The 229,214-nt window shown below is 41.5% G+C and overlaps 3 protein-coding genes and 1 pseudogene across 11 annotated transcripts; 2 read left to right on the top strand and 2 right to left on the bottom strand.

The window, feature by feature from the left end:
* The first annotated feature begins 14,415 nt into the window (after positions 1–14,415).
* ZC3H12D (zinc finger CCCH-type containing 12D) lies at positions 14,416–51,745 on the top strand. 7 transcript variants are annotated; one of them, XM_030929413.1, is made up of 8 exons: positions 14,416–14,615; positions 15,756–15,921; positions 20,048–20,081; positions 26,248–26,622; positions 39,392–39,531; positions 45,073–45,307; positions 49,232–49,338; positions 50,465–51,745. In XM_030929413.1, the coding sequence occupies exons 4-8, from the start codon at positions 26,318–26,320 to the stop codon at positions 51,256–51,258; spliced, it is 1,581 nt and encodes a 526-aa protein (XP_030785273.1). In that variant the 5' UTR covers positions 14,416–14,615; positions 15,756–15,921; positions 20,048–20,081; positions 26,248–26,317; the 3' UTR covers positions 51,259–51,745. The 7 variants fall into 7 exon arrangements, with proteins under 7 accessions (XP_030785273.1, XP_030785269.1, XP_030785275.1 ...); XM_030929409.1 differs by lacking the exon at positions 15,756–15,921; XM_030929412.1 differs by lacking the exons at positions 14,416–14,615; positions 15,756–15,921 and adding an exon at positions 16,175–16,402.
* Positions 51,746–65,623: 13,878 nt separating this feature from the next.
* Positions 65,624–65,776, top strand: LOC115897230 (annotated as a pseudogene).
* Positions 65,777–92,330: 26,554 nt separating this feature from the next.
* On the bottom strand, positions 92,331–183,677 carry TAB2 (TGF-beta activated kinase 1 (MAP3K7) binding protein 2). 3 transcript variants are annotated; one of them, XM_030929407.1, is made up of 8 exons: positions 183,368–183,677; positions 160,383–160,531; positions 133,168–133,358; positions 124,230–125,730; positions 106,104–106,264; positions 105,799–105,892; positions 104,682–104,762; positions 92,331–94,383 (listed from the first exon to the last, which is right to left on the bottom strand). In XM_030929407.1, the coding sequence occupies exons 3-8, from the start codon at positions 133,267–133,269 to the stop codon at positions 94,241–94,243; spliced, it is 2,082 nt and encodes a 693-aa protein (XP_030785267.1). In that variant the 5' UTR covers positions 133,270–133,358; positions 160,383–160,531; positions 183,368–183,677; the 3' UTR covers positions 92,331–94,240. The 3 variants fall into 3 exon arrangements, with proteins under 3 accessions (XP_030785267.1, XP_030785268.1, XP_010379331.1); XM_030929408.1 differs by lacking the exon at positions 160,383–160,531 and having other exon boundaries at positions 92,335–94,383; XM_010381029.2 differs by lacking the exons at positions 160,383–160,531; positions 183,368–183,677 and adding an exon at positions 151,490–151,514 and having other exon boundaries at positions 92,335–94,383.
* SUMO4 (small ubiquitin like modifier 4) lies at positions 100,852–104,647 on the bottom strand. Its single transcript, XM_030929416.1, has one exon. The coding sequence runs from the start codon at positions 103,482–103,484 to the stop codon at positions 103,197–103,199; it is 288 nt and encodes a 95-aa protein (XP_030785276.1). The 5' UTR covers positions 103,485–104,647; the 3' UTR covers positions 100,852–103,196.
* Positions 183,678–229,214: the final 45,537 nt, after the last annotated feature.

The raw sequence follows: 229,214 nt of genomic DNA, 5'->3' as shown, positions 1-229,214 counted from the left end.
AGTCATTTGAAATACTTTAAGACCAACCAATGTCTTCCACTGGCTTCACTCAGATGCTAATCTCTGGAAACACTTGCACAGACACACTCAAAACTTTAATAAGTTTCTAGGTATTCCTGAATCCAATCAACTTGACACCTAAAATTAGGTCCCAAAGACCACCTCTTAACTTGGCACCCATACATACCTCCTTAAACCATACTTAATTTCCAAATAAAGACAATGAGAAAGTTGTAGTTGTAACATGATGCCAGTATCGTCTGACTGTGATTTTTGGGATTTTAGACATAATGGATTTTAGATTAGGCATTTTGATCTTTTGGGATTTCACCATTCAGGATTAAGGTGTTCAAGATCGTGTCTTACAGGATTATAAACCAAACCCCTTTTTGGGATTGGGTTTGTTTTGCCCCAGTCAGCCTCATTCTTCAGAGATTCTTCCAGGTTGTTGCTGTATCAATAGTTCACTTTTATTTTATTTTGTTTTATTTATTTATTTGGGACAGCGTCTTGTTTTCTTGCCCAGGCTGGAGTGCAGTGGCGCGATCTCAGCTCACTACAACCTCTGCCTCTTGGGTTCAAGCAATTCTCCTGCCTCAGCCTCCCAAGTAGCTGGGATTACAAGGGTGCACCACTATGCCTGGCTAATTTTTATATTTTTAGGGGAGATGGGGTTTCGTCATGTTGGCCAGGCTGGTCTCGAACTCCTGACCTCAGGTGATCCACTCGCCTCAGCCTCCCAAAGTGCTAGGATTACAGGTGTGAGCCACTGTGCCTGGCCAATAGTTCACTTTTATTGTTGAGCAGTATTTTATGGTATAACTATGAATATACTGTAGTTTGTTTAACCATTCACCCATTGAAGGAAATCTGGGTTGTTTACAGTTTGGGACCATAATGAATAAAGCTGCTGTTAGTTTCTTTGTGAACACAGTCTTCATTTCTTCTGGATAACTGCCCAGTAGTGCAGTTGTTAGGTCATATGATAATTGCATATTTAAAGAAACTGCTGAACTGTTTTCCAGGGTGAGTCAGACTGCTTTACATTCCCACCAAGAACATATGGGTGATCCACTTTATTCACATTCTCAGCAACATTTAGTTGTGTCTCTGTGTTTTATTTTAGGCATTCTGGTAGGTATATAGTGATAGGTATATAATTTATTCTGGTTTTAATTTTTATTTAATTGGTAATGTTGTTGAGTATCTTTTCAAGTACTCATTTTGCCATCTGCATATCCTGTTAGGTGAAATGTTACTTTATATCTAATTGGATTTTTAGTTGTTTTATTTTTGAATTTTGAGAGTTCTTGATGTATTCTACATACTAGTTCTTTGTCAGATATGCTGCTTGCAGCTGCTTCCTCCCAATGTATAGCTTGTCTTTCTTTTTCTTTTTTAAGACAGTCTCGTTCTGTCACTCAGGCTGGAGTACAGTGGTGTGATCACAGTTCACTGCAACCTCAACCTCCAGGGCTCAAGCAATCCTCCCACCTCAGCCTCTTAGTAGCTGGGAATACAAGTGCCTGCCACCACACCCAGCTAAGTTTTTTTTTTTTTTTTTTAATTATTAGTGGAGACGAGGTCCCTATGTTGCCCAGGCTGGTCTCAAACTCCTGGTCTCGAGCAATTCTCCTTCGTTGGCCTTCCAAAATGCTGGTATTACAGGTACGAGCCACCATGCCTAGCCTCCAACATATGGCCTATCTTTTAATCTTTTTAACAGAGTTTTGTAGAGTAGAAGATTTTAATTTTTCTGCAGTTTATCAGTTTTTCCTTTTATGGATCGTGCTTTTGGTGTCAAAAGTAAGAACTCCGCTGAGCGCTAGCTTCCGAAAGTTTTTCTCATACTTTTAATTTTTTTTCTAAAAATTCTCTAGTTTTACATTTAAGTCTGTGATCCACTTTGAGAATTTTTTTCTTTTTTTTTTTTGCTTATGAACATTCACTTGTACTGGCACTATTTGTTGAAAAAGGTCTCTGGCTGCTTTTAAGGTTTTCCTTTGTCTTCAGTATTCTAGAATTCCACTATAATGTGTCTAGATAGGGATTTCCTTTATCTTTCTTGTTATATCCTGTGTCTGATGGCTTCATGTTTTTTATTATTCTGGAAACTTCTCTGCCATTTTCTCTTCAAATAGTCTCTCTCCACATTATATCTATTATTTACTTTTGTAATCTTAGTCAGTTTTATGTAAGGCTTTCTCATTTTGTTCTTTGTATCTTATGTTTTCCAGATAGTGCATTCTGAATAATTGTTTCAGGTCTATATTCCAGGTCACCCATTCTTTTTCATATAAGCCCAGTCTCCTATTTAACCCGTCCACTGAATTTTTAATTTCAGTAATTTTTTTTAGGAGTTCTGTTTGATTCTTTCTTGAATTTGCCTTGTTATTTTTGACTTTCTGTTGTTCTTTGCTCATGTATTTCCACTCTGTTTTATTTACATAATTATATTGTGTTTTTGATAATTCCAGTATCTTAATTTCTTTTTTTTTTTTTTGAGACGGAGTCTTGCTTTGTTGTCCAGGCTGGAGTGCAGTGGCTGGATCTCAGCTCACTGCAAGCTCCGCCTCCTGGGTTTTACGCCATTCTCCTGCCTCAGCCTCCCGAGTCGCTGGGACTACAGGCGCCCACCACCACGCCTGGCTAGTTTTTTGTATTTTTTTTTAGTAGAGACGGGGTTTTACCGTGTTAGCCAGGATGGTCTTGATCTCCTGACCTTGTGATCCGCAGGCTTGAGCCACCGCGCCCGGCCCAGTATCTTAATTTCTTAAGAATTAAAAAAGTTTTTCTGCTAACCCTTGTGCATAGTGGCTTATTTCCTTGTGTGTTTCAGATTTTTTTTTTCCCCTTAAATTGGGAGGATGTACTTTGGGACTCATAAGGTATCTAAAATGAAGATGCTTTTCTCCAGAGAGGATGCATATTTACCTTTCAAAATCCAGGTGATGCAATCACTCGAGGCTACTTTCATTTCTGGCTTGGACTTTCCATGTGCAAGCATAATGTATTTTTGAACCCTAGACCTTGATGAAAGTTAACAAAATATCAAGGAAAACGTATCTAGCATTAAGATCTCCCATCTATACCCCCATCAGTGCAGAACTCGGTAAAATGCAGGTGTTGTTTTTTTTTTGTTTGTTTTTCGAGATGGAGTCTTGCCCTGTCACCCAGGCTTGAGTGCAGTGGTGAGATCTTGGCTCATTGCAACCTCCACCTCCACCTCCCAGGTTCAAGCGATTCTCCTGCCTCAGCCTCCCCAGTAGCTGGGACTACAGGTGCCTTCCACCATGCCCAGCTAATTTTTGTATTTTTAGTAGAGACGGGGTTTTACCATATTGGCCAGGCTGGTCTTGAACTCCTGACCTTGTGATCCACCCACCTCGGCCTCCCAAAGTTCTGGAATTACAGGCATGAGCCACCGTGTCCAGCCTTAGGTGGTTTTTTTCCCCTAGCCCAGTCTTTCTCTGATGAATTTTCTCTGGGTGAGCTCTTCTATTATAGTCTCCTGGCTTCATGTGAAGATCTTAGGCTCAGCTTCCCAGTTCTCTTTTAGGTCCAAAGCCTCGTCTGTATAAATATCCCTCATCACTGTGACCTGAAGTCCTTAGTCCCCAGCTATGCAGGCAGGGGCATCCTCGCTAGTGGCCTGCTTACCATTTTGTTAATATATTTGTGAATCATGAGGAATTTCCCTGTCTTGTAGTCTCATCAATGCATGTAAAAGTATGATTGCTGGCCAGGCGTGGTGGCTCACGCCTGTAATCGCAGCACTTTGGGAGGCCAAGGTGGACAGGTCACCTGAGATCAGGAGTTCAAGACCAGCCTGGCCACTATGGAAAAACCCTGTCTCTACTAAAAATACAAAAAATTAGCTGGGCGTGGTGGTGCATGCCTGCAATCCCAGCTACTTGGGAGGCTGAGTCAGAAGAATTTCTTGAACCCGGGAGGCGGAGGTTGCAGTGAGCCGAGATCACGCCACTGCACTTCAGCCTGGGCAACAAAAGTGAAACTCCATCTCAAAATAAATAAATAAATAAAGTATAATTGCTGTAATTTATCTAGCATGTGGATGTTGTATGGAGGAAGTGGGAGGGGGTGGTTACAATTCAGAATATCTAGTTCACCATACAGCTAAGAGCAACTGTCTCCCTGCTATTGTACATAATTCTTAGCCATTAATAGAAAACATTTTAAATACATAAGAAACTATCACTCTGAATATAGAAAAATACGTACTGTTCATACAGAAGATTCTAAAATGTAGTCTGAAAGAATGAATGCCCAAGGGAGAAATGCTGGTTGCAGGTGATGGGGCCATGACAGGAAATAACATCCCCACACCTGAAGCTTGAATTCAGTAGATCCAGTGGGAAAAATCAAAGTGGTAAAAATGTTTGAACCTATCATTTCAAGACAAAACTTTCCTTAATTGCAAATGCTGCAATTAGGTATGAGAAACTGGTTTTAACAAAGATGTGTGTACAGAAACGTAGTGTTTATCATGCATCCTTGATCAGATACAGCGCAGTCTTGGCTTCATGATACTACTACTAATCTATGGTAAAGTGGCCATGTTTCCTATTTCTTCTCTTTTGCTTCTCTAGGTTTTAGGTGAACTCTTAAAACCAGTCTCCATTTATATATTCTACTGGCTTTTGCTAACCTGTCCCTGCCAACCCCTCCCACAAAGAAAGATTGAGTGAGCTCTTGGTAGTCAGATTTTTTTTAAGTTAAAAAGCTATTTGGGGCCGGGTATGGTGGCTCACCTGTGATCCCAGCACTTTGAGAGGCCGAGGCAGGCGGATCACCTGAGGTCAGGAGTTCGAGACCAACCTGGCCAACATGGTGAACCTCTGTCTCTACTAAAAATACAAAAATTAGCAGCGAATGGTGGCAGGCACCTGTAATCCCAGCTACACGGGAGGCTGAGGCAGGAGAATTGCTTGAACCCGGGAGGCGGAGGTTGCAGTGAGCAGAGATCGTGCCAGCACTCCGGCCTGGATGCCAAGTGGAAATGCATCTCAAAAATAAAAAATGAAAAATAAAAAATAAATAACACCAAAACTATTTGGAGCCTAAAATTTCTTAGTTATTACGACCTCACTGTAAGGTTTCAGCTTAATCTTTCTTACTGGTTGAATTTTCAAAGATTTTGATTAGAACTATTAAAGGCTAAATAAAAGAAATTTTAAATACACTCAGCAATCATACTTTTACAAGTGTCTTTTAATAAATTGGTTGCTTTTTAGTTACTGAAAAATATATTTCATCTTTGTTTTCCACTCATCATAAAAACATTTAATCTTAAGTGACATTTCTTACCCATCTGGACTGAGTCACAAAGAATGCATAATAGATAGTAAAATCGAAATCACAGGAACCTTACCTTTCAGTGGCTGTTGCTATGAAACCATGTTTTGATGGGAAATTTGAGAGAACCCTGGGCTTCCTGTTATTAAATGACAGAATGTGGAGATCCCCTTCATTTTCAAAACTCTTTTTTTTTTTTTTTTTTTTTTTTTTTTTTTTCATGACGGAGTCTCGCTCTTGCCACCCAGGCTGGAGTGCAATGGTGTGATCTCGGTTCACCACAACCTCCGCCTCCCAGGTTCAAGTGATTCTCTTGCCTCAGTCTCCCAAGTAGCTTGGATTACAGGCACCTGCCATCATGCCCTGCTAATTTTTGTTATTTTCAGTAGAGACAGGATTTCACCATGTTGGCCAGGCTGGTCTTGAACTCCTGACCTCAAGTGATCCACCAGCCTCAACCTCCCAAAGTGCTGGGATTATAGGCATGAGCCACCACGCCCAGCCCAAAACTCTTTTTAAAACAAGTCATTTTAATTACTCTTCTGCTAATGGGAAAATCTATGGTCTTACCCTATTTTACCCACACTTGACTACTAATTAGGCTTAATTTTGCTAGGGGCACTGTCAAGAGTTGATAATTTTATGTTTTTGCCTCCTCTGCTATTCCTTGTTCATTGAATGGGCAGATGGGCAGGGTTTTTGAGTGACGTTTTTATGGGCAATTAAAAAGTTGTATTGGCCGGACACGGTGGCTCACACCTATAATCTCAGCACTCTGGGAGGCTGAGGCACTGATCCACCTCAAGTGGATCACTTGAGGTCAGGAGTTTGAGATGAGCCTGGCCAACATGGTGAAACCTCGTCTTTACTACAAAAATTAGCCAGGTGTGGTGGTGCATGCCTATAATCCCAGCTAATTGGGAGGCTGAGGCAGGAGAATCACTTGAACACAGGAGGCGGAGGCAGCAGGGAGCTGAGATCACATCATTGCACTCCAGCCTGGGCAACAGCACAAGATTCAGTCTCAAAAATTTTTTAAAAAGTTGTATTGCTGTTATTTACTTACATGAGTAGAGTGCTAGGAAGCTGGACATACATAAAGGTTGCAAATACAGTATCATTCTAGCAAGAGAGTTTGTATAAAAAGAGAAGTTAGGCAATGCTTCTTTGCTGCTGTGAATCTAGAACAAGACCAGTGACCTCTGGCTCCCGAAAAAGAGAAAAGTTGTGTTTGCTTGGTTTGGTGGAGAGAGCTGGGGAAACCTGAGTCAGGAACGAAGGCATATGAAGGTGGTAACAAGCCAGGTGCAGAGGGAGAGCAGGGTGGTGTCTGACTATCGCCAAGGCTGGGAAGGCAATGAGTGTCAGGAAGGATGAGGAAATCGGGAAGGGGAGAGTCCCAAATGCAAAACTGAGAAGCTTGGATTTGCTTTGCCAGGCCCCCGGAAGAAAGTGGCACTGGGATAGTTGAGAAAAGTTACTCTGGGCGTTGTATGTAGGACCTTTACCATGGGTTGGCACCACATTCCTCACGTGGCATTGAACATGATTTCATTCAATACTGATTCCACACATCACCCCAAATGCAGACATACATCAAGCACGCTTCCCAGAGGAGATGATGCACATGCTGAGGACTTCTCTTCTGCTTTTGATATCCAAGTTGGTGCATTGTTAGAACATAGAATGGGCGCAAAAACAACAACGTTAAAGTCATACAGTCTTTGTTACATAATCACTCATTTGGCATCACAGAAATAATACCAGTATCTTCAGCATGACCAGGGATGGACGTGGTTTTAGTAAACCTGATAGGGTGTAAGCAGGATCAGAATGGAGCCCACAAGGTCGACTGTGGCCTGTGCTGCATTCATGGGCTGACCTGGAAGCATCTTGGGCACAGGCTCTTTGTTGGATTCATGGCATGTCTGGCATGCAGGAGAGAGTGCCTCACATACAGCAGGAAAGTAGCCTTAAAAACACTGCAATCTCAGCAGGCGGCAGTGCGCACTTTTACCTTCATGGTAAGTGATGTTTCATTGCTGCATTGATCATTTTCTACTGCCCACTCTCTAAGAACACACCAAAAACACACACTCATGGTCTTTTCCCCTGGCATATGCTTATAGGAAATAACACGACAGGCATGACCATGATACGTGTTTAATTTCTAGGTCTGTCCTAGATCTCCCTCTCACTGCACAACCCCAGCACGGGCAGGCACAGGCAACACTGCATCACGTGCAGACAGCTGCCCCATGGGCTGCCAACCCGTCCTTCAGGCCCAAGGATTCACTCCATAGCTCTTTCACTGTCTTCCCATTAGACAGCGAGAGTGTGCTTAGCTGTGAGTATATCATTATCACAACTAAGAACTCTGAGGGAAAGTGTTTGTGGGCTCAAGGGGTGTATTAGTTTCCTAGGACCGTCACAACAAACTAACACAAGCAGGGTGACTTAAGACAAGGCCGGGCATGGTGGCTCACACCTGTAATCCCAGCACTTTGGGAGACCAAGGTGGGAGGATTGCTTGAGGCCAGGAGTTCAAGACCAGCCTGAGTAACATAAAAAGACACCATGTCTACAAAAATTAAGAAATTAACCAGGTGTGGTGGTGCATGTGTGTAGTCCTAGCTACTCAGGAGGCTGAGGCAGGAGGATTGCTTGAGTTCAGGAGTTTGAGGTTACAGTGAGCTGGTTGTGCCACTGTACTTCAGCCTGGGTGGCAGAGTGAGATTCTGTTTCAAACAAAACAAAGCAAAACAAAATCTATCATCTCACAGTTCTGCAGTCTGGAAGTCTGAATCAAGCTGTCATCAGAGCCATGCTCACTCTGAAGGCTCTAGGGAAGAATCCTTCCTTGCCTCTTCCTAGCTTCTCTTCGCGTTCACTGGCTTATAGCTGTATCATCCTCATCTCTGCCTCTGTCTTCACATTGCCTTCCTCCCTGTGACTCCCTCCAAATTTCTCAGTCCTTTCTTTTAAAAAGACACCCCAGCTGGGCACAGTGGCTCACGCCTGTAATCCCAGCACTTTGGGAGGCCAAGGCAGGTGGATCACCTGAGGTCAGGAGATTGAGACCAGCCTGGCCAACATGGAGAAACCCCGTCTCTACTGAAAATACAAAAAATTAGCTGGGTGTGGCGGCAGGTGCCTGTAATCCCAGCTACTCAGGAGGCTGAGGCAGGAGAATCGCTTGAACTCGGGAGGCAGAAGTTGCAGTGAGCTGAGATCACGCCATCACACTGCAGCCTGGGGGACAAAAGCAAGACTTAGTCTTAAAAAAAAAAAAAAAAAAAAAAGACACCTGTCATTGGGTCATTGGATTTAGGGCTCACTCTCATCCAGCATGAATACTTCTTAACTTGATTATATCTGCAAAGGTTCTATGGGACTTGAACATATCTTTTTGGGGGCACAATTTAACCATTTAACCCACTACAGGGTGTAAGGTGCTTGCAGAGCTCAAGAAAAACTACCCAGCACTTTGGCTAGAGGTTAGCAAAGATGTTGAGCAGATACTGAGTTGAGCCTTAGAGGCCAACTTTCTAAACATAGAATGTTGCAGGCATTCAAATGTGACCACTTATAAGCCCACATCATTAGCCCAGGAGTAGGTGTTTCATTTTAACATGCGATCATCACTCATTCTTTGCCTTCAACCCAAGTTTCCTCTACCTGTTTCCCATAGTGCTCATGTCTTTTCATTCAGTCTCTCTTCCTAGCAATGGGTAGCGTGTTAGTACAGGCCATCTTATAGTTCCCTAGGGGCTTTTTGTAAGAGAACTATAGCTTCCAGAAAAATGGGTCTCTATACACCAGGTACTCTTCTAAGTACTTTACAGACCCTAATTCCTGTAATTCTTACAGTATCCTTATGAGGTAGGTAAGATTATTTATTCCCATTTTACATATTAGGAAACCGAAGTACAGAGGTTAGATAATTTGCTCAAAGTTACACAGTTAATAAGTAGCAGAGCACTCTGGCTTCAAGTTCATGACACCAAACTGCCTGCCATTATAAGCTTGGATTCTTTCCCTACCAAGATATGCAAAAAAAGAAAAAAAGAAACAATAAAAAAGAGCTTAGATTATTTCTCATACTGCTTATCAAAAGAAATTCCAGGTCATGATTAAAGACCTGAATGTAAAAAATAAAACTTAGGATGGGCATTGTGGCTCATGCCTGTAATCCCAGCACTTTGGGGGGATCACTTGAGCCCAGGAGTTTGAGACCAGCCTGGGCAAGACGATGCTTCTGCAAAAATTGAAAACATTAGCTGGGTGTGGTGGTGCACCCTCCTAGTACAGTCCCAGCTACTTGGCTGGGAGGATGGCTTGAGCCCAGGAGTTCAAGGCTGCAGTGAACTGTGGTTATGACAGTGCACTCCAGCCTGAGCAACAAAGACCCTATCTCAAGACAAACGAACAAAATATATACATGAACATTAATACAAATAAAAAGAAAAAAAGTCTACAGAATAGGAAAACGGACAATGGAAGGGTGAAAAAGGAAAATTGCAATGCCAAGAAACATATAAAAAGATCCTTAAGTTCACTATGAACCAAGGAAATGAAAGCTAAAATAATCATGATATACCATTTCTCACACATTAGATTAGCAGAAAGCACTGAGATTGTCTCAATCCCAGATGTTGGCAGGATATGGAGGAATGGGGACCCCCTCCCACGCTGCTGGTGAACAAGTCATTGGAGAGCAGCTGAGCAGTTTCTAGTGGGGCCCAACCCATGCATGTCCATGTCACCACTGCAAATAGCTCTATATACTCTCTTTTAGCTCACTGGAAAAACAGGTTACGCAACCAATGATATTCAGGATGTTCACTGATGCTGTAGATAGAAGGGGACAGGCAAGCTACGGGGTCCCCTCCTGGACCCATGGATGGGCTTCCAGTCTCCAGGACAAATGTTATCTCTCTGGGCATCCGTGTCTTCCTCTGTGGTGACGGTCTGTACCCACACATCTGCCATTCACCATCTCAGCATCTCCGGACTGCTTCCTGAAAGCACAGACCTCAGTCTCACCACAAGGGCCAGAATGGGCAGAAATAGCCTTGGGACAGATCCAATGACAATTTTAAACAAGGTAGAAGAAAGTATGTGAGGCTCACTGCCCCACTCTCTTCTCAGTGCTCTAATAGTGTCCAGAGATGTGTGGACATTGGCCCCACTGCCACAGCAAGAGGGAAGCCATGGCCTTCTCTCTCTCTCTCTTTTTTTTTTGAGATGGAGTCTCGCTCCGTTGCCCAGGCTGGAGTGCAGTGGCACGATCTTGGCTCGCTACAACCTCTGCCTCTTAGGTTCAAGTGATTCTCTTGCCTCAGCTTCCCGAGTAGCTGGGACTACAGGCACACATCACCATGCCCTGCTAATTGTTTTATTTTTTTTTTTTTTTTTTTTTTTTTTTTTTTTTTTGAGGCGGAGTCTCGCTCTGTCGCCCGGACTGGAGTGCAGTGGCCAGATCTCAGCTCACTGCAAGCTCCGCCTCCCGAGTTTACGCCATTCTCCTGCCTCAGCCTCCCGAGTAGCTGGGACTACAGGCGCCCGCCACTTCGCCCGGCTAGTTTTTGTATTTTTAGTAGAGACGGGGTTTCACCGTGTTAGCCAGGATGGTCTCGATCTCCTGACCTCGTGATCCGCCCGTCTCGGCCTCCCAAAGTGCTGGGATTACAGGCTTGAGCCACCGCGCCCGGCCGTTTTATTTTTAATAGAGGCAGGGTTTCACTCTGTTGGCCAGGCTGGTCTTGAACTCCTGACCTCATGATCCACCTGCCTCAGCCTCCCAAAGTGCTGGGATTACAGGCGTGAGCCACCGCACCTGGCCGCCATTGCCTTCTCTTACGTCTCTCAGAGGCAGAGCCTAGTTTTGGTTCAGTGATGTTGTAGCTGAACTTGTTGTTACCCCTGGAAGGCCTTACTTTTTGCTCAAGTGTGCAATAAATATCCTCAACAATGATTTCATTCTTCCAGCTTCTCAGAGTCATGGCAGCAAAATCATTTTAGCTGTGGAGGATTCAAGATGAGGTTTCTCTAAATCAGCTACTGTAAAAAGACTGTAGCATGGCTCTTAAATTGAATAATCATTTTTCTGCCCTAAATGATGTCTCCAAAATTTAAGGCAGAACTTTGGGGGCCTCCACCAAATGCTTGTTGTCTGCTAGTTGAGCCGATTCCAGAATCTCTTTTGAGAAGGAGTAGGTGCTGCCCACTGTGGCCCCTGTCCTGTGCAGGCATGCCTGCTCACCTGGGGCTGAGTACACATCAGGATTCCTAAATTTCATTGCCCAGGTTCATCTTTTCTTAAATGCACAGCCAGGTTGCTCTTAGCAATATCCTCAGAGAGTTTCCTCTTTGATCGGTTGCTATCTCACACCTGCCAAAAATGTGGCTCAGTCATCTAGTGTTTGAAAGAGATCATCCGAGGAAGCCATTGCACTATGTGTCTCTGAGTTCTGTTGCTTTACTTGGTTAGATGATCAGAGAGCAAGGCTCTTGGACAGTGATAGCTCATTTCCCCATAGAAACGCCTTCCTTTGAGTTGAGGTATGAGGTTATACCCTCAGCTTTTACTGGGGCTTATGGTGAAGAATGGGCATTTGAAGACCAACATGGCATCTTCTACAGGACTTGAGCTGAAGACATTAACTGATTTCTTACTCAATGTAAGGATTTAGATCTCTCCTTTTTTTTTTTAGATGGAGTTTCACTCTTGTTGCCTAGGCTGGAGTGCAATGGTTCAATCTTGTCTCACTGCAGCTTCCACCTCCCGGGTTCAAATGATTCTCTTGCCTCAGCCTCCCAAGTAGCTGGGATTACAGGCACCCACCACCACGCCTGGCTAATTGTTGTATTTTTAGGAGAGACAGGGTTTCTCCATGTTGACCATATTGGCCAGGCTGGTCTCGAACTCCTGACCTCAGGTGATTCACCTGCCTTGGCCTCTCAAAGTGCTGGGATTAGAGGCGTGAGCCACCACACCCGTCTAGTCTCTCCTAAAATTTAACATCAGGAATGTATTTATTTCTCTTGGAAACTCTGCATCCTTTTTTATGGTTTTGGGAGCTTGGAGGCAACGTGTGGTTGTGTAAAGCATGTTTTTGAACCTGATGGCCCCGTCCATCTTCACTCAACCACTTAATGAGTGAATGTGTGCAGGTTGGCTACCATTTCTCATCCTCAATGACTTCATCTGGAAATGGGAATAATTATTCCAATGCCATTGAGCTGTTGTGGGGATTAGGATACTTTGATGTAAACTACCATGTATATCATTGGTGCTAAACAAATAGGAGTTGTCGGCCATGTGTGGTGGCTCATGCCTGTAATCCCAGCACTTTGGGAAGCCAAGGTGGGCAGATTATGAGGTCAGGAGTTTGAGACCAGCTTGGCCAACATGTTCAAACCCTGTCTCTACTAAAAATACAAAAAGTAGCCGGGTATGGTGGCATGCACCTGTAATCCCAGCTATGTGGGAGGCTGAGACGAGGGAATTGCTTGAACCCAGGAGGCGGAGGTTGCAGTGAGCTGAGATCACACCACTGCACTCCAGACTGGGCGGCAGAGCGAGACTCCATCTCAAACAAACAACAACAACAAAAGAAAAATGGGAGCTGTTACTTGAAAATCCATTGTACCAGAAAACTTCAAAGCTAGAATTAGTGTTCTAATGCAGTGACTACTCTAATCTAGCTTTCTAGTATGATATTCTTTTTTTCTTGTAAGGATTTCTGATTGAACTTTTAAAAAATTTTTATTTATTTGTTTTTGAGACAGGATCTCACTCTGTCACGCAGGCTGGAGTGCAGTAGTGCAATCACAGCTCACTACGGCCTCAACCTCCCGGGCTCAAGCAATCCATCTCAGCCTCCAGAGTGACTGGGACCATAGGTGTGTGCCACCATGCCTGGCTAATTTTTATACTTTTTGTAGAGCTGGGGTTTGGCCATATTGCCCAGGCTGGTCTTGAACTCCTGGGCTCAAGCACTCCTCCCACCTTGGCCTCCCAGAGTGCTGGGATTACAGGCATGAGACACTGCACCTGGCTTTATTTATTATTTTAATTATTCCATTCTCTATGTGTTTTAATCTACACTGCTTCCCATTTTCTTTGGGAGACAGGTGGTGAATAAATAAATAGAGCTACACATTCCAGTTACCTTGTGCCATTCTTACCTCCCTAGCACCAACACCTGGGTTCCAAACCCACCTTGGCCAACTGGTCGACTGTGTGTCCTTGAGCAAGTTGCTGCCTGAGACACGGAGGTTTTTTGGGAGGTGGGCTACCGTGTGGGTTGATTGTGTTTTTTCCTCTTCTTCTGACCCCTGATGAGCATCGGCAAATTTAGGAAATCATTTCAGAGTTCTGGGTCTGTTGCCTGTACCTGGTGAGGCTGGAGGCCAGGCAGCCTGCAGAATGCTGTGGTCAGGTGGTGTCAGACTTCTGGGTCAGACTTCCCCTGCCACAGTGGGAGAGAAGCTACCACCCACGCCCTGCAGGGCAGCAGTAGGGAGCCACAGGGCCATGTTATCTCTGACACAGGCTAGTGCCTTGGTCCCTAGTCAGAAGGACTTCGTGACTTGCTTGGAATTCCCCTTCATGAAGGCAGGGACGGAGTCCTCCCTGCACCATATCCCCATATGCACTCGTATCCCCGTAGCCATCTCTGCTCTCTCTCTTGCCCTGACACTCTTCCTCCTGCAAGCTATGTTTGTATCCAGCTGTGAGTACCGACTTTCCCCAGGAGCAGCTAGAATCTGATCATCTTCTCAGCTGGAGGCAGGAGAACTTCTGTTCCAAGTTCCCACTTGGAACAGGGGTTCTCCCCCTTGGACTCTGAATGCTGTTCTTCTCATGGTGCCTCCCCTGGCTTTGCTGTGCAGCCAACCCCAGCCGCCCTCACGGAGACTTGCTGCCCTCACGGAGGGTTCGTTTTGCATGTGGTTGCTGAACTTTGATTCTGTGACTCATGCTGAGGCGCAAACTTTAAGTCACCCCCCCCATTTAATTGCTTTCTTCCTTTCCTTTTTTTTTTCTTAAAAAAAAAAAAAAAAAAACTCAAAGCATAACTACTTTTGCAGCTGAACGTGACTGTGGCGTGCAGGAAGTGGAGCATTGGCATGAAGTGGCTCCTAGTGGCTGCGTGGCGCACGCCAGCTGCCCTCCTCTGACTCCACTGGTACCTGGGGGCCTGGCCTCACTGGTGGGAGAACATTGGTGTGAAGGCTGCTGGTGACTGGGCCAGCATCCATTGTGAAGACCGGAGGGACACACCCCACTGGTGAGTGCATGTCCCCTGGCTGTCAGTCAGTGTGGCCAACACCACGCAGACTTGAGTCCAGGGGTGGAGGAGAGAGGCTGGAACCCTGGGGCAGGGGCGGGAGGAGGGCTGTTAGAGAGCAGTCCTGGGGGATTGTGACCCTGAACAAGCTGATTTCTCACACTCTAAATTATTTTAAGTGCCAAATAAAAAAATAAGATAACCCTCTTTAATTTCATTTAGGTGAAATCCTTGGTCATTTTAGTAAAATTGTGCTTAATTTCCAGATGAGTTTTTTGGGGGAAAGATTAAACAGAGGAAGCTCTTCAGTTTCAGTAAAACCTCCTTCAGATCCGCTGTGGCCTTTGAAGATATTTACATGTTAGGAAATCAGAAAGAGTAGAACTCTCAGGCACATTTGAGCCCTGTCACCATGCTCATGAGAGCATCTTCTAGACTAGTTATCATCTATGGGAAGCCTAGTTTCCAGGCTGAATGCAGTCAGGAACTTTTGGTAGTGTCTCTTACAGAGAATGCCTCTGTGGGCTTCATGAAGGCTAATGAGGAAACTGAACTAAATCTTAGTCTGACTGCAGTGAAGACAAATTCCCTGCTTCCATAAGAAACCTCAGTTGTGGCCCCCAAGATTATGAGCTTTTCTCTAAGGCCAGGCGATGCCAATCATGGGGTGCCCATCCCTGACACATGAACAGGCTGGGGTGTGGACTACGGTAGAATTGCTCCGGGATGTGGATCAGGGCTTAAATACTTGTGTGTCCACCTTAGAGAAACCATCACAGTGCAGAAGAGCAGGGGACAAGTTTGAGAAAGCAAAAGGCCAGGCCAGCACTCTTACGTTCACAGCAGCATCACTCACAGAGGCCCAGAGGCAGAGACAACCCAAGTATCCATCGAAGGGTGAATAGATAAACATGATGTGGTGTATACATACAAAGGGATGTTATTCAGCCTTAGAAACAAGAGAAATTGGCTGGGAGTGGTGGCTCACACCTGTAATTCCAGCACTTTGTGGGGCCAGGGAGGGAGCATCCCTTGAGGCCAGGGGTTTGAGACCAGCCTGGGCAACTTAGTTAGACCCCGTCTCTAAAAAAAAAAAAAAAAAAAAAACAACCCGCCAGGCATGGGGGTGTGTGCTTGTAGTTCCAGCTACTCAGGAGGCTGAGGTGGGAGGATTGCTTGAGCCCGGGAGTTTGTGTTGAAGATACAATGCTGAGCAAAATAAGCCGGTGACAAAAGGACAAATACTGTACCGTTCCACTCCTAAGAGCTGCCTAGAATCATATTTATTGAGACAGAACGTACAAAGGTGGGTGCCAGGGGCTGGGGATGGGAAATGGGAAGTTACTGTTTAATGAGCAGAGAGTTTCAGTTTTGCAGGCTGAAAAGAGATCTGGAGCTGGACGGTGGTGATGGTTGCACAGCAGTCTGAATGTGCTCCATGCTACTGATCTGTGCTCTTAAGATAGTTACAATGGTACATTTTATGTTACATATAATTTGCCACAATTTAAAGAAAAATTTTAAAAAGTACAAATTCCCTTAAAAAAAAAAAAAAAAAAAAAGAAGGCCAGGCGAGAAACACTAGTCCCATGAACCACAGTCTTTGCCTCTCTGTGACTTCCTCAAAATCTAACTGACAGCTCCACTGAGGGCCTCTAGCTCTGAGCTGAACCAGAAACTTTTTGCTTGGCCTCTGTGGAGAAGCTCAGGGCAGGAAACTTTCTCTTCACCCTGGTGGCTGAGTTCTGGAGGCCATAATGTCGTGGATTTCTGTGGAGCTGGCAGAGGTGACCCGGGAACAGACTTGGGGGGCAGGGGCGAGGTGTTGAGTGTGCTGGTCTTGGGACTGGGGTGGCTGTGGTCTGTTCCATGGTGCCTCATGGTGGCCGGTGGCCTTTGGGTGGCACCTGAGCAGCCCTGGGCAGTGCCTTCTGGCCTCGGCGAATCGCCACCTTTGGGAGTCTGCTCTCCCCTATTTACAGTAGGGGCCTGGGTATGTCACCAAAGCCGCTCTTTGCCTCAGTTTCCTCCCCTGCACTGGGAGTAATAAGGTGGTTCCCAGGACACTGAGGTTCCCACAGATGTGATAATATACAAGGAAGCCCCCATGGGAGCTGCCACTTCTCCCCCACCCTCCTTCTCTCCTCTTTGTTTTTCTTTTCCTCAGGGCCCTTCTAGTCAGAGGCTGCAGACTAGAGCCTGGGACCCCTCCCTTGGATTGACTGATTCTAGAATGGACAGATCTGATCTGTTCCAGCCGCGGGGCCCCTGCTCTTCCAGGCTGCCTGAACCCACCCCAGGGGCCCGCTCTGACCACAGGAAGCTGCTCCTGTGACCTCCCAGGGCCTTGCGGGGCCACTTGGAGGATTTTCTAAGTGTTGTCGCTAATCATTTGGACAGCGTGTGACTTCCAGTCAGGATGGAGGAAGGAAACTGAAATGAAGTCGTTCAGACTTTCAGGTCTTCAAAATAGGAAGGAAGAAATGAGTCGCGGCTGGCAGAGCTGCAGCTTAAGACCATCATGTCCTGGGGGAAGGCTGTGGCCCCGAGACCTGGGGGGCTCCTAGGAGCAGCACCTCACCCTCACCCCTACTTCTTCCGTATTTAGAAGTTTTAAAAAGGAACCAAGTTGATTCTAAAGTCTCAAGGGAGAAAAAGCTTCTGAAGTAGATGCGGTCTTTCAGTTAGTTTGTGTGAAAACAGCTCTCCTGGCCACGCTTGCCCCTCAGTCTCCTCAGAAAACGGGCTGTGGGCTGTGGCCTGAGGGCCCCTAGGGGAGCTGCCCCCCACTTTGGCCCGGGCGGCTCTCCCTGCGCCCCCCAGGCGAAAGCCCCCAGTGTTTTCGTTTTGGAAACGTTCATGTTTCTGTCACATGGAGTGCAAGGACTTTCCTCAGAGCCGTTCCTTGGTAACAGAAGAGAAGTCACCTGACCCAGCTAACGAGATGCTGCCTGTGTCCTGACCACAACTCAAAACGACAAATTATTTTCGTCACTGCCGATCATCTCCGCCATTTTACTAGCCATGCAGCCTTTACTTTCCTAGCCTCAGTTTCCTCACCAGCGGGACGGGAACACTTGTATCTACCCCATCTTCCCACCAGGGGTAACAGGAAGGCCTTGGATACAAAGGTTGAGCCACGGCCGGGAGCGTGGTTCACATCTGTAATCCCAGCACTTTGGGAGGCTGAGGCGGGTGGATCATTTGAGGTCAGGAGTTCGAGACCAGCTTGACCTACATGGTGAAACCCCATGTCTACTAAAATACAAAAATTAGTTGGGCATGATGGCATGTGCCTGTAGTTCCAGCTACTCGGGAGGCTGAGACAGGAAAATCACTTGATAATCAGGAGGCAGAGGTTGCAGTGAGCCGTGAGCCGAGGTCTCACCATTGCACTCCAGCCTAGGCAACAGAGCAAGAGTCTCTCTCAAAAAAAAAAAAAAAAAAAAAAGCTGAGCCACAGGAAATGAACTTTTCTGTTCCTGTCGCCTGTTCCTTTCTTCTGTTCCTTTCTCTCTCTTAGTTCTCACCCTCTTTTCTTTCTTCCACATATCCTCCCTCTTCCCTTCTTTCTTTTTCTTCCAAATTAAAACAAATGTCACAGTGCTTGCGTGGGGAGGGATGGAGGTGGCCGGGGCTGTCAGGGGTGGGACGGCTTCTGAGAGGTGTGGCAGCGGGGTTTGCCTGTGAGGTAGATGTTCTGAGTGAGGGAAGAGCCTGACTGGAGGCCTTCTGGGCTCAGTGAGTGGCCCTGGTGTGAGGCTGGCCTGCCAGGCTGGGTGAGTGTCCTCTTCCTTTATGGAGTCTGGGCCGCAGGTGGACCTCAGCTGAGGGGACAACCGTCCTGAGAGAGAAGGACTGGTCACCAGTCAGGGAGGAGGTGAGGCTGGGCTGGAGACAGGTGACCAAGAGCCTGGAGGGTGCATTGGGCCCGGCGGTGATGATGGTGTGGAGTGTGACATGGCCCTTCTTCCTGCTTGGAAGAGCCAGCCTCTCTCCAGCAGTTCCTTGGCCTTCCCTGCCCCTAAAAAGAAGATAAGACCTTCCTCACCTGTATTATTATTATTATTTTTTGAGACAGAATTAATTTCACTCTTGTTGCCCAGGTTGGAGTACAGTGGCACAATCTTGGCTCACCGCAATCTCCACCTCCTGGGTACAAGCAATTCTCCTGCCTCAGCCTCCCGAGTAGCTGGAATTACAGGCACGTGCCACCATGCCCGGCTAATTTTGTATTTTTAGTAGAGACAGGGTTTCTCCATGTTGGTCAGGCTGGTCTCGAACTCCCAACCTCATCCTCACCTGTATTTTGATAGCACATTTTTCTTTTCCTTTCTTATTTTGTTTTATTTTTTTGAGACAGGGTCTCACTCTGCTGCCCAGGCTGGAGTGCAGTGGCACAATCATGGCTCACTGAAACCTTAAACTCCAGGCTCAATCCTCCCACTTCAGCCTCCTGAGTAGCTGAGACTACAGGTGTGAGCCAACACGCCCAGCTAATTTTTTTTTTATTTTTTGTGGAGTCGGGTTTTGCCATGTTGCCCAGGCTGGTCTTGAACTCCTGGGTTAAGTGATTCGCTCACCTTGGCCTCCCAAAGGGCTGGGATTAGAGTGATGAGCCACTGTGCCCAGGCTCCAACTTTTATTTTAGGTTCAAGGATACGTGTGCAGGTTTGTTACATGGGTAAATTACATGTGGTGGGAGTTGGGTGTATAGATTATTTTGTTACTCAGGTAATGAGTTTAGTACCTGATAGGTGGTTTTTCAATCCTTGCCCTGCTCCAACCCTCTGACCTTAAGTAGGTTCTGGTATCTTTTTCTTTTTTTTTTTTTTGAGACAGAGATTCAAGCTTATTGCCCAGGCTGGAGCACAATGGTATGATCTCAGCTCACCACAAGCCCCACCTTCCTGGTTCAAGCAATTCTCCTGCCTCAGCCTCCCGAGCAGCTGGGGTTACAGTCATGCGCCACCACACCCGGCTCATTTTGTATTTTTAGTAGAGACAGGGTTTCTCCATGTTGGTCAGGCTGGTCTGCTTCGGATTCCCAAAGTTCTGGGATTACAGGAATAAGCCACTGGGCCCGGTCAGTTCTGGTATCTATTGTTCTCTTCTTTGTGTCCACGTGTACTCCGTGTTTCACTCCCACTTATAAGTGAGAACATGTGCTATTTGGTTTTCTGTTTCTGCATTAATTCATCTAGGATAATGGCCTCCAGCTCCATCCATATTGCTGCAAAGGACATGATTTTGTTTTTTATGTCTGCATGGTGTTCCATGATGTATATGTACCACATTTGAAAGCACATTTGTCTAATTGAATGTACGTGCTTATCTTCATGATTTACAGCTCATTGTTAACGTTTTTTGTCTGTTTTATTGAACTGATTGTGAATGAGCTGACATTGGATTGTCTTATTTTGTTTTCATAGAGCTGGGGTGCAGCACAGTGCTGGTGTTGAGTTGGTGAGTAGCAAATGTTTGTTACACAAAGGAGTGAATGAGGTAGGGTGGTGGTGGTGTGAGTGTGAAGGGGAGGGTGGTTATGGAAAATGTCCAGGAAGTAGAATTATTGGCCAATGGGATGTAGAGGTGAGGAAAAGAGAGGAGTGAAAGGGCACTTGGAGATTTCTTCTTTGGGCCTCTGGGAGATGCCATTCAATAAGATTGGGAGCCCAAGGAAAAAAATATTTGAGGAGACAAGATGACTTTAGCTTTGGACATTTAGTTTTAAAAATCTATTAGGGCATTGTGGCACACACCTGTGGTCCTGGATACTTAACAGGCTAAGGTGGGAGGATCACTTGAGCCCAGGAGTTCAAGTCCAGCTTGGGCAACATAGTAAGACCCTATCTCTAAAAATTAAAAAAAATTCATTAAACTCCTCAGATATACTAGGCATCATGCTGGTGCTGGTGATTCTGAGGCAATAGGTCAGGATACCTGAGTAATTCAGTGTCTTGAGAAACAGAAGAATGACAATTCACTGTGTTATAAGACAGGTGTGAGCAAAGTGCTGTGGTAGATGAGATGGTCAAGCTGCTCATTCTGTCTGTAGGCGCAGGGATGACAGCTCTGAATAACATCTGAGCTTGATGTCTTCCAAGACAAAAAGAGCCTTCCAGGTAGAGAGGAAAACATATGCAGAAACACAGTGCTGAGAACATCCTGTTTTTTTGTTTGTTTTCTAAGTTTAGTTTTATTTTTTAAGAGATAGGATCTTGCTCTGTCACCCAGGCTGGGGTGCAGTGGCGTGATCACAGCTCACTGCAGCCTTGACCTCCTGGGGTCAAGTAATCCTCCTATCTCAGCCTCCTGAGTGACTGGGATTTCAGGCACACACCAACATGCCCAGATAATTTTTAACATTTTTTTTTTTTTAGAGATGGGGTCTCACTATGTTGTCCAGGCTATTTTTGAACTCCTGGCCTCAGGCAATCTTCCCACCTCGGCTTCCCAAAGTGCTGGGATTACAGGCACGAGCCACTATGCTTGGTGTGAGAACATTCTGGAATGCCTCGGGAGCAGGGCAGCGTTCAGCATGGCTCTAGAGAAGGGGTCAGGTGTGCCAGGGGTGGGCAGTGAGGTGGACGATATCAGGGCTGCTTTGTGACAAGCTCATCAGCCTGCCTAGGAATTTGGTGTATTTCTTGTAGCCAATGAGGAGATTTCGGAGCAGGTGGCGAACATGATCAGACTCGTTTTAGAAATACAACGCTGGCTACAGGTCAGATGGAGGCTGTTACAGTTGTCGGGTGTGGGGTGAAGACGGCAGGACTGAGGTGTGGGTGAGGCAGAGGACAGTAGGAGATAGATTTGAGAGGGCCAGACTGAGGGAGTAAAGACACTGGATGTTCTGTACTGGGGCCCTGGGTGAAGGAGGGCATGTCTATAGGTCACCTACATGGAGTCAGCTATGTGGAAATACCTGCTGGAACAGCTCTAGATTTAAGAATAAACTTTGAGGCCGGGCGCGGTGGCTCAAGCCTGTAATCCCAGCACTTTGGGAGGCCGAGGCGGGTGGATCACGAGGTCAGGAGATCGAGACCCTCCTGGCTAACACGGTGAAACCCCGTCTCTACTAAAAATACAAAAAACTAGCCGGGCGCGGTGGCCGGCGCCTGTAGTCCCAGCTACTCGGAGGCTGAGGCGGGAGAATGGCGGGAACCCGGGAGGCGGAGCTTGCAGTGAGCCGAGATCGCGCCACTGCACTCCAGCCTGGGCGACACAGCGAGACTCCGTCTCAAAAAAAAAAAAAAAAAAAAAGAATAAACTTTGAAATTTCAGAACCCCTTTATACTCTTAAAAATTATTAAGAGTCTTTGTTTATGTGGGTTCTATCTATCGCTGAATACGTACTTTATTAGAAATGAAAACAAAGAACTTAAAAAAATTCATTTATTTCTACATAAATAATAAACCAATTACACTGACATAAATGACATATCTTCATGAAAAGTAACTTTATTTTCCAAAACAAAAAAAAGTTAGTAAGAAGCCTGGCACTGATTCACATTTCTGCAAATCTCTTTAATGTCTGGGTTAACAGAAGACAGCTGGATTCTCATACTTGCTTCTGCATTCAAGCTGTTGCAGTGTCACACAACATGTAGTCTCTAGAATATTCTGTTGTACACATAGGAGAGGATAAGAGTAAAGCACAGAAATTACATCTTAGCATTATTATAAAAATAGTGTTTTTTTGTTTGTTTGTTTTTTTGAGATGGAGTCTCACTCTGTTGTCCAGGCTGGCGTGCAGTGGCACGATCTCGGCTTACCACAACCTCCGCCTCCCAGGTTCAAGCGATTCTCCTGCCTCAGCCTCCCGAGTAGCTGAGACTACAGGTGTACAACACCATGCCCAGCTAATTTTGCATTTTTAGTAGAGAGGGGGTTTCACTATATTGGCCAGGCTGGTCTCGAACTCCTGACCTCGTGATCTGCCCGCCTTGGCCTCCCAAAGTGTTGGGATTACAGGCATGAGCCCTGTGCCCAGCCTAAAAATAGTTTTTTTTTTTTTTTTTTTTTTTTTTTTGAGACGGAGTCTCGCTCTGCCGCCGGGGCTGGAGTGCAGTGGCCGGATCTCAGCTCACTGCAAGCTCCGCCTCCTGGGTTTACGCCATTCTCCTGCCTCAGCCTCCCGAGTAGCTGGGACTACAGGCGCCTGCCACGTCGCCCGGCTAGTTTTTTATATTTTTTTTTAGTAGAGACGGGGTTTCACCGTGTTAGCCAGGATGGTCTCGATCTCCTGACCTCGTGATCCGCCCGTCTCGGCCTCCCAAAGTGCTGGGATTACAGGCTTGAGCCACCACGCCCGGCCCTAAAAATAGTTTTTACTTTGAAGATGCCCTGAAAAAATCTTGGAGTCCCCCAAGCTTCCCTAGACCACACCTTAGGAACCACTGAAGTAGTCACTTAGCAAATGTCTGTTGTGTGACAGCACTCTGAGTTCCCATAACATTTAAATAGCATGCACAGCATTTGTCTCACAGACTTATAACTGTGCCCGGCACTCAGTGGGAGGTGTGAGCAAATCATGCAGCTGTGGGGCCCATCAGAATATAGGGGCTGGTGGAGAGTCTGGGTGGCACCCCAACACTGAAGGAGAGGGGACATAGCTGGACCGATTTAGGGAAAGAATGAGGCCAAGTTATACAGCCTAAGGGAACAGATAGTTTCAAGAAAGGGCAGTCCACAATTTTTTAATTTAAAATAACAGGTCAAGGAGTGGTTCCCAGTTTCAAAAACGGCAGAGAGGTGGCATAAGGCAAAGACTGTGAAGATGTTGCTGGAGTTGGCAGTTAGAAGGGGCTGGTGCCCCTGGGGTCAGTTTCATTATTTCACGTGGTACCTGCCATCAGTGGGCTGAGGTGGAGTGGGAGGTGAGCAGGTGGCCGCTGCGGCAGAGGCCTCTCTGTCCAGGGGACTGGCTGTGAAATGCCTTTCACTTGCCAGACCCTGCCATTGTTAGATCTGCTCTGGCTCATGACCTCCTGGGACAGGCCTGCAGAGAATGCCAGGCCAAAGTGGGAACCTAGCTGAGAGATGTGATTGACGCAAAGAAGTCAAATAGGAGAAGAGGGACTGAAGGTCAGGAGCCTGTGATACTGAGATGAGGATGGTGTAGAAAGGTGGATGTGCCAGAATGTTCACTGAGCCTGATTTGTAACAGCGAAAAATGGAAAACAGACTTTCATCCTATGACACATGGTTTAAACACTGAAGAACATATTCACTCATTCATTCATTCATTCATTCATTCACCAATCAACACGTATACATTGAATTCAACCATGTGAGTCACTGTCCTAAGTGCTGGGGATACAGTGAGCAGCAGAACAGGTAAACTGGCATGGAAAGATTTCTAAACTGCATTTCTATTCTATTCTATTCTATTCCCTTCCATTCCATTCCATTCCATTCCATTCCATTCCATTCCATTCCATTCCATTCCATTCTGTTTTTATTTTTTAGACAGGGTCTCGCTCTGTCACCTGGGCTGAAATGCAGTGGTATGATCTTGGCTCACTGCAGCCTCAAACTCCTGGGCTCAAGAGATTTTACCGTCTCAGCCTCCTGAGTAGCTGGGACTACAGGCCAACGCCACCATGCTCAGCTAATTTTTTCATTTTTTTGTAGAGTCAGGGTTTTGTCATGTTGCTGTGACTGGTCTCAAATTCCTAGGCTAAAGCGATCCACCTGCCTCGGCCCCCCCAGAGTATTGGGATTACAGACATGAACCACCGCGCCCAGTCAAAAATGCATTTTTTTTTGTTTGTTTGGAGAGATGGAGTCTCACTCTGTCACCCAGGTTGGAGTGCAGTAGCACAATCTCGGCTCACTGCAGCCTTCGCCTCCCAGGTTCCAGCGATTCTCCTGCCTCAGCCTCCCAAGTAGCGGAGATTACAGGCATGTGCCACATGCCTGGCCAATTTTTGTATTTTTAGTAGAGATGGGGTTTCGCCATGTTGGCCAGGCTGGTCTCGAACTCCCGACCTTGGGACCCACCTGCCTTGGCCTTCCAAAGTCCTGGAATTACAGGCGTGAGCCACTGTGCCCAGCCCCCAAAATGCGTTTTTAATAATAAAAGTAAGTTGCTGAGCAATAAGTGTAATATGACACCATTTGTGTGAAACTAAAACAAAACAACTCTAAAACAATATTTGTGTTTATCTATTAGACATGCAAGTGAACTTATAGAGAAAGCACTAGAGGGATGCAGAAAAACAGTAGGGGAAGCGAGTGGGTTGGGGTTGCGCAGGAGAGACATCATGTATTTTATTCATCGTTGCTTGGAGTTTTCGCTTGTAGTAAATATGTTTTCATGATTATTTCTGTATTAAAAAATTTATTTTTTTGAATATATCGGTCTTTGTGGGTAGAAAAGAGGAGGGACCCAGGCTGTCTAGAGTGTTCCTATTGGTTTAGTCGTCTTCCTTTAGAAACCATCTATCAGGCTGCAACCCCCTTCCCAGGTCACCCCTCACCCCCTGGTGTAGGCCAGGACGTAGTGCCTGGCTGGGACGGATGAAATTTGGGGTAGGCCCCTTTTTTTTTTTTTTTTGAGATGGAGTTTCACTCTTGTTGCCCAGGCTGGAGTGCAATGGTGTGATATTGGCTCACTGCAACCTCTGCCTCCCAGGTTCAAGCGATTCTCCTGCCTCAGCCTCCAGAGTAGCTGGGATTACAGGCATGCGCCACCATGCCCGGCTAATTTTTGTATTTTTAGTACAGACGGGGTTTCACCATGTTGGCCAGGCTGGTCTCTATCTTCTGACCTCTTGATCTGCCTGCCTCAGCCTCCCAAAGTGCTGGAATGACAGGCTTGAGCCACTGTGCCCGGCCGGGGCAGGCCCTTCTATTACAGAGATTCAGTGTGGTCTGAGTTAATCATTAGGGAAAGCTGTGCAGGGCACCAAGCAGAATTTGGGTGGGAGCACTGCCTTTCTGGGAGTAGAATTCACCAGGGGTCACTTGGCCTTGGGTAAGCCAGGGGCCTCTGTTAGTCCGCTTGGCCCCAGAGCAAAGCACCATAGACTGGGGGCTTAAGGGAAATTCATCGTCTCATAGTTCTGGGGCCTGGAAGTTCAAGGTCAAGGTGCCTGCAGGGTTACTTTCTCCCTTCTCCATGAGTCTTCATATGGTGGTCCCTCTGTGTGTGCTGTGTTCAAATTTCTGCTTCTTATAAGGACACCAGTCATATTGGATGAGGGATCTCCTTTTAGAGGTCCTAGCTCTAAATACAGTCACACTCTGAGGCACCGGAGTGAGGAATTCACCACGGGAATTTTGGGAGGTCACTATTCAGCTCCCTACAGAGCCTGAGAAACAAGAAATCTGTGTTTGGCCTGTCCTGAGTGCTGGGTGCACGCTCAGCCCCTGCAGCCCTGGTGTGTGGTCAGGGTTCCCTGCCAGTCAGTGTGGGGTGAAGGCCTCAGAGAGCGCACTGTGAAAGCAGCGTGATTGCTTCTGCAGCTCCGCAGCCACACTGAGCAACTGAAAGTCCCCAAGGGGACTGGGCTTCACCTGATTTCCTGACAGCTAGGCCGGGAGGGAGCCAGCGCAGGCATACCTTGCCCTTGCCCCAGTCTGCCCAGGAAACACCTGATGGATGCGTTTTTTTTCTCTTTAGCTCACGCCTGCAGGGCTCTGAGAGGAGGACACCTGGGGCAGGACCTGTGCCCGTGGCTGCTGGGCACAGCATGGAGCACCCCAGCAAGATGGAGTTCTTCCAGAAGCTGGGCTACGACCGGGAAGACGTGCTCCGGGTGCTGGGCAAGCTGGGCGAGGGCGCCCTGGTCAACGACGTGCTGCAGGAGCTTATCCGCACAGGCAGCCGCCCGGGGGCCCTGGAGCACTTGGCTGCACCCAGGCTAGTGCCTCGGGGCTCCTGTGGGGCCCTGGACTCTGCCCAGCGTGGCCCGGGGACAGCCCTGGAAGAGGACTTCGGAGCCCTGGCCAGTTCTCTGCGACCCATAGTGATTGATGGCAGCAATGTGGCAATGAGGTAGCTTCCCTTCATCCTGTAGCTGGGGCTGGGGAGGCCCCTGTTCGCAGGAGCCCTGAGAACTGTCCCTGTTCTCTGTGGTTTGGTCCAAAGAGCTCTGGGGCCAATGGATCAGGCTTTGAATCCCTGTGCCATCTCTTAGTAGCTGTGTGGCATTAAGCAAGTCACTTAACCCCTCTGAGTCTCGTTTTCTCCATCTGTACAGTTGGGATAAAATCTCTGTAGAGGGTTTTTGTGCACAAAATGCCTAGGATAGTGCCTGACACAGAGCAAGTGTTCAACAAGTGTAGCTGTTATTATCATAACCCAGAGGAAGAGCCTTCTTTTGGGGAAGGTGTGGTAATGAGGGAGGCAACCTGGGTCAAGTGTTGGCAGATGTGGCTTCTTGTTGGGAGTTTGTTCCTAACTGGCTGCGAGACTCTGGGAAAGCTGCCGGACTCATTTCCTCGTCTGTGAAAAAGGCCCACAAATATCTCTTCTATCTCAAGATTATGAGCAACAGAGGGGCTGGTGTGCTTTGAAGTGTGCTGGAAGCCCTCTGCTGGGGTTGCTGGGGAGGCGGTGTTGCGGTTCCCCAGTTAAGTTTGAGAGATTTGTTTGTGGCCCCCTCAGCTGCAGATGCGGCTGTGTGAACATTTGTGTGTTGGCATCTTTGTGGGTTTCAGAAATGCCAGCCTCATGCCCGAATTGTTATCTGCCTGTCTTGGCTAAGCTCCTCTGTGATGGAATCTCTGCAGCCTCCCCCAATACCCTGCTGGGTGAAGTGGGGCATTGCTCAAACAAGTGGATTATTCTACCACTTGGCTTTGTTACAGCCGTGCAAAGGGCAGAGCCATGGGAAATGGTTTACTCACAGCTGTAAATATATGTGCTTCCCTTTTCAAAAGCTGAGTTACTCCCACCATAGGTGGGAATCCATAAAAGCAATTCTCCACAGTGCCGAATGTGTCAACAGAGCCTCCAAGAGTTTCTCCTGGGGATTTGGGCTCACTTTGGGTTTGGTGTTGCAGGACCTAGGTTTGCAATGGTTCAACCCAGATAGTCCAGCCTCAGGGGCTGTCCCTGCCCTTTTTGAGGTGTGTACTGAGGGGTTTTTTTTTTCAACTTTTGACCAGCTAAGTCTCCTTGGCATTGATGACATCAGCAGGCGATGGAACCCTCTCTTTCTCCTGGGACTTAGGGGCTGGCCCAGGGGTTCTCTGTCACATTCTCATCCATGTCATGTATAGGCACCAGATAGGTAAACCTATGAAATCCTGCTCAATTTAAGATATCTGGGAAGCTAAAAGGATTTTTAAGAATCCAGTAGGCTCTGAGGGTCCTAGAAAGTCTAGAAGGGGTTGTGAGAGGGGCCTGGCCTCTATATGATCTGAGCAAGGAACCTCTCCCTCTGGGCTTCCATAGAAAGAAGGCGTTGAATGCTTAAATCAAAGACCTTCCCAGTCCTAAGGCTGTATGAGTTCTGTGATTCCAAATCAAAAGAGCAGAGTGGCTGTAGGGTAAAAAGACTCTTTCGGGGCAACAAGAAACATGTCTGGTCTCCAGAGAATCTCTTTGGGGACCAGGCATGTTTTAGAAATTGTTATAACAGGACAGTGGTGGAGGGTTTTGTTTTTATGGGAGTCTCTGTTGCTGCTTGGAGTCAAACTTAAGCCACATCCTCTGTTTGCACATGACCGTAATGTGTCCTGGGTACACCCATTGAACCCCCACCTCTGCCCCTCACCTCCCATGATTGCAATCAGATTAATTTTCTCATGCTCAGTCTGTGTGGGTTGCACATCGAAACCCTTACTCAGACTTACTACGAAGAATGTGTCAGAGCATAAATGTTTTCACACACTGGCTACCTCCAAAACCTTTAAGTTCCAGAGCACATGTACGTATGCTCTGTGTGTGTCATATATGGACACACACACACAAAATGTGTCTACACACACACACATATCCCCTCCCTCTGCCCCTGGATCCCAGTAGTTAGGGAAAAGAGACAAATGGCACAACCGCCACCTGATCACAGGACTTAATTTGTTCCTTTTAAAGGCAAGTTCTGGGGAGAGTGGGGTGTGAGGTTCCACCCTATCCTCTGCCCCTTCTGCAGTGACATCTGTTGTGTCCTCCAATGGGATTTTCAGCAGGGCACACGTCCCCTGGGTCTGCCATATCCTTAGTCATGAAAGGTTCAAGCGGGTGCTGACCCTTCACAGGCAGTGGGTGATTGAAACCCAAAGTGGTGTCTCATTGTTATCTGTTGACCTCAAAATTCAATTAACCTCAGAAACATGGTTTCTGAAAATTCCCTTTCACTGAGGTTTTGTAGTATTGCAGACATTGCCATTTTCCGTTTTTGAAGGCAATACTGCTTCATGTACTGTCTGGCCTTGAAATGGTGGAGAGGGGCTTAAAGACCGAATGGGACACCTGTTCTTCCCTCCTTGAGCGGATGAGAAATGTGGCTCCTATTGGTGGGAATGTTCTTCAGTGTGCCGGTTCCTGGCTGTGGCTCTGTCCCCTGGAAACGTCCTTCTGGAAATTCTAGAGGAGAGTCTTTTTATTTTTTCCAGTTTCTAGAGACTGCATTCATCAGCTCATGGCCCCTTCTATCTTCAAAGCCAGCAATGGCCTGAAAAGATGATATACACAATGTGGCATGTCTATGTACATATATGTGTTTCTCTGGGGGAAAGATTTATAGCTTTCAATAGATACTTGACAAAATATGACAGCCCACTGACATAGAATGAGAAATTACAGGTAATACTATGCTTTATGGCCAGGGATTTACTTTTCCTCTGCCTTTCGGGAGGCACTAGGCCATGTGTCCCCTGTTAGCACAGAGAATATTAGAGCAGACCATCAGTCCTTGTTCTGATCCTCTCAGTTACACAGGAAGGGACTTGACAGGCTTGACAATGGTCAACACTGGCTTGAATCAGACCTTGACCCCCACCTATGCTTCCTAACCATGACACAATAGGTAGAAGTTTCTGTGGGCTTCTTTCCCCAGTGCTTCAGAATGTTTAGCCCAAGGCCATTGGTCGTGCTTGGCTGAACACAGAAGGCCTGGCTGCTGCTCTCTGGAGGCTGACAGAGTGGGCCACTGGCCCAGTGCTTTTTACAGAAATGGGCTCTTCTAAGCAGGACTACTGGCATCATTCATCATTTTGTTTAAGAGGTGGGTCAACGTAATGAGAACTACAAGTGATGATGTGGTGAGAGTGGAAGACGGGGCCCTGGTAAACAGACCTATGGCTGCCCCCAGTTTTGCTGGACCTCTTGCTGCACCCCATAAAGGAAACCAGGGAGGTCAGAGGCATGGGACCGCTAGGCCAGGGCTGCCCAACACAACTCCCCGCAGTGAGGGCAAGGCCCACCCCTGCCCTGTCCCCCCAGAGCCACTTGCCACGTGTGGTCATCGAGCACTTAGAATGTGGCCAATGCAACCAAGGAACTGGCTTCTACATTTTAGTTTTTAAATTAATTTTAATTTAAATGTGAATAGCCAGGTGTGGCAAGTGGCTACAGATTGGACTGTACAGCTCTCCCTTTTCAGCCATCCAGCTGTGTGACCTCAGGTAAGTCACCTGGCTTGAGCCCTATTTACACAATTAGGAGGTTGGACTAAACCTTAAAAGGCCTTTTCATCTCTAACATGTGAGGATTCAAGGTGGCTATTTTACATATGCTTGAAATAAATAAATACATTTATTTTATTTTATTTTATTTTTTTCTTCAGACAGAGTCTTGCTCTTTTGCCAGGCTGGAGTGCAGTGGTCCAATCTCGGCTTTCTGCAACCTCTACTTCCTGGGTTCAATCGATTCTTCTGTGTCAGTCTCCTGAGTAGCTGGGATTACAGGTGCCTGCCACCACACTCGGCTAATTTTTGTAGTTTTTTGTTTGTTTGTTTTGAGACAGAGTCTCGCTCTGTCGTCTCGCTCTGTTGCCCAGGCTGGTGTGAAGTGGCAAGATCTTGGCTCACTGCAACCTCTACCTACTGGGTTCAAGCAATTCTCCTGCCTCAGCCTCCCGAGTAGCTGGCACTACAGGCATGTGCCACCATGCTTGGCTAATTTTTTGTATTTTTAGTAGAGACTGGGTTTCACCATGTTGACCAGGCTGGTCTCGAACACCTGACCTCGTGATCTGCCTGCCTTGGCCTCCCAAAGTGCTGGGATTACAGGTGTGAGCCACTGCACCTGGTCAAATTTTTGTATTTTTTTTAGTAGAGATGGGGTTTCACTGTGGGCTTCTTTCCCCAGTGCTTCAGAATGTTTAGCCCAAGGCCATTGGTCGTGCTTGGCTGAACACAGAAGGCCTGGCTGCTGCTCTCTGGAGGCTGACAGAGTTGGTCTCGAACTCCTGACCTCAAGTGACCCACTCACCTCAGCCTCCAAAGTGCTGGGATTATAGGTGTGAGCCACCGTGCCTGGTCAATACATTTTTTCTCATAAAGGAATTTCTCTTCTTTAGAGGTTCAGAGAGTGTAAGTAACTCGCCTGAGGTCACAGAGCAAGAAGAGCCAGCTCTGGATTCAGTGCTCTCTCCAAAGCCTCGTGTTCCCCTGAGACATTACCATTCCTTCTGCTCTCCCCCTGGCCTAGGAAAGGGCCACAGGGTAGGAGACCCTGATCCATAGGCTCTTGTCCTGCAGCCAGAGCCTGGCAGAGCACAGGTGGGCTCTGCTGCAGTTAACAAGCCCTGGACTTGTCAGCTGCAGACAGGAGGTATGAGGCCTCACTCCCTCCACAGGGGCCCTCTACAGGGCAGGTGCCCAGGATGCCCTCAGAGTGCCACATGTGCCTCAAATAGTAGCTCTCATGGACTAGCAGCCCAAAGACTGATTTCTGAGTGCAGTCTCCATACCTTCAAGGTAGGGCCGTGTGTGTGTTTCTGTGAGAAAGAGAGGGACATCAGCTTGGATTATTCAGCTGAATATCTGAGTCCATAGATACCTCGCCTTAAGAATAATGTCCAGCAACTTTTTAAAAAGAAGGTATCTTTCATTGAAAGCATGTTCAAAATGGCATCATGGCGTGTGGGAAGAGCATGAATTCTCGCGAGCCAACGGTTGCAGCATTTTCTTGCCTAGGGCAGGCAGACTCACAAGTGCCCAGCCTGTTTTACATTCTGTAGGCAAATCTAGAAAAGGCGGGATTTGAAGTACAAGCTTGGGGGAAACCACCTGATAATTTCACATCCTCTTAGTGCCCCAAAGTAAGGTTTCATGTAAATGTGTCCTCATTTTGAAGTGCACAGGGCTTTTTGCTTTGGCTGTTGTTTACATTTTTATACTCTCAGGACACTCTGCAGGCTCTGGTTTGTGCTGGAGTAAGGGATCTCCAAGGAAGAGACAGATCAGGCTTGAAATCGTACCTCTCAGTTTTCATCATGACCCTCTCAGTGGGTTCCCAGCAGGCAAGAAAGATAATGGTGGGGTTTATGACAGGGCTGGGGGTCAGACCTGAATCTGTTCTGTCCGACGTTAGCCTTGGGCTCCTTCCTGTCTGCACCCATTTCTTGTAAGATGAAAGCTCCCAGAGCAGCCCCTGCTCACCCTCTCTTTCCCCTGTCTTGAGCTGGGGAGAGATCTCCTGGTGAGGTCAGGGTGTTTACAATGGAACCCCCAATAAGAAACAGAGTTGGCAAGAGCAGCTTCCCTTCACATCTCACACCCCTGAGGAATCATTCCTCCTCTCTTTCCTCCCGCCCACAGCCACAACCTTCCTCCACATGTGACTGCTTTGGGAGCCGCTAGCCTTTGCAGGAATTTCTTGGCAATAGTCAAAGATGCAGTGGTGTACAATTGGATTGTCTAGTTACTGAAACTGGCTGGCACTCTGATTGCAGTTACCCCACGCACAGTTGTCAGGCAGGCAAAATTTGCCTTAGGTGCCAACCCACTTCCTATTTGTACCTTCGGTTATTCAAAACTCCCAGCTCTGGCAGGGTGCAGTGGCTCATGCCTGTAGTCACAGCACTTTGGGAGGCCCAAGCGGGCGGATCAACTGAGGTCAGGAGTTTGAGACCAGCCTGAATAACATGGCGAAACCCTATCTCTACTAAAAATACAAAATTAGCTGGGTGTGGTGGTGCATCCCAGCTACTCGGGAGGCTGAGGCAGGAGAATCGCTTAAACCTGGGAGGTAGAGGTTGCGGTGAGCTGAGATTGCGCCATTGCACTACAGTCTGGGCAACAAGAACAAAACTCTGTCTCAAGAACAAACAAAAAACAAAAACAAAACTCCCAGCTCCTGTCTCCTTTTCCCAGGGCCTGGCTCTTGGCTTGCTGCCTGATGAGCTGGTTCACAGTACTGGTTAACAAAGGCATGGGGTGCCTTTTTTTTTAAGCACGAGCATTTAAACTGTGGGTTACTATTGTTCCAAAGGAGCTGCCATCTGGAGCCTGGGGTATAGATGGAGTTGGGGGGAATCAGTGGTCTTCGGGAGACTAGGGAGGAAGAGTTTGCAGCCTAAGGGGTCAGGTTTTGAGGGCTGCCCCTAGATCAGAGAGTTGGACACATTGTTTTGCTTCAGTTTCCTCAAGGGTAAAATGGGGACAGGGTAACTTCCTCAAGGGCTTGTTGTAATGATTAAATGAGGCAAAAAGTGCAAAGTGCCCCGGCAGACAGAACCCTCTACAGATCTTAAAAATGAGTTCCAAGGCCAGGTGCAGTGGCTCATGCCTGTAATCTCAGCACTTCGGGAGGCCAACGTTGCAGGATCACCTGGGGCCAGGAGTTCAAGACCAGCCTGGGCAACATAGCCAGACCTTATCTCTACAATAAATTTCTAAAATTAGCCAGGTATGGCAGTGCGCACCTGTAGTCCCAGCGACTTGGGAGGCTGAGGTGGGAGGATTGCTTGAGCCTGAGAGGTCGAGGCTACAGTAAGCCGTGATTGTACCACTGCACTCCAGCCTGGGTAACAGAGCGAGACTCCATTTCTAAAAAAAAAAAAAAAAAAAAAAAAAAAAGAGCTCCAAGAAGCAGGGGTGATGTCTCTTCTTTTTTTTTTTTGAGACGGAGTCTTGCTCTGTCGCCCAGGCTAGAGTGCAGTGGCCGGATCTCAGCTCACTGCAAGCTCCGCCTCCCGGGTTTACGCCATTCTCCTGCCTCAGCCTCCAAAGTAGCTGGGACTACAGGTGTCCGCCACCTCGCCCAGCTAGTTTTTTGTATTTTTTTTTTTTTAGTAGAGACGGGGTTTCACCGTGTTAGCCAGGATGGTCTCGATCTCCTGACCTCGTGATCCACCCGTCTCGGCCTCCCAAAGTGCTGGGATTACAGGCTTGAGCCACCGCGCCCGGCCGATGTCTCTTCTTAGCACGAGTGCAGAGCCTTGTAGTAGCTATTCAGGAATTGCGCTGAGTCTGTGAAGGAACACGCGGATGAGTGGATGCCTTCCGTGTGTGCATTCCTGTCTGTGTGCTGGGGAGTGGGCTCCCAGGGAGACTGACAGCTCTGCCAGGGTCCAGGTTCCCTTCCTCTCTCTCACCACTGAACACTGCCTCCTACACCCACGAAAGGTGTCAGAGATGACTTGTGAATGGTTAAACGCAAATATGTAAGGAGACCCTGAAAAGAGACCAGCAAGTAAGAAACAGTTTTTTTTTTTTTTGACATGGAGTCTCGCTCTGTCACCCAGGCTAGAGTGTAGTGGCTTGATCTCGGCTCACTGAAACCTCTGCCTCCTGGGTTCAAGCGATTTTCCTGCCGCAACTTCCTGAGTAACTGGGATTACAGGCACGCGCCACCACGCCTGGCTAATTTTTGTATTTTTAGTAGAGACGGGGTTTCACCATGTTGGTCAGGCTGGTCTTGAACTCCTGACCTTGTGATCCTCCCGCCTCAGCCTCCCAAAGTGCTGGGATTACAGGTGTGAGCCATTGCGCCTGGCCAAGAAACAACTTTTAAAATAATTGTGGTGGTGCTATTTTCCCTTGAGAATTAACTGAGGGTGGACTTGACTACACTGAAGAGATGCATATGTCTCAGGGGTGACGTGGGGGAGGGTGTCATCAATTGTTCACTTTACTGGTTCAGGGACACAGAAAATGGACCTCATTTTCTATGACAGGCACCATCTCTTCCCCTCTTTTTTAGGTGGGGAGGGGGTACATCTTACATTTGCCAGTGTATATCAGGTGGGGCCTCCGTTTCTTCTGTCTCCTAGGCGACTCAGGCTCTGTGGTCCCCCTCCTGTCTCAGATGGCCTCTGGGGCCTTTGAGACCTGGTATTGGCTGGAAAAGGGGTCTGGGACCCTCACTGGTTCTGCTGGGCTGGGCTGGCCTCTAAACAGGGAACATGGAAGTGGCCTTCTGGGAGCCATACTGGCTTAAAGTGCTGTCTGCTCACTGGCACCAGCTTGTCCATCCCCAGATAGTCCACTAGGCCTGGGGGCACGTGAGGGATGGGGTGTTGCTTCAGACTCACCTCTCCAGCCATGTTCCTCCAAGGCAGCCCTACAGAAACCAGGTTTCTCTGAGGGGCTTGCAACCTGCCTGGGCTGTGCTGAAAAACAAAGGTTCAGCCTTTGGTTCAGCCTCTTGTTCACACAGTCTCGATGTTTCTCCATCTCCCCCTCCTGTATGGCTGGGCTGGGTAGAGCTGGAGTGGGGGTGTGGGGTGAGGACCTCCTCCTCCTTCCATCTTCCCTCTTTTTCAAATTCTGCTGGGCTGGAAGGTACCAGCGATCTGCTTCCTCTTCTTTTTTTTTTTCTTTTTCAGATGGAGTCTCGTTGTCGCCCAGGCTGGAGTGCAGTGGTGCGATCTCAGCTCACTGCGACCTCTGCCTCCCAGGTTCAAGCGATTCTCCTGCCTCAGCCTCCCGAATAGCTGGGACTACATGTGCATGCCATCACACCCAGCTAATTTTTTTGTATTTTTAGTAGAGACAGGTTTCACCGTGTTAGCCAGGATGGTCTCAATCTCCTGACCTCGTGATCCTGCCTCCTTGGCCTCCTAAAGTGCTGGGATTACAGGCGTGAGCAACTGCGCTCGGCCTTCCTCTTCCTTTTGACCACAGACATCCCTGTTGATATTTTCTCCTAACTGTACAAGCCTCAGAGTTCAGCCTCAATAGTGAAAGGGATATTTATCTTTTTTTTTTGAGACAGAATCTTGCACTGTCACCCATGCTGGAGTGTAGTGATCCGATTTCGGCTCACTGCAACCTCTGCCTCCCAGGCTCATGATATTCTCCAGCCTCAGCCTCTCCGGTAGCTAGGATTACAAGCGTGTGCTGCCACATCCAGCTAATTTTTGTATGTTTAGTAAAGACGAGGTTTCACCATGTTGGCCAGGCTCGTCTTGAACTCCTGACCTCAGGTGATCCGCCCACCTTGGCCTCCCAAAGTGCTAGGATTACAGGCATGAGTGTCCTTTCTTTTATAAACTTGTGACTATCCTAATCTCCCCTGAGAAAATAGCAGGAAAGGTCACATACGAGAGAGAGCACAGCAATGCGAATTCAAAATGTCATCCTTGTCTGCATATGGGTTGACTGCCAGGCTTCTTGGGAGAGGGCATGAGTGGCGTGGTGGTCCTTGGCTCTCTAAGAACTTATCCTTGCCTCTCCCTTTACACCTGTTGCCCGGGCTCATTCCTCGTGCTCCAGCCCCACTCCTGTCTTTCTGATCCTTAGACCATATCAGTCATGCCTATGTTTGGATCTTTCCGGTCAGCTCTTCCCTTTGCTTCAGCTTCTCCTCTAGTTGTTTCTCAGCTGAGTTTCTTCTCAGCCATTCGTTTATTCAACGGCTTTTAAATTGGGTCATTACAATTATTAGGCGCAATGCTGGGCACTGAGAGTTGTGTGGTGAGCAAGAGGAGCTCATGGTTTAAAGAAGGGAGACCCCGGCCATCCCCTGGATGGGTGCGAATGTTCCCCAGTGCCAGGAAGGAGCGGGAGGGTGCATTGAGAGCTCGTGAGATGGATCTGATGGAGTCTAGGGAGTAGCAGATGCTTTCCTGAGGAAGTGAGGATGAAGCTGGGATCTGAAGGTGGAAGAGGAGGCAGAGTGATCTAATTTGAGGCCAGGCTCTGTCTTATCCATGGCTAAGTCCAATTGATTTTGCCTTCTCAATATCTCAAATCTATCCACTTATCTCCCTCCAGCGAAACCCCACTGACCCCACTGACTGAGTCTGAGGGACATCTTCAGGTTTCACCAGTTACTTGAAGCAGTGTTTGGTGGCCCCTTTCCCTCCGCTTTCCTGATGCGCACCCTCTGGTTTTCTTCCTGCTTCTTAGATCCGTCCCTCCTGAGTCCCATGTGATATTGTCCCCCATCTACCTATAACCAGTTGTGAAGTCGCAGAGTTCCTCCAGGTCCAGCCCAGGCCGCTCACTTTCTCTCCAGGCGAGTAGGAAATTCTGTCCATGCTGTGGCCTCAGCTATTGCTTACACAGAGATGGCCTACAGCTTTAATCACTCAGGCATCTCCTCTGCACCATAGCTGTTTACTTAACATTTCCTCTAAGTGGAAATGTTAACAGCTTGATATGTGTCTAAAATAAAACTCATGATCTTTCCCTCTAACCCTGTTCCCTTCCAGAATTTCTGGTGTCAGTGGATAGCCCACCATCCTGTTACACAAGCCAGAGATCTTGAGTCATCTTTGATGCCTTCTTCTCTATCACTCCCATATCCAATCAGTCACTGAGTTCTGGAGATTTGACTTTCTAAATAAATATCTCTCAAGTTCACCTACTCTTCTCCCTCATCCACCATCACCAGCTTAGTCCAAGTCACCATCAATTTTTGCTTTGTCGCCCAGGCTGGAGTGCAGTGGCACAATCTCGGTTCACTACAACATCCGACTCCCGGGTTCAAGCAATTCTCCTGCCTCAGCCCCCTGAGTAGCTGGGATTACAGGCACACGCCACCATGCCCGGCTAATTTTTTTTTTTTTTTGAGATGGAGTCTCACTCTGTCGCCCAGGCTGGAGTGCAGTGGCGCGATCTCGGCTCACTGCAAGCTCCGCCTCCCAGGTTCATGCCATTCTCCTGCCTCAGCCTCCCGAGCAGCTGGGACCACAGGCGCCCGCCACCACGCCCGGCTAGTTTTTTGTATTTTTAGTAGAGACAGGGTTTCACCATGTTAGCCAGGATGTTCTCGATCTCCTGACCTCATGATCCACCCGCTTCAGCCTCACAAAGTTCTAGGATTACAGGTGTGAGCCACCGCCCCCGGCCTCAGATTGGGCTTTTTGAATCATCACATCACATCACATCACATCACATCACATCACATCACATCACATCACATCACATCACACCACACCACACCACACCACACCACACCACACCACATCACATCACATCACATCACATCACATCACATCATCTACTTCAAATCTTAAAATCCTTCCGTGGCTTTTTAATTCCTCTTAGGAGGAAGAAAGGAATCTTCCATAATGTCTGCAAGGCCCTGCCTGATCTCACACTCTCTCTTTATTGCTTCCACTGAAGTCTTCTGTGGAATTTGAGGGGCACTGGCCTCCTTGCTTGGACTTGGGAAACCCAATAACACATTTACGACCATCTCTCAGGGTGAGAGTGATTCTGTAGATGGCTACTCCTATCTGTTTTATGTTGATCTTTCTTAGCTTCAGTTAAAGAGAGGGTCTTGTCTGTTAGTCCTCAGAATGTATTCTCCTTGGAGCTGTATTAGTCAGGATTCTCTGGAGCGAAGAACTAATAGGCTAGATGTATATACGAAGGGGAGTTTATTAAGGAGTACTGACTCACACGATCACAAGGTGAAGTCCCACAACAGGCCATCTGCAAGCTGAGGAACAAGGAAGCCAGTCCAGGTCCCAAAACCTCAAAAGTAGGGAAGCTGACAGTGCAGCCTTCAGTCTGGCCGAAGGCTGAAGAGCCCCTGGCAGACCACTGGTGTAAGTCCAAGAGTCCAAAAGCTGAAGAACTTGGAGTCTGATGTCGAGGGCAGGAAGCATCCAGCATGGGAGAAAAATGAAGGCCAGAAGACTCAGCAAGTCTGCTCATTCTACTTTCTTCTGCCTGCTTTGTTCTAGCCATGCTGGCAGCTGATTAGATGGTGCCCACCCAGATTGGGGGTGGGTCTGCCTCTCCCAGTTCATTGACTCAAATGTTAATCTCTTTTGGCAACACCCTCACAGACGCACCCGGGAACAATACTTTGCATCCTTCAATCCAATCGAGTTGACACTCAGTATTAGCTGTCACAGAGCCCAAGACCCCTCTACATACCTATCACACGCTATGTGGTTCTTGTTAATGGATATTATTTGTGAATGAAAGAATGAACTATCTTTAAAATGTAGATTTTTCCTGTGAGTGTATATGTGTGTGTTTTGTTGTTGTTGTTGTTGTTGTTATTGTTGAGACAAAGTCTCCCTCTGTTGCCCAGGCTGGAGTGCTGTGGTGGGATTGCGGCTCACTGAATCCTCCACCTTTCAGGTTCAAGTGATTCTCCTGCCCCAGCCTCCAGAGTAGCTGGGACTGCAGGTGCACACCACTACACCTGGTTAATTTTTGTATTTTTCGTAGAGATGAGGTTTCACCATTTTGGCCAAGCTGTTCTCAAACTCCTGACCTCAAACGATCTGCCTGCCTCGGCCTCCCAAAGTGTTGGGATTGCAGGTGTCAGCCACCGCTCCTGGCCTAAAATGTAGATTTTCCTGGTTCCCCCTTGATTATGAGACTGTGATCCAGAATATTCACAGGGAATCACTCTTAAGAACACTTGCAGTGTCTCTACAGATTTCTTTGTTTTCCCATTGTAGCCATGGAAATAAAGAAACCTTCTCTTGCCGGGGAATCAAGCTGGCTGTGGACTGGTTCAGGGACAGAGGACACACCTACATCAAAGTTTTTGTTCCATCCTGGAGGAAGGACCCACCAAGAGCTGACACCCCTATCAGAGGTATGCTGGAGCAGATGTATGCCCAAGAGGTACTAGACAAGTTTCCTTGGTGCACTTCTAACATCAATAGTCAAAAATCTACTTAGTTGTTTGTTTAATGATGTTTGTCTTCCTCACTGTGCTATAAGCTCCATGAAGGCACTGATTATGACTGTTCAATGCCATAGCCCCAGCACCTAGTACCTAGCACCTAGCGTTAACACCTGGTATTCAATAAGTAGTTCAAAATTAGATGTTCATTAAGCAGTTGTTGAGTAGATGAATGAACAAGTTACTCTTTTGGTGTGTTAAGTTATCAAAATAATTGTGCCTGACACCTTTTAATACCTGAAGAGACACTGGATCTGTATTCCACTCCTAATAGTTTATAGCATTTGAAAGAGACATTTATTTGGTCAGGTAATATTTATTTACTGAATGCCTCATCTAATCTCTTTATTTAAAAAGAAGAAGAAAACTGAGACCCAGGGAATTCTTCTTCTTATTTTTTGAGACCGAATCTTGCCCTGTCGCCAAACTGGAATACAGTGGCACGATCTTGGCTCACTGCAACCTCCTCCTCCTGGGTTCAAGTGATTCTCCTGCCTCAGCCTTCTGAGTAGCTGGGATTACAGGCATGTGCCACCACACCCAACTAATTTTTATATTTTTAGTAGAGATAGGGTTTCACCATGTTGGCCAGGATTTTCTCAATCTCTTGACTTCGTGATCTGCCCTCCTCAAAATCCCAAAGTGCTGGGATTACAGGCAAGAGTCACCTCACTCAGGCTCTTCATTTTTAATTCTTCAATCAGCTAGGAATATTTTAAGCTACAAATATTAGAATACTGCGGTTTTATTATTTATTTATTTAGTTTTGAGATGGAGTCTCATTATGGCTCATTGCAGACTTGCTCTCCCCTGGCTCAGGAGATCCTCCTACCTTAGCCTTTTCAGTAGCTGGGACTATAGGTGCCCATCACCACACCCAGCTGGTTCCTTCCTTCCTTCCCTCCTCCCTCCCTCCCTCCCTCCCTCCCTCCCTCCCTCCCTCCCTCCCTCCCTCCCTCCCTCCCTCCCTCCTTCTTTCTTTCTTTCTTTCTTTCTTTCTTTCTTTCTTTCTTTCTTTCTTTCTTTCTTTCTTTCTTTCTTTCTTTCTTTCTTTCTTTCTTTCTTTCTTTCTTTCTTTCTTTCTTTCTTTCTTTCTTTCTCTCCTTCTTTCTGCATGGAGTTTCACTCTTGTCACCCAGGCCAAAGGATAATGGCACGATCTTGGCTCACTGCAACCTCTGCCTCTCAGGTTCAAGCGATTCTCCTGCTTCAGCCTCCCAGGTAGCTGGGACTATAGGCACGCGCCACCACACCCAGCTACTTTTTGTATTTTTATTAGAGATGGGGTTTCACCATGTTGGCTGGTCTTGAACTCCTGACCTCAGGTGATCCACCCTCCTCTGCCTCCCAAAGTGCTGGAATTACACGTGTGAGCCACCACACCTGGCCCTGGCTAGTTTTTGTTTTTTGTAGAGACGGTGTTTTGCCATGTTGCTCAGGCTGGTCTTTAACTTCTGGGCCCAAGCAATCCCTCTGCCTCGGCCTCCTAAAGTGCTAGAATTACAAGCATGAGCCACTAGGCATGGTCAGAACACTGTGGTTTAAACAAACAGGGTCTTGTTTGTTGTTTGGCTTCTTAAACAGGTTGAGTATCCCTTATCTGAAATACTTGGGACCAGAAGAGTTTTGAATTCCTGAATATTTTCATTATGCTTACTGGCTCAGCATTCCTAATCCAAAAATCCCAAATCCCAAATGCTCCAGTGAGTGTTTCCTTTGAACATCATGTTGGTCAGATTTTTGGATTAGGGTGCTCACCTGTGAGAAGAGATCAGCTGCAAAGCTCTTTATTATTATGATCAAGTGTTACATACTGTACATAATTGTACGTGCTAGACTTTTGCACAACTGGCAGCACAGTAGAGTGTTTCCACCAGCATCACCTCAGACACATGAGTCACGTGTCACACTACAAGGTTAGGATGGCTATGATGATAGGAATTTTTCAACTCTGTTATAGTCTTATGGGACCACTGTCACACACATGGCCTGAAACATTGTTATGCAGCACATGACTGTGTATCTGTGCAATTGCCGTGGGTTTTCTCTCCTAGTATAATAACTTCTCCCTGAATGACAGTGCGGACCATTTGTGTTGACTGGCAGTTTTCACTTTAGTATACCTGGCATGGAGTAGGCAGGCAGCCTGGCGCCTCTGCCCACCACTTATTTCAATGGCAGGATGATGATGGTTTTATGGTTTTATTCTAGGAGGTCAACAGCAACAATGGGAGGCTTCCTCATTCCTGGTTGTATCTTCACTTTGTTTATCTGGATGGGGATGGGAAATGAGTGGAGGTCCATGTTCCTGGGAGCAGCTGCCAGGGAGTAGCTCAGCTCACCTGTTAGTCATCCTGACTTTGCCAACGTCCACTCCATCTCCACCACTGGGAGTGCTCCAAGACTGCAGGGAAATGGCTCCCACCTCCACTCCAGCCTTCTGCACACATTCTGGGCTGTGGTTCCCTTCATGCCCCAATCAATAAGATCCTCTCTGCTTTCTGTCTTCCTAAAATATGTCAAAATCCGGGGTTTGCTGCTGTCCCCAAACCTACTTTTAACATGATTACAGCTCTCCCCCACCTTTCATTACATTGAAACTATGAGAAGGAGGGAATATAAATACTTGTGTTCAGTTCTCTGTCATAAACTGGTTGTCCTGAATTATTCTTTATGGTCTGAATATGAAGAATGGTGAATTTCAACAGCAGTGTAATACTTAAATATAATGTAGGAAAAAGTAGAGAAATTCCTTTGGGGTAGGGAAGGAATTTTTAAATAAGCCACAACAAGTGCAAACTTATGAGGAAAGATGAATAAATTTCACTATTTATTATGTATGATGTAATAAATGTAATACATACATGTATGTCAGGTATAATTTGACTACATGTGGCTAATTTTCTTTTTTTTTTTTTACTTTTTGTAGAGACAAAGTTTCGCTATGCTGCCCAGGCTGGTCTTGAACTCCTGAGTTCAAGGGATCTTTCTGCCTCAGCTTCCCAAAGTGTTGAGATTACCCATGTGAACCACTGCACTCAGATGACTGCACTTTTAAGCTGCTAGGTGATTCTGACACTGCTGGCTTGAACCACAGTGGGAGAAACACCCAAAGAGGCCCACACAACCTATTAATGAAACAGCGAACAGGGAGAACAGTGGGAACTGAGGCAGCGCTGCAGGCGCAGTCCTATGCCCCGAGCACCCACTCCCTACTGCCCTCTCAACCTATTAATGAATAAAAGCTTTTATTCATTAATAGATACCACAAAAACAAAAAAGTGAAAAGATAAGCCTCACACTGGGGTGAGAGTGTGGGGGCGGGTTATACATCACACATTACTGATGAAGGATTACTGCCTAGGTCTAGAGAGAACTTCTCCAAATCAATGAGAAAAGACAATGAATCAACAGAAAGATGGGCTAAAGCATGAATAAGCTGTTTACAGAAAAGGAAACATATATGGCCATATAAACATACAAACATATGAAAAGATGCTCAATCTCATTAGCAACCAGAGAAATGCAAAATGAAACCACAATAGGAGGCCATTTTGTGCCCACCAGATTGGCAAAAATTCAAAAGCCTGAAAATGGCAAGTGTCGGCAAGGTTGTCTTATGTGCTGTGTTGGGTATGTAACTTGGCATCACCACTCTGGAAAACAATTTGGTATTACCTTGTAAAGTGCCTTCGATACCACTAATCCATATTCACCCTTGGAGATATACCCTGAAGAGGCTTTTGCCTCTTCTGTGCCAGGGACTTAGATGCAAGACTAACAGTGATGAACATATGACATAACCAAACCTCACAAACATAATGATGAACAAAAAAGACAAGCTGCTTAAGTATATATATAGTATGATTCCATTTGTGTCAAGTCTAATGTGTAATCACACTGAAAATGGTCCTCAGCAGGGCATGGTGACTTACCCCTGTAATCCCAGCACTTTGGGAGGTTGAGGTGGGTGGATGCTTGAGTCTAGAAGTTTGAGACCAGCTTGGGCAACATGGCGAAACCCCATCTTTACAAAAAATACAAAAATTAGCTGAGCGTGATGGTGCATGCCTGCAGTCCTAGCTACATGGGAGGCTGAGGTAAGAGGATCACCTGAGCCTGGAGGGTAGAAGCAGCAGTGAGCCATGATCATGCTACTGCACTCCAGCCTGGATGACACAATGAGATCTTGTCAAAAAAAAAAAAAAAAAAAAAGAAAGAAAGAAAGAAAGAAAATGATTTTCATAATCTGCATTTTTAAAACTAAAAACAAGGAAATTATAAACACGGAGTTCTAAAACTAGGGTTATCCTAAGGGCTTAAGGGGAATGGAGAGGATTGCAGACTGAGGGGACAGAGGGGACTTCAAAACATGAGTCACCTCCTGTTTCTCAAAGGAGATGCTGGATATGTGCTGTCTTTATTTTTGTTCTTTGTGTCATAGCTGCATTATGCACCTTTTAAAAATCAGCCAACAGTGTCATATGGGAAAGGACTTAAACTTGAGGGACCGGAGTAATTATTACGGGTCAAATGGATTTTTTTTTTTTTTCCTGCATGTCTCCAAAGGCAAAATTCAGATCAAACAGCTGGCCCTCCTGGGATGCAGATTTTAGCCTCTGATAAAAAAGGCCTTGTAATGTTTGTACCATCTGGTATATGTTTATCTCTTGAGTAGTTTTTGCAAGAACTCACACTCACTTGAGCTCAGTCCACTTACAGACACTCTGAGACCGGAAGAGGAGGCGTTGCTATCTTCATTTTATAAATATAAAACCGGAAGGACATTAAACGGGGGTGAAGTACCCAGGAACTGGAGCCCAGCCCAGACTCCAGGCTGGATTCCTAGTCCTGGACGCTTTCTATGATGTTCTTGAGTCCCTGTATCTGTCAGAGATGGGGTGCTCCATCCCGAAGGTGTCCCAGGCAGGTTCCTGTATGGTGGGAGAAGATGGACCTCTGGCTCCCAGCTAGGGGCCCATGCAGGGCTTTCCAGGTGGAGGCAAGGCTCCCCATCATGCTGAAGGCATCACCAAGGTCCGGGTTAATACAGGAGTGTCTTTCTCCAGGAGGCCCCTGTGCCTGCTACGATAGGGGCATTGTGGCATGGATCCCTCAAAAAGACAAAGGCTGTGGCTGAACCCTTCCTTCTAAAGTGACTCTCCCTTGTAGAGTACCGCTTTCTGGACTCCTGTCATGACGTGGGCAGCACGGAAGCCACACGCCCGCTTCACCTGGGGCTTCAGGCAAATTCGGTGAAATTGAGTGAAAGGAGCGAACGCTATGGCAGGAAAAACTGATATTTTTTCCCCCCGCTCCCCTCAAAACCTCTCTGGCCCTCATTTGACCGGCCCGGGAAGCGGGTGGGGAGGCGGGTGGCCTCGCGTTGGGGGTGGTCCTCAGGGGCGGTGCCCTTGGGCCCTCACCTGCATCTCCGTCGCCCGCCCCCAGAGCAGCACGTGCTGGCGGAGCTGGAGCGGCAGGCGGTGCTGGTGTATACGCCATCCCGCAAGGTGCACGGCAAGCGCCTGGTCTGCTACGACGACCGCTACATCGTGAAGGTGGCCTACGAGCAGGACGGCGTCATCGTCTCCAACGACAACTACCGGGACCTGCAGAGCGAGAACCCCGAGTGGAAGTGGTTCATCGAGCAGAGGCTGCTCATGTTCTCCTTTGTCAACGACCGGTACGGCCGGCTGGGGTCCTGACACCCGGGCGGGAGGGGGTTCGGGGGCGGGGCAGTGGCCACGCCCGCCTCCAGGTGGCGGGGCTTGGGGTCACCCGGTCACTCAGCCCCGCAGACAGAGCTCCCCCAGGTCCGCATTCTCGGCGGGCTGCTTTGCTCTGACCTTGCTGTTCCCAGGGCCACATCTGACACACTACAGAGAAGCCCAAGATGTGGGCCAAGCATGCAAGCATGCGCTTAGGGCACCACTAACTTAAAAAAACAGAATTGCATACTTCAGGTTACTGAAATAGTCATCATGGAAAAGATCTATACTTTGTTGTATTGCCTTTCACTTATTTCAGGTTTTTGTCTTATTTTATTTTATTTTATTTTTTGAGATGGACTCTTGCTCTGTCACCCAGGCTAGAGTGGCTCAATCTTGGCTCACTGCAAACTCTGCCTCCGGCGTTCAAGCGATTCTCCTGCCTTAGCCTCCTGAATAGCTGGGATTACAGGCACGCACCATCACACCTGGCTAATTTTTTGTATTTTTAGTAGAGATAGGGTTTCACCATGTTAGCCAGATAGCCTCGATCTCCTGACCTCGTGATCTGTCCACCTTGGCTTCCCAAAGTGCTGGGATTACAGGCGTGAGCCACTGCTTTTTTTTTTTTTTTTTAACAAAAGTTTTGAATTACATATGGGAGTGCGCAACAGATTTTTTTTTTTTTTTTTTTTTTGACAGGGCCTTGACTCTGTTGCCCAGGTTGGAGTGCAGTGGCATGATCACAGCTCACTGCAGCCTTGAACACCTGGGCTCAAGTGATCCTCCTGCCTCAGCCTCCTAAAGTGTTGAGATTTTAGGTGTGAGCCACTGAGACCTGCCCAGAATCTTTTCTTTTGGGCTGTAAAGATCTCCCCTTGCCTGGCCCTGACTCTGTCTCCATACCTCTGGGTTGAAATGTTCAAGAGAACCTGGCTGGTTCATGTAGCCCTGAAATAGGACCCTTGGGTCAGTTCATCCCAGACCAACTGGCTATGGCTGGAGGTGGAGAGGGACACCAGGGCCACAGGCACAAACCGCTTAGCAGGTGGTGAGGGCAGACACTGGCAAGGAGGATGAGGGTCTGGAGACCAGAGCAGTATGTGACAGAGCACAGCCAGCTGGGCTGTTGCTCCCATTTCCATTTCTGTTCCAGGCAGTGTTAGCTTAGCCCTCATTCTGGGCTCTCTGACTGACTTTTTGGAATGTGGTTTGAGACAAACTCCTCAGTTCTGTGAGGGCAGGGACTGTATCTGTCTTACGTGTGGTGTCTCCAGCATGCCTGACCCACAGGCATGCAGTAACTAGTTGTAAAGGAATGACCGAGTGAATGGCCGTGGCCCGGGGAAGGGTCGATGGGGAGAGAGGTCTGGGCTCAGGCTGTTTGCACACGACTGAGCAGCTCCTGATTCTGGACCCAGGGACACAGTGTAGTGTTTAAGAAAGGGCTGGGGCAGGTGAGGTTTCCATCTGAGGCCCTGCCACTTACTGGCTGGGAGTCAAGGGGTAACCACTCAACCTCTCTGAGCTGAATGTTCTTCAGCTTGAAAAGGGATTAATAGTGTCACCTCAGATCATTGTGAGGACTAGAGGCAATTGTGCCCCAGAAGTGGTAGCAGCTATTCCCAGGACATGGTGCCCCAAGGGGTACTGTGGTCCCCATGGCCAACTGCTCCTGCAGCTGTGGAGGTGGAGGGCCAGAGGCATGGCAGCAGCGCCCTGCAGGAGCCCCCATTCTCATTTCCAGCTGCAAAAGGCCGGTGGCTCTCACTGTCCATCTGTGGCCTGGAGGAATCTGGCTAGTCTGGGCCTATGAAATCCTCACTGAGCTCTCAGGGACATGGCCATCTCTGGCCTGATGACAGCCTGGGGCCGGGGCCAAGTCCTTTTGACGCACTGGCCTCTGTTAAGGGCCTGCCAGGAGGCAGGGCCTGCCGCCCGCTTGTGAGCAAGGGCGCCTGCCCTGGTGCCCCAGGCACGTTCACAGGGCCCTCTTGGCACAGCTTCTGCTCCTGGGAGAGCAGGAGAGGAAGTCTTTGGGAAATTTTAATAACCACAGTGGGCGGTTCCCCAGATTCTTGGTCAAGGCCCAATTCTGAGAAGCCGGCTGTGCAGCTGGGAGCTGCGCTGTGGAGGCCACACAGGGCCGGGGATCACCCAGCTCTCTGCAGAGTGGGACTTCAGCATGACTCTGGACTCTTAGGGGGACAGCAACCCATAAAAGCATCTCCTCCTTGATTTAGAATCCCAAACTCTCTACAGAACCTTTGTATGACCTGAAAGTGGCGTTGGGAACAAAAGTATTTATATAGAAAGTGGAACCTCACTTAGCAAGGGGCGTTTTCCTTCTAAGGAATTGGGTTTTCCCTGTTGAACTCTGAGCATTCATTCCCTTCCTCATTAGGGCTCCATGCTAGGGAGAAGAGAAAGGCAGGTCGGGGGCAGGGCAGTCCTGGAAACTGAGACCAGACCCTGTGTCCCCAGGGTGTGCAGAGGAGGAGGTTAAGTCTCTGAGGTGGCTGTATGTGCAGGCAGCATCTGGGGTCCACTTCCTCACTGATTCAAACTCCCTGTTCCTGTTGAACCTCTTTACCTGGAGGTTCACAGCCCAGAGCTATGTCACACAGCTCTGTTTCAAGGGATGAAACACAGGAGAAATGGGACGTACGCCTCAAGGAGCTCATACAACTCTGAAACCTTCTGAAACTGTTGTTGTTTGTTTGTTTGTTTAGAGATAGAGTCTAGCTCTCTTGCCCAGGCTGGACTCCTGGGCTCCAGGCGTCCTCCCTCTTCAGCTTTTCTAGTAGCTGGAACTACAGGCGTATGACACCACTCTTGGCTTTTCTGAAAGTGTTTGTTAACCTCATAGAGGTTTCTAGCCTTTTGTTGAGGACAGTGGGAAGCCAGAGGAGCCCTTAGAGCAATTATACTTTCATTTTCCTGGATAAAAATCACCTGGGAAGTTCTTTTTTGTTTTGGAGATGGAGTCTCACTCTGTCGTCCCGGCTGGAGTGCAGTAGTGGGATCTCGGCTCACTGCAACCTCCGCCTCCTGGGTTCAAGCAATTCTCCTGCCTCAGCCTCCTGAGTAGCTGGGAATACAGGCACCTGCTGCCACGCCCAGCTAATTTTTTTTGTATTTTTTAGTAGAGATGAGGTTTCACTGTGTTGCCCAGGCTGGTTTTGAACACCTGAGCTCAGGCAATTTGCCCGCCTTGGCCTCCCAAAGAGGAAGTTCTTAAAAGCAGATTCCTGAACAACTTCAGATTCTGATGAATCAGGTCTTGTGTGAAGCTCAGAGGCTGCAATTTTTTTTTTTTGTTTTTTTGCCAGGATCTCACTCTGTCACCCAGGCTGGAGTGCAGTGGCACAATCACGACTCACGGCAGCCTCCATCTCCCAGGCTCAGTCGTCCTCCCACCTCAGCCTCCCGGGTAGCTGGGACTGAAGACATTCACCACCACACCTGGCTAATTTTCTTTTTTTTTTTTTTTACTTTTTGTAGAGACAAGGTTTCACTATGCTGCCCAGGCTGGTCTTGAACTGCTGAGCTCAAGGGATCTTTCTGCCTCAGCTTCCCAAAGTGTTGGGATTACCCATGTGAACCACTGCACTCAGATGACTGCACTTTTAAGCTGCTAGGTGATTCTGACACTGCTGGCTTGAACCACAGCAGGAGAAACACCCAAAGAGGCCCAGAGCTGTGCTGTGTGCTCTGCATGGGGTTCAGTGTGAAGGGAAGCTTTTGCTTTAAGATGCTGTGACATCCTGCTGGGTTATGGTGGGCCCAGGCCGGAATGCTTCCTGGTGCTCTCGGGGAACTTGGGCCTGCTCCTTTTGTACAGGTGCTGGTGGCAAATCCCAGGTGGTCTTGCAGTTGCACCTGTGCTTATTTTCCAGGTTCATGCCTCCTGATGACCCCCTGGGTCGCCACGGACCTTCCCTGACCAACTTCCTGAGCAGGAAGCCGAAGCCCCCAGAGCCATCCTGGCAGCATTGTCCCTATGGTGGGTAGTGCCCAGTGCTTCGCAGGCCCTGTTCAGGGCCTTGTGTGGGGGTAGTACAGGAGCACAGTCAAAAAGCACTGGCCTGGTGCCCAGCAGCCTGGGCTCTTGCCCAAATTCTGCCCTCCAGCTATGCCACCCTGGAGAGTGAACTTTCCTGACAGGGTTATTGTAGAACTGACATCCTGGCTGGTGATTTCATGGGAGCCAGGGTCCCATGCCACGGTCGGATGCAGGGATCATGCACACAGCAAAGCTGTGTCTGAGAAGCCAGGAGACTGGACACAAACCCAGCTGCAGGTCTCAGTCCCTTCACCTGGCCCCTGGCAGCTTCTGTCCTCACCCTACCCCACCCCCCCACCTTATGGATTTTGGTCACTGCTATCCATAAAGAGTTAACAATTTTATCCTAGCACCCAGGGGGATGCCAGCCTTCTAGTCAGCTCTTTCACTGACTTGCTTCACCAAGTTATTTGATGTCTCTAAGTTCAGTAAAGACTTGGGTGACAGTCAATCATTTCTTGTTAGAATTAGGTGACCATACATACATTCAGGCTGACTCCTTCCCCCTTTCACTCTCAGAGCCCTGGGTCTGGATGGTAACACTTGATCATTTGTTCACGACTCTGTTAGAACAGCGTGCAGGGTGAAGGCAAGCGTTAAACAGCGAACAGGGAGAACGGTGGGAACTGAGGCGGCACTGCAGGTGCAGTCCTATGCCCCGAGCACCCACTCCCTACCACCCTCTCCCTAAGCCTGGCCTTATCCACAGGGTCCCTGGGGAAGTGGAGGCTGAAAGTCTTTGAATCCAGAGATTTGGTCTCAGTCCCTGGTCAAAGGGACCTGGGACTGACACTCCTCTGCATACCCTGGGATGAGTGTGCCCAGCGCCCCCTCGCCCAGGCCGCCCGCGCCTCCTGGTCACTTCTCCCCACCTCGGCCCCGAGCCCAGATCCTGAGGCGTTTCCAGAGCACTAAGTCTGCGGAGTCCGCTTGCGGCCTGGGGGCTTGCTTGGAGGACTCTCCACGGAGAGGCGGGCGGGCTGGCACTCCCCGGATGCACCAGGCAGCGCCGCCCCTCCGCGCCCCGGGCCTCACGACTCGCCCTCTCTGCCCCCGCCCCTTTCAGGCAAGAAATGCACTTACGGCATCAAGTGCAAGTTCTACCACCCGGAGAGGCCGCACCACACGCAGCTGGCGGTGGCCGATGAGCTCCGCGCCAAGACAGGGGCCCGGCCTGGCGCGGGCGCAGAGGAGCAGCTGCCACCGAGAGCCCCAGGCGGCCCCGCAGGAGCCCGGGCGGCCCCCCGGGAGCCAGTTGCGCACAGCCTCCCGCTGGCGCGGGGGTCCCCAGACCTGGTCGCCCTGCAGGGGAGCTTCTCTCGGCTGGCCTTCAGCGACGACCCGGGGCCCCTCGGGCCGCCTCCCCCGGGCCACGCCTGTGGCCTCAAGCCCCGACTGGGAGGGCCCGACTGGGTTTCCGCGAGCTGCCAGGTGCCAGGCCCGCTCAGCTTCCCTAGCCCGGAGAGCCAGTTCTCACCGGGCGACCTCCCGCCTCCGCCCGGCCTGCAGCTCCAGCCGCGGGGCGAACACCGCCCTAGGGACCTGCACGGCGACTTGCTTTCCTCTCCCAGGCTGCCCGACGCCCCTTGGCCCCTTCTACTCCGCTCCGACCGCTTCCCTGGGCGCTCCGCCTGGGCGGAGCCGGCCTGGGGCGACGGCGCCACTGGGGAACTTTCAGGGTGCGCGGCTGAGGACGAGGGGGAGGCTCGTGCCCGGGCTCGCATTGCGCTCTACAGCGTCTTCCCGCGCGAGCAGGTGGACCGCGTGATGGCCGCGTTCCCGGCGCTCTCCGACCTCGCCAGGCTCATCCTCCTGGTGCAGAGATCCCAGAGCGCGGGGGCGCCGCTGGGCAAGCCCTAAGGGACCACCACGCCCTTGCAGGGAATGGCCCAGCCTCGCCTTGCGTCTTGGACGGGTGGACCTGTGGTTGCCAGCCTGGACCTGAGTGGGCCCACCGTGGCGCCCCCTTTTCTTTAAAGATGGTCAGGGAAGCCTGCTTCCTCCTCCTCAGCAGGGTTGTGGGGGCTTGGTGGCACTTGGTGATACTCACTGAGGCCGGGGCCTGCTGCGGGGAGGTCCACCTACTTCCGTGGAGGGAATGATTTTCCATGTGCACGGAGACTGCAGGTCCAAGCTGCAGTAGAATCCACAAGTGGGTAACAAAATCAATTTAGTGGGTCACCACCACAAACAGCGCACTGGGACAGGTCAGAGCGCACCCTGTGCAATCAGGCTGAGTCTGAACTCTTGTTACCTAGCCTGTGTCCCTACCCTCTTGGCAGCCGTGTAACTAACCTCAGTGTGGGTCGTAGTCAGAAGTTTAAAAAAGACTGTGAATGGTCTTGAATTTCATTACATCAGATAATGTTTGAAATATGTAGTCAGGCGGCCAGGGGAGGTTTGCTATCTGGAATTTTTCATGTTGGCTATTGCTAACCCCACCCGCAAGAGGAGCCCAGCCTCCAGGTGTGGGCTCTGCTGTGCTCTGAATTGTGTGGCTGTGCCATGCTGGGGACGAGTGGCAGGGGTGCTTTGTCCAAGGGCCACCTCTGGGACCTTCACCCCCCTTCACACACATACCCCACACCACACAAATGTACACACACACACATGCAGTCTCACACATGTACATACTCACACACACCACACAGACACATACCGTTTGGCTCAGGGTTAAGTATCTTCAAATTTTTTTTTTTTTTTTTTTAGCCACCCATCATGGCAGTTTCCAGAATAGGCCTTCTACTGTACCAGCTGAGCCGCCTTCTTTTACTTCTTCTTCTTCTTTCTTCTGTGTGTGTGTGTGTGTGTGTGTGTGTGTGTTTTGTAATAAGACAGAGTCTCGGCCTGGAATGGTGGCTCACGCCTGTAATGCCAGCACTTTGGGAGGCTGAGGCAGGCAGATCACTTGAGGTAAGGAGTTTGAGACCAACCTGACCAACATGGTGAAACCCTGTCTCTACTAAGAATACAAGAAATTAGCCAGGCATGGTGGCACACACTTGTAGTCCCAGCTACTCAGGAGGCTGAGGCAGGAGAATCGCTTGAACCCAGGAGGTGGAGGTTGCAGTGAGTTGAGATCATGCCACTGCACTCCAGCCTGGGTGGCAGAGTGGTAATCCATCTTAAAATAAAAGAAAAAAAGTGTCTCACTCTGTCACTCTGTCTGGAGTATAGTGGTGTGATCATAGCTCACTGAAGATTCAAACTCCTGGACTCAAGCGATCCTCCTGCCTCAGCCTCCTGAGTAACTGGGACTGTAAGCATGAGAGCCACACTTCACAATTAAACTGGGACTGGGTGAGTCAGGACTTTTGCTCTGAAATCTACAGGTGGGTCAGCAGAAAGCTGACATGCGCTCAGTCAGAGTTTATTGCCACCCTCCTGGTGCCGTTTCTTCCAGCCAGCTACTGCTCTGGGTTTGAAGAGAAAGGGCCTCCCCATTTGCAATGGCTAAGAAGTGAGATGGTGCTGCCAGAGTGCCGACCCCCGAATCTTCAGGGGGCCCTGGCCTCTCCTGGCAGCATCCACCCATTCTGGTTACCGTGCCAGCCCTCCAGGCTATGGTTCATTTGTTCATTAGAGGGTTTGGTAGCTTGGCAGTTTGGGGAAAGCAGGAGGCACTTCCCAGGAGAAGACCAGCCCTCAACCCCACAAGCTTCCTGCAGCCTGCTGGTGCAGAGGGATCTCTTGCCAGTTTATTACCAGATTTCATGAGAGGTTGGCAGGCCTGGGGGGCACCTCAGGGAGAGTGCGTTCCCAGCCGTTTCATTCATGGTAAATGACACCCCTGCGGCATACAGTGATGTTAGGTTTTTCTCTGAGACTCCTTTGATCTTTTAAAACCAGATTCTTAGCATGGATTGAGCCAGACCTGTTCCTCACCCCCTTTTTCCAAAGAGGACGGTGCACCCACAGTTTTACTGTATTATATTGGGATCTCAGTCCTGAAGATGGCCCACTCGTTGTAAACAAGTTGGATTTTCCTCATGATGTGTGTGGGTTTTTTTTGGCAGGGGAGAGGAAGGGGGCAGGATTTCACTCTGTCATGTGCCACCCAGGCTGGAGTGCAGTAGTGCAATCAGGGCTCACTGCAGATTTGACTTCGCGGGCTTAAGCAGGCCTTGTGCCTCAGCCTCCTGAGTAACTGGGACTACAGTTGCACCACCACGTCCAGCTAATATTTTCTATTTTTTGTAGAGACTCAAAATGTTGGGATTACAGGCATGAGCCACTGCACTGGGCCTTTATTTTTATTTTTAACCTTTTGACAAGACACACTTTCTATTAGAGCTACTTTTTGTCTCACTGGTTCGGTTTCCTGATGTAGAATCGTTGTGTTGCTGATTTTTCAGTTAAAATGTTTAAACTGCTTCCTCTGAGAACAAGTTTGAGTTTTAGTAAGCTGTAAAGCTATTTTATTTGATTCACTGTGAATAAGACAAGTACAAAAAAGAAAAAAAAGTGAAAACACAGCACATTTCAAGTGTAATCCCCTTTGGAATTTTTCCGAAGTCTTAGTATATGTCTTTGTGACACAAAAACACAGATGGGACAGGTAAATGAAATGTTCCTAGTGCATAGCTGTTACCGTGCTTCAAAAATAAATCATTTTTACCACACCTGGATTCTTTATTGTCAAATTGTCTATTAGTTTCTCCTACTGATTTTCCCCCAGATTGGTCTGTTCTGTTAAAAATTGTGGGTGTAGACTGGGCCCGATGGCTCATGTCTGTAATCCCAGCACTTTGGCGGGCTTCATGAGGTCAGGAGTTCGAGACCAGCCTGGTCACCATGGTGAGACCCTGTCTCTACTAAAAATACAAAAATTAGCTGGGCGTGGTGGGGCATGCCTGTAATCCCAGCTACTCAGGAGGCTGAAGCAGGAGAATCACTTGAACCCAGGAGGCGGAGGTTGTAGTGAGCTGAGATTATGCCACTGCACTCCAGCCTGGGTGACAGAGCGAGACTCTGTCTCAAAAAAAAAATAATAATAAATAAAAAAAAATAAAGGTGGGTGTGAAGAAGACTGAGGTTGTGGCCAGTCTCGGCAGCTGCAGTTCCGTGTTGTTCCACCTGGGGCGATGTGAGGGGCTCAAATCCACCTTTTCCAGGAGAAGCAGTGAGGCTATGGCAAGGACCTCCCTTTGCTGGATGTGCAGCAGGCAGTTCCCAAGGACACAGGCTGCTTGCCCATTTCCTAGACTTCTAAAATCCTCATTACAGAACTATGAAGTTGACTCATAGAAGTCGCTCTTCTTGTTTAAACCTGCAGCAGAGCTCTCCTCGACTGATCAAACCAGAGGCCGTTGCCGGCCTGGGTTGGGTTTGCCCTGGGGCAGCCTTCCCAGAGGCCTCTGGAAGGGGGTTTGGGGCAGAACTGCAGAATGTCGGGGGTTGAGGGGTGGAAGCAAGACAAGCCACTCTAATTGGCATTCTTCCAGATAAAATGGATCCCCCTTTGGTTTGACATTGAGCTCAGCTGAGGAGCCATGCCCCAGCTGTGGCTGGCATGGACACAGCTCAGATGAGGCCACAGAGGCTGTGGGCTTCTGGGGAAAAAGTCCACCTATGGGGTGTGGTGGGGAGAAGACCACAGAAGTCACGGATGTGGGGAGGGAGGCATTAAGGTAAAGAAGACACAAGATAGGGGTGATCGGGAGAGGAGTTCTGGGAACTGGAGCAATTCCTTGGAATCACACATTCTACCAAGAGGGATGGCACAGAGCCGGGACTAGTGGCATAATCTGTGGGACTCTAAGCAAAATCAAACTGCAAGGTTCCCTATTCAAAATGTATAACAATTTCAAGATGTCGGCAGAGCATGAAACCAAACACGGGTTCCTTCTAAGCATAGGGCCCTGTGCGACAGCACAGGTCACATACCTAGGAATCTAGCCCTGCATGGAGTTACCTAAAAGACAAGCAAGAGAACATTCTCAGTGCCGAGAGTGTGTTCAGAACAAAACATTGACTGAAAGAAGTCAGAGGCCAAGATGCATGTGCTTCACTGCTAGAAAAGGCCATGGCGTTGGAGCAGGTGCTGGTCCCCCAGCCTCTACCTGAGGGTTTGCTCACTGCAGCCACCTGAGGACTAAGTGGGGCTCCCTTGGCTTTCCCTGGAAGGGGCTAAAGGGGAGAAGTCAAGGGGCTTGGGTAAATCACCCTCTGGATTGTCCACTTCCAAATGAGTGACAGATGTCAGTCGGGGTAGCTCTAGAATTATACTAGTTTGTATTAGCCAAGGTTCTTGGCTACAAGTGTGGTTCACAAAACCAAATGGCAGGAGGCCAGGGGTAGAAGGCAGCTGTGGAGTTGACTAGAATTAGGACCTCAAAACCCTGTCAAGACTCTTGTCTGTTTCCTTCTGCACCTGTTACCTTCTGTTTATTCTCTCCTTCCAAGGTTTTTCCTGCACATTGAGAGCCATTCTCGTGGCTGGCTTAAGCACACATCCTTCCAACTAAAGGACTCAAGGAGACTGCTTCAGAAAGATCCTGGGGAAGGATTCTGATTGGCCTGGCTTGGGTCACGTGCCCACCCCTGGACCAATCACTGTGGGATGAGGAAGTACTACAATTGGTCTAGCCTGGATCTCAGGCCCACCTCTGGCTCCTCACCTCATATCTGAACCCACGTGGTTGGTGGGGGCTGGGGAGAGGGAGATAAGCAGTGCCCTCAAAGAAGGGGGGACACAGTCTAAGCAGACAACGCACATGCCCACAGCAATGTGCAAACCTGAGTACCGCACCAAGGCTTGGCATGGCCCTGCCCTCCTCCACCCCCTACCCTGGTCCTATGGGAGAAAGCCACAGCTATGTTAGGAAAACCCTTATGTCTGCCCATCCATAGACAACGCGGTCTCCTGTGGGAGGAAGGTGGAAGGGCCGCTGCCACAGAGCCAGAGGTATCATGTTAATCTCGCCATTTCTGGGACTGTGGCCAGAGGAGCCCTGCTGTGGCACACCACCAAAAACCCCTGTCGGGGAGGAAGAGGCTCTGCAAAGTCAGAAGGTGACCTTGGTCCTTTAATTACCCAGCTGGGTAATTAATTTGTCCTGAGTTCCTGGGGACAGCTCTCTGTCCTCAAGAAGGGATAACACACACCTATTCAAATGCCCAGAAACAGGAAAGGTGCTGGTTAAGTAAACAGAAAGGCAAACAGGCCCAGTGCTCAGAAAGCACCTGAACACTGTGCTTATTAACTGACTGGCTGACATGGACTGACTGACAGTGATGGGCTGGCTGGCTGACACTGATTCATTGACACTATCTGACTGACCAAGTGACTGACAACGACTGACTGACTGACACTGACAGACTAATGGATGAACATTGATTGACTGACTAGCTGACAGACACAATGATTGGCCAACTGACACTGACTCACATTGGCTGACTGACACTGGTTGACTGAAACACTGGGTGGCTGACACTGGCTGACACTGGCTGACACACTGGCTGACTGATACTGGCTGAGGACACTGACTGACACTGGCTGACACACTGGCTTACTGACACTGGCTGACACTGACACTGGCTGACTGACACACTGGCTGACATTGACTGACACTGGCTGACACATGGGCTGACTGACACTGGCTGACTGACACACTGGCTGACATTGGTTGACAGTGGCTGACACACTGGCTGACACTGGCTGGCTGACACATTGACTAACACTGGCTGACACTGGCTGACTGACACTGGCTGAGTGGCACTAGCTGACGACACTGAAGTGTGGCCAGGACCTGTGGCTGGCTGTTGAGAGTGATTACTCAAATAGAATTAGCAAATCACAGTGGTTTTGACTTTATCTGCAGTCAGTCTTGCTCCTGAATATAACATATGTGTGATGACATCAAGCCAGCTTAAGCCTCCAAAGTTATGCTTCACAGAGGGCATTCCTGAATGAGGCAGTTACAGAAACATTTCCCCCAAAAAGAAGCCTGGGAAGCACAGGAGGGGGTTGAGGTTCCTCCCCTGACAGGGGTGATTTCCTCTTCTGGCTCCTTGCTCTTTCTCAGAGGCTGTCTCCGGCTCTCAGTTCTTTGGAGCTCCAACTTCACAGCAATCACCCACCTGCAGTCCTCTGGACTCTGTGTTTTGCTTCATCATGACCCCATTGCTCTCCCACCCTTCTCCATCTGTTACCTCCACACCCCTCAAATCTCCCCATCCTTCAGAGCCCTCCCCTTGACCCTTCCTCCAGGGCATCTGCCCAGGCCATTCCAGTGCCAGGAGCCCCCCTTATTCTCAGACTGCTTCAAAGCTGTTCTTTCAGGGCAGAACTGGTCCGCTCTGCTCCGTGGCACTCTGGCAACAGTTCTGCTTTGAATGGTTACTTGTTGTGCATCATTGAACTCTTCCCTTACATGTAGGCTGGACTTCCCCAACTGGTCCACGCACACTTGGAGGGTTGGGATTCTGTCTCAATCTTGTTCCTGCATCAGCCCTGAGGCCAGTCAGTCAGGACAAGCTCAGAAACAATGCAGGCCTGAATCTCGGTGAGTGAGACCACTGAGTTGATTATTGGTTTGTGCTAGATGCCCATGGTAGGTTGGCTGGGGCTTGCATGCAGAGACCTGGGTGGAAGCAGTTTCTGCCTCCAGCCTCACAGTGAGTTACCTCCAGGAAAGAGAATGTTCAGAAATGTGCACTGGACCCTGAAGCTTCTGTCCAGATGTCATTGCTGCTTCCGTTTCACTGGCCCAAACAAGTCACATGGCAACACCTAACTTCTAGGGACAAGAAAGCATGATCCCACTGTTTGCACGTGGTTGACATATTTGGAGAATAGCACTCATGACAATCTGCCTGTGGAAGCCTAGAGAGAAATACTTGCTGATTGAAAATCCTGAAGGAAAGAATGAGTTAAATGAAGCATGGTACATCCACGTACTGGAATACCATAGGGCATTAAAATGATATTGCAAAGGATGCTCATGAGCTAGAAATTGTTGAGCATGTATTGTGAAGCGGCGAAGTAGGTTATAAAAAAGAATGTCCCAGCCAAGCACAGTGGCTCATGCCTGTAATCCCAGCACTTTGGGAGGCTGAGGCGGGCAGATCACCTGAGGTTGGGAGTCTGAGACCAGCTTGACCAACATGGAGAAAGCCTGCCTCTACTAAAAATACAAACATTAGCTGGTGTGGTGGCATGCACCTGTAATCCCAGCTCCTCAGAAGGTTGAGGCAGGAGAATTGCTTGAACCTGGGAAGCAAAAGTTGTGGTGAGCTGAGATCGTGCCATTGCACTCTAGCCTGGGCAACAAGAGGGAAATTCCGTTTCAAAAAAGAAAAGAAAAGAAAAGAACGTCCTATATAATCTTTTTTTTTTTTTATTAAAAATGCTTATTATAGGAAAATACCAAGGGAATTCACTAAAAGATCATCAGAATAGATCTCGATAGTAGGATTATGGTTACAGGTGACCTTCTCCCCATTTTGGTTTCTATTTTTCTAAATTTCTGTATTTAATAACTTTGGTAACATGAAAAAAATTTTTGCCAAACAGTGCTGCATTTAAAAGTATAACAAACACATTCATTATTCAGAAAATTCAGTCATCTTTGTAAAAAATTATTGTACAGAATGTAGCCATTGTGAAATTCAGGGATCTTGCAGTGACATCTGACAATACTGGTGTGGATCCTTTCAGGCCGTTTTCCACACATACAGGCATGTATACATATTTCATGGAAAGAAAATTCTCGTGGACCAGGTCCCTGGCTAGCACCAGAGCTGTCAGACCTGAACCCATGCGCACAGTCCAGGTGAGCAGCGTGCCTGGTTGCCCTGCTAGAAAACCCTGTGCGGGCCCTCGCTCCTGGGACGGGGAGTGAAGGATCTTGGGAGGCTCCTCTAGGAAGTCGCCAGCTGCAGGCTGCAGTGGCTATTGGGGGAAGACCTGTCAGTCTGCAGCCCCCAAGGCCGCTAACACTGTCCTGGGTCTGGCATTAGGGACTGTGCGCTCATCAGTGCAAGGAGGCAGCCCTCACTGTGGGTGCTTGGCTCTGGGGCCTCATGGTCTGGTCTGTTGGGAGAGAGGAGGAAGATTTTCCTGTTCTCTGTTTGAGCTCTTTGAGTTGATTCGGCTCCAGGGAATTTTTTTGGCCCAGTCATTTTCAAAATAGCTCTTCATGATCTGTTTGTGGCAAAGGCAGTAGATTTATGGCTTTGCTGACCTTTGATTTGTTGTCAAAGCTCTGCCTGGGGTCGTGGGGAGGTCTTCCTTTGCTTATTTACCCAGAGTGATTTAGGAACCTCAGTGGCAAGAGGTTTCCCATTTCTTCCGCTGTAAGACCTGACCGCATGGCCCCTGCCATCAGGGTTCACAGCCTGGGAGGGGCTCAGACTCATATTTCATATAGAATGGCAGTTATCCTTTGGATGCCCTGGGGCGTGTCATTCATATTCCTTGGCCCACAATCCTCATTGAGAATCCCCTGAGAGAGTCCCCAGAGCTGCATGTCTCACTCTGCCCTGCCTCCCGCTGCCTGGCCTCTTCCCACCTCCTTTTGGGCTCCTGGCCCTCCACAGCTGAGGGACTGAGGAAGAGTGGATGAATTACTATTATTATTAATTCTGATGAGTCAGCCTCCTTCCAGAGTCTGTGAGTGCAGCTGGCGCCTGCAGCACCCGTGGGCAGCTGGGCTGGTGTGCAAGGAAGGAGGGCTCCTGGGGTAGGTTAGGGACCCTGAGCAATCCTGGGCCTTGTTCTTTGGGCCTGTGTACTTTTGTGTGTGGCTTTGTGTGTTCACTGCGGGGTAGAGTCTGGAGGAAACTCAGAGGTCCTGAGGGGACGCCTGTCCGAGGAGGCCGAGTCACTTGCTCAAGGCACAGGGGGAGCTTGTGGCCCTGGGGTCTTTCTGTCAGTTTAGGGATTTCTGAAAAAATGTCCTGGTTCATTCATTCATTTATCCAGCATGCTATTTGAGGCCCCTGATCTATGCCCTCTGTTCTAGGACCTGGGGAAAATCCTGCTTTCACAGAGCTCACCTTCTGGTTCAAAACAAAGCTTGGGTTCATTGTGCACATTCCTTCTACCCTGTTTCTGAATCACCCTGGGACCCTCACAACAGCCTTTGGGATGCGTGCCTTTAATTCTGTCTCATAGAATAGAAAACTGAGGTGCCGGAAGCAACTTGCCAAAGGTTGGTTTTGTGTTATCTTTATGGTTACTTAGGCTAAAAAGGTTTCAGTGTAAATAGTAGTATGAATGCATTTATAAGTAACTCTAGGGGCCGGTGTGGTGGCTCACACTGGTAATCCCAACACTTTGGGAGGCAGAGGCGAGCAGATCACCTGAGGTCAGGAGTTCGAGACCAGCCTGACCAACATGGAGAAACCCCGTTTCTACTAAAAATGCAAAATTAGCCGGGTGTGGTGGCGCATGCCTGTAATCCCAACTACTCGGGAGGCTGAGGCAGGAGAATCTCTTGAATCCCAGAGGCGGAGGTTGCAGTGAGCTGAGATTGTGCCATTGCACTCCAGCCTGGGCAACAAGAACAAAACTCCGCCAAAAAAAAAAAAAAAAAAAAAAAAAAGTAACTCTAATCTGCATGAAAGGTTGTTTGGTTAGCATTTGAAGGCCCCTAATTGGGGTTTCTCTCTCCAGAGGAGGGACCTGAGAGCCTAATAACTGTTACAGAAATAAATGCTAGAATCTTGTTAATTAGCAGAAAGGAAATGAGAAATAATTTTTCATTGTTGAAAAGTGGGATGTTCAAAATACGTGCTTAGTTGGCTCAGGCCTCAGACCCACACATAAACCTGTGAAGGTCTGCCAGTAGTGCTTTGGTTTCTTTCTTTTGCTGGGAGAATGAACTGAGGCTGGGCTAGATGGAGGAAAAGCAAGGGGTTGGTGGACTGGGATTCCAGGCTGCTTTTTAGCTTCTGAGCTGACTCTTCCTACTGACCTCAGCAAAACAAAACAAAATTAACCCCAAATCCCACCTCCACCCAGCTTGAATTGGGAAGAAATATAAATCTTGAACAGACCAATAACAAGCAGTGAGATTGAATGAGTAATAAAAAATCTCCCAACATTAAAAAGCCCAGGACCCAGTGGAATCACAGCCAAATCCTACTGGACATTCCAAGAAGAATTGCTATCAATCCTACAGAAACAATTCCAAAAGATTAAGGAAGAAACCCTCCCTAACTCATTCTATGAAGCCAATTATCACCCTGACAACAAAGCCAGGAAAGAACACAACAACAACAACAAAAGCCACAGACCAATATCTTTGATGAAAACAGATACAAGAATCCTCAACAAAATTCTAGCAAAGTGCATCCAGTGGTACATCAAAAAGATAATTTACCATGATCAAGTGGGTTTCATCCCAGGGATGCAGGGATAGTTCAACATACACAAGTCAATAAGTGTGATTCACCACATAAACAGAATTAAAAACAAAACCATACGATTATCTCAATAGATGCAGAAAAAGTATTCCATAAAATTCAGCATCACTTTATGATAAAAACCCTCAACAAACCAGGCATAGAAGGAACATAGCTCAAAATAATAAATGCCACATACAACAAACTCACCGCCAACATCATTCTGAATGGGGAAAAGTTGAAAACATTCCCCCGAAGAACTGGAACAAGACCTGAATGTCCACTTTCACTACTTCTATTCAACACAGTACTGAAAATCCTAGCCAGAGAAATCAGGCAAGAGAAAGAAATAAAGGGCATCCAGATTGTAAAAGAGGAAGTCAAACTATCTCTGTTTGCCATGATATGACCTTATACCTAGAAAATCCCAAAGACTCATCCAAAAGACACCTAGATTTGATAAACAAATTCAGTAGAGTCTCAGGTTACAAAATCAATGTACACAAATGAATAGCACTGCTATACACCAACAATAACCAAGTTGAGAGTCAAATCAAGAACTCAGTTCCTTTTATAATAGCTACCAAAAAGGCCGGGTGCAGTGGCTCATGCCTGTAATCCCAGCACTTTGGGAGGCCAAGGCAGGTGGATTACCTGAGGTCAGGAGTTCGAGACCAGCTTGACCAACATGGAGAAACCCCGTCTCTACTAAAAATACAAAATTAGCTGGGCGTGGTGGTGCATACCTATAACCCCAGCTACCGAGGAGGCTGAGGCAGAAGAATCACTTGAACCTTGGAGGCAGAGGTTGTAGTGAGCCAAGATTGTGCCATTGCACTCCAGCCTGGGCAATAAGGGTGAAACTCTGTCTCAAAAAAACAAAACAAAACAAACAAACAAACAAAAACCCTAGGAATATACTTAACCAAGGAGATGGAAGGTCTCTACAAGGAGAACTACGAAAGCAAGTAGATGAAAGAAATCATAGATGACATAACCAAACGGAAAAACATTCCATGCTCATGAATTAGAAGAATCAATGTGAAAATGACCATACTGCCCAAAGCAATATGTAGATTCAATACAATTCCTGTCAAAATACCAAGGTAATTTTTTACAGAATTAGAAAAACCCTCAACGTAAAATTCACATGGAACCAAAAAAGAGCACGTATAGCTAAAGCAATCCTAAGCAAAAAGAACAAATCTGGAGGCATTACACTACCCAACTTCAAATTATATATTACAAGACTATAGTAGCTAAAACAGCATGGTACTGATACAGAAATAGACACATAAGACCAATGCAACAGAATAGAGGATCCAGAAATAAAGCCAAATACTTATATCCAACTAATCTTTAAAAAGCACACAAAAACACACACTAGGGAAAGGATATTCTATTCAATAAATGCTGCTGGGAAAATCGGATTGCTACGTGTAGAAGAATGAAACTGGATCCCCTTCTCTCACTGTATACAGAAATCAACCCAACATGGATGAAAGACTTAAATCTAAGACTTGCAACCATAAAAATTCTAGAAGAAAACCTAGGAAAAACTCTTCTGAACAGGCCTAGGCAAAGAATTTAGGACTAAGACCCCAAAAGCAAATGCAACAACAATAACAACAAAAATAAATGGGACCTAATTAAACTAAAAAGCTGCCCAACAAAATAAATTATCAACAGAGGAAACAGACAACCTACAGAATGGGAGAAAATATTTGCAAGCTATGCCTCTGATAAAGCACCAATATCCAGAATCTACGAGGAACTAAAACAAATCAGCAAGAAAAAAACCCAAATAATCACATTACAAAAGTAGGCAAATGGCATGAACAGACATTTTTCAAAAAAGATATGCAAATGACCAACAAATGTATGAAAAAATGTTCAATATCACTAATCATCAGGGAAATGCAAATTAAAACCACAGTGAAATACCACTTTACCCCAGCCAGAATAGCCATTACCAAAAAGTCAAAAAATGATAGATGTTGGCACGAATGTGGTAGAAAAAGAATGCCCACACCCTGCTGGTGGGAATGTAAATTAACACAACCTCTAAGGAAAGCAGTATAGAGATTTCTCGAAGAACTAAAAGTAGATCTACCATTCAATCAAGCAATTCCACTACTGAGTATCTACCCAAAGGAAACTCAGTCATTAAATACTAATTAAAAAAAGACATCTGCATGCATATGTTTATTGCAACACAATTTACAATTGTAGACATATGGATTCAACCGAAGTGCCCATCAGCCGATGAGTGGATAAAAAAAAAATGTGGTGTCTGGCCGGAAGTGATAGCTCAGCGGTGGTTCATACCTGTAATCCCAGCACTTTGGGAGGCCGAGGCGGGTGGATCACTTGTAGAGGCCTTGTAGAGGCCAGGAGTTCAAGACCAGCCTGGGCAACATGGTGAAACCCCGTCTCTACTAAAAATGCAAAAATTAGGTGGGCATGGTAGTGCTGGGCATGATGTGATAACAGCACTGTCCTCGGCTATGGGAGCTCCGCGACCCCAGGCCCTGGCACCTCAGGGCTGTCATTAAGCTCCTCGCAGAGTGAGTCGAGGGGGCACAGTTGTCCCACCTACAGAGGGCACTTTGCTGGCACTAATCTCAATGTGGCTGTGAGTCCAGGCAGGCTTGTGGCTGTTTTCAGCCCACACTGGGGGTTGTGGCCCACGACAGTGCTGTTATCACATCAAAGGCTGTGACAGTGGCTGCCAAACACCCATCACTCTTGCCCCATGGAGAAAATATCAGGGATCCCAAGTTGCAGCTGACCCAGCCACACAGCCACTGGGCCATGAGGCCACTGAACGGTTTCGTGGGTGCAGGACGGACACAGTCTCCAAATAGAGGGAGACAAAGAGCCCGGAGCCACTTGGAATCCTGGGGATCCTTGGTGACCCATCACTCAGCTTGCCCAGGACCATCCCAGTGTTAGCACTGAAAGTCCTGCATCCTGGGGGACCCGTCAGTCCCGGGCAAACTGGATGAGGGTCTCCCTGACTCCTCACAAGCCCATGGCCCCTGAAGGCAAATGGCTGGGCAGCTCTGAGCACTGGCTCTCACCCTCCTCTGCTCCAGTGTCTGCAGAGACAGGAACATCTGGAGGAGCAGGGAGGATGGTCTTTCTGTGAGCCTCGAAATAGAAATCATAAAAAGCCAGATGGCAGAGCTTTGGGCCTGGGATGAGGCAGCTGGCTGCACCAAGGTCCTGGGAAGAGTCCACAGCACAGGCCAGCCCTGCGCCCAGCCGCCACCGGCCTTCCCCAAACGTTATTGTCACCTCTGGGGAGTTGACTGTCACTGCTGAGTCTATCATCTCCCTGCTCTGGTCATGTCATGACCTTCAGAGGCAGGTAAGTTGTCAAGGGCTAAGTCACCGCCAGCCCAGGATAAGAGACTAATGTGGGACAATCACTTAGGGCCCTTGGTTGACCCCATTCTCTCTCCACCGTCCTCCTTCATGTCCTTGTCAAAACCTGCTCTCAATAAAGACAGTGTAGGAGGCGTGATCTGGGGGGAAGAAGACCTTTCTGGGGTCCACGCGCAGGAGTGAGGAGGCAGCTCTGTCTTCTCTGTCTCCATTTCCTGGGGCTAAGGTTGGAGCGCCTTGTGGGCTTCCCACCCTGCGGCATGGGACCTTCTCCCACGTCCCAGAGAACCCTCAGCAGCCCGTCATAATGACAACAAGAAGCTGGGCGCGGTGGCTCACGCCTGTAATCCCTGCACTTTGGGAGGCCGAGGTGTGTGGATCACCTGAGGTCAGGAGTTCGAGACCAGCCTGGCCAAAATAGTGAAACCTTGTTTCTACCAAAAAAAAAAAACAAAAAACAAAAAAAACAAAAAACAATAAACAGATACTTACCTGGCAGGGGAGATACCATGACCACGAAGGTGGTTTTCCCAGGGCGAGGCTTATCCATTGCACTCCGGATGTGCTGACCCCTGCGATTTCCCCAAATGTGGGAAACTCGACTGCATAATTTGTGGTAAGCAAAAGCCAAAATTGACAAATGGGATATGATTAAACTAAAGAGCTTCTGCACAGCAAAAGAAACTACCATCAGAGTGAACAGGCAACCTACAGAATGGGAGAAAATTTTTGCAATCTACTCATCTGACAAAGGGCTAATATCCAGAATCTACAAAGAACTCAAACAAATTTACAAGAAAAAAACAAACAACCCCATCAAAAAGTGGGCAAAGGATATGAACAGACATTTCTCAAAAGAAGACATTCACACAGCCAACAGACACATGAAAAAATGCTCATCATCACTGGCCATCAGAGAAATGCAAATCAAAACCACAATGAGATACCATCTCACACCAGTTAGAATGGCAATCATTAAAAAGTCAGGAAACAACAGGTGCTGGAGAGGATGTGGAGAAATAGGAACACTTTTACACTGTTGGTGGGATTGTAAACTAGTTCAACCATTATGGAAAACAGTATGGCAATTCCTCAAGGATCTAGAACTAGATGTACCATATGACCCAGCCATCCCACTACTGGGTATATACCCAAAGGATTATAAATTATTCTACTACAAAGACACATGCACACGTATGTTTATTGCAGCACTATTCACAATAGCAAAGACTTGGAATCAACCCAAATGTCCATCTGTGACAGACTGGATTAAGAAAATGTGGCACATATACACCATGGAATACTATGCAGCCATAAAAAAGGATGAGTTTGCGTCCTTTGTAGGGACATGGATGCAGCTGGAAACCATCATTCTTAGCAAACTATCATAAGAAGAGAAAACCAAACACCGCATGTTCTCACTCATAGGTGGGAACTGAACAATGAGATCACTTGGACTCGGGAAGGGGAACATCACCCACTGGGGCCTATCATGGGGAGGGGGGAGGGGGGAGGGATTGCATTGGGGAGTTATACATGATATATATGGTGAATTGATGGGTGCTGACGAGTTGATGGGTGCAGCACACCAACATGGTACAAATATACATATGTAACAAACCTGCACGTTATGCACATGTACCCTAGAACTTAAAGTATAATAAAAAAAAACAAAAAACAAAAAAAAAAAAAAACAAACTTAGCTGGGATGGTGGCAGCTGTAGTCTCAACTACTCAGGAGGCTGAGGCAGGAGGATCACTTGAACCTAAGAGCTGGAGGCTGCAGTGAACCGAGATTGCACCACTGCCCTCCAGCCTCGGTAACAGAGTGAGACTCTTGTCTCAAAACAAACAAAAAACAAACGAAAATCACACAAGAATACATGTCTTCCTTTTATTTTACACTGTATGTTACAAAAATCATATGCATTATTTCTTCTGCCAGATATTTCATCTGTCAGTTTTATCACACCTCACTTTCCATACTTACATCCTCTTAGTGGACAAATAGCATCATTTTATTCATTAATGGATCTACTTAATTTTTTCTTAAAAGTTTACAAAAACAGATGATTGAATGTTAATGGGAAAAATATGAAGTAAACACCCAAATCTTTTCCATTAATCCCCCATCTTAATCTAGCTTCACATCATGGCACTCATTCAGAGTGGCTTATAAAACTGAGAGGACACATCTTTTTTTTTTTTTAACATTATATTTGGCAAAAATGAGTTAAGAATGACTTTTTTTTTTTTTTTTTTTTTTTTTTTTGAGACGGAGTTTCGCTCTTGTTGCCCAGGCTGGAGTGCAATGGTGCAATCTCGGCTCACTACAACCTCTGCCTCCCAGGTTCAAGTGATTCTCCTGCCTCAGCCTCCTGAGTAGCTGGGATTACAGGCATGTGCCACCACGCCTGGCTAATTTTGTATTTTTAGTAGAGACGGGGTTTCTCCACGTTGGTCAGGCTGGTCTCAAATTCCTGACCTCAGGCGATCCACCCACCTTGGCCTCCCAAAGTGCTGGGATTACAGGCGTGAGTCACATTTTATATTTTTATTTTTTGTAGGAACAAGGTCTCACTATGTTGCCCAGGCTGGTCTCAAACTCCTGGCCTGAAGCCATCCTACCTCAGCTTCCCAAAGGGCTGGGATTACAGGCGTGAGCTACCACGCCCGGCCTATTGTTTACATCTTTATGTCTATGTATACCTACGCTTTCACTCCCACTTGTAAGTGCTTTTCTGTTTCTGTGATAATTTACTTAGGATAATGTTCTGCAGCTGCATCCACGTTGCTGCAAAGGGAAGCCCCATTTTCTTTATCCAGTCCTCCACTGATGGGCACCTAGGTGGATTCCACGGCTTTGCTGTTGTGGACAGTGCTGCAATCAACATGTGAGTGCAGATGTATTTTTGGTAGAATAATGTATTTTCCTTTGGGTACATACCCACGACTGGGATTGCTGGGGTGAATGGTAGTTGTAGTTTTAGTTCTTGGAAAAATCTCCAAACTGCTTCCCACTGGGGCTGAATAATTTACATTCCCACCAACAGTGTATGAGTGTTCTCTCTTCTCTGCAACATTGCCAACATCTTTTATTTTTTGACTTTTAAAGAGTAGCCAAGAATGACTGACTTGCTAGATGGTCACACAGTGTGCACACAAACAAACATTTATAAGATCGTAAATAAGGAACATTTCAGAAGCTTTGCTGAGTAAGGATAGTCATTGCAAAAAACAAGCTTCCAAAAATGGTTAACTAAAACTAGGAGGGAAAGATATTGTAATACAGACAACTTACATTTGTGTGGCATGTTGGCATTCATCAAGCCAATTTCCATGTACTGTATTATGTACTTTTCATGTTAATGGTGAAAGTACCATTAATATGCTGTGAGGTAGGTTTTAAGTCCCATTTTATGGATAAACTGAGGCTCATGGGGTGACTTGTCTGAGTCCTTCAGCTGATGGGTATTGGGTTCCAACTGTGAAGGACAGGGACCAATCCAGGGATCTCTCCAGTATACCTGTGGGCAGTGTTGGGACAGGGCTTCTTTGCTACCTGCTGCTTTGTGGCTAAGTAAGGCTGCCTTGGCCTCAGGCAGCCTAGCTGCTGATCTCAGCTCTACCTCCTACCATCTGCTGTGAGTCCTTAGGAAAGTATCTTAGCTTCTCTGAACCTCAATTTTTTCATTAGTAAAAAGGGTGCAAAGAGTATCTGGCATATTGGATCATCAAGAACACTAAATGAGCTACTGTAAATAGAGCCCCAAGTGCAGTGCTTGACAGCTTACAGCACAAAATGCTGGCAATTATCATTACATTGTTATCCAAGTAAATCATAAAACTAATTGAAGGAAGTGACTAGGGGATGCTCTGTAGCCTCTGTGACAAAAATGTTGCTCCATGAAGATATAGATTTTCAGTAATTTATTTTAATGTTTATTATTTTATTATTTATTTTGTTTTATTTTACTTTGAGACAGAGTCTCACTCTGTCACCCAGGCTAGAGTGCAGTGGCGTCATCTTGGCTCACTGCAACCTCCATCTTCCAGGTTCAAGTGATTATCCTGTCTCAGCCTCCCGAGTATCTGGGATTACAAGCATGTGCCACCACGCCTGGTTAATTTTTGTATTTTTAGTAGAGACGAGGTTTTGCCATGTTGTCCAGGCTGGTTTTGAACTCCTGACTTCAGGTGATCCTCCCACCTCGGCCTCCCAAAGTGCTGGGATTACAAATTTGAGTCACTGTGCCTGGCCTGATTTTCAGTAATTCTGAAGCACAAAGTACTCAGGCTGTTGATGATTTCACCATCAATACAAGTAAGCAGTCAGCTTCGTTAGTGGTCTGTTGTTGTGCAGATGTAGAGAATTGATAAACAGCATGGAAGGAGAAAGGTACTCTTCATCGCATGATGTGGGAACACATGTGTGTAGTGCTAGAAATACTAGTATTTAGTATTTTAGTATATTTAGTAAAATTTAGTAATTTTAGTATATAGTATTATTGAGTCAATTTTGTTCTTAGTTTCACACTTACATTCTTGGACATTTCGACATTCAAATGCCTTGTGGGGAATTTGTAACATGTCTCTAAGGTCTTGTCCAGCACTAACATTCCATGATTTCTAAAAACCACCCCAACACATTTACATAGCATCGCTGACCAACTTGCTTTGAAACGGAAAAAGTATGTTCCCATTTCATGCGGTTTTTTCCTATCCTACTACAGAAATAGTTCTCCCCCTCAAATCTCAATTCAAATGTGGGTTTGAGGCACATTTTTTTTTATTATACTTTAAGTTCTAGGGTACATGTGCATAACGTGCAGGTTTGTTACATATGTATACTTGTGCCATGTTGGTGTGCTGCACCCATCAACTCGTCAGCACCCATCAATTCGTCATTTATATCAGGTATAACTCCCAATGCAATCCCTCCCCCCTCCCCGCTCCCCATGATAGGCCCCAGTGTGTGATGTTCCCCTTCCCGAGTCCAAGTGATCTCATTGTTCAGTTCCCACCTATGAGTGAGAACATGCGGTGTTTGGTTTTCTCTTCTTGTGATAGTTTGCTAAGAATGATGGTTTCCAGCTGCATCCATGTCCCTACAAAGGATGCAAACTCATTCTTTTTTATGGCTGCATAGTATTCCATGGTGTATATGTGCCACATTTTCTTAATCCAGTCTGTCACAGATGGACATTTGGGTTGATTCCAAGTCTTTGCTATTGTGAATAGTGGCGCAATAAACATACATGTGCATGTGTCTTTATAGCAGCATGATTTATAATCCTTTGGGTATATACCCAGTAGTGGGATGGCTGGGTCATATGGTACATCTAGTTCTAGATCCTTGAGGAATTGCCATACTGTTTTCCATAATGGTTGAACTAGTTTACAATCCCACCAACAGTGTAAAAGTGTTCCTATTTCTCCACATCCTCTCCAGCACCTGTTGTTTCCTGACTTTTTAATGATTGCCATTCTAACTGGTGTGAGATGGTATCTCATTGTGGTTTTGATTTGCATTTCTCTGATGGCCAGTGATGATGAGCATTTTTTCATGTGTCTGTTGGCTGTATGAATGTCTTCTTTTGAGAAATGTCTGTTCATATCCTTTGCCCACTTTTTGATGGGGTTGTTTTTTTCTTGTAAATTTGTTTGAGTTCTTTGTAGATTCTGGATATTAGCCCTTTGTCAGATGAGTAGATTGCAAAAATTTTCTCCCATTCTGTAGGTTGCCTGTTCACTCTGATGGTAGTTTCTTTTGCTGTGCAGAAGCTCTTTAGTTTAATCACATCCCATTTGTCAATTTTGGCTTTTGCTGCCGTTGCTTTTGGTGTTTTAGACATGAAGTCCTTGCCCATGCCTATGTCCTGAATGGTACTACCTAGGTTTCTTCTAGGGTTTTTATGGTATTAGGTCTAACATTTAAGTCTCTAATCCATCTTGAATTAATTTTCGTATAAGGAGTAAGGAAAGGATCCAGTTTCAGCTTTCTACTTATGGCTAGCCAATTTTCCCAGCACCATTTATTAAATAGGGAATCCTTTCCCCATTTCTTGTTTCTCTCAGGTTTGTCAAAGATCAGATGGCTGTAGATGTGTGGTATTATTTCTGAGGACTCTGTTCTGTTCCATTGGTCTATATTTCTGTTTTGGTACCAGTACCATGCTGTTTTGGTTACTGTAGCCTTGTAGTATAGTTTGAAGTCAGGTAGCGTGATGCCTCCAGCTTTGTTCTTTTGACTTAGGATTGTCTTGGCAATGTGGGCTCTTTTTTGGTTCCATATGAACTTTAAAGCCGTTTTTTCCAGTTCTGTGAAGAAACTCATTGGTAGCTTGATGGGGATAGCATTGAATCTATAAATAACCTTGGGCAGTATGGCCATTTTCACGATATTGATTCTTCCTATCCATGAGCATGGTATGTTCTTCCATTTGTTAGTGTCCTCTTTTATTTCACTGAGCAGTGGTTTGTAGTTCTCCTTGAAGAGGTCCTTGACATCCCTTGTAAGCTGGATTCCTAGGTATTTTATTCTCTTTGAAGCAATTGTGAAAGTCTCAGGATACAAAATCAATGTGCAAAAATCACAAGCATTCTTATACACCAGTAACAGACAAACAGAGAGTCAAATCATGAATGAGGCATGATTTTTAAAGAGCTTCAAACATTGCCGTGGTGTTGGCAAGGATGCCGGGAGGGAGCCCTCCAGAACATAGGACTCCACTCCTTTAACCTCTGCAAGGCGGGAGGAAAAGCACAATCGAAATTCTCTGGAGGGGAAGGCATTGGTCTGCTTCAGCTAACTGAGAAAGGAGCTGAGCAACTGTAATCTGCTTCGGTCCTGAATCCTTTTTTCTCTTTACACAGAGTGGCTAGAAACAGACTACCCAATACAACTAACTGGTGGTGTCCCTTCAGACCCGGGGACGCATGTCAGAACCAGAACCGACCAGTAGGTGGCGCCGTTGTAACACAACAAACATTGACCTGGCTTGGCGACTATTCTGAACCCGCTCGCGGTGGAACTGCCACTGGTTCTCTCCCGTGTCATGGGGTTCCCACAGGCCTAGCAGCTCGGAGCCCCAGGTCAGCAGCCAGTGAACAGCTGAGGATGATGATGATAAAATACAGGAAAAAACACTGGCACTTGCACCCTGGCAGTTACAGCTCTTTGTGATGGAAGATGTAACAGCTAAGGCAAATTAAATATATTTTCATTTAAAATTCATAATAAACTATTTTGAACATACATAAAATTATGTGTATGTATGACTATTGTAACAAATGCCTGATTTTTTTTTTTTGAGACAGAGTCTTACTGTGTTGCCCAGGCTGGAGTGCTGTGGCGTGATCTTGGCTCACTGCAGCCTCCGTCTGCCAGGTTCAAGTGATTCTCCTGCTCAGCCTCCCGAGTAGCTGGGGCCACAGGTGTGCACCACCACACCTGGCTGATTTTTTTGTATTTTTGGCCATGTTGCCCAGGCCTGTCTCAAACTCCTGAGCTCAAGTGGTCCTCTTGCCTCAGCCTCCCAAAGTGGCTGCCTGACTTGAATTTTAACACCTTGCCATGTTTGCATTAATGTTTTATTTCTTTTAATAATGATTTGTAATTTTCTTTACAAATGTACGAGTGTATACTTTATTAAAATTATTTCTGAGTACCACGTAGATTTCTACCACTATTGTTATTATGAATGGGTTCTTTTTTCTTCACAGTCTGTTATTGGTGTATTTTTTGTGTGTGTGAATAAACTTTGAATTCCCTGAATGCTTTATCTAAATCTATTGAGATCGTTACATTTTTCTCTTCCATCTTTGCATATGGGATAAGCCAGTTAATTTTCTCCTTTAGCACTGATCAAAAAAATTCTGTTTTAAAAAATAATATTATGGCCGGGCATGTGGCTAACAGCTGTAATCCAGCACTTTGGGAGGCCGAGGCGGGTGGATCACTTGTGGTCAGGAGTTCAAGACCAGTCTGGGCAACATGGCGAAACCCCGTCTCTACTAAAAATACAAAAATTAGTCAGGCATAGTGGCGGGCGCCTATAATCCCAGCTACTTGGGAGGCTAAGGCAGGAGAATCGCTTGAACCCGGTAGGGGATGGAGGTTACAGTGAGCCGAGATCGCACCACTTCACTCCAGCCTGGGCGAAAAAAGTGAAACTCTGTCTCTTTACATAACATGAGCATTTCCTCATCTTATTATAAACTCTGTAAGGCTGATCTGTGGAACTACATTTTCCGCAGTGGAGAGACTAAACTTATTGCACATTATCTCTTTTTTTGCTATTATAAATAAAAATACCTTTGGCATAAATTGACCCAATTAGATGCAAGCAAAGTATGTGATATTTTAAGGCCTCTGACACCTGTTCTCAAGCTGCTTTTGTGAAAGCCGTGCAATTGCATACCATCACCATCACCAGCAATGCACGTCATCACTTCTTCACCAGCAAGACTTCATTAAAAACAATCCCCCAAACTACTGTCATCAGCACCACACCAACAACGTGATAGGTGAAAAGCTTCAGGTTCATTTCTTTAACTTTTTTCCCCATTGGATAGTTAACACGTTTAATTCCTCTTTGGTGAATCATCTATTCAAGTATTTTACCTGCTTGGTGATCAGAATCTTGGTGTTTTTAATTTATTCATGGTAAGAACACTATTCAGAATAGCAATCTTTTGTCTGTTTTATTTGTTGTGAACCTTTTCCTCTGCTTTTTAAAATTCGGCTGTTTTGACGTAGCGATGCTTCCAGTTCTCCTGTTTCCAGCACTTTCTCCTGCTCTGCCTGGCTGTGAGTGCCGGCGCGGCTCTTTTTGTCTGGCCCCCTCCCATTGGCCATTTTACTCTGTGCTTGAACCATCATTGACAGGTGGCTGCCTCTCTCTGGGAACACACCTCAGGGGCCTGCTGTCTCTGATGGCTCTATTGGATGTCCCCCTGGCATTGCGCTGCTCCTATGTACCCACTGCTCTCTGTGTTCCCTAAATCCACCAATGCCACAGCCATCCACCTGGCCACCCCCACCAGTCGTGGGCGACACTCCCGATCCCCCCCCCCGTCCACTTTCTCACCAAACCTCCAGGTCGTTCTGCCCTCACCTGCCCATGGCTTCGTCCCCACCGTGAGTTCTCCTGTGAAATTCCCTCTGGATTATGTAAATTGTCTTTTTGCCCCCCATAAAAAATACAAAAATCTAGCCGGGCGAGGTGGCGGGCGCCTGTAGTCCCAGCTACTCGGGAGGCTGAGGCAGGAGAATGGCGCAAACCCGGGAGGCGGAGCTTGCAGTGAGCTGAGATCCGGCCACTGCACTCCAGCCTGGGCGACAGAGCGAGACTCCGTCTCAAAAAAAAAAAAAAAGAAAAAAAAAAGTTTTTAAACATATAGAAGTGCAGAAAATGTCATAACATATACCTATGTGTCTACTACTCAGATTTTATAAATGCTACCATTAGCCATTACGTGCTTTGAATTTTTAAAAGAATGAGACTCCTATAGATGTCACTGAAGCCCTCTTTACAGCTTTCTGGATCCTGACAAGAAGAGTGAGGATGATGGTAACTCAGAAAGAGGGTTTCTTAGCAGACTCGTGATATGGTAATGAGCAATGAGTCTGGGCTTGTTTGCATTAGGGAGGATGGGGAAGGAGGAGGAGCCCGGAGCCAACTTCCCCCTGCTGCTGTTTGAGTGCTCCCCCATCACAGGTATTGTGACCAGTGACTTCCATACATTACCATTTCATCCTTGCAGCCAATCAGAAAGTAGGATTTAAGATGAGAACACGAAGGCAGGCAGGGGTAAATGACTTGCCCAAAAATCTCTTCTTTTCAGACATCACGGCTACTTTTACAGCTTTCTCTGGATCCAGAGCATTGGTAGGAATAACCATCCAGCCAGTGCTATCCTGTGCCCTTATGAAGCCCTTTCTTCCTACTGCCCAGGCAGAATACAGTTTAGGCCATGATCAGGCTATGGAGATATTTGAAATACATGGGGGGGCACAGCGGCTGCAGGGAGAGTGGAGTTGCTGTGACTGCTGAGCTGTATTGAGCTCCTGGGAAGGATAATAGAGCAAATGAGCAGTTTGAGGCTGGGTGTGAGAGCCAGTGGTCTCTCTGTAGCTTCCGAGGAGGCTTTTGTCTCCTGTGGCGAAAGAGCTGACACAGCTGACCAGTGGATTGAGGATCTGATAGTCCCAGGACTTTGGGGATGTTTAAATACTCAGTCAAGGCAGCTGTGTTGTGCTGAGGTCATTCATCTGGCTGGGAAAACACAGCCTACAAGCATGGGATGGGAGCATATACATAGATGCCTCCCAGGACATGGGCTCTGCAGACCCCTAGAGCCCTCGGAGCTTGCAGATTTGGCCCACCCTTCCCTAGTGAGAGGTGCCCTGTGCTGGGAGACACTGCAGAGGCCTCTGCCCAGCCACAGGTGCCTCCTTAGGAGCTGCAGTCCACCTCCTCTCCTGGCTGCCAAACTGCAGACAGGCTTCAATCCCAGCACACACCTGCAGCTGCCCAGGGAGGACAGCAATTGTCCTCTAAAGGATCTGAGGGGTTGGCCAGCATGTGCCTGCAGGAGTCAGGAGAGCACCTCTGAGATTGCATTTTGAGGGGGCTTGATCAAGGAGGCCAGAATATAAGATTGGATAAGCAAGAATCCATCAGTTTGGGGGTGTATTTGGGGGACACAGGATTTAACACCCTGGCAAGGACTCCAGAGGACGGGGAAAACTCCTGCTATGTGCTGTTGGGAGCCTGGAAGTGTGACAGCCAACACAGAGAGAAGTGACAATGCCCACGTGGCTCTAACAGATAGATAGGAAGGAATAAAGAGCCTGCGGGGGCTCACACCTGTAATCCCAGCACTTAGGGAGGCTGAGGAGGGAGGATTGCTTGAGTCTGGGAATTTGAGGCTGCAGTGAGCTATGACTGTGCCACAGCACTACAGCCTTGGCGATAGAGTGAGGCAGAATTAAAATAAAAAAGAATCTTAGGGGAGTGGTCATGCTGTAAATCATCTTACTGAGGCCAGAAGACCCCTAGTTGTGTTCCACAGAGGGCCCTGGGGCACACTGAGGGCGTCAGGAATGCCCTGATGAGAGGGACACTGATGTCACTCAGGTGATCTGTGGTGGCTTCCTCTGCAGCCCAGGGTTGGTGGTGGAAGGGGTGGTTGCAGAGCTGTGCTCATTCATGGTCATGCCCCACCCCATGGTGTAAAGGAGCTGTGGCAGCCTGACATCAGGCTGCAGTGACCCTGGAGAGCAGCAAGATGGGAGTGGTGGAGGTGGTTATCACAGCATGGTGACCCTAGAAGCCACATGGACGGGTGGCCAGTGGGATGCTGCTTAACACCTACAACTAGAAAAAGACAAAAGTGGAAGAGCAGAAAGCTCAGGGCAGCTGTAGCTGCCCAAATAAAGTAATGAGCCTTTCCTCGGTCATGGACCAGTGTCTATTTTCAGATCTGGGACCAATTAACTGAGGAGGTGGCCACATTTCTAGGAAGGAGGATCTCATAACACTGTGTCACATGCATCCCATACTGAGCCCCCGAATTCTCCCCCAAAGGGAACTGTGGCCATTGACTCAGGTGGCTGGATGCTGGGAAGGGGCAATGCTCAGACATTTTGAGGACTGGTGGACACAGGGTCTGCACTGACACTGACACGCATGGCCCTGAGTAACTCTGGGACCCTGTTGTTGGAGAGGTGACTTACTGGGGTTGGGGTAATAGATGGAATCTCGGCTACGATTTGGCTCTCAGTAGTCCGCTGAGTCCACAGTCCCACCTGTGACCATTTCTGCAGTCCGTGAGTGCGCAATTGGAATTGATGTATTTGGCAGTTGGTGTCACCACTATCTGGGGTCCTTGACCCGTGGGATTCTCTATTCCCACTCCCCCCAACCCCCATCCCCTGCCGAAAACATACATCAAAAACACCATTGCACCCCAGGTGCAATTAATGGTGGAGATTAATAACCCCAGGAAAGATGCAAAGAGTAAAGAGGTGGTGGTCTCATCATATCTCCCTCCATTTCACTGACTGGCCTGGCCCCTGTGGAAACTGGATAGATCTTGGAGAGACAGCATGGACTACTGCAGGCTCATCTCCATAAAAGCTCTGATGTCAACTGTAGCTTTGGGTACGGTATTGTTAAAGCACAATGAGAAGGCCTGAGGGACAAAGAAGGCCTTTGAGTTGGCAAATGTATCCTTTCCTATTCTAATTGGAAGAGAGGATCAGAAAGTTTGCATTCACGTGGATGGACAACAATATTCATTCACAGTTTACCTCAGGGCTATGTTAATTCTCCTGCCCTCCCTCATAATCTAAGCCAGCGCGGTCTGAACTGCGTGGCCTTCCCATAGAACAGCACAGGGCCCAGTGCACTGATGACTTCACGCATGCCCATTGGGTAGGACGAGCTAAAGGTGGCGAGTGAGCAAAGCCTAGGTAAGACGCAGGCCCACTAGTAGGTGGGAGGCAAACCCCATTAAGATTCAAGGACCTGCCACTTCAGTGAGCTGTTCAGAGGCCCAGCAGTCAGGGGCATGCCGGCATATCTGCTCCCCAAAATTAAAGACAAATTGCTGCATCCTACATCAACGATCACACAGAAGAAAACAAAGTGCCTGGTAGGCCTCTTTGGGTTCTGGAGGCAACACATTCCACACCTAGGAACACTTCTGCAGCGCACATACCAGGTGACATGAAAAACTGTCAGCTTCACGTGGGCTCAGAAGCAGAAAGGGCTCCCTTGCAGGTCCAGGCTCCCGCTAAGCAGCCCTGCTGCTTGGACTGTAAGGCCCAGCCCACCTCGTGGTGCTGAAGGTGCAGGTGGTAGAAAGAGATGCTGGGTAGAGCTTACAGCAAGCTCAGTGGGAGAATCCCAGCGCAGAGCTCGGAACTTTGGAGAAGGCGGTGCTATCCATAGCCAAGAATTAGCCTGCTTTTGAAAAGTAGCTCCTGGCATGTTACGGGCCCTTGATCACAGGGTACCAAGTGGCCAGGCATCCAGAAGTGTCTACTATGAGCTGGGTTCTGCCAGATTCACAAGTTGTAAAGTTGAATGGCCCCACCATCAGTCCTTCACGGGGGCATGGTACAGGTAGGGTCAGGCCCAGCAGAATCAGATGGCACAAGGTTGCATGAGCCCGGGAGGGGGTCCTGACCTCCTGTCACTCCCTTCCTCAGCTCACACCTATGGCTACCAGGGAGGGTCCTATACAACCAGTTAAGGAGGGGGACAGAGCCCAAACTTGGTTTAAGCGTAGGTCAGCTCAGCATGTGGGTGCAAGCTGAAAATGCATGGTGACTACATACCAGTGACGTGGGGTGGCTGTGAGTGTCAGTGGAGGGAAAACTTTCTCTCTGGGTGGAACAACTGAGCAGCGCCCCTGGCCATCCACTTTGAGTAGAAAGAGAAATGGCTCAAGGCGAGACCCTGCTCACCAAGGCCAACCGAGCCGCTCCTGCCTCTGACTTCCCAGCCTGCCAGCACCAATGCCAAGCCTCTTGGTGGGACGGCTCTGCGAGGACAGCCACCCGCGACTCCATTTGGTCCAATCTGCTCATACACCACCCCCTGCGACTGCTAAGCTGGGCAAACTGTGCCTGTAGAAACTCCTTCTGCACTCGGTCTCCGCTGCTGGGCAGGGCAGTGTGGAACGGGACCTGTGAAGTCACTATGAAGGGGATGCCGTCCCCTGCTGGGCAATGAGGGTGTCCGTGCCTGTGGGTAGGGCACACAGTGCCATGTCTGTGCCCAGAATTCCTGCAGGCTGTTTCTAGCCATGGACCGGCACAGTGGGTGCTGATGCAGGTCACCTATAAAGATGCTGGCCTCTTCTGATAGACACCTGCAGCTCGAGGGCTCCCACAGTCCTTTCTCAGCCTGGCACAGCAGCCCAGGAGCCTGTCCATCTGGTCTTTCCTTCTCCCATTCCCCATGTACCCCTTCTCTCTGTGCCTCTAGCCAGGCCTCGGTGGCTGCTGCAGCTGAGCTGTTTTTCGGATGTAAAAGATCCATTGCCGGCCCATTTCTCAAGGGGTGTGGGTCTGTAACGAAATTTGAAAATGTTCAAATAAAAGACAGCCTTAAAAAATCAGTTAAGCTGGCCGGGTGCAATGGCTTATGCCTGGAATCCCGGTACTTTGGGAGGCTGAGGTGGGTGGATTACCTGAGATCAGGAGTTGGAGCCTGGTCAACATGGCAAAACCCTGTCTCTACTAAAAATCCAAAAAAAAAAAAAAAAAAAAAAAAAAAAAAAAAAAAAAAATTAGCCTGGTGTGGTGGCGTGTGCCTGTAATCCCAGCTACTCAGGAGGCTGAGGCAGGAGAATCACTTGAACCCAGGAGGCAGAGTTTGCAGTGAGCCGAGATTGTGCCACTGCACTCCAGCCTGGGTGACAAAAGCGAAACTCCACCTCAGAAAAAAAAAAAAAATCAATTTAGCTCTGTAAGAATTCAGTATTTTTTTTTTTTTTTTTAATTTTGCTACAAATCACTGAAAAAAAAATTCAGTTCTGGATTGGGGATGATGTGAAGTCTGGCCTCTGAGAACCACAGGTATAAAACGCACTGGGCACTCCTGGTTTCCCCAGCACAGGTGGAAGTTTGCACTTATATGGTGGTAATTGATGCGTATTTTTCTCATGTCTGCTTTGTAGATGGGCACATGTAAGTGTAAATGCCCTAACACAGCAAATGGAGGTGGTGGGGAAGAGCCCATTTTAGGCAGAACTTCATTCTCATGCAGCAAAGGTGATGGCTTCACTCTGGTTTTCAAACAGCCTCTTCCGAGACAGAGTTGGGAGAGGATGGCAGGAGGGCTTGGACCCCGACTGCTCCCTGCAGCCCAGAAGCCCTGCAGTGAAGCCGTTGCTTCCTCTGCTTGGCACTCATGTCCTATGATCAATATTCAGGCGCTTTGAAGTTGGCTGGACCTCATTTGTGCTGTCTTCTGGAATTAATTGAAACCTTAATACTCTGCTCTAATAGTTTCTTTTGAACTATGGAAATAGCAGCCCTGTAAGAAAATATTTCTGAAGGGAATGCTGAAAGTAGCTTAAACTTTTCTCTGTAAAGTTTTTCCCAGTGAGCAATGTTTTTAACTGAAAATGTTCCCTTGTAATTATGCCTCTGTCTGTATTTGTGCTTTTCTTTTGCTTGACTTCCATTCTGTTTATTCAGCAGTTAAGGGCCATGCCACAGTGATCAGCTGACCGAAAGAGAGCCTCGTGATGTGCTTAGAAAGCAAGAAAGTGGAGCCCAAATAAAGAAACCAGACGCACGGCTTCCCTCCCCAACACAGCAGTTAACGTGGAGAGGAATGATCTTTTTGAGATGCCCTCCACTCTCCCTTTCCTATTAAAGATGGGAGAGAGACAGAGAGAGAGAGCGTGAGCGCGAGCGAGAGAGAGCAAGAGATCAGATGATCAGATTTAGGAATCCATCCAACCTAAAACAAAGAAAAAAGAAATCATCAGATGCGGCTGAGGTACCACAACTGCAAGACGCTGCTAGTGCAGTATCTGGAGCAGAAGCCGCCAGCCTTCAGGGATTTGTGGCCCAAAGCTGTTACTTCCCATTTCTCTTTCCACCCCACCTCAACAATAGCAGCAACATCACAGGCAAAATCAGTACCAAGTGCTTAAAAGCTAATTTTTCTTTCTTTCTTTTTTTTTTAATTTTTAGCATTTAGCAACACCCCTTGACTAATGAGTTTCTTTATTATATCACAAAAAGCAGAAGCCAGGAAAAGCATTAAGGTTTTAGGTTTATAGTTTTTTTTAGTAACGTTCCCTTGCATCTATTTTTTATTTGTTTATTATTAAGACAGGGTGGAGTGCAGTGGCATGATCATGGCTCACTGCAGCCTCAAACTCCCAGGCTCAAGGGATTGTCCCACATTCAACCTCCCGAGCAGCTGGGATGACAGGTGCACCACCACACCTGGTTAATTAAATTTTTTTGTTGTTGTTTGTAGAGACGGGGTGCTGCCCACGCTGGTCTCAAACTCCTGGCCTCAAGCAATCCTCCCTCCTTGGCCTCTCAGTGTTGTGGTTATAGGCATGAGCCACCGCACCTGCCTCCCTCTCATTTCAGAATTTTATTTATTCTTCTGGATTTGAACATATGCTACTAAAGAGGGAATCGACAATGAAAATAAAGCAAGACCATTCTCAAAGCACATGGCAGCATATGGAGCAGGGTCTTCAGCGTGCACAGGGCCTGACAGCCAGTCCAGGCCCGGGGGAGCCAGGACAGCAGGTGAACACAGGGGTCTTTGTGTCTTGTTCACTGTGGTATCCCCAGAACCCAGGCCAGGCTTGGCACATGGGATGGCACTCTGAGTGAAGCAAATAAAAGTAAGATTTCTAAATCAAGGCTTAACTCTGGGAAGCAGAGGTGTCTGATAGTTGTCTGGGATTTGTTAGGCAGCATAAGATGCTACATAGTGAATGTGACCAGAGTTAGTTTTATATAAAAGAGAATCACTGGATATACAGTCAGTCAGCCCTCTGAATCTGCGGGTTCTGCATCTGTGGATCAAACATATTAGGAAGACAAACATATTAGGAAAAAAATACCATAATAGAATATAAGCTGGGTGTGGTGACTCATGTCTGTAATCCCAGCACTTTGGGGGAGGCTGAGGTGGGAGGATTGCTTGAGGCCACGGGTTCGAGACCAGCCAGGGCAGCACAGGGAGACTGCACCACTGCAAAAAATAAAAAAAGTAACTGGTGTGGTAGTGTGCACCTGTGGTCCCAGCTACTTGGGAGACTAAGATGGGAGGATCACTTGAGCTGGGGAAGTCGAAGCTACAGGGAGCCATGATCATGCTACTGCACTGCAGCCCGGGTGACAGAGCAAGACCCCATCTCAAACAAAACAAAACAAACAAACAAAAATAAAGACCAATACAGTATAACAACGATTTACAGAGCATTTCCATTGTATTAGGTATTATAGGTAGTCTACAACTGATTTAAAGCGCAGGGGAGGATGGGCATAGGTTATATGCAAATACAACGCCATTTTATATCAGGAACTTGAGCATCTGAGGGTTTGGTATCCATGGAGGTCCTCGAGTAAAACCTCTGTGGATTCCGAGGGATGACTGAATATTTTAATGGAAAAGACACTCGAAAACAGAACTAGAGGTAGGCAGCTCCCTGGAGAACAGCTCTTTAACCCAAGCTGTGAGGAGGCCAGAGGCCATGCCTGCAGGACGTCCATCCCTGACGTTGGTATCCCTTTATCGACCATCAAATAGTGGTTGCATGGGAGAGTGGGCACCACTAGGACAAGGCAGCTCTTTCCTCCCTCAAAAGAGTGATCCTCAGCAAGGACCGGAAGACCAAAGTACCAGGATGGCACGGATCTTGGTGTACATATGGCAACATTCACTTGCACAGTCAGTGGGTCACACTGAGCTCCCTGGAAGAAAATGATGACAATACAATGCTCCTAACACAGGGTGACCACAAGCAGTTATCTTTCTTAGCATTAATTCAGTAGTGTTATGGTTGGAGAAGAAAACCATGCAGATATGTGGTGATATATTATAGAGGAACTGGCATATATATTACTAGTAAAAAGTGAGTTTTAAATAAAACCGAAGTTAGCAACAGCATGGGTAATGGACTATCACACAGGAGGGTGTCCCGTAGCTTTGGCTTTAGATACGATGAGGTTCTGTTTCACATCTGATCATTACTAAGGCAGTACCTCGTGGGTAGCTTGTTTTGTGTTCTCCTTTTCCCCTCGTTGGTCTTTCTCATGGATGTAAACACAGTAAATGTTTCGCCTCCTAAAGATTTTTAAAAACATTATTTTTATTAATTTTTTTGAGACAGGGTCTCACTCTGTCACCTAGGCTGGAGTGCAGTGGTGCAATCTCAGCTCACTGCAGCCTTGACCTCCCCGTTCTTAAGCAATCCTCCTGCCTAAGCCTCCAGAATAGCTGGGACTACAGGTGTACAGGTACCCCATGCTTGGCTAATTTTTTTTTTCTTTTTCTTCTTTTTTTTGTAGAGATGAGGTCCCACTATGTGACCCAGGCTGGTGTTTGTTCCTTTTTACTGCTGAGTAGCATTCCAATATGTAGACACACCAGCATCTGTTTACCATCCACTGTTGATGAACATTTGGGTGGTTTCCAGTTTTTGGCCACTATGAATAAAGCTGCTCTCAACATTTAAGTCTTTATATGGACTGATTTCTGCATTCCTCTTGGGGAAATCATCCCCAAGCTTTTCATGGCTAATTTTTGCCCATTTCATTAAGTACACTCTTACTTGTCCTCCACAGAATGTACGTTTTCCATCTTATCTTCCCCAGCTTTTAGCCAAATAAGGTTACCTGCAGATTCCTATACCACCCCTAGAGTTTCTAAACTCCACCATGGCTCACACTGTTTCCTGTGTCTGGAATGTTTCCCCCTCTGTCAGAGTCTCACCCACCATTTGAGTCTCATCTCAAATGCCTCCTTTTCATTAACTGTCCCTGACTCAACCACGAGAAATTGTCTCTCTTCACTGAACTTTGCAGCTCTTTGTACAGCACCTGCCCACAGTTAATCTCATTATTCATAAGTGGTAGTTATGTTCTATAAAGTCTCCACAAACACTGATTTAGCAAAGAGCGAACAGTGACTTGCTCCTAGGGGAAATGCAGGGTTAGGTTCCCATGAGCCTCTGCCCATGATATTTTCACCAGCCCATGAATACATGACCTTGTTTTATGTGTTTCTGTTTAAAGACACTTTATTCATGAACATTGAACTCATAACCAACGGGGCTATAACTTGCACATGAACAGTTTTCTAACACATGTATTTTCTCGCTAAGGCCCATCCTGGCATTCTTGGGCTTACACTAGACAGCATTGCAGCAATGTTGAGGGCGTTTTAAACACCAAAATCACCAATAAAAATGCAAAAAACGTATCCCTAAATAGACCGCAGAAAGGACACTTGGTTCACAGTACAGGAGCTGACACAAGAGGCAGACCATTGTGTGGTTTGACCTGAGATGGGAATACGAGCATTGGGTGACTGAAGTTTGTCACTGTTCTACACATATCTGCAAAGGACTATGAAAGTGCCATGAAAATTTGTAGTGAATAGGCAAATTCACAAATGAATCCACAGATAATGATTGACTGTACTTGCATGCTTACTTCTCCTTTATAAGCTCTAAGATGGTGACTGTCTCTCATGTCATCAAACACACTGCCTGACTTATGACAGGAATGTGATATTGAAAAGCATTTGGAGAAAATCATAAAAAGATAAAGATAGACCTGTCATCAAATTTATAACATAAAATTTGTTGCTCACGTACTATGTGCCAGGCCTAAGCTGGGAGCACGGTACAAAGCAGTGAAGGAAATGAGAGAATGTGGCTAAGATTAGGAAGACTAGCAAAAGGAGGAAGTAGCAAAGTTGAAATGTGAAATTTTTGAAATATAAAGATGATTCTGCAGATTGAGAGCTGATAAATTACTATCGCTACCTTAGAACAAACTGGAATCAAAGGGACAAGATGACAGCTCACCTAAGGTTTTCAGTGAGTACTACTTATTTTTTACTTGTTTCCAAATTTGGGAGCCCCTTGTTTCTTGTAATGTGAAGCCAGTAGTTACCTGTTAACTGTTAGCATATTAATAATAAACAGTAGATGCTGGGCGCAGTGGCTCACACCTGTAATCCCAGCACTTTGGGAGACTGAGGCGGGCAGATCACCTAAGGTCAGGAGTTCAAGACCAGCCTGGCCAACATGGTGAAACCCTGTCTCTACTAAAATACAAAAATTAGCTGGGCATGCTGGCAGGTGCCTGTAATCCCAGCTACTCGGGAGGCTGAGACGGGAGAATCACTTGACCCCAGGAGACAGTGGTTGCAGTGAGCCAAGATTGCGCCACTGCACTCCAGCCTGGGTGGCTGAGCTAGACTTTGTCTCAAAACAAAACAAAACATAATAAGCAGTAGAAAAGAAAGAGATTGTGGTTAATAGAGTAATACAGGTGGAAGTTTAAAAATCTTTGCTGCATGTTTTTGTCATTTTATATTGAATATAATCATGTTTTGAGATACTTCATAACAAAAATCACCTATTGTCATTCATTGGAATGGAAATTGCATATATTGCTTCTCATTCATTACCTTAGCAGAAGTTGGTTGTCTGGGTTAGCAAATTGGTGTTCTAAGATGTGTATGCTGTTTTATTACAAAAATTATTTGGCAGTTCAGCAAAAGGGCATGTGATAGACTTCTGTTAAAAACTAAAAAGTAGTAGTTAAGACTTCAGGTCAGATAATAAAATGTAGGCTTGTTTCATGTCACTCACCATCAGGCAATGTTTTGGTTATCAGACCCAATGGAGTATAACCAGTGAGTCTCTGCTCTCCACTGCTAATCCTTTAGTCAGAAGCCTGTCTTGTCACCTTTCTTGGGAAAGAAGACAGGATTATTACATACTTTGCATTTAATTTTCTTCTTTCTTTCCTTTTCTCTTGACCAGTGTTCTCCAGAAAAATATTCTCCCATGTCCCTGTGCTTCAATTTTGAGGAAAAAAAAAAGGACATTCATTATGTCTAAGAAGAAGCCACTCAAACACTTAGGTCCATGAAAAAGCAAACTTTAAACTTTGAAGTAAAGTTAGATGCAACAGAGGCCTCAGGTTGAAATGCCAATTTCTGAATTTTCCAGAATATCCACAAAGATCTCTACTTCTTCATCCCCCTCCGGCACCACACGGAAGATACCAGAAACATTATTTCTTGGTTTCATTGTTACATTGATCTATCCCAATAGTATGCCTGTGCTTATTTCAGTTTTTCAAATGCAAAGCATTCCAGCTAATTAGTGGGCTGGCCTGGGAACCTACTGCTTGTAATACTAGTTCTAGGGGAAAATACACACTACATTCAAAATGGCTGTACACATTGGTTAACTTGAATAAATGTTAGAAATTACTTGGACTTCACGTTAAGTAAGAGTCGTTATCATCAAGTCTGGGTGCAGTGGGGCGCGTTTGTAGTCCTAGCTACTTGGGAGGTTGAGGTGGGAGGATAGTTTGGGCCTAGGAGTTCAAGTCCTGGCTGGGCAACATAGTGATAACCTATCTTAAATAAAAAAAGAATCATCATCAACTACTGACCTTTTGCCATGTATGAAGATATTTGCTGTAGGGACACAAAGACACAACTGCCCTGACAGTCATACCTTGGAGATATTGCAGGTTTGGTTCCAGACCACCATAATAAGGTGAGTATCACAATACAGTCACAAGAATTTTTTGGTTTCCCAGTGCACATACAATTATGTTTAGACTGTACTGCAGCCGATTAAGTGTGCAACAGCATTATGTCTAAAAACAAAATACACATTCCTTAATTAAAAATACTTTATTGCTAAGAAATGTTAACAATCATCTGAGCCTTCAGCAAGTCATAATCTTCTTGCTGGTGGAGGGTCTTGATGGTCACTGAGCGATCAGGGAGGTGGCTGCTGAAGGATGGGGTGACTGGGGCAATTTCTTAAAATAAGACAACAATGAGGCTTGCTGCAGTGACTCTTTCTTTCATGAAAGATTTCTCTGTAGAATGTGTTGCTGTTTGGTAGCATTTTACCCACAGTAAATTGGAGTCAATCCTCTCAAACCCTGTGGCTGCTTATTAACTAAGTTTATGTAATATCCTAAATCCTTTGTTGTCATTTCAATAATGTTCACAGCATCTTCACCAGGAGGAGATTCCATCTCAAGATACCACTTTCTTTGCTCACCCATAAACAGCAACTCCTTATTTGTTCAAGTTTGATCATGACAGTGCAGCAATTCAGTCCCATCTTCATGCTCCACTGTTAATTCTAGTTCTCTTGCTATTTCCACGTCTGCGGTGACTTCCTCCACTGAAGTCTTGAACCCCTCAAAGTCATCCATGAGGGTTGAAATCAACTTCTTTCAAACTCCTATTAGTGTTGATATTTTGACCTCCTCCCATGAATCACGAATGTTCTTAATGTCATCTAAAATGGGGAATTCTTTCCAGGTTTTCAGTTTACTCTGTCCAGATCCATTAGAGGAATCACTATCAATGGCAGCTATAGCCTTATGAAATGTATTTCTTAAGTGATAAGACTTCAAAGTCTAAATTATTCCTTCATCCACAGGCTGCAAAATGGATACATTAGCAGGCATGAAAACAGTAATCTCCTTGTACATCTCCATCAGAGCTCTTGGGTGACCAAGTGCATTGTCGTGATTTTGAAAGAAATCTTTTTTTTTTTTTTTTTTCCTGAGCAGTAAGTCTCAACAGTGGGCTTAAAATAATTCAGTAAACCATGTTATAAACAGATGTGCTGCCATCCAGGCTCTGTTGTTCCATTTCTGGAGCACAGAGAGTGTATATTTAGCATAACTCTTAAGAGCCCTAGGATTTTTGGAATGGTCAATGTGCATTGACTTCAACTTCAAGTCACCAGCTGCATTAGCCCCTAACAAGAGAGTCAGCCTGTCCTTTGAAGCCAGGCATTGATCTCTCTTCTCTAGCTATGAAAGTCCTGGATGGCATCTCGACACCTTCTTCCACTTTAAGGCTGTTTCATCTACATGGAAAATCTGTTGTTTCATGTAGCCACATTATCTTAGTTTGATCTTCTGGATAACTTGATGTGGCATCTATATTGGCACTTACTGCTTCACCTGGCACTTTTATGTTATGAAGATGGCTTCTTTCTGTAAATCTCACGAACCAACTTCTGTTATTGTCAAACTTTTCTTCTACAGCTTCCTCACTTCTCTCATAGAATTGAAGAGTTAGGGCCTTTCTCTGGATTAAGCCTTGGCCTAAGGGAATGTTGTGGCTGGTCTGACTTTCTATCCAGACGATTAAAACTCTCCATATCAGCAATAGGCTGCTTCACTTTCTTATCACTTGTGTTCACTGAAGTAGCACGACTAATTTCCTTTGAGAACTTTTCCTTTGCATTCACAACATGGCTGTTCGGTGCAAGAGGCCTAGCTTTCAGGCTATCTTGGCTTTCAACATGCCTTCCTCACTAAGCTTAATTAACCATTTCTAGTTTTTGATTTAATGTGAAAGATGTGTGACTTTTCCTTTCACTTAAAGTTAGAAGCCACTGTCGGGTTATTAATTGGCCTAATTTCAATACTGTTGTGTCTCAGGGAATAGGAGGCCCAAGGAGAGGGAGAAAGAGAGGGGAATGACTGGTTGGTGAACAGTCAGAACACACATATTGGCTGGGTATCGTGGCTCACGCCTGTAATCCCAGCACTTTGGGAGGCTGAGGCAGGCAGATCATGAGGTCAGGAGATCGAGACCATGTTGGCTAACACGGTGAAACTCTGTCTCTACTAAAAATACAAAAACTTAGCTGGGCATGGTGGCAAACACCTGTAGTCCCAGCTACTTGGGAGGCCAAGGCAGGAGAATCACTTGAACCAAGGAGGCGGAGGTTGCAGTGCACCGAGATTGCGCCACTGCACTCCAGCCTGGTAACAGAGTGAGACTCCATCCCAAAAACAAACAAACAAAAAAACACATATCATCAAGTATTGGTTAAGTCTCACACAGACATGGTTCAAATATCAATTAAGCCTTAATGTGGATATGCTTCGTGGTGCCCCAGAACAATTACAATTATAACATCAAAGATCACGGATCACAAATCATAACGAATATAACAGTAATGAGAGTTTAAAATATTGTGAGACTCACCAAAACGTAATACAAAAGACACAGAGGTACATGCTGCTGAAAAAAATGGCACCAATAAATTTGCTCAATGCAGGGTTACCTCAATTTGTAAAACCTTCAATTTGTAAAAAACACTTCTGTGAGGTGCAATAAAGTGACACACAATAAAACAATGTATGTCTGTATCTAAGTGGAGAGGTCAAAGTAGCAATGAGTGCCCAGTAGGCAGAAAATATAGCAAGTGCTACAAGAAAAGGTGCAGTTTGGAAAGGTCTCACGATGGTGATCCTTGATCTGATCATTGGAAGTTCAATTTAATACAAAGACGAGGCAAATGGCATGGACAAAAGTACACTGGTGGGGAGGTGCAAGGCCTATTAAGGGAAGTGATTAGACCAATTTAGTTTTAAGAGGGCTCTGTTGGAAAGTAATGATCCTGAAGAGATGGGTAAGGAACAAACAAGTCTTACAAGTAAGCCCAGTGAACAATGTGGAAATAATAAAGATTTCTGAACAGGAGCGTGGGCATAGTGTTATTTCTGTAACATACTGTGATCTAGCTGCAGTGTGCAAGGAAAGAGTAAGAACTTGGAATCAATTAGTCACAGTGTGAAAGGGACAAAGCCTACCAACAATCTATGGATGAGTTCAAAGGTGAAAATTAAAAAAAAAAAAAAAATCTGTAGCCAGGTGCAGTGGCATGCATCTGTAGTCCCAGCTACTTGGAAGGCCAAGGTGGGAGGACAGCTTGAACCCAGCAAGAGGCCAGCCCAGGTAACACAGCAAGACTTTGTCTCCAAAGAACAAAACCAAAAACCACTGGAAAGCATTTCCATGGTGAAGATATGGCAGTCTTTGTTCATGGCTATGAGGATCAATAAACACTTCTGGAATAAGATCAGTAAGCTGTATTGGTTCCACAACATGTCAGAGGAAGGCTGCCCTCAGAAGAGGAAGAAGGGAGTAAACAAGGGAATCCGTAAAGAGCGAGGCACTAGAGAGAAGTGTGCTTTGGGTTCATTTTAGGCTTAAAACAAATATGCAGACATGCAAACACTACAGTAAGTTATTTGTTTATCGTGGAGAAATAATTTGTTATACTCCATCATAAAATGTACATTCTTTAGACAGCTGAACATATAATAGAAATATAAACATACCTGATCTTCAGGTCAGCCTTCCAAAGTTTAATCTTTTCAAATCTACCAACCTTTGACATTAAGAGGGAAAAATTCAATCTCAGTGATTGAAACATCAAATTCTGATCCATTGAGATGTGCCTAGACCAATTCAGATAAATAGCAAACTTACCTGTTAATACTGTTGAGAGAAAAATACTTCAAAACCCATTCATGTAAAAACACGACCCACTTTTAGGACAACGCAGTTCCTAGTCAGAGAGAAAGGGTTGGCTCAGATGATAGTTTCACATTAATCCTTCCAACACCCCCCTGAGGTGGGTTTAGCATTAATTACCTTCGTTCGACAAGGAAAGGCAATGCAAGCAAGGAACTGTGCCAGGATTACAGAGTAAATCCATGAAGACATCTGAAATCACAGCATTTTGGGCCATGAGGATCACTTGAGGTCGGGAGTTGAGGCCAGCCTGGCCAACATGGTGAAACCCTTTCTCTACTAAAAATATTTAAAAAATTAGCCAGGCGTGATGGCGTGCGCCTATAATCTCAGCTACTGGGGAGGCTGAGTCAGGATAATTGCTTGAACCCGAGAGGTGGAGGTTGCAGTGAGCCGAGAATGCTCCACTGCACTACAGCCTGGGTGATAGCGTGAGGCTCTGTTTCGTAAAAAAAAAAAAAAAAAAAAAGAAAAGAAAAATTGGTTTTCTTCGGCCTTTTCTCTCAGTTGTCTAATTGTATTTTCAGATGGAAACAATATAAATTAAAATGCAGCTGAGCCATTTCAAGTAAAATGGATATAAAATTGAAGCACCAAAAAAGCTGAAGCCAAAAATATATTCATCTGCCATACAGGAATAGAAGTACTTTGTGATATTATATGGGAAGCTATGCTGATATCCAGCATATAGTTATTAAATCTGGAGCAGTCCCTGGTGCCACTACGTTATTTTCTAGGGCAATATGGCCAACTTACATTACTCATGGGCTGAATATTTTATCTTTCTTTTTTTGTTTTGAGACACAGCTGTGCTCTGTTGCCCAGGCTGGAGTGCAGTGGTGCACTCTCAGCTAACTGCAACCTCTACCTCCTGGGTTCAAGCGACTCTTGTGGCTTAGCCTCCAGAGGATCTGGGACTACGCCTCCAGAGGATCTGGGACTACAGGCGTGTGCTGCCATGCCTGGCTAATTTTTGTATTTTTAGTAGATGGGGTTTCCCCATGTTGGCCAGGCTGGTATCAAACTCCTGGCCTCAAGCGATCCACCCACCTTGGCCTCCCAAAGTGCTGGGATTACAGGTGTGAGCCACTTGTGCCCAGTCTGAATATTTTCTGTCATACTGTTAACCTCTTAAACCTATCCGTGCTCACTAGAATTGCTTGTCAACATTACACTGGGATAGAGAATACTGGTGACATGTCAGCTAGTTTTGCTATTTATAGCTGCTTTAATTAAATAGGTTTAAAGCTAACAATGAGTTTTGGACTACCCGTGGAGATGATTTTCTGCATGATTTCCCCAATATAAAGTTAATTAATATTAGATCAAAGGCGACACAGGTTGGTCATTTAAACAAAAATTTTAAAACTAAAATTTCAAAATTTTTTTCCCATAAATATCCGCAATGTAACACACATCTTTGTCTAAAGTATTAGTTGTCACAGGAGGCATTTGGCTGACATTTTGTTAATATAAAAATTTTCCTGAGAAGTCTAGTTTACATGAACTGCCAATTTCTCTACCCCCGAACCCCAAATGACCAACATGTCCAGTCCTCATATTCATTGACAAAGAGTACTTCCTTCCTATTAAGTTTAAAAGATCACTTAAGGAAGACCTTTCTACAACTGCATCATGGCGAGATCAGCAAATGCTAGTTTATTCTTTTCAGCCTGAGAAAAACACCTGAGTTTTTGTAATTTTTTGAAAACTGTAAATATAAAAGGTCTCTTCAAGAGAAGCACCACCATCCTCATGACCTGCATTATACATCAAGGGACAGAACTAATATCAACTAAGTGTTAACTTCAGGTTAAATGGTCCAATAAATCACATTTGTCTTTAACAATGGAGTAAGTTTTGAAAAATCCAAAGGAAATTAAAGGGAAAGCTATCACAAACTATGAAAAAAGAAGTCTAGGGAAACTGATAAAATACTCCAAGAAATGCAGCTGAATGTCATAATGTCACAAGGAGACTCTAGAGAAGAAGTTTTCTCTGATTTCCATTAATGTTTAAATGATCTGATGTATAAATTATCTCCTGTCCCAAAAACTGAAAACAAGTCACAAAATCCACATTAGAATATAAGTTTTTTAATTTTTATAAATAACTTATCTGTTACAAAGATAGTTTACCCAGCTAAATCACAAAACCATCAACTCAAGATATCCAAATTACGTTTTATTAATAAAACAAGTAAAAACTGATTTATCAATCTTCACATAGAACTGCAGATGAAGCTGAAAAACAAGGCCTATTTTTAAAATAAAATGCATCAAACCTAAGGGCTTTGGGTCTACGGTTTAATTACCTAGGATTGTCTTATTTCTTCCCATATACAAAATGCAAAGCCTGAAAGTTAAGGCTCTGACATTCATAGAGATCAACTTTAATAATCCCATTTAAAACACAGCCACTTGCAAACATTTACAGTGGGTGATAGTCTATATTATCTTCCATCCTTTGCTCTATTTCAGCACTTCCCTTATAGCCCCATTCTAAGCACTCATATAATTTCATAATTCTGTCTTTTTAAATGCATACTGTTATTTTTTTCTTGATTTTTTAGTTATATACATTCCTGATCATCTGAATATTTATTTTCCTTACAAAAATACATCATCAAAATAAAGAGATGCTTGAGGTTGCTTCAGTGTTCAAGTTTGCTTGTTTTTCTTTTTTTCCAGCTTTTCTTCAGTTGTCCTAAATATGGCTAGCCTTGTTTTATAAATACACATGATACTGTCACCAAGTCAGGATTAGAAATGGACTGCCCCAACAGTAAAGCATTTAAACTTCTCTCCAAAAAAAGGGCTGTAGGTACTGCTGCTGTTGCTGGTTTTGAGACTGTACTTTCCCAATAACAATCGCTTGTGCAAGTTCTGTGGGACACCAAGCAGATGAAGTTTAACCTTGTTGTTCTGTCAGTGGGTTAAAAATCTCTTTTGTTTTAAGCTTCCCTGTGGAAGAAAAAACACTGTGTTGTGTCACCCACTGCTCAAGTCAGTATTTAATGTGACCTACAGACATCACTTCTGTAATATCATCTGCAATTCACTGTGCAGCATCTCCCTGTCTTCATACAACATTGGAACTTATGAGGGCAAAGTACAGAATAAGTAGAGGAAAGTTATTCTGTGCATAGTTTCATCTCATTAATGCTTTTTTATTTTAAGGCATTGTTCCTCTCAGGTAAGGCGTAAAAAGGGACATGATCGTGCTTAATTACTAAAAGGAAAAAAGAAAATTAGTTAACAAAAGGCTATTACACTATACATATAGAAATATAAGAAAATAATCAAGAAGAAAAGAAATCACTTAAAGCAGACTCGAGAGATCTGTACAGTAGGAAAAGCTTTGGGGGTATTTCACTGCACATTTGTACAGACAATGCATGCTGCTTTCCTTTGCATCTTTAGCCCCTAGATGCTGGCTTCACAGAGTGGAGACGTGTTCAGGGAAGACAAAGACAAGGCCAAAGAGTACCACAGATTTCTGAAGTTCTTCCCCTATCCAATGGCACTATGCGGCAGCAAACAGTTCTTAAATAGTTAAACCTTGTTCCTTTTCTTCATGTATGTAGTGTTTCACTGAAAGCTTTACAAATAAAACAAGCTATCATTCTATTCCTTCCTCCTGTCAAAATTCAGTAGTGACATGAGGGGAAAAAAGCATTGGGAACACCTAGGCGTTAACATATTGAGAATTATCCATAATGGGATACTGGTAACACTGTACACAGTTAGGCAGTGGGCAACCAAGTCTTTCAGCAGATTACTTTTCATGTGATGAATTTCAACTGCTTATGACATTATACTGAGGTATTATTAGCTCTGTGGACTGACATTTAACATTAGCACAACACCATCTTGTCACACCTTCAATTTGACAAAATCCTATGTAGCAGTGAAACTTTTTCCCGATGACAGACAAGTTTCTTGAAATTTAGATGTGGTTTTAGAGAAGATACAGGGCCATTTGGCTCAGAAATGCCTGGGCATCTCACACTGTTCACAGCGAATTAAGGCTGGATGGTTCAAAAAAGTACAGGCAGTACAATTCCACTGAGCTCCCTCATCATCTTCTGTGTCTTGAGTCTTTGGTGTTTTGATGATGGACCTTTGATCTGTAAGAAAGAAATTATTTTATAAGTAAGAAATCACAAAGTCTAAAAAATTAGACAACTTTAAACACCATTTGTAGTGCACAGCCTGAGGCAGCTTGCTCCCTAAATGAGGCATCTAGCTGAAACTGACACACATGCTTGATCACTACCAACCTCTATCGAGTTGGCACTTCTCCCTCTGGGAAATACAACATGAACATGATGTAATCACCTCCATGTCTCTTAAAGGAGAAAACAGCATCATTATCTCTAATTTATAGTCAAAGAAAGGGTGTCTAATTGCAAAGATTCCCATAACACTACTCAAAATTGTAAAAAGGTGTCCTGCTGCAAAACAATACTGTCAGTGCACATAAGTCTCATTAAAGTTAGAGTTTCGTTTCCCACTGCAGTAGTATTTATATTTGTTTTCTACCAGAAAGGGAAGTTTTTTGTTAATTCATGTTCTCTATCTGCTAAAAATGTAAGCCTTGGATGACGCAAATAAATATAAACTAGTATCTAACGTCTTATCCACAGACTCTGGAGAAGTAAATCTATATAAAAATTTTACCATACTTTATGTTTAAAAATCACATTTGGTATGGTAGAGTAGAAAGAACACTAGAATTGACAGTTGTGAGAATGGAGTTCTGTTCCAGGCTCTGCTACTAATTCCTGAATATTTTGCTCCGTGATCTCAGATAAATCATATACATTCTAGGTCTCTTTGTTTCTTACTTATAAAATAAAGGTCACTGGAACTCTAAGAGACCAATGTTCTAGAATGTTTATATGGATAGTGGTATCTTAAACACAGAAAATAATTATATTCCTCAAAGATTGTCTCTAACAAGCGATCACATTTATAAAACTACTTTTAAAAATTTGGGTCCCACAATGAAATTAGAACAGTATTCCTACAAATTAATTTTGGGAGGTTTAAAGTAAAAGGAGTATGCATTGTTGAATTTTTCTTGTCAAGGTTATTAATTCGAAGCATCAAACCTATGTTAAAACAATGTATATTAATATGCAAATTCTACTTACCCTACTGATATCTTTTCTATTTTAAAAGAGAGACATTGTAACAAGTAGATAAAAATATAGAAGTCAAATTTTATGACAAATTTTAAATAATTAAATGATACTTGGTACTCTGTATCCCTTTAGCATCACCTTTCTTACTCATTATATAGAAATTTTCTTGCTAAGTCCTCAACTTTAGGTGTTGGCTTTCCATTGTCACAATTTTTGCCACATGCATAACCAACTTGAATAGTATTTATACAGTATTTTCCACAAACTGAATAATTTTAAAACAAACATCGAATTAAGTCTTATCGTAAGTAAAAATATCTAAAAAAATCAAGGATCTGACAATACCAGTTACTATGCCCTGAAACACATGAAAAGAAACACTTTTTTAAAAACTTTGACTTTTTACCATGTAAAATCATTTCACATTCCACATCTGGGAAACATTTTACAGAATAATTGTTTTAATCTGGGGATCCATCCTACTTATTAGAATTTTGGTCTCAGGCATTAGAAAACATTTTCACCTAGCACATTTTTAGTAAAACCTTGTTGATTCTGTTTAACCACAAAGGTTAAAATTTCAGGAAGAGTGACCATAAAGAAGTACCTTTTTACACTTCAATGTATTATTAAATGCCAGCATATTTTTCATTATTTAAGTAATATCTAAGGCAATCAATAAGGGATCTATAAATTTTTTTAAAATGAAAAATCTCCAATGGTTTTCTTATAAACTCACTTGGTACTTAGAATTATGAATTTTTTTTAAAATTAGAGGTGTTTGGAAACTAAATCACCAAAAAATTGGAAAAAAGAGGAAATTAGATCACAAATAATGGTCTAAACACATTTAATTTTAGCTGTTAAAAAAATCTCTATATTGTGAAGCAGAACTGACTTCAAGGACTAAATAAATTTCTGTTCATGAAGTTAATGTGTATTTTAGCCTTACTGCAAAAAATTACTGATTCCTTATTTCTCCCAAAACAGCCGGCATACAAACTTCTATCTTTCATGTAAAAACTTTTAAGTAATGGATGTTTTTATTGGACCTTTCGTATTTATTATGGAAAATTTCAAACATATATAAAAGTAGAGAGGATAGCAAAATGAACATGTACATGTACTCATCCTACTTCAACAACTGTCAAGACCAATTTTATTTCACTTATGTGAAATAACAGATTATTATTAATCTGAAGTAACAGATTATGTTGAAGCAAAACAGGAAACTTTTCGTAAGAAAAAATTCTTATTTTTCAAAAAGAGTAGGAAGATTGTATTAAGGAAACTCACTCAGTGTCTGAAATACACATCTTGCATATTTTTTAAAGAGTTAGTGCTTCTACCGCTGTCATCTCTATTGCTTTATTCAATTAACATCCAAATAGCATCTAGTCTCTGAACATTTGCTTACTGTGTCAAATGCCCTAATTTCACTCTGATCCTCTGTAATAACTGTTCATTGTATTCTAGCTAGATTTAAAAACATTTAAATAAAATACGAGGACAGAGCTATGCCTAATTATACATAAAAATGCAGGCGGCTGGGTGCGGTGGCTCAAGCCTGTGATCCCAGCACTTTGGGAGGCAGAGGTGGGTGGATCACCTGAGGTCAGGAGTTCGAGACCAGCTTGACCAACACGGAGAAACCCTGTCTCTACGAAAAATACAAAATTAGCTGGGCACGGTGGTGCATGCCTGTAGTCCCAGCTACTCAGGTGGCTGAGGCAGGAGAATGGCTTGAACCTGGGAGGCAGAGGTTGCAGTGAGCCGAGATCGTGCCATTGAACTCCAGCCTGGGCAACAAGAGCTGAAACTTTGTCTCAAAAAAAAATAAAAAATAAAACCAACAACAAAAAAATGAAGGAGTAGAGAGAGCACAATAAATGAGAATGTGAAAGGAGAATGTGAAAATTCTTGTAACAAACTGAAGACCAGTAATATACTAGTTCTTCCTTGTTCCCATTTCTTTTTCTTTTCCTGCAATAAAACTTTATTGACAAAAACAGATGGCAGGCTGGATTTGGTCCATGGGTCACTGTTTGCCAGCCGCTCGTCTAAAACCCAATTTAACATGGTACTCCTACCAGTATGTAAGCATGTGAACAACTGCTTGATTCGTAAAATGTTTTAATTTTGTTTTTCTCAACCTCTCCTTTTCCTCCCCTATGTAAGGCACTGAATTTCTCAATGACAGTAATCATACATTTTTTTTAGGGTGTCCTGTTCAGTTTCACAGGAAAAATGTACATTTTCCTATCCACAATTCATACTTTCCTATTCCTACAAACCATAATGTTTCTTATGAAGGAAGAAGTAACACAAATAATTTTTATCTCTGAAGACATTTGAAAATACAAACATATGTGGAACAAATTGTAAGTCTGGAGTATTTGTTGCAGCACACTAGTGAGGATGATGTAACCCTATATGAGTGCTGACCTGATTCACCACATGTCTGCTGACTTTCAGAATTTGTGAGAATGAAAACTGTTGTTTTGCTGTCTTTGTTTTGTCTCCCCCACAACTTTATTGATGTATAGTTGACAGTTAAAAACTGTAAGCTGTACAACTTGATGATTTATGTATATACTGTGAAATACTTATTACAGTCAAGTAACATATTCAGCATCTCATATAGCTTATCTCCCTCCCACCCCACTGTGGTGAGAACACTTAAGATCTCCTTTAGCAAACTTCAGTTATATAATAAACTACTGTTAACTAGTCACACTGTTGTACATTAGATCTTCAGAGTTTATTTATCTTACATAGTTGAAACTCTGTACCCCTTCGAACACAATCTTTCCATACCCTCTTCTCCCAGGCCTTGGTAACCACCGTTCTGTTCTCTGTTTCTAGGAGTTCGACATTTTTGAATTCTACATACAGGTGAGATCATGCAGCACGTGTCTCTCTCTGGCTTATGTCACTTAGCATGACATCCTCCAGGTTTACCCATGTTATCACAAATGAAAGGATTTCCTTCTTTCTTAAGGCTGAATAAATATTCTACTGTGTGTGTGTTACGTGTATACTGCTCACGTTTTCTTTATCCCTATATAGACATTTATGTTGTTTTCATATTTTGGCTACTGTGAATAATGCTGAAAGGAACATGAGTGCAGATATCTCTTTGAGATACTTACTGAATTTCCTTTGGATATATGCTCAGAAGTGGGACTGCTAGATTATAAAATTTTAAAGTTTTTGAACCTCCGTACTGTTTTCCATAATAGCTGTACCAACTTACATTCCCATGGAAGTGTACAAGGGTTCTCTTTTCTCTATGTCCTCATCAATGCTTGTAATCTTTCACCTTTCTCATAGTAACCATTCTGATAGGTTTGTAAGGTGGTATCCCATTGGCTTTTAATTTGCATTTCCCTGATGATTAGTGAGGTTGAGTACCTTTCAATATACCTGTTGGCTATCTGTATACTTTCTTTTGAGAAATGTCTATTCTGGTCCTTTGCCCATTTTAAAATCTGGTTATTGGTTTCTATTACTATTGATTTGCATGAGTTCCTGATACATTTTGAATATAAACCCTTTAGGAGTTACATAGTTTGTGAATATTTTCTCCCTTTCTGAAGGCTGTCTTTTCACTGCTGATTATTTCCTTTGCTGTGTAGATGCATTTTAGTTTAATGTAATCCCACTTGCCTATTTTTGCTTTTGTTGCCTGTGCTTTTCGTGTCATATCCAAAATATCACTGCCTAGACCAGGTCAAGAAGCTTTTCACCTATGTTTTCTTCTAGGAGTTTTATGGTTTCAGTTCTTATGTTTACATTTTTAATCCATTTTGAGTTTATTTTTGTATATGGTGTGAGGTAATGATTCAATTTCATTCATCTGCATGTGAATATCCATTTACTGACGAGACTATCCTTTTCCCATTGTGTGTTCTTGGCACCGTTGTCAAAGGTAAGTTGACCATAGATACATCAATTTATTTCTGGGCTCTCTATTCTGTTTCACTGGTCAATATGTCTGTTTTTATGTCAGTACCATATTGTTTTACTATAACTTTGTAATATTTTTAAAAATCAGGGAATGTGATGTCTCCAGCTCTGTTGTTCTTACTCAAGATTGCTTTGGCTATTCAGGGTTTTTTCTGGTTGTATATAATTTTAGGATTTTTTTCTGTTTCTGTAAAGACTGCCACTGGTATTTTGATAGGGATTACATTGAATCTGTAGACTACTTTGGGTAGTAAGGATGTTTTAAGAATATTAATTCTTCCAATCCATGAACACAGGCTATGTTTCTATTTATCTGTGTCTTTAATTTCCTTCATCAATGTTTTACAATTTTCAGTGTATTCCTAAGTACTCTTCTTCTTGCTATTGTGAATGGGATTATTTTCTTGATCTCCTTTTTTTGATAGTTCCTTGTGTACAGAAACACAATTGACTTTTGTACACTGTTTTCGTGTCTTGCAATTTTACTAAATTCATTTATTACTTTTAAAAGTTTTTGGTTGAATCTTTAGGGTTTTCAACATATATGATCATGTCACCTGCAAACAGATAATTTTACTTCCTCCTTTCTGATTTGGATACCTTTATTTTTCTTGTCTAATTGCTCTGGCTAGGTGATATGGTTTGGATGTTTGTCCTCTCCAAATCTCATATTGAAATGTAATCCCCAGTGTTAGAGGTAGGGTTTGGTGGAAGGTGTTTGGACTGTGGGGGTAGATCATTCACGAATACCTTGGTGCAGGTTTCTCAATAATGAGATACTGCTCTGAGTTCAAGCAATATCTGGCTGTTTAAACGGTGTGGCACCTCCCCCCATCTTGCTCACCATGTGACATGCCTCTGCTTGCTTGCTTCACCTTCTGCCATGAGTAAAAGTTCCCTGAGGCTTCTCCAGAAGCTGAGCAGATGTCGGTGACATGCTTCCTGTACAGAAAGCATGTGGATGTCCGTGACATGCTTCTTGCAGAACTGTGAGCCAATTAAACCTTTGTTCTTTATAAATTACCAAGCCTCAGGTATTCCTTTACAGCAACACAAAAATGGATACTACATTAGAACTCCCTGTACTACACTGAAAATAAGCGGTAAGAATGGCACCCTTGCTTGTGCTAGATCTCAGGGGGAAAGCTTTTGGTTTTCTCCATTGTTATATTACCTATGGGGTTTTTATACATGGCCTTTATTCTGTTAAGTTCCTTCCACATATATATGTTTTTTTTAGACAAGAGTTTCACTCCTGCTGCCCAGGCTGGAGTGCAATAGCGTGATTTTGGCTCACCGCAACCTCTGCCTCCCAGATTCAAGCGATTCTCCCGCCTCAGCCTCCTGAGTAGCTGGGATTACAGGCATTGGCCGCCATGCCAGGCTAATTTTGTATTTTTAGTAAAGATGGGGTTTCTCCATGTTGGTCAGGCTGGTCCCAAACTCCTGACTTCAGGTGATCCACCCGCCTCGGCCTCCAAGGTGCTGGGATTACAGGCGTGAGCCACTGTGCCCGGCCTGAGAGTTTTAATTATGAACAATTGCTGAACCTTTTCAAATGCTTTTTATACATCTATTAAGATGACTACATGGTTATTCCTTTCATTTTACTTCAATGTGTGTGCTGTATCACATTAATTCATTTGTGTATGCCGAACCATCCTTAAGCCCCAGGGATAAACCCTCCACTTGGTCATGGTGTATGGTCCTTTTAATGTGCTGAGTTTGGTTTGCCAGTATTTTACTGAGGATTTTTTGTGTCTATGTTCACCAGGAATATTGGTCTGTAGTTTTCTTTAGTTGCAGTGTCTTTGTCTGGTTTTGGTACCAGGGTGAGGCTGGTCTCAGAATGAGTTTGGAAGTGGTCCATCTTCTCATTTTTGGGAGAGCTTAAGAAGGGTTAGTATTAATTCTTGTATGAGTGTTGAGAGAATTCACTCATAAAGCCATCTGGTTCTGGACGTCTGTTTTTTTTTTTTTTTTTTTAATTTCTAAATCCATGCTGGGTGTTTGTTGGGAGATTTTTGATTACTGATTCAATCTCATTTGTTATTGGCCTATTCAGGCTTTCTCATTCTTCTTGATTCAGCTTTAATAGGTGGTATGTTTCTAGGAATGTATCTTTTTTCTAGGTTATCTAGTCTGTTGGCATAAAATTGTTCCTAATATTCCCTTATGATCCTTTTATTCCTGAGGCATCTGTTGTCTCCATTTTCAGTTCTGATTTTGTCTTCTTCTCTCAATTTATCTAGCTAAGGGTTTGTCAATCTTGTTGATTTAAAAAATCACCTCTTAGTTTTACTGACTTTTTTCTGTGTTTTTAAATCCTCTATTTTTTGCTGTAATTCTTATTATTTTCTTCATTATGCTAACATTAGGCTTAGCTTGCTGTTCTACTAGTCCCTGGGGTATAAGTGAGATCTTTTTCTTTTCAACATATGTATTGTCTCTATAAACGTATCTCTTAGTACCGCTTTTGTTGCGTCCCATAGGTTCTGGTATGCTGTGTTTTCATTTTTGTCCGAAGATACTGTTAAGATTCCCTTTTGATTTCCTTCTTGACTCAATGATTATTCAAGAGTGTGTTTAAGTTTCCACAAATTTTCTGGTTTTCTTGCTGTTACTAATTTCTAGTTTCATTCCACTGTGGTTAGAAAAAAATACCTGGAATGATTTGTATCTTCTTAGGTTTGTTTAGACTCGTTTTGTGAACTAACATATGATCTATCCTACACAATGTTCCGTGTGTGCCTGGGAAGAATGTATATTTTTTTGCTGTTGGCAGAGTTCTGTGTTTGCTATATCCACTTGGTTTAGCATTTTGCTCAAACCAGCTGTTTATTTGGTTTCTGTCTGGATATTCTATAATATTGTAAGGGGGGTACTGAAGTCTCCTACTATTGCTGTCAATTTCTGTCTTCAGATCTGTCAATATCTGTTTTACATATTAATGTAGTCTGATGTGGGGTGTGTATGTCTTTATAATTTTTGTATTTTCCTGTTAAATTGATCCTTTTACCATTATATAATAATCCTTGTCTCAACAGTTTGGCTTAAAAATCTATTGTTTCTGATATAATTATAGCCACTTTTGATTTCTTTGAGCTACCGTTTATATATGAAACATTTTTCCATCCCTTCACTTTCTGCCTGTGTGTGTCTTTAAATATAAAATGAGTCTCTTGTAGATAGTGTATTATTGGATCCTGTTTTTATTTTTCTTATTTCATTTTAAACAAAAAGTTTATTTAAACAAGAAGCTTCACTTGAAGGGAAAACTTTCTAGGATTCTTTCTTTTTTTCAGAGTAATTTATCCCTACTTAAAGACAGACTGCCTTACATGTAACAGCTACATACACAAAAGTTATAAAACTGTCCTTGGTTTTACAATGATAAATGAAAACCATTAAAATCCTCCAATTGAACAACGTATATGAGAATTTTTTTTTTTTTTTTTTGTTAAAACAGTAAGAGCAAAATAACTTACTGGAATATAAAGATAGGAGCTGAATGAACATGCCACTAATGGAGAAAGGGGGTATTTTCACAGAATCACTATTTTTTTCCCATCCTGTCTCCACTTGATGTCAATCAAAACATACCACTGGCTGTTTGGTTTGAAGAAAAAAGCAATATGCTTGTGCACATATATCAGTTATGTCATGGATAACAAAGGAATGTGGAAGGGGGAAAAAAAGAATAGAGTAAACTATACTCTAGCAGTCAGAATGTGGTGGAACCAAACTGCAGTTTTCTAATTCAGAATGTAATAATCTTGGTCTTTAAAGAACAGCGTTCTAGAGTAAAGAAGTAGGTTCCCTTTTCAGTAGACACCTCCCGTCTGCTGTTGAAACACATCAATTGTGTCTTCACCTTCCATTTCCAGCTGTGCAGGTGTGTCTGTTCCACTGATTGGTTGGCTATCAAATTGGAATCTGATCTGCTTCACTGACAATCCCTGTCGTTCACAATAGGCTTTCATTAGTTTACTAATTGGTGTATGCCTCTTAATCTTAAACAGCACCACAGAATCATCCTGTCCCGCCACCTTCAAATTAATATGGTCCTTGTTCTCAGTCTTGATTCCTTCTGTGGGCTTTTCGTCAGCCATGGCGAGCACCGGAGTCTCCTCATCTGCTGCTTCACAAAAGAGATGGCAAGTCCACAACTAATGAGCACACAAGCAGCAGCAGCAGCAGCAGGAGGTGACAGTGGTGGATGAGGGAGAGGGTGCGTGCACGTCATGGGCTCCCTCCCCTCCCACTGCGTGCACTAGCAGGAGCTCTTGGGGCCTCCCGTTGGCTGCTGCCAGATCCTGTTTTTAAAATCCATTCATACAAACTCCTTGTGAGTGGTGAGTTTAATCCATTTACAGTTAAGGTAATTACTGATAAGTGAGGACTTACTATTGCCAGTTTGTTGCTTCCTATTTGACAACTGTTTTGTTCCTCTTTTCCTCTTATTGTCTTCCTTTGTTATTTGATGACATTTAATCGTCATTTACTTTGATTACATTTGGTTATACTCTTCTATTTTAAGTTGATAACAACTTCAATTGCATACAAAAATACTATTGTATCTTTACAACCTCCACCCTCCCACACTTATGTGCTCTTGCAGTTTGCTTCTTTTAATATTATATATCCATTAACAAATTTTTACTTTTTAATTAGAGTTGAAAGTAAATTATATACTACAGTTAAGTGTTAATCTATATATATGTCTATATCTTTACCTTCAGCAGTGATATTTATGTACCTGTTTCCATTTCTATGCACATTTTAATGCCTGGATCAAAACACACAGATATACTTTGACATGTCTTAGTTTGGTGTGCATGTATTCTGAGAATATCAATGATGTAAAATGATAGAAGGTAAAAAATTATTCATCTGGAATTTAGGGTATTTTGATTACTTAAAGTTATATATAAATTAAACTGAATATTCATGGGGGGAAAAAAAACTTCCCTAAGGTATCTTCCTTATCATTTGTCTAAAGTTTTAAATGATACAAATTTTTGTACTTAGTAATTTTTTTTAACCAAGACTTGCTATTATTGGTTGGGAGTGTATAGTGCTTCCTAAGCTCGTGCATATTACTCTTAAAAAGCTAAGAAGATTACATCTTTGCATCCTCCCCAACCCCAAGCATGTAAATGAAAATAAACAAACATCTTCTTAATGAATTCATTTAAGAATGCCAGAGTTTGAAGCAATTTTAGAGAGGAAGGTTGCTGAACAGGAAAATTTTTCTAAAAGTTTGCTTTTCAAAAGTAACAGTTTTCACATTTAATGGATACACTAACCTTTGGGTTTTGGTGGCACAGGACCTACAAATCCAATATTGTCATAAAAGTTATGAATAGCACTGGGATTAAAATGTGGTCCTGAAATATATAAAAAGTAAATATATCAATGCTTATAGTTCAAAAACAACTTTACCTTTTAAAACAAGTATTTCTTTCTAAGAAAAAAATCACGCTATAAGAAATGCTTTTCATTTATTTTGCTCCTCTAATCTCCAATTATATGTAAGATTTCAAAACATATTTCAAATATATTATCTTAGGTATAACGTAGTACTCATAAACATGGGTAAGTGGTAAATTGTGAAAGAAGTCAAAGTAATGCTGGTAAGACATTAACAGAAGTAGAAGTAGACCCCTGTTCTATGTGGCAAGTTAAAATAACTTAAAATTTCACAATTTAAAATGTAATTTTAAATGATCAAATACGGACTAAACAGCTTTACCTCAAGTAAATATAAAAACCTTACACTCATGTAATAGAATGGTTAAAATTTTACACAAAAAGAGTAAGTTCAAGGATTGTAGTTTCTAGAACAGCATGAACTTTTTCTCTCCAGAGTTAAATTATGGTATTTTTCTATGAATGTTTAAAGATAAACAGCTTAATCAACATTTAAAAATAATAAAAATAAAAATAATTATCTTCCAGTTTTATAGATTCTGGAACACAGTCCCAAATGTATTAAAGACTTCTCTTTCGGTTAGATTCCTTCCCCTTCCTGTCTTTTCCATTTTATATCTTTTTATTATTTATCCAACTTCAGAATTAGGTTTAAGTGATAACATTTCCTTTTAGTTCTCTATGGAACTGAATTAAATTATAAACATTACTTACTATAAATCATTGCTTGTCATTAACAGCTCAAGTATAAAAAACTATCATTGTCTAAAGAGTGTATAAACCTTATTTTTATTATCTTCTCTATTTTATCAGTTAAGATAGTGCCATTGAGATGGAGGTGACTTTTTAAATATATTCTTAAAACTGTATCTGGTTCTAAAGCCACATGTTCTGAGGCAGTGAGATTATGATTGATAAATCTGTTTTTAGCCACAGGAAAACTGCTGGTGAATTAATATGATGAATTTCAGCTACGTATACACTGAACTTTACCTCGGGCTTGAAAAAGATCAATTTCTTTGGTTAGGCAGTCAATGTCAATCTGGAGTTGTCTATTACAACTTCTCAACTGCTGCATTTCTTCGAGCTGAAAAATAATTCTATGTAAGTAAGATTTGCACTGAATTCTTAGTCATTAGTTAATAAAGAATGGAGTTTGGCAGGGGAAAGTCAGGACAGAAAAACAAGTAAGAGTTAAGAACATCTGAAGAAAACTAGATCGAGATATTACACTTATGTTAGATGGCCTACTCTCACGTTCAAGCAGAGAGATCACAACAGTTAACATAAAGACTTACGGAAGGTATTTGGGATATAGAATTTGATCTTTTCAGGCGCCTTCGAGTTAGATTATTTTCCATTTCATTAACCTCAGATTTTAATTTATCCAGCTTTTTCTTTTGAATCTCAAGTTCTCTTTGAAGTCGTTCCATTCTGGCCTTCTGGTGTACCAACAGAGCTGCAATACATATCAGTAAACATGAGGACCTACCCACTTTAATCAATTAACCTTTAAGCAGACTTGGAAAAACAAAATAAACAAGAATTTGTCAAAAATCCCAAAGCTACATTAAAACAAAATATTGTACGTTTAGGCATTTAAAATTTCAGGTTTTTTTTTTTTTTTTTTTTTGACACGGAGTTTCACTCTTGTTGCCCAGGCTGGAGTGCAATGGCGCAATCTTGGTTCATTGCAACCTCTGCCTCACGGGTTCAAGCAATTCTCCTGCCTCAGCCTTCCAAGTATCTGGGATTATGGGCAACTGCCACCACACTGCACTAATTTTGTATTTTTAATAGAGATGAGGTTTCACCATGTTGGTCAGGCTGGTCTCGAACTCCTGACCCCAGGTGATCCGCCGGCCTTGACCTCCCAAAGTGCTGGGATTACAGGCTTGTGCCACGGTGCCTGGCCAAATTCCAAAAATTTTTACTTAAAAACTGTTTATTTAAATAAATGCTACTTTAAAAATGTTTTTTAGGATTTGGAGAAATTCACTTTATGAATGAAGACAGCATTTTTAGGCTACAACTTCTCTAAAGGTTTTAGTATTTTTAATTAACCTACTTACTGTATCTAATTCACATCTACCCTCGGAAAGGACAAGCTCTCTTACTTCAGAGTGTCATGTTTGGTCTATGAATGAAGCATTCTAATATGAACATGTTATAGATATTTTAGAAGGGAATGTAGAATAGGTTGAATCCATTTTGATGTATGCAACAAATAAAACAGGAAGATTGATTTTACTCCACATGAATGTTAACATTAAATTATCCCAATTGCCACTTATATTTTTGTATATTCAGATTATATTCTGTGAAAATATTTTCCAAGATCTTTAAAGAAACAAAATAAGCAATCAATCCCGCAGCATGAATGAACTACTTGGGAAACCATAATAAACTACAAATACTGGTATATGTTTTTGTGATCTATCCCTGGACATGAATCTCATCCTTTAGGATACTGGACTGGAAGTGAAGATACTGGAATCTACTTTTTATAAAGAAACAACATGGGATGATTCTATCTTGAGAAAAAAAAAAAAAGGCAGGTTTGGAAAAGCACTTTAAACAATCTCTAGAAATAAAAGTCATTGAAATGAAAAAGCCAGACAGATTACATACAAAGACAGATGGTGACCTGCCAGAGAGACGTAAGAATATTACCCAGAATGCACAGATAATGTGACAGAAAACATGAGAGAAGAGTTGAAAGGTCTCACATACATCTAAGAAAAAAATTCCAGGCTGGGCGTGGTGGCTCACACCTGTAATCCCAGCACTTTGGGGAGGCTGAGGAGGGTGGATCACTTGAGTCAGGAGTTCGAGACCAGACTGGCCAACATGGTGACACCTCATCTCTACTAAAAATACAAAAAGTAGCTGGGCGTGGTGGTGGATGCCTGTAATCCCAGCTAGCTGGGAGTCTGAGGCAGGAGAATTGCTTGAACCCAGGAGGCGGAAGTTGCGGTAAGCCAAGATCATGCCACTGCATTCCAGCCTGGATGACAGAGTGAGACTCTGTCTCCGCTGGGGGTGGGGGTGGGGGTGTGGGGGGGGAGGTGTGGGGAAAGACAGGGAGAAAAGAATTCCAGAAGGAGACAATAGAGAGGATAGACAAGAGGCAAGATGTGAAGAGATACAGGCTGAAAATGTTCCAAAATTGAAGGGAAAAAAGGAAGTAACAAATTTTAGAAGATAAAATAATTTGTTCACCTAATTAAATTATCCAAGAATACAAATGAATAAAGGTATTTCCAGACAAAGTCTGGGGAAATTCAACAATCACAGATAGCTGCTGAAATAACTACTAAATAAATGTTTTGATAAGAAGGAAATTAAATACAAAAGAATGGAATAAGATGAGTAAATCTGAAAAAAAAAAAGCTCTGACAATAAAACAAAGGAAAAGACTATGGCAGGGCAGGGGAGCAGCAGACATTGTCTAAAACAAAGTGAAAATAAAATACTGGAAAAGAATAACAAGACACTGAAGTGCAAAGATCAGAGGTGAAGTATTCTAAGGTCTTGAAGGTATTTAAGAAGAATACACTTAAATGTTACTAAGCCAAATATACATGCTCAGTATTTAGGGATGTGCAGTTTCTAAATTAAAAGAACCTAAGGAGAAATGAGGGAAATTTAATTAAACTCAGATAGTAGGAAAGGAGGGGATAAAGGAAAGAAACGCAAAACAAAAACCCGACTGGGATAATTCCAAATATACTAGAAATAACAATGAATGCAACCTAATGAAACATATCTGTTGAGATGAGATCAGTAGACTGAATTGTAAAAACTCAGCTATATGCGGCTTATGAAAAACACTCAAAACATAATTCACTTATCTATTCTTGTAATAAGTTGAGGGTCAAGGTTTCAGGTGTTGTTGTAGGCATTTTGGAAGTCCACTGAACAAAACAGGAAAAAATCATTGCCCTTGCGGAGCTCACATTACAATGGAGCAGAGATGGGGCCAGGGAGTAGGGCAAGAGAAAGACTCTAAACAAAGGGCAAACAGGTAGGCAAACGATGGCGCAGGGGCCAAATCTAGCCCACTGCCTGTTTTGTCATTACAGTTTTACTCGAAAATATAGCCTTGCTCATTTGTTTACTTGTTATCTATGGCTGTTTTCATTTTACAACAGCAGAATTAAATAGTTGTGACAGATTATGTGGCCTACAAAATCCTAAATGATATACTATCTGGCCGTTTACCAGATCATGTAGAGCCCTGCTGACCATATTAAGGACTCTGAATAGAATGGGGATCTATCATATAGCACAGAAGGGTTCAAAATAAAAGGACTCAAGTAAAATAAATATCTTGCACTTCAGGCACTATTCTAAGAAGCACAAAGTAATAGCAGTCAATTGCTGGAAGCATCTGAAGACTGTGGTGCACTGAAGGCAACAACAAAACCCAAACCCAGCTCCACTCCTGACTAAATTGATGCAATGACTCATAATAATAACCTGAAAGAAAAAGAGATGTCCTCATTTCTGGGTGTAAAATCCCATTTACTTTAGTCTCCTCTGTTCCTTTACATACAATGTGTGGCATTCAATAAAAAATGAGACATACAGAAAAGCAGGAGAAAAATGGAATTTATCATCAAGAGATAAAGTGATCAACAAAACTATAGTCAAAGATGATGCAGCTGGAATTACCTGACAGAAAACTTAAAGATTTAACTATGATTAGTATGTTAAAGGATCTAGTTTAAAAGGTGGACAGCATGCAAAAAAAGATTCACAATTTGAGGAGACCGGTGGAAATCATGAAAGGGTCAAATGCTAGAAATAAAAAATTTTTTATCAGAGAGAAAGAGTTCTTTGGACAGACTGAGCACACTGGACACAGAAGAATCAGTGAACTTGAAGACAGAAATTACCCAAACTGAACACGCCAAGAAATAAGTGAAAAAAAGAACAAAAAAAAAAAAACCCTTAAGAGTTGCAGAACCAATATAAACAGTCTATGTGTAACTGGCAAAAGAGGAGGAAAAAAGGCAGGAGAAATATCTGATGTGATAAAGACCAAAAATTTTCCAATATTAATGAAATACAACAAATCACAGATCTAGGAAGCCTACAGATCACCAAAAAAATGCTAAAACAAAACCCCTAGACACATCACAAAGTGCTGAAAACCAAGATTTTCATATATTTCAGAAAAAAATCTGACTTTAGGACAAAACATATGAGATAAAGATGTTCTTTATGTAATGATAAAAGGAAAAAATGCTAGTATACAACTCTGCATGGAAAATCATAAAAATAATCTAATTTATTTTCCAACAAATACATTATAGAGTATACATTCCAGGATAAGGTTGAGCATTCTCCCAGTCACAGATCCATCAGCAATCCCCAATCCCATATCCCTAATGTTTTCTATCAAAATAAGTAAGTAAATCATAGAGTTTGAGAGAGACACAGAAGGCCAATATTAGTAGGAGACAGACTTGAACAGCAGGCAGAAATCTGATTCAAAGATGATTTAGGAGACTTGAAAGAGCCACAGTTGCTACACATATGGTTGTGAGGTGTTTTGAGGTTCAAAAGTAAATTTTTCAGAATATATCTGAAATAAGTATTGCATCCTTAGATATTCAAAGGGGTTTCTGCAATGGCTGAAGATGTGGTTTACCTTTGGGAGTAAAGGCAAAGTATCTCTTATGATTAGTCTGAAGCTCTAAGTAAAATATTGCAAATCTATTTACAATTACTTACAACTTATTTAGGAGGCATTTCTTTCCACTTTAAACAAAATTATAGAGTTATAATGACTATATTATTTAGAAATGACATACCTAGTTGGTTGACTTGTCTAGGTATGGCTGTTATAAACAAGCTAAAAATGCTATGAATATACTAGGAAAGCAGTTCTCTATTTTTTTAGCAATTTTTTCTTCTAAGTGGCTGAATTTTTATGTGTCTAGTTCACTTTTCATTTGTGGTTTGAGATCTTTAGATAGGAATCTGAGAAAGATGAATTACAGAGAAAAAAGGGATCAAAGTGAATTTCTAAAAATCACTGTAAAAATTCGGCTAAAGTCGAAACTCTAGCTGTGAGTTTTGTCTGCAAATTTAACCTTGACTATACAAAATAATACCTAATATTTGTCCATTATGAAACAATGTGATTAGATTCAATATGAAACAATGCTGGTAGATAAACAGCGAAGACACTTTTGCTCTAATTAGCCTCCACTAAATGAAAAAATCTTCTGTCTCCTGAAACACCCCATAAAAATGAGGTATGAATGAAAAAGGTACAATCTACCAACAAATAAGAAAAAGAAGGCAATTAATTGACAACAGATGTCAACAAATTTCTACAAGGCTAGAAGCAGATGAAATGACAGCTGAATGAAGGAGTGGAGAAAACTGAAGTCTCATGGACAAGGAGGGTGCTGTAGACAAAATGGCAGCTCATCTGCGGCAGAAACCTAAAAATGCTCTTGACTTTGGAAAAAGGAGGTAACAACAGAAGGCAGGAGTTAGGAAAGGGCCAGAACACAGAGACTTAATTAGCTATCTGTATATGGAACAGTCAACCTCTCCCCATCCTAAAGGGAAGCATCACCTCATAGTTGAAGAAAATCTGATACGAAGGCAGGTGGATCATTTGAGGTCAGGAGTTCAAGACCAGCCTGGCCGACACGGTGAAACCCCATCTCTACTAAAAATACAAAAATTAGCCAGGTGGTAGTGGCTCGTGCCTGTAATCTCAGCTACTCAGGAGGTTGAGGCAGGAGAATTGTTCGAACCTGGGAGGCGGAGGCTGCAGTGAGCCAAGATTGTGCCACTGCACTCCAGTCTGGGCGACAAAGTGAGACCCTGTCCGCTCCCCCCACCCCACCAAAAGAAAAAAAAATCTGGTATCAACGTGAAAGATCTGCATAAACAGAGAAAAAAACTAAATCCAGATGAAGCGAAGACAACATAGTAGAGAGACGAGAACTTAAATTCTGATTAATATCATTAAGAGATTTAAGACACTACTGTACCAATAAAACAACAATCTTCTTCGAAAAGCAATCAGAGAACTAGCTCTTGGAAATTAAAAACATAACTGCCAAAATGAAAATTTCATGAGAGTTGGAAAAAAACTTAAGGAAATCTCCTACAATGTAGAATGGAAAGATAAGGAGGGGCCGGGTATGGTGGCTCATGCCTGTAATCTCAGTACTTTGGGAGGCCTAGGAGGGAGAGTCATTTGAGCCCAGGAGTTTCACCAGCCTGGGCAACAAAGGGGGATGCTGCCTCTACAAAAAAATTCAAAAACTAGCCAGGCGTGGTGGTGCGCACCTGTAGTCTCAGCTACTTGAGAGGCTGAGGTGGGAGGATCACTTGAGCCTGGGAGGTCGAGGCTACAGTGAGCTGACAGCACCACTGTACTCCAGCCTGGGCAACAGTGACACCCTGCCCCTGCCCAACACCTCCAAGAAAGACAAAGACGTGAAATATACTGAAGATGTAACGAAAAATAGAAAGCTCATTCAGGACATTATACAGCTAAACAAGAGGAGGTCTAGAAACAGACAATAGAGAAACCATAGTGGGGATCAGAAAAGAATTTCCCAGGGCTGAAGGGAGACACTAGCCTGTAAAATGGACGAGTCCACTAAATGTGGGACAGGATGATTAAAAAAAAAACAAAAAACAAACCCTATACCATTGTAAAATTTCAGACTACTAAAGACAAAGATCTTAAAAATTTCCAGAAAGAAAAAAAGTAGATCACATACAAAGATACAAGAATCATATTGACATCATATTTCCTCAGTGATAAGGAAATCACTACATTTTTCTGTGGAGAAATGATATTCAACCAATAATTCTATATCCAGCTAAAAGTATGAGGGGATTTCCAGATATTTAAGGACTTAGAGAATTTACCTCCCAAGTCTCATTAGGAAAATACTTAAAGACATGTTTTAGCAAATTGAAGGCATAAACCAAGAAAGAAGACAATATAAGATCCAAGAATGGTGACTTTAATTTATAACAGGGAAGAGAGAACTCCAGGAAAAACGAACAGATGGTATCTTGGAGGTGCCGAAAAGATATGATAAAGGCAGAGAACAACAACAAAAATTAACAATTTCAAGGAAAACGGATAAATACCTGGGCTTTGCAGTGAACAGATGATGAAGAAGGAATTACAGGTAAAGAAAACAATATTCAGTATCCTTTAAATCCTCTTTCAAAGTTAAATTTTAATGGATAAAAGTAATTTAAGCATGCAACTCTCTCTTGTGGTTGTTGTTAAAAATAAGTGAGTACTAAGTGAATTCAAGCACCAGGGCTCTTAAACCACTGCTACAAGCATTCTAAATGGTTTATACAGAAAGCTCAGTACTTACCCAACTTCTGCCAGCTCATGAACAATGGAGAAAATTTCTTCATTACTCAATTTTATTTGAAATTTAAAAAACACACTTGAAGTTCCAGATGGTGTTTTATTAATTTTAGTTATTCTTTACTGTAAATAATGTCAAATTTCTCCAGAAGTTTAAAAACAAAAACACGAGAATTTGCTTACTGAAAAAAGACATATGTCATTGGAAAATATACTAGGGACTTGTAGATACAAAGATTTTAGGCTTGTTTAAATGAAAAAAGAAAAATTTTGCTATTGAACAACCTAATAGGTACTTACTCCTGGTATCTTTTTGTTTTTTGTCTGTAATGACAATTTTACATGTCTAAGTCAGGTACATGCCTAAGCCATGCCTAAGTCATTGTACCTAGGAAAGTACAATGTCAGCTTCTAAAATAAATCAAGACTTTTCTACGCTGTAACTTTGTTGACAATAGGAATCATATCTGTTTTATGTATCACTGTATTACCATAGTCACTTATTTGGTGATTGAGTCATAAAAGATTTAAAGATGGCAATTATAACTTTAAAGCAATCTGTTTTAATCTATTTTGTCATTTTTAAAGGCAATTTGAAATCAGATCAGTGCTGCAACTGGGCCCACAATTTGGGCAACAGATGTAAAACAAAAGTATGAGGAATGATGCTTAATCTCTGTAACTATTTTTAATAACTTAATAAGAGATGAATTTTAGTCATTTTAGCGTAACTGGTGAGACCTCTTGCTAGATCATTTGCTGGCCTTTATTTTACACAATTAAGATTCTGTATGTAATCTTACAGCATTAAGATATAGATATTATCTAAAACTTTTATTTTAGACAGAAGGAAAACAGGCCTAGAGGCACCAAAAGAGCCTCAAAACAATAAAACTGGATGAATCATTACGTGACGTGGGCGTGTTTATGGTTTAGAAAGGTTTGTACTTTTTTTTTTTCTTTGACGCAGAGATTCGCTCTCTTGTTGCCCAGGCTGGAGTGCAATGGCGCGATCTCGGCTCATGGCAACCCCCGCCTCCCAGGTTCAAGTGATTCTCCTGCCTCAGCCTCCCCAGTAGCTGGGATTACGGGTATGTGCCACTACGCCCGGCTAATTTTTTTTTTTTTTGAGACGGAGTCTCGTTCTGTAGCCCAGGCTGGAGTGCAGTGGCCGGATCTCAGTTCACTGCAAGCTCCGCCTCTGGGGTTTACGCCATTCTCCTACCTCAGCCTCCCGAGTAGCTGGGACTACAGGCGCCCGCCACCTCGCCCGGCTAATTTTTTTTGTATTTTTTTAGTAGAGACGGGGTTTCACGGTGTTCGCCAGGATGGTCTCGATCTCCTGACCTCGTGATCCGCCCGTCTCGGCCTCCCAAAGAATTTTGTATTTTTAGTAAAGACGGGGTTTCTCCAGTTGGTCAGGCTGGTCTCGAATTCCCGACCTCTGGTAACCCCACCCGCCTCGGGCTCTCAAAGTGCTGGGATTACAGGCATTAGCCACCATGCCCGGCCAGGTTTATACTTTAAAAGAGGATATGGTAGCTGTTTTCAAGTTTTTGAAGGGATGCCGTGAGACCTGTTCGATATGGTTTCAAGGCAATACTAAAGAGAAAATATACCGTTAAGATTTCTGGGGCGAGGTGCAGGGGCTCACACCTGTAATTCCAGCACTTTGGTGGGAGGCTGAGGCTGGTGGATAATTATGAGGTCAAGAGATTGAGACCATCCTGGGCAACATGGTGAAACCACGTCTCTATTAAAAATAAAAAATTAGCTGGGCGTGGTGGTGCGTGCCTGTAGTCCCAGCTACTTGGGAGGCTGAGGCAGTGGAATCGCTTGAATCTGGGAGTCAGAGGTTGCCGTGAGCCGAAATTGCACCACTGAACTCCAGCCTGGGTGACACAGCAAGACTCGATCTCAAAAAAAAAAAAAAAAAAAAAAAAAAAAAAAAAAAAAAAAAAAAGATTTGTTTTTGTTTTCAAAATCTTGGAATATGGAAAGGCTTTCTAAATAAGACACAAAACCCAGAAGCCATAAGAGTAAATTCTGAGAAGTCTGAATATGTAAAAGTAAAAAATTTATAAGGCAGAAAAAATTTTATTGACTAAATAAAAGGTAGTAACAAAGTAGAAAGAACAGACTAGGCATTTTACAGAAATAGGTAAGTTCACAAGATGAGAAATACAGGCCGGGCGCGGTGGCTCAAGCCTGTAATCCCAGCACTTTGGGAGGCCGAGACGGGCGGATCATGAGGTCAGGAGATCGAGACCATCCTGGCTGATACGGTGAAACCCCGTCTCTACTAAAAAATACAAAAAACTAGCCGGGCGACGAGGCGGGCGCCTGTAGTCCCAGCTACTCGGGAGGCTGAGACAGGAGAATGGCGTGAACCCGGGAGGCGGAGCTTGCAGTGAGCTGAGAGCCGGCCACTGCACTCCAGCCTGGGCGGCAGAGCAAGACTCCGTCTCAAAAAAAAAAAAAAAAAAAAAGATGAGAAATACAAATGGCTGGAAAAAGAACACATGAAAAGATGTTCAACCTCAATCATATTTAAATATGCAAATTTAAGCTCCCAAGAAAAAGATGAAAATTTAAAAAACCCAAAGCAACAATATAGTTTTACCTATTAAACTGACAGATACTACTTTTTTCAACCACCTTTACAAAATATGATGAGTGGAGAAGGGGAGGAGGAAAGAATATTCTTATAAATGTTACCAAAAATGTTCCCCATTTATAAGTACGGGAGTATAAACTGGTAAAATCTCTTTAGAAAGCCTCAAAATTGAAACTGGCAACATTTACTGGCCGTCATCAGTGTCCTTCCCCACATTCTTCTGGCTGTCTGTCTCCCAGGTATGTGGTAGAACTGTGCCTCCCTGTTGCTGCTGAATTAGGTGTGGCTGTGTGCTTTGCTTTAGCTACAGAGCAACATGCATTGAGGCAGAGGCTTAAGGAGCCACTGCTCACCCTCTATGTTTCCTTGGTCATGGAAGCACAGAAATGGAGCTTCCCTTAACCTGGGTTGCTGGGTGAGGGTGATGCAGAACAGAGGCCACCAGCTAACCTTATGGGATAAGAAATGTGAGATAAAAATAAATCTTTGTTGTTTTTAAGACATGGTTTGTTACTGCAACATAACCAAGCCTAAATGATACATCTATCAAAATTAAAAACACATAAATCCTTGGACACAGCAGTTTCACTCCTAGTAATCTCACAGTCTGCCAAGATACTTGGACATGGGTACAACTATGTATACACAAGGATTTTTATTGTAGCACTGTTTGTAAAAACAAGATTAGCAACTACTTACGGTCTATCAAGAATGGACTGGTTAGATATTACGGTACACAACACTATGCAGCCATTTCTTAAAAAGCAGATCCTGCTGACATGGAATTTTCTCAAAGAGATAAAGACAAAAAAAAGGAGACATAATCCTAGAATACAAAATGAACTATTTGAGAAACTAGTTATCTCTAGTGAGGGGAATTTTTCATTATATACCCTTTAGTTCTGTTTTCAGTTTTTTTAAAAACCAAGTATGTAGAAAAATATTTTAACGCAACTCCTATTAGAATTCCAGTTGACTTCTATGTAGAAATTGACAAACTGATTCTAAAATTTACTTACAATTTCAAGAGACTCTAAATAACCAAGCCTACCTTGAAAAAGAACCAAGCAGGAGAACTCACATATCCCAATTTAATAATAAAATAATTATAGTAATTAAGGCCATATGGTATTGGCATAAAGAACATATAGAACAATGGAAAAGAATTGAGAGTCCAGAAATGAACCCACACATTTACGGTCAACTGGTGTTTTACAGGGGTGCCAAAATCACTCAATGAGGGGAAAGTCTTTTCAACAAATGGTGCTGGAATACTTGGATAGCCACATGCAAAAGAATGAAGTTGGATCCTTACCTCATGCCATGATACATCAGAATGGATGAAAGATCAAAGGTTAGAATATAAGAACCAAAATTATATAACTCTTAGGAGAAAAAATAGGGATAAATCTTCATGACCTCACCTCACAGTTAGAAACTGATTCTTAGGACACCAAAAGCAAGAGCAAGAAAAATACATAGAGTTTGGACTTCAGCCAAATAAAAAACTTGTGCTTAAAAGACACCATCAAGAAAGTGAAAAGACAATACACAGAATGGGAGAAAACTGCAAATCATGTAAGGGACTTATTTCTAGAATATATAGAGAACTCACACAACTTAACAATAAAGATGAATAACCTAATTTAAAAGTAGGCAAAGGATATGAATAGGCATTTCTCCAAAGAAAATATGCAAATGGCCAGTAAGCACACGAAATGATGCTTGACATCATTAGCCAATAGGGAAATGCAAATCAAAATCACAATGAGATACTTTGCAGCCACTAGGATGGCAAGTAACACAAAGTCAGATAAAAGTGTTGGTGAAAATGTGGAGAAATCAAAACCCTCATACACAGCTGGAGAGAATGTAAAATGGTGCAGTGACTTTGGAAAACCGTATGGCAAAAATTCCACTGCTGAAAAGGTGGAAAAAACCAAAACGTCTATCAACTGATGAATGAATAAATGAAACGCAGTATATTTATATAACGGCATATTTGGCCATAACAAGGAAAGAACATCTTGCTACACCACAGATGAGTCATGAAAGATCAGATTCCATTTTATATCAGGTGTCCAGAATATGTAAATTTTTAGAGACAGAAAGTAGATTAGTGGTTCCCTAGTGCTGAGGGTGGGGGGTAATGGGATAGGGAGGTGATAGCTTACAGGATATGGGGTTTCCTTTAGAGGAGATGAAAGTGTTCTACTGGCTGGGTGATGGTTGCACATATCAGTGAATAAACTAAAAACTGACATTTACTATAAGTCAATTGCACTGTATATTAACTATATCTCAATAAAGATGTTAAAATAATGCCTGAACATTTAAAAAATTTAAAGGATTTACAAAACTTAGTGTACTGTTCTCACATTTAGTGAATGTCTGTCAGACATACTGTAGAATACGTATATATTATATAAACCCACGTGTTCACAGACCCATGTGTATAGTGTGTTCCTGCTTTAAGAAGTGTGTGTATACACATATATACACACATGTATGTGTACGTGAATATAATGTGAATGAATGTAATGGGAAGGGGAATATAATGGGAAGGGGATAAGTAACTGCTAATGGAGAATATCCCTCATAGTTAAATAATGGAAAAGCTAGAAGAAGTGACAGCTCAAAGGTTGAAAGGAGACACATTTTTATTGCATTTCTGTTTTTTATAATTTCTTTTACTGACTGGTATTTTCATAATACTTTTTAAAGGTATTGATTTAATGTAAGAAATAACCAGCTAGTAGGTAGAGCTCTCCAAAACCAGAATATGCTACCTTAGGAGGCAGTTTGTGTCTCATAGGAATTTAAAGTACAGAATGGATTTACACTTGATAGGCTGGATGGGTACGTGGACTGGATAACCTCTGGAGTAGAATTCTTCATGTCCTTTAAAGTCTCTTCCAACTCTGACGTTTACCCCAAATTAAAAAGGTATTTAGTCTTAAGACTGAGAAGAACCTACAAGTAGTAGGGCTAATTTGAAAAAAATATTCTGTAAGTGGTCCAATGTCAACTAATCTTAATTACTGAGTTTATTATTTTAGAGACAAAGTCTTGCTACATTGCCCTGGCTGGTCTTGAACTCCTGCACTCAAGCAGTCTTCCTGCCTCAGACTCCCGAGTAGCTGGAACTACAGGTACATGCTACTGCACTAGGCTTTTATTTAATAATGTGATTTCAATGTCAACAAAGAACAACAAAAACGCATTTCCAATCAAAAGATACATAAAGTTAAACAAAGTACATGTTTTAGAATCTGAACTAAGTAAAATTATATTTCCTGTTGAAAAGAGTATCTTACTGAATTTGTGCCACAATAAACATTTTTTATTAAATCTCATTAAAAAGAAACGTGTTGTGATTTGGATAGATGTACTAGTGAAAAATGGTAAGGAATGAGAAATACAAAGTCCAAGAAGCTAATTTTCAACTCATAATTTTTCTTCCTTGTATTTGTATTTTAGGTTCAAAGTCAAGGCTACTGCTTAACACTATGGTAGGACTTTAAACATAACTGAGGAAAAACCGTATTAAAGTATCATTAAAAATATTTATGATTTTATAGATGTAATTTTTTTCTTTAAATAATAAAAACAGTTTACCAGCTAAGTCAATACCACAGATGGAGTTCTGTGGAAATCGTATTTGGCAGCAATCTTAGTTTTTTAAGAGTTCCTGGCTCCTGTAACAAAGTAAGAAAGTAGGCCCTTTTCTCTCCACCACGAAAATTTGTTGGAATGCGTAATGCACTTTGTCCTCCATACCTATAAAAGTTGCCAGTGTTATAACAGGCATACCACTATGAAGACACTAGAATGTCTCAGAATATGCTGAATGATAGTTTTCAATATTTTTTGGAAGCTAGAGTTGGGTGGTATAACTTAAGGGGGAAAAAATGTAGCTATATGTGACCACTGACTATCAGCAAGAAAATTTCACTTCTATACTTGTTCTTAATGGGTAACATAAGAATTTCCTTCATACCTTTAAACTGAAAATTTCTCTCCAACCTTAATTTGTTCTTTTCACTTTTGTCTCTGATTCCTGTAGTACTTTAAGGAATCAAGTTTCATTTATTTCCTTTAGGAAGGATGATGGTGCTGATAGACTTAGTGCTGAGATGAGTGGGGTCTTGATGTTTCATTAATTTACTTCTTTTGCTTCTGATCATTCTATAGTAGAGGCTGTATCAAACAATGTATCTTTCATAAACAGAAATTCTCACTTTTGATAGTTTTTATCACAGTATTTTTAGATTTCAAATGGTAGATTAAAAGAAAAAAGAAAAAAATGCATTTTGGTTACCAAATTTATGTATGTATGTATGTTCCCTTCTCAATTTGGAAAAAATATTTTCCTATGATTCTAGTGCCTGGCTCAACTTATTTTTCTACTCTAAAACGGTATTTCCAGGAGCATTAGAAAAATCAGTTTCACTGCAGGAGACAGAGATATTTCTTTCCTTTTTCTTACCATACCACACAGAGTTTAGAAAAGATACTTGCTTAAAGATCGGGATTACTGAGGCCACCCCATTTAGTAACTGCAGAGAGTGTCTGTGAACTATGTAGGGTAAAAGCAGAAAAGATGCATTTTCCAGCAAAGGCCTCCTTTGTCTTGAATTAAGTGAATGAAACACTCGATCAAGATTGTGTCACTGAGCCAGGCGTGGTGGCTCATGCCTGTAATCCCAGCACTTTGGGAGGCTGAGGCAGGTGGATCGCCTGAAGTCAGGAGTTCGAGACCAGGCTGGCCAACATGGTGAAACTGCGCCTCTACTAAAAATACAAAAACTAGCTGGGCGTGGTGTCATGTGCCTGTAATCCTAGCTACTCAGGAGGCTGGGGCAGGAGAATTGCTTGAATCCAGGAGGTGAAGGTTGCAGTGAGCCGAGATTGCACCACTGCACTCCAGCCTGAATGACAGTGAGACTCCATCTCAGAAAAAAAAGACTGTGTCACTGGGTGATAGGTCCATCTGGATCAATACCAGTTCCATAGTAAACAGAAACAAGGAGAAAAGTTGGAGAACACTACCAACCCCATAACTGTGCACACACACACAGATAATGCAAGACTATGTAATCATACAAATGTTATAAAATTCTGTATGTATGTAGGTATGTTTAAAGGAGGTGATTATCAAGGTTGTTAGAGCTGTCCGAAGGCTGTTAAGCAATTTGAGTGGCAGATTCTGGAGAAATCTGCTTTCTTGGTAGGCTTAAACTCTCAAACCGGATACTTCTCTCATCAGAAAGTTTTTTTATTTTTACTTTCAGGTACCCTCCAAAGGTGCTCTCTACCTCTATCCAGGGTGTTACTTTATTGTTTAGAGTCCTTTCTCTCTTTTCTTTTTTTTGAAACAGAGTCTCACTGTGTTGCCAGGCTGGAGTGCAGTGGTGTGATCTCGGCTCACTGCAACCTCCACCTCCGAGGTTCAAGCAATTCTCCTGCCTCAGCCTCCTGAGTAGCTAGGACTACAGGTGCATGCTACCACATCCAGCCAATTTTTGTACTTTTAGTAGAGACCATGTTGTTTCACTATGTTGGCCAGGCTGGTCTTGAACTCCTGACCTTGTGATCCACCCACCTTGGCCTCCCAAAAGCTGGGACTACAGGTGTGAGCCATTGTGCCCGGCCCCTAGTTAGAATTTTGACTTTGCCACTTGTCCTTTGACAAGTTCCTTAACCTATCTGTTCTTCAATGTTTTAATCTAAAAAATAATACTAGTGCAAGTAAAAGGGCCCTAAGGTTTGCCTTCTATGTTTAAGGAAGAGAGTAAAGCCAGGAGGGCTGGAACACAGTGAGCAGGTTGTGAGCAAAAGGAAAAGAGCTGGGGGGAGAAGCTGCTGATCATGGAAGGCTTCATAGCTATTATGCTGAGTGCAATAGATAGTGATCATGTGCAGAGAAGTGATATGATCTGATGCATGTTTTTAACAGTATCTCCCTGGATGCTGAGTTGAAAGAAGACTGCAAGGAGGCAAGGACGAGAACAGGTAGGTCACTGCAATAATCCATTTGAAAGGTGATGATTGCTCAGACCACAGTAGTGATGATAGGGGAAGTAAGAAGTCACAGGCCACGTGTGGAGATAATGCCTGTAATCCTAGCACTTTGGGAGACTGAGGCAGGCAGATCACTTGAGCCCAGGAGTTCAAGACAGCCTGGGCAACATAGGGAGACCTTGTCTGCAAAAAAGTACAAAAAGTTAGCTGGACGTGGTGGTGTGTACCTGTAGTCCAGCTACCTCGGAGGCTAAGGTGGGAGCATCACTTGAGCCCAGGAGGCTGAGGCTGAAGTGAGCCGTGAACATGCCACTGCACCCCAGTTTGGATGAAAGAGCAAAACCCTGTCTCAAAAAAAAAAAAAAAAAAAAAAAAAATAGGAGGAGGGGAATTGGAGATAGCAAGTTTATGAAACACTTTATTTTCACATTCTAATGAACATGAATATAATATCTTTTTAATATCATTAAATGTGAATGCCTACTTTACTTGAAAATTTCCCTTATCAAATTATCTTCATAAAAAATTTGCTACTTAAGAATCAGCAACTATCCAACCATAGGACACCTAATGTTTTGATGGACGGAGAGGAAGAGAAGACGATTTTGGGAGAAGAGGAGAAGTAAGTTATCAGTGGAAAAAATAATAGTATATAACATTTATAAACTGCGGAAACTAAACAAAAATGTTTGTAGTTAATCACAGATATATGGAAAATAAAAGTTTTAACATAATTTCTAGGGCAACTGAAATCACTCATGTACTCCTAAAATGCACACACACATATACATGCACACGCATACCTAGGATTCACTTTAAGTTTGGGTAGAGCCCTGGGTACTTTATTTTTGAGATAGGGGTCTCGATATGTTGCCCAGGCTGGAGTGCAGTGGTGTCCTGCAACATCAATCTTCTGGGCTCAAGCAGTCCTCCCACTTCAGCTTCTGAGAAGCTGGGACTACAGGTGGGTGCCACTGCGCCCAGTTAATTTTTTAAAGCTCCATGAATGATAATGGAATTCGAAAGGACCACAACCCAGCTTGGATTAAGAATCACTAGTGTAGCTGTTTAAAACATAAAATAAGGCAAAACAATTAGGACTCCCTAAGAGACTCAGCAGTGAAATCACTTGATCAGAAATGTAAAAAAGGATGAGGGTATCAGTGATAGTAGGGGCTGCATGCTGCCTAAGGGTGATGTTGTAGTATTTTCCAACCTACAACTGATACATGAAACAATTCACTGCAGATACATATATGACTAAGATATGCCTTTACTCTAAAAGATTCAGTTCATCTACAAACCGGCATAAATATTCAAAAAAACGAATAACCTCCACCTTCTTATCTAAATGAATTTATTTAACAGTCCTACTGAAAATTATGTAACTTAAGAGGTTAGATAAAACAAATGACAGAAATTTCCCTATTTGAATTAGTATAGACATAATGTAGTATTATGCCAATACCAAACAGTCTATTTCACAAAAGGATAATCAATTGAAATAGATTTGAAAGTAATGTCCTTACAATTCCATATAGAAAGAAATACATTCACCAACATTTAAGGGAGGATGAAAGGGACAAATATCAGGAACAAGATTCAAACTTCTTTGATGTAAATTATTCTAATACTTATGCAATAGATTTAATAAAATAAGTCTAAAATGTTGTATTAGAAAAATGAAGAATTTCCCCCGATCCCAGAGAAGGGTCTCACTCTGTTGCCCAGGCTGGGCAGAGTGGTATGGTCATAGCTCACTGTAACCTTTGAACTCCCGGGCTCAAGCAATCCTCCTACCTCAGTCTACTGAGTAACTGGGACTACAGGTGTGTGCCACCATGCTTGCATAATTTCTAAACTTTTTGTAGAGACAGAGTCTCCCTATGTTGCCCCAGCTGGTCTCAAACTCCTGGGCTCAAATGATTCTCCCACCTTGGCCTCCCAAAGCACTGGAATTATAGGTGTGAGCCACCGTGCCCGGCCATGAATTACTTATTCTTCAAATATCTGGTCAAAGAAGGCGAAATTATCATATTAGTCAAGAGAGTCAACTAGTTGCTTATTAAAATGTGTTTCTAGGAATTTTTATTTACAGAAAATTTAAAGAGAAAGTCAGCATCACCACAGGTATAAGAAAAGAAAGTGTTATAAACATCAACCAACCAACCAACCAACCAGAGTTGGGCTGATAACCCAATTACTCAAACTTCCAGTTTTATAATAATAAAATAAAATTAAAATTAAAGTGTATGTATATAATACTCTCAAATGTTACAATAACATCATTTGGGGCAATATTTAAACAATGAAATAATAATGCTAACACTCATTTCTGTTGTGAAATCAAACGTACACCAACAAGCCCAGCATGGAAAACTATCCCACCTTTAGTATTCATATTACCTTGTGTGTAGGCAGCATCGTCAGATCCCATACTCAGTTTCCGTGTTTCACTTATTCTATCCACATGTGCTAACGTAGGGTCCGTGAGGTGCTGAATATTCTCGGTTTCTACATAATGATCAGGATGATTTAGAAGATTTGTAAGTTCAAAGGTAGGGGACACTACCCCTGGTGAAACTGCAGGGGGTTTATTGGGAGAAACTGTAATTTTGAAAGTGTATTTCGTATTGGGCTGAGTGACTACCACTCGAGGAGAAGTTGCAGAGTTATTGCCTATTGCTCGACTTTTGGGTGGATGGTGATGAATAAAGGCAGGACCCATGCTCACTTGCCCAGACATGTTCCTGGAGGCAGCAGATGCTCCAGAGTTTGTGGATATGAAGAGTGTGGGCTGATTCCGCATGACCTGTTCATCTCCTGTGGTGGCATTAGCTGAAATATAGACCTTAGGTTGACTACGGGACATCAGCTCATCCGTATTTGGGGGGCTGGCAGCTATGTAAACAGTGGGCTGATTTCTGTTTAAAGTTTGGCTGTTGACTGAAGAGGAAGTGCTGGAGGTTCGAGGTCCAGAAGAACGCAGTTTTGAAGAATTATTTCTTTGTGGGGGTTCAAGTTTGATTTCAATCTGGTTTTTTCGAGGTCCTGTTGAAATATTCTGAATGTTATATTGGCTATGGGCAGAAGACTGTGAGCTACCAGATGAATGAATGGTGGGTGGTTGTGAAGTAGTAGGTGAACTGATTGGCATGTAGACATGAGAGGTCTGGTGGCCCTGCTGATTTGGCTGTTGAGATGAGGTATGTGACAGAGGATTAGATGCAGGACAAGTAGTCCAGGGACCAGGCTGTGAAGGTTGATAAACTTGCTGAGGGTTCATGGGATTAAACTGAGATACCCAGCCAGAATGCTGTTGTGTCTGTCGAGTTGTACCACCAGGAGTTGTAATGTAAGGCCTAATATAGATAGAATTTCCCTGTGGACTGTTAAGTACAGGTGGAGGTACACCATGTATGTGCAAAGATGTAGGAGTATTACGACCAGTCTGGATATTTGGGGCTAAAGTTACCATAATGGGATTAAATCTGGGAGTTTGTTGAGAAAGGCTAGATGTTCCTTTGCTGCCTAAGTGAAATCCAAGATGTGGTGCTGAATTTGAAGCACCAGAAGAACTGGACATTCCAAAAACATTAAAGCCTTGAGGAACTTGAGCTGGTGCTGTCTGTGGCTCCTGCTGAAATAGTTCACTATTGGACTGGCCACCTTGAAGTTGTCCATCACTAATGCTGTGCGTTAGAGTCCTACTTCCATTCATCCTACTTCCTTCTCTTCCATGGTGGTAAATGTTCTGTGACTGCAAGTCCAAGTTGAGAGAAGTCATGTGATTGCGTAGACCAGAAATTCCAGAATCATCTGAAAAATTCAAGTCTCCTTCACCATAAAGATATCTTGTACTCTCCTGAGAGAGAACAGCACAGCAGGCATCCAGGTTATTATTATTCTATGGAAACAAAATAAATTGATTGCTGTTAACAATCAATGCTTGTATTTGCATCTCCACAAATACATGATTAACAAGTGACTGGCTAATACAATTATAACACATATTTGGATATTTAAATTTGAGAAGTATTTTTATGCAAATTATTGAATTGAAAATCCTTACTACTAACGTAATGGAAAAGCTCTAACAAAGTGAATCAAATCATTGTTCCACTTTAGCAGCTACAACGGATAAAAGGAATAAAATGGATTCAGACAGATATAGTAAAATTATAATCTAACTTTAAAAGGCAATTTTAATGTTGAACAAAATATAATCATTCAACTTACATATATAATACTGTATAATTAAACATTTTTAAAAAGGCTAAATGGAAAAAATATCAATGTTTGATATATAGCACAATGTATCAAGTGCTATACACATTTGTTTAAACTAATAAATGTTTAAAAAGTTACGTTTGCAGCATTTAAAGTTCTGAAATTCACACCAAAGTCATCTCAATTTTTCCCATGCTTCCTCTTAACTTGTAATCTCTCTCTCTCTCTCTCCCTCTCTCTGGAGGCTCAAGGTAGCCTCCAGAAGAACTAGTTCCTATCTCTGCCTTTAGAAAACATCATAAAAATCTACTTCGGGGCGGGGCGCGGGGGATCCTCAGATTGTTTTTAAAGAATTCTCAAAAGACACTGACTAACCAGTAGTCATAAATCATCCACGAAAATGTTTGCCAAACACCTCCTATATGCATAGCACTGTGAGCCTGTGGAAGAATCAAAGACATATAAAATCAAACTTTTCCCCTAGAAAGGGAGACAAACCACAGATTTCTGAAAAGATAACATGAGTACATGCCAAATATTAAGTGATGATGAAGTTCAACAGAGAATTAATATTGCAGGCTACTGAAGAAAGGAATGGGTTAATGAGGAAGATATGGCCTGATGTTTTTCATAGAATATGCAGAACTTCAACAAAACAACAACAACAACAACAACAACAACAACAACAACAACAACAATTCTTAGTGAAGAGAATGGCACGAGTAAAGAAGAACATAAATGTGAGAGTTAAGTAAAAGCATGTTCCAAACAAGGTGGCTGGAACAGATCTGGCTGGAGCTAAAGATTCGTATTGAAAATGTTGTTGAACAAATTGTTGCAAAAGCAGATTGGATTTAAATAACGAAGGAGTTTTGAAAAATGAGTCACACTAGAGTTTGACTGTATTATAAGCAATAAGGAGAGCTACTGAAAGTGGATGAACAGAGAAGTAAAAACACAAAGGGTATTCAGGGAAGAGAAGTCTACTGATACTTAAGATGAATAAAAAGATGAAAAACCTTTGGCAAGATGACCAGTTAGAAGACATAAAGTAATGAGAGTTTGATAATGGAAATAAATTTTAAAAGAATATAAATTGTCAACACTATTTGGCCACAAGGGAGAAAGAATTCAAATAAGCCTGGAAGATTAAGAACCTGACAGAAAGGAGAGTTTTAGACTTAAGAAATATGAATAACCAAGTTAAAATGTCCACAGGCAGTTTGATATGAGATAAAATAATATTAAGAAAGAAGTGGACTAAAAAGGCATCCTGATGCCTTGTTAAGGAAATGACAGTTCACATTGTTTCAACCGGTAATTTAAAAGGATAGTGAGCAAGGTTTGACCTCCCCCTTCTAAAACCAACAACTTAAATCTCTCATGCTGTAAAAATCCTTTTATCCTACTAATAACTCTGAATTGATACATACTAATTTTTCAAATAAAGTTGAAAAACTGATCACAATCTTTATCAACGATTCCTTATTAAAATTAGATCTTATCTTTTGCCAAACCTGACTGGCGCTTTTTGCTTTAAGTTAAATTTATTGCCATTCGAAGTAAATTCTTCTTCCTTCTTAGCCAAAGCTCAAAGACTTGATCTTCTTCTCACCTCCTCTCTGTCATCATTCTCAAATTAAAATTTACATTCCCTACCAAATCCAATTCCACACCTCCTTTGTAAAAGCTTGATATTCATATTTAGTCTTCCTCTTTAATTCTCCTGAGCACTCAAAAATCCCTTTAATCCTTTGTAATCTCTGTAATTATTCAATATGTTCATATTAAAAAGCAATATTCTAGCTCAGCTATGCCATAATTTATGTGCACTCAAATTATTTTCACTCTACAGACATTACTTTCTTATCAGCAAAACATAAAAGAACTTACAAGGGTTTTATAAGGTTACAAGAGGAGAAAAGGAAATGTACTTTTTCTTAAAATTTTTATTTTAGAAAATTTTAAACATATATAAAAGTAGAGAGGAAATATGATAAACTCCCACATACTTATCACCCATAATTTTTCATTTGATATATATGCCTTAGCTACTCCCCCTACCACAACTAGATCAAGTCTCAGACATCATCTTGTTTTCATCTGTAAATACTTCAATATGTACTGTAAGAGACAGGGACTTTAAAACATAATCACAATGCCACGATCATACCTTAAAATAATCAATAATTCTTAGTATCACCTAATATTCAAATAGCATTAAATTAAAGCATAAAAATGTCTTTGTACAGTTAGTTTAAATCGGGATCTAAATAAGGCCCACGTATTTCATTTGGCTGATAACCCTTTTAGGTTTCTTTTAATAACCAGCCCATCTCCTCTTTTAAAATGTTTTCCAGTCATTTGTTTGTGAGAAAACTTGGTATTTGTGTAGCAGAATTTCCCCTATTCTGGACTGCACCCCGTGGTCAATCAATTTCCCCTGCATTTCATTGTAAACTAGTAGTTGTATCTACAGATGTGATCAAGTCCATGTTTGAATTTTTGGTGACCATCATAGACGTCCCCTATCAAATCACACAAGGAGACACAGGAATGTTTGCCTGTCTTTTTGTGATTTTAAACCTGACTGGTAGATTCAGATGTTGTCAGCTGGATCCAACTAATGATTTTTAGCTGTTATTGATGATTATTGCTTAGAAACACGATTTCATTAGGGGTGCTAAAGAGTAATACTGCAATGTCCCAATTGTAAGATTTTGGCCAGGCACAGAGGCTCACACCTGTAATCCCAGCATTTTGGGAGGCCAAGGAGGGATGATCGCTGGGCCCAGGAGTTTGACACTAGTCTGGGCAACACAGTAAGACCCTGTTTCTAAAAAAAATTTTGTTTTTAATTAGCCAGGTATGGTAGTACACCTGCAGTCACAGCTACTCAGAAGGCTGAAGTAGCAGGATCACTTGAACCCAGGAGGTTGAGGCTGCAGTGAGCCACAATCATCCTACTGCTGCATTCCAGCCTGGGTGAGAGCGAGACCCAGTCTCCAAAAAAACATAAAAAGGATTTAATCTTCATTCTTAGCAGCAATTCTTCCTTGAACACTTGCTCTCTTCAACTATTTGGTTATGTTCTGCAAAGAGGCAGGATAAAAAAATTCTTTTCACCAGTTACCAGAATAGTAGATTTGGTCCCTAGGAACCTCCAAAGGTGACTATGATTTATTTTTAGTATCATTATAAACTCGTGTATCTTTAATATTTTGATGTGTTTCAATCACTTTTGGTCATTATGTCCCCTCTTCAGGTTACTGTGAACAGCTTCAAGTTGGCTCCTGGATATATGACATGAATCCAGTAGTTTTTCAAAGTTTCTCTGCTTTCTGATATGACAAGATGTTCCAGCTCATCATATGCATCTACTCCAGACTTGGAATCAGCCATTTCTCAAAGCAGCCCTGGTTACTTTTAGTGAGAAAGGGTAGAGGACTCTCTTGGAGTGTATCAAAAGGGGTGGGATATGAGTTTTTAAAAGGTGGAAATTCACTGCTTTTTGGTATACAGCCACAAATCTGCATTCTCTTTAAAGCTGTAAAAAGGTCCGAATCATTAATTCCAGTTCCTCTTTCATTTTTCCCCAAACTCCTGCACAGACACAGAAATTACAGATAGTATCAAAGTATATATACCCTACAGCATTCATTCACTCCTTTAACCAACATTTACTGAGCAAGGAGCAAGGAATATGATCACTGATCGCAAGAATCTCACAGTCTAGTGGAGGAGATTAACGTGAACACAAACGAAATGCAGCATGGTAGGTGTTATAGAAATATGGGTAAGGACGATGGGTGAAGGTCATTTGAGAAGGTTCCACTAAGTACATGGCACTTAAATATTAAGCGTTGCATATACTGAATGAACAATACTTATTAATGCAGTACTTTGAAAAGAAATACCAATTTTAAACTTACAGATTCAATCGTCCTGTTAAGAGAATTTAAAAACAGTAAAAAATTCAGTTAAAAAATCAAAGTGAAAACTATGCAATATTTTCATATTCTTCTAAGTTTTAAGATTTAGTTATCAAATATAAAAATCAACTTTAAAGATACAAATTACACCTGCTGGTTATAAGCTATCTTAGAGAATTCACAGCAGAAGGAAAAGATATGAGTAGTTTCAAAAAGAGGGAACTGTGCAACAGATAAACTTAAGAGAACAACAGAGGATAGATACTTTTGTTCTCTTCCTGACAAGCAAGGTGTCTATAAAGAACGTGTACACAGAATTGGTAGCATGGCATGATCCCTCACTAATTTTAAAAAGTTCTGAACTAGTCTACTGTAGGAAGGGTCTGTCAGAAGAACAGAAACCCACCCAACTGAGAAAGGAAGAGCAGCCCCAAAAGAGACGCTGTCATTTAGAGGTAGCTTAATTTGCCTTTTCAGTTTAAAAATATTGCTCTAAATTTGGGAAAACTTGCACCCTAGTTGTAACCACAGAAGAAGGAGCTCTTCCTATGCCTTTCTTGTCAGATTTCTTGTTATATCAGCTAAAAAGTACATTACCTGGATTCCCTAAATTATTATCAACTTACTTTTAAAAAGTGTGGTCTGTTTCAGGCAAGCAAAATATTTCATTTTAGTTAACACGAGGTGTTGGGAAGCATGCTAAGTAGAGGAGTTTGCTTCTGTAAAGCCAGATTAACATTGCGAAGGTGATATTACTAGATGCCCAAAGGAAATGGAAAACCATTCATTTCTTATTTTTGGGTTAAGGCTGAAAACATGCTTAATTATTTTACTTTAAAATAGGTAATTCATTGACACAGGTTAAAACATAAAAAAAAGATACCTGTTGAGAAGTCTGAGTCCTAACTCTGTCCCATCTGGCCTGTTCCCTCTGGCCTACTATGGATGACCATCTTTTATTAATTTTGTTTTTAATTCTTCCAGTATTTCTTTACGCAAACAGGGACAAATACATGGGTGTGTAGATATTTATTTGCCTCATTCTGTCTATATACTCTGCTCTGCATCTTGTCATACTGGAGATTATATTGTAAGAGTGCATTAGAGCTTTTTTTTTTTGAAAATATTTTCAAGTAATTCTACAAAAGGCTCTATGTTTTACTCCCAGTTAGGGTATTTCAAAATCTCTATATCTGTACTATATGTAGGGAAATGTTCTGGACAGTTCTTTCAAAACGAAGTCTACAGAAATTTATCAAAGAACTTATAGTATCTTCCTGTTAGTTTTTTAATAACCTACTGAATAGCATAGCTTTTACCACAAAATTCTCTTTTATTTGAAAAGTTAGGGAGAAGTTACTTGGGTTCTAGGGGGCGACTATTTTTCCCCACTATCTCTGCTCACTTTCTTTTAACTTCTGACTCCATCCTTATTACATGTTTTTATTCTCTCATTTTTTTTCACATTCTATATTAACAAATGTAAACTACTGATTCATTTACGAAGTATATATTATGGGCTTTCTGCTGTTGTTATTCCTTTTAGTACTGGCTGCTAACATTTATTGAATACTCATTATGAATTAATTACCCTATTGGTTGTTTTACCTACATTGTCAAATTTAACTCTCTGTTAAGTTTTTTTATTCCCACTGTTCAGTTGAGGAAATGAAAGTCAGAAAATGAGGGTCAGAGAAGTTAATTACGTTACTACTAGTAACTGGCAAAACTTGAACTCAGTCTGGTTTATCGCCAAAAGATATGCTCTTAACCATTATACTATAAGAAAAGGCATTGCTGGTGGGAGAATTCCATGCAGCTCAGGATAAGTAGAGCATACAGTATGAAGAGGAAGGACTGGACAAAGATTAGGGTGTAGAAACAGCCAGGATTCCAGATCACAGACCTTGTATGCCCTAGTCAAGCTATATGAGCATCATTCAGAAAGGCACAGGGAACAATCAACAGGTTTTAAGTGTGTGAACAGCTCTGCACTCTGGCAGAAGAGGACAGATTGGAGAGACCAAAACTGGGTTAGGTAAAGCAGGTAGACCAATTAAAAGGTGATAACGGTGATAAGGGTGTGAACAAAATGTAGTCATTTAATATAAAGTATAGATTCAATAAAAATTTCATATAATTTCAAACTTTAAAAATCACTTCAAGAGTAAATATGCTTGACTGAGTCCCAGATGCTTTTTTTTTTTTTTTTTTTTGAGATAGGGTCTCTTTCTGTTTCCCAGGCTGGAGTGCAGTGGTGCGATCCCAGCTCACTGCAACCTCTGCCTCCTGGGTTTAAGCAATTCTTGTGCTTCAGTCTCCTGAGTAGTGGGACCACAGGTGTGGGCCGCCATGCCCAGCTAATTTTGGTATTTTTAGTAGAGACAGGGTTTTGCCATGTTGGCAGGCTGCTCTTGAACTCCTGGCCTTAAGCAATCCACCCACCTCAACCTCCCACAGTGCTGGGATTATAGGAGTGAGTCACAGCACATGGCCCCAAATACATTTCTGATACAAACATTTTCAGTTTAATAAAACAGAAAGGCACAACTATCATTCAATATTTGGAATTGTGAATTTCTAAAATTGGGTATACTAAGAACAATGTACAAATTAGAGGGTTAGTGATATTAATTGGAAAACTTACAAATTAAATTTAAAAATATAAAAACAGACTTTTTACCCCCCTTTGGAATTGGGACCTTAGGCATTGCCTAGTCAAACTCTTTTATTTTACAGATTAAAAAAACCTAAAGCACAGAGGGCATATTCTTTATCAGATATGCTTGGGGTGCCCATTTAGGATTATAACCCAAGTTTCCTGACTCCTTAATCATTTTTCTCACTTTCATACTAAGATCTGAAATTAGCTCTCCTGGCAGAACAGGTGGGAGAAAAGTTAAGACAGCTCGTATCTAGTAAATACAGAGATTATCAATGCTTTACATTCAGATCTCATTTAACTCTCACATCTACTCTGCAAGTCAAGTATTATCTATACCACAGATGGTACAGAAAGCTCTATCTTGCTAAAGGCGACATGACTATCAGACACCAAAGCTTATCTCTTTTCATCATAGTACACTAATACCAAAAAGAAGATAACCTAAAAGAGTTTTTCTTCCAATGTTTAAAAAAAAACAGGTTTGTATTAACAAATTCAGAAATCATTGAACACTGACCTGTAACATGCACCTGGATACAACAACTTCAGGTACTTCAGGGAATTTTTGTCGCAGGTCATGTAAAACCTGAAAATCAATTTGGTGGCTTCCTTGGGCCATTCGTATATTGCCTGATCAGGACTATTTGTACAGTAGGCAATTCTAGGCCTTAGTGGAAATAGTACTCATCTCTTCTGTCCAAGCATTTTCTGTGAAAGAAAGAAAAAAAAATTTTAATGAGAACTGATTATAGAAGGAATATTGTGGATTTAAAATTTCAATACAAAAGAATATGTGCTTTAGCACTTAACATTATAAACTATAAAAATATTTAGACCTAAAGTGCTTTCCACAGAGTTATACTATCTTTTTAGTATCAACTCTGATGGTAAACTTTTATGTTGTCTAACTCCTGTATATTTATATGCTCTAAAATGGCTAAGCCAAAAAGCATTCAAATAAGAAATTACTGTCAAGGTTGTCTTCCCAGATTCTTTTAAAAAGGGAGAAGGAATAGCATCACTGATATTTTTCTTAATGATTACCTCGAGGTGAGTAATCTAAATTCTTAAAGTTGGGATACTGAAAAAATATGTTACGATAAATGACTCTGTTTTGTCTAAAACTTAATGATTCAAAACCCAATCCATTCAATATTTTGCTTTATCTTTCAAATATACTTAATCCTTAAATGCACAATCAATTCATTCTCAGGAGCTTAGTAGCATTTTATTCCCTCTGCTTCTATTAAATCAGTATTTTAAAAATACTAATATTTCCCAAGGGGTTTGACTTAATTGGCTGAGGAGTGAGCAGCCTGGGCATATGGAGTTTTATAAGATCCCAAGGTGATTCTAATGTGTGGTCGAAGTTAAAAACTACCTAACTTATTTTTATTCCTATTGTTTGTAATGTAAACCATGTTTAATGTTGAAAAATCTTTTGGGGATATAAATAGAAGATAAGTACATTAACTTAAATAAAATATTAAGACATTTAAAATCATGCTATTTGAAAATATCTTTCATTAGGACAAATTTCATAAGAAGACAATCTCTTTAAAACTAATTTCTTATTTGTGGTATTTCTCTTTTAACTTCATTAACATAAGCCTAAAAATACAGGTCTATACATTCCATTAATGTAGGAATTGGGTCTCTTTTATTATTGTGTATCTAGCACTTCATAAACAGTCTTCAGCATAATAGTAGATATTTAAAATAGTTTTGAGTAGATTTAGTTATAGAACTCCTCAGTGCTCAATAAAATAAATGCTCACTTAGATATCATGCATAGTAATAAGCCTTTTAGTTTTTTATCATTACTTGATTAAATTATACTTAATTATTGTGTCTGTGTGGCTTTAGCTTAGTTTCATCTCACGTATAAAATCACTGCCACATCAAATTATTTGCATTATAGATTTTCCAAACGTATTTCTATGTAAACATACACACACAATTTTCGCATTCAAAAGTAGTTTTTCTATAATGGGTTGCAGGAGAGAAAGTACTAGAAATTAGTAAGTGACATTTTAAAATAATTTAAGTGGTGATAATCAATTTATAGAACTGCTCATTTTAAGGAAGCCTTCCTTGACTCCTATCAGCTCATTTCTCCCACTTCCCCCAATTTTGGGCTAAAACTCCTGGAAAGGGTTGTTCATATGTTAAGTGTCTTCACTTCCTCCCTCCCTCCTAATCTCTTTTAAACCTACCCCAGTCAGGCTTTCATAGTTTTTCTCCACTGAAACTACACTTATCAAAGCCACCATACACTTTCAGTTTATGAAACCCAATGGTGAGTTCTCAGTCCTCAACTTACTAGATCTGTCTGTAGCTCAGGACCCATTCAACCACTACTGCCTCATTCTTTAAACAATTTCTTCATGTGGCTTCTGAGGTTTATACTCTTCTGGCTTTCCTTCTACTTACTGGCAGATTCTTCTAAGTTTACTTTGCTGGATCCTTTTCCTTTTCTGGACATCTGAATGTTGGTGGCTGGTAGAGTCCAGATCTATGGTTTCCTTTCAACTATATCTACATTCCTCTTCAAGATAATTTCATTCAAATATATTGCTTTAAACAATATCTATATATGGGTGCTTGGCAAATTATTATCTCCAACTCCAATTTCTTCCTTGAGACTAACATATCTAACTGGCTAACAGACATCTCCTTTTGTGTATCAACTTAGTTCAAACTTGGTTATGTCCAAAATCGAACTCTTAATTCCTCCCCCATCCAAATAAATCCTTTCCCAGTCTTTTCCATGTCAGTAAATGGTACCATCATTCATCCAGTTGGTCTTTCTCTCATCCCACATCTAATCTACCATCAAGACTTCTTCGCTTATATACAAAAAGTGTTCTGAATCTAACCAATTTTTCCCAGTTCTTACTGCTCTTGTCCAAGCCACCATGATAATTCATCTAGACTACTACTGCAAAGGCCTCAATAGGTCTCCTTGCACCTTCATTCTTTTTGCCAACATACCACCTCTTCCCCTGCCCCCAGTATTTTCTTTACTGAGCAGAGTGATCTTTGTGAAAAGTAAATCAGAGTCATCATTTTCCCTGCTCAAAATAACAAGGCTATCTATCTGGCTATCTACCACTCCTCTAACTTCATCTTCTATCCTCTCCTTGTTCCCTCAATTAAAATGGAAGTCTGGTGATTTCTCAAAGAAGCCACTCTTGTTCTTTCCTTAGGGCTACTGGATTTGCTGCTCCTTTACTACTGGAACAATTTTCCCTTAGATCCACCTGCATGGCTCCCTTCTCTTATGTCATTAAGAATGTCGATCAAACATCACTTCTTCAGAGACAGTTTCCTTGACCAGCCCCTCTATCTAAAATAATGCCATAACTCTTCCTATCTCCCACCATTGCACCCTCATACTGCTTTTTCTTCACAGCCTGTATCAATACTTGTGATATATTTTATTATTTCTCCATCCCCAAAACTTTAGCCCAACGGGATCAAGAACTCTGAAGTTCATTGACCTATCTCCAGGATCTAGATCATTCCTGGTTCACAGAAGATGCAACACATTTATTGAATAAAATGAATATTTTATTATAAGGTTTCTTTATAGTTTCTTTCTACAAGGCTTCCAAAACATATTTCAAATGATCTAGATTTGAAAAAAAAAAATTATAAACAATTTGAGGGAGAGGCAAATAGTCTGAGACACATTTTTATTATTTAAAGGAGGATGAACCCTGAAAACAAATTTCAACATATTTCATTATTAAAACATATATCGAAATCTCTCACCATACTTGCCTGCTTTTCTAATGAAGACTATTACTTACACAAATGATAACATTCTTCAATTGTACAATTTTATTTTATGGGTTCTACTTCCTGTAATGGCTGAATAACGCCTACCAGACCAAATCTCTCATGAATAACAACTATAAACAGCAGAAATGCATAAAAAACTACCTGAAGGCAGAAACAAATTGGGGGAGGGAAGAAGAAGGGGTCAGCACTTGGAAGAAGGAAACAGCAAGGGTAACTTTCTATTTTTAATGGCTTTTACTCAGAGAGTAGGTCCCAATTAGTTTGGGGAGCGAAAACTCAGATAAAAAACCTGCAGTCTTACTTGCTTGATGAACCAAAAAGGACAGATGATGGCACAATCACAACAGCTGAAAGCTTAGTGAGTAGATCACAGGAAGGAGAGAACCACAGAGAGGAAGCCCTAAATTCTGTGCATAAACTCTGTATATATCTTTGATCTCCAAACTATACATACGTATGACAGATTCCATTCAAGCAGCAAGGATAAGGTTAAAATAACTGAACTGAGATTTCAGAGCTTATACTTTAAGTGTAGTCAAGTTATCTGGCTTGAAACAAGTAACAAACCAAACACCAATACTCACTGGAGGAATATAGAATCCAGAGTCTCTACATGGCATTCATAATGTCTTAATAAAACCCAAAATTGTTACACATAAACAGAAAAAAAATGCTCAAGAGAAAAGGCAACCAATGGAGACCAAGCCCAAGATGAGCCAGCTGCTAGAATTAGCACATAAGTATTTTAAAGTAGCTATTTTAACGATGCTGAAGGATTTAAGTGCAAATGCTTGGAACTCTCAGCAAAGAAATGGAAATTATACATATATAAAGCAAATAAAAATTTAAGAACTAAAAAATAAAATATCTGAAAAACTTCACTGGGTAGACTTAACCGTGGATGGGAAATGACAGTCAGTGAACTCGAAGACAAAGCAATAGAGATTATCCAATCTGAAGGATGAATAGAAAAGTGACTATGGGTGGTGGAGAGGAGAGAAACAGAACCTTAGGGATCCATGATAAGGTATCACAAGCTTTAATATACCTGTAATTGGAGATTCAGAAGGAAAGGGGAAAAAGAATGAAGTAGAAAAAAAATCTGAAGACATTAGGGCTAAAAATTTTGTTAGTAAAATATATAAATTTACAGATTTAAAATATCAGCAAATCCCAAATAGAAAAAAACAAAGACTACACACAGGCACAAGACAGTCAAACTGCTAAAAACCAAAAAGAAAATCTTGAAAACAGCCAAAGAAACAGAATGACAATAATTCAAGTGAACGACGACTTCTCACCAGAAACAATAGAGGCATCAGAAGATAGTGAAATGACGTAATATAAGTGCTGAAAGAGGAAAAAACCAAACTGTCTATCAACCCACATACTATATCCAGCAAAAGTAAACTTTAAGAGTGAAAGCAATATAACTATTTGAAAATGTAGCCTTTGTGGAGCAATAAGTCATTTGTAAGGACAGCCCAAACACATTACTGAAACAACCGGTATTTACTGAATTTCAAAATAAAAACCAAGAAATACCTTATAAACTTACTCTGTAAAATTATTTCTCATAATAAACAGACTCACATTTCCCAGGTTAAGATGCAAAATAACCCCTCTCCTGAGAAAAAGAATAAAGAAATCATACTTTATAAAATGTTTGCAGCAATAGGTATAAAGTTTTTGGCATCTAAACTTCCACTAGCTAAAATGATCTAGGAGGGTTAATTCCTTAAGGATTCTAAATAGCAGAGTACATACAGTACTACAAAACATAAGTAAACATATTGGAAAGGTTTATAAAATGTGCCATATTCTTTCCTTTCTTAAACAATTTTTGATTTCTCAGTAACTACAACAGTGAAGAGTACTAGGCACTGGTTAATGGCTCACTCAGACTACAAGTTATGCTTCATATTCAGTGCAGTTTATCATGGTGGATGTTTCCAGGACCATAAGAGTATACAAAAGCTAACTGTTTAACACGAGACCATGTCTCCAGATTAAAAAAACAAACAAAAACAAAGAATGCAACTGGTTATATAGGTCTTATGAAAATTCTGGGCATTTATGCGACAACTAGATAAAAGTATTTAAAACTGGGACTATCATCATCTATTTAATCTACCAAGCATACATTTAATGAGTGCCTAGTATGCAGGAGATACCACGCTGGAGATAGTACAAGTATTAGAGTCAACGTCCTTGCCCTGCAGATCACAGACATTGCTAGGTTAAAGGCACACAAATACAAGCTTATAAGTTAGATAACTATTTTAACTTGCCCATTATTTTATCTTCTGTCTACGTTCTTCTGCACTGGGTCTGCTGCCTGCCATCTCTCTTGTGGCTATCACAGCCACCGTTTTTGTCTCTTTCACATCATGGCAAAGCAGAGCATGGGAACATGGTACATTAGAAAAAACTGTAGAGAGCAAAGATCAAGAAAAATAGGTAGGGCCCACATCATGAAGTGCCTTATAGGCCATTAAAATTTGGGGATTTTATCTTAAGAACAATGGGAAGCCATTGAAGGATTTAAAGCTCAGAGGTAGGAAAGGTGACATGATCAAGAAATCACGTGTGTATAAAAAATGGCTATTGTACGGAAAAAGGGTAAAAGAATATATGAGAAGACCAGTTAGAAAACTACTGCTGTAGTCCAGCCAGGAAATGGTAATAGCTTGTACTGTGGATAGCAATGGAGACTAAGTAGAGAGAAGTGGAAAACCTTAAAGGATATTTAGGAAGTAAAAACATATAGAAATTTGGTGATGGATTAGAAATTGGGGTAAAAGCGAAGGAGGTGTCAAGGCTGATTTCTGATTTGATCAACTGGACAGTGGTTTCATCTCTGAATTAGGAAACAAGGGGAAAAATCAAAGAGTACAAACAAAGGGAAGATTACAGGCTTGTTTCTGAACCTGTGGAATCTCGGGTACCTTTAAAACATCCAAACAGAGATATCATACAGGGAGTTGTGGTATACGGGTCTAGCGCTCAAAGGACAGATCTGACCTGCAGAGAAAAATGTGAGAGGCATCTTTGATACTGGTGTTAATTAAAACCTGAGTGTGAATGAGATAATCCTACCATACAATTTAAACATATCACTAGTTATATTATAGATAAAACATTATATAATAATTATTAATTTTTTCACAATGGTCAACATTCTATCCTCAAAAAACTGAAGAGCAAGTTTAAAGATGGATTTTCAAATATCTTAATGAATTTTTTGTTCAGAAAACATTTTAATGTGGCATTATCCTGTAATGAAACTTTAAAAAATGTTTAAGAAAGAAAACATGTAAACCGTTTAAAAAGCCAGCAAGTGCTACAAAGCTCATCAGGGAAACTTTCCCTGCGTCATGTCTCTACACCTTTGATTCCTACTCTGTTTCTCCACATTCCTACCTATTATTGGAGGTGGGGCTTGGTGGTGAATGAATCATGGGGGCGAATTTCTCATAAATGGTTTAGTGCCATTTATGAGAAAATAAAGATTTACCTTTATTTTATATACCATACCTCTCCACTGCTATACTCCTCTGCCCAGTTGCTTATTTTACAATTTTTGTTTAATCAATATTATAATACATTTTTCCCCCTATAAATACTGTTACCCTAGATACTTAGTCAATAATGAGGGATGGACTAAATCTCCATGGTCCCTTCCTGTAGTGGTACTTAGGGAAGAAAAGTATAATTTTAATTTAAAAAACTATAGAATATTAATCATATGTGACCAAAGCTGGTACTCAACCAAGTCTGATAAAATAACAAAGCTTTTGTAATTCTAACACTAGGGAAAATGGGGAGAAATGGGAGGGAGGGGACAAGGGAGAAACATGACTATTGTACTTAAGTTATAGATTTAGATTAGACGTATTATTTTCTAGAAAACAAGCTGCCTTGATATTAAAAACAAAACAAAACACCAAAACAATGACTATAAAAACATGGCAATGTCTGTGAAAAACTGAAGCTAACTGCTCTTGACTAGTCTCCTCTTCCCCAGTACACCAAGCCAGATGGGATAGTTTTCTAAAACTTTCCCAAAAAAGGTAATTTTTGTGTAGTTTAAATTGTTGCAAGTCTAGACAAATTTCAGCTTTCAATTTACTTTAAAAGGTTATAATATAGTTTGGGTATTATCCCCCTCTAAATCTCATGCTGAACTGTGATTCCCCGATGTTGGAGGTGGGGCCTGATGGTGAATGAATCATGAAGGTGGACTTCTCATAAGTGGCTTCGCGCCATCCCCTTAGCGCTGTCCTCGCGATAGTAAGTTCTTGTGAGATATGGCTGTTCAAAAGTGTGTGGCACCTCCTGTCTCTTGCACCTGCTCTATGTGATATCCAGGTTCCCCCTTTGCCTTCTGCCACGGCTGTAAGCTTCCTGAGGTCCCACCAGAAGTGGAGCAGATGCCCAGCACCATGCTTCTTGTACAGCCTGCAGAACCATGAGCCGATTAAACCCCTTTTCTTTCTGAATTACCTAATCTTGGGTATGTCTTTACAGCAATGCAAGAATGGTCTAACACAGAAAACTGGTACTGGGAATAGGGCACTACTATAAAGACACTTGAAAATGTGAAAGCAACTTGGGAACTGGATAACAGGCAGAGGTTATAAGAGTTTGCAGGACTCAGAAGAAGACAGGAAGATGAGGGAAAATCTGAAAATTCTTAGAGACTGGTTAAATGGTTATAATCAAAATCTTGACAGTGATACGGACAGGGAAGGCCAGGGTGATAAAAACTAAGATGGAAATGAGGAACTTATTAGGAACCAGAGCAAAGTCATCCCTGTTATGTCTTAGCAAAGAGCTTGGCTGTATTGTGTTCATGCCCTAGGGATCTGTGGAAGTTTCAACTTAAGAGTGATGATTTAGGGCATCTGACAGAAGAAATTTCTGATGTGGCCTGGATGTTTCTAATAACCTATACTCAGATGTTGGAGCAAAGAAATGACTTAAAGTTGGAAGTTATATTTAAAGGTGAAGTAGACCTATAAAAGTTTGGAAAACATGCAGTCTGGCCATGTGGCAGAGAAAGAAAAGGCTTTTTAGGGAGAGGAATTCAAGCAGGCTGTGGAGTAACCACTTGCTATACATTGGCCTGACTAAAAAGGAGCCAAGTGCTAACAGCCAAGACAATGGGAAAAAGGCCTTGAAGGCGTTTCAGAGATCTTGCAGCAGCCCCTCCCATCACAGGATCAGAGACCAGGAGGAAATAATGGTTCAGGTGGCCAGGCCCAGCCCTGCACAGCTCAGGACACTGCTCCCTGAATCCAGGCCGCTCCAGCTCTAGCTGTGGCTCAAAGGGCCCCAAGAACAACTTGGGATGCTGCTGCTTTGGAGAATGTAAGCCACCATAAACCCTGGCAGCATCTATGGTGTTAAGCCTGCAGGTGTGCACAGTGCCAGAGTGAAGGCGGCTTGGCAGCCTTCACCTAGATTTCAGAGGATGTGTGAGAAAGTTTGGGGGGCCAGGCAGAAGCCTGCTGCAGGGGCAGAGCCCTCACAAAAAAACCTCTACTAGGGCTGTATGAAAGGAAAATGTGTAGTTGGAGGCCCCACAGTCTCCACGGGGGCACTGCCTAGTGGGGCTGGGGAAAGGGACCCCTGTCCTCCAGACCCTAGAATGTTAGGTCCACCAGCAGCTTACACCTTGTGCTAGAAATAGCTGCAGACACTCAACTCCAACCCATGAGAACACTTGTGGTGGTTGAACCCTGCAGACACAGGCAGGGCTGCTCAAAGGCCTGGAGGTGGGACATGGAGTCAAAGGAGATTATTTTGGAGATTTAAGATTTAATGACTGCCCTACTGGGTTTTAAACCTGTATGAAGCCTGTACCCTCTTTCTTTTGGCCAATTTCTCCCTTTTGGAATGGGAATGTTTACCCCATGCCTGTATCCGCATTGTATCTTGAAAGTGAATAATTTGTTTTGATTTTATAGGCTCATAGGTGAAAGGGACTTGGCTTATCTCAGATGATACTTTGGACTTTTGAGCTAGGCTGAAATGAGCTGAAACTTTTGGAGGACTATTAGGAAGAAATGATTATATTTTGAAATGTGAGAAGAACATAGATTTGGAGAGGCAGGGGCAGAATAATATAGTTTGGATGCCGTCCTCTCTAAATCTCATGTTGAATTATGATCCCCAATGTTGGAGATGGGACCTGGTGGGAAGTGAATGGACCATGAGGGTGGATTTCTTATGAATGGTTTAGTGCCACCTGCCTTGGCACTGTTCTCATGATTGAGTTGTCATGAGGTCTGGCTGTTAAAAACTTTCTCCTCCCTTGCTTCCGCTCTTGCCATGTGACACAATGGCTTCCCCTGTGCCTTCGGCCATGATTGTAAGCTTCCTGAAGTCTCACCAAAAGGTGAGCAGATGCTTAGCAACATGCTTCCTGTACAGCCTGCAGAACCAGGAGCCAATTAAACCCTTATTCTTTCTAAATTACCCAGTCTTGGGTATTTCTTTATAGCAATGCAAGAACAAACTAACACAGGCTAACATAAAAAAAAAAATTCAGAAAAAAAAGGCTATCATCTTCTGATGTAAAAATCTAACATGCAAATAAAGTAAACAAAATACCTATATATCAAGAGCATTTACTTTAAAAAAAAATGGCACAAAAATTTTGAATAAAAGATTAGGGAACAGTATACAAACTATAGAGCTGGATTTATTACAGGTATCTCAGTTTAAAGTAAACTTATTAATGTACTTCCATTATATTAATAGTTAATGGAGACTACTTATACTATTATCTCAATAGATACTAAAAGCACATTTAGGAAAATTTAAGTCTTACTTTTGGGAGAAAAAAACTTGGCTTCAGTTCCAGAATGATAGTGTACTGAGCTAGTTCAGAACTTCCTCTGTTATGAAAAACCAAAAATAACGAAAAAATGATTGACTTTGTTTTGTAACAGCAGAGCTTGCAAGAAAAGAATTCCCTAGTGCCAGAAACAAAGACAGAATTAAAAGCCACTATAACAAGTGTTTAAGTTAAAATACTGTGGTGATGTGTGGGGGAGAAGAGTTTCGAAGGAGAGAGAGATAGTTATTAGAACTAGATATACTGGAGCTGGAGTTTTAATGCTATGTGGAAAGAAGACACACTATTGGACCACATCAGGAAGACATTTTATTTAAATGAAATAGTTGCATAAATAAAGCCTAGATTCTGGAAGGTCCTTCCTTACTAGGAAAAAGCAGCTAAACCTCTATCCATTGCCACATAGGAGCCACAAGAACTGAAATTCACTAGAGCCATGAGTGGGAAGGAAACATCTCTCTCACAAAATTAAAGACATGCGCCTGCACCATGCACAGGTGTGGAATCCAAATTTACACTACAGGTGTAAAAAAGAAACTTGAAATTAACAAAAAAATTGGTCTGAGGCTGGTAATACCATAGGATTCCTGGCAGAAACAAAAGCAAAACTGCTATGGACTTACTTCTGTAACCCAGGAAGCAAAGGATTTCTAGAGGTAAAACATGAAAAACAAATAACATCATATTGAAAATGAGCTCATGTTAAATAAAAGTCAAAAGCACAAAGAAATAATCCACCATGAGTAAAGATCAGGAACACTAATTAGATGATTAATATCTAAGAATGTAAAAGAATAGAACCTGAAAGAACCTATAAAATAAAAATATTTAAAATGACTGTGGAGATAAAAGGAAATCATAATAATAAGATATAAAGTGAAAAGGCAAGATTTGAAAAAGAATCAATGAAGACTTCTAGCAATCGTATCATCATAAAATGTAACAATCAATGAATAGGTTAAATAGCAGAAGGTACTTGAGACCACAGAGAAAGGTGAACTGGAAGATGGATAAGAGAATAGCAACCAGGAAGCAGCAGAGCTTATAAAGCAATGGAATATATGGAAGAGAAAATGAGAAACAGAATGAAAATACGTACTGCATCTAATAGAGGACTTGTACAAAGAAAGATGTGAAAGAATAAGGGAAAGGCGAAATTCAGAGATAATGGTTGAGACACTGACAGTATGTTTCTTTATAATATACTGAAAACCCGCATGCGCGCGCACACACACACACACCAAGTTCTGAAGAGAAAAATAAAAAGAAATCAGCAGCTAGATATATTGTAGTGAAACTGCAGAGTACCAAAGACAAAGATTTTATCTTTAAAACAATGAGAGAGAAAAGAGCCATAATCTACAAAGGAATAACTAGACTGACGAGCTTCTAATTAGTCATAGTCGATGCCAGAAGACAGAATAATACAAGTTGAGCATCCCTAAACTGAAGATACGAAATACTCCAAAAGTGAAAACTTTCTGAGTCCAACAGGATGCCATGAGTGGAAAATTTCACGTAAGTACTTAAGACAAACTTTGCTTCATGTACAGAATAACTTAAAACATTGTATAGAATTACCTTCAGGCTATGCGTATAAGGTGGATATGAAATATAAATCAGTATCGTGTTTAGACTTGGATCCCATCCTGAAGATACTATATATATACAAATATCCCCAAATCTGAAAAAATCCAAAATCCAAAACACTTTTGGTCCCAAGCATTTCTAATAAGGGATATTCAACTTATATATACACATTTCTGAGAGAACATAACTGCAGATCTAATTTAATTTGCAGACCCTATGATTCAGCAATTTCACTTCTAGGAACTTACTTGAGAAAACAGACAATCATGTAAAGATATATATATGAAAAGGCCTGGCATCGTGGCTCATGCCTGTAATCCTAGCACTTTGGGAGGCTAAGGCAGGTGGATCACTTGAGGTCGGGAGTTCGAAACCAGCCTGGCCAACATGGTGAAACCTCGTCTCTACTAAAAATACAAAAAATTAGCCGGGCTTGGGGGTGGACGCCTGTAATCCTAGCTACTTGGGAGGCTGAGATAGCAGAATCACTTGAACCCGGGAGATGGAGGTTGCAGTGAGCCAAGATCGCACCATTGCACTCCAGCCTGCGTGACAGAGCATGACTCTGTCTCAAAAAAAAAAAAAAAAAAAAGATATATATGAAAACATGTTTATTAGAGTATAATTTATAACATGATAAATACAGAAACAAGCTAAATGTTGTAAAGTATTAAGTTCATCTAAATGTACTGACATGGGCAGATGTTCATTACAACCGTTCAAGGGGGCAGAAGTATATGACTAAACAACGTATAATGTAATCCATTTACATATCGATAAAGACTCTCTACTATTACTTTATACCCATCAAGGCTAAAATGTGTTTCTTTTATTTATTTTTTTCTTGAGATGGAGTCTCCCTCTATTGCCCAGGCTGGAGTGCAGTGGCACAATCTTGGCTTACTGCAACCTCCACCTCCTGGGTTCAAGCGATTCTCCAGGCTCAGCCTCCCAAGTAGCTGGGACTACAGGTGCGCGCCACCACGTCCAGTTAGTTTGTGTATTTTTAGTAGAGATGGGGCTTCACCATATTGGCCAGGCTGCTCTCAAACTCCTGACTTTGTGATCCACCCACCTTGGCCTCCCAAAGTGCTAGGATTACAGGCGTGAGCCACTGCATGCGGCTAAAATGCTTTACACTGAAAACACACTACTTTTAAAAAGTAAAAATGAATTAAAAGTAAATAATAAAGACATGATTATTTCAGTTTTCAGCCATTAGAATGTTACAAATGTCATAATACTGGTGAATGAAATAATTTGAATAGTCAAGGTATCTGTAAAAAGTAATGTATGCTCTTTTGAACTGACAGGTGCATTTTTATAAATTACTGTAAAAAAAATCTATGGAAAGGTGAAAGTCTGTTTGTAGCAAATTAATCATATAAGAGATTTTGTTTTAATGCTGGAATTCATTTCAAACCAAACAAAAACAAACTCCTAAATTCTACACTACAAGAGTGAATACTCAACATCTGATGTCAAGATCTACAGATTAAGTCTGGAAAAATTTATTTGCTTTAGATCCATCCTCGCCTGCTATGGTCTGAATGGTCATGTCCCCTCAAAATTCATATGTGACATCCTATCCCCCAAGATGACAGTATTGGGAGGTGATCAGGTTTGAAGGAACCTACATGAATGGGATTAGTGGCCTTATAAAAGAGGCCCGAGGAAGCTCAGTTGCCCCTTCTACCATGCGAGGACATAGCTAAAAGGTGTCACCTACGAACCAGGGAGTGGGAACTCACCAGACATTCAATCTGCTGGTGCCTTGATCTTGGACTTCCTGGAATCCAGAACTATACGAAATAAACTTCTGTTGTTTATAAGCTACCTAGCTTATGGTATTTTGTTACAGCAGCCTGAATAAGATTATCATCTTATTTCTGTAACCTTGTTTAATGGTTGCTTATTTTGACAATCCACATCTATGTGTATAAAATGAAGCTGAGTCTCACTTTCAGTTAACCCCCAATTTTAGTCACAGAAGCACTGTGAAATCTTGCCTTTAATAAGGCCATACTAAGTTTTCTACAAACACCTGTTGAATGGCAGTTTCCTACATTTCTATGTGCTAAAGTAGAACTACCATTACCGTTACTTAGAAGGAAATAAGCATTTGGAATTCTCTAGGACATTAGGAAATATGATTAAATTAGGAGGTATCAGAACAGATTCAGTAATTCCAATTTTACAAAATCTATTTGAAAACCCAATATATTACTTTGTCATTTATCACTTCTCAAAGTGCCCTTCAATGGCTTTTGTTAAGTGTTACATGGAAAAATAAGTTTTTTTTTTTTTTTTGGCAATACGTTTGAAAACGCTATTACTTAAAGTTAAGGAAGTTTCTTTATTTCTGGACTTTAACCTCCACTGTGAATCTTTGGGTAGCCGCAACAGATGCAATATTTCCCAAATTTAGTTGGGCATGATCCTATTTACCCAAAAACATCTTGAGGTAGGAAGCACATAGGTAAACAGTGTCATGTAAGTAAGGTAATCAAAAGACAGCAGTACCCTTCTCTCTTAGGAATTTATGCTAAGGAAGTGATTCAACATAAGTTTAACATAGTTTTTTTTTTTTTTTTTGAGATAAGAGTTTCGCTCGTCACCCAGGATGGAGTGCAATGGTGTGATCTCGACTCATTGCAACCTCCACCTCCTGGGTTCAAGCGATTCTCCTGCCTGAGCCTCCTGTGAAGCTGGGTTTACATGTCTCTGTCACCACGCCCGGCTAATTTTTGCATTTTTAGTAGACACGGGGGTTTCTCCACGTTGGCCAGGCTGTTCTCGAACTCTTGACCTCAGGTGATCTACCCACCTCCGCCTTCCAAAGTGTTGGGATTACAGGTGTTAAACCACGTCTGGCCTAAGTTTAAAATAGTTTTCTAACAGTAAAAACCAAAAAAGAACCAAACAGCTTAACTTTTGGAAAGCAGCTTTTTGAACTGTAATTTATTAATACTTGACTATTATGCAGACATTAAAACTTATTAAAACCTCAGAAAACGCAAGGAAATAGTCATGTAATATTTGGTAAAAACAGAAAGACATTATCATGTAAAAAATTTTCACTGGGGAAAATTTTAAATTGGAGATAAAACAAAAAAGTATAGGGGTGGCGGATCATGGGAGCTTTGATTTATTAAAAAATAATGATCTTTAATTAACATCCAAATGTCTGTTAACACATCACTTGGTGAGGGGAATCCTCACCTCAGAGTGCAGTCTCTATAGATGTCAATTTGGCAATCTCTATCAAAATTAAAACTGCATTTATCTTTTCACTTCACAATTCTACTTTTATGAACCTGTTTGCAGATACAGTCACACAGAAAACTATATATATTTACCAAAGCATGTCTGTAATGATAAACAACCAAAAATTACTTAAGTATCTGTTAATAGTGATGTGTAAACTATGGTCATTCACAAGAGTATAATGTACTACACAGCCATTAAAAAGAATGAAGTGCTAATATGGAATAATCCCCAAGATACAATACTCAGTTAAAAACTACCACCACTAAGTGCAGAATAGTGTTCTGCATTCTCTTACATACAAGAACACACACACTTTTATGTGCACAGAATATCTTTGGAAGGATACACAAGAACTGGTAACACTGGCTGCCTTTAGGGAACACAATTAAGGGAGATTTACTCTTCGTTATACATCTTCTCTAATAAAAAACACATAAATAATTTAAATTAGAAAAACCTATTTTATTTAATACATTGTTTCTGTAATAAAAAATATTCAATAGAAAGTAAAAATAATGTGTTTTATATTTCATCTTACAATTTAGACTTGGGGAAATGAAGATGCTTCAAAGTGTTATGTAGTCTGAGATTACCTGAAGTTCTAAAATTGAGATGACATTTTATGACATGATTTTGTGACACGATCTACCGTCTAACATATTAAGTACTTATTTAATCAAAAGTTTTGAGATTTGCACAATCCAAAATGAGGCTTTAGAGAGTGCTTGTTTACCTACTTCTCTTTCGATTTCAGGATCAAATAAACAAACTGATGTGATAACATAAGAAGGCATACAGATACACTAATTAAGGTAAGTAGGTGTTTGTGTTCAAAGGGCATGATTGCATTTTAGATAGCAGAAGCTGAGACCAATTAGATGCACATAATTGAGGTTTTGATGAATGTTATAAAGAAACTAATATCCAGTAAAGGATACTGTAGAGAAATTTAAATTTTATCTAGACATCTGTCAACACTGGGAAGCAAGCAAATGGAGAAGCAGGATTTAACTTTTATGCATAAATGTAATTTGAACTCCAAAGTTTCAATGGGTTAAAATTTTGGGGTTAAAAAACATATACGTGTATGTATGGCTCTTTACGTATGTATACACACACAAATATATAAATATATATATATTTAATCTCTCACTCTGTATATATAGAGAAACAAAATATACACCTGAAGAAAAGTTAGAAAATAAGCATTGTTTTAAGTGACTGCATAACAGTCCATCAGGTCAATATATTACTATTTAGCCAGTCTCGTAAACAAATAATTAGGTTGTTTCCAATTTTTCTCTAGAAAGCTATGCAAAAAGTTTTTTGTACATGGACAATTTCCGTATTTAAATTATTTCCTCAGAACATGACTTCATATTCACAACGTCAAGGCAACAATATGAAGGTCAACCTTTAGATTTTATCTTTATTTTATAAAGACTTAAAGGGGTCATTCCCCACTTAATTTTTTCCTAATGCCTATGTAATATCCTGCTTGCTAGCACTAAGTTAGTGTTTCTCCATTCTGGATGCACATCTGAATCACTTGGGGAAGAAACTGGTAACAATGATATGATTATCTGAGGAAGAAGAGGGAATCTGGGAGAATAGGGGCTGGGCAGGAAGGCTTAAGAGACTTTCTCTTCACTGCACACTTTTTTGTGCTTGTTGAATTATGTATTATATTTCTGTGTTACCTAGTAAAAGAGGGAAGTAAGGGGAAGGAGTAAGGTGGAGAAAGCATCAGCAGCAGCAGCAACAACCCAGCAGCAGCAGCACCTACAGAACTTTGAAACGCACAGTCCAAAGTTGGGGAGGTAACTCAAACCTAATAATGAGTATTAGAATTTCTGGACGTAGGACCTACATACTCATCTCTGTTACTCAAAGTAAAAACAAGATACTCCACCAGTAACTGTGATGGGAAGTTAAGGTAGAGAACCATGGAATCAATAATTCCACTTTACAAGTCTGATGATGTTCAAAACAGGTAAATCTTAGAGCAAACAAAGTTGAGTGTGCAAGCAGGAGCCAAAACCTTAAAAGCTCCTTAAGATTTAAGATATGGTACAAAAACGACAACTCTCTCCTCATCAAGAAAAGGGTGTGTTTCCTAGACCAGCATTTTTTAGTTTGGTCTGTAGACCATCTGAAACAAAATCACTGGGCTTCATCCTGGACCTACTGAATCAAAGTCCCTAAGTATAAAGTCCAAGTATGTTCACTGATTCATCTCTGAATCCACTGTGATGAGCCCTCTCATGACAACTGCTCATCTGAATGTTTCTTCAGGTAAAGTTTACTCCAGTTCTCATAAGACTTCTAGTTGATAACACAGTAAATGAAAGGCAGGGAAGGGACTAATCAAAAACCAAGATGACTATGGTCAAAGGATCACATATAAGAGGTGCTTATAGTAAAGTATTGATTTAAGGAAGGAAAACAGAGATGGAAAGGAGTGTGGAATTTCATGAGTTTAAAAAACTAGGTGAAAGGCAATGAAATAAAAAGAATTACTAAAATGAAGTCAGTTACCAACAAGCCTACAACAGGAATGGTTAGAAACTTTTATGTAACTTGATTCAACGGGAAAGAAGTAACTAGGGGAAGAAAAAATTACCTCTATTAAGTATACACAAACAGGTTCTGCAGCTACTATATATTTAAGAATGTAGGAAAATGTAGTTGTACAATAAACACATGTGGATCACCATAGGTCAGCTAAAAATGAAGCTTATTATAAAATAAAAGCTGTTTTTGGGCAGGTAAATTTATGAAAAATCTTTTACTATCAAGAAGGTGCCATACAAAGTAAATGGTGGAGCAAAGCTAAATTCCCAGAGATCTAACCTTTAAAAATAAAAGGAATAACTAGTAACGTATCTCACATAAACTCCTCAATTTACATAATTTAAACTTGACAAAGTATTGGCCTTTACTATTAAAATCTTAACAAAGAAAAGGAACCAATGAATAAATAAAATGTTACTCTGAGACAGGCATAAACTTTCCTGAAGAGTAGAGTTTCCTAAGAGTAGGATTAAAAGAAACAGCATTTTACCTTAGCCATGCATGCTTCTAAAATTTTCTGGTGAAAGAACATGTTAATAGTTTAAAACAGAGATAACCTAATGTTGCTAAATATTTCCACCTCAGTTCCATAAGTGCACACTGTCTTATCTAACTAGATGAGACAATTATGATATAATGTATATAAAAAAGTATTTGATACATAGTGATAGCTGGTTAAGTGTAAATTCTAGGATTCCATGGGTTCATTTACGAAGTTTAATATGCTACTTACTTGCAGTAACTTCTTGGGCAAATCATTTAATTTCTCTGTGCCTCAGTTTCCTCATCTATAAAATGGTGATGACAGAGTAGCTACTTCATAGGATTGTTATGAGAATTAAATGAGTAATCCATGTAAGATAATAAAAAAGAGTACATAGTAAGTACACATGTAAATAAAATATCAATGCTATCATTTCATTCTTCGTAAAATGGAGAAAACAACTCGAAGAGCTTCAAGGATTAGTGACAACATAATTAAACTCAATTGCATTATATCTGTCCTGCCTACAGCAAAAAGTACAAACTGCTAGTAGTAGTAATTATTTATTCTAAATATCATGGACTTCCACAAAGTACAAAGGAACAAAACCTTACAGGGCTGCACATTACCCTGGTTGCAGAACACTGTAGGGCTGGATTGAGCCTTTAGGGCCTTCCTTTTCAATGTATATGGGACAAAAAACTTGCAGTTGGGGAAATCTGACAAAGCTACATGACAAACTCAACAGTACTACGTTGTGCAAAGTACTAGATAAGTGGCATAAACTGTGTTATAATAGGTGTTTAAAGGGATCTCGCTGGGCTGAGGAGGAAGTGGGAAAGTATTGAAGCATAGGAACTTAAAGTATAAAAGAAGACAAGTAAGGCAGATTCTGAGGATCGTGTCACCTGTCTTGCAGGAGGGACAAAGAAGAAAGAAGGGGATTATGAAGAAGGTACTCAGGATGGGGAGTAGTTACAGGAGAAGATGAGAAGATGAATGAAGGTTTCAAGGTATAGTGGTCTTTATCCAAGAAGACCTTGAGATATGCTAATGCTAAGGTTTTAACATATGTCAAACTATATATACATCATTTTATCTTTGCCCCATTCTTATATGAGTTTTGTTGGAACAAATTTAATTACGCTAACAAAGTAAGCTGGGCATGGTGGCACACGCCTGTAGTCCCAGCTACTCGGGAGGCTAAGGAAGGAGGATCCATTGAGCCCAGGAGTTCAAGGATGCAGTGAGCTATGATTGCGCCACTGCACTCCAGCCTGGGTGACTGAGATCTTAGAAAAAAAAAAAAAAAAAGACATAAAATATGGTTCACACCGAATATCAAACAATAGTAGGAAGAAATACATAAAATTCACTTCTCAACCACATTAGGATTCTTCCTTAGCTTGTGTACAAGAATGTAAGGAGATTTTTCCATTTCAACATACGCTAAAAGCAAATTCCGGTTTCTAAAGTAACCATTAGAGGTAAAATTTTTTTCTGTAAATCATAAAATCCTGAATTGGACAGAATTCTAGGAAGTTACCTTGTAAAAGTATAATTCAAGATATCTGAAAAATGCCTTGGTCAGCCCAGTCGTCTCCTTGTTAGACTTCCTCTTCTCCCAGTCAATCCAATTTACCTCTTAAAACCAAGCCCTGGTCACAAAGAAAATTCTTTACATGAAAAATATTAGTTCCCAGCCGGGCGCGGTGGCTCACACCTGTAATCCTAGCACTTTGGGAGGCCGAGACGGGTGGATCATCTGAGGTCAGGGGTTTGAGACCAGCCTAGTCAACATGGTGAAACCCTTTCTCAACTAAAAATACAAGAAGTAGCTAGGCATGGCAGGCGCCTGTAATCCCAGCTACTCTGGAGGCTGAGGCAAGAGAGTTGCTTGAAACCAGGAGGCGGAGGTTGTAGTGAGCTGAGATGGCGCCACTGCCCTCTTGCCTGGGCGACAGAGTGAGACTCCATCTCTGAATGAATGAATGAATGAATGAATGAATGTATGTTAGTTCCCAAGCAGAGAGACTATTTTTCACTGGTGTATCCTAACTACTTAGTATATGTCAAGTGGATGCTCAGTAAATATTTGTTGCAATAAGTCTCTAAATAAAGATCAGAATACATATAGCTTTTAGACTACTGTAAAAAGTGTTTATCTATCACCCCAAACTCAAGAGTTTTCCTTAACCTCAGCTATAAGTCAGTGCTGCTATATCTGTTTTGAAAATGTAAATATGCTCCATCACGATTGATATGAAAGAACAATTTGAACATTAAGTGAATTTTGCTGTAATTTCATTTGTAAGAAACACTAGGTGAACACAAAAAGCCATATCGAGCTAAAACGAATATACCAAATGTATATTCATATGAATATACCAAATGTATATTCATATGAATATACCCAAAGTAAACATGAACACATCTGAAACATTTACCACCTACCTTAGCTTAACAGATCTGCAAGTTATTAATCACACCCAGCCACATTACTGATTTCAAAAAACTCTTTCTTGACTACTTTTTTTTTTTTTTTGAGATGGAGTGTCGCTCTGTCGCCTAGACTAGAGTGCAGTGGTGCGATCTTGGCTCGTTGCAACCTCTGCCTCCTGGGTTCAAACAATTCTGCCTCAGCCTCCCGAGTAGCTAGGATTACAGGTGCATACCACCATGCCTGGCTAAGTTTTTGCATTTTTAGTAGAGATGGGGTTTCACTGTGTTAGCCAGGATCATCTCAATCTCCTGGCCTTGTGATCCACCCACCTCTGCCTCCCAAAGCACTGGGATTACAGGCATGAGACACGGCGCCCAGCCATGACTACTTTACAATAACTCACAACCTGCAACTCTTCCTGTGTTCCCTTCCATAAGCAAACTTTAGGTCTTATTCAGGGAAAAGTACAATATTCATTGTAGTGTTTACATATTTCTTAATTTATTTTACATATTTCTTAATGTATTTATTTCTTAATTTATTTAACATGAATAAAATTGTTATCTGTAAGCTTTTTTTATTTTTTTTGAGATGGAGTTTTGCTCTTGTTGCCCAGACTGGAGTGCAATAGCGTGATCTTGGCTCACTGCAACCTCCACCTCCCGGATTGAAGCAATTCTCCTGCCTCAGCCTCCCGAGTAGCTGGGATTACAGGTGCCTGCCACCACACCCGGCTAATTATTCTGTAGTTTTAGTAGAGACGGGGTTTCATCATGTAGGCTAGGCTGGTCTCGAACTCCTGACCTCAGGTGATCCACTCGCCTTGTCCTCCCAAAGTGCTGGGATTACAAGCCTGAGCCACCTCGTCTTGCCTTATCTTTTTTTTAATGTTCACAGGTGACGTTTCCAGGTGTTATACCCATAATTCCATTTTTTCCCCATAAGCCCTGTGTGTTTTTTTGCGTGACTTTGCATAGCATGGTGATATTTAGGAACATGCCTCTGGCTCAACAACTGACTATTAACATTAACCTCTCCAGGATGCCAAATGGGATGGCAGAATGTTTCAGTCTATCTATTTAGTTGTCAATATGATGCTAACAGTTTCTTTTTCTTTCTTTCCTTCTTTATCTTTCTCTTTCCTTCTCTCTCTTTCTGAAACAGGGTCTTGTTCTGTCACCCAGGCTGGAGTACAATGACACAATCATGAATCATTGCAGCCTCAACCTCCTGGGTTCAAAGGATCTTCCCTCCTTAGCTTCCTGAGTAGCAGGGACTACTGGTGCACACTACCACAACTGGTTAATTATTACATTTTTTTGGTAGGAGCTCCCTGTATTGCCAAGGCTGGTCTTGAACTCCTGGATTCAAGTCATCCTCCCACCTTGGCCTCCCAAAGTACTGGGATTACAAGTGTGAGCCACTGTGCCTGGCCCAGCTTCTTCTTATTAATTACAATTTCTCTCTTCTGTGAAATGGCTGACATTATCACACTGCCATGAATTACTCTTAAATAATATCTTTACCACAGAAAGAAGTGTTGATAATGTAGTCAGAATAGCTGGATGATGCTATAATAGTTTTGAATTAAAGCAAATTTTAAAACCTTTTGACTTCAAAGAACATTTCAAAATTACACATAAAATAAGAATCATATTACCTAAGTACATATACTATTTAAATACCTTTTACATTATTGACATATTATACAAGTATCATATCATATACCAGTTAGGTAATACTTGATGCACTTCAGATTTAATTAACTTTAAAAGAATTTATAAATGTTAATTTAACAAAGTTTTTAAACTTACTTTTTACAGTAAATTATTGGAATTATATTTCTTGGAGCATGATGTTACAATTCTATCAAGGCAAAGCAAACTTTACTTAATCTCCATTTAAGATAAAAATGAGATAACTATAATTAATCTTTACCATAAACTTTATCACAAAAGTTATAATACTAAATCATTTCACACAGATAATCAGTTATCTGCAAAAATAATATAATCCAAATGCTACTTATTTTAAGTTAGCTATTATGTTCAGATTTAGAGTGATTTAAAACTTAAAGGGAGCAAATGATTATGTTACTAAAAACTAGATTTCTTAATTTTATAAGCCTACAATAATTTACTTTCTAAAGAATAACAATAAACATTAATAAATAAAGTAGCATAATAATCCACACTACTTCCTCTTAAAGAGAAAATTTCCCATTTTCTCATTTAACGCACTGCCTTAAGGCCATGAATGCTGACAATTTCTGATGGTTAACAGGCTTACCAGTTATAAGTTCTTCTAAAAGGAATGTGCAAGTCGGCCACACTTGGCAATTTATGTATTGTGGTTTTGTGGTAGGTACTACATTTTCTAAGGATCAAGAAAAGTGCAATAAATCTAAGACGGAATGGTTATACTTCATCAAAACATATTATATAACTGACTACCTTTTGTGTATTTTATAATTCATATCTCATTATTGTTTTGCAATACATTATTGTTCACTGCCCTCTTTCACTCTAATTTTTGGATAATCTATCCTGTGCATAAATATCACCTATAAAAGAAAACAGGAGCTAAGTATGATAATAAGTTCCTATTTATGGGTAAAAGGGAAAGGGCACCCGAAGGAACCAATTTTCATCTTACATCAACCATAAACATTTATAACAAACCAATTAATGCAACGATGTGGAGAAATTTTAATAATTTGGTTAAATATTAATTTAAAATGGCACCTTAACATTCAGAGAAAGTTATAAGTATCACCAGCTGGGCACGGTGGCTCACGCCTGTAATTCCAGCACTTTGGGAGACCGAGGCGGGCTAACCACCTGAGGTCAGGAGTTCAAGACCAGCCTGGCTAACATAGTGAAACCCTCTCTCTACTAAAAACACAAAAATTAGCTGGGTGTGGTGGCAGGCGCCTGTAATCCCAGCTATTTGGGTGGGTGAGGCAGGAGAATCGCTTGAACTCGGGAGGCGGAGGTTGTAGTGAGCCGAGATTGCGCCATTGCACTCCAGCCTGGGTGACAAGAGCGAAACTGTCTCAAAAAACAACAAAGAAGTATCACCCAACTGATCCCCATGCAGTTTCAGTTCCTTACTTGATCCCATGTTTTTTCCTGTTCATCTCATATAATTCTGCTCATTTTCTTTCTAATGTCATGGCCCTCAGCTGCCTTTTCCCATAGTCCCATAGTGGACTACTGACCAGCTGCTAAGGGAGAGGGGTGTGTGTGTGTATGCACGCGCACGCGCGTGTGCGAGCATGTGCACAACAGCACTAGGAGTATGATAATTAGTCCACAAGTTAGACAAAGTGTACATGGATATTTGCTACTACTAATAAGGTACCAGAGTTCTGGCTTTCTATCCATCTATCCATCCACCCATCCACCCCTTCCTCCCTCTCATGATCTATCCAGCTATATGAATTAAAGCATCTAATCTAGAAAAAACACACATGTGTTCAAAGTGGCGTAAACAAGAACGGTCATCCCAGTGTGTGTTTCTAAAAACAACCTCAATGGCCATCTAGGAGGAATAAATAAGTACACTATTACATAGTCACACTAAGGAACACCATGCAGCTTTTTTGTTGTTGTTATTGTTATTTAGTGGAATATGATATCCAAATAATTATATGGACCTATAAGCTATTATTGATTGAAAAACAATCAAGATGCAGATTCCATGTATAACACCTTTTGTGTAAAAATAAAGATACACAAAAGATGTATTACATTAAAAAGCTTTTAAAAAATGTTTTGTCCTTTCCTATGATGCCGAAAATAGATGTATTTTAAACAGATATTTTTATATGATTGTATAGGAAGTATTCTGAAAGTATACACACACTAATTATTCTGGAGAAGCGGCTGAGTAGAATGATACATGGATGAAAGGTATTCCAAGGAGGTTTAGTCATCTGTTCCAATTTTTATAATAATACATTGCATTACTATCAAGTTATTCCTTACGTACTTCTCCACAACATTACTTGTATTCTGATATGCAGATAGAGTAAGAATAGAACAGAATGAGTTATTTGAAAGTAACCGTATTAGCCAACCACAGGTACTTTCAAATAACTCAAAGCCTGTGTTGTCCATGCTAAAACTGTTATGGATATGCAGTTTACAGCTGCAGCACTGACCAATCATCAGGATGCTTGATAGATGAGATTTACAGTTACTTTCTAACTTAAATGTTACTTATGAATTTATATATGTAGGTCCATCCATGATTAACCATGTCTAAGCTTAGTGTCATAATTTGTAATCCTTGTTTAAAACAAAGAAGCCAGGTGACTTTTTTTTTTTTTTACCTAAAGGCTAACTCAGGGTAAACTATTTATTACTCAAGCACTTAAACTGACTAAGTATTACACATCTACCAATGAGATAGTTTAATTAATTAAAGGAAAGAGGTATGGGGTGGTAGAAAGAGAAGTAGGCTTATTGTTGCTATTAAATGTAAGAGTCCCCCAATAAACACAATATCTTTATGGAAAGTTGTTGTACTATCATACACAAAGGTGGACAAGACACACTGCTTTCTCTGAGCCTAGAGTATAATCACTTTGGTTCTACACTTACTATGAGCCAAGTCCTGTGCTAAATGCCTTAAATATGTATTATTTCAGTTACTTTTTACAATATTCCTGTAGTGAGGATCAAGTGAGAAGCTGAAGGTAAAACTCTTTACACAATGCCTGACAGAGTAAATGTCCCTTATTAGGCATTACTACTGCCTAACCTCTAACTTCATCAATTCAACCTTCACTCTACGGTAGTCAGCTTTTCAAAAGATTCACTGATTTAACATGTACCAGTTCTGAGAAATCTTCAACGGATTCCCACTGCCTACTAAAGTCCAAACTTCTTCATCTGACATTCAAAAACATGTCATAGCTCCATCTCCCATCACACCCCTCTATCCAACTATTCTCTATGCGTACTGGACTGCTCACAATTTCTATAATATATTAAATGCTTTCATCTTCATAACTTAGAAATACTCTTGCCACTTTCTCTAAAGAATTTTATCTATCCTTCATGGTTCAGTAAAAACATTACCTTCTCCACAAAGCTGATTCTCTCCAGTACTCTTAAGTATGCTGTACGCATCTCTACTATGACACTTTCATACTACTTGTCTGTAAGCTCACTAAAACAAGGTTTCTTCATTTCTACATCCCTGCTGTGTCTAGCATACTGTTGTACACACAATTTACATTGAATAATGGAGAAAAATTTCACCATTAATAGCACCACTGAAAATAACTAAGACTTGATATTTATATGTAATTCCTTCTTTAATTTCTACTTCAATTCACACAACAGTGGTAATGACCCTAACTAGTAGCTCCCTTTCCAGCTCTAATTAAACACTCAGTGACACATAATTCTTTCAACACCAAACAAATAATGTGGCACACAATCAGTGAACTAACACTGACTAAATTGCCAGATATTAAATTCATTATGCATTAATACTGCAGAAAGGGATATAAGGAAGGAGTTAAGCACATGCTAGAATATTAGGATTGCCTTTTAAATTCACAATTGGGATACAAAATTCCTCTTCAATTTTGGGTAATCTCTAACCTAGATGAACTGAACTTTAAAATCAAAAGACATGTATGATTATCCATCCATTTAGTAAATAAATTCACCTTAATCAGGGATTTTGTTTCCGCATCTATATAAATTGGTAAAAGGAATATCCTTAAAAGCTAATTGATCTTGGCCCTCTAGCCATTCATGAGTAGCTTTCTCTTGGTTAAAATCTAAGGCATTAGGAAACCTCAGTTTTTGGTTTTGCTGTTACACTTCAGGATGATTCCGACCATTTATAATTTCCTTTGCTAGGTTCTTTTGGGTAATCAAGTAAAAAAATTAGCAAATATTAGTTATACACTTAGTTTAAAAATATAGGTAAATTCTTCAGGTAAAGTACTATAAAACATTGCTTGATTCTATCCAGAAATAATATGCATAATTTCCAATTACTGAAGAATATATTAACCTCTTTTTTTTTTTTTTTTTTTTTTTTTGAGACGAAGTCTCACTCTGTTGCCCAGGCTGGAGTGCAGTGGCGCAATCTCAGCTCACTGCAACCTCCAACTCCCTGAGTTCAAGTGATTCTCATGCCTCAGGCTCCCAAGCAGCTGGGACTACAGGCTCAGGCCACCGTGCCTGCCTGATTTTTTTGCATTTTTAGTGGAGGCAGGGTTTCACCATGTACAAATATATTAACTTTTTAGGTAAAGGCATTAGTAGTGTAGAATAGTTGAGGATCTCAGGAAGAGGGAAGTAGTTTCATTAATCGAATTCCCTATACTGCTTGTACTCAATGTAAACCTTTTAAAGAAAGGCAGTTTTGTTGTTGTTGTTTTTCAATTTTTTTTTTTGTACGTTTATAGGGCTTCACTCAGTAGCATTTCAAATTTATTTTTCTTATGTTTTTGCATTAGTTTGCTAATACTAGCAAACAAGTTAAATTAGAAATATTCAGGCAAAGGTATGTTAAACTCAATACTAGCTGCATGTTACCTAGATGTTAGTGTTACTATACTTTAAAGCAAGATGACTATACATTTTGAAAGTCAAGTTTTAGTTACTATAGATTTAATAATAAGGCAGTTACACAGGCTAAGCTTGACTGGTGCCATGGACTTTAGCATACCTGGAAATAGAAAAATTCAAATTGTAGCTGTTCTTGGTTGGCCCATTGCCATTTTTGCAGCTTACAAATTGTTAATTAAGTAACTGCAGTGAGCTCATCTCTACGGGATACTTCTTTTCCAGGGCAGGTCCAGGAACTGGGTCTGGAGCCTTGAAAGCAGAAGAGAAACTAGAGTAAACTAGAGGTAGGCAGAACAAGAAATGTGACCAGATAACATTATGAGATGTAATAGCAGTAAGGTAGTCCCCAAAGTCTCTCACATAAAATATTCTGAAGGGAAAGTGGGTCTCTTAAATTGCAAGTTACCAAAGGATGCGGTTTACTTAAGTCATTCTTTTAACCTACCCAACGCTATTCTGGACTCTCAGTTCCAGTAACTCAAAAGAGTAGTTTTTATGAAATCTCTAATGGCTTTTAGCAACAGACTGTCCAACGGGAGACCACAGAGTAACTCTAACAGAAAGATAAAAACAACAACAAAATCCAAAATTGGAAATGTAAAGTCCTCATTTTCAGGTCATTTTGCTCTTCCCTTTCACTATCGTATTTCCAATCATCTTCTAAATGCTCCCCTAATTTCCTACGATCAATTCCCAGGGGTTTCTAAAGAAATGCTTTAGATATATCCAAGGAATGAACTAAATGTTAAGTTCCAATTTTTAAAAATACTTGGTAATTCTTAAAGAGGGAGGCAAAGAACAGCTCATAAGATGTGGTTCTTAACCGCACTGGAAAATCTTTTTTTTCCATTACCAAAATAGATTCAATGGATTTTTTTTTAAAAAAATTTTTGTTAGGGCCATATAAAACAAAAACCAAAAACACACTTGCAACTACGAAGGTTACAGAAATGATAGGATATTACAAATGGTAGAATGTTGTACTATTTGATTACTAAACCTGGAAATGATGCCCTTATGCTTGGTAGGCTGGTACCCTTAGGAATTTCTCTAAGAAACTAATCCCACGGGAGTCAAAATAAATAGAATTTTCTGCTACTCTCAAATGATCATAGATACTGTGAAAATTATAATAGGACAAAAAAAAGTAGTGAAGACAAAGATCCAAAAACTGAACTCCCTGCATTTCCAGTAACCAGCAATATAAACAGCAAAACAGAGTAAAAGTAGTTTTTGTGAAAAATGTAAATTTCCCATCTATTGTGATGGCACATTATAGGACAAAGAATTCTGCGAGAGAGAAGTCTAAGTTCAGATCTGACTTCAGTATGGCCTTGAATTTAAACTGCAGAAATCTCCCTTCTATTAAATGGAATATCACTACCCACCCTGCTGTACTGTCCATGAGATTTAGCTAAAGTGTATGTAAAACACCTAACAGTGTGGCACATATAGGCATTCAATATATTTTTCTGCATTATTAAAGAATGTAACATACTTTCCTGTTCTAAACATGTGGGTATACTTAAGTTTTCATTTTCAAAAACGCTAAAGCAACAACCAGGTAGCAGGTTTTCGGTTTAAATAATTCAACTATAATCACATTCTAAGACATATAACTGATTATCTTCCAGAATAGCCACAAAGTGAGTATACGAAAGAGGTCAATTTTGAGAGCTGATGATAAATAAAAATATAACAATTTATATTTAGGATATAAAAAGAGTTAGTAGTAAACAAGATGACATGGAATTCTTCTCCTTCCAAGTAAAGTATAAAATACTTCTGTCAATACACCTCTTGTTAAAAAGTTATATATAGATCTGGTATAATGCTCTTTAAAAAAACATAAAAGCAATCAATGCATGATAAAATTTGGTCTTTATAAAGTCAGGGAATGTTTTAAGGGCAAAGAAAAGCCTTATATATGGGCAATAATTTTCCTCTTACTGATAGAACAGTAGGTTCCACACAAAATTATTATTTACCAAATATGGCTCAAAGATCAGATTACACCCTCTCTAACATTACCAAGTAACAGATCAAGTATCACAAGCCACAAGGAATTTTTAAAAATGATTTCCTTATAGTCGTTTTAAGTGTATTCTCTGCCACAACTTTATTTTAAAATAGTTTTAAAAAGTTAACATGGAAGTGTCTTATTCAAAATATACTAAAACTTAGATAAGACTGAATTACTGTATTCCTCAGAAAGAAGGGGAAAGCGTATTTAAGTTTGAAGATTTCCATTCAGTAACCCATACGGATAGGCTTTCAGTTTAAAGACCATCAAGTAAAAAAACCACGTCAGATAAACCATTACCTTTTAAGTTTTTTAACTAGTCATCATGCTGAAATCTCATTACTTACAGCAATATTTCAGTTGATTCTCTTGGCTTTTCTAAGCATACAATGTTATTTACAAATTATAATGAATTTGCTTTTATTCTTTTTTTTTTTTTTTTTTTTTTTTTTTTTTTTTTTTTTTTTGAGACGGAGTCTTGCTCTGTCACCTGGGCTGGAGTGCAGTGGCCGGATCTCAGCTCACTGCAAGCACCACCTCCCGGGTTTATGCCATTCTCCTGCCTCAGCCTCCGGAGTAGCTGGGACTACAGGCGCCCACCACCTAGCCCGGCTAGTTTTTTGTATTTTTAGTAGAGACAAGGTTTCACCGTGTTAGCCAGGATGGTCTCGATCTCCTGACCTCGTGATCCGCCCATCTCGGCCTCCCAAAGTGCTGGGATTACAGGCTTGAGCCACCGCGCCCGGCCCTGCTTTTATTCTTTTAAAAAAACATATTGAGTAATTTTTACCCATTATCAAAACTCCAATAAGCAGCAGAGTTAAAACCAGAAATGTATCTGTAGCTTTCTAACCTCATGTCTAAGGTTCCTTCTTTATTGCACTAGCTCGACATTACTAATACTTTTCTTTCTGAAAACTTCTTTTCCGGTCAACACTCTGCATTTTAGTTTCTTAGAATTCTTATTTCTATGCCTCTTATTAAAGTTTGCCAAAAGGATGTAGGTGTAAAGTTGTGACATTCATTCTCTCACTTGTTCCTCTGGCATCTTATTTACACTCACAGCATAACCTAAGGAGAATCTCCTTTAAATTGTAGTTTAAGCTTTTTATTCTACTTGATGAAACTTAAAAGATTCCGAATCATAGATCTGATGTTGAAAGGAGCCTTATAGATTATCTAGTCCAACACCCTTATTTAATAGAAGAAAAACATAAAGTTCAAATAATATGTCAGTAGAATCTGAATAAAAGTTTAACACAGAAAAAAATTAGCCTTATTACTTATGAATTGTAATGTAAATGCCTACAGTTATATAAAATATAAACAAAGCAATTAAACAAATTTCAAGAGTAATTATTGAGGGCAGGCATGGTGGCTCATGCCTGTAATCCCAGCACTTTGGGAGGCCGAGGCGTGTGGATCACCTGACTCAGGAGTTTTAAGACCAGCTTGGCCAACATGGCAAAATCCCGTCTCTACTAAAAGTACAAAAATTAGCTGGGCGTGGTGGTGCACACCTGTAGTCCCAGCTACTAGGGAGGCTGAGGCAGGAGAATCACTTGAACCTGGGAGGTGGAGGTTGCAGTGGGCCGATACTGCTCTTCGGCTACAACCCCCTCAGTGTGGTTTTCATTGCCTTCTCCAGTTTGGTTCCACTAGATCAGGGGTCATGAATCCCTTTAGCAGTCTGAAGAAAGCTACAGAGTCCCCCTCAGAGTGGTTTTAAATACATAAAATACAATACCTAGGATTATAAAGAAAACCAGTTTTACTAAAATATAGTTGTTTTTGAAAGTATAGTTTTAAATGCATAAAATAAAATATATATTACCAAGAAAACCAATTATACTGAAACAGTTATCAAGTGTTTTTAAAAACCTTGTATGTGATATATTTATACATATGCTTCTTTAGTAATACTTAATACAATAAAATCTAGCGGGAGTCTAATAAAAACCGTAATTCTGAAGTAGTAATATGCATAAAATATATTTAGAGATATCAACTGTAATCTGAAAATATCTGTGCTTTTTCTATTAGTAATAAAAAGATACAGGTACTGCTAATACTACTGTAGTCTGCCGCTTAAACTCTCATTAAAAGGAAATGCTAAAATTTCAGTTCAAAGTTAATGAAAATATAAAGATGTCATTTTTTCCCCTCATCTAAATGCATGCAGCCCTCTAAATTCTATTCCTGGATCCCTTCAGGGTCGTGCAGATTAAAACTACTCTATTAAACTCACCTGCTTCTATTTCCCAGCAGTCCCCACACCCTTAGGAATCTGGGCAGGCTTGTCTGAACATGTTCAACCCACACTTTCCTTTCTTTGCTTACTATGCTACTGGCCTTGCTTCGAATGTTATGTCTTCATCTAGAGGCTTATCAAAATCTTAACTACCTCTTCAAAACCAATTCCAATTTCACCTTCTACTTGAATTATTTTTATCCTGCTTCAGCCCACATGGATCTTTTCCTACTACTAATGTAGCTGCAGGTCAATGCTTTATGATTCAACATTTAATTATTTTCTTACATAGTTCTACTTCTGTGTCTCTACATGTAAGTTATAAGATCCCTGGAGACATGTGCTATGTGCTTATGTTTACAACACTGCCTATACACAATGTAGGCACATATAAAGTACTCAGCAAGTGCCCCCAATAAATCAAGCACAGAAGATCATCTGTTTGGCAACTTTCAGTACCAGAAAATACATCAAGATAAGCCAAAAGTTCCACTAAGGAGTTAAAACAGACATAAATTATGCTTATAGTTCACCTCTATCAGAACCTAGATACTCCTATTTAATTAAGAACCCAGAAGCTTATTTACTAGGCAGCAATGAATTCCAAGTAATAAATCAAGGAAGGAGCACTAAAGTCAGCACAAGACAATGATTCATTCCAAACATACTGGTTAAGCACTACTACATGCCAGGCACTGTTCTAGAGTCTATGATTCAGTTCTCATATAGCAACTTAGTGCCAGGCCTTGGACTAGAACCTGGGGTTCCTGACTCATTCTGAAGCTGTGAAACAAAAAATTATTTCTATCTTCCAGAAAAGGTTTATTATGCAGGGTAAAAGGGTGGGGAGGGGAGGAGGTGTTACTATCTCAGAAAGCAGCAAAGTATGTGAAACATTATAAAGAAATAGATTTGGAGCTATGAATATCTATATTTACCTACACACAATATATATAATATATTGTAAAATCTCTATAAAATCTCTAAAATAGATTTGGGGTAAGTTTCAATCATTTTATATACTTACTACCTAACTATACTAGATGAATGAGGTGTTACTCTGCTTATTAATAGTTGAACCACAAACACTTCATAAAATTGCATTTTTCTTCACAGAGCCCTGCCAAGTTGCTTCATTTATTTGATATAAAAATAAAACACTAGGCCAGGTATAGTGGCTCATAACTGTAATCCCAGCACTTTGGGAGGCCAAAGCAAGAGGATCACTTGAGCCAAGAAGTTCGAGACTAGCCTGTGCAACACAGCAAAACCTTGCCTCTACAAAAAAGTTAGAAAAAATAATATTAGCCAGGCATGGTGGCTGGTGCCTGTAGTCCCAGCTACTTGAGAGGCTAAAGTGGGAGGTTAAGGCTGAGCCCAGGAAGTTAAGGCTGCAGTGAGCTATGACTGTATCACTGCCCTCCAGCCTGGGTGACAGAGTAATACACTGTTTCAAATATATGTATGTATGTGTGTGTGTGTGTATATATATATACATAGACAAACTTTTCTACCAATTTCCTGGAGGGTGGGGTGGTAGTAATGATAGTAGTAGGTATTATTCTAAATAATCTTAATCTTTTTTCCCTGGGGAAACAGACCAAAAGAGGATAATGAGACTGTGGGTAGGAAATGAGGAATTGGTCTCCACACATTTCAAGCTCTACTGCTGACTGTGACTAAAAAAAATTACTTTTCCTAAAGGGAAGTTCTTAGACTAATAGCAATGGAATTCAGTGAGTGAGTGAGGGAGGGAGGCGGAAGGGAGGGGTGGGACTGCAGCAAGTAAACTAATAGCCTGACAATACCATGCTGGCAACCTAAAGTCATCTTGTCCAAAACTCAACTCACTGCCTCCTACTCACTAATGTATTTCTCTGTTAATTATAAATGACATGCTTCTAAAGCTAGAAACCTCAGAGTTCTCAATTCTTTTCCTCTCCACATATAATCAATGGCAAAGTGTCACTGATTACTCTCACAAAAATTTCTCTATTCCACCACAATGTCCTTGTTCAAGTATCTGTTACCTGGGCAATCACCTAACACCATAACCTCTTGTCTGACTGCTTGTTCTACTCTTAAAAAGTTTTTTTTTTTTTTTTTTTTAAGCGACAAGGTCTTGCTCTGTTTTCCAGGCTGGAGTGCTGTCGTGTAATCACAGATATGCAGCCTCAAACTCCTGGGCTCAAGCGATCCTCTCAACTCAGCCTCTTGAGTAGGTAGGACTACAGGTGCACCTTACCCGCACAGCTAGTTTTTTTATTTTTAGTAGAGATGGGGTTTTGCTATGTTGCCCAGGCTGGTCTCAAACTCCTGGCTTCAGTAATCCTCTTGCCTCGGCCTCTCAAGCCACTGGTATTACAGGCCTCATGCCTGGCTAAGCCTTTCTAAACTGTATTTCACAGTGATAACAAACTTGGCTAGCTTCCTAAAATACTGGCTGAATCATGTCACTTTCCTCCCTAAGAAAGGCAAGAGATTTTGTAGAGATAGGCTGTAGTGAGTTTCAGCAGAAGGTGTTGACACTGACGTAGGAAACAACGAAAAAAAGGCAAGAGAGAGGAGACCTGAGGATGAAGAATTTAGAATAAATCAGAAAAATTAGGCAGAGAAAATGCTGGGAAGAATGGTATCAAGAAAGCCAAATGAAGAGTTATAACAAAAATGATTATAAAGTTTAAAGTTTATTATTTTTATAATTTTATAGCAATAAATTTTCTATTAATAGCTTACATTTACTAAGTGCTAAGCACTAGGTCAAATGACTTACAATGCATTCATTCATTCTAATGCTCTCAATAATCATGTGAGGCAGGTACCTCTATATGAGACTCAGTTAACCACACAGTTCTGTCCTACTAGAAAAAGAATTATTTTATACAGTTCCCCTTCCTTAGTCTCTGAAATGCTTAATGCAAAGCACTTAAACATTCTTACTATGTTGGTGTCAACAATACCAGAGAAAGACATTCTTCTTACAAACTTCATTAATTTGCCATGGACTAACACAACATATGTATCTGTACACACATATAGACATATAGACACACACACACACACACACACACACACACACACACACACAATGGATCTGGAAATAAAAGAATATGTGGTTTTAAAAATACCGAATCTCCTAATATTTAAATCTGCATTGGAATAGTAAGGGCTAAGGGTATTTTTGTCTTGTAAAGCTCAAAAGTGAAGAGGTATATAAAAACACTGAAGAGAAACTTGGCCTATACATCTACCACCTACCTGAAAATGGGCAGAAGGACTGGGTAGAAGATAGTCGGATGAACATTCCTTTCTTTTAAAATGTGCACAAGAAATTTCCTAGGAGACATGCTATTATGGACTCAACTCTAAACCTAGCCAACTATTTGCAATGTGCACTCCATTCAACACAAGAAGTCTGGGCCAAAGTTCAGATGAATTTGCAGAAATCCATTACCACTAGGGAAAAGAGAAAAAAGAGAGGCAAAAATGTACGCCTCAGTAATCCTGGGTTGGGGATGCTGCTATGTATGGGTGCAATCTCTAGGGGTAGAATGCTTGTTTGGAAGCATCAGAAAGACATTCAGCCACAACCTGTACTCCAGAATCCCAAAAGCTCATTTACTTTCGAAAACGATCAGGTTTACTAGCTTTAAACTCTAGTAGTCTGTGTCCACTCATTCACAAATATTTACTGAGCACTCAAGTGCCAAGGTATCATACTCATGCTACAAAAACTGACATTTAGTGGGAGAAACTGAAAGGTAAACAGATAATTAGAATACAACATGGTAATCTTGCAATGGGGGTAAATAAAACAAAGTGCTAGAAAGATATAAATTATCAATAAGGAAATATTATTGGAGTTAATAATCAGTTACAACAGAAAAAACTTGTGGCATTTTAAAAATTTTCCAAATTACATTAATTTAAAGTAAACATGGTCAGAGCAGGACTCAGAAGACATATCTTTCTACAAATTCTCTGTGACTAAGACTGACCTGCTCCCTTTACTGATGTATTTCTGGCCTAAACCTCTCCTTGCTAGCTATTTTACATTCTTGTTTTTCATCTTTATTTTTCATGTATCTCTCTGGCTGTTTTTATCTATAAGATAAATGTTGCCACAGAAAGTCATTCGGGCACTTAATAACAGTGTCAAACCCTTTCTTTCCACAACATGTAGTTACTTCATTTTATAAAGATTTAGGGCAAAGCTCTAAAAATTAGGAAGATACCATTAGATGACCACTATTACAGCCATTTACCTATCAAATAAGTATGATTAAGAACATATTAAATATACATCCCCAAATCACCTCCCAATCCCATAATTTCTGTTGCATTTCATGTCACATACACAGCAGAACTAATCCAAATTTTCACAAAGCTCTTTCACATGTTAGAAGAGTCTGGCTTTTTGCTAATAAATCCGAAATTACAGTAACTAGAAAGCAGTCACAGGTATAGTTTTAAACAAATACCACTGTAACTTCTTTCACATCAACTCCACTGATACTCCCAAATTCATATTTTTAGTCGGAATCTCTTGCCTGAATTCCATTATATTGAATGAATTGCCTAGTTGATATCACCGGTTATATGTCTAAAAGGCATTTCAAAGTTAACACGTCCAAAAAAAAGGCTCCTGATTGCTCAATCTAAACTTGCTACTTTACCACGCTCCCAAACTGAGTCAATGGCAACTCCATACTTCCAACTGCTTGCGCCAAAAATCTCGTCATCCTTGAATTCTCTCTTATGCCTCAGATCCAATTCATCAGCAATTCTTTCCCACACAGAGTTTGAAACATATCCAAAATTTGATCTGTTCTCACCCTTTCCTATTACTGTCCTGGTCCCAGCCACCATCCTCTCTTATCTAGAGTATGACAATAATTTCTAATATATTTTCCCTGTTTAAATCTTTGCTCTATCTCCAAAGTCTACTCCACACACAACAGAGTGAATATTTAAAAAGGTAAGTTACCACTAGTTACCAGCTTAAAGAAGAAAAGCCATATGACCATATCAATTGATGTAGAAAAAAAAGCATTTGACAAAATTGAAGACCTACTCATGATAAAAACACTTAACAAACTAGGAATAAAAAGGGAATTTTCTCAACTTGAAAAACAGCATCTACAAAAAACCTACAGCTAACATATACTTAATGGTGAAAGACTGAATGTTTTTCCACTAAGATCAGAAACAAGCTTGTCAGCTCCCACCACTATTATGAAACAGCATTGCAAGTAGCAGAGCAAGAAAAGGAAATAAAAGGCATACAGATTGGGAAGAAAAAAATGTAAATAACTGTCTCTATGCACAGGCACATCACAAAACCCAAGGAATCTACAAAATAAACCTCCTAAAACCGCTAATTTAGTAAAGTCTCAGAATATAAGGTCCACTCACAGAAATCAACCAACCATACTGCCACATATCAGACATGAACAATTGGAAATCAGAATTGAAAACACAGTATCACTTACAATTGTTCTAAAAAATATACATCTAGGTATAAATCTAACAAAATATGCATGGGATTTTTATGCTAGAAATGAAAAAATGCTGACAAAAGAAATAAAAGAATTAAATAAGAGACATACCATGTTCATGGATTGAAGATTCAACAAAATAAACATATCAATTTCCCCGAAACTGACATTGTTATAGATTCTAAATTTCACATGGATAGGAACTAGAATAGCTAAAGCAATTCTGAAAAGGGAGAATGAAGTTAGAGGAATTTCACTATCTAATTTTAAGACTTACTATATAGTTATAGTAATCAAACAGTGTGGTATTGGTGGAGGGACAGGCACAAAGATCAATGGAACAGAACAGAGAATCCAGAAATAGATCCTCACAATTATGACCATCTGATTTTTGACAACGGTACAAAAGCAATTCAATAAAGGAAGGATAGTCTTTTTTCTTTGGGACCTAAGGTTAGCCAGTGTTCTCAGACTTGACAAGAAAGGCACAATCCATGAAAGAAAAAATGAATAAAATGAACTTCATCAAAGCTAATTTTTTTTCCTGCTCTGCAAAAGACCCTGTTAAGAGAATATAAAGACATGCCACATACTAGGAGAGAGTATTTGTAAATCACACATTCAACAAAGGACTTGGATCTAGAATGTGTAAAGAACTCTCTAAACTCAACAAGAAAACTAAACAATTCAATTAGAGTATGAGCAAAAAGGTTTGAACACATTTCACCACAGAGGATACGTAGACAGCAAAGCAGCACATGAAAATAAGTTCAACATCATTAGCCATTAGGGATATGCAAATTAATGGTCACTACATACTATTAGACCGGGTGAAATAAGAAATACTGACAATACTAATGCTGGGGAAGATGCAGAGAAACTGTAGGTTTCTCACCTACTGGGGGTGTGAATGTAAAATGGTACAGCTACTCTGGAAAAGTCTGGCAGTTTCTTATTTAAACATACATTTATCACACAACCCAACAACTGCACTCTTGGGAATTTACCCTACAGAGATGAAAACGTATTTTCACATAAAATCCTGTAAAAGCTGTTCACAGCAGTTTTATTTTTACAACCCAAAGTTGGAAATTCCAAAGTCAAATTGTGGTACATCCATACAATGGTAAACTCTGTAGCATTAAAAAGGAATGAACTATTGATACATGCAACAATTTGGAAGGATCTCAAGGGGATTATATTGAGTGAAAAAAAGCCCATCTCCAAAGGTAACATCATGTACGATTTCATTTATGTAACATTCTTTAAGTGACAATTACAGTGATAGAGAACAGAAGCAGGTAAGTGGTTGCCAGGAGTTAAGGCTGGAAGGAAAGGTGAAACTTAAGGGGTAAAACAAAGGAATATCTTTATGATGAAACAGTTTTAAAACCTAATTGTGAAGGTCACATGAATTTATACATATACATAATAATGTTACAAAACCACACACATACAAATGCCAAGAAATAATGTTCTAAAAAGTGAGGCGGGAAAATATAAATTAGATTTTATCTTAAAGCCCTTTGGTGACTTCTTACCCCATCCTGAGTAAAATCTAAAGTCCTTATCACAATCCAAACACCTTACATGAACAGCATACAAAGTTGGGTATCATCTACCCTACTTCCTCCCTACAACCCCGCTCAGCTCCAATTATATTTGCCTTCCTGCTCTTAGAAGATGGCAAGCACATCCCACTTAAAGGCCACTGCATTTGCTACTGCCTCTATTTTCATTCATGTACCTGCTCAAATGTTATCTAGTCAGAGAAGCTTTCTCTAATCTCCTCCATATAAAGTGAAGTCTTCTTCTTTCACCCTCCATAGAACCTTAAAATCAACAAACAGAACTCAAACGTCTTCCTCACCTGTTGCAACCCTGGTCTGTTACGTATTGGTGAATATCACCATCACAACTATGCACCCAGGAACTCAAGCCAGGGCATGTGCGATCTTCACTGCTTTACTTCACATTCAGTATTTCCTTCTCAAACACGTTACCTATACTTCTTAATTACCCCATTATCAGTGCCTTAGTTCGAGTCCTAATCAACTCTCAAATAGATACTTATAGGCCTGCCTCTTCCTCCCAAGCCTGGCTCTTTTCTAAAGTATTTTGTGCACTACAGCCAGAGAATCTTTTTAGAATGTTAATTTAAGAACTTGTCTTCCATCATTTGAAGGATGAAGTCAAATCTCCTTTATGGAGTATACAGACATCTTAATGTTCTTTTTTCTAATTTTCCACCTCACTTTCAGCTAACCCACCACTGGTACCTAATGCACTGTAGAACTACTCACAGTTACAGTGTACATGTGGACCTTCCTACCTCCATCCTTCATGCATGGTGTTTCTCCGTCTAAAAAGACCTCTCTATCTGCAACCTGTAACTCTCTTCCTTGCCTATCTGATACACACTCAGATTAAGTATCACCTTTCCTAGGAAGATTTCCCTGTCATATCCTTTCATCCTTTACTGAACAGGAGATACTGCCTAATCCTTATCCATAGGAGATACTACCTCCTATGGATTCCTAAAGTATTTTATGTTTAACCCTGTCACAGCATTTGTCACAGTATATCACATGCGTTTGTATATATGTCTCTTAAGGACAAGAACTGTATCTTACACATCTGTCCACCCCTTTGACCTAGCAAAGTACAGGCACACAGTAGGAACTCAAAACTATTGGATAAGTAAGGTAGTTTGAATAATAAGGAATGTAGAGGCCGGGTGCAGTGGCTCACGCCTGTAATCCCAGCACTCTGGGAGGCCGAGGCGGGCAGATCACGAGGTCAGGAGAGAGAGACCATCCTGGCTAACACAGTTTTGAAACCCCGTCTCTATTAAACATACAAAAAATTAGCTGGGTGTGGTGGCATGCGTCCATAGTCCCAGCTACTTGGGAGGCTGAGGCAGGAGAATGGCTTGAACCTGGGAGGCGGAGGTTGCAGTGAGCTGAGATTGCACCACCGCACTCCAGCCTAGGGGACAGAGCAGACTCCATCTCAAACAAACAAACAGAATGTAGAGATGAGACATAATGGAAGAATGAGTAAGGCAAGATTTCTTGGGTTAGACAGCTATTCTGCATAAGCATGTCATAGAGAACATATGAAATATGCTCTATGGAGTTTCTGTTCTTTTGATAATGTTATATTCTATAAAAGTTGATGTACTGATAAATAGTTTGGTTTGGTTAAGATCACCACTTCAATCTTCCCATGAACTAATTACCTTCAATAAGAGTACTTAACTTCTTGCTCCACTTGTAAAATTACAGCAATGGCTCTATCATCCTTTAAATGTATGGCATTGTTCATGAGGGGAAATATCTCATGAGGAGAATGAGTATGTCTCATGCAGGCCAAACAATTACCTTAGCTAGACAAATCTCAAAGGGCATTCAACATGTGTCAATGTACTTTTATATGCAAAAAAGCAGAATCGTCATATGTGGAAGTGGGAATTTTCTTCTGAAATCCCCATTTCCATGTGCTTATATTTCCATTTCCTATAAAATCATCCTAAGAGTAGCAAACAGTACTTCAGGTACATGCTAAGCATAGGGTAAACAGTAACAGTTCCTCTCAACGCAAATTATAAAATATCTGTATTTCTAGCAACTTTTACTTGACATGGATCCCTTGGATGGTTCCTTGAGCACATTTTCTCACAATTCTAAACTACCTAACTGTGACACCTACATATATCTGCAACATACAGCTGCTTAACTTCTGAAGAGCAGACGCTCATGTTTGTCAGGTCACTAATTGCCTTTTAAAAATTAACCAAGTTGCCAGGTTCAGTGGCATGCCATACATAGTCCTAACTACTCGGGAAGCTGAGGCAAGAGGATGGTTTGGGCCTAGGAACTGAGACCAGCCTGGGCAACATAACGAAATCCCTATTTCTAAATAAATAAATAATAAATCAATAAAATTAACCAAGCAACTATGCCATAATTTGTGCTCAATGAATTAAAAGGAACTATGTCCTAAATTTAATCTGTCCTAAATTTTTAAAAAACAACCATCTTGCCTATTTTTTATAATGATGACAACACTAACAGAAACCTACAACCAGGAAATGCTAGTATAACAGAAAAGTGTAAAAGACAAAATAGTCCACAGGATATCAAGAATGTGGAAGCAAATATCTATATAATAGGCTTTATACCACAGATCTGAATATTAATATTTAAAGGGCAGTTTCTCCCAGTTAAATTTTTATACAAGTATTAGCTCTGCTGAACATAAGATAAACTCTTGCAAACTACAAAAAAGCAAAATTAATTTGCTGACCTAATTATTACTGATATTAAGTGACCTATCCAAAAGGATTTGAAAATGTTAGGTTTTCTAAATAATGGCATTTCATCAAAACAAAAATAAAACTTCTGTGCATAATACTTCACTCTGCATGTCGACTTTTCCAACAGCAAAAGCTAAAAACCACTTAAAAAAACATGGCTGAGGCTGGGCGCGGTGGCTCACACCTGTAATCCCAGCACTTTGGGAGGCTGAGGCGGGCAGATCACCTGAGGTCAGGAGTTCGAGACCAGCCTGGCCAACATGGTGAAACCCCATCTTTACTAAAAATACAAAAATTAGCCAGGCATGGTAGTGGGTGCCTGTAATACCAGCTACTCAGAAGGCTGAGGCAGGAGAATGGCTTGAACCCAGGAGGCAGAGGTTGCAGTGAGCTGAGATTGTGCCACTGCACTCCAGCCTGGGCAACAGAGCAAGATTCCATCTCAAAACAAAACAAAACAAAACAAAACAACAACAACAACAACAACAACACACACACACAAGGCTGAAAAGACCAACATGTACCTTACAATTCTTTCTGCCATGATAACACGTCATTTATCCAATGATTAACGGTTCAATCTCCTGTTTGTGCTTCTGGTTTTATTTTACAGATTGCACAAAAACTGCACATGTGTAAGATTAAAGAGTATTACCTCTAGGCTAAGAGATTTCATGTATATACGTTACAGAATGTTCTAAGCCTATGAACTTAATAAAACGCAATGAGTTTTTTTGTTTTTTTTTTTTGAGATGGGGTCTTGCTTTGTCACCCAGGCTAAAAATTTTTGTCTCAATCTACTGAGTAAACCAGTGTACCTGCTGTAGACTATTTTGCTGTAATAATCAGTATTGAATGCTATTTGTGTAACTAACATTTTAACATAATAATACCATTTGTTTACTCTTCCTGGTACTATAGTAATACAGATAACTTATTACCAAAATATAAATCCATTGCTATAATGTTAAAACAGACTGGGTGTGATAGCTCACACCTGTAATCCCAATATTTAGGTAGGAGGCCAAGGCAAGATGATTGCTTGAACCTAGGAGCTCCAAACCAGCCTAAGCAAAATAGGAAGAACTCTCCTTAACAAAAAATACAAAGTAAGCTAAGCATTGTGGTGCGCATCTGTAATCCCAGCTACTCGGAAAGCTGAGGTGGGAGGATCGCTTGAGCCTGGGAGGTCAAGGCCTCAGTGAGCTGTGGTTGTGCCCCTGTAGTCCAGCCTAGGCAACATAGCGAGACATTCTCTTAAAACATAAATATAATAGGAAAGTACACAGATCAAGTGGCACAAGTTTTGTAGTATCATATTAAACCTCGTATTTGAGGTGTTTTCAAAATCTTATCCATGCCAATTTTCTAATGCTTTTCCTACAAAGAACTATATTATAGATTTGTGGACTAATTTCAAATCGAAAATGCAGCTTTTCCCACAGGAATAGGCAAGAAAAATACAAATAATTAATAATCCGCATGTTTACTTTGTAGTTAAAAAAATAATGGTGATGTTCTGTTTGTTTCATCTTTGGTCTAAGGAGTTACAGTAAATTAAAAAGTATAGAAATTCTTTTTCATTATATATGTTGAGGAAAAATGAAGTGGACAGATACCTTAAAGAAAAAACCTAACAAAGCAAAATTCCAAATGTAAAATTACTTCCCACTATTTAAGCTACATATCCTAATGTAACTAGAACAAGAATTCACCTGTTCTATGAAAGGCAGGTAATACTATATCCATTTTTCTGAAGAAAACTCCTTGGCTCAGAGACTGTGAATGATGCCTAAAACCACATAGCTACAGTCAGCAACAGAACTCAGATTTGAACTTGGGCTCATATGATTTTAAAGCCCAGAGCTTTTCTTATTATACTTCACTGACTCCCAACATGGTAAAATTAAGATATTTAGTTAAAGCGGTGGGGGCTGAGAAGCTGACAAATTAACAAAGAGATCAACTCAAAATCAAAAGCAGTATTTTCCTAGCCTGGGCAACAAAGGGAGATCCTGTCTCTACAAAAAATTTTTAGAAATCAGCTGGGTGTAGTGGCGCACACTTGTTGTCCCTGCTACTCAGGAGGCTGAGGTGGGAGGAAGGCTTGTGCCCAGGAGTTTGAGACTGCAGTGAGCTATGATTGTGTAACTGCACTCCAAAGGAATATTTTACACAGTTTAAAACCAGGTAAAGTCTCTTCTACCCCATGGCCCCAGTTCGTATCAGAATTACTGCTTTTGTTGATTTCTCTGACTAAACAAAACTTGCCTGGCCTGAGGACAATGTTCTGTAAGGTCAAGTTGCCGAGTTCAAGTTTTCATTTGCATTAGCAAGTATTTTCTCTCATTGATGAGGAATGGAAAGTCACTCCCCTGAACTGCCACTGGCTCTATACTGATGAGCCAAGCAGTATCTTTGGCCACTGGCAAACCGACAGGAAGCAAACTTGTGATGTGCTCAATTTTGCTAACATTAAAAAGGTAAACATTAAGATATTAAATGTCAAAAATAATTTTCCTTAATATCAATGTGAGAGTAAAACTTTAAGCTAAAATTCAAAATATGAATAATATTATTTAATGATTCAGATGATGGTTAATAAACTGGGGAATACAAATTTACAGAGCAAAAATTACTCTTTCACACACACTTAAATACATTATTTTAGACAAGTCTACTATTAACAATCGGCATTCACATATTTCTACCAAAATCTCTGCTAAAATCCCCATTCCTATACTCTTGCTGCTTCCTTCTCTCTCTCTCTCTCTCTCTCTCTCTCTCTCTCTCTCTGTCTCTCTCTCTCTCTCTGTCTCTCTCTCTGCAGGACCTTTCCAACCTCTACTTTATTATCTGGCTTCTGTGACTTGTACTAGGAGCACCGGTACTAGGCCGGTTTTTGTTTTTCTTGTTAAGTGAAACAAGAATTCCATTTTCTTTTAACAAGGCAATTAAAATACTACAAATTCTTATACTGCTCTTGTCTCTTGTACTTGTTGGAGGCAAATCAGACTTCCTTTCTGAAGCCACTCAAACTGACACCTTGTAGGAATTATTTCTGTCCTGTAGTATTGTTCAAAACAAGCAAAGAAAGAAAAAAATTACAAGAGTATAAAATGTTCAGTTGTATGTATTTCTATCTGATTTCTAAAATAGTAATGTGGCACACCAAATACTAAAATGAAATACTTTTCACCCTATTTGTTCATATTCAAATATAAAGCACATGATACATGCTTTGTCGGGAACTTTTTAAAAATCCAAGAAATATTTTGGGTAAAAGACTAAAAGCCTCAGAACTTGACAGAAGACTTAAGTTTGGGGAAAGCTAAAATTATTATTCTTTAGGTGGAGGATAACTTACAACAGAACAGGAAAGAACTGACTGGTACTAAGATTTAAGCATCTTAAGAATGGTTACTGTGAAGATGGGAGGTGGGATGCTGGTGGACGTTTTCACTTTTCAGTGAAAACACCAGTATTTCCTGCATCACAGGAAATATTGTAAGTAAATGACCAAGCTATTTAATCCATAAAGCCAGGACAAATCTACACTTTCATGAAATTATCTTAAAAAGATAAGGTAAACTTGTTCTTTAACAGTTAAGAGCAAATAATTATTCATGAATTTTCTTCCACTGTTTTAAAAACTTCTGTATTACTTTTTCACTTTGCTGCCAACAACATCATAGAAATAGGTTAATGAAGACTAATCTAGCTACAAATAATTGATTTCTTCCCCTCAATTTCTAGAATATTTTTTGAACTTTTGGCTAGATTCAAATAATAGCATTTAAAAGACTTTGCATAATAATATCTTGTCAGTGCTTAAAATTAAAAGTAGAGATTCCAGTGCAGCCACTTTTCAGACTCAGGAGTTTACTACAAAAAGAGCTGTAATCTACGAAAAATGATCACTAAGAACCATTCAACATTTAACACACAGTATTTCTTGAGCTCTTAACTACAGGACAAGCACTGAAACTAATGTGAAGTAAAGACTGAAAGGAAGACATGTTTTGCCCTTGAGGTGCTGTTTCGTGATCTTCCAGTCTAAACACGAAAATAAGTATTGCAACTTGCATGGTTATTCCACTTTTCCTCAAAAATCCCATTCACAATTTGAGTTATTTTATCTTTGCAAAAACGTTCCTTAATAATTTATATAACAGATTCTTCGAATTAACAAGTAAAATAATGACAAAAAGCAAACATTTACTCTATACTTACTATGTGCCAGGCACTGTACTAAATATTTTTAAAGTATTTACATGAATTGGAACTTTATACAATATTTGTTGTTTACTTGTTAAAATGCTGAGATACAGCTCATCAACATATTCAACAAGATATGACACAATGTTCCTTCACCAGAAAAAAAAAGATATCATATCCATTTTACACAGAGGAAAACAAGCTCAGAGAAGCTAATGAATTGTAACTGGTCCCAAACCTAGTGGCAAAGCTAGTAAGTGGCAAAATCAGGATTCAAAATTCCAATTTTCTATCCAGCCATAAAATAGTTTTCTGAAGTACTAACAATAGGAATCATGGTTGAAACTCTAACTTTGAAGTACAAATATAATTGTGTTCTGAAATTTGAAGTGTATTCTTAAAGCAAAAAAAATTTTATGTATGGGATAGGTTTTGCTTTTTGAAATCAAGGATAATACCCATTACATAGCTTTTAAAAAGATCAGTAAGTAATGTTCATTCCCTAACTCCCTTTTCTGTTTTATTTTTCCGCACAGTACTGTTTTCTCCCAGGCATATCACACTGTACTCATTTATTAAGTCTTTTACCACTAAATGTAAACTATATGAAAACAGCTATTTTTATCTGTTCTTCAATACAGCACCTCCAGCATCTGGAAGAGTCCCTAGCACGTAATAAGTGCTCAATAAATATTTTTGAAATGAAGAAAAGCTTGGCACACAGTAGGCATTCAATAAATATTAGTTCCTTTCCCTTTATTATGCAGGATATCAATCCCTGGGTATCATATTCTTAACTGGTATATGTGATTAGAAATTAAATAAAATTTCTTACTAAAGTTTTACATTAAACATGAATAAGGCAAATCAAAAAGTCACATTCAGCAAAGCCTCATTTATGAAGCATAAAGGTAAGGGGGTGTATGTAAATTAAATTTTGAACAAATGCACTTTTAAGTGCCAAAACTTTAATCAATTTTCATAGACATCTTTTATTCATATAAACATACACAATTTTACTTTGTGATAATTCTGACTTGGATGTCCTGAAACATCACTCATCAGCTGACACTTCTCACTGTGCTCATTCCTTCAGGAATAGGAATAAACATATTCTGTAAAATGAGCCAATAAAAATCCAAGTAAAATGCATAACCTCAATGTAGGAGCTGTGTGATCATTATTCTGGCATCTTTTTCTTTTCTTAGGAGGCTGAATGAATGTAGGTAAAGTACCACTTGCTAGTAAACAGGCTGTTTTGAGAGACGGGATACTTAGAAAAAGATAGCACCCTCTTAGCAATCTCTAATTCCTTAGTTTTATCAAGATCAGTCAAGTTTAGTGATTAACTAAAGAAAACATAAAAAGTATAACTCCTAAGAGTACTTACTCAGGTTTTTTAGCTTTCTGAGTAAGCAGCCTCCTTGATTTTTTAGGACCAGAATAATAAGAAACAAAATGTTAAAATACTTTAAGTATACTGGAAATATGAGCCAGAGGCAAAAACACATGAATATGCATACATTTAAATTTCATATAATTTCAATGTTTCCAAATTCTTATCATTTTAATACAGAGGGTTTTAAATAAGATGACATATAGAGAGTGCCAGAACCTATGAAACGGTTCAGAGACAATCTCCTTCGTACAGTTCAGCATGATCATTTTCCTGTGCTTGGCAGCCACCGCTGCCCATATCTCCACATTCCTAGCTGCCTAAAACTTTTCATCTAATTCTCTGCTGGCATCTTATCCTCTGTTTCTCTTCCTTATTACTGTTTTGCCCAATCTTCACATGTACCTCTGTTACTACCTCATAATCCTTCTATTCTAGAGAGACCCAATATTAGATCAAATAAAGATGACATAAGTGAAACAAAGGAAAAGTGCTACTAGTGTTCTGGGTCATGGGAACCTGGCCAGAGAGAGATATAATGGAATTACAATTTTGATTTTTCAATTACAGTTTAATTTATGAACTTTATATATTGAAAAGATTATCAGGAACTTCCCCCAAAATATCTATAACAAGGCAAAAATTCTAAAATATGATAAAAAATAAACTTTTAGTCTTGATCTGCTTATATAACTAAAAAAAATGCTGTTTTAGAAAATAGACATTCCTCAAGGACTTTTTTTGCAAGTAACTCATAAAGTAAAATAGCCTACATTATACTTACTTTTCAAAATGCAGTATGTTCACAGATACATATATGTACATTTCATTTTAAACAGTATTTTATGAAAACAAATTTTCCTTACTGGGAAAACTATGGATGTAGAATAAACTATTTCTGTCAAGACACAAATGTAATAAGACATTTACCCAAGTGTAAGATGTTGTTAATATTAAAGAAGCAATTCTCAATACTGACCTAAGTGGGGATCTGCTTACGTAACTGCGGAGTTTAAAAACCTCACTTCATTAGGTGTCTGGGAGGCCGAGGCAGGTGGATCAGCTGAGGTCAGGAGTTCGAGGCCAGCTGGGCCATCACGGTGAAACCTCGTCTTTACTAAAAATACAAAAATTAGCCGGACGTGGTGGCGGGCGCCTGTAATCCCTGCTACTAGGGAGGCTGAGGTGGGAGAATCGCTTGACCGGAGGCGGAGGTTGCAATGAGTCAAGATCGCACCACTGCACTCACTCCAGCCTGGGCGACAGAGCGAGACTGTCTCAAAAAAAAAAAAAAAAAAAAAAAAAGAAAACAAAACAAAAAAAATTGTTTCCCAGTCTTAGCAATACCCTCAGCTGAAGGCAAGTGCTTTTTTTCCATTAAATAGAGGACCAAGTGTAAGTGTGATTTCAATCAAATGTGATTAAGTTAAAATTTATTTTTCAGAAAACACGTATTTGATGAGGTTCTCATTATTTTACCCAATTCTTAATGAGTCACTAAAGCACACGTTCTACTATGGAACAGTTAACTGAAGGGGATTCAATAGTAGCATTTCATTGGTGTCCTTAAGAGAATACTTTTAAACTCAGGAAAAGTTATTTGATGCACACAAGAGAAAAAAGAAATAATGGAGTATATGCAAGGGATAACTTATTCATCTATAATTGATATATTCAACTTTTAGTTTGATTCTTGAAAGATTTAAAACTTACGCACCCTCTATTAGAAACTGATTAGACTTATGAGGGAAAAACCCAAACAGAAGTTCTGAATCACTGGAATTTTTGTTCTATTTCCTGTTAACACATTGATAGTACCATCGTTCAACATATTCGTTCCATACATGTTTTTTAAAAGCAGTAGAATCCTTAAACTGTACCCTAATTTAGCCTATAGCTCACGTATCTAACAATTCTTCCCATTGTTTCTAATTAAAATGCTCAGCCAAAGCATACAATAAAAGAAAAACAAGTCTTCCTTTATTACAAACTGCCATGGTTTCAAAATTTAAAGTTTCAAACCGTCAAAGTTTAAAATCGTGATTTCATTGTTACAAAGAATGCAAAGATATTTTTGAAAAGGTGTCAATACTCTGCTACTGTATGAAGAGTGTAGTAAGCAGAAGTGGAAAAAAATGAAAGCAATTCATTTTTTTCTATTCCATGCCCACCAAATTTCCCGGCCCAATCTGGAATTGCATAATGATCATCATCATCTTTAGAGTATGCTAAAGCGGAAACGAAATTCCTTTTCTAAAATGGGAATCAATCTGATCCCCAAATTAAGACACTTTACAAACTTACCTAAAACAGACAAAATGGATGCAAAATTATATTGCCGTACAGTTGCTCTGAATACGATCTTAGCGTTCAAGAACTTTCCAATGAATAAGGGCACTCAACAGCCTACACTGGGGGCCTGAATTTCATGAACTACGGAGAAACCCCTGTGAAGCTGCGAACTCCCTCCACTCTCCTGGAAACCCCTCTTATCAGAAACATTTGAAGAATTTATCCACAACAATTAACCTGACTTGAAGAATGGAAACCTAACATCTCAAATATACTATATATGGAATGAAACATGGCCAAACACATAAATACAAACTCACACACACGGTCTCTGACACTTTGGTGTACAACTCTGCCCGAACATCTCACAGCATCAGCAACAGAAAGATCCACCTGTCACCTGTTAGGCACCGCCAAGAGACCCTTGCAGCCTCCCTGCCTCAACCACAATCATAGGGTTTGAGGTTGATGGGACAGAAAACTAGAAACATCCAGTGAGATCTAAGGGGCCACATATTCACAGCAAGGCTTGCCCCCCACTTCAAAGAGCTGCAGAAAACCAAGATCGGCAAGGGAACGATGTTCTCCCCCTCGCCCGACCCCCACATAACTGCCCCGTGTCTCTCCCCCAAAACCCCCGCCCCTAAATTATCTTTAACTAGACCTCCGCTCCCCAAAAGGAGATTTTTCCTCCCCCGCCCCCACCTCACACATGCCTGGGGGCGGGTCGGGGGCGCCGACGCAGGGAGGTGCCCTCCCCAGCCCCTTGGGCCCTCCCCCACCCCGGGCTCTCCCCGGCGCACGATTCCAATGAAGCTCCCCCTCCCCCCTGCACGGACGCCCCGGAGCCCAGGCCCGGCCCGATGCTCCCCACCCCCACCGGACTGGGGGACTCAGGGGGCCTTCCTCTCCGTCTCGCCACTGGGGGAAGGAAAGAGGCGGAGGGAGGAAAAGTGTGAGTTAGAAGCGGACGCCCCGCACGGGCCTCGCGAGGCGGCAGAGCCCCTTCCACACGGAGGGGGGTGCGGGGCGATGAGGGGAGAGCCGGGCTGGGGATCCCGCCGAGGCCCGGCAGCGCTGTCCGCTTACCCTTCGCCGCCGCCGCTTCCCCCTCCTCCTCCTCGGCCGCCGCCGCCGCCTCTCCCACTAGGGCAGCCGTCTCCACCGTCGCCGCCGCCGCCTCCGCCACCACGGCCGCCGCCAGCGCCGCCGCCGCCTCCGGTTCCACCCGGCAGGGGGGACACCTCAGCCCTCCCTCCCTCCCCGCTCAGCCCCCTCCGCTCGCCCGCCGCCGCCAACTCCCTCCGGCCGCCGCCGCCGCCACCGCTCCTGGCTGAGGGGGAGGGGAGGGGGTCGGGCTGGGTCGCCCCGCCGGCGGCTGCAGCAGATCAAAAACGACGGCTGGGCGGCGTCGCCGCTCCCCGATCCTCGGCTCCGGCTCGCTCGGCCTCCCCACCTCCCTCTGCCCCCACCCCCCTCGCGCTCGCCTGCCCTCCCCCCACCCCCCCAGCTCTCGCTCGCTCTCGCCGCGGCTCTGCCAGCCCAGTCCAAATCAAAATACTGTCACACAATATGGCGGCGCGGCGGCCGGCAAACACCGCGAGATCTGCGGCCGCGGCTGAGGCGGCGGCTGTGACGAGGCCTCCCCTAGCCGAACGGCGGGGGAACGACCGGCGGCGGCGGCGGCCCGGGGATGCTCTTCCTCCGCCCCGTACCCCTCCTCTGACACTCGCAGTCTCTACGCCTGTCTTGCAAGGGCTGGATGGAGGACGCGGGCCGCCGCTGGGGACGTGCGAGGGGGGCGCCGGTGCGGGCAGCCGGCGGAGGGCCGGGACCCCCTTTCTCGGCCTGGGCCCCCCATCCTTGGGGGTAGGGTGCGGGTCCCACCTCCTGCCACGGGGGCCGCTAGCAGTTTGGGCTGAAGGAAGAAAAGAACTGAGCTCGCATCCCAGCTGCACCTCGCGGAGGGGCTGGCCTGGGTCCGGAAGCGGGTGGCGGGACTTGCGGGGCGGCCGGCGGCGCCGCGCGGGTGGGGTCCGGGAGTCCGGGCGGACCCCGGGGCGCAGCGGCGGTCGAGAGGAGCAGGTGGGCCTGCGGCGGAGGCGGGCGCCGGGTGGCAGCGGGCCGGGACACACCCCCTTGGAGCCCGACCGCACCGAGGCCGCCGGCTAACGGGAGGGAGCCGTGCGGAATGGTCCCTGGCGTGTGCAGGAGACGTCTTGGGATCCTCACAACTGACAACTTCGAAACTTGAAAAAAGTGTCGGCTTCTGACTTTTCTTGAGCAGTTGAGGGGGAGAAAAGAAATCTAAATGCTGCGAGGGTTTCGTTGTTTCGATTTTATTTTAATTGCACGTTCCTAGAAGTCCTAGAAGCAGAGCCAAAGACGCTTTAGCTTTGAGGGGAGAGCGGGGGGGGGGGGGGGGGGGCTTCAAGTTTCTATCTCTTTAAATAAATATTTGTTTAGTTTCCCCCTAGGGTAAAAAAAAGAGTGTTTAACACTCAGACATGTCTCACAATGTAAAATATTTATTTAAAAATTCTAGCGCTTTCATGGTGTCCAAAACACTAGGGCATTTTTCTGCCCCTGTCCAAAATGTCCATATCCCTGCCAGTTTCTTCCTTGAAACAATTCGTACTCCCGAGAAAAATCCTAAAGGACCATTTTTATTCTTTTATTTCCAGTGTGAGCACTGTAGCTACAGTGAGAATTTTTTTAAAGCATCTTTTAAGTAACAGCCTTCCCCACAGTTAAAGTTCTTTCTCCCCACTTCCTTTTTCCTCATTCATCCTTTAAAAATACCTGAAGTCTGGGCTATAGCACCAGTTCAAATACTTTGCCACTTCAAAAGCTGAACGTACTTATGATTTACAATATCGGAATTTAATTATTCTTCATTGGTGGTATCATTAAGAGAAGCAGAAGTAAAATTTGGGTTTGCAAAATTGGAAAGATTCTAGTTTTACTGGCAAGAAGAAATCATGAACTTTAATACTTTACAGCAGTTCTCTGAGGAATTATTTCCATACTCAATGATAAAATAATTGATTAAATAATTTTAGATAAATTGAATCCATTCAGTAAATTTAACTAGTCTTTGAAACCATTATAAAGTACAGAGCCAACAATTGCTTTTGAAATGGTAGGATAATGTATTTTATGCAAATTTTAAAAAATTTATGGAATGTATATGTACGTATTTTAATAGAAATATAATGCTTTATAGACTTACAGGTGTGAGTAGGTCAAGTCTAAAAACCAGTGGGGGGCAGAGAAGGTATGTATAAGAAATACATCCTTGCACCAGCAGTGAACTTAGATCTATCTAGTCATGGGGAAGCATCAGACAAACCAAAGTGGAGGAAAATAAAATATAAAATAACTAGCCTGTATTCTTAAATCATGGTCAATGTCATAAAAGACGAACACTGCAGACTAGAAGAAACTAAAGACATGGTAACGAAATGCAATACGTGACCCTAAACTGGATCCTTTACTGGAGGAGAAAAATGTTATATAGGACATTCTTGGGATAATTGGTGAAGTTGAAATATGGGCTGTAGATTAAAGAATTGTATCAATGTTAAGTTTCCTGAATATGTTTGCATGAGAATATCCTTGTTTATAAGAAAAAACACTGAAATATTAAGGGGTAAAAGAACATGATATATGTGATTTTCTCCCAAATGGTTCAGAAAAAATAAATACATGCATATACACACATACACACATCTCTGTTATACACATACACAGAAAGAAGAGATTGATACAATTTAAACCTTGGTGGTGAATCTTGGTTATTTTTAAAATAAAACAATTAAAAATTGGTGAATCTGGATGTTTCTGTACTGTTCTTGCAGTTTTTTGGTAAGCGTGAAATTATTGCTAAGTAAATAGTTTTTTAAAACCCAAAAGCTTTAAACTTCAGAGAGTTCCTTTATCTCACTAAGAGGAGGACTGTTGTAAAGAGATGATAGATCCTTTTACAATGGAACTATCCCTCTGTTCTAAGTAACTAACCGGAATTTTGGTCATTCAGCCTTTTCTTCTTCCTTATTTAATCTGTTTGAATTTGGGACAAAAATAGTTAGAGGAGTCTTTGTGTATTTGGGAAATGTGATTTCTGTATTTATTGATCAGTAAATATTCAGTGTCTTTTATCCTCAAGACTGGAGAAAATAAAAAGGAAAAAACAAGACTGTGGCTTTCAGGTGCTCTCTGTAGTCATTACAGGAAAAAAAAAAAAAAAAGATCCTGGACTATGTTCAAGAGCTTTTTAGTATAGTATGGTCCTGATACAGTAGCCACTTGCTACCTGGGGCTGTTTGAATTTAAATTAGCTAAAGCAAAATTAAAATTCAGACCTCCAGTTGCACTAGCCACATTTCAAGTGCTCAATAAAACGTGTTCCATCTGTTCTATCGAACAAGGCTTGTAGTAGAACAGATTGCACTATATAAATAGCATTGATGCAAGGTAGCTGGCAATAAATACCATTGAAACTTAGGGGAAAAGGGATTACTTTGCACAGGGTGGAAGTGGAAGAGATACCAAGGAAAGTTATATTGCACATAAACAGGTGAAAGTGAAGCAAGAAGCAAGAGTATTCCAGGCAGAGAAAACATGCACATAGCAGAAAAGGGAGGGATATCTGTGAGAGCCCTTCATTCTGTGTATCTATAACAGGAGGTAGGTAGAGGAGGGAAAGTAGGGCTGTACGAAACCACAAATGCTGAGCTGCTGAGCCTGGACTGTTCTCTAGGCAACAGGAAGTTTATAAAGGTCTTTGAACAAGACAAACAAAATGAACAAATGGTTCTTTAGGAAGGATAATCTAGCAGGTACATGAAATAGATTAGGTTCGAAGGCACAAAGACCAGATAGCACTGTAGTAGTCCAAATGAGAGAGAATGGAGAGTTGATATAGTGTGGTCTATTGCATATGTTTAAAGTTAAATCCCAATCTGTAATGGCTTAAGTAATAAAGAATTTCATATCTCACAAATTTGGAAATTTGGAAATTCCAAAGTAGCATAGACTTCAGGTCTGAAGGATTCAGAAACTCAATAACATCATCAAGGACCAGGTCCTTTCACTTCTGCTTTGCTGTCTTGGGTGCAGGCATCATTGTCTGAAGATGGTAGTGGTCATTCCAAGCATCCAAGTCCAGAAGAAGAGAGATCATCTTAAGAGAGGAAAAATGTTTCCTAGAACTGCTCCCCACACCTCCTGACTGAATTCCCTTCCCTTCCTCTCCCATCTCCTAGGCCATAGTTGGATCGCATGCTCATTCCTGAATCAGTCCCTGGTCTACATGGTAGAACAAGTGTCAAGGAGTCAAAGATGGAGAAGTAAGAGTTAAAGATGACTCTGAGGGTTTGGGCCAAATGACTAGGGAACAAGAGAAGAGAAGAAGTTGTGGGAGGAAAGAAGAAGATTTTTGTAATAGTCCTCACTTTGAGATGCTAAAGAGATGTCCAGCTGTATATAACCAGCAGGTGAAAACATGAGACTGGAGCTCAGAATGAAGATCAAAGTTGAGGATGTATATTGGAAGTCATCTGCAGAAAGAGAATAAGTAAAGCCATGAGATTGCCAAAGGAGAGGAAGGGTGAGGAGGGCCCACAAAGCAACCCTGGAGGGAGAGGTGCAAACAGGGAAGGCACGGTCAGCAAGCTAGGCAAACCTGGGCCATGTATAGCACAGAAATCAGGGGCAACAGATGGAGTTTCAGGAAGGCCAACAGTGTTAGGAGCTGTGGAGAGATAGGCTGAGGTGGGAGGATCTCTTGAGCGTGGGCGTTTAAGGCTGTAATGAGCCATGATTGCATCACTGCATTTCAGCCTGGGTGACTGAGTGAGACCCTGTCTCAAAACAATAAATAATAATAATAATAATATATCTGCATATATTTTAATATATTAGGTGGCAAAGAGAGAGGATGGTAATCTGGTGGAACTGTAAGGTTAAAAAACGTCTGTTTAGGCAAGAAATAAAATGCCACGGCCATGTTTTTAGGCTGAGAATAAAATTCAAAGGTGAAAGATTGAGAGTACGAAAAGATGAGATAATGGATACAAAATTTCAGACAAGAGGAATAAGTTCAAGAGATTTATTGTGCAACATGGTGGCTACAATATTGTAGTCTTGAAAATCAGAGAGTAGATTTTAAGTGTTCTCACCACGAAAAATAACTATGTAAGGTGATACGTTATCACAATTCAGCCATTCCACAAGGTATACACTTCAAGATCAATATACAGAATTTTTTGCCCAGCAGTAGAGAGGTTGTGGTGGCCTCCATCCTCTCAAATATGTGAAAAGCAAAGAATCTTAGGGGTTTCAAAATACATGGAGGCAGGGCACAGTGACTCATGCCTGTAATTCCAGCACTTTGGGAGGCTGAGGCAGGTGGATTACTTAAGGTCAGAAGTTCAAGGCCAGCCTGGCCAACATGGCGAAATGCCATCTCTACTTTAAAATACAAAAATTAGTCGGGTGTGGCGGCACACACCTGTAATCCCAGCTACTCAGGAGACTGAGTCGTGAGAATCACTTGAACCTGGGAGGCTGAGGTTGCAGTGAGCTGAGATGCTGCCATTGTACTCCAGCCTGGGTGACAAGTGAGACTCAGTCTCAATAAATAAATAAATACAAAAAAGTAAAAAAAAAAAAAAAAAACCATGGAAAGGAAATATCAACTGATGTGACATAAAAGAAGAGCATCATTCATTCATTTTTGTCTTATTTCTCTAACATAAATAAGGTAATTTATGTATGCATGCTCTTATGTGCACAAAATGTGGTATGTATGTGTTGTCTGATGCCACTGTAGGGAGAAGCACCTGAAGTTGTTATGAACGATTAGAAAATTTATTTCAGAGAATACTAACAGTGGGGTCCATGAGAAATCAGCAGTCCTGTTCACCTACTCAGTTACCCTTTGCATCAGGACTAGACTTGAAAACAGAAGGAATTAGAATGAGCTAATCTTCTCATCTCTCCCTTCCTTTCATGACATATTGTAGTCTCTTTCATAAAAATCAGAATGGTGTTGGTCAGCATAATTGGCAATTATTTACAATCTGTCATAACATCACCTATCTTTAAGCTGAACTTGGGTGCTCAATACATTTAAGGTTCTTCTTCACCTTTGGATAGCTATCAAACTGTTATTTAAAAATTATGTTATCTTCCCAACTGGCCAACATTGATGGTTTCCATTTTTGAGACTAGGTTCCAATATAAGATCTTAGAAAATATTGCTAAATGTAGGACATGGCATATCGATACAAGGTTGTAAAGCACAAATGTGATAGGAATTTAGGGCATACAAAATTTACTAATTATAAACCAGTTACTACGACTAGCATTGATAGTGGTATCATTACTACTACTACTAATTCACAACTAAAGATAGGGAGGTTTAAGAGGTTAAATGACTTACATAATCTAAAACAACTAGTAAATGAACAGCGGGGCTTTGAATAGATCCTCTGACCCCATACATTGGGTCCCCTCACCATACCATCATGCAAGACATATTCTCTGTGCTTTAACAATTTTCGAACAACTATTAATGACAATAATAAAATGGGTAGGCAGTTTAAGAGAAACTAAGTTACTCTGGGAGTTTCGAGAGGAGAAGATCACAGGAGAGGGTTATTGGAGGTGATATTCCAGATGAACTTTGAACAAGAGTTGAAATTTCAATTGACAGAAAAAACAGGAGGGCATTTCAGGTGACTGTGATAGCTGGAGAAAAGACAGAGAGTCAGAAAAGATAGAGCATATTTAGGGAACATGAAGTAGCTGATGTTGCAGAACTGTAGGAAAAATGTAGGATAGCGGTGGGAGACAAGACAAAGCAGGTAGCAGTGTGAACTAAATTTGGTAGGTGGAGGTATACCATTCAAGTTTAGTGAACGATGGAACATAATTAGATCATAATTAGATCTATGCTTGGTCTACCCTCAATTCAGGTGGAGAAGGAAGAGAGAGGAAGTAGGGAGACCACGGAGTCAGTCATCACTCAGCAAAGGTCTGGGGAACCCAAACACACTTGTGGCAATAAAAAAAAAGAGTGAGAAGCAAGATAAATTTCCATGGTAGATTTTTCTTTTTTATCACTTTAGACAAATGAAGGAAAATACAGGGTGAGGGAGAAAGGTATCAAAGAAGACTATGTGATTTTGAGACTGAATAATGGAGAACTGTTATTCTATTAACAAAAATAGTAAAGTAACGTAGAGATATTGCTTTTGATGGGAATAATGAGTTAGATTTTTTCATGTATTCAACAATGATTTTAGTTCTCCTGGGGACCTTCTTGAGCCTTCTATGTCATTCAGATATAAAAGGATGAGAGGCCAAACTTACAGAGAACGCAAATGGGCAATAAACGTACAAAAGACTTCAGCCTCATTGGTAATCATGTAAATGCAAGTTTTTTTTTAAAGAATATATTATTTTCCAGCCTATTACATAAAGGTTGAGAAAACAAACTAGACAAACTACTCAGCAATAAACTTAAGAAAAATATAGGATTTGTAAGAAGAAATCTAAAGGGTCTATTGAAAGACAAAGAAAGTTGGAGATAAATAGAAATAACATATACTTGAATAGAAAGTTTTAATATTTTAAAAACAAAAATTTGTTTTTGTTTTGTGATGGGGTTTCACTCTCACCCAAGCTGGAGTGCGGTGGCACGATCTTCCTTCACTGCAACCTCCGCCTCCCAGGCTCAAGCAATCCTCCCACCTTAGCCTCCTCTGTAGCTGGGACCACAGGTGCGTGCTATCATGACTAGCTAATTTTTTTTGTATCTGTGGTAGTAACGGTGTTTCACCAGGTTGCCCAGACTGTTCTCAAATTCCTGGGCTCAAGCAGTCAGCCCATCTCAGCCTCCTAAAGTGCTAGGATTTCAGGCATGAGGCACCGCGCCCTGCCCTGCAATTATAAACTTAACTCAGTCACAGTCAAAAGTTGACAAAATGAGTTTAAAAGCACCTGGATATTTTATTAAGTGAAATAAAATAACCAGGTTGCAGAACACTGTGTATAGCATGCTATAATTGCTGTAAAGAAAGGAAAAATCACACACACACACACACACACACACACACACACACACACACACACACACACACTGTCCTGGGAAGGGAAGGGAAATGGGTAACCAAAGTAGAGACAGATATCTCATTTCATCCCCTTTCTTATTTCTGAGTTTGAAAATGTAAATACATTATGTGTCAAAATTAATGAAATCAATGAAGAAGAATAGTTAGACCATTTTTTTTTTTTTAAAGAGGAATAATTGAGGCCGGGTGCGGTGGCACACGTCTGTAATCCCAGCACTTTGGGAGGCCCAGGCAGGTGGATCACAAGGTCAGGAGATCGAGACCATCTCTGCTCACTGCAAGCAGTTTCAAGGTGAAACCCCATCTCTACTAAAAATACAAAAAAATTAGCTGGGTGTGGTGGCACACCACTGTAGTCTCAGCTACTCGGGAGGCTGAGGCAGAAGAATGGCGTGAACCCGGGAGGCAGAGCTTGCAGTGAGCAGAGATCGTGCCACTGCACTCCAGCCAGGCAACAGAGCAAGACTCTGTCTCAAAAAAAAGAGAGGAATTATTGGTGTTGGGGTGGGGAGGCATTGGTATGACATACTTGACCACATAAAAGACTTGTTACAAGGATTAAATAAATGAACATATGTAAAGGGTTTGCAACACTATATGTAAAGCATATGTAAAGTATATGTAAAACAGCATATGTAAAGGCTTTGCACATGAAGTATCACATAAATATTTGTTGCTATTATTGTCATAATCTTGATATGTGAACTGTATGACTTAAATGCCATCTGTCACGAAGGAATATATCGATAGATTTTTACTATATGAAGTTTAAAAACTTTTGGAAGGGAAAAAATAAAAAAAATAAGATGAAACACAGCAAACGGGGAAAATAGACTTAGAACATATATGATGAGCAAGGTCAGTCATTCCACAAATGTTTTTTAATAGCTATCCTGGGTCAGGCGTTACACTAGAGGCTGGCTATATATATGGTGATTAAGAAGATGGTCTGGCCCTCATGGAACTTATAGTCTACAGAAAGTAAGAGTTAATATTCTTAATATGCAAAAGGTTATTAAAAATTGTAATTGAGAAAAACCCACAGGGTACAAAGAATTTTTTAAAAAGAAAATATCGGCTGGGTGCGGTGGCTCACCCCTGTAATCCTAGCACTTTGGGAGACTAAGGCGGGTGAATCATGAGGTCAGGAGTTCAAGACCATCCTGGTCAACATGGTGAAAACCCGTCTCTACTACAAATACAAAATTAGCCAGACGTGGTGGCACATGCCTGTAATCCCAGCTACTCGGGAGGCTGAGGCAGGAGAATCGCTTGAACCTGGGAGGCGGAGGTTACAGTAAGCTGAGATTGTGCCACTGCACTCCAGCCTGGGTGACAGAGTGAGACTCCATCTCAAAAATAAATAAATAAATAAATAAAAAGAAAATATCACTAATGGTTAAAAATGTAGGAAAATAAATTCAATCTCTGTAGTCAATTTCACTCGAAAAAACTAATAAGATACATTTCTTTCTATGTTTGTTTATTAATGGTAAAGATTTTTTTAAAAAGCCAAACTCTAGTGTTGGTATGGTGGAGACAGAGGCATTCTTGTATCCTGAGAGTGGGAGTATAATCAGCGTAAGCCTCCTGCAAGGCTGTTTGACGACATGTATTGGAATTTTAAATATGCAAACTGTTTGTACCCCTTCCACTCCTAGGGAGAAATAACTGGATGTATATTTGAAGATGTGTGTCAAAGGATGCTTACCTCAACATTGCTTAATAATAGTAAAAAAAAAAAAGAAGACAACCCTAATACGTCTTACTAGGTAATGAGTTAAATTATGGTGCATTGGTACAATAAAATATGATGTAGTGGTTAAAAAGAATGTAGATTTATACACATTGACATGAAAAGATGTCATAATATAATATTATATGAAGGAGGTAGATTTCATGATAGATTGTCAAAAATACTATGATCCAATTAAAAAAATGTGGGTGTATGTCTGAATGTGGGTATGTATAGAAAAAAGTCTGGAAAGATAGATTCTAAAACATAACAGAATGCTTTGGGGTGGTAAAATTAGGAGTGATCTTTGTTTTATTCTTTGTACCGTTTTGCTGGTATTGTCTGAATTTTTAGCAATGACTAGATTACTAAGATGTCAAAATAAAATTATTCAAAAGTTGTTCCTAAATATTTCTGAAAAACTCTTTGCGAATAACTTTGGAATAACTTTTGGAATAACCAAAGCCATGATAACTGAAATTTTTATGATTTGGACTCTCAGGTTTTGCACATTTATATTTTTTCCTGTCCTAAGTCAGTAGGGAAACCTTTGTAAATAATAAAATATTCTAAGAATTTGGAACAAAATGACAATCACAGAGTACTGACCTCATTTCCACAATGGTTAAAAGTATTGAAGAAAAAGAAATCTTGAGAGGGCAGCCGACAAAAAAGTCTGAGCAGCATTGACCTCTCTGAAATGGCTTCCTTGGCAGGGTTGGGGGTGTGGTGGAATGGAAGATAAATGAGGATTTCACGTCTTCCTTGGTTTGCTATTGGCCTTATTGTTCCCCAAACTTCATAAATTTCCCCAAATAGTAGTCTTTAGGAGAACTACTCACCTTGTCCGTGTCACTCTTCTCCCATTCTGGTTGAATTTCATCTTATTTGCCTTGTTATCTGGACATAGAGTTCTCTTGGCTTTGCAACTGTGCTAAGGTGGCAGAAAAATCCCCCAATTCAACCCAGTCTTTTGTGAGACTCCGGGGCCTAATGCTGATCATATTTGCAGCAGAATTGCTCTGTAACTCACAACACTACCCATCCATGAACAGACAACAAGGATGCCTCAGCCCCAGATCTTGGGGCTGGAGGAGGGGCAGCCTTTGGGGACTATGGGGTGATTGTAAGGAATCTGTGATTTCATATAGGTCCCAAGTTTAGAAAACGAAATAGACAAAAAGACAATTACTGTCATGTGGGGATCAACATTTTGAAACACAGATTAAAAAGGAGTTCCTGTTTTCAAAAGTATACAAACTACAAATTAAGAAAATAAACTCTGTATGGTCTTTCCTGTATTTGTATTTCTGTACATGCAGTTTCCCTCTCCCCATCCCCACCCGCAACTTTCCTGCCCTGCTGAACCCAGCGGGGGCAGGATGCCCAGCAAACAGCAAGTGTTTTTTTTGAGACAGAGTCTTGCTCTGTCGCCCAGGCTGGAGTGCAGAGGCGCGATCTCGGCTCACCGCAAGCTCCGCCTCCCGGGTTCACGCCATTCTCCCGCCTCGGCCTCCCAAGTAGCTGGGACTACAGGAGCCCACCCCCACGCCCTGCTAATTTTGTGTGTGTTTTTAAGAAAAGACAGAATTTCACCAGGATGGTCTCGATCTCCTGACCTCGTGATCCGCCCGCCTCGGCCTCCCAAAGTGCTGAGATTACAGGCGTGAACCACCGCGCCTGCTGCAAGTTTTGTTTTGTTTTTTTTTGAGACGGAGTCTCGCTCTGTCGTCCAGGCTGGAGGGCAGTGGCGCGATCTCGGCTCACTGCAAGCTCCGCCTCCTGGGTTCAAGCGATTCTCCTGCCTCAGCTTCCCAAGTAGCTGGGACTACAGGACTGCGCCACCACACCCAGCTAATTTTTGTATTTTTTGTAGAGATGGGGTTTTGCCCTGTTGGCCAGGCTGGTCTCGAGCTCCTGACCTCAAGTGATTCTCCCGCCTTGGCCTCCCAAAGTGCTGGGATTACAGGCGTGAGCTACCACGCCTGGCCACATAGCAAGTTTTCAACAAGACTGTTCAGTCCAAATTGTATAGCCCTGTAGAACAGCCCACCCACTTCTTTCCCTTCATCTTAGAACAAAATTCTAACATGAGTTACAAAAAAAGGGAAACAAACTGATTGTGGTGGTACTTAAAGGTGGATGAAGGAGACGCGTTGATCATCTTCATATTCCTAGGCCTCATTATTGCTTTACCGACTAGAAAAATTCGCAAAATTTTCTGAACATTTCTTTTCCAAAATAAATGTGGAAATGCTTGCTATCGTAAAATGGAAAACTTTATGCGTTCTGAAAAGCTTTATAATCATGAGTCTGTGTATCTGAATTGGAGGAAAAAATGACATGTGAAGGAAACATTTGTAGACTCCAGTTTCAGCTACTATAGCATTTCTTTAAATAAAAGTGAAAAGAATATTACCTCAGATTTATGAATAACTGCTTTGTCTATGTTACTCTCAAAGTCAGCATTTCACGAAAGAACTTTGTGTTCTATTGTTTTTTTTTATTCTTTGAACTACTTTTCTTTCCATGTGATAATGTCAGGATTTTTAGTTTCTAACAACTCATCTATTAACAGCAAAGAACAGGCAGGACATTTGAGATAAGGAAGTAATTAGAAGGTACTTTTATGTGTTTAATGGTTCCTGAGTCTGAACAGTCTTGTGAGATTTGGATAGGGCTCTTTGAAAAAGGAAATGTATTCAAAGTGACAAGCTAATGCAGGATTTCGATTTTAAGCTTACGGTGAGCCCAGTAACATAGACTCATGTAGCAGAATTTGACATTAGATTATGTTAATAAGGCACACTCCTACCCCGACTCTATCCCATTTATACTAATAATCAGTATGTCAGACAGGCATACGAACAGGAAGAAAGACATTCTATTCATGACAAAACAATTTAAAACATTTTCTGAGTGATGTTTCCAAACTTGGAAAGACTGCAGTACAGTCGGCCCTCTGTATCTGTGGGTGCCACATCCACAAATCCAACCAATTGTAGATGGAAAAAATATAATAACAATAACAAAACAACAACAAGTAACAATATAATAAAAACTAATACAAGTAAAAATACAATAGGTAGCATTTACGTTATATTTGGTATCATAAATCATAGATTGTAACTAATTTAGAGATGATTAAAGTATATGAGAGGATGTCTGTGATATGAAGATAGTATGTCATTTTATATAAGGGACTTGAGCATTTGAGGATTTTGGTATCCATGGGGACTAGAGGTGGAGGTATTCTTGGAACCAGTCCTCCCAGGATACTGTGGCAGGAGTGTACTAAGCCACTTTTAAACAAATGATTCTAGTCCTTTAGATAAAATGAAAGGCAATCCTGATAATGGTGTACCTATGCTGTTTTCCATAGAGAAATCAGATGTGTGTTGAATATTTGTAAAGCCAACTGCTTTGTGAAGTGAAGGCAGAGTGTCAGGACCTAGGCTTTTGCTGTTGTGTCTGCCATTTCTTCTGTTTTTACCCATCAGTATAGGACTTGCTCCATAACATGTCTTCTTCTGGTGAGCCCGGACATGTCCCACTTTTGAAGCTCCAGAAACAGAGCTGATTCAATTAAAGCAGGCACTTTCAGATGGAATTCGCAGTTTTGTTACTGAAGGAATAGGGAGAGCCAGCAGGAAACTGGGCTGCCTGGCAAAACCCACGGTGACCATCAGTAGAAAGGGAGATGTGATCACTATAAAAAAGAAAAGCATCTTTAAAAATAATGAGATTGCTTTTAAACCTAGAAAAGAATGTGAGGAAACCACATCAGGTGGCCATAAAATCAAGAGTACTGTAACCTTAGATAATGACTCCCTGGCTGAGGTTCAGGACTGGGATCACAAGGAGACCTCATTGGGAGAAAGTTCGTGGGTGAGAAGATGGGGGTGGAAAGTGCCGTGAGCAATATTACCTGTGCTCAGAAACAGGGGAGAGAATGAACAAATTCAGTCTCAAACTCCTAAGGACTCCTAAGCTGTGATCCAAACTGCAGAGGTTGTTTAAACAAAATTCCAAATTAAAAAGAAAGTTTCCTGTTCCTTCAGTGTCTAACTGAAATGCCACCTCTGCACTCACTCTTCCCAGTCCTCCAGACAGATACTCTCTTTTCATCTTTTAAACCTTTAGCACTGGCTTTGCGCCTCCCTAGAGGCATTCACCACTCATCGCCATTTAGATCCCCACTTTCCTGACTTCACTGATTCACCTTTACCTTTCCATCTGCCATTGCTCCTTGCACAGGACCTCGTCCATAGTAGGCATAGCAAATATTTCAGTGAAGAAGTAAATGAATATATTGATTAAATAGTCCGGTAAAATGCAAAGTTAGGTACAAATAAATCTGTTGTGGATTGAACAAAATCAATACATGTAAAAGTTTACTTTTTTATTGCACAATAATACATATTTATTGTAGAACTTTAAGAAAATACAGGCAAGTAAAAAATTACCTATAATTATTCTATCAAGAGAAAGCCACTCTTCTGTCTTTTCTTCTATTCGTAAACATACATAGATATATGTATGCTTATATTTATATGTATAAATAAATAATGTGAACACAAACACACACAGATACATTTTTTCCAATCAAAATATAATAATGGGGTATCCTGCTTTGTAGCCTGTGTTATTTCAGCTTCTCTGAGAAGCAGACATCAAGACATGATTAGATGCAATGGTCCTCAACACTTTTAGCACTAGGGATCGGTTTTGTGGAAGACAATTTTTCCATAGACTATGAAACAGTGGAAAGGATGGTTTTGGGATGATTCAAGAGCATTACATTTATTGTGCCAAGGCCACAAGAGCATTACATTTGTTTCTATTATTATTACATTGTAATATATAATGAAATAATTATACAACTCACCATAATGTAGGATCAGTGGCAGCCCTGATAGATAATCCTATCTGGGGTTGATGGCAGACAGTGACAGATCATAAGGCATTAGATTCCCGTAAGGAGTGCACAACCTAGATCCCTTGCATGTATAGTTCACAATAGGGTTTGTGCTCCTATGAGAATTTAATGCTACCACTGACCTGACAAGAAGCAGAGCTCAGGAGGTAATAGGAGCGATGGAGAGTGGCTGTAAATACAGATGAAGCTTCACTGGCTCACCTGCTGCTCATCTCTTGCTGTGTGGCCCAGTTCCTAACAGCCCCCAGACCACTACTGGCCTGTGACCTGGTAGTTGGGGACCCTGATAAGATAAGAATCTGTGAAAGAAAGTTGGGAGAGGCTGAGAGATAGATAGATAGATAGATAGATAGATAGATAGGGGAAATAAGTCTGACCCCAAGTGAAGCAAAGAAAGGTAGGAAGGTGAGTGGTAATATCCTAGACTGCCATGTAGTGCAGAAAAAGTTCAGCAAGACCTTGTGGAGTACTTTAGTAGAAGAGCTGGGAGATGTGGACTCCTCTGCCATCAGAAGAGTCTACATTTCCCAGGAAGGAGACTGCAATAGTAACTCTGTCAGGTTCAATCACTGTGGCCTTGGCACGAATTCAGAGACAGATTTTCGGAGAACAGCAGCAGAGGCCTTTGGGCAATTATACTCCCTGTAGTTGGAAGTGCACTACCAATTAACCACCTTTTATTAGGGCCATCTTTCCAAGCCATAAAATACTCATATATAGGGTTTCAGTAAATATTTATGCTTCAAAAATAATACATAGATATTTTAGAAAACCTGGAAAATGACTTGAAAGAAGATAAAATTTATAAGTAAGTCTAAGTCTAGAATTGCCCACTGTTAACATTTTGATATATGCCTTTTCAGATTAAAGTGTATATATGTAATGTTATATGCTTATATATTTGTATAAATACAAAATATAAATACATATATATGTTCATAATTTTCTAGCATTTGGGAAAATGACAGTATCTGCTCTTTAGTCTATCTTGGACATATTTTTGAATACCTATATGAAACAGAACAGGCTGTAAGTTCGTAGAAGCTGATTGAGAGATTTTTAACATATACAATGATAAGACATTATATCTGCTGAAGTGGTTTTCTGCTTGGATTTTGGAGATAGGCTTGATTTCATACCTCTTCACCAAAGTTATTTTATAAATTATATATATAGTTTTGTATTAAATGATATAAGAATGTAATGAGCAAATGTGCCATAATCTTTCAAAGTTTACTTGTGTTTTCCAAAGTAGTAGCTTAGTGACTAAGCCAATAGCTTTATAAAAGTGATTTATTTTGAAATTATAAAAATAAGATTTTAAAGGTTGTAACATGCTCGGTAAATAGTGTTTGTTGAAAAGTCGTGGTTAAATACATAGAGCTCTTCTCAGTCACAACATACGTGACTAAAGAAGAAATGTTATGTGGAAACATTCAGAGGAAGATATAGTTCTTGTGATATGTAACAACTTTTACGTGAATGAAACAAACAAATAGATTTGAAAATGTGAACTAGTATTCATTGAGTTAGCACCTACAAGGATGGGTTCTTATTTCTCCCCACCATGCTTTCTTGATGAATGTGTATGTGTAATGTACAGAAATGATCATTTCATTCTCTTATTAACTTCCTGCTGGCCTTCACTTTAAGAAATTCTTATAGTTGAAAATGTAATTTATATAGGCAGGCTTCAACAACCTCAATGTATAGATAAGATTATAATTCCCTTAATACTCCAATTTGTAATGGCCACAAGCACCCACCACTTGACTAGCAGGCTTTCCAGCTTTCTTCTAGCATTGTTGTAGTTCCCCTGTTACTGTCTGCTGGTGGAGAGAGAACTTAAACGTCCCTTGAGGCTAAATTCAGTAACTGCTGGCTTCTTGTTGTGCCTTCTGGTTTTGGTTGTCCTAAGTGCGAGGGATTTGTCCCTGGTAATGTTCAGTGGTTGCTGACTACCCTGCCAAGAACCTCTACTCTCCTGCAGAGATGTGATTCCAGCCATCCCAATGTGGACCTCTGCCTATTAGCCTCGTTCATGATAATTCCAAAGGTGAGAAGGAAGATGGCTTCTCATCATCATCCAAAATCTACCAGGGTTCTCCCACAGCAAAACTCCCCAAGCTCTGAATGGCATAGCACCTGATATAGCAATTTCAATTTGCATATAGGTTCGTTTTTGCCAAGTTGCATCCAATACGCTTGAGTAGCTGAGTCAGGATTCTCTTTTTCCAGGAAGCAGGATGCAGAGACTGGGATACTTTAATTCCATGATTTAGGTCTTGAAGCTAAGAACCAATGGTATGGACTCTTTTCACCCCGCAATGCTCTCCTGGCTTTCTGCCCACTCTTCCCTGCCACTGCCTCCTTAGGATGAATTTCCTCAGTCTGACACTGGGTCTTTCTTTTAACCACAGTAGAAAGTTTATGTTAGGGAAGAGGGTGAAGGTGAGGGTGGGGAAAAAGATGGTTCCTAACCGATGATTGACAAAAGGTTATGTTGCATAACACTAAGCTATGCTCAAGGATTAACACTGAATCAGGAAAAGGCTGAAGGAAAGAGAATGATCCCGAAGAGTCATCTTCAGTCCAATATTAAATTTTAAAATATCTCATGGAATTGTGTAATTTTACAACTGGAAGGGATTTTAAAACCTTTTTCATCCAACTCCCTTATTTTATCTGTGCAGAAACCAATGTGACTTGCTCAAGGTCAGAGTTATTGACAGAACCAGCTCTATAACCAAAATTATCTGACCATGTCAACCTCGCACCCACAATTCAGCAAACACATCTTATGGATCAAAACCACTCTGTTCTATTCTTACTTTTATTAGAATCAAACATACAAACAAGGGCTTTAACTTTATTTTTTCAATCAGAATAACTGTTAGCAATGTATAGATGTTTTAGGATGGATCCCTTACCTGGATTCACCAGGATTACAGCGATCTATTTTTAGTTTTCCATCTTCCTAGTCCTATGCAAGATACTGTTCCTATATTGTTAATACATTGAGACAAAAATTCTTCAAAAATAGTAAGAAAAAAGGTATATTTCTATCTTTATCCAGAAGCTTTTATCTAGCAAAATTTAAAAAAATTTTTCTTTTTTTTTTTTTTTTTTTTGAGGCAGAGTCTCACTCTGTCGCCGGGGCTGGAGTGCAGTGGCCGGATCTCAGCTCACTGCAAGCTCCGCCTCCCGGGTTTACGCCATTCTCCTGCCTCAGCCTCCGGAGTAGCTGGGACTACAGGCGCCCGCCACTTCGCCCGGCTAGTTTTTTTGTATTTTTAGTAGAGACGGGGTTTCACCGTGTCAGCCAGGATGGTCTCGATCTCCTGACCTCGTGATCCGCCCGTCTCGGCCTCCCAAAGTGCTGGGATTACAGGCTTGAGCCACCGCGCCTGGCCAAAATTTTTCTTTTTTAAAGACAGGTTCTAGTTCTGTTGCCCAGAGTGCAGTGGCACAATCATAGCTCATTGTAACCTCAAATTCCTGGGCTCAAGTGATCCTCCTGCTTCAGCCTTTAGAATAGCTGGGGCTACAGATACGAACTGCCATGCCAGCTAAGCTAAAAAAAAAAAAAAAAAAAAAAAAAAAAAATTGTAGTGCTGTGCTATGTTGCCCAGGCCAGTCTTGAACTCCTAGTCTCAAGTGATTCTCCTGTCCCCCAACTCCCAGTGTTGGGATTACAGGTGTGAGCCCTGCCCCTGGTGTATTGAAAATTTTATCTAGTTTATCTAGCTTTATTTAGCTTCATTTTAATCTAACAAATACCTGAGTACAGGATAGAATAGGTTTGCCCTAATTTATAGCACATTGTCAGGTGTATTCACTTTCCTTCTGATGTGAATTATTATTGTTATTATTTTTTGAGACAGAGTCTCTCTCTGTCACCCAGGCTGGAGTGCAGTGGAGCGATCTCAGCTCACTGCAACCTCCCCCTCCCGGGTTCAAGTGATTCTTTTGCCTCAGCCTCCTGAGTAGCTGGGACTACAGGCCCATGCCACCACGCCTGGCTCATTTTTGTGTATGTAGTAGAGACAGAGTTTCACCATGTTGGCCAGGCTGGTTTTGATCTCCTGGCCTCAAGTGATCTGCCCACCTCAGCCTCCCAAAGTGCTGGGATTACAGGCGTGAGCCATTGCACCTGGCCTCTGATGTGAATTATAATGGCTGCTGGTAAGACCAGCGGCCAATAGACACTAATGTAATTACTATAATTTCTTGAGCAGAATTAAACATTTCTTTTTTTTTTTTTTTTTTGAGACGGAGTCTCGCGATCACCCAGGCTGGAGTGCAGTGGCCGGATCTCAGCTCACCGCAAGCTCCGCCTCCCAGGTTCACGCCATTCTCCTGCCTTAGCCTCCGGAGTAGCTGGAACTACAGGCGCCCGCCACGTCGCCCGGCTATTTTTTTGTGTTTTTTAGTAGAGACGGGGTTTCACCGTGTTAGCCAGGATGGTCTCGATCTCCTGACCTCGTGATCCACCCGTCTCGGCCTCCCAAAGTGCTGGGATTACAGGCTTGAGCCACCGCGCCCGGCCTTAGAATTAAACATTTCAAGCCAATGCTATACCATGAAAATTTTCTACTAAAATCAGACAGATTCTTAACACAGTTTTTCTCTTCCACTGTAATACTTTCATTTTCTGCTATATATGAAGTACATAAAAAGGTTAATAGTTGTGCAGTCAAGGAAGAAAAATAACTCCCATATTCACTTAGCATGAAAAGATTCTTTAAGCAAATCCCCAGTCAAGAGTTATGATTGATAGTAATAATAGAGATAAGCATGTTTTTAATTCAAAATTAACATAAGCAGAAGGAATGTACTTTGCCAGTTATGGAATTAATCTCTCTAGCTGAGATTATCTTCAAAATTTTCAAACAGGTTCTGTCAAGCGGGAGAATATCATTTTACAGAATTAGTGTCTGAAATAAAAAAATTAACATTTCTTTGTGTGTGTGTCTTAGATTTTGTAAAACATCTTCCACATTCTAATTCTTCCTTAGAATAAACTTAAAGAGTAAATACTATAATCTCCCAATTTATAAATGAAAAAAATCCTGAAGTTCAACAAGGTGAAATGACTGTTTTAGGTTACAAGTGTAGTAAATAGTGGAGTCTTTTTTTGTTGTTGTTGAGACAGGGTCTCTGTCATTGTGGTGTGATCACTACAGCCTTGACCTCCCGGGTTCAAGCAAGTCTCCCACCTCAGCCTCTGGGATAGCTGGGGCTACAGGTGTGCACTACCACACCTGGTTAAGTTTTTGTATTTTTTGTAGAGATGGGGTCTCCCTATATTGGCCAGGCTGGTCTAAAACTGCAGTCTCAAGCCATTGCCTACCTTGGCCACCCCAAGTGCTGGAATCACACATGGCTGAGCCATGGGCTGGGCCAATAGTGGAGTCTTGATATGAAATAATGTTTTCTGATTTTATTTTTCCTTTTTTCTTTCTCCTTTTCTTCCAGTGATTTTAAAACTATATGCCTTTTCCCAAATAAGGCCTTTCTGAGGAATAGCATGCATATTTTCAGATACCTAGACTAGTGCCACTTTACTACAAAATGCTATTGTAGCTTTGAATATAATCTCCTGAAATCCTTTAAGATTGCTTATTTTTTTTTTCAATTAAATTGTGATTTAGTACCAATGGGTTCTTTGAGTATTTTAAGTTGGTGACTCTACTTTTTAGGCAAAACAGACTAAATTTATAATGGCATTGTCAAGTATAAAGTAATTGTTTTCAGAATTTTCCTAATCCAACATATTGTCCCAGAAAATCAAATATTTTTTAGCAAATAGGGAACCTGCAGTATAATAAGAAAAAAATCTAAGCAGAAATATCAATATTTCATGAACATCATAAATTATTTTAAAAAGCGGTCCTTCACTAAAACGTATATTGGTTTAAGGCCAGGCATGGTGGCTCACATTTATAATCCCAGCACTTTGGGAGGCTGAGGTGGGAGGACCACTTGAGGCAGGAGTTCAAGATCAGCCTGAGCAACATAGTGAGACCCTGTCTCTACAAAAAAATAAAAAATAAAAAAAAATTATCCAAGTGTAGCGGCATACCCCTATAGTCTTAGCTACTCAGCAGACTGAACTGGGAGGATCATTTGAGCCTAGGAGTTCAAGAATGCAGTGAGCTATGATCACGCCACTGCACTCCAGGTTGGACAATAGAGCAAAACCCAATCTCAAAAAGAGAAAAAAAAAAGTGTGCATATATATGTATTTTAAAATTACATAAATTGGACATGCTAGTTGAAAAAAATTAAAACAATGCAGCGGGGTATGAACTAAAATGTTTGCATTCCTCTTCTCACCCAAATCATTATTTGTGTGCATGTATCTTGTCAAATCTTTCTAATTCATTTTTAAAATGAGAAGTCATAGATATGACTAATAAATGAAATGCATGATCCTTGATTGGATCCTGAATTTAAAATTGATTCTATAGTGATAATGGCATTGTATCAATATTTACTTTCTTCAGAGTGATAATCATATTGTGGATGTAGAAGAACGGCCTTGTTTTTAGAAGATATGTGATAAAGTATTGGGTTGAACTGTCAAGGTGTCTGAGTCTAACTATCAAATGGAAGAGGAAGGTATGGAAAAAGGAAAAGAAGAAGAGAGGGAAGGAAGAAGGGAGGAGGAGAAGAAAGACAGATAGAGAGGATGAATGAAAGAAAAAGTAACTGTGGAAATTTTACCAACTGGTGAATCTAAGTAAAGAGTATCTGGATTTTATTGTATTATTCTTGAAGCTTCTCTGACAGTCTAAAATTTTTCGAAATGAAAAGCACAAGAGGGAAAAAATAGAAGATATCATAACAATGTGCTATAATGAAAATAGCTATTTGGTGCTAGAAATATCTGTGTTGAATTCCAGACTGCAAATTACTTAATAGCCAGGTGACCTTGGCGTAGCTAGTCAACCTCTGAAGAAGAATTCAGCTTTACCTCTTTAAAATAAAAGTACTATCTACCTTGAAGCATTCTTTTAATAATTGTATGAAAGAAGTCCTGACCTACAATATTCTCAATACATATCGGTTCTCCTTTCCTCTGAACTAACATCCATTTTCTTTAATAATAACTTATGTGAGAACTTTCTGTTTATAGTAATGTTGATCTAAATTATTCAAATCAATTTCCCCTCTCTATCCCCCAGCTGAAGACAACTAAAAAGGCTGGATATAACATTTTAAAACATTTCTTGAAATATTAAAGAGATAACAAGACAGTAAGACATTTTTAGGCCAACAATGGAAGGAAAATGAGAACCTAGAGAGAAACGCAAGAAAGAAGTCACTTTTGTGTTGACGTCATTTTATAATTCTTTAATATTAGAACCTTCATTTGACAGGCTTGAGGACCTGGAAGACAAAAATCAAAGTCCAGATCTTGCTTGGAGTGGGTGTTGAAGCAGTGATGCCTCTCACAAATAAGCTGAGCCTTCAAAGGGCTAAAGCCTGGGGGTCAACCACAAGCAAGACAACCAGCTCTGTTCAAATCCCCTAGTCAGTCTGAATTGCCTCTGACCCTCACGGGCAGGAGCAAGCACAGATCCTCTCTTGAGCAAAGTTCCTTCACTGTAAGCCTTAAATTATTCCTATAAATCCTTTTAAAAATGCATTTGTAATGCATCAAAGATAACCAGGGATGGCCTGGTGCAATGGCTTATGCAGGTAAGTCAGCACTTTGGGAGGCTGAGATGGGCAAATCACGAGGTCAGGAGTTCAAGACAAGCCTGGTCAACATGGTGAAACCCCGTCTCTACTAAAAATACAAAAATTAGCTGGATGTAGTAGCATGCACCTGTAGTCCCAGCTACTCGGGAGGCTGAGGCAGGAGAATTGGTTGAACTGGGAGACAGAGGTTGCAGTGAGCCGAGATCGTGCCACTGCACTCCAGCCTAAATGGCAGAGCAAGCCTCTGTCTCAAAAAAGAATAAAAAAAGATAACCAGGCACAAAGATAAGTGATAACTGAGAAGAATAAATACGACACATTGGAAATAATCAAATGTAACTACCAAAAGCAAATTAAAAGCATAACTAAAAGTTTTGAACTTAGCAGATAGTTTTAACGTTAGAGGCAACTAAAGATGAAGTCAGTGAACTATAAAGTATATCAGAAGAAATTATCCTGGAAACAACATATAGAAACAATATGAAAGAGGATTATAAACATAAAGGATACTGTGTGAAGATCTAACATAGGTTTAACTGGAGTTCCAGAACGAGGGGACAGAGGACAAGGGAAAAGGTAATATTTGAAGAGATAATGGCTGAGAATTTTCCAGCCATGAAAGGTAACAATTCACAGATTACAGATGACCAGTGAATCTCAAGCTGGGTAAATTACAAAAAAAAAAAAAAAAAAAAAAAAAAAAAAAAAAAAAAAAAAGAAATCCTTACTTAGAACCCACTGTAGTGAAACAGCAGAAAAAGTCTTAGTGCAGAAAAAAAGACAGATTATCTTCAAAGGAGAGATAATGGGGCCAAGTAAAAGCCTAGGTAGCTTCACTGGCAGCTCTACTAAACATTTATGAAAGAAATCAGGTCTCTCACAAATTCTTCCAGGGAATCTTGACCCTGTTTTAGGTGTTCACCATACCCTCCACTCAAGATGAAAACGCTATTCAACTTTGTATGGGAGGTTTTGGCAGTACAGTGAGGTGAGAAGAAAACATAAAAGTATAATTACTGGAAAGAAGAAACAAAACTGTAATTTACATGATATGACTGTATATTTTTCTTTACCTGTGTGTTATATTTCACACTAAAAATGTTTTAACAGCCTTATATTTTCATAACATTTTACGGTTTTTCAAGGCACTCTTACAATAATGATCTTATTTGATTGTCACAGTTCTGTGAGGAAAACTAAAGTTCAAAGAAGTTGAGTCACAAAGCTGGCCAGTGGGAGAATTTGCACCAGAACACAGGTCTACTGTGCTTTTCCAGTTTGTAGGTATCTTTCTATGGCATTCAATTTAATGCCAGTTGTTCATAAAGTAATCCATTTGTTTGGGAACATAATTTACATTATGTGATGTGCTATTGATTATAAAGTGATACAAAACTGTACATGACTGTGGAATTAGATAGGAGGAAGAAGCTATAACTTAACCAAAGCAGCTGTTTTACTTTGCTTATGAAAAGAGCAGTTGCTCAAAGTATATTAGAAGCCATTTATAGCGTTAGTGTTATAGGCTAAATTGTGTTCCTCCAAAATTCGTAGGTTGAAGTCCTAACCCTCAGTATCTCAGAATGGGACTCTATTTAAAGACAGGGTGTTTTCAAAGAGGTAAAGTTAAAATGAGGCCATTAGAATAGACTCTAATCCAATATAATTGGCGTCCTGAGAAGAAAAAATTTGAACACAAATGGGCACAGAGGGAAGACCATGTGACGACACAGGAAGAAGACGCCATCTACAAGCCAAGGAAGGAGGTCTGGAACACATCCTTTCCTTAAAGCCTTCAGTAGGAACCCACCCTACCAACACCTTGATCTCAGACTTCTAGCCTCCAGGACTGTGAGAAAATACATTTCTGTTGTTGAAGTGACCCCAGTCTGTGGTACTGTTATGGCAGCCCTAGCAAACTAACATAGCTACTGACTAAAATAAAATAAAGGCCATTACTCTCTAGCAAAGTCAGATATAATCAGATACTGGATTTATACAGCAATTCTTAGTTTTTTTTTTAGCTCTTCACTTATAACTTTAAAAACCTATTAATTTTTTTTCAGGGAAAATAACTTTGCTACTGAGTGTTTGATACTCTCTAGTCTCTATCTGCCTTTTCACCATTGAAACAAATTTTTTATAACATTATATATTGAATCAATTGAGGTTTCATAGTAATTAAATTATTATGTTATAGCAGAATAGCCGCTTCTATGATGGTTCTTTTCATATTATCAGATGATGTAAATGAGTTCGTATTATCTGTGAAGTGATCCAACAACATTTTGGAAGATATCATAAATTTCACTTTAACAGAACATGTTAAGCTTACATTTAGGGGGACATATTTTTGAAGAGTTAACATGAATGCTAATATATTAACTATCTGAAAAGGCACTGGGATCCTGTCATTTATGCCCTTCTCTACCCAGGCTGAATGTACCTGGAACATCTGGTCTTTCATTCATTAAATTCAACATTCCAGCAGAAAATGCTATTGGAATGTGCAAAGATTCAAACAACAAGCCAGGACAGCTGCATCTGAGACCAGTTCTATTTTGAAACCAGAAAACCCATGCAAATAAACAATAGCAACACACATAAGAAGTGAATTAATGACAGCTTACTGGAGATGACTTAAAAAGAGAAAAATTTCAATTGCACTTTCCAGCCTTCTCTCAAGGATTAAAAGAGGTAGATTGCTAATCATCCTGAATCAGATGGTAGATTTATGTAAAACAAGTTTATACCATATTACAAAGAAGAAAAAATTTCAGAACATTTTATACTCAATGATTTTTTCTAAATGAAATAATTCCATTTACACTTCCCCCCACATTTCTCTCCCAACAGTTCTAAAAAGAGGAAGAAATCAGAAGTTTTCTAATGCATTGCCATTATTGGACCCCTCTAACCGAAGGCCTGAGGTCACAAAGCCTGGCCTGAGAAGGCCATTTCTGGAGTTCTCATGGTTGTTTTCATGGGAAGCAAAACTCAATGGGAAACTCTCAACTTGCCAACATTTCAATCAGGAAGACTAGTGAAAATATGTACCTGGAGAAATTAATTTATTCATCTGGCCAAAGAATTTTAATTGAGTCCTCATATATTGAGTAACAATGAAAACTTTAAGTTATATGGTACTTTTATTAATGAAAAACAAAGGAATTTAATTCGGATTAAGAACATTCAAGAAATAGGTCATACGGTTAGCTATGAAAAAACTCCAGAGAAAGCTCATTGTTGCTTAACTAAGCTACAGTATATTGATTTTAGAAACTTCAGGGGTGCTTTTGTTCCAAATCAAAAATATGCTGTATTTCTTATATGTCATTTTTATGCTCCTTAATTTACCTATTTGAATACTGTCAACAACATAGTTCAGTGTTTTTTCAAAAATAAAATTTAATGACTGGTTCTTTTTCCATTTAAAACAATTTCTTTTAATCCCTTTTTCAAAGTTTATTTTATTCTCTTTTTCAAAGTAAGGGGAAATTCTAGAAATGCTTGCTGGCATAGTCTCATTGTTTAAACTTGCTACTTTATAGCCAATCTGTTGCTTACTAATAATTTTAATTGCATCAATCACTCATTCTAAAATTGTGCTTTTTATCTTGACTTGTTCAGTTCACATGCACTCCTGATTATGAAAGAGTTTTTTTCTGATGCTCCAACTCACTGGAAAATGAGGGGAATCAGTTTTTCTTGTAAAATATGTACTAAACCATTTACTCTTTACAGAGCATTGTACTAATCAGAGGCATTATGCCTCTGTCTAGTGAATCAATCTGGTTAACATTCTTATACTTACATTCTGCAAAACCCAGTCCCTGATCACATCTCTAGAAGTTTCTAAGATTACTCCTTTATAAAGTTTCTCATTTAGGTCTTAATTTGCAAAAATTTTAATGAATGTTCATTGGTATGTTGCTTTATAACTTTTCTAATTATTTAGTTCTTATGATCTGTCTTCATAGCTTGACTATAAACTTTCAAGGGTTGGCACCTTGTCTTCTATTTATATGACTAGCAACATCACTGTGATTAGTACTCATTCACCTAGAAATCTAAAATAACATATAGAGTTTTTTTTTTTTCTTTTTTCTTTTCTTTTTTTTTTTAGAGACAAGGTCACACTCTGTCACCCAGGCTGGAGTGCAGTGGTGCAATCTTGGCTCACTGCAACCTCCACCTCCACGGTGCAAGCGATTCTCCTGCCTCAGCCACTTGAGTAGCTGGGATTACAGGTGCCAACTATCTCGTCTGGCTAATTTTTGTATTTTTAGTAGAGATGGGGTTTTGCCATGTTGGCAAGGCTGATCTCCAACTCCTGACCTCAAGTGATCTCCCTGCCTCGGCTTCCCAAAGTGCTGGGATTACAGGCGTGAGCCACCGCACCCAGGCCAGTGTGAGAGTTTTGACCTCCTTCATTTCTAGCCTGGTCAGGTTCACCCCTCCTTAGGCAACCTGGTGGTTCTCTGCTCCAGGGAGGTCACTATATGGATGCCAAACTTAGTGCAGACACCTGATCGGCTTAGAGAACTATGGTCCAGATCTCTTGTGCTCAGGTGATCCTCTCACCTGAGCCTCTGGGTAGCTAGGACTACAGGCAGGCACCACTGTGCCTAGCTTAAAATAATATTTCTACCGATGACATCCAGTCACAGTAAAATTCTGAAGTGTTTTCTGAATAATTGAAGAAAATACGAACTGAGTTTCATGCTGTAGTCCAATATTTTGAATTTAAGCAATCTTGAATTATAAATGTATGTCCTCATTTTCAGATCCCAGATTATGTTCTCCCCAATCATTCCAAATAAACAAGAGTTCACTATGTGGTGTTCTGCATAAAGCGGGAACTCAGGGCTTGTGTTTGATTTTAACAAATTGGAACAAAACCCCAAATAGAAGAAAAACTTTTCAATTTAGATCCCATTAATTTGTACTTTGTGATTAAAAAAAAAAAAAAAACAGGGAGTAGGCTGAGGTATACCTTTGTTTTAGCTATGAAAATAGGGTTTACCCTGTAAATTTTTAATGTAAAGGTGAAGAAACTTAAATAATTCATTCATTCAACAGCCAGTTATTTAGCCCCTACTAAATACCATATGCTCTTCTTCTTTTTTATTTTTTATTTTTGAGACAAGGTTTCACTCCTGTTCCCCAGGTTGGAGTGCAGTGGCACGATCTTAGCTCACTGCAACCTCTGCCTCCCAGGCTCAAGTCATCCTTTCACCTGAGACTCCCGAGGACCTGGGACCACAGGTGTGCACTCCTCCACCCGGTTATTTTTTTGTACTTTTAGTAGAGACGGGATCTTGCCATGTTGTCCAGGCTGGTCTCAAATTCCTGAGCTCAAGCAATCCGCCCACCTTGGCCTCCCAAAGTGCTGGTATTACAGGCGTGAGCCACCACGCCCTGCCTAAATACCACACACTTTTCTAGACTCTTGGGACATATAGGAAAGCAGAAGGGACAAGGATTTCTGCCTTTGTGGAGTTTACATTCAAGTGAAATAGAGTGGGGCAGGAAATATAATTAAAAATTAGTAAATCTATAGGATGGTGATAATTGTTATTGGGAAAAACAAGGAAAATAGAGAATATGCGGGGTGAAGGGTGCAGAAGGTGGTTAGGTATGGATCCTCTGAAAAGACGATGTTTGAGCAAAGACCTGCAAGAGTGAGGGATGAGCCATGAGTTCCTGCAAAAGCACTGTTAAGCCCCTCCAACATCTGAATGGACTTCTCCTCTCAGACAAGGGAATTCCAAAGTTAACCTGAAAAACTAGTTCAGGCCATGGTGGGAAGTGGAAGTTGGACATGCCTCACAGCTGACCAGCATTAACATCAACACAGAGAACTTAAGACCGATAGCACAGACTCTTTTTAAGTCTAGTAAGAAACCTTTACAATCTTTTCTCTCTGAAGCCTGGAGGCTTCATCTGCATGATAAAATCTTGGTCTTCACAACCCCTTATCATAACCAGACATTCCTTTCTCTTGATTCCAGGTCTTTAGATAATAACCAACTGCCAACCACCTACGACCTGGAACTCCCCGCTACCACTGTGCCCCCCACCCCCACACCCCACATGCTTCCAGTTGTTCCTTCTTTCCGGACAGAACCAATGTCCATCTTACATGTATTGATTGATGTCTTATGTCTTCCTAAAATGTATAAAACCAAGTTGTAGCCTGACCAACTTGGGCACATGTTCTCGGGACCTCCTGAGAGTTGTGTCACAGACCATTGGTTACTCACATTTGGCTCAGAATAAATCTTTTCAAATATTTTACAGAGTTTAACTCTTTTCATCAATAGCAGCGAGGTGTGTAGTTTCCGGGCATAGGCCCAGCAAGGGGCCCAGTGAATGGAGTGGACTGGGTGAAGAGAGAGTTGGAAAATGAGGTCAGGTCAGGCAGGACTGTGATTCTCCACATGGCTGCACGTAGGAAACACCTGTGGAGCTTTTAAAGGACTCTAGCCCAGGCCCTGACTCACAGTCTCTGGCTTTAAAGGTCTCCCCAATGATCTACGAGGTACTTTAGGCCGTGGTAAGGACTTCGGCTTTTTTCTTTTCTTTTTTTTTTTTTTTAGAGACAGAGTCTTGCTGTGTCACTCAGGCTGGAGTGCAGTGGCATGAACATAGCTCACTATGACCTTGTTCCCCCTGGGCTCAAGCAGTCCTCCTGCCCTTGCCTCCCAGAATGCTGGGATTACAGGCATGAGCCACTGCACTCTGCCTGATTTTGCCTTTTATTTAGAGCTAGATGGAGGCCATTGGACGGTTTTGAGCAGATACACGGTCTATCTTTTAAAAATAATCACTTTGACCAGGCATGGTGGCTCACACCTGTAATCTCAGCACTTTGGGAGGCTCAGGCAGGTGGATCACTTGAGGCCAGGAGGTTGGGACCAGTCTGGCCAACATAGCGAAACCCCATCTCTACTAAAAATACAAAAAATTAGCTGGGCGTAGTAGCACACACTTGTAATCCCAGCTCTTCTGGAGGTGGAGGCATGAGAATTGCTTGAACCCAGGAGGCAGAGGTTGCAGTGAGCCGAGATTGCACCACTGCACTCCAGCCTGGGAGACAGAGCGAGACTCTGTCTCAAAAAAAAAAAAAAATCACACCAGTCCTTGTGTTGAGGGGCAAGAGCAGAAGCAGAGAACCCATTGCCTTAAAATAAAGCTATTTGTGTGCAGTCTTACAAACAACTAACATTAATTCAAGTGACTTATCAGAATATAAGACATCCTATAAGTCCTGCCATCAATTATTGCTTAGTACTTATAAAGTGTATTTCAAGCTCCTTCATGTATAGTACAATTGCATTATTTGAGAAGTGTTCTGGAATTAAGCTTTTCACTAATTGGACTTACTTTTTCTGCAGTAGCTGGGGTTGGTGAGGTTTTGGGGAACAAAGGGGAAAAGGCCCTTTTCCTGATGTTGTGGCAGTGCCACATCCCTCTGCCTTATCATTCACATCTCAGGGGGCTGGGAGATGGGCAGGACTAGAGAAAAATGAGCTGGTGACAGATGATGGGGCTGCAGAGGAGCCATGTCTGCTTGCTGCCGTTGCCTGGAGGAGTGCAGAGTCCACAAAGGGGCAGGAGGCCCATAGTCTCTGTGTACTTGTAACTCTGTTCTGTGCTATTTTGCATTGAGGTGAATGGAAAGGCAGAGGGAACCATGATAACATCTACTCTACTCTAAGCAGATTGTGGTGTGGGGACTGATTGACACAAGGACCATTTTGTTGGGATATTTGCACCTCAGGTTTGTCATCTGGAGACGATAAACCACTTTGTAAAGCGATTTGAGCATTTAGAAGATAGTCCGCATATGGTAGTTTGCATAGTACTAGGCCCATAGTAAAGGCTTAACAAAATTTACTATTATCATGCTATTTCTTTATTGTTTATGTGTTTAAAAATTTAACTAACAAATCATAAGCATAATTTAATTCTTCGCTTAACATAATTTTATGATTGATTTTAAACATTTAACGTTTTTAGGAATGCATCAAAGCTCCAAATACTATATACTGAGAAACGATTTAGTGAAGCTTTGCCATATCGAGATTAATGCTTAAGACCTCCTTATAAATAACATGCCTCACGAATAGGTGCTCAGGGCTTTTATTTATGAATCCATTTGAGCAAATGTGTAGTACTAACCTGCCTTTTCCTGAATTTCTCTCTACAGGGAATAGTGATACATGGCAGTTTAAACATTCACAATGTCTTTATTTTTAACACATACAAAAAATAAAACGAGGCACAGTACCACATTGAAAACAAGTTCAGTAACAAGCTGACTGAGAGTGGCCCTGTGTTTTGTCTGCTGGCTAGGAAGTTAATATATACATCAACAGTTTGGATTCAAAGAAATGCCTTACAACAACTTTAAAAAGCAGAATTCATCGACCATTTGAAAAAGTCACAATTTTCTAATATTTTCTTTAAAAAAAAAAAAAGAAAACAAAGTTTGCTTGTTATATTCCTTTGTAACTTTATGTGTAGGGGAAGTTTATTATTTCCACCTATTTAATATTTCTGGGAGCATTTCTAGCTTGGGCATAAATGTACACAGTTCAGGGTCTTCTCCAGCTTTATCTATTTGTTTTTAAAACAGTGCTTATTGTTTCCCTATTATAAAAGTAATACATGCTCAATGTAGAAAAATATAAAGAAGCAAACAAAACTCACCTATTATCCTTTCACCTGTTGACTCATGTCAATATTTTGTGTTTTGCTTTCAGGCTTTTTTCAGTATACACTTTTTATGGTTACAGAGTTGAAGTTAAACAACATCTAAATTTTTTTTGTTTTTGTTCTTGTTTTTGAGATGGAGTCTTGCTCTGTCACCCAGGCTGGAGTGCAGTGGCTCCATCTCGGCTCACTGCAAACTCTGCCTCTCCGGGTCAAGTGATTCTCCTGCCTGAGCCTCCCGAGTAGCTGGGATTACAGACGCCTACCACAACTGTTGGCTAATTTTTTTATTTTTTAGTAGAAACGGGGTTTTGCCATGTTGGCCGGGCTAGGCTTGAACTCCTGACCTCAGGTGATCCACCCTCCTCAGCCTCCCGAAGTGCTGGGATTACAGGTGTGAGCTACCGCGCCCAGCTAATATCTAAATTTTTTAAGTCTTTTTTTTCCCTTAATATTATAAGTATTTTCTCATGCTGCTAATAATTCTTCATTTTTAAGAGCTGCTAAATATGCCAATGTATGTTGGAATCATAGCTTACTCGATGAATTTCCTATTGTGATAACTGAGTCTATAGGTTTGCTATTATAGATAATGCAGTGATGAACATTTTTGTGCATAAACCTTCTGTCAGATTATTCCCTCCAGACTGGTTTCTGGAAGATGAATTAAGGAGTCAAAGCATCTGAAACCTTTTAGGGGTTGTGATACATATTGGTAAAATTCTCTCCAAAAAGGTTGAACCAGTTCGCGCCAGTGCTTCAAAAGATGATGGACTCTCTGGCTTTAATTTTAAAGGAATTTATAAAATGCTTTTCTCGGGCTGGGCGCGGTGGCTCAAGCCTGTAATCCCAGCACTTTGGGAGGCCGAGATGGGCGGATCACGAGGTCAGGAGATCGAGACCATCCTGGCGAACACGGTGAAACCCCGTCTCTACTAAAAAAAAATACAAAAAACTAGCTGGGCGAGTTGGCGGGCGCCTGTAGTCCCAGCTACTCGGGAGGCTGAGGCAGGAGAATGACGTAAACCCGGGAGGCGGAGCTTGCAGTAAGCTGAGATCCGGCCACTGCACTCCAGCCCAGGCGACAGAGCAAGACTCCGTCTCCAAAAAAAAAAAAAAAAAAAAAAAAGCTTTTCTCATCCTGTTTGAAGAAACAAAGTAGAATAATATCAAGTATTACTAGTAACCTAGAAAAATTAAATTACTGTAAAAAGAAAATAGTTGTCTTAGATCTACAGAAACAACTTGTATAGAGATGTGCAGTATATCAATAACATTTGAAAATAGTTTTTCATGTTCTGAGCATATACTGCATATGATATGGAGGTCCATTGATACCAACTGGAATTTCTTGTAACTCTCAAATCTTAAGACCATGACATTAATAACAATTAAATAGAAGTGTGTAATTAAGTTTGAAAAACTTGATTGGAACTACTTACTTGATAAAAAGATACTTTTTTTTGGTAGTATATACCTCGTTTTTAAAAAAGAATAAATTATTTTAAAGAAACACTAAAATAATTTATAGAATATATTTGTGGTGGCTTTCTTTCCCTGAAAATAAAGGTAAAATGTAGTTGTTTTGAACTTCACAGTGTATTCTTTAGAGCAGTGGTTCTCAACGTGCATTCTCAGTCCGGCAGTAGAAGTATCACCTGAGAAGTTGCTAGAAATGCAAATTCTCGGGCCCCATGACCTCATGAATCAGAAACTCCAGGAAGGTGCCAGCAATCCATGTTTTAACAAGTCCTCCAGGTGCTTCTGATGCATGCCTGAGTTTGAAAACCATTGCTTTAAGATGTATAAGCAGGTCAGTTTGTCCACCTACCCCAGCCACTTTTACCTGAAGCCATTGGCAACCAGGTTGAGGCACAGAAGGGGTTTTTCTGCCTTACGAGCCTTCCTTAACCACACATTTGGAGAAGTCACTCAGTGTACCTAGTACATGGCCATATGTGACAAAGAGGGTATGTAAGTATCACACAAGTTTCAGAACCATCTCCCTCTTTCACACCTTATGTGGTGGAAGGATTCTTTGTTGCTTCCTGATTTTGCAGAGTCAGCAGGGGCAATAAGTGGAAATGTAAAAAAACGCTGAGGAGAAGGTAGGTTGCTTTGTAGAAGATGGGCTTAGTCCTACCTCTGGATGATATGGGAGACCACTCCTCTGTAAGGAAAGGCTGAGTTAAATGTACAAGACTCCAGCCTCCAGGCACAATTGTGAAGTATTTGAGGGTTGTCTTTGGTGCCCTCTAACTTTCTTTCTTTACCCCCAGGGGTCCCATGCTTTTGGTCTGCCCATTAGAATACTGTTGGTAGTAACTAACATTTCCTTTGAGACTACCCCATACCCTGTTGAAGAGCTCAATGGAGATGACATCATTTAATCCTCCAACAAACCAGGAGAATGTAACCTCTTAAAAACATGACTTAGAGAGGTAAAATCACCTGCCCAGTATCACAGAGATATGAGTCAGTGGCTGAATAGAAACTAGACGGTGAGATCCCAAAGCATGTGTACGTAGCAGATACATCTTTCATTTCTATGTAACAGTGCCCCAGATTCCAAAACAGTGCTCTCCTGCTCCTTGCAGCACCTCTGAGGTTGTCATCCTAGAGGCTGTGGGCATTAGGAGGGTGTGGGGATGATGGACACGGGGAAATCACACCAAGGGGATAGTGGCAACAATTCATCTTAACCAATCTCAGGGCTACTTGTATTTAAAAGATAAAAGCTTAAAGAGGTAATTTTTTAGATGCTAATTTAGGGTAGCTTTTCTAGCAGTATAGCAGCTAGATGGATAAATAAGGTATGTTAGACTAAGAGGAACTTTCCAGTAACTTTTTAGGTTGTGCTCTTCAGGCAACTGCCCATGAGTTGGGATAGATTGTTTATAATCTTGGATGTGTGTGTGTGTGTGTGTGTGTGTGTGTGTGTGTGTGTGTAAAGAGATCATTCTGTGGTAGATATGAATTTAACTAGAGTGAAAATTAGATCTAATTTTTTATTAGATGTGACCTCCTCTTAGTCCTGAAAAGCATCCTCAAAACTAACTAAAAAAGCTCTTTTTGAGCACCTAATATGTGCTCGTAATAGGCACTGTGGATACGAAGATTGACTTCAAGAAACTCACCATTTAGTGGGGGTTCTAGAGACAGAACTCTCTGTAACATTGTTGGGACCGTGATGGAAATACTCACAGGGAATTATGAGAAAGACAGGAGAAGCACCCAGCCTACCTTGGGGGAAAGTCTGGAATCTGTTCCTGGTGGTAGAAGTCCACCTATTGGTTTAGTCTTGAAGAATGGATACAGGTCAGAGGGGAAAGGTTGGCAAGAGGCACTCAGGCTGGGTATGTGGTGGACAAAGCATTTTGGTGTTGCTGCAGCACAAAGCCGGTGGGGATGCAGAGTGGTAAGAAACTTCACCAGAGAGGTATGATGCTTTTAAATCTTATGTCTAAGAGCACTGGTTTTCTGCTTTGGGCCATAGGAGTCTACTAAATGCTCTAAAAAAAGAAGATATATAGGTCAATTTGCATTTTAGTTATATGCTCTGGTAAAGGAGTGTAAGTTCGAAGAAACCGAATGAGAGGGAAGGATGTCACAGTTAATCATTGGTGGTTAGAGCCTACTGTTAACACACCTACAAGATTGTCACAACTTGTGTCCTGAAATCTTGAACTACTCACCTCATTGATTTTAGTGATTTTTTTAATACTGTAAAAATGTTTTTTAAAAATTAAAGTAACACACACACAGAGTTATAAGCCAGAGTCCCCTACAGTCCTACTCAACTCTATATTGTTCCTAAAAGTCACCACTTCTCCTTATTTCTTCTTGTAGTACTTTTTTTTTTAAGGTAGAATTTCACTCTTGTTGCCTGGGCTGGAGTGCCATGGAATGATCTCGGCTCACTGCAACTTCCGCCTCCTGGGTTCAAGTGATTCTCCTGTCTCAGCCTCCTGAATAGCTGAGATTACAGGCATGCACCACCTTGCCTGGTTAATTTTTGTATTTTTAGTAGAGACGGGCTTTCACCATGTTGGCCAGGCTGGACTCCAACTCCTGATCTCAGGCGATCCACCCACCTCGGCCTCCCAAAGTGCTGGGATTAGAGGCATGAGCCACCATGCCTGGCCCTTCTTGTAGTTTCTTCTATGGCATCAAATGACATTCTCTGTCCCTACTTTGTGATTTATTAGTTATAGGTATTATCAATTGACTTCCTGTCATATCATATGAAGATACAACTTACTCCCTCCCATCCTCCCATATTTTCAATGTATTTGTGTTCCTTTCCAGTTCCTCTATCCATTTGCATGTATCATAACCTGAAATCCATGGCTTCTACTTTCTACACTCACTCAGCATTAAGCAAGAAATGCAGGCCAACCCTAGCGAGAGGGCAGAGGAGAGCTGGTGCACGGTGTCACCCAGGGAGCCTCCCGCACTACAACCCCTCAAACATACTAACTGGAGGAACATTTAATTTATTGAATAAATATTAAATCACTCTTTCTAGTTAGCCACTTGTGAATATTTTTTTAAATTAAGGAAATAAAATATTCATGAAAGGTTTAAATAATTAAAAAAAATTTATCCCCTAAGCTGTCCCAGTCAGTTTATATTTTGACCCAGCAGTTAAGAATGCTTTTTTGTGATGTATTATGGCCCTAGGTGGGTGGGAAGATTTTGTTTTTTGTCTGAAGATAATAAGAGCTGCTTTCCCCAAGAGTGATGACAACTAATGCTCCTTCAGTGTGTGACAAATTCGTGTGACTCAATCATAGCTTTAGGATTTGTTGTGGAAAGACAGTAAATTGCTGTTGAATTCATATTTGTTCTCACTGTTGCCCTAAAATATGATCTGAGAATCAGTGAATAATGCTTTTAATCACACATATGTTCCTTTAATTATTTCTCACCTCATTCTTTTAATTTCTAATCTAATTTCCTTATGGTCAGAGAATATAGAATATACTTGTATGAATTGAATCCTGCAAAATTTTTTGAGATTGCTTTATGGCTTAGATTATAATCTAACTTGTTAAGTGTTCCACTGTGCACTTCAAAAGAATGTCTATTTTGTTGTTGTTGGGGGAGAATGTTCTATAAATGTTAATTAGCTCATATTCCCAATATATTTATATACTATAAATATATGTGATAGCTTTGTTGGAGTCTTTTATATTCTTACTGACTTTCTATTTATTTATTCTGTTAATTATTGAGAGGGATTGTTAAATTATTCCATTATAATGATAGATTCTTATATTTCTCCTTACAGTTCTGTCAGGTTTTGCTTCATATATTTTGAAGCCTTGTTATAGATGCATAGACATTTAGGATTGTTATGTTTTTCTGATGAATTGACAACTTTGTCATATAAAATGACTTTTTTTTTTTTTGACATGGAGTCTTGCTCAGCTACCCAGGCCAGAATGCAGTGGCGCGATCTTGGCTCACTGCAACCACTGACTCCCAGGTTCAAGCGATTCTTCCATCTCAGCCTCCTGAGTAGCTGGGATTACAGGCATCCGCCATCATACCTGGCTAATTTTTTGTATTTTAGTAGAGATGGTGTCTCACCATGTTGGCCAGGCTGGTCTTGAACCAGCCTGGTAAAATTCTTTGAACCATCTTGGTAAAATTCTTTGCCCTAGGCCGGGCATGGTGGCTCACACCTGTAATCCCAGCACTTTGGGAGGCCAAGGCAGATCACTTGAGGTCAAGAGTTTGAAGCCAGTCTGGCCAACATAGTTAAACCCTGTCTTTACTAAAAATACAAAAATTAGCCAAGTGTGGTGGCGCATGCCTGTAGTCCCAGCTACTTGGGAGGCTGAGGCAGGAGAATCACTTGAACCCAGGAGGTAGAGGTTGCCGTGAGCCGAGATTGCACCACTGTACTCCAGCCTGGGTGACAGAGTGAGACTCTGTCTCAGAAAAAAAAAAAAAAAAGAAAATTTTACTCTAAAATCTTTTTGGTTAGATATTAATATAGCATCTCCAGCTTTCTTTCTTTTATTAAAATCTGTATGTATCTATATATATGCAGTTTAAAAATACATATAGATATATAATGTACATATATAAAAGAGATTGTGATTCAGCTGGTTTTATAAGAAATGCAAGTTTCTTTTAATGTTAGAAAATGCATTAATGCAATTGATCATATTTCTTTCAGCTTTCTTTGGATTAATGTTAGCATAGTATATTTTTCCCATCATTTTACTTTTAATCTTTTTATGTCTTTATATGTAAAGTGTATTTTTTTTGTAGGAAACGTATTGTTGGGTTTTGCCCTTTTATTCAATTTGACAATCTTTGTTTTTTCTTTTTGTTCTTCTTTTTTGTTAATCACCAATATTTCTCCTGGGAATCTTGGTCTTTTAATTGGGTTGTTTAGGTCCCATTTACATTTATATGATTACTGATAAGGTTAGGTTTCAATTGATCACCTTGCAGGTTGTTTTCTATTTGTGCCATCTGTTCTTTGTTCCCCCGCTTCTTTCTTTTTATATCTCTCTTTGAATTAATCAAGCTCTTTTTTTCTTGAGATTGTGTCTTGCTGTGTTGTTCAGGCTGGTCTTGAACTCCTGGGTTCAAGCGATCCTCCTGTCTCAGACTCTTCAGTAGCTAGGATTATACGCATGCACAACTGCACCCAGTGATGGAATTAATCAAGTATTTTTTATGGTTTCCTTTTATTTTATTGCTGGATTATTGGTTATAACTCTTCACTTTGTTATTATAGTTGTTGCTTTAGAGTTTATTGCTTATAGCTTTAACTCTGCTCAGTCTGCTTTCAAGGGAATCCTACCAGTTCGCATGGAATATAAGAACCTTACAATAATGTAGTTCCATTTCTACTTCTCCCTGTCTTTCTGTCATTATTGTTATATATTTTTCACATGACTCTTCAAATATTTTTATAATATTGCTATTATTTGTATTTAAACAGTCAATTTTCTTTTAAGGACATTTAAATAATATTTAATAAGAACGGGAAAAAATCCTATATATTTACCCGTGTATTCATTCCCTTTGTGAGTTCTGTATCCACTTCTTTGTGGAGTTCTGTATTTCCATTTGGTATTATTTTCCTCTGTCTTAAGGACTTAGTTTAGCATTTCTTGCAGTATGAGTCTTCTGGTCATGAATTCTTTCAACTTTTTTTTTTTTTTTTTTTTTTTTTGAGACAAGGTCTTGCTCTGTCACCTATGCTGGAGTGTAGTGGCACAATCATGGCTCACTGCAGCCTTAGTCTCCTGAGATCAAGCAATCCTCCTGCCTCAGCCTCTCAAGTAGCTGGGACTGCAGGTGCATGCCACCATGCCTGGCTAATTTTTTGTAGAGATGAGGTCTCATTTTGTTATCCAGGTGATCTCAAACTCCTGGGCTCAAGTGATTCTCCTGCCTTGGCCTCCCAAAGTGCTGGGATTACATGTATGAGCCACTGCACCTTATGTCTGAGTCTTGATTTTACTTTCATTTTTGAAAGGTATTTTAGCTGAGTATAGAATTCTAGGTTGACAATTTTATAGCTTTTATCAAATTTGGAAAACTTTTTGGCCTGTTTTCTCATCCTTGATATGTGGACAAGATTACTTTTAATGTATCCTCGAGCTCAGCATTATTCTATGTGAGAAGATCAATAGTAAGGGTGAAGGGGGGTAAGCACCATGCCGAGGAATTCGGACTTTATGCTTTGAAAAAAATGGGCTCCTAATCAGGAGTGACTGCATTGGAAAGATCACTCTGACAGTTTTAGTATGGATTGAAGATGTGACATGATAGTAAAGACTGTATTTATAAGCATTCCCTCACGCTGCATGAGTGTCCCATATATTAAATCATTTAATCTTCACAACGAACTCATGAAGTTAGTACTGATAACATTCAAGAAGAAAAACTGAAGTTTAGAGAGTATAAGCAACATGCCTAAGAAAGAAACAAGAAAGTTGTGGAAACCAAAGTTGGAATTCCAACTCAGATTGTCTGAATCTGGAGCCTGCACTCTGATTACTACAGGTACTGGAAGCAGATGTTAACTTAGGAAGTATAGCAATGGATTAGGTAAGATGTACAACAATAAAGAAGAGGAAGGAATAGATTTGAAAGCTCTTTAAGGGAAAGAATTACTGACTGGATGTGTGGCAATAAGCAAAGAAAGGCAGGCAGGAGGTCAAACTGATTTCTAGATCTCTGGCTTGAAACAACTTGGATGACTGGTGGTATCATTGAGATGAGGAGCACAGAAAGGGGAAATAGGTTTTGATAAGAAAAACAAGTTCAATTTCAGACATTTAGAGGTTAGAATGCTTGGGGGACATACAGGTGGAGCTGTTCGAAGGGCGATAGGATATGTAATAACAATGCACATCTAACTTTGATGGAAACTAAATAAAAGAACTTGAGATTCATTAGCAAGTAGCAGAAATTTCTCAATCTTGGGAAAATTGGCATTTCAGGCCAGATATTCTTTGTGGTGAGATATTTTGGGCCAGATATTCCTGTGCATTGTAGGATGTTTGGCAGCATCCGTGGTCTCCACCCTCTAGATGTCGGGAGCACCCCCTCCAAATCCCATTGTGACAAGCAAAACAATGTCAGACATTGCCATGTGTCCCCTGCAGGGTAAAAGTCACCCCCAGTCAGTTGAGAACCACTGGCATACAGGTAGCATTTAAAGTCATAGGAGAGGAAAAAATTACCCGGGGTAAGTATACAGAGGAAAAAGAGAGAGCAAGAACACAGCTCTGGATAATACCAACATTTAAGGGTTGGGAAGGAAGAAGTTGAGCGAGAGAAATGGAGATGCTGGAGAGGTAGGAGTGGAGAAAGATTGGTGGAGCTGAAACCACATGGAGCAAGTTGGAAGGAGTACGTGGAACACAGTCAAATGACACAGAATGGTCAGGCACGGTGAACACTGAAAACTCTCTAGTACATTTGGCAATGAAGTTGTAGGGGACCTTATGAAGAGAAGTTTAAGTGGAGTGATGTGGGCAGGAGCCAGATTTCAGTAGTTTGAAGAGTGAGCAAAAAATGAGAGATTGGAATCAAGGAATGGACTTAGTCTTGTTTTGAATTTAGCTTGGAATGGAATGAATGAGGTTCACAATAGCTAGAAAGGAAGGTAGGGTCCAGGGAAACTTTATTTCTTCTTTTCTCATTTGTTTCTTCTTTTATTCTTTATTTTTATTTTTTTGGGATGGAGTTTCATCATGTTGCCCAGACAAATCTTGGACTCCTGGGCTCAAGTGATCCTCCTGCCTCAGCCTCCCAAAGTGTTGGAATTATAGGCATGAGCCACTGTGCCTGGCCGAGCCCACCCAGAACCCATGCCACCCCGCAAGTGCTGTTCACAGCCCCAGCTCCCGCCTGCACCTCTCCCTCCACACCTGCCCGCAAGCAGAGGGAACCGGCTTCAGCCTCCGCCAGCCCCAGAGAGGGGCTCTCATAGCGCAGTGGCAGGCTGAAGGGCTCCTGAAGTGCAGCCATAGCAGACCCTGAGGCCAAGGAGGTGCTGAGAGCAAGCGAGGGCTGCTAGCACGTTGTCACCTTTCAATCCCCCTTCTAAACAGGATACCCTAACTGCTGTTGGGAATTTGGCCGATGACCGCTCTAGCTACTTCCTGCTGGATAGGGGCAAAGAAGGGGCCCTGCAGTTGTAGTGTCCTCCAGAGGGGAACTCTTTAGGCCAGTGGAAGGGCCAGTGGATCAGTCCAGGGGTCCTCCGTAGAAGTCGTTAGTTGAGCTTATTGGGGTTCCATTTGTAAGACCATCTATAGCTTGATGACCTCGATTCTAGAGGAAACAAATTTGACAAGAAGGTTAAAAATACAGGGTCCAAAGGCGAGTAACAGCAAGATGAATGCCATGGGACCTAGAAAGGGGAGAAGCCATGTTGCCCAACTCCAGAGGTTGGTGTAAGAGTTTGAAAGGCATTGTCTGATTTCAGAAGCTTTTTCCTTCTGTAAGTACTTTGAGATTTGGCTGAGTGCAAACAACTCCCATGTTTGAGCAGACCAATTATTAGGCAATTTTCCTAATTCTGCTTCTATAAGAGTTTCCTTATCACTTACTGAATACCCATTGTCTTTTTCCCTTAATCACCTGGGAGGAAACATCTATGGTCCTGTCCTGAAGGGAGTTCCTCCTTGGTCTGGTCGGACCTTTGTTTGGTAATTAATTAAGATTTAGATCCCCCGTTAGGAAACCTGCTGGGTTAAGGATTTTTGGTAGGAAGGCTATGGGTTGTCAGTGACCTTAGTGCTTTCGGTCTACAGCCTTGTTTACACTGACAACAAGGTGTTATGGGAGTGTTATATGGTTACAGAGAAGACCTTCAATTATCAATTATAGGTTTAAATTTACACTGTTTTTTCTTTACTACTTCCATCTCTCTTTCTCTTTCTCTTTGACTTCTTTGTCTCTTCCTCTCTCCCTTTCTTTCTGACTCCCTCTTTGTCTCTTCCTCTCTTTCTTTCTTTGACTTTCTGTCTGTCTCTTCCTCTATCTCTCTTTGACTCCTTCTCTTTGTCTCTCTGTTTCTTCCTCTCTCTCTCTCTCTCTCTCTCACTTTCTCCCTTTCCTTTCTGCTGGTCTTTCCCTGTCTCTGCCAGCTGCTTATGCTGTTGTTCTCCCCTCTCCTTTCCCCTTTGATGACTTCAGCAGTATAAAACTGCCACCTCCTTGGGTTTTTGCACTGCATGCAATAACTCCATAATTTCCTTGTGGCATTTAATGGGGGTTCCCCCAGAGGTTAGGAACTCCCTTTCTTTCCATATTGCAGCATGGGTATGTAGGATTAGATAAGCATACTTGCTATCTGTATACACATTTATTCTTTTTCCCTTTCCCAGTTCTAAGGCTCAGGTAAGTGCCACTAGTTCTGCTAACTAGGCACTGGTCCCTGGGAGAAGAGGCTTACTTTCAAGTATGGTTATATCACTACCTATGGCATAACCTGACCTTCGTATCCCATTCTCCACAAATGAACTTCCATCGGTATATAGGTTAAGGTCAGGATTAGATAAGGGGACTTCTTTTTTTTTTTTTTTTTTATTTTGAGACGGAGTCTTGCTCTGTCACCCAGGCTGGGGTGCAGTGGCCAGATCTCAGCTCACTGCAAGCTCCACCTCCTGGGTTTATGCCATTCTCCTGCCTCAGCCTCCCGAGTAGCTGGGACTACAGGTGCCTGCCACCTCGCCCAGCTAGTTTTTTGTATTTTTTAGTAGAGACGGGGTTTCACTGTGTTAGCCAGGATGGTCTCGATCTCCTGACCTCGTGATCCGCCCGTCTCGGCCTCTCAAAGTGCTGGGATTACAGGCTTGAGCCACTGCGCCCGGCCAGATAAGGGGACTTCTAAGAGATCATCTCGGGCGGCATAAGTCTGGACTATAATTTGTTGGCAGTCATGCTCGATTGGTTCCCCATCCTCTGGGAGAAAAGTGGTAGGGTTGAGGCCACGCACATACATATTTGCAGCACTGGTCACTCAAGGACTAGCACCTGGTATCTAAGTAGGCGGTTGTCTGACAGCCATAAACTTCCTTTGGCACCTAGTATGTCATTTACATCATGAGTAGTCCAGACAGTGAGATCCTTTCCTAGTATTATTTTGATAGCCTCTGACACTAATTCGGCCACCGCCGCTACTACCTGTAAACAGTGAGGCCAGCCTTTTGCTACTATATCAGTTTCCTTACTTAGGTATGCCATTGGTTGTGAGGTTGTCCCACGAGTCTGAGTAAGGACTCCAAGGGCTATCCCTGCTCTCTCTGTGACATAGAGAGAGAAGTTTTGTCCTGTGGGAAGGCTTAAAGCTGGAGCTTGTACCAGGGCCTGCTTTAAGGTTTTGAAGGCTGTTTCTTCCTCTACTAGATAAGTATTTGCCCTCTGGGTTTCCTTGATTAGAGTGTAGAGGGGCCTGGCTATCTCACTGTATCCGGGGATCCATAGTCGGCAAAAGTCGGTGATTCCAAGGAACCCCTGCAACTGTTTTAATGTCTTAGGGCAAGGATAAACCAGTATAGGCTGTATTCATTCCTTGCTGAGGGCCCTGGTCCCTCTGGCTAAGATTAGGCCTAGATATTTGACCTGCTGTAGGCAAAGCTGGGCCTTTGACCTAGACACCTTGTACCCTTGATTAGCTAGAAAGTTCAAGAGATCTAGAGTAGTCTGCTGGCACAAGACTTCGAACTGGTAGCCAAAAGTAAATCATCCACATACTGAAGGATCAGAGAGCCTAGACTTGAGAAGTGGCCTAGATCTTGGGCTAATGCCAGACCAAACAGGTGAGGGCTATCCCTAAACCCTTGGGGCGAGACTGTCTATGTAAGTTGGGACATGTGGTCTATGGGATCCTCAAAGACAAAGAGAAACTGGGAGTCAGAGTGCAGGGGAATACAGAAGAAGGCATCCTTGAGGTCCAGAACAGTGAACCATTCTGCTTCCTCTGGTATTTGAGAGAGCAAGGTATAGGGGTTGGGTACAACTGGATATAGAGGAATTACTGCCTCATCGATGAGCCTAAGATCTTGCACTAGTCTTCACTGACCATTCGGTTTTTGTACTCCTAGAATTGGGGTGTTGGAGGGACTGCTGCATTTCCTTACTAAGCCTTGAGCTTTTAAATGTTTAACAATATCTTGTAATCCTTTATGAGCGTCAGGCCTCAAGGGATATTGCCTTTGATAAGGAAAAGTGGTGGGGTCTTTTAGCCTGATTTGGACTGGGTGGGCATTTTTTGCCCTCCCAATTGTCCTTCCAATGCCCAGACTTCAGGGTTGATTCCCTCCTCCAGTAGGGGACAACAAATGGGTAACTTGTTCCCTATATTCACGTAGATAATAGCCCCAGCTTTGGGTAATATATCCCTCCCTAGTAAGGGTGTGGGACTTTCAGGCATAACAAGAAAGACATGTGAAAAGAGCAAAGTCTCCCAATTGCAACTGAGGAGGTGGGAGAAATACCTGGTTACATGCTGTCCCAGGATTCCTCGGATGGCAGCGGACCTTGAGGACAGCCGTCCAGGACAGGAGATTAATACTGAGAAGACCATGCCAGTGTACAGGAGGAAGTCAATTTCCTGGCCCTCAATGGTTAAGCATACCCAGGGTTCAGTGAGGTTGATGACATGAGCTGGTGCTTGCCCCAGGCACCCTCAGTCCTGTTGTTGGATCATCTGGTTGGGGGCTTCTGAACCAGAGAACCTTTCTCCTCTGGGGTAGTGCACCTTCCAGTGATTGCCTTGGCATAGCGGACATGGATGAGGGGGCGGTTTGTTTCTCGTTGGACAATCCTTTTAAAGTGTCTTTGTAAACCACACTGATAACAAGCCCTACCAGGTGATCGGCCTGCTCCATTTTCTGTCCTCTCTGAACCACCAAGGTTTGTTTGTCTGAGGGCCATGACTAAGTCTGTGGCCTTTCTCTGATCTTGCTTTTCCTTTTGGGCCTGTTCCTCTTGGTCCCTATTATAGAACACGGAAGTTGCCAAGTTTAATAATGCCTCCAAATTTTGTTCAGGGCCCAGGGCTTGCTTTTGGATTCTTCTCCTGATACCTGTAGCTGATTGAATAATAAACTTATCTTTTAGAATCAATTGACCCTTGAGTGATTCAGGTGACAAGGGGAGTATATTTTCTTAAGGCCTCCCATAGATGCTCGAGGAAGGCAGAAGGATTTTCTTCCTTTCCCTGAGTTATGGTGGACATCATTGAACAATTCATGGGCTTTTTCCTAATTCTCCTTAGTCCTTCTAGAACTCAGGTCAACAGATGTTTACGACTCCCGTCCCCATGATCTGAGTTAAGGTCCCAGTGGGGATCCATTATGGGGATGGCTTGCTGATGGGTAGGGAATTTGTCCCTTTCTTTGGCTGTCATTCTATCATTTACTTGATTAAGATACCAGGTAGCTCCAAACTCTTGGGCTGCAGCATTCTTTTCATTAAAGGCCAGGGTTTGATCTAACAGCAGCATGACATCTCTCCAAGTGAGGTCAAAGGTCTGCCCTAGACCCTGTAGGACATCTATGTACCTACCAGGATCATCTGACAACTTCCCCAGGTCTGACTTAATCTGCTTTAAATCAGAGAGGGAGAAGGGGACATGTACCTGGGTTGAGCCAAATTCTTCTCCAGCTTGAAGCGGACATAAGTGATAGCCTGGGGGTTTTTGTGGTCCTTTGGAGATCTCTTTGTTTATTTCCTTCTGGGCAGGGGAGATTAGAGGAGGATCACCATTAACAGGAAGGGGAGCTCTAGGGAGGCTAGTATATGGGGGTAAGCTGAGAGGTCCTCCTGCAAGATGTAAATTGCAAGCTTTGTATAGTTGTGTATTCTCCTTCAATGAAAAGAAAGCTTGGACATAAGGTATTTCACTCCATTTGCCTTCCCTCTACAGAAAAGGTCAAGCTGCAGGATAGTATTGTAATTCGTATTTCCCTCAGGTGGCCACTTTTCCTCATCAGAGAGAGAATATTGGGGCAAGGCTGTAGTGCAGAAAAAAATAGGTCACCTATTTTTCAGGGTTTGTGGGTCAAATTGGTCCCAATGGCTTAGGATGCATTTCAAGGGTGAGCCTGTTGATGCCTGAGTGTTTCCCATCTGAAAGACAAAACCACCCATGGTTTTGGTTTGTTTTGTTTCTCCCCCTGCCCAAGAACCCACAGCGGT

This window comes from Rhinopithecus roxellana, chromosome 4 (assembly GCF_007565055.1).
Source record: "Rhinopithecus roxellana isolate Shanxi Qingling chromosome 4, ASM756505v1, whole genome shotgun sequence".
Classification (NCBI taxonomy): domain Eukaryota; kingdom Metazoa; phylum Chordata; class Mammalia; order Primates; family Cercopithecidae; genus Rhinopithecus; species Rhinopithecus roxellana.
The sequence above is the reverse complement of the archived record's forward strand: the minus strand, read 5'-3'. Positions and strand labels throughout refer to the sequence as shown.

What these genes read in the sequence shown, in the direction of transcription:
- ZC3H12D (XM_010381032.2), top strand. Translation starts at nt 26,318, where the DNA reads ATGGAGCACCCCAGCAAGATGGAGTTCTTCCAGAAGCTGGGCTACGAC. An exon ending in AGCTGACACCCCTATCAGAG is followed by an intron (nt 39,532 to 45,072) that starts GTATGCTGGAGC and finishes GCCCGCCCCCAG; the next exon opens with AGCAGCACGTGCTGGCGGAG. An exon ending in TTCTCCTTTGTCAACGACCG is followed by an intron (nt 45,308 to 49,231) that starts GTACGGCCGGCT and finishes CTTATTTTCCAG; the next exon opens with GTTCATGCCTCCTGATGACC.
- SUMO4 (XM_030929416.1), bottom strand. Translation starts at nt 103,484, where the DNA reads ATGGCTGACGAAAAGCCCACAGAAGGAATCAAGACTGAGAACAAGGAC.
- TAB2 (XM_030929407.1), bottom strand. Translation starts at nt 133,269, where the DNA reads ATGGCCCAAGGAAGCCACCAAATTGATTTTCAGGTTTTACATGACCTG. An exon ending in TGATCTTTTTCAAGCCCGAG is followed by an intron (nt 104,763 to 105,798) that starts GTAAAGTTCAGT and finishes TATATATTTCAG; the next exon opens with GACCACATTTTAATCCCAGT. An exon ending in TGTGCCACCAAAACCCAAAG is followed by an intron (nt 94,384 to 104,681) that starts GTTAGTGTATCC and finishes TCTTTCTTACAG; the next exon opens with ATCAAAGGTCCATCATCAAA.